Consider the following 288358-nt stretch of genomic DNA (forward strand, 5'->3'; position numbering starts at 1 on the left):
ACTTACAAATTAGAAAACATTGTTATTGCCTATACAGTCATCGTTTTATTAAATTAAGCCATAAATTAATGTTCTTTGTTAACAATTCTTTTTGGTCATCAAGATTATTTTGTAAATCACTTTCCTTCATGAAGAATTTCCTCCAGATGTAAATTTAGTAACTTGGCAAAGATTTCAGTTTTGATTTGTCTAAAAGAGTTTTATTTCTTTCATATTCTTGAAAAGTGGCAGCACATTCTTGTCTAGATTATTATCTTTCAATGCATTGATTTTTTCATTATTATATGGATCTGCTGATATGTAGAATTCTAATATGGACATAATATTTCTTTTTTTTGTTGGAAAATTGTCTTTTCTTTCAATTTGATTTAAGATGTTATTTTTGATATACTACAGTCCTAGGCAGAGGGTACAGATATGAGATTCTTTTTGTTCATTCTCTTTTGACCCAGTGGGCTTACTGTATCTAAGGGTGGTGTTTTTTAGCCATTCTGAAAAATCCAATCATTATCTTGTCTTTCTATAATTTTCTGTATTGTCTTCTCTGAACTCCAATTATGCTTTATCTCTTTACCTTTCGTTTTTCTCTATTTACCTTTCTTTTATATTTTACATTTTTTAGTCTCTCTGTGATCTATTATGAATAACTTACCTCAAATATATCCTTCAGTTTATACTTTCTTCAGCAATTTCTAATCTCTATCCTTTATTTTTTCCACCTTCTTTTCAATATTTCTGGTCAATATTGATAGTTTTTTGTCATTCTTCATATTTTCAATGCATTATTTTATTTTTTAATTATTAAAAACACTTTTCATATTTTTTGCAGGTCTGATTTAATATATTGTTGCTACAGTTGACCAATGGTTGTTTCTATGTGTTTAATTTTTTAATTACAAATTTGCATTACTTGGGACTTTTTCTTTGGCAATTCCTCAGTATCTGAATTTAGAGACCAGAAACCAGAAATGATTTACTTTTACTTCATCCAAGTGCCTGGGGCACTTACCAATTTGACAACACTTTGTACTATATTTTGCATTTGAAGTGTATTGGGACATTTTGATAATGTTGATTCAAACCCAATATTCACCTGAAAAAAAGTTAGGTCTTTAGAAATTTTAAGAGAAGAGGTTATATATTCACTGTCTCTGTCTACAAGGTGATTGTTCTTTTTCTAGTTTCCTCTCTGAACATTATCATCTTTAATGGGTCCTGGATTTTTGTGAAGTTTTTCATCCTGTCCCCAACTCTGTTTATGCCTTAGACATTGTTTCTCATTCTCCAGTTGTGGACCATTAAAGTTCAAACTCTGTGGCACCAAGATTCTGCAGATACCCCAAGGCAAACACCAGTTCTCATGCTTCCTTATTCTTCTGGACTCCCCTCTTGTCATTCTGGTTTCTGAGGACATTTTTTTCTTTCCTTACTGCAGACATGCACTGAAAGAGATGTTTTTGTTTTATAGTGTGTTATTTCTAAATGTGGCATATTTTGGTATGTTCTTCCAAAAAGGGATGTTATTCTTTGAATAAATATTTTACCATACTGCTAGAAACTGAGTATTCATGTTTCATTGTTTACAATTAATTATGTTTTCATAGAAGTTACAATTTACTGGGTAGTTACTATGTTGCAGGCACTATACTAAGTTCAATCTATTACCTTATTATTACAACAATTAATAATGTAATACTAGAGCAAAGTAGCATGGAAATGCTTGATTAAATATGACCACTTAAGACATTCTAGTACTGTCTTTAATTATGAAGCTATTCTAAATCTTGGGCTTACTTTGCTTAAGAGTCTTAATATTAAAGATTAGAAGAAGGACTAAACAAGATCAAATGACTTTCCCTAATCACTCTTTGGTTAATAGCAAAGAACAATGGTATGCATTACTTTTCACAGAATAGTTTATAGAACTTCTGGTTTTGCCTAAGGCTTTCTTAATATCCACAACCGCTCCACACAACAATAAGCCTCTGAATTACCTAGGCAGTGTAGAATCAAGGAATTAGAAATTATTTAGGAATCACATACTTGTCCAATACATTCCCCACCTGAAATATATTTTAAAAATGTAATTAACACTGACCCTTCTGCTCAGCCTAGCTCCTTCACTGTGATGACAAATCTCTGGAAAAATCTAGATTCCTGTTACAGTTAATACAGACTTTCTTGTTCTGTCCACAGTTTGCATAAAAGAAACAATTAGTGTTCAGATCCCACCTGCTACAGAATTAATAGGAAAAGATGGAAAATAGATAGAAACTGTTTCTCTTTGGCATGTGGGTGCTAAGACTATCCCTAATATTTGCTGAGCCTAGAGGAAGAGTAGATATGAATATTCACATACCATATATTTAAATATTTAAAAATTATAAATCAAGCTGACAAATAACCGTGCACAGTAGCTAGAAGACTTGGGTTTGTATTTAGAATTCTGGGAAAATTCAGAGTTCTGCACTAGAAACTAGAAGCATGAAGAACCTCAATCTCCTGGAACAAGGTGCACCTTCTTTTCTTCCTATTCCCTGCTGTGTTCCATATACACCTTGTATATGTGTATCTGTATGTGTATATATGTGTGTGTGTGTGTGTGTATACACATATACATATGTATATGTATAGACACGACAACCCACACTTTCCACCTCCGTTAACACCTTGAAAATAGGTTTGCTTCTCCAACTCCTTAATAGGTTCATCCTTTGGAGGAATGTCTTAGGGGAGAGACTCATACAGTCCAAGAAATGGGCTCAAGATGATTTGAACAGTGAAATCTGACTTCTGTGATACTAGAGCATACTCTAGAGGGAGGAGCATGTCTCCATATAGATATGTTTCCATGGCCTGTGGAGTTCTTGCCTAGGATAAGTCTCTCAAAACACAAAAATCTTGGCAATGGTGCTGCATTCCTTTGTTAAAATTTGTACTGGTTGAGGCAGGAAAAAGGATTCTCAGAGGTAGGCATTAGAGCATTCATCAAATATTAAGTGACTATTATATTCCAGATGGAAGGGATATAAAGAAGGAAAGAGACTGTTCTTTCCTTATAAACACTCATTACCTAATAGAAGAAATAAGCTAATCACTATACATAATATAACTGCATAACAGAAAGTAGGTGTGTCCAAGAAAAAAAGTTCTCTGTAAAACCCGTATTTTCACCAACACCTCTCTGGAGAGCACAAAGAATGTCTCTCCAACCTAAAGTAGAAGGTAACTGCTCCTGCAAAGTTAACAGTTCATCATTTATCCCATAGTGGTGTCAGAATGGGGTGCAGGCCAATACCTCATGCCATGCTATAAATTGGCACTCCTGCTCATAAAAAGGAATGCTAGCAGCAAGGAAATTTTTGAGAGATCCTGTGACCAGTCAATGCCAAGCTAGATTTTCACTTAAAATATCTGTGAAGCATGCCTTTTCCATATTCCCATAGTACCTATTCTATACCTCTACTTTGGCACACATATTATATAAATCACTCTTTGCATGACACATTAGAAACGTTTAGAGGGAAAGACTTGGCTTATTTTTGTATCCATAGCATCTAGCAGATGGCTTAACCTCAGAGGGTGTTCTTTCAACATTTATTGAATGAATTGCTGCTATAGACAGAATATTTGTGTCCCCCCACTTCTTATGTTGAGATCCTAACCACCCCCCCATGTAGTGCCTTTGGGAGCCAAAAAGGTCATGAGGGTGGAGCCTTCGTAAATGGAATTAGTATCCTTGAAACAGAGACCTCAGAATGTTCCCTCTTCCCTTCCACCATAAGAGGCCATAGCAAGAAGTCATTTATGACTCAGGAAGTGGACCCGCACCAGACACCAAATCTGCAGTACCTGGATCTTGGACTTCCCAGCATACAAAATTATGATAAATATTTGTTGTTTAATACCACCTAGTCTATGGTATTTTGTTATAGCAGCCCAAACGAACTAATACAGTTACAGTATGCTCGCATAAAATGAATTGCATTTAGAATATAGTACTGTGAAAAAATAATTTGAGGGGGGCACTAGTATTGTTTTCTGATATAGCTGTGTTTTCTTCTTGCCTTGATTGTCAGAAAACTCAAATGTAATACAATATACATGTTCTGATATTTGCTTTTTCCTTATTTTATGAGGAAAAGACATGGGTATGAACAACATATCGACACCACTATTAAGGGAGGACAAAAGGGAGGTAATAGGGAAGAAACCTTGACTATGAGTTTTACTGTCATGACTCCAAAGTTTTTATCACTGGCCCAGAGTGGTCCAGTATGGCTTTAGAGTAAATTGGGCCCTGAGGAAAGGAAGTATAATCAGATATGCAACAGGTCTAGTGGAGTGTAGAGAATAGGCTAGAGTCACAGGCACACATGGTACCATCCTGCTTCTGCCAATTACAAATGAGCTAACTACTCAGTGTCTAATTTTCTCATTAACGGGGGCAATAATAATCCCTAGCTCATAGTTTATTTTTATGGGATGAAGTACTAATGTTTAAATGAGTTATTTCATGTAGTATAGTGCCTGTGATGTAGTAACAACTATTAGTTTTATTGTGCATAAGAAAGGTAGTTGTGGTAGGCAGAAAAGCTCCCCAAAGATGCCCACACCTGGATCCCTAAAACCTGTGAATATGTTAGAGTATATAGCAAAGAGGAATTAAGGTGTTAATCATCTGACCTTAAAATAGTGGGACCATCTGGGTTATCCTGGTAGATTGATTTTATGTGTCACTTTGGTTAGGCCACATTACCCAGATATTTAGTCATACATTATTCTAGATGTTTCCGCAAGGATATTTTTAGATGAGATTTACATTTAAATTGGTGGACTTTGAGTATAACAGATTGCTCTCCATAATATGGATGGGCCTCATCCTGAATAGCACAAAAGGCTGACCTTCTCAAGTAAGAAGGAATTCTCTATCAGACTGTCTTTAAACTCCAGTAATCTGCTGGCCTCCCCCATCAGATTTTAGACTTGCAAAGTCTCAAAAATTGTGTAATTCAAGTCTTTGAAATTATTCTCTCTATATAAATTATAGATTATAAATTATATATAGATCTCCTCTCTTGATTCTGTTTCTCTGGAGAACCCTAATGCAGATTTTGGTGCTGAGAGTGGTCTACAGGAACATAATATTAGAGGTGAGTTTTCTGAGTTGGTTCTGGGAATTCTGAAACTGACTCTCTAATATGATTAGATTTAAAGACGCTAATGACTCTAATTTTAGTAGTAAAGAGAGCACTGATCATGCATGGTGTGATATGGCAATAGAAATACAGAAAATATCACCATTGTATACTCACAGCCAAACACGTATGAGAAGCAAGGATCTTGAATTCCTAGCTCACACATCACATAAACAATCTGAAAGCTGCCCTGATAAAAAGACCCCTTTCTCTCATAGACACAGGGCTGGGATTTCTGAAAAACAAATCTATAATCTCATCCTGTGAGTGACTGAATTGCAATGCAAATTAAACTCCCACGCTCACAGGTTATTTACTGTTACAGTGAGGATATTGATTGGGAAAGAGCATTGTCCTGAAAGTTGGAATGGAGACATGTTGGAAGACCCTCATGAAGCTGAGTACACGTTAGCCCCTAAACTCTGATGAGTCTTTGCCAGTAGAATTAGCCTCTCCATTCCCAACAGAAGCAGCCACACCACCCACATCTGAGATTAACTGAGGCAGTTGCCATGTAAACTAATGCTGATTCCCCTCAGGACTGACCCTGACCACTACTCTTTGCTAGTAGACCTATAATTAGACTAAAGTCCCACCAGGCCTCACCAACTATGAGGTAAAAAGTGTGACCCATGGAGACGTATAATACATTCTAAAAAAACTATTTGAGTTTGCTAATATATACAAAGAAAAATCCTGGGACTATGTGTGGGAATGGATATTAAAGATGTGGAATAATAGTGAAAGTAGCATGAAGTTGAATTCCAATGAATTTGTTGATATGGCACACTAAGCAGTGGTTCTACTTTTAATGTCACAACTTGGGGAATTATAAAGGGTTCCAACAGTTTGGTTAGTTGGTTGGCTTAAGTATGGGCTAAAAAGGGCCCAGAGTGAGTGAGCTAGAAATGCCATATCTGCCTTGGTTTACTTGTAAAGGAAGGAATTCAAAGGCTTAGAGAGATGGAAATGTTAGAGTTGATTTGCCATTTAAGACCTACCTCCCCATGCTGGGAAGATCCAGGAGACATCATTATGTGCCCCTCACAAATTAATATGCTGAAGTGCTTACCACCAGTACCTCAGAAGTTGACCTTCTATGGAAATTGGATCCTTACAGAGGTAATCAAGTTAACGTGAGGTCATTAGAGTGGTTTCTAATATGATTCATGTCTTTATAAAAGAGAAAATTTGAACACACACACACACACGCACACACACACACACACACACACACACACACACACACACGGGAGAGTGGTATGAAGAGACACAAGGAGAAGATATAATCTACGATGCCAATGAGATGGGCCAGGAACAGATTCTCCCTTACACCCGTCAGAAGGAATCAATGCTGCCAACACCTTGATTTATAGCCCCAGAACTACGAGACAATAAATTTCTATTGTTTGAGCCACCACCCGGTTTATGGTGCTGTGTTGTGACAGCCCTAGAAAACTAATATACTAAACATTGAATAAATGTTATTTTATTATTTTTATTACTGATGCATTTTGAAAAGAATAGAATCATAGTACATCCATCAAATTCATTGAAAGCTTTTGTATGTGCCAGAAAAGCAACTGCCTTCTGCTGGCTCCATAAACTTAGGCTTAAATGCATTGCTTTTATGTGTAGGAGTCAGCAGGCATAACTTCTCACTGGCTTAGTACATTTCTGGATGGTCCACTTATCTTTGTTATCCTCTATCCTTATTTGGGGGGCTTGCTGTCTTCTTTCTTGGCTAATAGTTTACTGCATTAAAGTCATGCCTTTTCCCTAAATCACAAATATAAAAACAAGGTTGGTTTATGTATCCACTTGGTCCTCTTAGACAAAGTTTATCGTAACAAAAATGTCCACTTGTTTGGGAATAATGCACATACACATTCAAGAGAATGACATTCAAGTCTTCTTTCAGATTTTTCTCTTTCCTCATCCAGTCTTCAGCATTTTACATGTAATAAAGGTACACACTGAGAATCTGTATGTTGAGAAAGAACACTTGAACTTCCTTCTTAGAATGCTTCCTTCTTTAGCACTAGATGAAGTTTTAGAAGGACATGAGGATTTGTTAAGTGGAATTATGGATGTTTCCTATCAGCCTCCGTCTAGACAGGCTTTCAACTCTGCTCTCTTGCATCCTGTCTCTCTCACCAAGATATTTTACTGGCACAGTTTTCATTTCTGTCCACACTATTTGTGAAAACAAAATGACTATACCCCCATGTTTTTGAAAGTGGGTAGACAGAGCACCATTAGAAGCTAGAAACTAGGACTTATTACTCCACATGCTGGAATTGTATCTTATAGAATGTTTTAAAATATTTCTAAGCTTAAACTCTGATGAACTCCACAATAGATATTGAACAAGAGTCTACTAATATCCACAAGATGCATGCAAATATAAATACAGGGTGTCCCAAAGTCTTAGAGAAGTTCTGAGCTTTAATAAACTCAGAAGTATAAATGCTACAAACTTACAAAAACACCCTTTGAAAGGTTAATTACCTATATTGCTCTCATCCTGATCTTTAAATTTGAAGAATAAATTCTTAATTTTAAGTTCTGGTTTTAGTTACTCTGCAGTTGAATTTTTTAAGTTAATAACTTATTCTTCTGAATAAGTGCAGAAGAAATGGAAATAAGTTTTCAAGTGATGTCTTTCATTTGTAAGCATTTATATTTCTAGAGTTATTTAAATCCTTAAAATCTCACTAATACTTTTGAGACATCGCTTCAGTAATTCACTTTTTTTTTCCTTTAACAAGTCCTTTTCTTTAATATTATCATATGATTTTTGTTTTCTCAGTAGAAAAATGTTTATTTTTCATTTCTGAATCTAGCCCATCTCGGCAGATAGATTTTGTAGTTGCCAATTAAAAGACATTGTTCAGCACTGCCCTGCCTAAAAAAACAATCTTCTTTTTCCCTTTCTACAATACATCAAAGTGCATTTCTATTGGAATTCCTCTAACATACTCATCACCAAACTGTAACCCTGGGACTTCACTGAATTTGTTTACATTTTATCTGTTACTGTCACTGAGGGCCCAGCTTAAAATCTAAGTAAAGAAAGAAAATGTGAGGTTTCTTCTGTAAAGAATATTGCAAAACAGAGATCAAAGGCACAATTTCACTTCTCAATGTGTGCAATCTAACTTAGTTTATTTACAATTAAAGAATGATTTTAATTGTCAAACTTTTAAATTTTATTAAATGTTTGTGGCAATACATAGAATGAATTCCAGACCTATATAAATACACAGGCAGCTGTTTGTAATTTGCATTTTTATCAGTTTTGAAAGAGCACAATGTACTTCCTGCATCTTATTTTCAGAATTTGCATTTTATCATCTTTGGCTACCCAGTATATAGTATGGAGTACTTGAATATCTCATTCTTTGAATTTTCACTTTTGATTGTAAATCAGATGATATCTGGCACTTTTCTCTTTTCTCATTTTTCTCTTCTCTCAACCTCCAGATTTACTTGCTCCCATTTCTTCTTGGCTCTAATAATAAAACACAGAAAATCCTTCAATTATTTTCTTGTTCAGCATTCTTCAGGGCACCATCATTCTGCATTTCTTTGGCTAATTACTTACCATAAATCTTAAGGCAAAACAAAAACTAACCTCATTGTCTTAATTCATAAATTTTCAAAACACCATACAAACTAATTCCATTTCTTTCCAAAGCTTTTGCATTTGGATGGAGGGATGAAAAGGAATGGAAACAATACTACATATAAGGTTGTACCTTGGTACACCCAGAATGAACAGAATGGATGTTCTATCCTACAGAGACAGGCACCTCCAGTCACACCAGCTCTATCCTGATCAGAAAGGACATGCGGCCTCAAGGGAGGGCTGACATCTCTAATCGCCTTTTGCTCCTCTCCTTGGTTCCCACACATTTTTCTCTCCTACTGCATTATCCTCATAGCATCAGACAGCATTTTCCCAAAAGGCTCCTCTCGCCCATTTACACTTCTGTAGCCTTGGCTCTGAGATATTCCTTAGTGGAATAGACTAGTGGCAGCTTGTGCTTTCTGCCTCCTCTCTCCAGCAGCCCATCTGTCCACTGGGAAATGCTGAAATAGCTCCTCTGTGCCCTAGCAGGAAGTGCAGGGGAAGAAACACAAGCTAGTCTTTCTCTAGTCTGAGAATCACAACAACAATTGGAAAGGATAGGAGTTTAGGGGTTACAAATTTCCCAATCAAAAGCTCAGGTAAATAAGAAAACTTTATTTTTATAATTCTATTTAATTTCTTGACTCTATGTCCTCATTCTGCCCGATGTAGAAAACTTATCTAGTCCTTTTCACATAAACTTAGTCAATTTCAGTGATTTCTTAGTTATTTCACATTTATATTTCAACCACATTTGATTTGAAATTCTTTCTCAGGATTTTTTTCCCTCCCTCCCTCACCTCTCTGCTGCTTATCCTCATTTTTAGGGTTGGAACAGGGGAGAATGTTTGCTTCATTATGACAGCTTGGAAGAGAATATTATTTCAGCACTCTTGGGTCTCCACAAGGCCTGGGTCCTGTGCTGGTGAATGGTGGTCCAGACAACATAGCCTATGGTTTCTCAAACTTTAATGTGCCTCTTAATCACCTGGGGAACTTATTAATATGAAGATTCTAATCCAGGATGTCTGATATGGAGATACTACATTTCTAACGAATTCCCAGGTGGTATCATTGCTGGTTGCCCTCAGACAATATTTCAATCACAAGTAACAAGTGGATAATTTGGTTTATAATCCACTCCCTGGCAGAACAATCTTTTCAGATTCTTGTAATAATTTGAGATTGGAGTCCACTCCTCTAATAGGGCCTGACCACAAAGTCATCTTTGATGCTATGCTTCCAGTGCCAGCCAGGAGACTTTGTGTAGCCCTCTGGCCCTCTCCTAGGGAACTCACTTTCACTTGAAACTCACAAGAATACATGATGCCCTCCCAAGCAAACTTGGAGCTTGGGAATCTCCAGAGGCTGTCTCCAGCCCTGTCTCATGTTAGACACTCCCACCACCAGATGGCATTGATAAATTCTCTCCAAAGCTTTTCTCCCTGGGTTGCATCTGGGATGTACAATGCAGATCCTGTTTATGTTCAGATTCTTATAAACTTCAAAGGGAAATCCATCACTGACTTTCTGCCCCTGAGCCCTGGCATAGCTGGAGGTGACAGGAGAAGAGCAGAAGGGGACTTGTATGTAATAAGTGGCCCCCCACTGTACCTGGTTCCTTGCTGCCTCTCCATACCCTCCTCCTTGCTCTACGGATTGAATGGGAAAAAGTTTTATAAGCTTACATCCCCTGCACATCCCTTTTCCTATGCCATACACGGATGGTACATGTTTCTTGCTCTGATGTGATCCCTCCACCCCCCAAATCCTTCTGTAATTCGTGTTTAACTACTTAGGATGGGAGAGGAGAAGGCTTCCGGGAAACAAGAGCAGTCACTGGGATAGGGACAGGGGATGAGGAGCATGCCCTTTAATACTCCAAATAATATCGCACCCACAAGGAAACCACAGGAGAAAAAGATGTGGCTCAACAATGTGTAGTTTTATCCAGGATTTTTACCAGCTTTTCACGTCCTTTCCCCCAAAAGTAAATGCAATTACATGTGAAAACCCACAGAAATCTAAGAGAAAATATAGCCGATTAAATAGCGCTACAGCAGAGTTCTCTTGGAGTATAATATGATTTGAAAGATCTGGGCCAAAAAAGAAAAACAATTGACTACACAGTTGAAGTCAAGAGTTTTGAGAGATGCTACTTAAGATCTCAGCTGTTTTTTGTTTTGTTTTTGTTTTTGTTTTTTTTGGAAAGTGGACAGTTTCTAACCTGGATATGTTCAGTTTTCATTCTGGGAAGCTCTTGTAAAAGAGTTTATGGATTTCAGATGATTCTGAAAGTTCTAGGCTAATGATTTAGGTAGGAACTCTCTATTTTTTTCTGAAAGATTCACATTTCTGAAAAGTAACTGCAACTGTTTTATCCTGTATGGTTTTCCAAAGCTGCTGTGCCAGTCCCAGATCAGCTCGGAGAAGCCACTAAGCTTTTTAGAAAAACAATCACCTGAGGTTGGGTCTGCCTCAAACTTCATCCTGGGGAGGTTCCTAGGATCCCCACACTCTTCCAGAGAGCAGAGCACAAGGGGGACACCACAGTCACTCAGAGCATCTTGGCCTGGAAACTTCATCTTAGGTGCCCTGTCAGACTGCATCAGCTAATATTTGTGTATGGTGGATAATAGTAGGGCTTTGATATTTTGTGTTAAGATATGGTTTTATATATTCACTTTGCAGTTCAACAAAGAATACATTTTAACATAATTGCTGCAACTGCTAAGCTTGTATCTAAGGAGAGAGGTTTTTCAGAAGATTTCTGATAACACAAAGGAGAACACAGTAAAAAAAGGAAATTAAATTGCTAGTACATGATCTCTACTAAACTCCAATATCATGGAAATTTTCTAAATTTTTCTAAAATATGTTTCCTGACCTTAGAAACTTGTCATTCATTTTTTAGAATTGTAGGATACATTAAAATCACTAGTAAATATTTACCCGTATATATCTTTTCAGTTTTTGAATATGTTTTTGAAAAAGGAATCCTTTTTCGCCAGGCTGAACCATTATATGATGTTGACATATATTTATCTAAGAAAAAAAGAAGACCAGAATTAAATATTTTCTTACCTTAAAATCATATTACAAAAGTGTCTCAAAGTTATAAACATCTCAGAGGTGAAGCTATTCTCTGAGTAATTTATTTTAGCATTTCAAAGCTAAGGCATTAGGAACCCAAGTGAGTTTATTAAGACCATATATGTTATCAATGAACATGGTTATGTCCCTATTATTTGGCTGCCCAATTCTTCAGATAAGGCTCTCCCCATGAGGCTAAGCTAAAGGGGACTGTGATATCTGGATGTGATCAAAATATTTCATTGCCTTGCTTTACCATGATTTTACATACAATTCTGCTAATACTTGTAGAAGAAAGAAAAGATCTAGAAGGCACCGCCAATTCCTTTTACCTTCCATAAGGTGGCTCCCATGATGGCAGTGATTGCTCTACCGTACTACCAACTCACTGTCCCAAGGAAACCAAAGCCTTTATATACTGACTCGGTCTATAAATACCTCATTTCCTCTGGCAACTTTATATCTGAATGATTATCTAACAATGTTCTATTTGTGTTTTTAAGTATTACTATGCAGCTATGATTCTAAAAGCATGGTTCATAATAATACCAGGAATTTCTTTGCTTTTTTCCCTGTGTTGACATTTGCACCAATGGCCCAAAAGCAATAGTGAACATAACTGTGACCACCTTAACACAGATCTAGACAGCCATCCACTCACAGTAAAATAATAAATTTAATAATAAAACAATAGTAATAAATAAAACTAAGACTGTTTCACCTAAAAATATTCTTATTTTACATATAAACCCATATATCATTTATTTCTAAGACAAATAGAAGAAAAACAATTTAATAAAGCTAACTTCTATTTAAATTATAAAAGTAAGGACCTAAGAGAGACACTGAATTTTTACTTATGTTTCAGAAAGTACACAACATCCAGAACTCCACTAACTAGACTGTGAACACAGGAAAATATAAACACAAAATTAGAGGGAATTAAGTGGCCTTTTGTTAAGTTGAGAAAACTGAAACCCAACTTCAAAAGAGCAAAATTCATCTGAGACAGGAAAAAAAGATATGGTTCCTCCCTCCCTTGTGGCCTTGTACTTACTGACATATACTATGACTTTGCCTATTACATGATGAAATGATTTAGAAGCAATCTGCGCATGGTGGGAGAGATGAGAGGTTGTCAAAAATATTGCAGTTAACCCCCAAACTAACCCTTTCAGAAAGCAATCATGAAGGCTTAAAGAAAAGCCAAGGCACTACCTGAAAGTGGTGACTGAACAATGCGGTTAGTGGAACAAGAAAATGTCAACCATTTGAAAACAATCCTCAAGAGTGAAATAAAGCTTATCCAGGGGGAACAAAGTGTGATGGTGTGAGACAAAACACTAGAGAGGTTCAATGTCTAGTCATCTGCACCCAACACATTTTTTAACATATCCTTCTTTTTGATTTTTTTAATGTTTATTTTTGAGAGAAAGAGGGAGAGAGAAACTCTGGGGAGGGGCAGAAAGAGATGGAGACAGAATCTGAAGCAGGCTCCAGACTCCAAGCTCTCAGCAGAGTCTGACATGGGGCTCAAACCCACGAGACATGGGATCATGACCTGAGCTGAAGTCGGAAGCTTAACTGACTGAGACACCCAGGTGCTCCCTAACATATCCTTTAAACCATGTGCACTCCTGCTTGTGGAAGAAATCTTCCCACTAGTTCTCTAAGACATCATGGTGGTAGTGATGGGCTGGAAACAGAACACCGGTTGGATAGGGATGAAGATTACTTAGACCATCAGATGATTCCATGGGATTGCAAACCACGTGCATGAGTAAATCATGTAAGGAAAGAGCCTCACCTGGACAAAGGTTGAGTTTGGGTTCCTTGTTAACATCGACTTTATTGTAGGACCTATTTGTGGGCTTGCTGCGGGGAGGTGCACTCAGTGAGACAGTCCTGATAGCATCTCTCTGAACATGGATATAGGATGCATTCTCAGCACTTCTGTTTTTATTATTGCGATGGTAACTCATTTTATTTTTGGGATTTGGGGCCTGTACTGCTGTAAAAGAAAGCAGGAGGGGAGTGAGGGATAAAACAAGCTGGTTTCATACCCATAAATAACATACTGCATGGTAAATGTTTGCACTATGGAAGACAATGTGTGCTAAGAGAATTAAATCTATAGGATTTGGGTTGACATGTAAAATAACATGTTGCACAACAGTAATTTGTTTTTCAGGTAGAAAATATTATTTTATATTTAATTTTGTTTCAAATTATAATTTAGAAATATCAAATACATAGATCCTTTACCTCTCTGCATTCCTGGGCCAGGAAAATTCTTTGGTTCATCATAAATCCATTTTCTTTTCTTCACACCTTTAAAGTGAGGCTTCCTCACTGGCTGGACATCATTCACTTGAAGAAGATACAAATTTTTACAGGTTTTTAAGAGATGCTTTCATCTGAAAATTACTATAGGTGATAATTACATATCTGTGCATACACATGTCAAGCAAGAGAAAAAAATAAATGCACTACACTAATATTTTACTTTCTAGAACAAAGTGTGACTTATTTTTTAAAGCACCCCACCCTCAAGAGAAAGCCTATCCTGAAAATTGATTGATGAGAAAACTTTTGATACGTAGCATTCCTCAGAGGAAATGTTTCCCCCCAAAAAGAATTTGTGGATTGTTTAAAAGAATACAAAATTATATTCCAAATATAATTATATATCTCATTATAATGTTATTTTTAAGTAGTTTTAGAATTGTTATTTTGAACATAAATCTACTTCTTAAGAAGGTGGATTAATGTAAAATACTTTTAGTGAATACTACTTTATTCTTTTAAGCTTTAAGAATTTGAGTATAAGGTTAGTTTGGTGAAACAAGACTAAGTAGTCAGAATTGTAAGTGCTAATAGTACTGAATTATTCACTTTTTACTGGCATACTTTTACACTGAAAAATTTATATACAAGCTCAATCTTCTAGGAATTTCTAAGGTACATTTCTCCAGAGACTCTTAAAACAATTTAGTATACAGGCCATTCTTTGTTATTTCTCTGTGTGTAGGTCCTGAACTTTCACTATTGAACAGAGAAAATGAACATCAAGTTCACTATGTAGATTACATTAGCTCTCTGTAGTGGACTACTAAATCTGTCTTTGCCCTAGCTCTCAAATTCAGCTTAAGCATTAAGTTTGAATTCTGATTCACCACCTCCTCTCCAAATATCATGCTCCACCCTTACCCTCAAGCTCCCATTCCTAAGATTTGAAAACCATATTTTTAACAAATGTCACTAAACTGAGCTTCTTAGGAGTAAGCCATCATGTTTCTCAATCTCCCACTCCTAGGATTTGGAAACCATATTTTTAACAAATGTTACTAAGCTTCTTAGGAGTAAAACCATCATGGTTCCCTTCAATGCCTGGCTGGGATCCAAGAACATTATAGTTTCAGTAAATGAAATAAATGAAAGAAGGAAGGAAGGAAGGGAGGAAGGAAGGAAGGAAGATTCATGAGTCTTAATTGTATCAAGAGAAGTAGCTCAGAATACAGAATGGCATGGTAAAGCCAAATCATGAAAAAAAATCCAACACATAATAAAAATTTGTCAATGTATCCCACTATGGGTTAAATTTAAAAGGGTGTACTAATGAATCTTCCAAGAAGGTAGTATATCATTAATTTTAATACCTAAATTAAACTAGTGGGTATGTATATAATTTACTAGGACCTACATCACAATTCATTGTCCGAGTTAGTAGAAGAATATTGTTTTTAATTCTTAATCCTGAATAATTTTCAAAACATCCTTTTTTTCTTTCATTTTAAAAATTCTATTTCAAATAAGCAAAACAAATCCATGATAAGACAAATATATCTAAGGCCAAAAAGTGATAGAGCTAATGTCTCACTTGAAGAGGGGTCCTCTCTGCACTTCATACTGATATTCTCAGTAGCATTTAATACATGCGTTGTAGGTACTAGTCGGGTAGTTAGGGAACGCTTTGGATGAGGGCTGTCCTTGTTATCTTTTAAAGCAAATTAAAAAAATAAAATATCAATATTAGTAAAAGAAGGTTTCAGTTGGTATTTTACTTTTCAAACATTATATGATGAGTATACCTCTTTAAAATATATATATTAATTTTTACAACACTGAAATTCCCTAACCACTACATTGAGTCCCCAAAATTTGTCACTAACAAAACATTAAATATCTGATATACAGACATTATCTTCAATATATAAATAATATATTTGTGGCAATATTTTTAATAATTTCATAAGAAACAATCAGAAGGTTATCAATTTTAAATCAAATGTGCTGATTTAAAAATAGGTTCCAGAAATAATTTAAGTGGAACAACTTTCGTGTGTTCTATGCTTTGGAGCAGGACTGTCTAACAGAGCCTTATACAACGATGGAAATTTTCTCAGTCTGTACTGTACAAAATGATAGCCACTAGTCATATGTAGATACTGAGCACTTGGAATATGGCTAATGCAACTGAAGAGCTGAATTTTTAAAAATTTCATTTTAGTTTAAATTTAAACAGCCACATGTGAAGAGTGGCAACGGTTATTACTGTAGTTAGAATTTTTTTGTTTTTTTGATTGATTCAGCAAAAGGTTTCCATCTTTGAGTGAGAAGAAAAGATTTACATATCATTTCCCATAAGAATTATTTGATCACAAGTGCCTTAACCTATTCTTGAAAATGTTTATTTAAGGGTGGGCAAAACAGTAGATGAAATTGTTTAACATTTGGATGCAGAATATGTAAAGCCCTCTAATTACAGGACAGCTAAACTTTTAGCCTGTGACTAAGAGAGCTGCCCAGCAGAGAGGTACTAGCTGGGGCTGCTAACCATGGTAAGGGGAGTACAAAACTATGAAGTACAAACTATGATTTTATTATATCTCTTGATTATTCACAGACGATAGTTGGTACTAATTACAAAATGAGGAAGTCATAGAAGTCATCATGAAATTAATACTCTTCACAGTGTTCACAAACAAAGCTTTTTAAGAAAATTCAATCACACGGAGTATTTGAAGTTGGAAAAAGAAACTAAAAAGGACTTGGTTTTACCATTTAAAAGAACCAATAACTGGAGATTTAGCAAGACTCCTAGAAATTATGTAGTCCAACAGGCCAATATTTCAGATAAGGAGACTGAAGCTAAAAGAGATGAAGTCTCGTGGTCAAACACTTAGGGACAGACCAGGACTGAAACCTTAAGGCTCTTGACTCCGAATCACTGGATTTAGTGTATATTTTAATTTATGACCTTGCCTCTTATATTGGTTTCAAGTGTCAAGCTTTATATTTACATTTCTCAATCCAAATTATGAACGGATTAAAACTATAGGATGGTTCATTACCTTTAGTATTTGAACATTTTGACACGGTAATTTCTTTCTCTTCAGTTACAGCTTCCTTTTCATCTACTCCAAGGAATATGATCCTCTGTGGAACATAACAGTCACCTCCTATGACAATACCTTACTGTCAGTGGCTATGATGGCAGAAAGTTGTAAAACACTATCTTCCAATACAGGATTATCCTCTACAATATACCTTTGCCAGTTTTGTTTAAACACTTCTTAGTGATACCACCCACATCTCTATATAGATCATATATGTTTAAATTAATACATGTGCATATATATGTATATGAATATACAGTATATACACTTACATACAGATAATTGCAAAAAAAATTCACATAGTCAACAAAATTAATTTTCCTTTAACATATGGAAATCTTTATTTCTACCCTGTACCACCCTTTAGAGGTACTCAGAATAAATATAATTTATCTTCAATATAACATCTTCAGATATACGAAAGCAATTTTTCTGTTCCTTAAAGTTCTTCCATTTTCCAAGATAAACATCCATAATTGTTTTAAATGTTATATACTTAATTTCCAGATTCTTCACCATACAAGTTACACTTTTGTAACATAAAATATTTGTTTCAAGTAGCCTTTTTAAAAAATGACACACAAATATGGACTACCCTGTACAGAAATCAGTGGAACTGGTATAATAATAATTGACATTTATGCAGCATTCTTCTATGTATCAGACACTCCACTGGGTACTTTAAATGACTTATCACATTTAATGATCTTCCTATACTACTCCTAATAATTCAATGTGAGTTTACCTGAGCTATTTGGTAGCAATCACCAATTACTGAATAATTTTTAAACCTTGTGGACAACAAAAAAACACTTATTTTTTTCTTCACAATCTGTATCATGTCGAGTCTTTCCCGACTTGAAGAAAATCTACCATTAATGTCTTGAACTTAAATGCAAGACTATGTTTATCACAGCTTGACTTTACCTTGTTTAAACTTGGCTCATTGATCCAGCATATTAACTTCTAGACATCTGTCAATTTTATAAACATGTCTCATTCATCTAGCCATTCAATTGTTTAAACATAAAATAGTTTATTCTACAAATATTCACAGAGTGCACCTCATGTGTCAGACATTCTACTAATAAGGATTCATATATAGCAATTAATTATATACATTTCCAGGCCTCAACTGTCTTACCCAAAGCCAACAATAGAAATGTCAAAAAGATTTTGAAAAAACAAAATTGGTTATGAGAGAGGAAATTTGACTCATTTATTATATGGTGATATATTCAGAATCAACCAGTTATAAATTAACTCACCTCCATTTTCAAAAGCAGCAATGTCAGTCCTTGGTTTCCTATCCAATGATGCTTTTATCTCACCTTGCCTTTCAAATAGGCTAAATTTTGTTGGAACTGTAAGACCATCCCCTAAAAAATTAAGTAAAAATAAGAAAAAAAAAGAAAAAAAATAGAAAATCACCCCAGGAGCCATTAGGTACTTACATAAAATTCATGATGATAGTAAAAAGCCTAAAAGTTAGTGCAATTATTGTTTGCATAGTGATATGATGAACAATAAATTTATAAATGTATGAATTTTAAGCATATTTTATAATTATCAAGAAAATAGCAAGCAAGTTTGTTTTCCTATATGTATTATTTATTAAATGGCAATTTAAAAATTTAAACAATCTAACATTACTATGTATGTATAATATATTTAACTTATTCGCTCTGTTCTTCATATAGTGAATTTTATAATATTTCTTTTGATTATACCTATTCATCATGAACGAATTGAGTAAAAAGCATTAGAGTCTACCACTGACAAATGGTAATTATACTGTGATAATTAAATAATTCTTAGAATTTTTCTTATACATCTCTAGATAATTTTTTACTAAAATAAGCTATTAAAAGCAGAATAAAGAGAAACATGATAATCTAATGCACCATGTGATTCTGGATTGGATTCTAAACCAGAAAAAAAAAAGTTCATTTTACCATAAAGGACATGGATGGCACAGCGGGTTGTTTAAAATTCTGTAAATAATATCAGATCAGTGGTAATTTCCTGCTTTTGATTGTTATACTAAAGTTATGTAAGAGTTCTGCAGGAGCATCATATCTGCAGCCTACTCTTACACTAACAGTTTAGAAAAAATAACAATGTATATATTTAGAGAAAGGAAGAGTGAAAAATCAAATGTGTAAAACGCTAATATTTGGGAAAATCTGGTGAAGGTTATTCATGATTTAACTGAAATTATTTAAATATAAAAGGCTTTTAAAACCACAATTTAAGGCAAAAGTACATGTAATTATCTTTAATCCCTAATGGTAAACTACTGTTTTTATATTCATTGCTGACTTGTATTGTTGGTTTTGCTTTCTTGTCCAGGTAATGCGGGCAATGTGCCCTTCTCTAGATGTGGTGCTCGCCTATCAGTTAAGTCTTTCCTATCATTTTAACATCTAACATCTAATGGTATGTTGCTGCCACCTACTGCCATATGTTTAGTTTACCACATATGTACTTGACTGGCAGGCATTTTACTCTTTATCCTCTACTTTATCCTACCCTTGTCTTGATCCTGGGAGATTTTCCCAATTATCATTTTTTTACTTTTAGTGAGAGGAGAGGATTCAAATCTCCTACTTCAGCAAAACTTGCCTTTCATCTCATCCTCATGGCAGGAAAACCATATAAACTCGTAACACCCATGGATTTTCTCTGAGCTTCTGGTTTTACATCCAGAAAATAATGTTCTTCTTATCTTGCCTTTAAGGGCAAATTGTTTACCAACACTGAAATCAGATTCACCAAAGCATAAGATCCACGAAAGGTCCAGCCTTGGAATAAACCAGCTGCATTGCCTCTGAAATTGCCTGGTACACATAAGGCACTCATTCAATGCACAAATGTATCCTTGTTCTGCCACTAACGTCATCCTGTGATCTCCCTTTTGTCCTTCTAGGGCTAGGTTGTCCTTTCTATTCACAGAGGAAAATAGCGCCTACTTCACAGGGAGAGTGATTTGCAAAGAAAAAAAAGATGGTAAAAGCAACTTATTTATAGAATTACTGCATCGAGGGTGTAATGCCCCCATGTGTTTATGTAGTCTTTTCATTCTGCACCTCCTCTGGGAAAGCATAATTAATAGCAGCTTTTCATACTAAATTTAGGTCATCTGATAAAAGCATTTCCTTCCCTCTCTCAATTCTGATGTATTATTTATCATTAGCTCTAGTGTACATCTTACTAAATAATTCACAGCCTATCACACCAAGTATCTCTTATACATCACCTTGAAATGCTGCCTTTTCATGCCTTACCTTCTTGCAATTCACTGCCATTTTCCAAAGGCTTTTCTAACTCTTTGTCTGCTGTAGAGGCTATGCTTTTTGATGATGAAATATCTGGAGTATGAAATCTGTAGTATTCACCTAATCTCCCATGAGAAAGCTAGTGGTTAGTATATTTGTCACATCAAACATTAGAAAATCCACAAATGTTTGATTTCTTACCAGATTTATAACACATCTCCTTTATTGCTCTTTTTTCTTCAATTTCTTCAGGAGTCTTTGTCCATAAACTAGATGCATCTATAGGATATATGTACATCTTTTTTAATTAAATTGTCCCAAAGCCAAATGGTACGAAAATATACAAATCAGAATTAAGAATCCCAAATATTGCTCTCACAGGTGGGACTTTTTGAAATTTTTTAAAATCAGTAATTTGCATACTAGCAAATGTCTCAAATTGCCATATTTCACATATTAGAAAAATCAGTGTAAGCAACTGTCCCTATTTAAATGAGGTCTATCTCCCAGCCATCATACAACAAAAACTCTCCAATCCAAATGATCATATATAGACATAGAACAAATTAGAACATAATGAATTTAATATACTTAATAAAATTGAAGCTATTTTCTTACCAAATTCTGCCCTATTTATTCATTATAAACCTCTAACAGTTAAAAAATAAATGAAAAAACATGATAGGGTTTTGAATGCTCATTGTAAATCTGAGAAAAGCCTTACTAACCATTTTGTTCATCTCCTTCCTCCTCTTCTTCCTCAAAGTTAGTTTTTAAAACTAGAGGATGATGAATGGGTCGTGATATATTCTCCTGAGTTTTCAGGGGTTCCTGACTCTGGGTCAGGGGTGGAATTCCTTCCTGAGTTTCTTTCTGTGGTGTGATATCTACAGAGAAAATACAAAATTTCTGTCCTTTTAAGATCTATATTATATACATGTCTAATGATCAACAGTTACCTCCTGATTTATTATGCATTTTGTTAAGAGGTATCTCGTCTTATTTCTGGAAAGGTTATCAAACTAAAAAAGATCAACATTTTGCCTGTAAAGTGCAGAAAATATGCCAATTCATAGATTTTAGATAGGAATTATAACCATGACTTGGTATATCACGCTTTTGGTATAAATGCATAGTAATCATAAGTATCACTGTATTCTTACACTATATATGTGAATAAGAATAACTTAACTAATTACAACAAATTAATGAAAGCAGATTCAAATATGGCATAGCTTATAATGGCAGAGTATATACAGCAAAACAGGAATAATCCAATTGTTCTAGTTTTCGGTGGCTGCATGATTACTTGGAAGTGAGAAAGAGTGAAACTTTCACATTCCTCTATTGGCTACACATTGGTCAGACTGTCCAAAGTTCTAGGTCATATTTAAATGTTCTATAACCTTCAAAACTAACAAGCAATTACTAGAAAAAGCTGGTGAACATATGAATCTTCTTTCATCATCAATTCAACCCCCTTTGTTTTCTAAATGAGTGATTATCAAATTTGGCTAATTACCAGAATCAACTAAAGAAATTATTCAAAACATCTTTTAAGTCTCTGCTTTCTGAACTTCTGATTTAGCAGGTCTAGATTAAAGCCTGGAAATCTAATTTTATTTTTTAAAAGTCTCAGGTAATTATGAAATCAGCCAAATTTGGAAACCACTGCCCCAAATGAATGATCATCTAACTAGGGTTCTAGATTATAGAAAGTCTTTAAGTGGGTATGCCATATCCCAATTATTTGAAAGCAAGGAATACAATTCCAGATCCTCAACTTCCATATTTATCTTTCCCCTAAAGTTGGTTTGCCTAAGAACAGGCTTAAGTTCACAATATCCTTTCCTCCACTGTACAAGATAAAGGCCTACCCTTCACTCATGCCAGAATTTACTATAGCACATGCTCAAAAGAGAAATCCTCCGTTAGTGATAAACCAAACTACCATAAACCCATAGGGCTTTCTCCATTACCTTAATTTGTATACATTTCTACTAGGAGAAAATCATGATGTGGTAGGCAAAATAATACCCCCCCCACAAGATGTCCATGTCCTAATCCCTAGACCTTGTGTATGTATTAAGTTATATGAGAGAGGTATTGAGGCTGCAGGTAGAATTAAGACATAATCAGGTGACCTTAAAATTGGCAGATTTTTTGCCCTGAATTATCCAGGTGGGCTCAAAGTCATCAAAAGGATCTTTACAAATGGAAGAGAGATGCAGAGAAAGAGAGCCAGGAAAAGAGATGTGACAATGGAAACTATGTCAAGTGATGCAGTGTCAGAAGGACTTGACTTTCATTGAAGATGGAAGAAGGAGGACATGAACCATGGAATACAGGAGGCCTATAGAAACTGGAAAAGGCAAGGAAAGAGGTTCTCTCCCAGAGTCTTTAAAAGAAATGCTTCCCTGGAGACAGCTTAATTTTAATCAGAAAGTCTTCGTGGAATTTCTAGAGTATAGATCTACAAGATATCAAATGGGTTGTTAAAGCCACTTGGTTGATGGTAATTTGTTACAGCAGTAACAGAAAATGAATACACAAAGTATTAGAAAAAGTGCTACTAGTGTCCATTTTGGAACATTCTAAATTCAAATGCATGGTAGAGTATGGCAGCAGTTAAGAATTTTTGTTGAAAAATTCTGCCTCTCCCATTTCTGGACTAATGTTATATAATATATAACTCTTGAAGGGAAAGTCTCTTGACATCAATGGAAGGAAAGCACTGGTAAAAACTCTGAAGGAAAAACATGGCTTTAAATAAAGCTTTTTAGCTATTCTCAATATATATTCCCAAGACTTGTAATTAGCTGCAAAGAAAAGCTTCACTGAACATTCTAAACAGTAAATTTTAGAGCCACATTTTTAGAAGTTTCATTGAGATGTAATTCATATACCATACAAGTCACCAATATAAATATACAGTTCAATAGTTTTTAGTGTATTTACAGAGTTGTGCAACCATTGCCTTAATTTTAGGACATCACTCCAAAGAAGAAACCTATTCCCATTAGCAGTTACTCTTCATGTCTTTCAAACACCCATACCTCTACACAAGCACTGACATACCTTGTTTCTATGAATTTGCCTATTCTACATATTTCATGTGAGTGGAGTCATACAATATGTGGTCTTTTGTACATGACATCTTCCACTTACCATAGTGTTTTCAAGGTTTAGTCATGCTGTCAACTGTAATAATACTGTATTCCTTTTTTATACAAATAATATTCCACTGTAGACATATACCACAATTTATCCATTCATCTGAAGGTGGATACGTGGGTTATTTCCACTGCTTTGGCTGTTATAATGTAGGTATGAACATTTGTGTACAAGTTTTCATGTGGACATATGTTTTCACATCTCTTGGATATACACCTAGAAGTGGAATCACTGGGAAACATGCTGACTCTGTTTAATATGTTGAGGAGCTGCCAGAATGTTTTCCAAAACAATTGTACCATTTTACATGCCTTCCTGCAATGTATGAAGATTCCAAATTCTTCACATCCTTGTTAACACTTACTATATGTTTTTGATTAAACCATCTTGATGGGTGTGAAGTGGTAGCTCATTGTGGTTTCAATTTACATTTATCTAATGGTTGATGATACATGATGAACATCTTTCATGAGTTTATTGGCCATTTGTAAATCTCTGAGAAATGTCTTCAGATTCCTTGCCCATATTTTTCATAGGATTATGTTTATATTATTGGGTTACAAGAGTTCTTTATATATTCTGGATACAAGCCCCTTGTCAGATATAGGATTTGCAGATATTTCTCCCATGCTGTGGGTTGTCTGATCATTTTCTTCATGGTATTCTTTGAAACACAAAAGTTTCTAATTTTGATAAAATCTAATCCACTTCTCATTTGGTTTCTTGCCCTTCTGGTGTCTCTCAGAAGGCTTTGCATAACCTGAGGTTCCTTATAAGAGTTTTATAACATTAGCTCTTTAGGTTTTTTATCTATTTTGAGTTAATTTTTTTGTGTAAGGTGTGAGGAAGAAGTACAAAATAACTTTATGTGGCTATCCGGTTGCCCTAACACCCTTTGTTGAAAATACTCTTTCTCCCCATTGAATGATCTATGTATCCTTGTCAAAAACCAATTGACCTTAGGTTGATTGATATAAAGGTTTATTTCTGGTCTCTCAGTTCTATCCCATTGATCTATATCTATATACCTATTTTTATGCCAGTATCAGGTGGTTTTGATTACTATAGCTTTGTAATAATGTCTAGATTTTGAAATTATTAACACTGAGCTCTATAGCTTTGTTCTTCATTTTCAAGATTGTTTTTGCTATCTTGGTCCCTTGAATTTCCATATACATTTTAGAATCAGCTTGTCAATTCTTCAAAGTCATTTGGGATTTTGACAAGGGTGACATTGAAACTATAGATCAATTTGAGGAGAATTACTATGATAACAATATAGCCAATGTATGAACATGAGCTATTCTTTCTATTGAGTGTAATATTTGTACTTCTTGTGCTAAATTAATTCCTAAATATTTTATTCTTTTTGATGCTATTATGTGTAATTGCTTTTTTCCTTTAATTTTTTCCTTTAATTTTCCTTTAATTTTCGTTTAATTATGTGTTCCTTGCTAATAAATAGAAATCTAACCAATTATCATATATTAGTCTTTTACCCTGTAACCTTGGTGAATTTATTAGTTCTAATAGTTTTTTAATAATTTCTAGAATTTTTAAAATAAAAGATAATGCCATATATAGAGATAATTTCATTTCTTTTTTTCCCAAGCTAATTGCCTTTTATTTGTTATCATTGCCCAATTCCTCTGGCTTGAATACAAGTGACAAGGATGAACATCCTTGGCTTAAATGTAAATGCCAAGAATGAACGTGATTGTTCTTGATCTTAGGGGAAATGCTTTCAGTCTTTCACCATTAAGTATGATGTTAGTTGAAGATTTTTCATATATCCTTTAGCAGGTTGAGTAAGTATCCTTCTATTCCTAGTTTGGCTAGTGTTTTATTTCTTTATTTTTTAGTCACAAAAGAGTTTTGGGTTTTGTTAAATGCACTTTCTTCATTATGATCATGTTTTTTCCTCTTTATTCTATCAATGTGGTGTATTACAGTAATTGATTTTTAAAAGTTAAACCAACCTTGAACTTCTGGGATGAATCTCATTTGGTCATGGAATATAATCCTTTTTTAAATGTTGGTGGATTTCATTTTCTATAATTTTATTAAATATTTTTGTCTCTCTATTCACCAGGAATATTGGTCTGTAATTTACCTGTGATGTCTTAGTCTGGTTTTAAAATAAGAGTAAATACCAGCCTCATAAAATGAGTTGGAAAATAGTCCCCCATCTTCTATATTTTTGGAAGAGTGTGTAGAGTTGGTTATTAATTTTTCTTCAAATTTTTGGTATAATTGAATAGTAAAGCCATATGAACCTGAGTTTTTATTTGTAGGAAGATTTTTAAGTGCTTATTCTATCTCCTTATTATAGGTCTGTTCAGATTTTCAATTTTTATTTTCTGAAGTCAGTTTTGGTAGTTTGTATCTTCCTAGAAAGTTGTCCATTTCATTAGTTGTAAAATAATATTTGTTCATAGTATTCCCTTCTAATCTTTATTATTTCTGTAAGATTGGTAGTATGTCCCCTTTTTCATTTCAGTCTTTAGTCATTTCAGTCTTCTTTTTTTCTTGGTTAGTCTAGCTAGAGTTTCAATTTCCTTGATCTTATCACTGCTTTCATTGATGTTCTCTGTCAATTTTTTACTATTTCATTATTTCTGCTTTACTCTGTATTATTTTCTTCCTTCTGTTTGCTTTAGGTTTACTTTGTTCCTTTTTCCAGAGTCTTACAATGTAAAATCAAGTTATTAATTTGAGATCATATTTTCATTTTTTTACTAAAATTTTTATATTTATTTTTGAGAAAGAGAGAGTGCACACACAAGTAGGGGAGTGGCAGAGAGAGAATAGAATGTGAAGCAGGCTCAGGCTCTGCATTATCAGCGCAGGGCCTCGCGCAGGACTCAAACTCACTAACCATGAGATCATGACCTGAACCAATGTTGGACACTCAACCGAGCCACCCAGGCACCCCTGAGATCATATTGTTAAATGTAGGCATTACAACTGTAACATTTCTTCTAAGTACTGCCTTAGGTGCATCTCGTGAGTTTTAGTATGCTGTTTCTTCATTTTCATTCATTTCAAAGCATTGGCTAATTTTCCTTGTAATTCTCTTATAATTTTCCATGTAATTTCTTGGTTGTTTGCAGGTGTGTTGTTTAATTTCTACATATTTGTGAATTTACCATTATTTTTTTCTCCTATTAATTTCTAATTCCATTGTTTGGAGAACAGACATTGTATGATTTCTACAATTTCAAATTTATTGAGCTTTGTTTTATGGCCTAATATATACTTTATCCTGGAGATTGTTCCATTTGCACTTGAGAAATATATGTATTCTGCTATTGTTGCAAAGAACGTTCTACAGATATATTCAGTTGTGTTGTTTTATAGTTGTTCAAGTCTTCTATTTCCTTGTTGTTTATAATTGTTTGCATAGTGCATCTTTTTCATCCTCTCACTTTCAACTTGAGTTTTTGAACCTAAAATGTGTCTCCTGTAGATAACATATAGTTGAATATTTATTTTTAATCTGACAGTGTCTGCTGTTTTTCTGTATTTTTACCCAATCATATTCAATGCTATTAATGATATATTGGATATTTATCTGTCATTTTACTTCCTGTTTGCTTTTTTATTCCTCTCTTCATCCACTGCTTTCTTTTGCAGTGAGTGAGTATTTTTTAGTGCAATATTTTGATTATTTTTATGAGTTTTCCCTATTTTTAAAGGTATCTTCTTGGGAGTTGCTCTAGAGCTTACCATATACTTCCTAACTCACCATAATCACCTGTGTATAAATCACAAATTTATATTATTTAATTTCAGCTAAAACTAATAAGGTTATTCCTATATAGCTCTATTCCTTTTTCCCCCTTCCCAATTTGTGCTATTGTTGTTATATTACATCTATATGTGTTGCAAACCCAAAAACACATTGTTATAATTATTTACTTTGCTTAAATTTGTATCTTTTAAAAGGTTTTTTATTTATTATTTATTTTTGAGGAAGACAGAGAGTGCAATCAGGAGAGGGACAGAGGGAGAGGGATAATCCCAGGCTAACAGCACAGAGCCTGATGGGCTTGAACTCATGAAACTGGTGAGATCATGACCTGAGCCAAAATCAAGAATCAGATGCTCAACTGACTGAGCTACCCAGGGACCCCTAAATTGGTATCTTTTAAAGGAGCTTCAAGGAAAAGGAAGAGAAAATATATATCTATAGGGTTTGTCATATTAACTTTTTTATTTCTCATTTCTTTTTTATATAATTTTTTTAATGTTTATTTTTTTGAGGGAGAGTGTGTGCAAGCAGGGGAGGGTCAGAGAGAGGGGGAGAAATACAGAATCCCAAACAGGCTCCATTCTGTCAGCACGCAGCCTGATGCAGGGCTCAAACTCATGAATCATGAGCTTAAGAGTTGAACGTTTAACCAATTCAGCCACCCAGGTGCCCCTTATTTATAATTTCTGATTATCTTCATTTATTTCTATGTATTTGAGTTACCACCTGGTATCATTTCCATACTATTAAATAGATTTTCTCCCACCTGCCTCCGTTATGCTCTTATTGACAAATATATTACATTTCTAAATGTTATGGGCTCAAAAATACAATTATATACATATGCATATATATTTTTTCTTCTTTTAGTACTTTGTGTCCTTCTACTGCCTTATGGACTACAGTGTGTCTGAATCTTACTGGGGTTATTTTATATGTGACAAATTATGTTTACTTTGTTGTTTTCAAAAATTTGTTTTTGTTTTTGACATTTAACATTTTAACTGCAATGTGTCTGGATGCAGATATCCTTGGGCTTATTCTACTTAGAATTTGTTGAGCTTCTTGAATATGTAGATTAATATTTCTCATTAAATTTGAGGAGTTTTCAACCATTATTTCTGTTTTCTCTCTCTTTTTCAGACTGTATAATCTCTTTAAGTTTCCTGATTGTTTTGTCAGCTAAAATATGTTGAGCCCTTTTAATATTTTTTTTTTCATTTCAATTGTTATACTATGCAACTCTAGAATTTCAATTTCATTTCTATTCATAGTTTGCATCTATTTATTGATATTCTCTATTGAGACATTATCATTATACCTACCTTAATATCTTTAAGCACAATATCTATTTTCTGTAGAATTTTGAAAATATTATAACTGCTTAAATTATATCTACTAACTCTAACATCTTAGCCCTCTCAAGGCATTTTGTTTCCTACATTTTTTTCCTATGTGTGAGTTACACTTTCCTGCATCTTTCCATGTCTTATACATTTTTTATAGTTTTCTTAAAACTGGACAGTTTGGACAATATATTGTAGCAACTCTGGATCTTGATTTCTCAACCCTAGCCAAGGGTTTGTTGTTGTTTGATTTTTAATATTTTAGTGATTTGGTCAAACTATTTTAGCAAAACCTATTTTCTCCCACTCTATATAGCCCTTGATGTCACTCCTCAGAGGATGCAGCCTTGACATATCCACAGTGATCCGGGAATGACAATGGTTTTATCAGGACTCTCTTTGTCTCTTTCCTTGGTTTCTCTGTTAAGCTATCTACCTCTGTTGGTATCTCTGACAGCTGTCAGACTCCATTCCTTAATGGTTGATTGCTCTATTATTTTCACTAGTGCACTCAGGCATAATCTGCTTCACCATTCGATTCACTTAAGTTCTGATCCCTTTGCAGAGGTAGTCTTTGAGTCCAGTCTTTCAAGTTTGTTCCAATCCCAGGAGAGCTCTTCTTAACTCTTTCCTTGGTTGTCTTTGGTCAAATCTGGTTTACAGTTTAGCTTGTTGCTCTCATAGAGCTACCAGTCTCTCATCATTTCTTACCCCCAAACTCGCCATTGTTTTTCAGAGTGTCATAATTATAAACTTTCCCGTGCTCTGTTCTGTTCCAGATAAATTCAGATCTCTTTTGGAGAGCCTCAGAGCTCTCTGCTCTTACAGCCTACCTCTCCTGCCTAAGCAAAACCTTAGTGCCACTATTGGGAACAGGGACAGGCACTCACTTCTCTTGGAATGACACCCCTGCTTTATAAGCAGGCACTAGGTAGGGGGATAGCCTCTGATATTTTTGGTTTGTCCCTTCTTGCAATTGGGTAATTTGGGGCTTATTATTTTAAGCCTGCTACCTCTGTAATAGAACTGCCCCATGAGTGGGGCTGGATAGAAGACCCAGAACTCTCAGCCTGAAAAATAGAGCTCTTTCAACATGAAGCTGTGAGTGAGGGAGTATGAGAAATGGTAGCAGCCTGCTCCTCCTAGGAAGATACCATAGTCCTCAGCAGGGAGCTGGAGGCAGAGTACCCCCTGTGTTCTTGGTTGAACCACCTGGTGTAGAACTTCTGCCACAGTGAACTGAGGAATGGAAAGAGGAGTGGGTGGTGATTTGAATACCAGACTTGCTGTTCTTACTGATATTTAACAGATTTCTTGAATAAATAAACTCGCTATATGTCTTTAGGACAATTTCCAGACACATTACTTTTTGTTTAATATAATTTTCATCAACTGTTGTTGCCTTACTAGGGAGTAGATCCATGGAACCCTTTACGATGCATTTTTGAAAGTTACCTTAGAATCACAATTTTTTTTTTTTAAATTCCGGTGTAATTATTTACAGGGTTGCCAAATTACTCATGATATCTTAGATAAAACCAATGGGTAAAAAATATTTTGAAATGACTTTCTTCTAACTGAGTGTTGTTCCATGAGGTAGTTAAGACCCATTTTATCAAATAATATTATGAATTGTTCTTATTAAAATCAGTCCTCACTTTATTTCAGCTTATAAAATATTAACTATCTCCTAACTCTCTTGGTAGAATTAGAATAACATGCTAGTGCTGGATATTGGCTTTTAGCTATATGCCTTTTTATTTCATAAACAGATGAGAATAATTTTGATCATTATCTCATTAATAGATAATTTTCCAATAAAAGTCTATTTTTATGTGCAATAATTTATCAAAGTGTGCAATGTAATTATGCTGTTTACAAATTATGTATTAATAATAATTGTAATAATAACAACCCTAAAGAAATTTATTTTAAATATGTGTTAATGATTATGAGGATCCATAGTGTAGAGACTTGCTGTCATAGAAAATAAAACAAAAATTTAGATTTCAATTTATATATGCATTTTTATTATACTTAAATTTCATAGGTGCTCAATAAAACTCAAGCATAAAAATATTAGATTAGGATAAAAATGTGAAGGAAGAAAATGAAAATAATAGTTTTAGGAGAAGGAAAGATTTTTTTTAATTTTTGAAGAAATTTTTGAAGTATTTATCACCTTTTGAAAACTGTCAAATATAATACATATCTAGAACAGTGCACAAATCATAAAATGTGTAATGTAATAAACATCACAAAGCCAATGCTTAAGTCAAGAAATAACAGCCCCCTTTGTGTCCTCTCCAGTTCATATTACTTTCCTTCTCCATTACCCACACTAGGTACGTTCATCGTGATTTATAATAATCACTTTGTGATTTTTCTTATAGTTTCACTACTAAGTATGTATTTCTAAAAATAAAGTTTAATTTTATAAATATGTTCCATTTTATCAATGGAATTCAAGAGTGTGCACTCTTTTTTCTGTCTTCCACCACTCAACATTATAACTGTGAGATGTATCCTTGCTTGCATATTTCTTTTATTAATTTTTATTACTGTATGGTATCCATTGAATGAATGTACCACAATCTCTTTATATATCCCACTATTATTGAACATTTATGTTATTTCTAGTCTTCAGGCATTACAAAAAAATACTGCTGTGAACATTCTTTTACATATATCTGGATGCACATGGGAATTAATATTTTTTAGGATATATGCTCCGAAAGTGGAGTTACTTGGACTAAGTTATGTATAACTTTTCCTCGAGATCATTCTAGACTGTTTCCAAAGTGCTTGTTTCAGTTTATACTAACTACAGTGCCCAAGAATTCCCAGTGCTCTTTGTTTTACCAACAGTTGGTAGATTTAAAATTTTTTGCCAATACAATGAGTGTAACTTGATATCTCAAAGTGATTTCCTTTTTCATTTCTTTGATTACTAATACATTGATCACATTTTCATTTGTTGGTTGACTTTTGGATTTCCTATTTTTTTCAAAATCTTGTTTATGCTTTCTGCTAATTCTTCTACCACAGTGGTTCTCGGCTGGGGATGATTTTATTCCTTCCCCTAGGGAACATTTGGCAATGGCTGAGTGTACTTTTTGTTGGCATCTCATGGGTATGAGCCAAAAATGCTGCTAATCCCATAATGCATAGCATAGTCCCTACCCCCACGCCCCCAACCTCACCTCACCCCCACCACACCAAAGAACCATCTAGGCCAGAATGCCAATAATGCCTACAGAGAAACCTGTTCCATCAGGTTCTCTGTCTTGATTTTTCTTCAAACAATTGAGTTAAAGTCTTTTATTGAAGTCATGTAACAGCATATGCTGCACATATTTTCTCCCATTCTATGGCTTATCTTTTCATTCTTTTATGGTGTTTTTGGTGAATACAGATTTTAATTTTAATGCAACCAAATTTATTCATTTCTTTAATAGCTAATACTTTCTGTGTGTTTATTACCTTCTGAAACCTTTAAAGATTGGCCTTTTACATTTTGGTCTATAATTTACCTAGAATTAATTTTTATGTATGGTGTCAGAGTAGTCCACCCTTAACTCATTAACTGAAAAGATCATCCTTTACCCATTGATCAGCCATGCCATCTGTTACAAATCAAGTATCCATATCTGCAGGGATCTCCAGCTTCTTATTCTATCCCATTTGTCAGTTTGGTTAGCCCTCGGCTAATACAACACTATTCTAATCTGTATCACTTTATAGGCCTTGAAATATGGTTGAACAAGTGCTATCATTTTGTTGTTCTTTAAGCAGTCTTCACTGTTCTTGGTCTCTTTGCAGTTCTACATAAATTTTAGGACTCGTTTGAATTTTGATTGAGATTATTGTTCTTATATTTTTAAAGTATATGATGAGTATCAAATCATATGGCAATTCAAATGTCATCTGATGTATTTACAAGAGTATATCGATTTTCATTTTTAAATGTCAGTATTGATAAAATGTTGGAACTTTTGCAACTATTTAAATTTATGATGAATTTAATCAAAAATGTTTTAAGGAATAGTTCATCAAAAATAAAGACCAATGTTCATGATAACCTTGCCATTGAGTGTATTAAAATATACATCAGAAGGAGAAAGTTACAGTATAGGAAAAACAGCAATTTTGGTGACAAGAAACTACCCAGTTAAATTATGGAATAAAATAATTCAGGTGAATTAGTTGGTAATCAAGTAATGCAAAAACAAAAAAAAATTCCATTTAGACAGTTAAATTTTCCCTCTTTATAGTGGTTAAAACAATGGTGTACTAACAGTTTTGATACATATTAGTATATCTTTGTTGTTTTACAGTAACTTTCCCATGGGATTTGCATTTTAAAGAAGTACTGTAATGTACTTTCCATGAATTTACACAAATAGATCATTTTAATCACCTTGATTTTTCTACCTATAGCATGGTTTCATACCACTAAAATCAATTTTGGTGTGATCAGATCGATTTCATCTAACTCTTTGGAAAAAGACATACTTTTTTTATATCATGTAGTAACATCACTGTTTTTGTAGTCACTCCTTCCCTCATTTTAGGCAAAAGACATTAGTTTTCCTTCAGGGAATCACCTTTTCCCCATCTTCAATTCCTTTAATTTGAGTGACAATGACATCCTAGACCCAAGGATTAGCTATTCCCTTGCCTGAACAATTACCAGGGATGAATATGTTTCCCACATCATTAGATGAGGCTCAGTGTTAAGGCTTTAACTTGAAAAAGATTTCTTCCTTCAGAGTTTACTTTGGAATGACAATGGTAATGATGACAATAATGAGTGTTTACTCGTTGCCAGAGATTCTTCTGAACTATTAGGTATTAATTCATTAAATATCTAAACCAACCCCATGATATAGGTATTATTACTATCTCTACTATACAGATGAAGAAACTAGGCCACAGAGATATTAAGCTGCCCAAGGTTATGGTGGGAAGTATGTGGCAAAATGAGATTTTAATCCAGTCTGACTCAGGGTTCTCCATCTTTGGGCTTCTGGGGGCAACTCTAGTATGCGGAGAATGGCAACAAGCCCAGAGCCAAGGGTTGGCAAAGGAAGCCCTAGATACATCTGGGTCTAAGTTCAGCTCTGTCCTTAATCTCTTCAGGTACATGAGCCAATAATTTCCAGTTTTCCCTCAAATCTGATGAAGGTGGGTTTGTCTTTTTAAAATCAGTGGTGTACTAGAGTAGATTCAGATCAGCAAATGAGAACTGATTGTTATTTTGCAAGCTGATAGATGTTACATTGGTAACTTGAAATCATCGATGGTAAGAATATTTGCTCTATGGAAATAAGCAAATTCTGCCTTTTGTTTTGCTTTTGTTTTTATTTTTGGCAGAGTGGGAACAGGGAGGAGAATAAGTTTTTAAACATTTAACAGGACATCAGTGGTTTTCAACCTACAGAATCTCGTTTAGTATATATGATAGACCACTGTGTCATGGCCAGACATTTCAAAAATGAACAACTACTTTCTGTGCTTAATCTATTTTCAAAACAAATTCAATTCCTTTCACTCAGATGTCATGCATGCTGTCATCATAATGCAATATTCCCTGCTATAAATTCCTTCCATAACTAGAACACAAATACAAAGGCAAATCAGGTAGATTATAAGAATCTTTTGCTTGAATAATTCAGTTATTTTTAGACAAATAAGTTGTTTTTATTCATATTCTTTGGGAATTGGGTACTATCCTTCCCTTTGCTTGAAAGAGTAAAAAAGATGATTATTTTTTTGTATAACTCCCAGAGTAGAGGCTTTTCAATTTTTTTCTTTACTTTTCATAATTCTTTAGGAAAAACCTCATGGAATGATTTGATTAGGGCATTAGAAACATCTGTATAGTTTTTAAAATATATTGATTCATCTTCTTTGCAATATTCTTGCCAAAAATGTTTAATCTAAATCTAAGTAGGATAAAACAAACAAAAAAATTCCCATTTAAAATATATTCTGGGGGTGTCTGGGTGTCTCAGTCAGTTAAACATCCAACTTCAGCTCAGGTCATGATCTCATGGTTGGTTCGTGAGTTCAAGCCCCACATGGCACTCTCTGCTCTCAGCACAGAGTCTGTTTTGGATCCTCTGTCTCCCTCTCTCTCTGCCCCTCCTTTACTCGCACTCTCTCTCTCTGTCTCTCCAAAATAAATAAAAAAAAAATTAAAAAAAAATTAAAACAAATAAAACAATTATTTTTGTTTAAACAAAAAATTAAAACAAATAAAACAAATTATTTTTGTTTAAAAATAAATAAATAAATGGATATTCTGCAAAGCAACCAGCCTGAACTCTTTAAAATGTCAAATGAAAGAAAAAAAATCATGTAGATATTAAAAAGACATGACAACTAATTGCAATAAATGGTGCCTAATTGGATCCTGGATTGAAAAAAACAAAAACAACTATAACGCTACACTATTCAACACATTGTCCTGGGAACCTGACAGCTTGTTAGAAATGCTGACCCAGAGAGGGGAAGAAGATGGCGGAGTAGGAGGACGCTGGGCTCACCGCACGTCCTGCTGATCACTTAGATTCCACCTACACCTGCCTAAATAACCCAGAAAACCGCCAGAAGACTAGCAGAACGGAGTCTCCGGAGCCAAGCGCAGACGAGAGGCTCACGGAAGAGGGGCCCCTCCTGAAGTGGATCACCTAAGGAGAAGCGAGCTAAGCCTGCCCCTCCTGCCCCCGTGCACCTTGCCTACCCACCCCAGCTACTATGCCAGATCCCCAGCATCACAAGCCTGGCAGTGTGCAAGTAGCCCAGACGGGCCACGCCACCCCACAGTGAATCCCGCCCCTAGGAGAGGGGAAGAGAAGGCACACACCAGTCTGACTGTGGCCCCAGCGGTGGGCTGGGGGCAGACATCAGGACTGACTGTGGCCACGCACACCAACTCCAGTTATACACCACAGCACAGGGGAAGTGCCCTGCAGGTCCTCACCACTCCAGGGACTATCCAAAATGACCAAACGGAAGAATTCCCCTCAGAAGAATCTCCAGGAAATAACAACAGCTAATGAACTGATCAAAAAGGATTTAAATAATATAACAGAAAGTGAATTTAGAATAATAGTCATAAAATTAGTCGCTGGGCTTGAAAACAGTATAGAGGACAGCAGAGAATCTCTTGCTACAGAGATCAAGGGACTAAGGAACAGTCACGAGGAGCTGAAAAACGCTTTAAACGAAATGCAAAACAAAATGGAAACGACGACAGCTCGGATTGAAGAGGCAGAGGAGAGAATAGGTGAACTAGAAGATAAAGTTATGAAAAAAGAGGAAGCTGAGAGAAAGAGAGATAAAAAAATCCAGAGTATGAGGGGAAAATTAGAGAACTAAGTGATACACTAAAAAGAAATAATATACGCATAATTGGTATCCCAGAGGAGGAAGAGAGAGGGAAAGCTGCTGAAGGGGTACTTGAAGAAATTATAGCTAAGAACTTCCCTGAACTGGGGAAGGAAAAAGGCATTGAAATCCAAGAGGCACAGAGAACTCCCTTCAGACGTAACTTGAATCGATCTTCTGCACGACATATCATAGTGAAACTGGCAAAATACAAGGATAAAGAGAAAATTCTGAAAGCAGCAAGGGATAAACATGCCCTCACATATAAAGGGAGACCTATAAGACTCGTGACTGATCTCTCTTTTGAAACTTGGCAGGCCAGAAAGGATTGGCACGAGATCTTCGGTGTGCTAAACAGAAAAAATATGCAGCCGAGAATCCTTTATCCAGCAAGTCTGTCATTTAGAAAAGAAGGAGAGATAAAGGTCTTCCCAAACAAACAAAAACTGAAGGAATTTGTCACCACTAAACCAGCCCTACAAGAGATCCTAAGGGGGATCCTGTGAGACAAAGTACAAGAGACATCACTACAAGCATAAAACATACAGACATCACAATGATTCTAAACCCGTATCTTTCTATAACAACACTGAATGTAAATGGATTAAATGCACCAACCAAAAGACATAGGGTATCAGAATGGATAAAAAAACAAGACCCATCTATTTGCTGTCTACAAGAGACTCATTTTAGATATGAGGACACCTTTAGATTGAGAGTGAGGGGATGGAGAACTATTTATCATGCCACTGGAAGCCAAAAGACAGCTGGAGTAGCCATACTTATATCAGACAAACCAGACTTTAAATTAAAGGCTGTAACAAGAGATGAAGAAGGGCATTCTATAATAATTACAGGGTCTATCCATCAGGAAGAGCTAACAATTATAAATGTCTATGCGCCAAATACCGGAGCCCCCAAATATATAAAACAATTACTCATAAACATAAGCAACCTTATTGATAAGAATGTGGTCATTGCAGGGGACTTTAACACCCCACTTACAGAAATGGATAGATCATCTAGACACACAGTCAATAAAGAAACAAGGGCCCTGAATGATACATTGGATCAGATGGACTTGACAGATATATTTAGAACTCTGCATCCCAAAGCAACAGAATATACTTTCTTCTCGAGTGCACATGGAACATTCTCCAAGATAGATCACATACTGGGTCACAAAACAGCCCTTCATAAGTATATAGAATTGAAATTATACCATGCTTACTTTCAGACCACAATGCTATGAAGCTTGAAATCAACCACAGGAACAAGTCTGGAAAACCTCCAAAAGCATGGAGGTTAAAGAACACCCTACTAACGAATGAGTGGGTCAACCAGGCAATTAGAGAAGAAATTAAAAAATATATGGAAACAAACGAAAATGAAAATACAACAATCCAAATGCTTTGGGACGCAGCGAAGGCAGTCCTGAGAGGAAAATACATTGCAATCCAGGCCTATCTCAAGAAACAAGAAAAATCCCAAATACAAAATCTAACAGCACACCTAAAGGAAATAGAAGCAGAACAGTAAAGGCAGCCTAAACCCAGCAGAAGAAGAGAAATAATAAAGATCAGAGCAGAAATAAACAATATAGAATCTAAAAAAACGGTGGAGCAGATCAACGAAACCAAGAGTTGGTTTTTTGAAAAAATAAACAAAATTGACAAACCTCTAGCCAGGCTTCTCAAAAAGAAAAGGGAGATGACCCAAATAGATAAAATCATGAATGAAAATGGAATTATTACAACCAATCCCTCAGAGATACAAACAATTATCAGGGAATACTATGAAAACTTATATGCCAACAAATTGGACAACCTGGAAGAAATGGACAAATTCCTGAACACCCACACTCTTCCAAAACTCAATCCGGAGGAAAGAGAAAGCTTGAACAGACCATTACCAGCAAAGAAATTGAATCGGTTATCAAAAATCTCCCAACAAATAAGAGTCCAGGACCAGATGGCTTCCCAGGGGAGTTCTACCAGACGTTTAAAGCAGAGATAATACCTATCCTTCTCAAGCTATGCCAAGAAATAGAAAGGGAAGGAAAACTTCCAGATTCATTCTATGAAGCCAGTATTACTTTGATTCCTAAACCAGACAGAGACCCAGTAAAAAAGAGAACTACAGGCCAATATCCCTGATGAATATGGATGCAAAAATTCTCAATAAGATACTAGCAAATCGAATTCAACGGCATATAAAAGGAATTATTCACCATGATCAAGCGGGATTCATTCCTGGGATGCAGGGCTGGTTCAACATTCGCAAATCAATCAACGTGATACATCGCATTAACAAAAAAAAAAAAAAGAGAAGAACCATATGATCCTGTCAATCGATGCAGAAAAGGCCTTTGACAAAATCCAGCACCCTTTCTTAATAAAAACCCTTGAGAAAGTCGGGATAGAAGGAACATACTTAAAGATCATAAAAGCCATTTATGAAAAGCCCACAGCTAACATCATCCTCAATGGGGAAAAACTGAGAGCTTTTTCCCTGAGATCAGGAACACGACAAGGATGCCCACTCTCACCGCTGTTGTTTAACATAGTGTTGGAAGTTCTAGCATCAGCAATCAGACACCAAAAGGAAATCAAAGGCATTAAGATTGGCAAAGATGAAGTCAAGCTTTCGCTTTTTGCAGATGACATGATATTATACATGGAAAATCCGATAGACTCCACCAAAAGTCTGCTAGAACTGATACAGGAATTCAGCAAAGTCGCAGGATACAAAATCAATGTACAGAAATCAGTTGCATTCTTATACACTAACAATGAAGCAACAGAAAGACAAATAAAGAAACTGATCCCATTCACAATTGCACCAAGAAGCATAAAATATCTAGGAATAAATCTAACCAAAGATGTAAAAGATCTGTATGCTGAAAACTATAGAAAGCTTATGAAGGTAATTGAAGAAGATTTAAAGAAATGGAAAGACATTCCCTGCTCATGGATTGGAAGAATAAATATTGTCAAAATGTCAATACTACCCAAAGCTATCTACACATTCAATGCAATCCCAATCAAAATTGCACCAGCATTCTTCTCAAAGCTAGAACAAGCAATCCTAAAATTGATATGGAACCACAAAAGGCCCCGAATAGCCAAAGGAATTTTGAAGAAGAAGACCAAAGCGGGAGGCATCACAATCCCAGACTTTAGCCTCTACTATAAAGCTGTCATCATCAAGACAGCATGGTATTGGCACAAAAACAGACACATAGACCAATGGAATAGAATAGAAACCCCAGAACTAGACCCACAAACGTATGGCCAACTCATCTTTGACAAAGCAGGAAAGAACATCCAATGGAAAAAAGACAGCCTCTTTAACAAACGGTGCTGGGAGAACTGGACAGCAACATGCAGAAGAATGAAACTAGACCACTTTCTCACACCATTCACAAAAATAAACTCAAAATGGGTAAAGGACCTGAATGTGAGACAGGAAACCATCAAAACCTTAGAGGAGAAAGCAGGAAAAGACCTCTCTGACCTCAGCCGTAGCAATCTCTTGCTCGACACATCCCCAAAGGCAAGGGAATTAAAAGCAAAAGTGAATTACTGGGACCTTATGAAGATAAAAAGCTTCTGCACAGCAAAGGAAACAACCAACAAAACTAAAAGGCAACCAACGGAATGGGAAAAGATATTTGCAAATGACATATCGGACAAAGGGCTAGTATCCAAAATCTATAAAGAGCTCACCAAACTCCACACCCGAGAAACAAATAACCCAGTGAAGAAATGGGCAGAAAACATGAAAAGACACTTCTCTAAAGAAGACATCCGGATGGCCAATAGGCACATGAAAAGATGTTCAACGTCGCTCCTTATCAGGGAAATACAAATCAAAACCACACTCAGATATAACCTCACGCCAGTCAGAGTGGCCAAAATGAACAAATCAGGAGACTATAGATGCTGGAGAGGATGTGGAGAAACGGGAACTCTCTTGCACTCTTGGTGGGAATGCAAATTGGTGCAGCCGCTCTGGAAAGCAGTGTGGAGGTTCCTCAGAAAATTAAAAATAGACCTACCCTATGACCCAGCAGTAGCACTGCTAGAAATTTACCCAAGGGAGACAGGAGTACTGATGCATAGGGGCACTTGTTCCCCAATGCTTATAGCAGCACTCTCAACAATAGCCAAATTATGGAAAGAGCCTAAATGTCCATCAACTGATGAATGGATAAAGAAATTGTGGTTTATATACAAATGGAATACTACGTGGCAATGAGAAAGAATGAAATATGGCCTTTTGTAGCAATGTGGATGGAACTGGAGAGTGTGATGCTAAGTTAAATAAGCCATACAGAGAAAGACAGATACCATATGGTTTCACTCTTATGTGGATCCTAGGAAACTTAAAAGAAACCTATGGGGGAAGGGAAGGAAAAAAAAAAAAAGAGGTTAGAGTGGGAGAGAGCCAAAGCATAAGAGACTGTTAAAAACTGAGAACAAGGGGCGCCTGGGTGGCGCAGTTGGTTAAGCGTCCGACTTCAGCCAGGTCACGATCTCGCGGTCCGTGAGTTCGACCCCCGCGTCAGGCTCTGGGCTGATGGCTCAGAGCCTGGAGCCTGCTTCTGATTCTGTGTCTCCCTCTCTCTCTGCCCCTCCCCCGTTCATGCTCTGTCTCTTTCTGTCCCAAAAATAAATAAACGTTGAAAAAAAAATTTAAAAAAAAAACTGAGAACAAACTGAGGGTTGATGGGGGGTGGGAGGGAGGGGAGGGTGGGTGATGGGTATTGAGGAGGGCACCTTTTGGGATGAGCACTGTGTGTTGTATGGAAACCAATTTGACAATAAATTTCATATAGTAAAAAAAAAAAAAAAAAAAAAAGAAATGCTGACCCAGGTCCCAGCCTAGACACACTGAATCAAACTGCAATTTCATTAGATCTCCAGGTAATTGAATGGTTCTTAAAAAGGGGGATAAATAAGTATAGGTACATTATATGCATATAGGTAAATATTATACTTACATATATGTAAGTACAATAGAGGGAAAAGAGTAATTTGACAAAATGTGTATTTGTGTATCTGTTGAAGAGTACATGGATGGCTGTTCATTGAACTATTTTTGCAGCTTCTCTGTTGAAAATGTTTGAAGTGAAATGTTGGAGGAAAAACATACAGTGAAGGCTGGACTCAACACGTATCAGTTTAATTGGTGGTCTAGGTGGTGACTAGGAAATTTTTTGTTGTCATTGTTGGTTATTATTATTTTTTTTTGGTTATTTTTTTTAAGCTCCTCCAGTAATTCTAAATTTTTTAAGTGTTTTATTTATTTTTGAGAGAGAGGGGGAGACACAGACTGTGAGTGGCGGAGGAGCAGAGAAAGAGGGAGACACAGAATCTGAAGCAGACTCCAGGCTCTGAGCTGTCAGCACAGAGCCCAATGCAGGGTTTGAACCCAGGAACTGTGAGATCATGACCTGAGCTGAAGTCGGACACTTAACCAATTGAGCCACCCAGGCGCCCCTAAACTCCCCCAGTAATTCTAATTGGGAGCTAGAGTTGAGGACCTCTGGATTAGGTGAACACCAGACGAGGTACCTTCACTTCTGGGCTTCAGATGATTAAAGGGAAGAAATTTCACTGATGTGTTGCCACAAATAAATCGAAAAAATAAACTTAGAGAAAGAGGAAACCTTATTTAATGGAAATATACATAACTCAGAAATGCTAGATGTAGTTCACTGTTTACTGTAAATATAAAGAAAAAAGGGAGTTTTCTATTAAAGTAAAGGATCTTAAAAGCTTTAAAAGGAACGCTAAGGGGTAGGGAAGTGTAGGGTAGAATTAGCCTCTCAAAAGGATGAAGCCGGGTTAGGAAGTCTCGTGGGTGAGTCCACTCAAATGACCAAAAGAACTGGAGCATTCTTGAAATGCCATCTCTGCTTTTCTTGTTGTTGTTTTGTTTTTGTAAGACAGTCTTAGAGTCTAACAGAACCAGGTATCCTGCCTAAGATATTTACCTTCCCTGGCCTCAGTTTCCTCATCTATAATGGGGATGTTGATAGTATCTATTTAGCAGGTTTTTGTGAAGAGGCATGCAAAGTGCCCAACATAGTGCTGCCACAAGAAAATACTTAATTTTAGAAATTATGTGAAAGCACTGAATATGAGATTTTTCTTGTTTCTCGTCACCTGACTTCATTTTTTTTTAAATCATAATTAAAGTTTCAGTTTACATAATCCTAAAGAACAAATCGGTGGAGGTCTCAAATGCAAAGGTAGCTAACAAATGTTAGGCCTAGAGAACTCCTATTTGAGTACATGCCTTTATTTTGTTGCACTTTTACAAACACTTTGGACCAAAGATGAGAGCATAAACAGTGTCCAGTCAGGATGAAGAGTCCCCCATCCAACAAATTGTTCCAGGCATCACCACTGTGTGGGTTAGGGCATTTACACTACCCATCCCCCTCTTCCCAAAAGAGGAAAGAACAGAGTTGAACACGTTTCTTTTCTTCTTATAACCATTAACAACTGTTCTTCCCCCCAACCCACACACAAAATTAGTCTGTTTTGCCAAGTCAAATATTCAAGTCAAAGTGTTTATTAAACTATTTAAGAACCATACAAATTACAATGGCTTGCCAATGCTTAGAATAAAAAGGTCAGGTACACATATAGAATAGGCTAGACTTTCTAATTTTTTTTTTACATTTATTCATTTTTGAGAGACAGAGAGAGACAGAGCACAAGTGGGGGAGAGGCAGAGAGAGAGGGAGACACAGAATCCGAAGCAGGCTCCAGGCTCTGAATTGTCAGCACAGAGCCTGACGCTGGGCTTGAACTCACAAATTGCGAGATCATGACCCAAACCAAAGTCAGACGCTTAACCGACTGAGCCACCAGGTGCCCCTAAGCTAGACTTTCTAAAGTGAGCTGATATAAAGTTCATTTCAACTGGTCAGATAGTCAGCTGTCCAAGGCACCTCTAAGACACTGACTTAGAAAAAATAAGAATCAAATTATTCTATTCAATTATCTATCGTAGAATAATGTGGCAATTAGCCAAGGAGGTGAGCAGGTGCTTCAGTGTTTGAGCCACTGTGTTTTGAGCAAATTATCCCTTAACTAAGAGAATTTCTTAAGGGGAAGGGTTTGTCTGAATACGCTCACCTCTGATGTATACCATGGAAGAAAGAGCACATACATACCATGCTTGCAAAGAAAATATAATATGTACTCAGAAATGCCTAGAAAATTCTTATAATTATAGCAAATATCAACTGAATCATGTTTTCTTAGCATTATGATTTAGTTTATTAGCTATTTGCTTTTAAATTTGAGGATGGTAACCAGAGGGATTAGACCTCTTTTTTAAATGTCTGGTTTAGCAACATTTAAATGAAGTCTCTTTCAAAAGAGTCCAAAACCTTTTTTAATTTGCTAGCAGGCTAAATTTTAAATTGCAAAAAGACTAACTGGCAGTTTTATATTCTCAGACAAAATATGTAGAACTTTTGATAATTGCACTTAGTGCTTAAAGATATACAATGGCAAATCACATATTGAAAAATTGCTTTTGGCAAGCAGCTCATTCTGGAAGAGCACAGCTGGTGACTTAGATAGCATGGCTGTGGCTCCAACCCATGATGGGTCTCAATTTCTCAAGCAGAAGCCCTAGGAAATTTTACAGGTTGCACATTTAAATATCTAAATTTGGGGGCACCAGGGTGGCTCAGTCGGTTAAGTGCCCAACTCTAGATTTTGGCTCAGGTCATGACCTCACAGTTCCTTAGATCAAGTGCCATGTGTGCTGGGCAAGGAGCCTGCTTAAGATTCTTTCTCTCCCTCCTCTCCCTCTGCCCCTCCCCTGCTTGCGCTAGCTTTCTCTCTCTCTCTCACTCGCTCCTAAAAATAAATATCTAAATTTTCCCTTATTTTAACCTAAGAGACAACATTATACATAAACTCCACAGTGCTATGTGTGAGCCGATACTTACATTTTACTATAAAAAGTTGTCATAATCCCACCCTGAATTTATTAATCATATGCCCTTACTGAAACATAAAAAGGTGGATTGTAATAAAGGTATAACCTTGTAAATTTTGTGTAAGGTAAGAAGATTTATGGTCCTAGTTTGGGTTAATGTGAACCTTGGTAGATAAGTGTTCCTGGAAATACTGTAGGAAAGATTAGGTTTACAGAAAATCAAATTATTCTTATTGCGGAGTTGAAATATTTTTTAAAAGAACAGATGATATGGTAGTTCAATACATAACTCAAACAAGTATGTTAATTTCTTAAATTTGTTAATTCAGTTCTGGAAATTAAATCTTCTTTCCTATAGAACAGAAATGTGTCTGGGCAGAGGGAAAATAGTTGCCTACTTAACACAAATCCATACTGCTCAGGACATCCTAGGGTGGAATTGGCAACTGTGTGAAGGGTAATATTATGTTCCTTCTTTAAGTGCTTGGGATTTGGAACTTTCACTCTATAGGGCAGAGTCAGACAAGAAACAATAGATGTAGTAAACAAGGAACGTCTACTGTATCTGAAACGTGTGTGTGTGTGTGTGTGTGTGTGTGTGTGTGTGTGTATCTCAAAAAGAATGGAGAGCAAGGCCAGGAATATTGGAAATGTGTAGGGAGGAAGTGATAAGGCTGACTACATTCCAAGAAGAGTGTTTAGATTAGACCTCATTAATAGGTCATTTTTGTGGAAAGCCTTGAAGAGGTAAAGGAATTAGCCATAAAGATATTAACAGAAGAGAATTTCATGCAAAGCCCCTAAAGCAGGGAAAAGCAAGGGAACTAGTGTGGTTGGAGAGAGTGAGCAAGTAAAAGAGTTATGTAAGATAAATTCAGAGTCAACAGGGCATCAAATCAACTAGGGTCATGTAAGCCTCTGTTAAGGACTCTGCTTTTACTCTGAATTAAATGAAAAGCCACTGGAAGTATGACATCTGAGTGTATCACTCTGGCACCTGTGCTTAGAACAGACATAGAAGGACAAGAGTTGAAGAGTTAAGAGGCTGTTGCGATAATTCAGGCATCAGATGATGGTAGTGGCATGGCCCAGGGTGGGAGTAGCAGGAATGATGAGAAAAGGCAGACTCTGGATATATTAAGAAAGTAAACAGGATTTTTGTATGGATTGGATGTGAGATATGAGATTACCAAGGGAATAGACAGAAAAGAGAACTAAGGACTATCTCCTAGAACATTACACATTTAAGAAGTTGAGGAAAAATCAACAAGGGAGAGTGAAAATAGAGCACTAGGTACACAAGCGTTAGAAAAAAAAATTTTTTAAGTATAGCATTGCATCAAATATTGCTAATGGTTCAAGTTATGTAAAGACTGAGAATTGACCACTGGATTTAACAATTTGTGTAACACTGATGAAAGGGGCTGAAAAGCCTTTTTTTACACAGGATTAAGAGACAATGGGAGAGGAGGATCTGATAAAAGCAGGAATAGATAACCAATTTGAGGAGAACTGCTACAAAGGGAAAGAAAAATATGGGGTTGTAGCTTGTGAGAGAATGAATCAAGAGAATGAGTATTTTTCTAATAATTAGAGAAATAAATATATACTTGTATGCTGATAGGAATGATCCAATAAAAATGAAAAAAAAATGATATAGAAGACAGAGGAAAGACTTGTTGCATCAGTGTTCTTGAGTAGACCAGAGTGGATAAGATGTAGTTAATAAATGGAAAGATAGCCTTTGACTAGGTGCTCATCTTTGGTAAGAGTAGGGAAAAGGCAAGTACACATTCTAATAGATGAGTATAGTGATGGAAATCTGTGGAGGCTATCCTCATTACTTAAAGTTTCTCAGTTCAGTCAGATGTAAGGTCATCACCTAAGGTGGGTGGGGGGAGGAGGTTTAAGGAAGGAGGAAGGTATGAAACGAAGGTCTAGGAGAATGTAGAAGAACTGGGGAAGTATTGTGTAGTATGATTGGCAGTCAGCATTAAGGTCTCATTTGAGGTCTGTGGTCATGAATTTAATTCAATAAGCACACCTACATATTTTACCAAAGCTATGTTCAGCTGTGATAGATCCAGGAACTGAGTAGGTGGCAAGTTGTGTTTATGGTTGCTAAGCAAGTACAGTGAAGGCAGAAAGTAGCAAGAGAGTAGAAGTTGTATGCAAGGGACAGATTACTAGATTGAGGTTCGAGAAGATATCCAGGGGGTAAGAGATTGTGAAAAGATGGTACAAACAATGAATTGAAGGTCCCAGTGGACTTGAAGCATTGTTTACCTCAAGATTCTGGAAGGACTGAAATAGAAAACAAGTCATAGGGTGAAATGCATGTAATCGAGATCATGGGGTCTGTGGTGGTAATTAACATTTGGTTATGACTAAGAGAGAGTGACTGAGATGGGGAAGAAAAGATCAGTGGAGGAATTGAGTTCAAGGAACTGAGAGGCTAGGGTGATGTGCATATCATATTTTTATATATTGAAATCACCAAGAATTGACACAGGAGTACAATGTGAGGACAATGAGCCAGGAGTTCAGACTTCTGAAAAACAAGGAGAGACCTGGATGGATGTAAACAGAGGAAAAAACAACAACAACAACAACAACAACAAAAAACCAGCAACACTGTTGGCTGTTAATAATCTGTTGACATGAAATACAAGCTGGATGGCTTTAGGGAGAAGGGACAGAGAGCAGTTTGAAGTTGGCAGTAAGGACCAAGGAAACCTTCTACCTCACCTCCAGGTCAAATGCTACTTGAGAGCTGGGAGAAAAAAAACAGCCACCATTTGGCAAAGTGCTGCAGGAGAAGTAGGGTCTGGAGAAGAAAATTATGCTTACGTTAGATATGAAGATGAAGGGAAAGTTCAGAGAGGAAGTTGAGGAAGAATCCTGCTGATAATGGAAAGTTGGGGATGCATGGATGCAAGGGACCAAATAAGGATAGACATGAGTCAATTGAGAGATGGGCTTTCTGGTATTCACTGATATTAAATAATAGAAAACATATATATTGGTCTCTATCCCCAGTTCCTGGAACAGAGCTCCTAAAATCCTTGTAATTTCATAAATAACAACAGTATGGGGGGAGCATCTTTTGTTCTAATATTTGGCTTTTGACACTGCTTCCTGACATAGAACTCAAATCTCAGAAATTTCCTGGGTGATAGGAGAGTCCTTTGCTCTAAAGAGATGACTCTGGGTGGGCTCCTAATACCTTCAGGAAGGGGAGTTGTCACCAGAAAGATCAAGCCATAATTAGAGGCTTAGAACTTTCAGCCCTCTCCTCCTCATCCTCTAGGAAGGGGAGAGGGGCTGGAAAGTGAGTTAATAATCATGTCTGCACAATAAAAGCCTCCACAAAAATTCCAAAATTATGGGATTAGAAGAGCTTCCAAATTGGTGAACACATCTGCATATGGACAGCACACCCAATTCCACAATAGAAGTTCCTGTGCTCTGGATCCTTCCAGACCTCACTCTATGTACTTCTTCATCTGACTGTTCATCTGTATCCTTTATGATTTCCTATAGTATAAAATAAACTGGTCAACACAAGTAATTAGCTCCCTGAGTTCTGTGAACTATTCTAGCAGATGATGGAAGCTGAGGAGGGAGATCATGGAAACCTCCAATTTGTAGCCCAGTTAGGAGTTTGAGTAGCCTGGGGATCTACTACTTTTGATTGACATCTGAAGTAGTGTTTTGGGTGGGGGAGTCTTTTGGGAGCCCTCAACCCATGGGCTCTGTGTTAACTCCTAGTAGTGTTAGAACTGAATTGTAGGACACCAGATGGTGGTGTAGAGTGTTGCTTGGAAAAAAATCATTGATGTGGGAAAAATCCACAACATCTAAAGTGTTGTATGGTAGTGGTATGAGAGCAAATAATAAACACACAGGAGTGTTTTATTGTTCAAAAATAAACTCATATAAATGGAAATAAAGGGCAGAATGAAATTGGTCCTGGTGAATTCAAAACAGATAAGGGTTGTGTGTTGAGGCTGTGTGGGAGGGTGTTATGGGTGTATGGGGCTCCCTCTTGTGCCTATAGAGGAAGGAGGTATGAGAAAGCAGGGTATTAGCAGCCTATGAAACTCACTTATCCCTCTTACAATGAAGGTATAATGTCTAGGCTTTGGTCCCAGTGCATGGATCTGGTCTTGATTCTATTGAGAGAGAGGAAAGCTTACTCTAAGAGTCAGACTCAGTCTTGATACCTGTTGAAGAAATTAAGACTTCCAGAAAAGCCAGAAGTTACCTTTAGCCACCAGATTCTATGTCTAAAAATTAGAGTAAAAAACATGTAATCCCTACAGAATTTAGCTCAGGGCAGTTCTAACAATGAGGAGCCCAATAATTGTCAGTTGTACCCTTCTTTTGTACAGAGACGCAGTCTGTTTTCCTCTAGTCCTGAAAGAACTGGTTTGAAAAATAGTAATTTTATCATAGACCACTAAGAAGCAGAGTATTAACTATGTAGAAGGAATTTAGTACAGCATTCCTGGTGAAATAAAATCATACTCTGTGTAAACCAATGAAGCGAAGTTGATCACTTAGTAGGTACAGTAACTTTCACTACAGTAGGTACCCAGTAGTTTCCAGTCATTTGTCCATCCCCCATCCATCTATCTATACATCCAATTTTACTGAATATCTGTGCTCCAGACACTGCAGAGAGCACTGGTGAGGAAACTAGTTATGATCTCTATCCTTATGATGTTTGCAGTCTAGTGAGGAAGAGAATTGTTGATCAAGGTATTGTATATATGATGAATGCCATGAGGTCAGAGTTTTCCAAAAGAAGGTAGAGGACCTAATTTTTACCATTTGCCAAGGATTATCTGAAGCCAATTTTTCAAATCCTAAAGGACTGATAACCTATAAGCTCATTTCTAAAATGATTCCATTGGCCATAGCAGGAGACTGGTGTAGAGCTATAGCACTAGGGAAACCTGACTATCCCAACTCCTTAAGCAAGCTTCTTGCCACTAACTGTTTTGGGGTATCATGTCCTCTGTATCCCCTTCCCAGAGCTTATGTTGACATTCACCACAAAGCAGTCTCAGTATCATCTATGCAGATTGAATTGTGCCACAGCTTTTGCAGCAATGGGATTGAGTTTTCTCTAACTGAAGCTTAAGAAGAACCACATGTACAGCTGTTCTTTTAGAAGCTGAAGTGTGCAGCCCAGAGCATGCCCCCTTATAAGATAGGTTTCTGCACATTCACAGGGAGCAACAGTGAGGCATGATAGCCAAGCTTGGCTCCAGTTGAAAGATGCTTTGCTGAGACACAATTTCCTTCTGCCTAGTGAGGTCAGTAGTCATTTCACTTTCAGGTGAATCCAGTCCACTTTAGCCGTGCACCGAGAAAGTTTAACTTGCTCTTTGTTCACTTCATCTTGGCAGTTACTTGATGGCTCATTCTAAGCCTTATCTCGCGATTCTAGAGTCATCCCAAATTATCCATTGGCTATTAAATCGCATTCATTTTGCCATACTTAATCTGTCATTCTACACTGCTACTCCAAAACCAGATTATAATATGGTATACGTCCATGTTATTAAAAAAATATACTCACTGCTACTTGGTGGCAAAAATAATCCATTGATATTTCGAGGTTTGCTGTGATAAAAGATACAACTGATCTTCACACAACCAAGAGGTTGAGTTTCCCAGAAGCATGAAATGCTGCAGTTTTGCTAGACAAAGGAGGTGGGGGAAATGTAATGATCAGGTGCCATACTCAAAATAAATACAACGTGCTACATGTGACAAAACTATCACGATTACTGATTTAGGATCATGTGTGTTTTCTGGCTTTCAGTGTTTCTAAACTCTGCTATTTAAAAGATGCAATGGATATTTCTAAAATATAGTCCTCCATTTTTATAAGAATTTAAATTGAGCAACATGCAAAGTGCCTAAAATTAAGTAGTGGAAGAAAGAATCATTTTTTCTCTATTGTGTTGTAAGAGTATACATTTCAATATTATTGAAGGGAGATCCTTTTAATAAACATGATGATGGTGCGTAATTCTACCTGCATTTCCATGTGTCTAAATCTGCAAAGTGGATCTAAACATTTTCCCTCTCTCCATAATGAGCACACAGTGTCACTGCCAAGGGCCTCTTCACAGTGTCGGAATCGGCACTGGGAACCCTAAAAGAAACAAGTAAACAGTATAGCAAACTCAACATACTGGCGTTAGTGTTCAACAACAGTAGGTTGCTAATTAATTAAAGAAAATATGACTAGATCAAATTAGAATCACAAAAAATACTACAAAACAAAGTCATAGGTCTAAATTTTAGCAAATGTGTTTAATTTTAGTGAGAGACTGATAATATAATGATTAAATAGTACAACATGCCACAAGTCACTGATAAATTGCTACTTTTTGTTATCTGTTGGTCCATATTATTCACTAAGAGTAGATATATGAGAGCAGTGATAGTTTTAATCACAATCCAATGACAGAACAATTTAATTTCTCTTTCTGGAAAAAGCCAGTTCTTTGTCTTGTTTTTAAGAAACACCAGTCATATTCAAATTGTGAAGATGATCTCCATTAATCAATCCCTTTATTAGATAATGTTTTCTTAGTCTATGGAGATACTGTTAAGTGTGTTTCTACAGGGGAAGTGAATGGAGCTTAAACTTTATATTATTGTGGAATTTTAGGGAATTACCACATTATGCTACAATAAATCTCTGTGCTTTATGCCCTTGGTCTACAGAGATAAACAATTGCGCCAATACATATATAAACATCTTTATATACCAACAAAAGCAAATGTGGATCATTTTAATGGGATGCTATTGCTTTTTTTTTTTTTTTTTCTTTTTTAGCCTGCATCTTTTACACATAGGTCCACAGTTGGAAAAACTGCAGGGCCATTATCTTCTTGACAGAGAGGTATGTCACATACAACAAAAATATTCCATTGAATTCTCTTTTGGCACATGTTCCATGTTTTTTTCTTATCTTTTATTACCCTCTTACTCCTGTCTTCACTATTTCCCCTTTTTAAAAGTGGACTTGTGGATCTCGTAGTATAGGATAGTGGACAGGGGCTAGATAAACCAGTATTTGAACTCTTGGTTCCATTACTTGCCCATAGTTACAAAGTTAATACATTACTCATTCTTTCTGTGCCTCAGTTTCCTTATCTGTATGAAAGGAATAAAATGCCCTCTTCACAGATTGTAAAAATTATGTGAGGAAGGTATTGTGGTTGCTATTATTATTGTTATTTAATAATTTAATTATTTAGTAAGAATTTACCACCCATAAATTACTGTGCTACGTACTTGAGGATACAGCAGTAAAACAGACAAAACTCTGCACATATGGAATAGAAATTCTATTATTATTTATCATGTCTATGTTTAATTATAAGGGGACAGGCAATTGAAGTGGATTTGATTCTTATGGTCAAAGAGGTTGAACCCATTCAGTTTTCCTAGCAGAGATGAAACACTTTAAATCACATTCATTGTGCCTTTCATTTTGGCATGAACGTGAAGCTCCAAGTTTCTACCTTTATTTGGTTTCAGTGAGATCCATTAATTCTAATCTCTTAAATATTTTTCCCCTTTAGCCTTAAAAACTTGAATTCATATTTAGCTAATTTGTTTATATTACTTCTTTTCCTTTTTCCACGTTATCATATATTTGCTGTTAAATGTCAACAGGGAAAAATTCAGTAATTGGGTTAATAAATTTCAAATAGGAAATCAATTAGATTTATTAAACTAAGTTTGATAGTAAGGTGAATTTAACTTTTTGAATTTATATGATTGGAATCACACTAACCATAACAATATGATGTATCATACAATGTTTCAATATGTTTCAGTATTAAAAATCTGATGTCTCAATGAGCCATTATATAGGCAAAACGAGACATGAAGACAAAAAATCCATAGGCATTTAACAATTGTAAACAAATAATAATTTTAATTTCCTTAGAGAAATTCAATATGTCAAAAATACATGATAAGCTTTTACTTCAGATTGAAAATATGTATAATATTTTGCAGGAAAATAATAAATTTGACTCAGCAATACAAATTATTGCCTTATCTTCCTTCATTCTACTAAAAAGCTTAAGCATGTGAAGTACCATAAATTGTACAATATTTACCTTTATGCATGTTGAATTAAAAAAGAAATAGCAGTCATTCCCAACTTCTGCCATTTTCAACTCTCTTGCTGCTAATCCAATGTTTTTTAATATAAGAATTGCAGGAATGCAAATATGAGAACTATCAGTGTGTAAGGGGGGAAAATTTCTTTTCCACAGTCTTTCAGGCTATCAGTAGTATTCCTTTAAAACTGACCTCCTGTTGACAGTATATTACACAATAGATAATTCTTAAAGAAATTTAAATTAGAAGATACCTTCTCTAGCTTTGCAGAAATGTTGAATGTGGTTGCTAGTAAGCACACAAACTGAAACTTCCAGAATTTTCCTCATTGTTACCTAATCCATTGTTTGCTCATCATAACTGACCTCACGCGTAACTGCAGGCCAGCCTATCTTAGTGAATTCTGTATGGTCTTTCTTTCTCAATTCTAGTATATTAACCAAATAGGCTAGTAAAAATAAAATATTTATCTTTTAATGTTCTGATTGAATATGGGACTTAAACTAGTTCCTAACTTCATAGTAAAAAATATTAAGTATTTCACAAGTAAATAGCTGCTTTCTAAATTCTCATTTCTATATATGGTTTAGAAAAAAACCACATTTTTAAAATATGTAAATATACTATCTATACTCCAAGATAATAAATAAAATTATTTAAATATATACTCACTGCTACCCAATGAATTGGGAAAAAATCATTCAGATTGTGTTATTTTAATAGGTACCTGGAAATAAGCTGGACTATTTATTCATCTTGTAGCTATATTCATTCATTTTTCATCCATCATAAAAGGAGAAATAACTTCTTCCTATAGCAGAAAGGTTCCAGAGTGTCTGTAAATTTTGAGAATTTGTTGAAGACAAGGTGAAGTACTCTGATTCCCAGAATGAGACATTTCAATCAGCAGTTAGAGGTCTTTCTTCATCTTTTTTTACTAAAAGAACTAAAACGTAGCAAAATTTAATAAAATTATTCATAGTAGGTGATGTAGAAGATGCCATAGAGATGACAGTTTAGTAGATCAAAATGTATTTTTAAAATGTAAGGTACTTTGAATTGGAAATTAATAATATAAAGATACATGGATTCCCATTTCCGTTAAGTAAAACAGACTAATTGGTAGGAACTCTCTGAATCTATACTTTAAGGTAAAATCTAAGAAATAAAATAAAATTTAGAAAAGAGTTGTGTGCCTATAACTGTAAATAAGAGAAAAAGTAAAAATAAATGGGTAGTATTTAAGTGAAGAAGTAGAGAATAAAGACTTGGCTAAACCCTTGAAAATATTAGCAAAGATATATATTTTAAAAAAACCTTAATATCTTGCTTTCTGTTTTGCTCTATTTTCTAACTCTAGAACAACAAAGTGTTCATTTTAAGCACCTAAATTACTGAGAGCAGCATCTCTAAGAAATATCTTTCAGTGGTCTTTTTCTCCAGATAAATTCTCTCTCTGCCTATGGGCTTTTAGCTGCATGGATTATTTCCAAATACTGTTACCAAACACCATTATTGCATGATTACATGCAACATCATGGTTAACATAGGGGAAAGGATTAAAAAAAAAAGGTTTTTTACCTTTTAGAGTTTGTTGGGGACAATTACATTTCCATTAGACACAGCAAAAACAGGTCAAACCATGATGGGAATTTTTGTTTTGTTATTGCAAAGAACAGTAAATAGATCTGTATATTTTGGTAGTCTTTAGCATGGAGCTTTAATTTCTTCTTTTTTTTTTTTTTTTAAACAAAACTCTCTTTTCTTTTCTTCTTCTTTTTTTTTTTTTTACCCCTTATTCACTTCTTTCCTGATGTGAAATTCACTCTAGTCTTTCAGGAAAAGCTGTGACCATACTCAAGAGGATTTTTACTCCCTGTAATGAAGAGTGATGGGAAATTTGTCTCCACCACTGGGAGTAGGCCTGAAAATTCTGTAAGTATTTTGTGTTGGCCAAGGTAGACTCACATTGAGTGTCTTTCATCTTTGGTGCTTGCTAGAACACTAACACATCAGTCAGAGAAGAAAGTCTTTTCTTTCAGTTTGTGATCCAATAATACCACTCTAAGTACAGGGGCTGGTAGTAACTCCTTGCTGGCTCTTCAGGTTTATGAGAATCAGGCAAAGCTGTTGGCTGCTACCCATTAGAATAGGAGCCCCATTTGTAACTGTGAATTGGAACTGTGTCTCTCCCCTAACCTGGGCTCCTCTGTCTCAGCCAAAGGCTTTGCTCCAAGCACTGATAAAATCAAAGCAGTGGAAATAGAGTGTTTCCTGAGGAATGGTTAGCCTTGCTGCCACAATTCAAACAGCAAGTAGAATGTTTTAGATGATGATCCCTCTCAGAAATGACATAATGTTGGATCTAGAAGATTCTGTGGCAGTTTGGGAAATGGCAGTTGATAGTTGTGAGGGTTATTTAATTGTTGTTCCCTTGAGACCCATGAAACAAGCTGCTTGTTAGGATTCCTCTGGAAGAACAGAAAATCACTGATGCTTAACTATACAATACTAAGTGTCTGGTCCCAATAGCTCACAGCCAGCATCAGGTGTTCTATTCGCCCCTGTCCCTTATATATATTTGGCCATTTTGTGTTTTCCTAGGAGAAAAAGATAGAAGAGGAAGTAAATATTTTGAAATGGCAAATCTCTTTTCTCTTCCTCTGTGAATCCAGTAATAAAAAAAATAGCGCTTTTTTGGGGGGGGGGGGTGGATATTTTATTCTTTGGAAACCCTCTTTTATATATAGATATTTTTTTCCAAGGGCTAAGTCAGGAAAATGCTGGACTCTACGGTTCTTGCCGATAACACAATTATAGAAATGAGACGTGGGTCTTGTCCAAGCAAATAAAAATGGCAGTAGTCAAAACTTCACTGCCTCAACTAGCCTCAACAAGACAGAAAGGCTACTATTACTAAATATTTAATATTTTATTCAATCATTAATTTATCACTTACCCTCCAATATTCTTTTAAGCACTAAGTCAAATAAAGCTGTTTTTAGCTCTGCAGCTGACTGACTCCCAACAACTCAAGCCATTTGGATTCTTTTGGAGCTCATACTGAAGATAAATGAGATTCCTATGAAAAAAATTGAGAATGAAGTCGGGTTTTGGATTAGTCTAATGCTAAACTTTGCATTCAGGAAAGAATATCAGAACCAATTTCGACCATACTATGCTGCACAATGAGGCATAATCCAAACTGTATTACTATGAGGGGTGGTTTCCCAGGTGTTTTAATTGTAGCGTTTTCTAGCACTCCTCTTGGGAAATCTGTTTCCATTAGGACTTGAAATGTCTCTGGATATTTCTAAACTTCTATAATGCTTCAATGAGGAACTTATTAAAGAAAACAAGCAATTAGCTTTCACCAGAATGGTGTTAAATCGCCATCTGAAATGATTCTTTACTTATAACTTGATATCATTTAATTTTCATAAATATCATCAGTTACATCAGTTATCATCAGTGTGGTTAAGTACACACAACACAGAAAACGGATCTCGTTCATGGTAATACCGGACCAACGCTCGCGGGAGTGCATACGGAGGTACTTTGGGTTCCGCACTACAAGTCCCAGAAGGCGCAGCGGTCAGGTGGCCGCTTCTACGCGTGCGTCTCCGCCCCACGCTTGGCGTTGGGGGACGTGGGGGCGTTGCCGCCGTGCTTGGGCGCGCAGTGTGCGTGGCTTGAGCACGGCGGCTGTTTGCAGGGGACGCTGTCCTGGTCGGGGTGCTGTTTTGGAAACGAGCTCAGCATTCGCACTGTCTTTTGGGCCTACCATGAGGCGCCTAGGTTCGGTGCAGCGGAAAATGCCATGTGTGTTTGTGACGGAGGTGAAAGAGGAGCCCTCCACCAAAAGGGAGCATCAGGTACCGAGGTGTGCGGCCCCGTGGAGCGGCCGCGCAGGGGCTGCCGGGCGCTATAGAGCCGCCCTGCAGGTCGGGAGCTTTTTTGCAATTTTCGCTGGGGAGGTCTGGGATACGGGTCTCTACTCCCCGAGCTCCAGGTTCTCGAGCTCCAGGTTCTCGTACCTTGTTAGTTGCAAGGGAGGGAATCTACGAGAGACGTTTTCTGATGAGGCGATTCAAACTTGCCGTCTCATGGAAATTGAAAGCCCACATCCTAAATAGTGTTCCTTTTCTCAGGTTACCACCTTTTTGGGGAAGACCCTTTAAGATTCGCATAATCACCGCAGTCCAAACTTTCTACTTTCAAGAATGTGGTGACAAAGTGGAGATTGTAGAAGACTTGCTTTGCCAGTTCTAACCTAGGAACCATGGTGGTGTTGACAACTAGCCTAATTAGGTCACTAAAGATCAGATCTCACGTATTGTTACCAGTAATTACCTGCTTGATTCTAACTAGTGTTCCCATCTCTGGGTGTTTCTCTCAGCACTGGGTTTTACACATCGAGGGACCTTAGTAAGTACTGGTGAATGATTAGTAGCCAGTATCAGGGTAATTCTTTAATATGTAGGAAAGTCCTTGATGGCAGAATCCCCAGATATTGAGTACTTTGAACTCATCATACAAAATTCATCATGTGCATTTGGCATAGGCTCCCACCACCCTTTACATCGTTTGCACATGTGTTCTTGTTTTGAGACTGCCTTGTTGTTTCTAGTCCCAATTTTTAGGACCTGACGTGTAGTAGGCACTGGGTGAATATTTGTTGAATTAAAGAATGAACCTTGGAACCTTTTTGTGCCAATTTTCCATTCACCTTGACACTTTTTACCTTATAACATCCTTTTTAGTGCCATTGCTGTTATAGTTCTTAATAGTTTATGCACAGTTTATGGCACTGCCTAATCGTTCTTTATTGCCACCCAGGATGATCATTGTTAGGGTCTTTCCTAGTCAAAACCCTGCAGTTAACTAGTAAATGTCTGTAGCAGTAGTTGCCAAACTTGTATTTTTTTAGTCACAACAAACCAAGTAGTGATTCACTCTAGCTGTGATTCTCAACTTTGTACGTTGGGGGTGGAGGCGTGTAGTTTGTAAAAGGACCCTACACCCGGAAAAATAAGCCCCTGTTCATGTCCCTCTGTAGTTAAGATTAGCTTACACTATTATTTATAGCATAGTATCCAAATCCTTAACTGTAATTCAAGGCTTCCCATTAATCAGGTCCATTCTACTCTTGAAGTGCCTGTTGGACCTACCATGAGGTGCCTGGGCTCAGTGCAGCAGAAAATGCCATGTGTGTTTGTGACAGACTTGCTTCCTTAAAGGGAAGTCTCTATTTGAATAAAGTCTGTTTCATCCTGTGAACACTCTGGGCACAGTCTTGTCTATTTTTGCTCAGGCTGTGCACTTTGCCTGGATTACTTTCAGGATTTTCGAATCAGACCTTCTCTGAAATCTTTGATCATCTTAGTTATCCCAGTGAGTTCTTCCACCCAGAAGTTGTAGAGGATCACTCAGTTGACATTTACTATTACTTTTTAAACATACATGCCTTGTTTTTCCAGTCACAGTTTAAAGACTTCAATGAGACGGGGAACTTTGTGTACCCTTTGGTATCTTATATTGTCTTTTGGACATGTTGCTAGCAAAGAGTGGTTGAAAATTGATTCTTATGGAAGGAATATTTGGGGACTCATCAAGAGCTCCATCAGAGTAATCTCCTCCGTAGGATCCTTGGTAAATTTGAATACACACAAACATTGCTGTTGGGCCAAACCTCCTCTCTTCTGCTACCACAGGTTAAATTGATATCATCTGTTACTAATTGCAGAAGTTAGTGATAAATCCCCAGTCATTGTTTTATCTTGAAAGTACTGAGTCAGGAACAGAATGGTGCTAATTTCCTAAGTCTACCTGACTCTGAAATAGTACTTCCACATACTAGTTTTAAACCTGTACACACCAGTATTGTGCAGTATTTTTCACATGAAAGTTAAATGTTAATTTATTTATTTATTTATTTATTTTTTTTTTAATTTTTTTTTTCAACGTTTATTTATTTTTGGGACAGAGAGAGACAGAGCATGAACGGGCAAGGGGCAGAGAGAGAGGGAGACACAGAATCGGAAACAGGCTCCAGGCTCTGAGCCATCAGCCCAGAGCCCGACGCGGGGCTCGAACTCACGGACTGCGAGATCGTGACCTGGCTGAAGTCGGACGCTTAACCGACTGCGCCACCCAGGCGCCCCAAATGTTAATTTATACTGTAAAATGGTGGCTTAAGTCTTTCTCAGAAATAAAAATGTTACAGATAAAAAGTTGGTAGGAATCGCAGAAACTGTCTTTTCCTCCATTCTTGTTGGTCTTGGCGGCTCTTCCTGACAGAAGGAAAACCGTAAGTTTTGCAATTTACTGCTGAAGCTGAAAGAGTCCCATTTGTTTTTCTTCTTAGCATCAATTATAAATTATACCTGACATTGTATTACACATTCTGTTACTATTTTCCCACTCATTCAAATGAAAGTTCTACCAAAGGCAGGTATTCTTTTTTTATTAACCTCTATATTTCCTAGTGTGGAGGACAATGCTTACTTGACCCATAGAAGGCATTTAGCAAATAATTGTCAAGTTGTCATGTGGATGATGGAACAGTCTGTGCTAGGGATACAGTGCTGCATAGGACACGGTTCCTGGTGTCAGCTCATTATGGTGGATAAAGAAACATGAGTAATTGCAAATCTGTGTGAGAAAACAGGTATTGGTGTGATAGAAAGGAAGGGGTGATTCATGAGAATTTCACGGGACAAATGTTTTTAAATTGTCTTGAAAGGTAAGCAGGAGATTATACTTTAGAAATAGTGAAATTAAGAACATTTCAGGTGGGAGTATGTGTGAAGGTGTAGAGACTGTTGATCTTAAACCAGTTTTCTTTCTCTCTTTTTTAAGCCATTTAAAGTTTTGGCAACTGAAACTATAAGTCACAAGGCATTAGATGCAGATATATACAGTGCAATCCCAACAGAAAAAGTGGATGGAACATGTTGTTATATTACTAACTATAAAGGTAAAATAAAACTACAAATATTATTATTATTATTATTATTATTATTATTAATGTTTGTTTTTGAGAGAGACAGTGCGAGTAGGGGAGGGGCAAAGAGAGAGGGAGACATAGAATCCGAAGCAGGTTCCAGGCTCTAAGCCCGATGAGGGGCTCAAACCCACGAAACGCAAGATTGTGACCTGAGCCAAAGTTGGACGCTTAACTGACCACGCCACCCACGCACCCTTACAAATATCTTTAATCACTTTACAAACTATATATATATCTGAAATGGGGCATTTACCCTTCATAAACCCTTCACACTCTAACTATAATAGCACAATAATAAAGTCACAAATGTTACACTTATCTTTCTCTTGAGGGAGGAAAAGGTAATTAACATTTAATACTCATTAAAGGTAGACAATGTGATAAATGCTTTATACATGTTATCTCTAATTTGCACAGTAGCCTCTCCATTTCACAGATACGGAAACCGATCTTCAGAGAACTTAAATAATTTGTCCAAGACCGTATAATTAATGAATGACTGAATAGGTGATGGAACCTATGTTTAATCCTAAACCTCGTTCTTATGCCACTGATTCTGCTGCCAACTCCTTAGTTTTTATTACTATTGGAAATATCTAATTGATTTCAATTTAATGCCTTTTAAGAGCTAGAAACTAAAATAGAAATTGTCAGTTAAGGAAAAAAAATGCATTGAAAGGAGAAATGATCTTTGTGATTTCCTGAGGATAGTGAAATGCCCTCTTAATTCCAGCAAGAGAAACAGAACAGTTAAATGTAAACTAGACACATTCCTGTTATCAGGAAATCTTTTCTGAAGTGCATATTTTTCCATTTTTAATTGTGATTAAAATACACATAACACAATTTACTATCTTAACCATTTTAAGTGTACAGTTCATCGTTACGCTACTATCACCACCATCTATCTGCAGAACTTCATCTTGCAAAATTGAAACTCAGTACCCATTAAATAATTTACCGTTCCTCCTCATCTAGTCCTTGACAACCACCATTCTACTTTGTCTCTATGGTTTTGACTGTTCTAGATACCTCATACATCTGGAATCATACAGTATTTGTCTTTTTTTGACAAGCTGATTTCAGTGTTCATCCGCGGTTTAATTCCTGTCAGAATTCCCTTCCTTGTTAAGGCTGAGTAACATTTCGCTGTGTGTATATACTACATTATGTTTGTATATACCACATAATTTTGTGTGTGTGCCACATAGTTTTCTGTATATGGCATTCATCCCTCATTGTACACTTGGGCTGCTTTCACATTTTGGCTGTTATAAACAATGCTGCTGTGAACATGGTGGGCAAATATCTCCTTGAGACCTGCTTTCAATTCTTTTGGGGATATATTCAAAGAAGTGGAATTGCTAGCTCATATAGTAATTCTGTTTTTAATTTTTTGAGGAACTGCCGTACTGTTTTCCATAGTAGCTGCATGATTTATGTTCCTATCCACAGTGCACAAGGGTTGCAGTTTCTCCACATCCTCACCAACACAGATGTTTGTTTGGTAGTAGTAGCCATTTTAATGGGTATGAGTGAAATGAGTTTTTTATATTTAGTAGTAAAAAGGACAAAAGGTCCGTTCAACCAGAAATGACAATATAATTTTAACCTGGTTCTTCATATTATTTACTGGGATAGTTAATAGGTAATATGTAATGTCTGAAACAAACTATAATCAGTAATTTCAAAGTATATTTGAAGAAACTAAAAGATTTTTCAGGCTTTCATATTTACATTAAAAAACTTAAATATGCATCACTATGTATGATGTATAATAGTGGCAGTTAAGCATGAATGGATTATTAAAGAAAACTTACAGGACAGGACCCCAAATGACAGTGATTGCAAATCCTCAGTTTATTGCAGGTAAAGGGTACACAGCATTATCAAGGGCATGAAAAGTAAGGATGTACATCACAGCAAAGGGTCTGGGAAGACCAGGTGAAAGCACCTATTGGTACCCTCCCCACCGACCCCCCCTCTCCATTGCTCCCAGCCCCCAAGGTCCTAATGGGACACACTTTCTCAAATCAGGAACCACTGATGTATGAAGAGAACACACTTCGGTAATGGAATCCAAAATGGAGTTTCAGCTGGGGATTTTTATTGTTTTTAATTTATTTATTTATTTTGAGAGAGAAAGGCAGAGAGAAGGGAGAGAGAATCCTAAGCAGGCTCCACACTGTCAGTGCAGAGCCTGAAGTGGGGCTTAAACTGAGATCATGACCTGAGCTGAAATCAAGAATTGTACGGTTGGTTAACTGACTGAGCCACTCAGGCACCCCTCAGCTGAGGAATTTTACATTCTGCTGGTCACAGAGGCATCTTCCTGCTAAGTAACCAGCCTCAACCGCAGAGCCCTCCAGGAGTCTTACTAAAACCAGGTAGAAGACTCATTAGTCTCACTGCTGTAAGTAAAGAATGCAGGCACACTGCCTGAAACTTCTTAGGTCCATGATTACAAATCACTAATAATCACTGTTTCATGCCCTGACCAGGGATCAGAGCCATGCAAAACAGCTCAGCCTAATTACAGATTTTTGGGAACTAACCCTTACATCACACAGTTACGTTTCAGGAAAAGTGTGAATATGATAATCTGGATATGTTTCCATTTAGTATAGAGGTAGCTTGCTCACAAATTCTAGTTGCTAATAAAATATGGCAGTGGAATGTCCTTATGACAGGGTTACATATTTGCTTTTATCTCAGGTTTACCATTCTTCAACCAAAGACTTCAGTCTTACTACATCAGGTACTGCTGGTAAGAATACATCACATACGGTGTCTGTTAGAATACATATTTACCTTTGTTATCTAGGATTGCTGCTTTTAGGGAAGGTCACCCTACTGTTTATTGAAAAACTTTATACTGAAATGTCTTCCAAGATAAGTTTTATTATTTGCCTCTTATACTTTTCCCTTTTATTATTAATATCATTTTTTTAGGTCAGCCATACCTTTGGGCTCGACTAGATAGAAAACCTAACAAGTTAGCTGAGAAAAGATTTAAAAATTTTCTACATTCAAAACAAAACTCAAAAGGTTAGTGAGCCTTTTTCTTTTTTTTTTTTTTTTTTTTTTTCATTTTTTTCTGATTTAAATCTATAGTTTTTGGCTTATTTCTTGCTGTGGTATTCTACACATTATATCCTTCTTAAAATTTAAGCACTTAGGGAAAAGAAGAAAATTGTAATTGAGTATCTTTATATGTAAGAGGTTGTTATTGAAAAATATTTTAAATTGTTTTCCTAACATTTTTATGACTCATTAGAGTATGTTGATATTAAAACATACATTTCTATATATATTTATTATAAAGAGTAACACATTTTGGTTTTGTTATCTAAGAGAGAAGTCCATAATTTTATAAATCAGGCACAAATCTCAAAGGATTATCAGTATTTTTAATTATTATGTTAAAATGCCTCTAAGTATTTTATAAGTAGATACATACATTAATCATTATATATCCACTCTTTCATGTATATATTTATATATACACACTTATAGTGTATTAAAAATTTATCATAAATCTACACATACTGGAACATTGGCTACTTTAGAGTTTTATGCACTATTTACTTATGGTGGTGGGTTCAAAATTGAAAATTTAAAGTGCTAGTATACTCTAACCCTGAGAAGTGCAGTCACATGGTGTTGATGATGGAGAATAATTATGATACCTGAATGGGGTTTACTACCTGTTCCCACGTTGAATTTATTCAGTCTTTTTAATTTTTTTTTTAAAGCATCACCACATATAAAATTATTGAACTATTTTAGAATTTTTTTGGAATGTTGAGGAGGACTTCAAACCTGTTCCAGAGTGCTGGATACCAGCGAAGGAAATAGAACAATTAAATGGGAATCCGATGCCTGATGAAAATGGACACATTCCTGGTATCATGAAAACTTTTCTAAAATGTGCTTTTGTTTTTACTTGTAAAAAGAAAAGATCCAGAAATTGCATAATTTAATTTTAATCTGGTTCTTTATAGTATTTATCTGTATAACACAAATTTTCTGAATCTAATTTATATTAATAATCTATAAAGATGTTTTATATTAAAAATGTCCTCACAGGTTTAGAATCTTCTCTGAGTTAGTTTGCTACCTATAGTTTCTGGGGATGCGAAAATTTTTGCAAAAGTGTGCTGAATGGAAGGATACCCCAGATTAAGGTTTAGTTCAGCAGGCATGTCTTGAGTACCTATAATGTGCAGAATACTCAGGTTCTAGTAATACAAAAATGAAGATCAGAACCTTGATCTTTTAGACACCAGAGGAAATGCAATATTGGTCTGATTTAAGAACTAAAAGGAAAGCATCCACAGGGTATAGTCAGAGAAAACAGGAAGAACTCTAGATCAGCCTGTGGTGTTTAGAGGAGGCTTCTAAGGGGAGAGGACATCTGTACTGAAGCTTAGGAACCAGGAAGTTAGCTGGCAGGGAAGAGAGAAGGTCAGCTTAGGCAAACTCCCATGAAGAGCAGAGATTTGGAGTCTTGGAAGTTTTATGTAATGCTTCTCTGTGGCTGGAATGTTCAGGGTGTATGACCCTGGAGGACATTATAAAAGTTGAGGCTGGAGATGTGGAAGGGGCTCAGATCTTAAAGGGATTTATATTTCATTTAAAGGAGTTTGAAGTTCATCCTGAAGTTGATTGTTAAGCAGGGGTGCAGCAGAACTAAATTTAAATTTTTAAAGCAGGATTATGATAAAAGTAGGTTGGGTTTCCCTGGAGACTAATGGACCAGTAAAGATTATTATAGTCACCTGAATGACTACTGAAGGCCAAAGATAGGACGGTCACAATGGCATATGTAGCCTAGTGATTGTTTGATAAAGAATTGTCCACAATGAAGGATCCTATTCTGGTAACAGGAGTTGGGTGAGGAATAGCAATAACGTTCAATACATGTAGAATCAATACATTATTCAGTAAATATTGGAACAGTGCAGTGAATTGTGGAACACTTAATACATGGTCTGTTGTCCTTGAAACTGGAGATAAAGTGGAGAGAAATCTTAAAAAAATAAATAAATAAGTTTCAGTTCTTGAAAAGGTAAATTTTCTGGTAAAGGAATGCTGAGTGCTCTGTACTGAATCACCAAACAGGTTAATTCCTCAACAGAATAAAAAAATAACCTTATTATTAAAAAATGATTGTGATTGAGTAGTAAAACTGTTAACATTATCACTGATTAAAAAATGATAATCTGTGTGTGATAAACATCCAAAAAACATTGAGAATTTATAACAAAAGTAAAAATTACCTCACGTCTAAATCCAAAGAACAGCAATGTAGTAATAGTGTTTTCTTTGCCTGATAGGTTGGGTACCAGTGGAGAAAAACAACAAACAGTATTGCTGGCATTCCTCTGTAGTTAATTATGAATTTGAAGTTGCCCTGGTACTGAAGCATCATCCTGATGATCCTGGTCTTTTGGAAATTAGTGCAGTGCCACTATCAGATCTCCTAGAACAAACACTAGAGCTTATCGGAACAAATATTAATGGAAACCCTTATGGTGAGTGAAGCCTTTTCCTATTTAGTTACAGTAACTGTCACTTATAAAGAACTTCCTGGGTTCAACTTAAAACACACACACTAAAGAAATGACTAATAAGAGTTAAATAGCCTTGAGAATTATAGCCATTTCTATTTATGTCCATGGAGAAATTTATTCATGACTCTAACCATTAATTCAAAAGGTTGAATTAACTTCTCATTCTTTCCTATGATAACATTATAGAGCTATTTATGAAAGGTAATTATTCAAGTGTAACTTCTTGTTTTTTAAAATTTATGTGAACTGAGTTGAATGAAAATTATGTGTTTTTCATGGCTAGGTAATTAGTTTAGTATTAATAGCTAAGAATAAATTAAAGAATTGACACCGAATAGCATAATGAGCATTAGAATCTGCACTATGACGAATGGAGTCGAAGTCCAGAGGGCACTGGGGAGTACATTGTTGATAGGCAGATGAAGCTGGATTCAAGGACATTAAAGCTGGACTAGGAAAATCCTGTATAGAGATCAGAAGCTGACTGATTGGCAGGTATAAAGAAGTTACGATAGTAATTATACAAGTTATCAGAGATCCAGTGTGGCTGTTTGGCAAACATTGAATGATAAGTGAACTTGGCTAATGGTATAGAGAAGGGGTTGGCAGACGTCTGTAAAAGTACAGATAATAAATACTTAGGTTCTGTAGGCTATACCTCTGAAATAAGGCCATAAACAGTACTTAAAAGAATGGGTATAGGGGCGCCTGGGTGGCTCAGTCGGTTAAGCGGCCGACTTCGGCTCAGGTCATGATCTCATGGTCCGTGAGTTCGAGCCCCGCGTCGGGCTCTGTGCTGACAGCTCAGAGCCTGGAGCCTGTTTCAAATTCTGTGTCTCCCTCTCTCTGACCCTCCCCCGTTGATGCTCTCTCTCTGTCTCAAAAATAAATAAACGTTAAAAAAAATTAAAAAAAAAAACAACAAATGGAATTATGTTAATAAATATAATGCTTAAAAAAAAAAAAAAGAATGGGTATAACTGTGTTCCACTGAAACTACGAAAACAGGTGTTCGGTTGGATTTGGCCCACAGGTCATAGCTTGCTGACCCCTAGTGTAGAGTATATGAAGGTGAAATTTAGATTTAATGAGGTAAGGTGACACTTCTGAATGAGATCACTTGTGGTATATCTCTCTTCCAGGAAATCAACTAAACTTTTTGGTAAATTTATTCCTAAATGTTTTAAAAGGCTTTAAAAGGCTTTTTTATTTGGAGAAGCAAATGTTCTCATTTCTTTTTGAAACCTTTATGTGCCTAATGGAAATTTTTACCATTTAGGGTTAGGAAGCAAGAAGCATCCATTACATCTTCTTATACCACATGGGGCATTTCAAATAAGAAATCTACCAAACTTGAAGCACAATGATCTATTATCCTGGTTTGAAGGTTGCAGAGAGGGTAAAATTGAAGGAATAGTATGGCATTGCAATGATGGCTGTTTAATCAAGGTAATGGCAAAAAATAGCTTGTGGGATTATTTCGTCTTGTTCCTAAAACAAAGTAGAAGTGGCACGAGAATACTCTGTACAAATTGCAGTTAATTCTAATGTGTTGTAAAGAAATTTAATTTCCTCATCTCACATGCCACCATTCTTTATATGATAAAATAATGTTTCCCAATGTGCATTCATTCTCTGGGGCTTTGGTTGTCCTACATGGCCTTCAGAATTAAGGTGATGAAAATGTCTGGAAAAACTGCACATTACATATTCCCTTCTTGTGGATGTTGCACATGAATGCTCTCTGAGATAATCAGCATAGTTTAACTCCACATTTCCCAAACTTGATTATAGAATTTGAGTTAAAAGTGCCAGGGTGACAGTTAATATTTACAGAATCAATTTGTTTATACTTTGTGCCCTTTCTGTCTCTTGGGTTTGTCTACTCGATTTCGGACAGGTTCCTGAAATTAGTAATGTTCAAAACTGGACCTTCGTCATACCAACCCCAACTCCCAGCAATTCAAAACATTAGATAGCATTTTTAACCCCTCTCTCCATTACATACAATTATTTCTTAAAGATTCTGATCTATTGAATATATACTTCTCCCCAACCAGTTGGCATTTAATTTTAAGCCAAAATTCATGCTTGATTTACTATATCACCCTCCTAAATGTTATCTTTCAGTCTTCTCCCTTTTCTGTCCATTCTTCACAGTAAGTGAAAATGTTACTTTGCTACATAAAACTGCTTAGTGGCATAAAGATTATTCATGACAGGACCCTTGCTTCACTTTCTGGAACTGCTGTACACCCCCAGCTGCCAAGCATACCCATACTGTATATGTCCTAACCATACTTAAGTAACTGCAATCAGAGCAAAAAGCACCATTCTATCCCATGATATTTAGAATGCCGCTCCGCCCGTATTTTTCAATTGGCTAGCTTCTGCACTCAGCAACAGACTCCATTATATTTTTATGGAGCCCCTGATTATGTTCCTGGCAGGTTTCCAGGTGCTGGAAATACAGAGCCAACAAAACAATGTCTGTGCCTTCATGAAGCTCACAGTCTAATGGGGAAGATAGACAGTAACACGTAAATATATAATATGTCAGGAGAAGAACAGCTATGAAAAAAAAAGGGTAAGAAAGTGGAGCCTTAAATAGTGCCTGGCAGGGGCGCCTGGGTGGCGCAGTCGGTTAAGCGTCCGACTTCAGCCAGGTCACGATCTCGCGGTCTGTGAGTTCGAGCCCCGCGTCGGGCTCTGGGCTGATGGCTCAGAGCCTGGAGCCTGTTTCCGATTCTGTGTCTCCCTCTCTCTCTGCCCCTCCCCCGTTCATGCTCTGTCTCTCTCTGTCCCAAAAATAAATAAACGTTGAAAAAAAAATTAAAAAAAAAAAAATAGTGCCTGGCAGATGGTGGGCACTGAAATATTTGTAAGTGAATGAAGGTAATAAAATCTAAAATCTAAATACCCTTTTTTCTCTTTTTAGGTTCATCGCCATCATCTTGGTTTATGCTGGCCAATTCCAGATACTTACATGAATTCAAAACCTGTTATTATCAACATGAACCTGAACAAGTATGACCATGCCTTTGATACTAAGAGTTTGTTTAATCTTCTTTCAAAAATAGATAATCAGAAATTTGGCAGACTCAGAGATATCATACTTGATGTATAAACTAGAAATGCAATTAAAAAACAGCTTTATTATACTTAAACCTTGAATATTCTGCCATGTGGGGAAGGTAAAAAAATCTCAAGGTTCAGTGTCTAATATAGCAATACATCTTCTAGCATTTCAGGAAATGAATTTCCCAGTTGGAAATGTCTATTCAAGATTTTATTTAGAAGCAGCAAATGAATTTCAACCACTAAACTTAAAAAAATGTAATAGTAATCTCCCACCTTGTACAAAGGTTGGATTCTACCATTACTGGGTAGTAATTTAAAAACAGCAGTTAAACAATTCTGGATCATTAATTTTGAGGATTAAAGAATTTAAAAAACAATTTAATCTTACTAGACACTTAACAAAACATATAGCTGTAACCTCATAACATGTTTATATACATGTACATATATATAAAATTAGTCTTAACACATATAAGTATGTAAATATATGTAAAAGTCCAATTTTAAATGTTAAAATTATTAAAGTTCACCCTCATACTCTTTAAAAAACTTAAATATTATGAATGTACAGAAATTCATCATAGCTCATTTGATAGACATAATTAAAAAATCTTCAAAAATATACTTTTCTAATGTTTAAAATTTCGTATTTTAAATTACTAAATTTAAAATTCACTAAATTTTAGTAAATTTCCAATTTAATTTTAAATTGGATATCTAGTAAATTTTACTAAAACTTCCAAGGTACAGGATATGGAGATGGAAATCATGTAGGTCAGAGACTTGATTTCCTGATGGAGTTTTAACTTACAAAGTTAATAAATAAATAAAACTACAGTTATAGGTGGTCCTTAATAAATGGGGAAATTAGCAGGACTTTCCTCTTCATCTTCAGACTGTTCAGAAGCAGCAACGGGACTGCTTAATTCAACTCCAAATTGTTCAGAAAGTTTTTTTAACTTCTCTTCTAAGAGAATATTCTTTTTCACTTCTTCTTTATAATTATACTTCAGATCTTCAATTTCTTCAAAAAATGAAGGATCAAAGTTTTCCAGTTCTTTTTTCAGCTTTTTTATTTCCTCCTAATAGAAACATGATAACTTTAAAAGGTATAGGTAGGAATAAAATACATTCTTTAGGTTTGAACTGAAGAGATGTAATTGCAAACATCAAATCCAAAGTAACTTGAATAATCAAATAGAAACTATATAGGCAGAAGTATTTTCTTAGGATTCTGTTAATAAGGTATCACTGTACAAGGTTTTAAGTAACAAACTTGTTAACTGACAAATCAAACTGTTCTGTAAATTATGTCCTAGTCTTTGGAATTTATCAGTTCTTAAATTGTGTGTGTAGGGGGTGGATATTTAATCTTTATCCAAAAGCATATCAGATATTCTCACTGAGGTAATCAAAGACTTGGCTATTCACTACACAAGTTATGTTGGTTAAGATTCTTTGGTTTAGGCTTCATTTATATTTTTACAAATACCTATTTTTTTTAATAGTCGACTTCATATATATGTGTATGTGTGTATATATATATATATTTAGGATTAGGGAAACTCTAGAACTTCTACCTGGATAAGAGGCCTCTGGTAAAGGGACCATTTGAACTTTAGTGACCATTTAGAATAGCCAGTGATTACTAGTTAATTCTCCAATTCATGCTCTCTCGTTCTGTTTATAGATTCTTTAAGAGATAAAGCATAGCAAGTATCTTTCTTTAAGGGAGCTATTCTTGAAAAGAATTTCAAAAGGAAATAAAAGGCACTGTTCCCAGTGTGACCCAAAACTTAAGAAAATATATTAAAATAATGAGCTATATTTGTGAAAATTAAAAAATAAATTTACTCTTTAATCCTATTTGTTTTGTCTGTTTTGTTTTTTTTTTTGTAGCTCTTCAGTATTTTTAACATCGATAAATATAATGAACTCTGAAATATTAAGGTCAAAATATTAAGTATATTATGTAACCCCAGGAGTTTTTAGGATGCATACTTAAAACTCATAGTGTTCATAAAATTTGTTTTTAACAGCTATTTTCACAAAACATTTATAATATTATAATTTGATAAAATTAATTACCTTCAAATACTGCTTTTCTATATCTGAGGTTTTGAGCTGTGTCTCTAAATCTTTTACCTTTTCCGTTAGTTGATCAAGATCTGCCAAAAAAATTATAAAAATTAGATTCCACTTTTCCCCACTCTGACAAAGGATTTATTTTAGAGAACATAAGTAGAAAACTTATGAAACCAGAACCTGGAAAAATATGGCGTTTTATGACTGGAACACTTTTCAGGATGTGAATACTGTAATGCTCCCTCTCAGGTAATTCTGTAGCAGACCAAGAGAAAAGGAATATGCTAGGTATTAAATGTGTAGAATCAGTTTAATTTTTACATGGAGAAATTATTTTCCAGAAAAAAAATATAGAGCCAGGAAAAATTGTTAGGTACTCAAAGTACAGCAAAAGAGTAAGTAGACTGTTTGTTAGGGAAGGGGCTCTAACCCAAGTTGGGTATCAGCCAAGGCTCCCGGTATCCAACAGTACTGGCTGTTCCGTATCGGTCAATACACATTTACTGTGTAATTACTACATGAAAAACTTGGTAGGCAGTGTGGAATAATACACCCTAAATACCGTGGTTGGAAAACATTAAGTACACAAATAGAGCACAAAGGCTTTAATTTATTAGATTCTTACCACCCCCCTCACCTGGAGTTAACATATCTCTAATTTTATAATGAGAATCAGTGGACATGTAGGATTTATTTAATTGCCCTCTTTGCTAGAACCATTTTCTTTAAACACTACATAGGTCATATTTTGCAGCCATTGAAGGGTAAAATTTTAAAAGTAATGCTCAAGTTTGAAAATATAATGGGCAGTTGACATTTTCATGAATGAGATAGGAAGCATATTTCTATTAAGGATCATTTGGAATGGTCCCCTAATTATAAGTTGAAGACAGGAAATATTTTCCTCATCCTTTCCTTTGGGAATAGAGTTAGCAGAACCCATATTAATTTGGAAAGCAGAGCAAAATATTTTTCAAAATTTCACTCACCTTTGTAGAAAGTGCTAATGATTTTTTATAGAGTTGGTTCTTAATCACTGGGATGCTATATGTTACAAAGATTAGTAATGAAATAGTGCAGCAAAAGTGATTATTATGTATATCACTTCCTGAAAGTTAGCTTAATGATATTTGATAGCTTGATAGAAATGGTGAATTCTGTTCTAAAGGATTATACCAATTAATAACAATACTTGACTATTTCATACAACTTTTTCAATATTCTCCCACATATTCTTGTTGCTACTTTGTATTTAAATAGTGCTTTAGGATTGCCAAGACAGTTTTGGTTTGATTTTGAACCTTAACAGTCTTTGAAATATAATAGGTATCCTTATCTATCTTCTTTAAATAGATGAAGAATATAGGGTTCAGAAATTTCCTCTCAGGAAAGTGAGGTTTAGAGAGAACTAGCCTAATGTCAACAGTATTAACAAGTCTTTGGTACTGTGCTAGTCTCGTACACTAAGCTGGCTGCGATAAGAGATCCTATTGTGGGGCACCTGGGTGGCTTGTCGGGTAAATGTCCAGCTTCGGCTCAGGTCACGATCCTACAGCTTGTGGGTTTGAGCCCCACGCTGGGCTCTGTGCTGACCGCTCAGCCTAGAGCCTGCTTCAGATTCTGTGTCTCCTCTCTCAGCCCTTCTTCCTGCTCATGCTCTTTCTCAAAAATAAATAAACATTAAAAAAAAATTTAAGAGATCCTGTTGAGAGAGACTGACTTGACTATTTTTAGTTGCTTCTTGGCAGTAATACAGTTTCTGTCATTGATAGCAGAGAACAGTGAGGGGCTTTGGAGTTTCAGATTTAGGTTTCATCCTACTTCTCTTTCTAGCTGTTGTGACCGTGTTAGCCTCTTTAAGGTAAAGATCACAGGTGAAATGAAGACAGTGGTACCCACCACACAGGGTTATCAAAGTTATGAAATCCTTGTTAAAGCACTTAGCATAGTGTCTGGTACAACTCCTACATGATAGCTCATACACAGTAGTAACAAGAATATGTGGTGGAATACTGAAAAAGCTGTATGAAATAATCCAAGATTGTTCAGATATAAATTGGTATAATCCTTTGGAACAGAATTTGCCATTTCCATCAGGCTATCAAATATACATAATGAACAAATGATTCTTGTTTACAGTGATGTTCTAAAAAGTCAACATGAACGATGAATTAGTGAATATTCATAGGGAAAACGTACATACATATACATACTCAGATCTCACATAGATTAAAATTTTAAATCCTGGAAACAACTCATTCTGGTCAATTTTTTTTTTTTTTTGTTAATGTTTATTTTTGAGAGAGAGAGACAGAGTACTAGTGGGGGAGGTGCAGAGAGAGAGGGAGACAATCCAAAGCAGACACCAGGCTCTTAGCTGTCAAGCACAGAGCCCGATGCGGGGCTCAAACTCACGGACCGCGAGATCATGACCTGAGCTGAAGTCGGATGCTCAACTGAGCCACCCAGTGGCTGACTGAGCGCCCCTGGTCAATTCTGTTGTGTTTTTAAAAAATTTGTTCAGAAAAAGTTCAGAAGTATCAAGTGATTCTTCTGAGGCTGCCTCACTAGTGTCAGAATTGGGATTTAAACCCTGTCCAACTGGCTCCAGAACCAGTTTATCACCCTATGCTGTACTGTCTCATACTGTCTCCATAACCTCATACTGTCTCTCATCTATATGAGAGCTGAAATAAGAATGCAGAGCTTCATTTTGTTGCATCTCCTCTGAAAAACACGGGTCAAAAGTTAAATTTTTCAGTGCTGTGTATCTGCAAAAGCACCAGGGGTACTGGTTTTGGGGGTTACAAGTAAATTTTAGTGAGTGGCTGAATTCACAAATACAGAATCTGAAAATAATGAGGATCAACCATTAATTGTGTGTGTGTGTATACATATATGCACATATGCATATATGTATACATATGCACACAGCAGTAGAATGATTAATCACTTCTGAATAGAAGCATGTAGAAGGCTAGACTTTGTTTTACTTTGGAAAAGTAGAAAAAATATAGGCAATGTTTACTATATGTAGTTAATTTTAAGTTAATAAGATGACAACATTTAGAAGATAACGTTCAGAGGGTTTAAAAGGGCCTATACTTAGAAAATGGAATCAAGAGACCTAGTATTCATTGCTTAGCATTGTATCATGATTAAATGTTAACACCATATGGAACACAAAGAGAAAAACACTTGAGCACCTGCTACTCAATATTATAAACAACTTAAAGGACTCAATAGGAACATTATTGTTGCAAGAAGCAAAGAGCTCTAAAAACCTGTTCCAGCGATTTGACTTTATACGAAGACAGTCATCAAAAATCTGAATAAATAAAAAAGGCAAACCCTAATTAAAACACGGGTTAGCTCACATGCTATAAGTATATTATAAAATACTTTACCAGATATGGTGCTTTCAGCTCCACTTTGGTCTTTGTTAACTTCTAACTGATGGATTAATTCTGCCTTTTCTTTTTCCAGCTGTCTATTAGCTAATCTAGAACACAATGATTATGTATTAAAACAATAACAAAAACCAGACATTGCTTCATAAAATACAAGTATTTCTTATAAACTGTGTGATGTGCATTGCTTATAACTTGCTGATAGTTATAAAGGTAAACATTTATTCATTTACTCTCACTACTGTAATGCTACCATTCTCAAACTGAGGTCAGAAAATGAAAATTCTTTAAGTTTTGTAAAGTCTGATCTGATATCATTTTTAAGAGTTTTCCTGTTGGAGGAACCTCATGGGAGTATTCCACACAGAATCCGGAAAGTAAATCATTTTTTTTCATTAATTAATATTTGCCTCTGGGCAAATTAGGATCTGGTTGACCCTGTTTTGTTTTTTTTCAGCATCTATTATGTAAAAGAGTAATTGGCATTAGAAGGATGAAATAAGACTGATAAGCCTGTTAGGCATCAAGTTTGAAAAATCCTAATCTCTAGATATAGCAAACCTGGTTATATCAAAAGATTTTTTTTTTTTAAATGGTAGTCATATGAACAGATAATGTACCTTAGAACTTGAAGCGCCCGTTGAAGGCTCTGCTCTGTCTCAGCACCTTCAGGAACATGTTTGAGAATCTCAATCTTTGGGCACAATAAAAAGAGAGCAAAGTTTGATGTGGAACTAGAGTTTTAGAACGATACATATTTTCAGTAAAGCATTTTGAATGTGGGGTTTTCCAAAAGCACATATGAGCACTTATCTATGGTGTTCTATTCACTAATCATTCGATAATTACTGAGTACTGCTTGCCCAGGCACTGAGGATATAGTAATGTGCCAGAGGAAGGAAGGACTATCAAGAAGAATAACTCAGGGTAAGAGGATGGAGAGCCATGGAAGGTAGATGAAGGGCTAAGGAAGGTCTGAGGAGCCTCTGTTTTATCAGAGACCTAGGGGGCTATGAAAATATTTCTGTACAGAGGCAAACAAGTGCAAGATCCCAAAGCTTGAGTTTGGCCAATTCAAAGGACTCGAAGGTCAGTGTGAATGAGGGAAAGCAAAGATGAGGCTAGAAAGGAAACCAGATGCCGGACCACATAGGTCCTTATAGGCTATGCACAGTACTTTAGAATTTTACTCTGGGGTAATGGGGAACCACCAGAAGACTCTGAGGACAGGGTGCTAGGATTTTCTTTATACTTAAACGGCTGACTCTTCAGCTATGTAGAGAAGAGATCAGGAATAGGGACAAAGTGAAACAAGGCAAGAGTGGAAGCAGGGAGGCCAGTTAGGAAATTGTAACAGTTCACATGTGAGAGAATAGCTTAGACTGACAGTGTTGGAGGTGTGGAGACGTCAAATTTGAGATCTATTTTGAAAATAAGAGCTGATGTTATTTAATGACAAAGATGGGGTGCGAAAGAAGGAATTGATAATCTATGGCTTTTGGCTTAAACAAATGGTTGAGTGGTGGTGCCATTCACTTAAGAGGGGCCTTATAGGGGAGGAATTAAGAGTTCCATTAAAAAAAAATTTTTTTAAATGCTTATTTTTGAGAGAGCTTGAGCAGGCGAGGGGCAGGGAGAAGGGGGAACAGAGGATCTGAAGCCGGGCTCTGCACCGACAGCAGAAGCTCCATGCAGGGCTTGAATTCACGAACTGCAAGACCATGACCTGAGATGAAGTCAGGCACTTAACCAACTGAGCCACCCAGTTGCCCCAAGAGTTCATTTTTATATACATAAGATAATGCCAAGAAGTGGCTTGAGATGAAATGCATTATTTTCTCATAAAGAAAAATTACTTGCTTGTTGCTCAAGGTCTTCAGTGTATTTCTTAGCTTTTTGTTCCCTCTCTGTTGCTTGTTTTACAAGCTGTTTAAGATCAGTAAGGTTTTGCGTTTTTTTGGCAATGTCAGTTTCCAATTCTTTCAGCTTGGTTTCATACATTCTAAAAGTAAAGAAAAAATAGTGTAGACATGGAAATAATTCATTGATTTAAAAGCCAGTTCAAGTCATTGCACTAAAAATAACAGAGTATCTTACACTGCTTCTTCTATTCAAATCTTTTACTGCTGCATATTTACTTAGCATTAGGTGACAACAAGGGATAAGTACCCCTAATTAACAAGCCAATTAAAATAGAGGATTTAGGTGTTTCCCCGAGGTTATAAACAAGGATGGAGCCTGTTTGATCACTAGCAAAAAGATTACAATTAGTTTTTTTTTTTCAGTCACAAACCAAAAAACTGCAATTCATCAGATTATCAAATTCTGTATTATTGGGTGGTCTCAGAAATATACTTAAAGATCACAAACTAAGCAGTTCATACATCTATTATGTATACCTGCATAGAAGCATACAAAAAAAGGTACCCAGGTAGAGCAAAACCAAAAGGACACTATTGGGAGAGGAAAAATATGCAAAAGCATGGGTGAGAAAATGGCATATGACAAAATCTGAATAGATCTGTAACCTTTAAAGAAATGACCAATAATTTAAAAAAATCTAGACTCCAAAAGGAAATTTTAAAACATTGAGCCAAAATGATTTTAAAAACATATCATACCACCTTAAAGGGAGACAACGCTTATAATATTCAAAGTTTCCCACAGAAAAGAAAAAGAATGCTTTGGCAACAAAATCAGGTAAGGACATTACAAGGAACAGAAATTATTATTTCAATACATTCAAATGGTTTTGTTTTTGTTTTTTACATTTATTTATTTTTGAGAGACAGAGCACAAGTTGGGAGGGGCAGAGAGGATGAGACACAGAATCCGAAGCAAGCTCCAGGCTCTGAGCTGTCAGCACAGAGCCCGACGCAAGGCTTGAACTCACTAACTGTGAGATCATGACCTGAGCCAAAGTTAGACGCTTAACCGACTGAGCCACCCAGGCGCCCCTCAAATAGTTTTTGGTAAATCTGAGAAACCATGATCAGAGAGGAGTGTTCTTAACCTGACAGACTCCACCAAAGGGATGAAATACCAGAAACTTACTCCTTCTCTTCATTCAATTCTCTGCTCAAGTGCCACCCAATCTCTGATCACCCCATATATAATAGCTGTGGCATCACCCGGCCTGTCTTAGCAGTCAGTATAAGGACTGATGACAACAGATGGCATTGGTCTGTTGAGTAAATAGAACATCTATGAAGACTGCAGCATGGAAGAGACCTAATGTGTCAAGGGTCCCAGAAGAGATCTCTAAACACTTTACTGAGGTGGGTGTATAATCCCAGCTGCAGATCTTTTTTTTTTTTTTTAATTTTTTTTTTTTTCAACGTTTATTTATTTTTGGGACAGAGAGAGACAGAGCATGAATGGGGGAGGGGCAGAGAGAGAGGGAGACAGAATCGGAAACAGGCTCCAGGCTCTGAGCCATCAGCCCAGAGCCCGACACGGGGCTCGAACTCACGGACCGCGAGATCGTGACCTGGCTGAAGTCGGACGCTTAACCGACTGTGCCACCCAGGCGCCCCGCAGCTGCAGATCTTAAACAAGTTTTGTTTTTTTTTTCTTTTGAATTTAGGGAGGTTCTTGAGGTCAAGGATCAGACAGGATTAGCCTTAACTCTGTCAAGTGGATTCTACATAATTTACATAACTTTTTCAGGAGTTTACTGAAGGCCTTACCCAGTGCTCAGTTACCTGTACAGTGCACAGATTAAAAACACACGAATTATGTATAAGGCAAAGTCCTCTTCAATTATGGTTAAGTATCACCCCTCTCAAATGCTTATAAACCCTTTTCACATTAATAATCTTTTCTGTAGCTTCACAGAACCCTTTTCAGAAAAGGAAAGACAGACGACCATCTCCATAGATCAAAAAAAACAACAAAACTTGAACTCACAGAAGAGATGTAATTTATTTAAGGTCACAGTGAGAATTAGGTATTCCAAAGTCATGGAAACCACCTGGTTCCACAGGAACCAGACAAAGTCGGCCTTTTAGAGATACATCTAACGTGAAGCAGAGTGTGTGGCATGTAGTATGTACTGAGTATATTATCTGCTTAAAAAATCTCAAAGTAACTCAAAATCCCTTCTGAGTCTACGTGTGATTGTAGAAGGAAATAAAGGACCAACCAAGAACTCTACTGGATAGAGTCGGTGGTTGAGCACCTCAGCTGGGGTCCAAGCAGACAAAAGAGACCCCTTTTCCCTGCTACCTGTCACACATTATTTCCTTTTACCCCCTCGCACTAGCCTTCTCACAGAGTTAAGAGAGAACTGGGAAGCGGGGGAGTGGATTCTGAGCGCTCTCAGTACTGTGTTAGGAACCAAGGACCCAGCTCCAACACCCTCAGCCCAGCCCCAGCCCCAGTGTGTCCATATCCTGCCACCCACATTCATTAAATGTTTGAAGGAAGAAAAAAACACTTTTTTTTTTCTGTCCTAGCACTGCCAAAAGTATCCTATTAAAGCAAACAACCAAATAGTTCATCAGGAAAGAACTAAATTAATCAGAGTGGTGTCCTATTCTTTTGAAACAATAAAGGCAGCATTGGAACTGATTAAACTTTGTGCAGATGATAAATTATTTGTTCCTACCTTGTAACAACAATTGATTTCCAGCTCTTGCTGTCAGCACCTTCAAGCTGTGGACCTCTACTTTCTGCCAACTGTAATCTCTTGCCAGTCTCTTCTAGTTGAACTGTCATCTTCTCATTTAATATCTCTAAATTATTCTTAGCTATCCGCAATTTCTCTGCAGCTTCAGTCTCCTATCATTAAAGGCTAATTAGTACATGATGACAAAACAATACTGTTCTCATAGATGCAATATATTCAAAATTACCACCACAAATTAGAAAACAAAAGTAACCTGGAGCTCTAAATGCTGATTAAAATTCTAATAAAAATCCAATGTTTCCTTTACTCTAAAACAGCAGTATGATCATAATAATTAGAACAACAGATGATGTAAACCAGGTTAGAAAAATACATTTGTGGGCACGTGGGGTAGCTCAGTCACTTAAGCGTCCAACTCTTGATTTTGGCTCAGGTCACGAGCTCACGATTTGTTAAGATCGAGCCCCACTTTCAGTGCAAAGCCTGCTTGTGATTCTCTCTCTCCCTCTCTCTCTCTGCCCCTCCCGCACTCATGCACCTGTACTCTTTCTCACAAATAAACAAACATTAAAAAAATACATTTGCAAGTATTTTACTCTAGCGGTTGCTTTAAGTTTGTCATTTTTGGTGTGTCTGTGTGGCTCAGTCAGTTAAGCATCGACTTTGGCTCAGGTCATGATCTCATGTTTTGTGAGTTGAGCCCCAAATCAGGCTCTGGGCTGATGGCTCAGAGCCTGGACCTGCTTCAGATTCTGTGTCTCCCTCGCTCTTGGCTCCTCCCCCACTCGTGCTTTCTCTCTCTCTCTCTCTCTCTCAAAAATAAAAACATAAAAAAAAATAAAAACAATAAATTTGTCATTTGGTTACTTTACATTTGTCATAGTATTTATAGAATAATGGGATAATGTCTTAACACACTTAAAAGAGGTTTTGTTTTGACCAATATTTGAGAGACCTAGCTATGAGCACAAACTATGTGTAAGTACCATAAATTATTTCCACTAGTAAACATCCATGCAAAGCACACTACCACTACGGCCTCACAATATATTCAGATACTATTGTAACCAGTTTAAAAATCTCAATTTCAATTTATTCACTGAATCATCCATATAAATAACAACACCTAGTTGTCTGGGGCAAGGAATATATTTTACGACTTAAATAGAAAGGGATCTTACTATTTAACATAACCGTTTCATATATTCCTTACTCTATACCAATCATTGTTCTAGGCCATGTGCACAAATATTAACTCACTTAAGTCCCACAGCAGCTCTGTGAAAGAGATATTTATGATTCCCAACTTCACAGACGAGGAAATTGAGCATTAGAGAGGGGCTGGTAGCTTGTCCTTGTTTCCACAGCCAGTTAGTAATAGAGCTAGGATTTGACTCCCAGACATGTGGCTTCTACATTATACTGCTTCTTAATTTTTGTATTTTCAATGTTCCTCATAGTGAAAGGATGGCAGCCAAAAAGATACAATTCCTAAGTCTCTGAATATCTACTTTGAATAGACATTCTCATCAAATTTTTCATTCACTTTTTCAAAGATATATTACTTAAGATAAAAAAGTAATTATAGTTAGTAAAGAAAGTCATACTTTTTTAAGTTCTTTACGAAGTCTTTCATTTTCAGCAACAATTTTCTCTGTGCCTTTGGTCTTGGATTCATAGTGCATGCTCAACTGACGTCCAAGATGAACTTTAAGTTTTTCTAATTCAGCCTAGTAAAAGATAAATTATACATTATCGGAACAAGGAAATAAAAGACGATCCTATAAACTCGTAAAACTTAATCCATAACAGTTTTAGAGATTATTTTTGATAGAATTAAAGTTTTCCCTTTCATACTGGTCATCTAGAGCAGAGGTTCCCAACCTTGGCTACACATTAGAATGAGCTGATGACTTAAAATCACAACACCTATGGTAGGACCCACCCCAAAAGAATCTAATCAATGTCAGGCTTGGGGGCTTAGGTACCTGCATATTTGAAAATAGACACTAGTGAGTGAGAATGCCAGAGTGAGAACCATTGGTCTTGAAATAATAAAATGCCCGAGTGGAGCTACTCTAATTTCTCTTGGCCTTGTCTCCGACAGGTTTTTCTGTATATGTAAAACAGTTACTGCATCTCTTAAAACCGTTTTAAATAGCAGGAATATATTTAAAAATTTTCCTTAAAACATGGAAATTATGTTGGGGTGCCTGAGTGGCTCAGTCAGTTGGGCGTCTGACTTCGGCTCAGGTCATGATCTCGGGGTCTGTGAGTTCAAGCCCCGCGTCGGGCTCTGTGCTGACAGCTCAGAGCCTGGAGCCTGCTTTGGATTCTGTGTCTTCCTCCCTCTCAGCCCCTCCCCTGCTCTCCCCCCCCCCCCCCGCCCCCAAGAATGAATAAACATTTAAAAAATTTAAAAGAAAATGGAAATTATAATGGTGAAAACATTCCATGCAAATTATCACATTGAGAAACTTAACAGAAGACCATGGTGGAAGGGAAGTAAAAAAACAGTTACAGAGAGGGAGGGAGGCAACCATAAGAGACTCTTAAATACAGAGAACAAATGGTTGATGGGAGGGGGAAGAGGGGGAGAGGGGAAAATGGGTGATGAGCACTGAGGAAGGCACTTGTGGGGATAAGCACTGGGTGTTGTGTAAGCGATGAATCATGGGAATCTACCACAAAACAAGAGCACACTGTATACACTGTATTTTAGCCAACTTGACAATATATTACCTTCAACTTTTCATTTTCCAGCTCAATATTAGCCATTTTTTCACTGGTCAGTACTCCTGATGCTTTTTTCAACTGTTCATTTTCCCTTTGGACTTTTTCAACTACTTTTTTCATTAAACCAATGGTTTTTTCTAGTTCTGGAATTGTCTTTCCACTTCTACCAGACTACAAAAGAATATATTAACTTTTTATTCAATCAAATATCTGAAAGAGTATGATATCAAACACCAACAACATAACACACTCATTATTACATTCATTTCTGATTCCTAACATTTGAAGCCAAAACTTGTATTCAATTTATCATTACAATAACCCTATGCAATAGGAATTATAATTCTTACTTTACATACAAGCAAATCAAGACTCAGAGAATTTGATATTCCTAGTCAGGTAGCTAATGAGTAACAGCTTAAGTACTCTAAATTTGATGTCTGTTCCAAATGAATAAAGCTAAGAACCTAAATACTCGATTTAGCTAATGTTCTTTCCAGTATACCAGAATTCTTTTTACATGGGAAAAAAAAAAAACAAAAAACCACAAAAGAAGAGTTGTGTCATTAAAGAGCTCATGAGTTTCCAAATTTGAATTGCAGAATAGAGGTGATTTTCTAACAATGGCCACTGATTAAGAAATTCAGTTTCTGTCCAGTATAAATACAAGAGACATCTGCAATTAAAAAAACCTAGTGTAGAGTTATCAACAGAGATAGGTCACCAATTAGGAAGTTCAACTGCTTATGCTTTAAAATAAAATAAATAGTTGAGTAAAATAATCTGCTTATTTTTTTTGCATTTTAGTCAGTATTCACACTATATAATGAATAACCTTATAATACATAATTTTAATACATACTATCATAATTAAAAATCAAATTAACCCATTTAAAAAAATTATTAATGTTTATTTACCTTTGGGAAGAGAGAAAGAGAGAGAGAGAGAGAGAGAGCATGAGCAGGGGAGGGGCAGATAGAGAGGGAGACACAGAATCTGAAGCAGGTTCCAGGCTCTGAGCTGTCAGCACAGAGCCCGACAGGGGGCTCAAACTCATAAATTGTGAGATCATGGCCTGAGTGGAAGTCGGATTCTTAACCAACTGAGCCACCCAGGTACCCCCAGGTTTTTATTTATGAAATGAATGTTCCTATCAAGCTAGATATTTGTTCTGAATACTTTTTTCTAATAACAACTCAGTATTTTCACCAAATCTGTCACATATTTAATGTTATTACTTGAATAAGTTTTAAAATTGATTGCTTCTATCTGTGTCCCTTGCTAACATGAAAACAACAGGGGTTTAAATCTTTGGCCTGGGCCTCAAAAACAGCATTTATTCATTGTAAAAAATGAATACAAAATAACATTAGAAGAAAAACCTAAGAATAAAAAAACCTAGGAAACATTTACAGAGCATTATACTAAGAAGTTGCCATGGAAATCATAAAAAAAATAGTCACAAAATGTTAGAATTGGACCAAGGAGCAGTGAGTAGTTACCTTAATGAACAGAAGGAAGATTCCTAGAAGTTAAAGGTTTTCAAGGTGTGAAGGGAAATGCAATGAAAAAAGATGATGTGGTGTCCAGTTGAAATAAAATGCTTGTTATATGTGACATGTTACAGCTTGTTAATGTTAAAATACATTAATTTGAAACACAAAGAAAAGCTTAATGATGTTTTACATTGTAGATCTGCAGAATAAAAACCAAGACTACAGGTAAGTAAAGGTATATCACTACTGTTTTGATGTATCCAAACTTTTTTTGTTTTTCATTTCCAGCTTATCACTGCTGAAATCAACACAAATATATGTCATATTCTCACACACTCACCCCTCTAACATGGCCAAGTTTCCGCTCAACTTCTGCTTTTTCTTTCTTAAGAAATTCACACATTTCCTTCAAATCTCTTACTTGATTCTGAAAGATTAAAGCAAACACATAACAGTTTAACATAGCTATAGCCACTGAAAAGGAAAACAATTCATTTGAACTATCAATTTCTTCAACTATATAGCCTAATTGAACAAGGTCTCTACAGCAATAAGGACTTTGAACTAAGACATATGTTGAAGTGCAGTGATACAAGAATATTTTATATGTAAATTTCAAGAAATATTTTCCACATTACTGCCTTTATATAAATGTAGTTTTTTTGTAAATGTTTATTTATTTTGAGAGAGAGTGTATGTGCATGTGCATGCAAGTGGAGGAGAGACAGAGAGAGAGGGAGAGAAAGAATCCCAAGCAGGCTCCTGTGGTCAGTGCAGAACCCACGCGGGGCTCAAACTCACAAACTGTGAGATCATGACCTGAGCCAAAATCAAGAGTAGGACACTTAACTGACTGAGCCACCCAGGCACCCTTCCAGTTTTAGAACTCTGATTTTAACCACCCCATAAATGACATATATAGATCCTTATCCAGATGGTAGAGAGCAACAGCTGATCTAATAGTATGGGTTCTAATAATGTAAAAATAAGTGTTCTAGAAGAAGGACATAACTTAATTATATCATTACCAGTGGAATTAACAGACTGCTAATATTCCAGGTTAGAAAACAGAACTGAAACAATTAGACAGCAAAAAGAAAAAGAGATTCCCATAAATAGGATGAGATTTGGAAAACCAAAGATAAACTTCTTATAAACATCAAAACAAAATTCCTAAAAGAGATAATTATCCTAATTTTTTAAGCTTAAAGACTTAATTTTTTAAAGAAATATCCTAATTAAGAGTGATAATTGTTTTTGAAATATACCAACCATCCACTTGGCCTCAGGACTTTGAACTTGCTATTTCTGTTGTCTGGAACTCTCTTTCCAGTATTTGTATGACCCACTTCCTAACCTCCCGTCCTAGCTCTCTGATAAAATATTTTATTAAGAAAGCCTTCTTAATTACCCTATTTTAAATAGCAATTCCATACATTCCCAACCAACCCTCCCCCCACCACACACACCTTTCACACCAACCATGCTTTTCTCCTTACCACTTAACATCAAATTAACATCAGCTGACATAATGCATATTACTTATTATCAACCTTTCCCACTAGAATATAAATTCTATGTGTGCAAGAAATATTTTGATTGCTGTTTCCCAGCACCTAGAAGAGTACCTGACAACAAAGTAGGCTTTCAATAAATAATTGTTACATGAACAAATATAGAAAATATACCACTACCATAATATTTTATGAATATGAGTTTCTGGCATTTTCATAAACTAATACAAAGAGGGAGAAAAGGTTTTCAGGTATTAGATTTCTTAACTAAAGAACATTAAATTTACCTTTAATCTTGGCAAATCTTTATTTGCTTGTTCAAGCTGAAATTTTAGTTCAATATTTTCAGATGACAGCTTTAAGTTTTCCCTCTGAAGCTCTTGTTCTCTTTGACAGTGTTCATCTGACTCTATTCCTGAAGTCTTCAGGAAAATAAAGTTAGGAATATTTTTAAATGTTAGTAATAAAAGTTATATAGGACATATTGGATAAGAAAACCTAAAATGGTACACTTTCCCTCAAAAAATATGAAAAATTAGAGAACTCTAAAAAAAAAATGACCCTAAAGAAGTCAGAATATAAAAATTGCAGGAGAAAAGGTAATACAGTTTAATATAGACAGCACAGTGAAGTATGTCTTAAAAACATCCACACATATAATGTCTACATGTATGCTCTTCTAAGACTAATTTGTGCTAATTTTTCCTGTCCAAAAGTAAAATATGACTATTATTTGTTATGGTTTATATTATGCCCTAAATCCTACCCCACCCCAAAATTCATACGTTGAAGTCCTAATCCCAGTACCTCAGAATGTGACCTTGTTTGGATATAGGGCTTTTCCAGAGGTACTCAAGTTAGGGTCATTAGGGTTGGCCCTAACCCGGTATGAGTAGTGTTCTTATGAAAAAGGGAAATTTTGATACAGAGATATGCATAGAAAGAAGATAATGTAAAGAGGGCACAACTGGCCATCTACAAGCCAAGGAGAATGGCCTGGAACAGATTCTTCCCTCACAGGTTAAAGGAGTCATCAACCCTGCCAATACCTTGATTTTGGACTAATGGCTTCCAGAACTGTGAGAATAAATGTCAGGTCACCAAATCTGTGGTGCTTTGTTTCAATAGCCCTAGCAAACTAACACACGAGCCTCCAAAAAGAAGTGCCTTAATTCTTTCCTCTTTCAGAAAGCTCTTCTTCATTCCTTAAGTGCAAAAGTAATAACTTCCTCCTCTGAAATCCAGTAACACTAAATTGCATTTCTCTTGGCACGAATCTACCTTGGGCTATTATTTATGTTCATTATTCTCATTCTAAACTACAGGTCATTTGAAAGAGAAATATGTGCTTGATTTCTTTTTTTCTATAAAGGGGGTAGAAAACCACCCACCTCCTATGATTGTTATGAGCATCATATGAAACATTTTGTGCAAGTACTCAGCATAGCTTTAGTTTTTCCTCCCCCATCCCATTCTCTCTCTGTGGTTTGATGGGCTATCAAGGCAATAACTCCAAAGACATTATAGTTTAAAAAATGCAATGTTGTACAAATATATCCATGGCTCTATAATAGCTTTTAAATTAGCAGTAGGTTAAATACTTCATATTCCGATATATTTACCCTTGGGTAATAAAAGCAAAAAAATTAAAGACATTAAAACATAGAATATAGGAAAGTAAAGAAACTCTAGGCTATTTGATTCTGACGTGAGGGCGCAGAACCCTGGCAGAAACACTGCCTGTGTCCAACCTGACTTGTCTTTGTTCAAAGGAATGTGTGTGCATCTCTTTGTGTGCAAAAGACAGACATATTTGTTAATGTCTGTACCACAGGAATATGTCCGTGCTTATGCTCATTCTCTGTCAAATAACCCAAGTATCCATTCTGATTCTGCTATTATTAAGCTAACACTAGGCAAAGCATGCCACCTGCAAGGTCCTCAGTTTCTGCATCTGACAAATGAAGGCACAAGATGGGGTAATTTTTAAGGCCTCTTCAGACATGGAAATCTGTAATGAATGCCCTGTCCCTGAGCTCTTCTGTCACCCTCACTTCATCTCTTCTGTCTGTGGTAGCGATTTAACAAGTGATAAACACTTACGGGTACCACTGATTGACAGACATAATATTTGCTAATTATCAACCGCAGAAGAAAGTAATTCTATCTGATGATCTCACATGAGGATTTTTTTTTAACACATTCTCCTAAAACATGGATGCAATTATGTAAGTACATACAGATCGTTTTTTCCCCACAATTCTCAAAAAACAAAAAGTATTAGTTGAAATCGTCCAATTTCTGGAAAACAAATTCCAATGAAACTCTGTATTGTGTAAAAGTAATATAAGTAAAATTCTTGCATAATGAATTTTATGAGATTTCCAATTCTTTTATGGAAGAGGAATCCTGTTGAAAGGAATACAGTGCTAGAAACCAAATTCTTAGTGGATGGGAGTTAAGAAACACACAGTGGGAGCCTCAATTTTACAGTTACTTATTATCAAGGGAAAAAAGAGAAGCATTATGAACTTGGATAAAGATATGAAATAAGAATTAAGTCACTTTCATCCATGTTTTCTTAACCTTTATTTTTATTTTTTTAAATGTTTATTTGTTTTGAGAGAGTGGGGGAGGGGCAGAGAGAGAGAGGGAGAGAGAGAATCCCAAACTAACAGTGTGGAGCCTGATGCAGGGCTCGATCCCATGAAACATGAGATCATGACCTAAGCAGAAATCAAGAGTCGGATGCTTAACCAACTGAGCCACCCAGGCAACCCCCCCCCCCTATTTTCTCTTAAGATTTCAATGTTTTTATTGATGTGTTTAGGACTTAGGTGACTGGCATATCTAGGTGGAAAGGATAAGGGGAAAAAAAAAAGATATATTCTATTTGATTTCAAGTGGAGACAAACATGTCTTAGTCTGTACTGCATTGTAAACTGACCAAAAGTAGTGTGTACATGGAGAGATCATCAACTGTGAAGTTAGACCTGTGTTTAGATCCTGGTTCTGCATCACTAGAGATAATACTCATGCTCCAAGCTTCCCGTGTAAAACAGAAACAATACTCTGCAAATATGTGAAAATTATACCTCAGCATCGAGCCTAATACAACATAGACAGCAACACATGCAAACTCTCTTTATTCATTATAAAAAAGTATGTTATAAAATATGTGGCAAAAAGATGACCAAATAATGTCACACAGTATCCTAACACATTTTTACTGATATTATTCACTGTAATAAAAGTTTGTGATGAGATTTCAGAGCACCTTGAGTTAGAAATTTGTAAGGCAAAATGCAAACCTCTAAAGAGCCTGGTTTTTGTTATCCTGTTACCTAACACTTTTTAAGTTAGTACCAGTGGTAAAACAGTGAGTACTAAAAGCAATAAGAAATGCATAACCATTAATTTTTATAGGAACTCATCAATTAGAGCTTAATACACACTTCATGAATAGTTAATATTTTTTTACAAATCCCACACAATTGATTTCCATTTGCACCACATACTGTATACCACTTGCTATAAGAAACAAACACAGGACTGCCATGGACTCAAACCTGGGACACTTCATTTCTTCGCTGGACTGGTACATCGGTTTCAGAATTTGCCTGTGCTTCCTCCTCAGCACTCTCAGTCAGTGCAGCAGCAACTGTGGCACAATCACGGTCTTCTCCGGCAGATCCTTCTGGATCCATGTGGTGGTCATGACTCACATCTTCAGCTGTGTGTCCCTTTCCATTCACATTCTTGCCTAGCTCATTCTCTTCCTTGTTTTCATGTTCCTGTTTATTATTTTCATGATAGTCTTGATTAATTTTCTCAATTTCAGGATCTGGTTCATTTTCAAAATTGGACTTAACATCTGCCATGGTACCATTAGTTGACCTAAACGGACTTGATTTATTTTTTGGTCTTGCCTCAGATTTATTTAACTCCGCAGAATCTACAATATCTTCTGTTGTGTGTCTTTCTTCATTACTGTAATGCCGTAGAATACTTTTAGGTACCTGATGATGTAAGTTGTTACTGGCATCTATTCCCTTCCCATTTTTAATTCTGAACACCATTATGGGTTTTTTTTTGTTCTTGTGGAAAGTGCTCTTTTTGTGATAAATATTATGCCTATATTTATTAACACTGGTAGCAAGGGTAGAAAGCGTAGTTGTGTCACATAACAGATTCTGCTTGAAGCAGAAGAAAGAGAAGAAACATGAAAAGAAGAAAAAAATAACAAAAATATACACACTACTGCTTTAAGGTAATATACAACAAACAATTCTACATTAATGATTTTTTTATAAAGGAAAACTAGAAATATATCACACGTTTGAATGGAAACAATGCTGTATTTTTCTAATTTACTTAATTGTATGTTCTTGCCACAGCAAAACTCAAAATAATAACTTCTTTAAAATCCCTGGAATACAGTTTTATGCAAAGTCTAAGAATCTTAGGTCTACTTATGTAAGAAGGATTAAAGAAGTTAATATACATCAGTACCTGGCAAAAATAAAAGTTGGATTTAGTACATTAATATTAATAAGAAGAAGCTTAAGGTTTTGGGCCAGATAAAGGTAAAAGTTTATATCACTTTTATTAAAAACAGAAAAATAAAAAGATGTACACTTACTGAAGGTCTAGAATATGCATCCTTTGAAAACTGTTTTTCTAAAACATGTAGTTTTTCTTGGAGGTATCTATTTTGTAAATGTAAATCTTCTATGACAGAATCTCGAGGAAGAGCTTGACGGGTCCTATGATAAAAAACAAGAGACTCTTTACTATTCAAACGCCAACTTTCCACAGCTTTATTGTATTAAAATACAGAAAAGAAAATATATAATGTATTTCTTAACATTGTATTTATTTTAATTTCTATAAAACTTGTTAATTTTATAAAAATTAGGACATGACTATTTAGATTATAAATAGTCTAATTATATATATATTACATATATATTATATATATATAGTCTAATTATATAGTCTAATTATATATATATTACAGAGGATTCACTGTAGAACTCTTTTGAATTATGAGTTAACAAGTGTATTTAGATTTATAGAAATACATTAACATCTTTAAAGAACATGCATCTATTTATATGGAATTGTGTAAGATGAATCAAAATACTATTTTTAAAACACTATATAATAATTTCATGACATACTTCTCAAAAAGCTCAACAATATAAAAAAGGCTCTTAGTGGTGCCAGATAACAATCTGTTACTCCAAGTCTCACATGTGTTGCCTAAGGCCCTTCATAATCTGGCCCCACTATACCTATTCAACCTAATTGTCCAGGAGTCCACCTTTAGTAAGGCAAAAAAATCTGCCCTTACCCAACATGAAAGTTTCACCCCTGCCACCATGTCTCTGCTAGGGTTCTGCTTTCTTGGAATGTCCTTCCTCCCTTTAATATCTAGATTTGATTCATAAAATTTAGAAATTCACAGTTGAACTGAGACAGAAGGCCATTTCAATCTCTTCTATCAAATCTTCTCCAATTATTTCAGCCCATACAGGTTCACATTATTAGAAAAAACAAATTAAACCTCTTAAAGTACTAGGTTTCAAAACGAAAATATTTGATCCTGTGAAAACTGCAAAGGAGAAAAAAAGGGTTTAACATTGTTTTGAACACATGTTTAGATCAAGAAAAACAAAGAAGAGAAGGAGCCACTACTGGGATCAGACAGTAACTACAAAATAGATGTTGCAAGAAAGAATTCTTAATCACTTTTTTCTTCTCCATCAAGGAAAATTCTGAAGGATTTAAGAAACAATGACTTAGAAAAAAAGGGAATCGAATGTAGGCTAGAAACACATGGGTACTTCTTTAAAGAAGTTCATATTACATTAATACAGACATGATCACAGGCATTAATAAAGAAACACTAATGGTAATTTTTGAAGATCAATGGAGAGGAAAAACATGATAAATTTAAGAACATGGAAACCAATGTGACAAATTTCATATTAAAAAAAAAATTAAGAACAGTAAGTATCCCCATGTCCAAATATAACAGGCAGATACCACACTTAGAAAATAATCATTAATATGATTCTGGGCTGCTTGTAAGTACTTAGAAGGAGAAGCAACAAATTTTGTAAAACTAATCTAAGTTCATCTAAGAAGAAATGAGTAAAGCAGAAAATTACAGTTTTGGGTGTTAAGACATGATTTTATCAGAAGACATAGCTTGGAAAGAGATGATGAAACCAATTTCAAAAGCTTTGCTAAAGAAATGACACTGGGGGCAGGGAGGGGGTCTGGTTCTAGGTAGAGTGGAGTAAACACACCCAATCTTGTCTTTCCCAAATGCATGGAACAGCTATTTGAGAACTCTGAAAAGTAAATATTTTACAGAGTGGGACACTATACCAGAATCTGAAGGCACAGCAAACGGCAACAATTTACCTTTCCATTGCTTCTAGTGTGTCTTGGGCTGAACACAACACTGCTTGAAACCTGAAGGTGAGTGTTAGCACTGAGGGAGAAAGCTCCAGGAGGTGAGTGTTAGCACTGAGGGAGAAAGCTCCAGGGAAGCCTTAGAGTTCTAGCTCCAGCAAGGAGAGAGGGCACTTACGATACTCTCCAAGAAAAAAATCCCATCCCCCAATATTTTTTTGTTCTCTCCGTTCTCTCGTACTCCAACCCTCAAGCAATCCCATGCTACTGGTGGCATAGGCTGCATGGGAACCCACAGGAGTCAAAATATTTAGGAAATTGGTAGAGTTGTGATTACTAAAGGGGTAGACAGGAAGTAGCCCCCTCCCTCCCCATTCCCCTTTCTGCCCTCCTATTGCTTGGCTCCAGACATACACAAAATTGCTAAAGTAAACAGTAGAACAGGGTAACCAGAGCCCCAGATTTCATCTGAAATACAAAAAGGGGGAGCCCTGGGGAAACAGAGAGTGTCAGGGACATGGCAGAAAGGGAGGAACTCAAGGATCCTATAATGTCGTTCATGAACTTCTGGCCTCAACGTTGAGCTGTGTGTGCATGAATCTGATCTTACAGTAGCAAAGACTCACAGAACTGAACTAATGGATGGAAGGCAGCCCGTATACCAGACTTCCAACAGGGAGGTGCACAGGCAGGACGGATCCAAAGAGACTATAAAGGCTTTGAAAACAAAACTGATATTAGAACCACAGCCCATAGAAAGCAGGTGGGAACTCGGGGCCTGAACCTATCCAAGACTGCCTGCCTGTGAAAACAAAAATACTACATTTTCCATAGAATTTAACCAAGATCCAAAGTTTCACAACATGATATTCAGAAGTTCAAGAATACAATCCAAATTATGTGGCATACAAAGAACCTATCTTAATTCCCACGGGAAAAGAGAACAGAACCCAAGCCTAAATAAAATAATACACATTCATTACATCAGTTTTTATGGGTCAGCCAGTATTTCTTCATTGTAATAGGTCCCACATTTTCACATAACAGCTTACCTCATATATGATATGTCATTTTCTAAGTCAAGATTTCTCTTTTTCAATTCTTCCAACTCTTTTTCTGACTCCAAAGCTCGCACTCCCATAACCTGATCAACAGTAATGCCAGTTGTTTTTAGTTTCCTCTGCAAAGTAAGTTTCTCTTTGTCAGCCCTGTGGGATTCAATATAGCATGATGAAAATATAAAATTCACTGTTTTACTTGTTCAATTTATTAAACTGAAGCTTACTACTAATTAAACAACATCATAAAAAAAACCCCCAAACTAGATCTTGCTGTATTTGCTATGAGCTAACATTTCAAAATTGTAGGAAACTCCATTTACAAAATGTTAAAATAATTTTAAACACATTTTAAAGAAAATAAAGTGAATCACAGATAATAAATCATAATTAAAACTATGAAATTTCTCAAATATAACATCAAATATGTACTATCAAATACAATAAAACTATGTAACTTCCAGATCAATTAAAGACTTCACAAATAATTAACTAGGGTTAAATTTAAACTCACTTGGCAAAAAGATCCTTCAAAGTATTCAACTGCTTTGTTAGAATATACACTTCCCCCTCTTTCTCTTTTAACTTGTTTCTAATTCCTTCTATTTTGGTTTGCCATTTTTTACCTTCTTCCCACCTAATTAATTCTTCTTTGGCACTCTGTAAACAATAACAAGGGAGAAAATTACCAATATTTTAATTTCAAGATTTATTAATTACAATTTACTGGAACAATGGTAAACCAATACTTCCTAGGGAATATGTGAATACATTCATTTTGCTATATAATGTCTAGAATCTTTAGAGATGCCAAGCTACTAACAAAAATGCCCTTCAGTTTAAAGGTTCTGTATTCTATTATTGACGGGTAAAATTCTAGGGAACAGTTTGGACTAATGTCAACAGACTTAAAAGTCTTTAAGTAAAGATTCTAATAAAGATGATCATGACCAACATAAGCTTCTAACAAAAATATGTATGTACAAATGACCAACCCAATTTTGACCAAAATAGCAATCTCCTAGCATCACAGCCTCTTCAAATCTTATCCAACAGATGGCTATATACTGCTAATCATCTGCCATACCCCTCTCGGCATTAAGTGTAGAAGCACTCTCTGATCAGAGAAAAATCAGAGAAAAAGCATTATAGTCTAATTTATGTTGGTTGGGTAGATCAGGGAAGGGGAGCAAAATACAGAAAAAAAGCAAGAAAAAACATATTTTGTAGTATGTTAGCTGCTGTAAGTGCTGAGCACGGAAGAGAAATAGTTAATGGCATTAGTAATGCCACTGAATACATTTCCATCAGTTTGCACTTGTAGCTCTGAATTCACCTTAATGCTATAAGTCTATTTCATTATGTTTTCTAGTGTAGTATGCCAGATCATCTTCATGTTGAAACATGACAGATGTAGAAACATATTATTTTTGTGAATTATTTTGTTTCTCCTTTATATTTCAATTAGGGCATTTTTAATAATATTTAAAAAATTTTTTTGTGTGTGTTTATTCATTTTTGAAAGACAGAGAGAGACAGAGCACAAGCAGGGGTGGGGCAGAGAGAGAGGGGTACACAGACTCTAAAGCAGCTCCAAGCTCCGAGCTGTCAGCACAGAGCCCGACACAGGGCTTGAACTCACGAACCGTGAGATCATGACCTGAGCCGAAGTCAGACGCTTTACCCGACTGAGCCACCCAGGAGCCCCTATAATGATATTTTTGAAATTACACATGTAGGTAATTTGTATTAACCATAAATTTCATGTGGATATTATAAAACACTGTTTATTACAAAAGGCAATGTCAGGGCTGAAAGAGTTAAAAGCCATAGTTTAAAGTCAAATGCCCATCTAAGATACGTTGCCCTATCAAAACTATCTTCTTTGATACTGGCCAATTTTTTACCTTATTTATTTAATTCAATTAGCAACTATCCTTTAAAAAAACATAAAAACTTCGGTAAATGTTTAATAATTATTAACTTTTTTTCTGAAATATATACAAGAAATTTTGTGTACTTCCAGGAATGTAAATATTAGCTTGGGCATAATGGTATATAAATAAATAATTCTGCAGCATGGAATTGGGCATTTACCCTCTGATACCAGCCTCTGAAGTAAGACTGAGGGAAACAAGGCTGGAATTATTTTAAAATGAACCACAAGAAAAAAATAACAAAGGCAAATATCACCACAGATCTGTTCTTGACTGGGGGAGAAGAGAAGATGCAGGGAGAAGTTCTTTTTTCATGGTTTGTGTACCAAGAGCCACTTAGGATGGATTTCAGAATAATGTGACTGCATTTAAAATTTTTCATTCATTTAACAAATACTGAGCATCTAATACATGCTAGGGACTAGGGACTGTTGTAGGTGGTGGTTATACAACAATAAACAGGTAGAATTCCTGCCATTAAAGCTTATAGTCCAAAAGATAAACACATAGATAGGTAAATCTCTAGTATGTCAGATAATAATAAATGCTATGGAGAAAAGTGTAACAGCATAAAAAACACAGGAATGTAAGGCATGGGGGTGCGTTGACAGAGAAAAATGTACAGAAATTTCAGCATGAAATCATTGAGTATAAAAACATCCATAAATTAGAAACGCCCAATACTGTGGAATTTGAAATAATACTCTTGCTAGATTCCTGGATAGAAAATTTAATATTAGTGTTGCTCTATGTGTTGTCCCCTTTTTCTAATTAGTAATAATATAATATCATACAGTGGTATGGACTTGATGGCTTACAAAAGACTTGCACATATTGTCTCATTTGACTGCCAAAATAATCTTGGGAAATTGGCAATGCAAATAGTATCATTTCTATTTTAAGGAGAAATAAACTGAAACAGAGATTAGGAGTCTAGGCAAAGTCACAAGGCTTTCTGAAAGGAATCAGGTTAGGAACTGGTATCTGAGGATTAGACCTTCGTCCAAGTGGGGAGGCAGCAAAGAAAGCAAACTGTAAGAATAAGGACATTTTTATCTTGCAATTTTTACCAGAAAAGCTTCAGACAGCAAGTATTGTGGTTCAATGTATATAAATGAAAATATTTTAATAAAAATTATACTAACACTGGTGAATTTTCATAGCACAAAAATTTTTGGGAATATACTCTATTAAGACATTTTAATCCCATTACTATTTTCTATTCAGTGGCATTAAAATTCCTTAATCTTCTTTTTTATGTCCATGTTCTTGAAATTATTTTATAGATATTGAATATTTTCTGCACAAATTTTACAATAAAAATTTTTCCTAACCTTAGCTTCTCCGTTGTGATTTTTTGCAGGGGCAAACATTACTACTAACACCAATATTTCTCAGGTCTCTATTGATATTTTCAGTGCTACTAAGTCTTCATTTTATTATTTGTAACAAATTTAATTATATGCACTTTAGCCAATTGAAGGGATTTGGAGGATTGATAATTTCTATCAGTAATATTTATTATAAAATAGTTGACTAGTTAACCTGTTAGAAAATTTTAAGCAACTTTTCTCACATTACAGAATCAATTTATGAGTGGTTTCGTTATTGATTACTACCAATACTGAATTCCACATCACTTTGTTTACCCTGAACTAACAGTCCATTCTACTGGATGATAAAAAGGACACATTTGGGTCAAGGTAGTAGACTAAAAACGCCGAACTTTCTTTCCCAAAGGTCAAAAGCACCTACCTGCATAAACAACTATATTGGGGAAAAGCTGAATATGTAAGGTGTGAGGGGATTTTAGAGATACTTTGTCAGGAAGAGGACATAATGATGTTGTAGTCACTTCTGAGCGGGAATTACATTATAGGGGCACCAGCGTGGCTCAGTTGGTTAGTGTCTGAATCTTGATTTTGGTTCAGGTCATGATCTAGGGTCACTAAATTTCTAAAGGACAGAAACTCATCTTAGACTTCTCTATATTATTTATATTACGTGTTAGGTCCTCAAATTAATACAGTATTTTTTTGAGAGAGAGAGAGAGAGAGAGAGAGCATGCGCATGCACAAGCCGGGGAGAGGGGCAGGCAGAGGGAGGGAGAGACAGAATCTGAAACAGGCTCCATGCGCATGGAGCCGAATTAGGGCTCAATCCCACGACCCTGGGATCATGACCTGAGCCAAAATCAAGAGTTAGACTCTCAACCAAATGAGCAGCCCAGGAGCCTCTAGCGTATATTACCTATTCATCAATTATATAATTTAAGTTAGGCTATCATTACGTTAAACATATTAATCAGTATGTTTCTTCACATACCTTTTCTTTCATAGGCTTTATTTCTGCCTCATCCACCTTTCTTTCCAGTTGGCTTTCTAGCTTTTTAATTTTCTTTTGGAGTTCTTCAATTAAACTTTGTTTATTATCTAACAGAGATTTTCCCTAAAATGTAAGATGTATTTTTACATTTTAGAAGTAAAAAAGTATCAAACAAAATACACAATAAATAGTCCAATTATAGAAACTTTTGAGGCTATAGCTAACCACATTTTCTAAATGCACTACTGACGCACTATGGATGCTTCTGCATTTTAAAGATAGGCTACTCTAAAACAACAAATACAACAGAGGTCACTGAAGGAATTAGCCACATTAATCAAAGTGATCTGAAAGTTGTTTCAGCAAATAGGTGAAATTAAAAAGTGAGAATAAACTACTACCTACATATTTTAAATAAAAGACATTATCACAATTAAACATAAAATTACCTGTAATCCACTGGTCAGTCTTTTAATTTGCCTTTTCAGTTCATCATTCTCTTGATCAATTCCATCTTTCTCTCTAAGCATTTTATTATAAGCTTTTTGTTTTTTTTGCAGTTCATTGGTTAAGTCATTCAAATTATCAGTTAATGAGTTTTCTCTGTTTTTACTTGTTTTAAGAGCTTCTTTCAATTTTAAAAGATTTTCACTTAAGTCTTCAATTTGTGACTAAAACAAAGAGGTTTAATTCATGAATCTTCATCAAGTACTAACAATAAAATATAATACATCTATTACTTATTAAAAAGAAAGTGGATCTAAATTTTTATTGAAACAAATTATTTTTAATAATACTTATTAAAAAAGGTTTAGTTAATGCTTATAAAATTAAAACTTACTAAAAGTAAAGTTTCAATCTGAATTTTTAAGGTCGCAGGGAAAAAAGCCCCACTAACTACATATATTTTTCTGTCTTCGTTTCAAATGAACCAAGTCTCTTTTGAGAGAAACAAAATATGAAGAAACAGTCTAAAGCAATTCAGCTTCAGCAAACACCCAGAAACAAAATTTTATCAAATAAGCAAAGGTTTTATTACGGTGGAACTGATTTAAAGGAACAAGGACATATGAATGTACATGGCATTTAAAATGCCAGTATAAAACAAAATTTCTAACTTGTAGTACTAACCCACTTTGTAAAGACAGGACATAAAAGGGTTACTTGCAGTGCTTGACAGTATGTTGAAGCCACCCACTATACAGGAGTTCCCAGCTGTCCCATACAGTAACAGCGATAAAAATACTGGTACTTAGTAGGTTTTGTTGGATAAACTACTACAGGTCAAAATTATTACCAATAATACTAACCAGAAATTTAGCACTATGATAATACAGTTAGAAGAAACATACACTGTCCAGGAGAAGTCAGAAAAGGCTTCAAGAAAAAGGACTTTAAGACTGTTAAAGATTCAGAGAAGATGACATTTCAGGCAAAGAGGTATTAAGGAAGAAATCAACAAAGGGGTATTCCTGTTTATATATTTATTTACTTAATGGGTTTTTACTGTCAACTATACTGATAATCTTGATAGGTACAATGAGAGATTCAAAAAAGCAACAGAAGGACGCCTGGCTGGCTCAGTCAGAAGAGCATGTGACTCTTGATGGTGATCTTGGTCCTGAGGTTTTTTTAAAAAATTTTTGCCGTTTACTTATTTTTGAGAGAGAGCGAATGCAAGCAGGGGAGGGCAGAGAGGGAGGGAGACACAGAATCTGAAGTAGGCTCCAGGCTCTGAGATGTTGCACCGAGCCTGACCTGGCACCTGAACTCATGAACTGTGAGATCGTGACCTGAGCCGAAGTCAGACACTTAACTGACTGAGCCACCCAGGTGCCCCTCAGGGTTGTGAGTTTGAGCCCCATGATAGGTAGAGAGATTACTAAAGAAATAAACTTAAAAACAAAACAAAACAAAAACACCTAAGTAAAATCTAGTCCCTACACAATTTAATGGTGGTGAAGAGCACACACAAGTAAGTCGAGAGTAAATCAAAATTACAAACAAAATAAAACACAATTTTTATATTTTTCACGTTATGCAGAATATACTCTATGAAACTTTATGTACAGAAATTTAAAAACCATTATGAAATACATGTGTTTTGTAAAAATAATCTTAAATCACCAAATCTAATGCTCTATCGTGTTTGAAAACAATAAAATACATAGCCAAAAAAATACATATTTAACTTCAAAAAAGCCTTCAGAGTTACACAGCTCTATGGATTAAATGTCAAGGACTATATAATCTCCATAAACTATTTCAGGGAGAAAAAAAGGAAAGCTAATTAACTCATATTATGAACTAGTAAAAATTAGAAAAATTTGATGAAGCAAAAGAAATAAAACAAGGAAATCTACATACATATCTCATCAACACAGAAACAAAAATTCTAAGTAAAATCTTCGTCCATTCTATTAGGAAGAAGTAGCTAATAATGGTCTATTTTTGCTAATTTCCAAGATGACCATCAGTGTGAGAACAATGAAGATTCTCATTACTCAAAAATGTGTGTTTATCTATCTATCAGTAATTCATTAGAATAAATTCTCTATTCATTATCAAAATTGCTATATATCAAAATGGATCCTCTTCTAATAGTAATTATAAGGAATTTTGTTATATTAATGAATGTGTTGACATTCACCTTTAGCTCTTTAGTATGTCGATCAACCATTTGTTGAACATTGAGGTTTGCCTCTTTCTGAGAAGTTGCAGAAATAATACGTTCTTCAGCTGCTGCTGTCATTTCTGTCCGGAGTTCCAAAAGTGCTCGACTAAGTGCCTGAATATTATAACATATACACTTTTTTAGAATTAATATTTTATATGAACAACGCATAATACAAAAAAATTAACATGCATCACTTTTAACTATTTTCCTAAAATGCCATGTCTTTACGCAAACATAATTCACAAAGAGTCCAACTTTTTCAAATGAAATTTCTGTAATAATTGCACTCAATTCTTTTCAAACTGCATGTGAGTTCAAAATCTTGACACTAATTTTGAGAACCAATATTAAATCAAGCCATTTGTGCTATAAAAGCCGTATGTTTTGTTTTCAATATCCAAGTTTGGTTGTTTATTTATTTATTTTTTAGTGTTTGTTTATTTTTGAGAGCGAGAGACAGAGCAGGAGTTGGGGAAAGGCAGAAAGAGAGGGAGACACAGATTCTGAAGCAAGCTCCAGGCTCTGAGCTATTAGCACAAAGCCTAACATGGGGCTTGAACCCACGAACCATGAGATCATGACCTGAGCTGAAGTTGGATGTTTAACTGACTGAGCCACCTAGGTGCCCCCCTTCAATATCCAAGTTTAGATATTTATCTGAATTATTTAGTACAAGTGAAATTAACGGAATTTATATAGACAAGTAAAATGATAGGATTAGAAGAGACTTGAAATTTGCCAATAAATTTCACAAGCTAGCACAGAAATACAGTGGCACCTTCTAAAACAATTGAGTATCTCAAACTTGAGATAAATTTTAAAAATACCTCAGACAATCCGCTGACCAACTGCTTCTCAAAAATCTATTTCTGTGACTTCCTTCTTTAAACTTTCCTCCTCACTGTCATTATCTCCCTCATACTCCCCAAAATTGTTCAATCATTCAAAATATTATTCAAAATAGCCTCAGTAGCATAAAATCCCAGTTAGAAAAGGAGAGAAAATAATGGGATTAAGATTTCCCCTTATTTCCTACAGATAACCCACAAATCAAACTGATGACAACATAAAAAGAAACTGGGCTATATCTGTACTTTAAAACCCCACCAAAAGGTGAATATCCTACTTAACAGCATAAGACAAAGCTCATATTTTTTAGTACAACAGATTTATATATATAATCTTTTACAAGTCTTCTCTAAAAGCAATCTATTACCACATATATTTCCTAAATATTGACAATACTCTGTTGTTACTTACTTTTTGTTGTTTCTCTTTCAAGGCTAACTGGCTCTTTAGCCGTTCTACTAGATTTCTCATTGTAGTTGTTGGAGCTCTTGAATTTGCTTCTTTTTGAGCCTGAAGTTCAGATTTTAAACTCTGTGACTCCTTTTGTGACTGGGCCAGAAGACACCTTAAATCCTCTACTTCTGCTTTCACTTTTTTCACTTCATATGCATGGTTTTCTTGGAGCCTAATATAAGCAAACATATGTATTTAATGGAGAGGTTGCTGCAATTAACACTTTGATTGATAGGAATTTTGTAAAGAGCAAATATTGGGTCCTAAGTATCCCTACAACCTAAGTCTTAATTCAAATCAAAACAAGAACAATTCTTTGTTCCACTTAACCCTTAAACTTAACATAAAATAGACTTTTCCTTGTAGTTATTTACTATTTTTGGCAACAACTGAATCAAGTAATTTTGTACCTCTAGACAATATAAGGAACAAAATAGCACTTTAAATACTATGTCTCCTGCAAGATGTAACAAAAACTGAAGTTAATACAAATAATCATCAAATTATGAAAATATGAGGTCTTACTAAAGTAAACACACAGGTCTATAATTTCTTAAGACACATTAAAATACACATATCCATGTGCACACAGAATAAAAGTACAGTTTTAGTCTAAAATGACAATGGTAAGGTACAAAACAACCACTCAAGGATTTCATGTGGCAAAAATTTATATATATACAAGGTATTTCAAAAGATGATTATTTTCTACACTCAGGAATTAGATTCAAAAGCACAAGCAATTTTATACTCCAAAACATGACAGAAACTTACCAAAAATAACATCTCATGTAGAAAATTTAATACAATGGGGGAAATGAGATTGAAAAGATACCAAATACTATTGCTGGTTCTCTTTTTCTTTCAGAGAGTAATTTCTTAAAAGTGGTAGCTTCTTAATAAAGCAAAAGTAGTGTTAATATTGTCAGAGACATCTTGGATAAGTAGGTTAAGAATATAAAATTGTAAGACTTTCAGAGCTGGAATGGAATTATAAAGTCAAGTAGTTCAACTTTCTCATTTTTTCAGATGAGAAATTGAGGTCCACAGAGACAGCTGTTAGGTAGAGGCTAGACAAGAGCAGTGGAAGGAACACCCTGAGGCAGAGTCCCAAGTCCTTGAAAGGGAATGACAGAGGCCTGAAGTGGAGGCAAGGACCACAATTAAAAGAAAAAAAAAAAAAAAAAAAAAAGCACACATTATAAGCCAGAGTTCAACATGTGGGCTTTGTGGCTTCAAGACCCTGGGCCTGATAGATCAAGAGCCACAGGTGCAGAGAACATGCACTCTCCTCTTCCACCTCTGCCCCAGGGTAACCCTTAGACTCACTATCATGCCTAGATACCCCTACCTGCCTCTACTCCTCCTCGACCCACCTGCCACATGAAGGTTTTGGTGCAAACGTTACAGGGTCAGACTCCCCCTCCCAAACTGTGGGAGGAGTTTCCCAAATGATGGGGCTTCTCCCAGCGCAGAGAAACCCAATACTATCTAATTCCAAAACAACCTAGGGGCTTATTCCACCTCAGGGAACCTACCCACTCTCCTTTCCCACCTTGGAGTGTACTTTTGCTTTAATAAACTGCTTTATGCTTGCTACTTTCCTTCTGGATGTTTTTATTCTGAGCACTGATCCCCATGTAAATCTTCTCACGCGCAATCCAAGGACCTAGGCTGCCATTCGCACAATGCAGACACTCTCTCATTCCTAACATTCTACAATGATTACAAAATACACTATAAACTTACTTTAGATCTAAAATCTATATTCTGATAAACTGGTTGAACAACGTTTAAAATCTCTAATCGAGCAAATGAATGCTGTCACTATGATTAATTAAAAAAAAATAATTTTTCATCCAACAAATATTGAACCTCTGTTATGTGCTAGAAACTGTTACAGGTGTGTAAACAAAAGTTTCATATTTATATGTTACTTTACAATTTTCAAATTACTTTCACATACAGTATCATTTGGCCTTCATATAGAAGGAGACAAGGTCATTTCTATTTTATAGATGATTAAATGGATGCTTTAATTAAGTTAAAAATGAGAGTATAGAACAAGAATCATGAGTTGGCTCTTGGGCCAGATTAACTAGATTCAAATCGTGGCTTTTCTGTCTCCTCCTAAGGCATGTTACTGAGCATTCCTGTGGCCTTGTTCCCTATATGAAAAATGGAGAGAATAATCTATGTCATAACAGTCCTGAGGATAAAATGAGATAATGAGATAATACACATAAAGGTTTTAGACCATGCATGACACAGCAAATGCTTACATTTATCCTCATTCTATCATTATTACCATTTGCCTGTTTTTATAATACATTCCTAAAACTTACCGCAATTTGGTATTTTCAAATTCTTTGATTTTTAATTCAGTGATTTCTTTTTGTCTCTCTAAATCTTGAGATACTTCTTTTAGTTTGGCTAAAAGTGAGGAGAGAGAATCATCTTGTTCTGCTACTGTCTGTTCCATCTCAGCCAGACGAATAAAATGCTTGTTGGTAGGAACTGGAGTAGGGGACTGTTTTATTAAATCCTAGGAAATATGAATAAATTAGCCATGAGCATGTACAACCCAATGCCATACCTATTCCATAATTTTAATTTGGTTCCTCAAATGATCAAAATATGATTTCTAATTTAAACTTAATGATTTACTAGCCTATGAAGACAAGAAATACAGATCTTATTCTTTGTGGTCCCAATATTGAGCAAAGCATCCACATGTAGTGGACGATCAATAAATGTTGATTGAATTCATTAGCTAAGGCTTAAGAAAGCTAAGATATGTTCAGCTCAGGTCGTGACTTCACACGTTTGAGTTTGAGCCCCTCATCAGACACACACTGACAGTGCAGAGCCTGCCTGGGATTTGCTGTCTCTCCCTCTTCACCCCTCCCCTACTCATGTTTGTTCTCTCTCTCTCTCAAAATAAGTAAACTTAAAAAAAAAAAAAGAATGGTAAGATTTCCATGTTAGGAGATGAAAGGTCAGTTCACATATATAGAAGACAAAGATCAAAGGAAGCAAGTATTAATTGAATTCAGAACATGAAAAGCAGTTAGATATTGGTAAACTTACGGTGAACAGACCTTGAAAAGAAAGACTGAAGTCAGATCATGCAAGGCTTTGAGTACATGGCTAATAAATATAAACATGATTTTGTAGGCAGTGGTGAGCTACTAAAGATGTGGATGTAGGGGGAAAAATGATCAGAGCTGTGATTATTCCAACACAGGTAGGATGGCTTCTACTAAAAAAAAAAAAAAAAAAAAAAAATCATGAGAGCTAAATTTTCAATTATATGGTCTCAAAAATCAACAAAGAATAGAACAGGGGTGCCTGGGTGGCTCAGTCTGTTAAGCATCCGACTCTTGATTTCAGCTCCAGTCATGATCTCATGGTTTGTGGGATCAACCCTACATCAGGCTCTGTGCTGACAGTGTGAAGCCTACTTAGGATTCTCTCTCTCCCTCTCTGCCCCTCCGCCTCCACCAAAATAAGTAAAAATTTAAAAAAAGAAAAAAAAAAAAAGGATAGAACAAAGTTCCCAGAATCTTACCCAAGCTGTTTGTTTGAATTTATTGAGTGAACTATCAGCCTGTAGTTCTAATTTACAATGAAGAATATGAAGGTCTTCTTCATGTTTCTTAACAATTTCTCTTTGCTCCTGTTTATAGCAAATCAAAATTGTGTCATAAACTATTAAATAAATCCACATTCTAAAGATCTTAAATATCTTATTACCTTTAATCTTCCAAAATCCCTATGAGATAGGGAAGGAAGATTACCTGTATGGTGTACATATAAATATATTTACACCAGTATTTATTCCCCTGGTACATATTCATATTGGCAAATCCAGTCTTAAATCATAATTTATTCTTAATATTAGAATAATATGTATCCATCATCTTTTAACTTGTTTCTAGAAAATTTTTTAAATGTTATAGATTTTCCTATCAACATTCTAGCAAATCAGATTTCCACTGACTGCTAACTAGTGTGATAGATTTCATTCTAACTTATTGCCTCAATCTTTACCTATAAACTCCATTGATATTTTTCAAAATCGTAACGGTTTCACCATGACAGCTAGTCCTGGTTTAGTCAGTCATAAGAGAAAAATACACATTTACAAACTGCCAGGTTTACTGACAGAGCTTTAATCCAATCATGTGAAAGTAAAAATTCCTAAATAGAATCACTTGAAAATAAGAAACAAACTACCACTTCAGGGAAGAATAGTATTTGGCATTTGACTAAAAAACATAATAAAGAAAAGAGCAAAGCATAATGTAATAACATACCTCTCTTGCTTTTTCCAGAAGATGTTGGTACTTCTTTAACACTTCTTCCTTTTGGTTTAACCTTGCCTGCATATTTGCAATGGTCTGCTGAGCAATTTTCAGTGTGTGATGTGATTTTGGTTCTACCTCTTTTCTGCCTAGTTCGGCTATAAGCTTTTCACGTTCTGCAGTGGCAGGCAATCGAAGCCTTAGTTCAGTGATGACTTTGTCCCTTGACAGAATATTTTGCTCTGCTAACCGTAAAGCAGATTCTTTTTCTTTTAGCTTCTGCAATGATCAAATCATAATAAAATTATTAAAGTATATATTTTCATTTTAGAATGCTTCATCTGAATTTTGGTCAGATTAATTATAAGCAAAAAAAAAGGAGTTTCATTTTATTTTTCACATCATACTTATATTAGTGATATAATGATATTAATAAGGTTATATTTCTTATATTTCCTTGTGGCAGCACACTTGTCTGCATGCACATTTATTTATAAGATTATAATGTGTTATAAACTTCACTGTTTATTTAGCTCTTGTAATTTTAGAACTAGAAATGTGTGTGGTGGTAGTAGATTTAGAAAGGAAATGTAATAAATCATTTCTTTTAGTTTGGCCCAATAACTATCAGAGCCCTAGAAAAGTAAGCCATAAAAGTCAGCTGAGTATAAAAAAATTGGAACTTTAGTGGGCTAGGTCAATGAATCACCATTATAAAATCTGTAGCTTATTAAAATAAAATAGGAAAAATGTTTACTCTTCTGTAGGATTAAGGCAGATATTTTAAATCAAATAACTCAGTGGCAATTCGCATAAGTGACAAATCCGACAATTACTGAAAAAAACTAAGTTTCAATTGATTAAAAATGTACTATTTACATTTTTTTTTTACTATTTACAAAATTTTTAAATGTATTTACCATTACTATGTTTAGATGCAAACCAAAATGAAAATCATCTTCAGTTTATATTTTCTGTATGATGTAATAAAGAGATTTGATCACATATTAATCAAATTTAAGACCCAGATTAAAGAAATAATTTCTAGCTCTCTTGCAAACCTTTTAACCACCCATAAAAGGAATGAACTGAAACTGATTCAGAGCATACAGCATGCACTTCAAAATAAAACATAAAAATAAACAAGTATGAAAACAATTCTTGATCATATAGAGAAAAGGTAATATATTGCTCATAAAACTACAAGATGCTTTTTGTTTCTTTCATGTTTACTACTACTCATCAGTGAGTGACAAGTAGTGATGAAATGATTCACATTAACCCTATCTGGTGTTCCTTATAATAATGCTCGTTATTAAGAACATTATACTAGAGTAGAAAAGAAGATTAGAATTAGCAACAGATTCATGATTCTATGCTTCAGCCCTGTTAAAAAATATTTAGAAAATTCTAGAAACATACCCAACAATACACTAATAAAAATGCAAATTCTTCTTATTACCTCTTCTAGTGATTTACAAGTTGCCCGTGTTTCTAGGATTATTCGAACATTTTCCTTAATTTTTCTTAGAGCAATCTCAAGTTGATTTGGAAGGGGCAAACTAGGGTCTGGCAATGATCCTGTCGCCTCTTCAAACTATTAAGAAATAGCATTTTTGAGAAAAAGCAGTTACATCACTAAGAATAATACTGTTACAACTATAGGACAAAACATGGTTAAACCTCACTTATATTTGAAATAAAAGAAGGCAATATCAATAAAATTTGATTGGACTTTAAAACCACTTCTGTGGGTTAACACTATAGGCCATGCTATAGAGTAGCAAACAGAGTTAATCATTCATACCTTTTGTGCTGCTTTTAGTATTTCATTTTGCTGATGGTCAAAAATGTCTAGTTGACGTTCTAGCTCAACTTCTCTTTGATCCCAGGCCATCTGCCTTTCTTCATGAAACTATCAAACACACAGACATTCACCAAGCATATGACAAAAAAGTTTACATACATGTTCTTATTTAATCCTTACAACAACCCTTTGGGGTCACTGTATTCTCATTTTACGGAAAAAGGATGCAAACTCAGAGAGATTAAGTAACTTGCCTTAGATCACAGAGATAGAAAATGTGACGTCAGGATTTCAATCTCTCCATGCATGCATCCATCCATCACATTTAATGACATGAACTATGTGCTAAGCGCTATTCTAGGCAATAAATAAATACGCATGTAATATGTTACAGGATGATGAGTGCTGGAGAAAAAATGAATTTAGATAATCCCTAGTTAGGGAATCTTGATGGTAGAATTTACTGTTGTATACTGGGTGGCTAATGAAGGCTTCACTGATGAGGTAAGACACTGGAGCTAAGACCCAGAAGCAATGAAAGCATAAACAATACAAGGATCTGGGCTAAGAACACTTTAAGTGGAGGGAACAACAAATTTTGAGGCAAGCAAGCATAAGCTTAGGGAATTTTGTCTGCCTCTAAAGTATATGTGCTTTATTCTACACCAAGCTGCCTTCTCCTACTCCATCAATGAGAGCCAGTAGAGACTCGTAACTGTGAAGAGTCACATAACTAATGTCAAAATAAAAATTAATTATCAAATAAATTTATGTATTATTTCTTTTAAGTTTAAAACTACTATTACAACATAAGTAAATAAATACAAATTTTTGAATGCCTTAGAAAACAAGAAACAGGGGCACCTGGCTGGCTAAGTGGGTTAAGCGTCCAACTCTTGATTTCCATTCAGGTCATGACCTCATGTGAGATCAAACTCTGCACCAGGCTCTGTGCTGACAGCCCCCTGGAGTCTGCTTGGGATTCTCTCTCTCCCTCTCTCTGCCCCTCCCCCGCTCATGCTTGCTCACTTGCCCTCTCAAAATAAATAAATAAGTATTAACAAAAATAAGACAACGAACATGTTATAATAATAATAATGAGAGCTACAATCAATTAAGAGTATAATGCACGGGTGACTGGGTGGTTCTGTCGGTTAAGCATCTGACCCTTGGTTTCGGCTCAGGTCATGATCTCAAGGTTCACAAAATGGAGCCCCATATCAGGCTCTGGGTTAATAGCCCGGAGTCTGCTTGGGATTCTCTCTCTCTCTCCCCTTCCCCAGCTCGCACACATGCATACCGCACACATTCTCTCTCATAATAAATAAACTTAAAAAAAAAAAAGAGAATAATGGAATCACTCATACAATATTCTTATGTTTGGTATCTTAGCAACAAGACCACAAAATAAATATAAAATGAAACCTTGTTTTGCTGCACAATTTCTTCCTCCAGACTGCTGATTGTATGCTCATATTCAGAAATTATATTATTCAAATATTTTATTTCTTCTTTATCCTTGACTAATTCTCTATTTAGTTTAAGCTCTTGAAGACGTAGTTCTTCTATTTTCATATGCCAACTGATTACCTAAACATTTATAAATTACATGTACAAATGTAAACACTGTCCATATAATTATTTCTTCATTGACCCTAATAATTTTCATTGAAATTAATACATATTCATTGAGATAAAAATTATTCTTGGTTCAGCCACACAGCAAAGTTTATTTAGAATTTTCATAGACTTTTATAAAAATATGTGCCATCTTAACATAAAACATTCTTCAAATTATGTGGGAATGGATAATACTAACACTTTCATTTATTATTTTCATATATGTAATTGAAACATTGGTTTTACTTTCAAAAATGGAAATCCTAAATACTTCTAACCTACAGATTAAAATTAAGTAGCAAGGTAATTACTTTTCATTTAATGCATACCAAATGAAGGTAAAAACAAAATTATATTAAAAAGTAAATGTGGGCCTACTACCTGTAAATAATTTTAAATAGATAATAATTATAAAGGGTAGAATTCAACTGATAACCACTATAATGTTTATGAATGACTAAAATTAGTATTTAGCTAATATATATAAACTTTTCTAGAATGATTAAAGTTCTTTGATAGTATACAATCTAAGCATTTCTACCAAAATCACAGTTTAGAAGAGTCTCATTTTATTTTTACAATTAGACATTCAAATAGCCAAGCCTTAACTTACAAAACCTAAATGAATAACGTAATTGGAATTTTTGTCTTATACAAAACATTTTTCAGATAGCTATTTATTAAAAACTTAAAATTACTTTGTAACTCTTTTGGAAATACTGAACCAAAAACCAATGTTTTACCTTTTGGGCTCCCCTGGCATCCTTTAAAGTACTTATTAACTCTTCCAGCCCCTTTAACTTTAATTCCATTTCCATTGCTTTGTTCTCCATATTTCTATGCTCTTGTTGAGAAGTTTTCATTTCTTGCATTATCTTAAGTTTGTCGTTTTGTAATTGAATCATCGTTTTAGAGAACTTTTCCTGCTGTGCTAAAGGTAAAGCTCCACTAAACTGTCGTCGGAGAGACTGAATTGTTTGGCGCAGATGTTTTGCTCTGTTTCTCCCCTCCAGACGGGCATAATAGAGAGCCTGTTCCTTTTCATCAAGTTTCTGCTCTAAGCGCAAATTACAGGCCTCCATTTTCTGCAGTTTAGATGTAACTGATTCCAACTTGCCAAGCGCAGTAGCCTCACTGATTTGAAGAGAGACGACGTGTTGATGCAACTTGGCAATTAGTGCCTTTTCATCAGACTGTGCCTGATATAAAGAGTATATATTTATAAGTTTCAAGCTTTTCTAATGACACTTTTCATGGATTTAAAACCACGACCTACTACATAAAATTTTAAAAAGTACGCTATATGAGATCCTATAAAAATCTAGCCTGGCTTTAATACAGATTACCAAAAACTTGTCAAAGAAAAAACCCCAGAATCAAACATACTTAAAATCTAAATCTAGTATCCAACTAAATAACAGTGGCATATTACTGTTTTTTTTTTTTTGTTTTTTTTTTTTTTTTAAACTTCCATATGTAAATAACAATGCTGGGACAAAACTAATGTTGACAATTTTTTTAATATTAAAAAATTTATAATGGGAGAATATGTAAAAAGCCACATATTAATACAAGAGAAAATACAGTTCTGAAAGACTTTCTCCTCAAACCTTAACTTTAATTAGCGACCAGCACAATGTACCTGTAGGTATGTAAATGTTTTTCTGTATCATGAAAGATATTTAAAATTAAAGAATTTTCTAATCAGGTTACAATGAACAAGTACAGGAGCTTCCATTTGATACAGCCTCTGATTAAAACCATAAAATTATCCAATATCTAATGTGAATTTAGGAAAAAGAAAAAAATCCACTTACAAGAGCCAATACTGTACTTACCTGATAGTCTAACAGTTGCATTCTGACAGATTCTACTTCTTTTTCCCTGGACTGTTGTTGTGCATTCAAAATTTCAACTTGTCTTTTGGCAATATCAGAAATTTCTCTCAGTCTAGGAAATGAAAAAATACTTCAGGAACAATTAGGTCCATTTTCTAAGTAAATACTAGTATTTCAGATTTCTAGATTCTTGGAAAAGCCACTAATTTCCAGCATCTCTTCCTGGTGTGACATACTAAAGCAAAATTTCCTAAACCATTTAATGAAATAATTCCATGAGAGTTCTGTCAAAAAAACTCCATTCCCAACATCCCTCCCCGTTGAAAATTCGTAATACATAGTATGAAATGTTGAAAAGTTCCAAAGTAAAAAATTATCTATCTATACAGCATTTTCCAAATGTATATGGCCATAGGACTAGTCTCCCACACTTTTTTCATAAGATATTTATTACCCTAGTTTCAAAGAGCTAGAATAAGGTTTAAGGTAGGTTTATTTGAAATAATTGTACAGTTAAGGATACAGAAATTTAAGATTCCTAGGTTCCCTAGGTGGATTAATATATGCTTTAAATTTACAAACTATCAGAAATGAAAAAAAGAAAGATTATATGCTTACTACAATTACAAAAAATGGGAGAAGCTTGATGGTAAATTATTAAATTTTCTCCAAGACTACTATTATACGATCACACAGGTAAAGCAAAAATTCATTTTACTTTGGGCTAGAATAATTTTAGTGCACTGTGACATATAAATAAGGTTCTCTTATATTGATTATAAATGCTCATTACCAGTTACATAAGTTTTAAAAATTAAAATATAATAAAATGCATAATTATAAATTAAATTATCTCAAAAGGTGAGGTCTATGAGGTAAGAGGAAGAATACAAAATGGAGTCCTTCATAGTGAAATGGGATGAAAATGATGGACATTCTCAAAGGACTATCAATACTCCAAAAAAATGGGTAGTACTTTATAATACGCTAATCATAAAACCCTTTTTACAAATTATTTTGTGGTTGACAGATCAACTTATGTTATGGCTCCTATTACGTTTCTACTGAAGTAACACAAAATCACCCATGAGAATGAGTACACAGCATCTATCTCACACACAATATTTACTCCTTAGATATATTTTGCGTTCCAAGTGAATAAACTATTTCCACATGTAAAATAAAAATCACAATGTTACTTTAAGGTTATTAAGTGTAATTATACGAGTTAATATATGTTTAACACCTAGCACAGTATATAGTACTCAAAAAATGTAAACTGAATCAAAATCTGAATTTTTCATTTTACAGCAATCTTACGAAACAAGTAGAAGAGATACTAGTGCTCCCTTAAAAAGGAGAAAAAAACAAGTTTATTTCATTATTTTTTTTAAGTTTATTTATTTTCAGAGAGTGAGAGAGAAATGGGGGGAAGGGCTGAGGGGCAGAGAGAGAGAATCCCAAGCAGGTTCCATGAGGTCAGCACCGAGCTGGATGCGGGGCTCGAACTCACGAACCATGAGATCATGACCTGAGCCGAAACCAAGAGCCAGATGCTTACCGGAATGAGCCACCCAGGCACCCCTTTATTTTTTTTTATTAAAAATTATCTTATTGCTAAAAAATGCTAACCATCATCTATCTGAGCTTTCAGCTATCCATAATCTTTTTGCTGGTGGAGGGTCTTCCCTAATGACGCTGACTGATCAGGGTAGTGGTTGCTTAAATTTGGGGTGGCTATAGCAATTTCTTAATATATTTATTTTATTTACATTTATGTTATGTTGTTTTATTTCAGTATAGTTAAAATACAGTTATACTAGTTTCAGGTGTACAATATAGTGATTCAACAATTCCATACATCACCCAGAGCTCTGACAAATTCGTTCCTTAATCCCCATCACCTAATTAACCCATCCCCCTACCCACCTCTCCTCTGATAACCATCAGTTTGTTCCCTATCGTTAAGAGTCTGTTTCTTGGTTTGTGTCTCTTCCTCTCTCTTTTTTTTCCCTTTGCTTTGTTTCTTAAATTTCACATATGAGTGAAGTCATATGGTATTTGTCTTTTTCTGACTGATTTCACTTAGCATTGTATTCTCTAGCTCCATCCATGTCATTGTAAACAGCAAAATTTCATTCTTTTTTATGGCAGAATAATATTCCTTTATATATATACATATACCTACATATACACACCACTTCTTTATCCATTCATCTATCATGGACACTTGGGCTGCTTCCATAATTCGGCTATTGTAAATAATGCTGCTACAAACATGGAGGTGCATGTATCCTTTGAATTGGTGTTTTTGTTTTGGGGGGTAAATACCTAGTAGTATTTAGGGTAGTTCTATTTTTAACTTTTTGAGGAAAAACCATACTTTTTTCCAGTGGTTGCACCATTTGCATTCCCAACAACAGTGCAAGAGGGTTCTTTTTTCTCTACATCCTTGCCAATATTTGTTTTTTATGGTTTGATTTTAGTATTCTGACAGGTGTGAGGTGTTTTTTCATTGCAGTTTTGATTTGCATTTCCCTTGATGCTGAGAGGATCTTTTCATGTGTTCATTGGCCATCTAGATATCTTCTTTAGAGAAATGTCTGTTCATTTCTTCTACCCATTTTTAATCAGATTATTTGTTTTTTTTGGGTTGAGCTGTATAATTTCTTTATATATTCTGGATACTATCTTTTTATCAGATATAAAAAACTTAAGTTTAAATAAGTTGAATGACCACCCCACTTCCCTCCAAAAAAATATTGGTATGTGGAAGAACTCGACTGCATAGGGTCTTGATTCCAAATTCAGTGCTTTCTGCAATACTATTCCTGGACTCTGAAAAATATGAATCTTGAAAAGTTATTTCCTCTTCAGTATTATTATTCATGCCTGTTAAAAACTAATTTTGTTAGTATTTAACCTTATTCTTACAAAAAAACAAAAATAAAAATAACCAGTATCAATTCCACTAAGAATATTACCCTGAACCACTGTAATTAGGTTTCTTAAAAATCAACTAGAGTAGATGCACCTAATGACTAAAAAGTTTGCATGCACTTACTTTGACACTTCAACTTTTAGTTCCATTTCGTTCTTCTCTAATTCTAGAATCCGTTGCCTATCAGCATCACTTACTGTCTTGCTCACACTATCAGCTAGTTCATCTCTTAACATCTGTTCCACCTTCTGTGCTTCCAAATTGATTTTGGTAAGCTAAGAAAAGCAACAAAAATGTTCAGATATATTAGTTTTTGGTGAGATTTTCTTCTCAACTTAGATATTACCACAGTTCTCTTTACTTAGCATTAGTCTGGATAATGAATTGAGTGTGAAATATTAAGAATAGATTGAAGAGGGTAAAGAGAGTCCGGAACAGATTATAAGAACTCAGGCTATATGCCAACCCACCAAAAGTCATTTATATTAGACAACTCATAGTCTAATATTTGAATCTGATTTTTTAACATTTGTTTGAAACGTAGTTATACTCATTATGCTTGACTTCAATTATATCATCTATAAATAAACATAAATGAGTTAATAAAATCTTAACATATACTTAGTGACTCAGTTAAAATAAACAAAATGACAAATATGTTTTGAAAAGTATACTAATTCTCAAGGTAAACATTATAAACGTGCCGCTTCATCATTAATTGTTGAATGTTTGCAAACTGTTTTAATTGCCAACCAATTTAATATTTCTGAGCATATCAAAAAAGTCTAAAACTTACTATTAAAATGTAAAGTCCCAAGAGCAGAGATTACTGCCTATTTTATTTCCTGTGATAAAACTAGCCCCCATACAGTGTCTGACATGTAACAGGCACTCAATAAATATTTGTTAAATGAATGGATGGTAGTGGAAGGCAATTATCATTACTAAGCAAATAATATCTTTTTACATTAAATCTAATAATGTAATGCTGATGAAAAATAAGAACTCATTCACAGAAATACCTGTCTTCTTTTTAAACATTTCAGATTTAAAATACATCTTTTATGAAACACAGCACTATATTAACATTACTTCAGAAATACAAACAAATCTCTTACAATATAAAATGTCTAACATGACTAATCCTTTATACCAATTACATGATAAAAATTATATCAAACCTCAGCAAATTTGGTTTCCAATTCAAAATTACGTTCTTCCATTTGCTTTAATGAAGTCCTTGCATGTTCATACATTTTTTGAGAATGTTCAGCCCGCTGCCTTTCATTTAATTCTTTCATCTCCAGCATAGTAATTTTTTTTGAAATAGAAACAATTTCACTGTTGGTTATTGATTTCTTTGCCTTATCCATGTTTGATTCATTTCCTATATGCAACAATACTAAGTCAATCACAAGCTGTTATCAAAATTAGATGCCAAATATTTTAGAAACTTTTTTTAAAATTTTTTAACATTTATTTATTTTTGACAGAGAGGGAGAGAGAGAAACGGAGTGCAAGCAGGGGAGGGGCAGAGAGAGAGGGAGACACAGAATCCAAAGCAGGCTCCGGGTTCTGAGCTGTCAGCACAGAGACTGATGCAGGGCTCAAACTCACAAACTATGAGATTATAACCTGAGCTGAAGTCAGACACTTAACTGACTGAGCTACCCAGGCACCCCTGGACACTGTATACAAGGATGCAATAATATGGTTCCACAGAAAACACACGAGCCTTATGAATTATGATAGACCTAGATTCCAGTCTTAGCTCTGTTACTTACTGTTTGGAAACTGCCTATCCCATTTAATCTCTCAGGAACTTATATTCTTCATCAGTCAAATGATAATAAAAGTTAGTCCTTATAGAAATTTAGGAATTTCTACAGGGAATCCAGTACTTATTTAAGAGAGACAGAGTAAAATGAACAGAGAACTTACTACAATTGTATGTAATACTCTTTTTTTTATATTTTAGCTTAAATGATACCTTCTTTCAGGTAGCAGTTACATGGAAATCAATTCACTTTTAATTTCTTAAAGAATTAAAAATCACATTTCTAAAAATAGCTTATTTTAGATAATATTAGGCCCAATGTTAGGCTGCACTAAACTACTACACGTCCCAGTTACCAATTTAATAAAACAGCTCTATTTTGTAACAGACACCTTGAATAACATTAGAGCTCTAAGATCTAGAAAACAAATATACAAAAACACTTTATCCAAAGGAGCAAATTTATTTGAAAATTATAAAGCACAATGCTAGTAAGATAAAATTATTTAAACATCATAAACTAAGATAACCATTTAAAAATGAACATGGAAAACCATTTGAAAAATGAACGAGGAAAATCCGAGCAGGACCCACAAAGATTTTAATATCTGTCATAATATCTGTTAGATATACATGAAGATGTTCATTGAGAACCATAAACAACAGCAAAAATAAGAAGGCCTCGTGATTTAATCACTCAAACAGTAAGATATTACATGGATATTTGTATGTGTAAGAATGATGAATAAAGCAAATATATTAACATCTACTAAATGAATACAGTATATAATGTTCATTATAATATAAAGTATATGTATGTTTACTATTAGAGTCATTTACATTTTATTTATTTTATTAAGTTTTTATTTAAATTCCAGTTAGTTAACATACAGTGTAATATTAGTTTTGGGTGTACAGTATAGTGATTCTACACTTTTATACAACACCCAGTGCTCATGTAAACATGTATAAGGGAATACAAAAAAATAATAATAGTAAAACTATAGGCAATATAAACTCTTTTCAAAATTATTTTGATGTTTTATGGTGACCTTTTAATTTAAATGTATTAAATGGTACATTCCTAATATAACTTTACACATATTACATGCAGTGGAAAACTTCTAAATACTACCACTAAAATATAGGTATTTAAGATTATTACCAGTCTTTATGGTTAAATGGTTCAAAATAGTTAATGCTCTGTCATAATTTTTTAACATATATGATTCAACTAGGAACTAATCTCATCTACTAACTAAAAACCAAATTTTGGTAGAGATTAGCATAAGATACTATTCATCAACTGTCTGCTAAATTAAACTGTTAAGCAGAGTTCATTTTTATCAAAACACTTCCTTTTCATCTGATATAGAAAAGGAACTATAAATGAATAACGTATTCACTATTAGATCTTCATCATTTTACATTATCAGAGTCATCATACTTACCTAATTTAGTTTCTTGTTCCCAGGCTTGTTCAACAGTGTAAAGTTTTTCTTTGGTAATCTCCAGTTCTTTATTTATAGACTCCACTTGTTCTTTCAGGGATGCATTTTCACACTCAATAAAACAGAAACATCACTGAGAAACTACATTATAATTCAGACTAATATGATATGTGATATTGACTTAACCTTATATAATATCTCCTAAAACTCACAATCCAGTTTTTTTTAACAAAATTAGGAGCTCCCCTACATGTAATATATACACACATACATATACAAACACACGTATATACACACACACATATATAAAGAAAGTATGTTAAAATAATCAAAATCTTATATATCCAATATGTGACTTCCGAATATTAGCTTCTGCTATGTTCACTTTCGCCAAGCTGGAATGCTTAGAGTTTCTCACACAGTTACTGAGCATCACTAGCACACCATCATGTCAGGTGCTGTACTTCATGTCCACGGTGAAAAGAAACAGACAAAATACTGGCCTTCACAGGCCTCACCATTTAGCATCTGTGGGTATCTGTGTGTAGCAGGAGTTGGGGAGGGTATGGAAGGCAGAAGACAGTGAACAGGTAAGCAAACCAAAAACTCTAAGAATGTAAAGATCTAGAAAGAAACAGAGTATGGATCCAGAGCAAAATAAAAGGAACCATATCAAGATAGAAAGGTTAAAGAAGGTATTAACTACTGAGGAGGTGGTATTTAAGTCAAAAGCTAAGGTATGAAAAGGAGCCAGTCTTTTTTTTTTTTTTTTTAAGTTTATGTATTTATTTTGAGAGACAGAGCAAAAGCATGAGAGGGGCAAAGAGAGAAGGAGAGAGAGAATCCCAAGCAGGCTCCACACTGTCGGTGCAGAGTCCCATGTGGGGCTCAAACCCATGTACCGTGAGATCATGACCTGAGCCAAAATCAAGAGCTGGACGCTTACCCACCTGAGCCACCCAAGGGCTCAAGGAGCCAGTGTTGACAAGAAGCCAGCCAGAGAGAAGAGCTATGTGTTGATAAACCTTGATGGTCTGATGGAGGACTGAGTTTGGGGCATTAGAGGACTTAAGCACAGACAGCAAAAATAACAGGGACGAGTGGTATAAGATAAACTTGGAGTGATTATAGGGGGTCATACCAGGCAAGGCATGGTATGTCAAGATAAGGAACTAGAATTTAACTTAATATATAATAGGAAATCATTTAAACATCTTAAGGAGGAAGTATTTTTGTTTTGTTTTTTTTTTTTTTAATTTAATGTTTATTTATTTTTGAGAAAGAGACTGAGCATGAGCAGGGGAGGGGCAGAGAGGGGGAGAGACAGAATCCAAAGCAGGCTCCAGACTCTGAGCTGTCAGCAGAGCCCAAAGCAGGGCTCGAACTTACGAACTGCGAGATAATGACCTGAGCTGAAGTCGGATGCTTAGCTGACTGAGCCACCCAGGAGCTTCTTTAAGGAGGACGTTTTAAACAACCATTCTGAATGCAATGTGGAGAATAAATAAAGGGGTAAGCAGAGAAATCAAAATTAAGAAAATATAAAATCCTGATGAGTAGGGTCATAGCAGTGAAGATGGAGAAAAGAGGACACACATATGAATGAATTACATTTGGGAAATAAAAATGACAGGGGAAAGGAATGACAGAAAGTAACTCTAAGGTATCTGCCTTCATGGAGTAGGTAACAGCAGCACCTATTGAAACGGAAACAACTATGAGAGAAACAGACATTCTGGATGTTAAATTTGAGATCCCCTTGAAACAGGAGTTGTAAAATAGATAATCCCATTACAGTACCGAAAAGGCAGACTGGACACAAAAATGTAGGAGTTGGCACATAAATTTAATATGCTCATTTACTCTTTGTTTTAACAAACAGAATACTAACTATATGCCAGGTATTCTAAGCCCTTGAATGATAAAGAAATTCTGTCCTAGAACTTGTGTTGGGCAGGGGGTAGTTGGAAAAGAAGCCAATACATAATACAATGTTACATAATACATATTATGAAGAATAACAGAATAATGAGGTTTTATTTATTTATTTTTTTTTAAGGGGACGTTATGATAAAAAAAGAAAGCAAGATAAGGGAATACAATGTGACTTTCTGGTAATGTGCACAATTACAACCCCGTTCTAGATACTATAAATACATAGGAAAAAAAAAAAAAAAAGAGGGCTTAGGGGTTTTAACATCTTTCTACCTTTTTTTCCCTCTTCCTTCCAGACTTTCAAGAACTCTGGTCTTGCTCCAGATGCCATTCTTATTCCCCTGCCCTCGGTGGGGTGCCCTGCACCCACACTTTTACCACCCACCTCTAGAATCTTCAATTGACCTCTCCCTATTTGCTCTAAATTTTCTTTCCCTCTACCCTCAAACTTCATTGGCCTGTTTAAAAAAAAGAAAAAAAAAACAGTTGATAAAATAAATCCTTCTCTTGATCCTACTTCAACCTGCATCTAATTTCTTTTTACTTCTATCATCAGATTTCTAGTTTTTCTGTTGCCTTATCACCCACCCATTCAGTTTTTGCATTTTCTTATCATCCACTCTCTTTATATTCTGAAAACTGATTTTTACCACTTTTACTCTCAATAAAGTCTACCCTTGGGGCTCCTGGTTGGCTCAGTCAGTTAAGTGGCCAACTCTTGATTTCAGCTCAGGTCGTATCTCACAATTGTGAGACTGAACATTGGGCTCTTCGCTGAGCATGAAGTCTGGTTGGGCTTCTCTCTCTCTTGCTCTCTCTCAGCCCCTCCCCTGCTCTCGCTCTCTCAAAATAAATAAATTAAAAAAAAAAAGAAAAAAGGAACTTTACTCTTGAAAGGCATCAACACTTTCCTAATCACCACATCTGATGACCTTTGCACCATGGCTCTACACCATTAATAACTCTCTCGAGGTCAACATTTATTAGTTCTGTGTGCCAAAGGGGAAGTACTAAACACATAAAAGTGAATTAAATAGAATTCCTGATATCAAGAAGAATATATTCCAGTAGGGGATGGAGACATACAAACACTCTTAGTATGATGTGATATAAATAGCAGAAACAGGTACAAGATAGAGAATATAGACAGAGAGACTTTGTTCTATAAAGAAAGATGCTTCAGAAAAAAAGATAGTGTCTCAACAAAGGTTTTTCTTTTTTTAATGTTTATTTATTATTGATTTTATTTATTATTTTAATGTTTATTATTTACTATTTATTTATTTAATGTTTATTTGTTATATATAACATTTTTAATGTTTATTTATATTATTTATTACGGGAGAGGCAGAGAGAGGAAGAGACACAGAATCCAAAGCAGGCTCCAGGCTCCGAGCTGTCAGCACAGAGCCCAATGGGGGGCTCGAACTCACGAACTGAGATATCATGACCTGAGCCGAAGTCAGATGCTTAACTGACTGAGCCACCCAGGTGCCCCTGAACAAAGTTTTAAACATGAATAGAAATTCACTGAGCACATAAGTGGAGAGCCCTGGGAGGGCTTTCGAGACAAGGAAACAGCAGGTACATAAGAATATATATATATGAGAAAAAACACTGTGTCCCAGCAAACTGGTAGTTCAATTTCAAAAACAAATTGTAAAAGTACTTAGAGCACCATAGGAGATGACATGAGGTAAGTGGGGGCTAATCACAAAAGGAATTTGGCTTTTATTCTTTAAGTGACTGACAGTGATTGATAGGTGTGAAGCAAAGGCGTTGTCCCATGGTCAGATTCATGTTTAGAATGACCATTGTGGTGGAAGTAAGAAGGGGGTTACACAGGAGATAGGGATAGAGTAAGGGCTACCACAATACACATAATAAAGAATAAAACTGACACATTGTCAATAGGGATAAAAATATACTCAGAATTATAATCGAGATGCAGGAAAGAATATAACACAAATGCATTTTTTTTTAATTTTAAGATGAAAAATATTCTTTGGAAAAATAGATAAATAAAAGTTAAAAATTACTCATTGCTGTTATCTACATAATATATTTCTTACATGGATTTTCTTGTTTTTTTTTTTTTCTTACATGGATTCTAAAATCATACAGAGGAAGAGTGCAAAGGACATGAAAAATGGGGAAAAATAAAATAAATTATTACCATACCTAAATATTCAAAATTTTCTACAAAAATTAACATAATCCTCTCCCTTTGGCAAAACAGTAAAAAGTAAACTGATCATGATTATTGCTAGTTAGTATTAATAAATCACTCAGATATTTTTATAGGAGTCATTCACAGCTATTCAAAATAACATTTGGGTGTTTTATTGAATGTGTCCCTCTAAGCAAGTAAAAGCTATGAAGCTAACAAAATCAGACCTCATTCCACTCCTAGGAGAAGATCACAAAAGAGAAGATGTCAAAAGACACAAGCCCCTATTTCTGAAGAGAAAGATGAACAAATCAGGAGCTGGTTTTGCTTGCGTTAAAGGTATGGAGGTCAAGTGGCTAGAAGAGGACGACAAGGGTTCTGGGCCATATCCACAGACTGTTTGAATGAATATGTGATACTTCATCCTATTTTTCTTATCTGTACAGTTAGAAAGGATGGGGATTTCCAGAGCTCATCCAGGATCAGGAAGAGCCATTCTCGGCTATATCCATCCCAAGAAACATAAACCAAGGGGTACAAGAAAATAAGTTGCACTGGGATCAGAGGGAAGAGAGAAGGATGGGTACTTAATGATGCCTCCTCTTTCGGTTACAATCATCTGTAACCTGTCTGGTTCATGCTTCTGTTTCTTTTTTAAGTGCCTGGTGTTAAGCGGCTTGATTCAATAAAATTCTGCAAGTGGACTAAGGAGGATGAAAGGATGAAGTCATTCCGCACCTACAGATAGCACCCAAGAGGAATAGCTAATATTACAAGGTTCAAGGACTATATACACTTACCTCTAAGTGTTCCAAGTTATTTGTTCTTTGAACAAGCATATTATCTTTTTGCAAGATGTCCCTGTATTTCGTAGTCAGTTCATTGTACTGTTTATTGGCCAATTCTAGCTCAGACAAAGAAACGCTATTATCTATAAGTTTTTGCAGAGCTGCAATCTTGAAAATGGCCATTTCCTATGTAAACAAACACACACTGAGTCAAGTTGGTGTATTTTTTCCTAGTGAAGTACTAGCCACTTTTCAGAAGGATAAGATAATATAGCTGAAAGCAAAACAGATTTTAGAATCATTAAAGAAAAGATTTCTTATGTATTAAAAATATTACAATATTCATTTCTTTAGTAGAAGAAATAGTACTATTTAGAAATTTTAAATCATAATAAAAATGAAAAAAAAGGAAATCCTTTCATAACTATCATAGTAAAATGAAATTCAATTTCAGAAAAGCGTAATACACAGCAGCAAGAAAATATGTATCACCCAGAATACTACTACTTGGCAATGAGAAAAAATGAAATCCTGCCAGTTGCAGCATCGTGGATGGAACCGGAGGGTATTATGCTAAGTAAAATAAGTCAGGCAGAGAAAGACAGATACCATATGTTTTCACTCATATGTGGAACTTGAAAAACTTAACAGAAGACCATGGGGGAAGGGAAGGGGGAAAATACTTACAAACAGAGGGAGGGAGGCAAATTGTAAGAGACTCTTAAATACAGAGAACAAACTAAGGGTTGATGGGGGTGGGGGAGAGGGGAAAATGGGTGATGGGCATTGAGGAAGGCACTTGTTGGGATGAGCACTGGGTGTTGCATGTAAGCGATGAATCAGAGATATCTACCCTCAAAACCAAGAGCACACTATATACGCTGTATGTTAGCCAGTTTGACAATAAATTGTATTAAAAAAAAAAAAAGAATTTACCTCTGGATGGCTTTTCTAAATTTCATAAGCTTAAAAATAACTTGCCTTTAGTTAGCTGAATGGCAAAATTAGATTTACCACATTACAATTTACCTATTTCTGCTTATTATAGTTACACAGACTAGTTTTGTAATAAAAGAGAAAACCTTTTATTCACATGAAAGAAACAATACTTAGTGAGAAAAATTTTCTCTCAATTAGCTGTCTCTAATAATACCAATGACTTTAGTTACTTGTTTTACATTCTACTCATCAGCTATACAATTATAAAAATTCACTACTCGAAGACTCTGTATTAACACTAAGAAGAAACATCTGAACTTTTCTCTCTAAAGTTGACGAAGTAGTGCAAGGAATAACCAAATTTATAAAGTGAGGAAGATAAAGAACTACAGTTAAAATTTCTCGTGAAGGATAGCGATGAGGGAGGAATATTTGTGGTAGTGCTTCATATCTCATTTTGATAGCTTCTTTTCCATTTAAGTAAGTACACATAATCCTACCTTACTCTTAGAATCTGATTTCACACATTCTTTGTGTGGGGAGGGGTTTCCTATTTCCCATCTCCTAAAAATATCCAATTTTCAGCTTTCCAATTGTTGTGTACTATCTCCCCAAATCCAGGTCGAATAGTCAGGTTGAACAGAAGAACATTCTAGTTCTTTTTTCCCCTTCTATCTCACACACTCACTATATTTGCAATACTTCAGGAAAGCACAAAAGTAAAAAACAAGTACATTTCTTAAGACTCAAAATGTCCTGGAGCACCTGGGTGGCTCAGTTGGTTCAGCGTCCGACTTCGGCTCAGGTTATCATCTCACAGTTCGTGAGTTCGAGCCCCGCGTTGGGCTCTGTGCTGACAGCTCAGAACCCGGAGCCTGCTTCGGATTCTGTGTCTCCCCCTCTCTTTGCCCTTCCCCCACTCGCTCACGCACTCTCTCTTTCTCTCTCTCTCAAAATAAACACTAAAAAATTTTTTTAAAAAGACTCAAAATGTCCTTATCACATGTCCAAATAAAAACAGCTTTCATTATTCAACAAGTTCCTTTTTGCATCAGGATTCAGCTTTAAGATCATATTGAAAGTAAGTTGGTTAGCATGACAATTTCACTTATTACTATCCTTAAAAGGAACTCAACTTCATTTTAATTTTACTTTGAACGCTTATGTGTTTATATGATCCTATGTAAATTTGGACATGTAAACTGAACACGTATGTACATGCTTAAAATAAGCTATATAAGACAAGATGTAAAGCAAGGTGTAGAAGAGTACACACAGCATGCAACTTCTTGTGTCTGTTAATATCTTTGAAAAGAAACATTAAAAAGATGATCAGTTACCTGTAGCAGTTAGGGCAGAATGGAGTCAAAGGTACAGGGACAGAAGTAAGATTTCTCTGACTACATGTTTAAAACATGCAAACGTCTCATATATTCAAATCAATTTTAAAAAAGAAACTAAAAGTAACTATGAGTTTGAAGACAAGTGCAAAACAAATGAGCCTAATTATACATCAAATTTATAGTATAACCTCAAAAGGAGGAGAATTATTTCAAGCTACTGTAGAATATATTACCTTGACTATACATCCTATTGAAAGATATTCTAAGGAAAATAAGAACTATAAGGAAATTAAAAAATTTTTTTAGGTTTATTTATTTATTTTGAGAGAGACAGAGGCAGGGTGAGCAGGGGAGGGGCTGAGAGAGAGGGAGGGAGGGAATCCCAAGCAAGCTCCTCACTGTCAGCACAGAGCCTGATGTGGGGCCTGCACTCACAAAATCGTGAGATCATGCCCTGAGCCAAAACCAAGAGTTGGATGCTTAACAGACTGAGCCACCCAGGCGCCCCAAGAACTCTAAAGATATTTTAAACTAAATCTGGTAGCACTGCTGTTGTTATTGCTAATACCAATGCAAGATTATCTTCAAATTAATGTGTAAATATTACAGAATAATTATTTTAATATTAATAACAGATTTCTATGTAAGAAAAAAGTAATATGAGTATAAAATCAAATGTTAGTAAAAACTCCATACTATTTTCTAAACCCCACTATGTTAAATCTGAAATGTGGAGATAACAGTATGAACTCATGTTTTAAATATACACATATTTTCCTAACTTGCTCACTGAAAAGGACTAGTAGCAATGACATTTCAAGAGCAATAGCACCTAGTGACCAGTTTTGGCATCTAAATGCCTTCACCACTAAAAATAACCAGGGTTCTTTAGAGAAATGGTTTATTCCAAGTCTGGATTAAAGTATACAATGTAAATCCTGGATATCCCATTGTGCCAGAAAAGAAACCAACATTTGAGGCTTGGTTCAAAGACTACTGGATTCTTGTCAAAAGGAAACAAGAACTAGCTTTAAAGGGCTCCCATTGGCCAAAATGAAGACAAATAATGACTAAGTGTGTTAGTCTGTAATGATACTGAAAGAAGAGAAAGATGGGGAGGTCGGGCAAACAGGTAGAAGAAATGGAGTATATCGACTCTGATTTCTGAAGACTAGTCATTAAAAGGAAAGGATGAAGCTTTTGTCTTGCCTTTCTAGTAGGAACTATACTTCAAAATAACCGAATAGGCTGGGCTAATGAAGAAAAGGTCTATATTTAATAAAAGAATATCTGCTATAAGTGTAGAAAGTATAATATAACTAGAAAAATAATGTTTGCAACTCTAATGAAATAAATGAGTCAGGTAACAACAATCAACAGTGGATGCTAAACCCATTATGAGCACTGACAAAGAATTGGTTATTTGCATGGACCAAAATATCACCAGTTAACTAAATCACTTTATAATAGAGATATATGGCTGTCTCCCCCTTAAGATAATAATCACTCATTAAACACGGGACTACCAGACATTCCATCTCTTAAAGTGATGCAATATAAATAATTACTTCTAAAGTACGAAGCATTACTGATGGAGTATTCTTGTCAAAAAACGTTTAACCTGACATAAACAAGGCTTCAAAGCTTTTAGTAAATAACAAATAGAGGAACAAACAAAATTACAAAAGAAAATAATCACGAATCTTCAACATTTTTCACAAAGAGAAGAAGAAAAACAGGGGAGATTCTATGAATATTGAAGACATGAAAAAAAATAAAGACTTATGACATGTAATACCCAAATAAAACACAGGGTCCTTAACTGGATCCTGGGATAATGGAAGAAATGTGAATATGGTCGGGACATTAGATAATGTGAGGCAATTATTGCCAATTTTGTTAGATGTGATAAAGTTTGTGGTTATGTAAACAAAAAAAGGCTTTTTTAGAAATGCACACTAAAATATTTAGGGAAGAAATGTCTACAATTTATTCCTATAAAAAACAGATGAAACAATTATGGCAGAACGTTAATAGATGTTAACTATTAATCCAGGTGATGGCTGTTCATTGTATGATCCTCTCTTCCTCATAACTGAAAGTTTTCATAGAGTAAAAAAAAAAAAAAATCAGATGTACCTTAAATCGTTGCAAACGTCCAAGTTTTTCACCAACTTCAGCTTCCATTGATATCAATTCATTCTTCTGTTTCCCGTTTTCTTTCCTAAGCTGTCGCTCCAATTCTACTAAAGTAGTATACTGTCTTATGAGTGACTTTTCATTCACTTGCAAGACTGTAATTTTTCTACTATATTCTGAAAGTGTTTTTTTCATTTCATCCGAATCCATCTGAAGAGCACTAAGCAAATTCTGCACAAAGACACGTTTACATTACTTAGTGAACGTAGCTGTCTTAATTTGTACAATAGTATATATTGATTTTGAAGGGTTTTTACTCACATTATATTCTTTTACTTTTATAGCACCTTGTTGGATTTGATCCTCAAGTTTTTTCTTTTCCTCTTTCATTGTTTCAGATTCTGTTTTCCAGGTCTCCTTTTCACTTAAAATAAAAAATGACAATATAATAAACCTAATACTTACAGAAAAAGATAACTTTAAATTATGGAAATTTAAAGTTTTCATGAAATAACAGACATCATAGCTACTGGTATCCAATAACAGAATAACTCGAAATTCCATTCCAAAAGGATTTAGCCTGTAAGTTATATTTTTATTAAATAAATGCAGTGTAAAGAAATTATCAAGTTACTTTCATTATTCCATGAATCACAACTCTACAACTGTTACAATATAACAACTGACGATGGATCTTATAAACAACTTATTGAAAACAGAAAATAGGAAAATAATCAACACTCCAAAGTAATTCTGGAAATTAGGTCTCAATTTTCAGACCCTAGTCTTAAGCTTCAGTGTTAATTTAAATACTTGCGAAATATAGAATACAAACATTATTAGAAATCATTTGACTTAAAAGGTGTGTAAGATACTGCTGCCCACCCAAGAGACATTCCAGTCACCAGAAATCCAGTCAGCATAAACAAATTACAGTGACATCATTCATTCTCTTTGCTACCGAATGGTTTGGACTTGAACATAGGACTCGGACAGCTCATTGGCCCAACTCTGGCTAAAGTGATCTGAGTCAAAATCTGCTCTGCTAGAAGACTTTGGAAAAAATGTTTTATCTAAAAATGAAAAGTCATGTGGAAAAAAAATTGCCTCTTCTTCAGCGGGCATGATTGCATCTTTCTTGAACTCCTGCATCTGTTTTATAAACTATAATAGGAGATAATAACAACCCCTAAACATGACCTACCCTATAATTAGCTTTGGGTTTCTTGTTAGATCACATAATAATTACCCTTCATGTTTAAATCACCTTTGCTCAGGTATTCTAATGACTAATAAGAAAATTTTTCTGTTGATACAGATGAAATAGCAGAGATACAGAGAAATGTAATAGTCTCAATGGATATATATCAATAATGCTGACAGTGATGATGAAGAATGATGCTAACAGCAGACATTTACAAAATATTCATGTGCCAGGACATTTACCAAATGCTCATATCTGAGCATTTCCATATAACAATTTAATTAAATTTTATAACAACCCTATGAAAAAGGCATTACTATCTCAGAAATTTATAGATAAGGAAACTAAGACATAAAATAGGAGGAAAGAGGTATGAGGGAAGGGTAAAACAAAATACCTAAGTGTTCCCTTACATTAGTTTCACCATTAATAAGAACATACTGCAACCAAATTATAAAGTCTTGTTAACATTTATACCTTAGATATTCTTTATATAATAAACTCTGTTGATGACGAATTACTGCAAATTTTCTGTTATAGTCCTCAAGAGAATCTTCTAAATTTTTTAATTTATTTTCTTTATATTCTAGTTCCTAAAAATTGGTTTAGAAATAAGGATTAAAAAAGAATAATATATTTTATATTTAAAAGTATAAATTCATAATCTGACAAGATTACAGAAAAATATATAGAAGAGAATAGTTACCAAATCCATTAGCAGCTCAGATAATTTCTATACTATTTTGAACATCTTAGTTTAAGGCATATGGAATGAGGCAATATGTTTAAAAAGAAGTACTATAAAATTGGTAACATTATTTTTATCATATTTGTTAGTTTCCGTAACCATATAAATTACCACATACAATGGCTACAAACTTACCTCCAGTCCACTCAGCCTCACAGACCCTTTTTTGAACCTAACTGTTCATGCCTCTATTCAAATGTCCTTTCCAATTATTTCATTTTATAAATGAAGAAAGAGACTTGGAAAGATTACCTTAACATTAAAAAACTCATCACCACTACACTTGGTAATCATTTCTAAACATATATAATATGGCAAACTTGGTGTCAGATGCTACATTTACATGCAGATCGAACACCTGAAATCAGGTCATGACTCTAAAGGCTTTGGCTATGTCCATCACTCTTAGGTATGGGAGTCCAAGTACCTGTTTTGCCACTATGAACAGGTTTTCAGAGTCCCAATACGTGCTCCCTAATCTACCACAACACCTCTCGTGGTTTTTTTTTTTTCTATAAAGATAAAAAAAAATGAATTTCATCTCAAGCAACATGACAATACTGTCATTACTTGTTGACAGTGTCCTATACTGCAGGAGAATAAGTTATAAAGAGCTAAGGGGTGCCTGGGTGGCTCAGTTGGTTAAGCATCTGACTCTTGATTTCAGCTCAGATCATGATCTCACAGTTCATGAGTTCGAGCCCCATGTCGGGCTCCTCACTGACAGCATGGAGCCTGCTTGGGATTCTCTTTCTCCTGCTCTCTCTGCCCATCTCTCTCAAAATAAATAAACTTAAAAAAATTTGCTAAAGTTATAAACTTAAAAGTAGTAATATAACATGCACTATAAAGTAATGTTCTAATAAGTGGTAAGGTTGTCCCTCCCTGACTTAGATAACACACAAATTGTAATTTTCAAAAAAAGATTAATTTCCAAATACAGAAACAAGTATTTGATAATCAGAACTCAAGTACAGTTACAAATGGATCATCTAGGAGATGGAAACAGTAGTGCTTATAATCAAAAATGCATTTTCATTGATTTCAAACGCACTTTTGTAATTATATTTCCTTAAAAATTTTTTAACATTTATTTATTTTTGAGAGACAGAGAGTGCAAGTGTGAGCAGGGGAGGGGCAGAGAGGGAGATAGAGGATCTGAAGCAGGCTCTGCGCTGTGTGCATACAGCCTGATGCAGGGCTTGAACTCAAAAACTATGAGATCATGACCTGAGCTGAAACCAAGAGTTGGACGTTCAATCCGGGCACCCCTATAATTATATTTTTAATGAACATAATGTTATGGGTATTTACACTTCAAATGAAATAATGAAAAGCACCTCTCATTAGGCCATTCACAATGACCACAATATAGACAGCAAAAATGACAAACAGGGCAAGCACTTCCCTTCCTAATTCACTAATGGATTAACTAACACTTTACAAGATAAAGGGAAGAAAAACATTAAAGACAATTGGGTTTAAAACCTTTTTCTTGTAGTTAACACAAAAAAGGAACAATTCTAATCATTTCACCAAAAAGCTCTGTCAAGACTTTATTCACTTGAATTGCTTATCCAACCAACACTAAATAAAAGGTCTCCCCTTAATTATACACTACTACTTTGGCTGCTGCATGTTATTCTACAATCATATATTTCATATGACCTGTATGTGCACAAGATATGTCAACATGCTTCTCATGCAGATGAAGGATAAATTTATTTTATTTACAAATTTCATTTAATATCAAAATCTATAAAAATATACCTCAATGCTAATATTCTAAGAACTCAAAAGAATGTATGAAGACTAAATTAAAAATATATTATCAATTACTTTTGTTATTCACATGCAAAATTTTTACTACCTGTAAGATACGTATTAAATATTCATTTTGAGAATTAATAATATTGGCACTAGATGGTGCTATCCCGTCAGGTAAGTCTACTCCTTTAAAAACAACATTTGATCCTTCTGATTGCCGTAAAAGAATGGCTTCTTTTTCAAGATGATCTATCTGGAAAGACAGAGTTCAGAAATGAGAAACACATCTCTTACACCCAAAGACAAATTTAAAAGTAGTAACTTATACTTCGTACAGAATATTTTTAAAAAGGAACTGTATGAATGCCCTACCAGGCATTAATTAAATTATACTTTCAAATTCTATTTAGAAACCTAGGCATAGACTTAGAATTTTTGTATTCTTTTTTATTATAAAAGTAGTTATTTCCCACTTAATTAAGAAAACTCCAAAAAGGAGTTTTCTTATTGTTGAATTAATTTAAGAGGCATTTTCTCAGTGATTTTAAAAAAATTAAAAGTTTCATATTAAGCCTATGTTCATAATGCTTAGCATTTTCTATTATTTAATAAAATTTTTACCTTTAAATTTGCTTTTGCCAACTGCTGAGAATAATTTATAGCCTCCTTCCGAGATTCCCTGAGCTCCTGTCTTAATTCTTCATTCCTTCCAGTAAGTTGATCAACTTGGGCTTTCAAATGCAGATTTGCATCAAAGATTCCTTCTGCATTCTTTGATTCTATAGCCTAACATATTTAGATTATATTGAAGAAATGTGAAGCAAAATACTGAAATCATCATTTAAAAAATTACCCTTAAATAAAATTCACATTTAAGCATTTTACTGTTCCCACTGCCAGGTATAACAAAATATGCTAAATCCATTTATTTAGGAATCTAAATTTACAAAACTCTAGATTAACTTACATAAGCTTTACCAAGCATAGTAATTACCTCATTAAAACAATTAACAAACATTTACCTAATTTTAGTAGACTGGTAGACTGGAAAAACTGGAAGTGAATAAGAGGACTAGGGTTCAAATCCTAACCAATCTCTTACTAGCTCAGCAGTGAATTAAATTCTTTATACCTTACTTTCCTTATCTCTAAAGAGGTAATGTTAGATCTGTCTGCTTCACAAAGTTTTTATACAGTCAAGATGAGATAACTTATATGCAAATACTTTGAAACTATGCAACACCCGTATTTAAAGCACGAGCAAAAGAATAAAATAGTTACTACATTTAATTAAATGACTTTTTATTGCTTCCTCTCCACACAGTTGAAGCACAGATGATAAAAATGCAAAGTATGGTCTAACAGAGTATTATCTAAGAGTGTTGGATAAACAAAAATAACATGTCAAATAGTAAAATATTTTCCAAGAGGCTTCACTGGTCCTAATTCTCCAACAATGGCACACATAAATACACATATACCCCATACACATCTATACAGTACATACATATAAATATATTTGCATTTTAAAGAAACTAGGGGCGCCTGGGTGGCTCAGTTGGTTAAGCATCTGACACTTGATTTCGGCTCAGGTCATGATCTCATGATTCAGGATAAATTTGAGATAAATAAACTTAAAAACATAAAAATAAAAAAATAAACTATACATAACAAAACTGCTAATTGCAAAGTAAAGCTTCACAAAGGAAGGCAGAAGACAAGGAAGGTTAAGATGAGTAAAACCAAGTGCAATCTCCTGCTCAGGAGGGTGATCCAGAGTTTAACTTGCGGGAGTAGTTTTATAAAAGCAAGCCTTTATCCCAAGGAGATCAGAGAAAGCCTTATAGAAATAAGTTAATACTAATTCAAAAGGTATACCAGGAAGACGGAAGTAGGTGCAAGGAGGTATTGTGACAGACGACAAGGTAGTCTAGTTAACTGTCTTGCTGACAAATAGCACCATGTTGTCTACATGGCCTTTTAGTAAAATGAGGTCAAAATAGATGGTAATTAGAGGCACTGAAGAATATCCTGTGGCTATAGAAAGTGACATAAGCACATAATGCAGAGATATCTAACATATCACTGATTCTGAAGATTTCTTACAGCAGGTAAGGTCATGTGAATTGCACAGAGGGCATACCAATCAGAAAAAAGAATGACAACCCAGGATAGAAGCAGATGAAATCTGTGGAAGTAGGGGTCCTGAGAAGACCAGAAGCTGCCAACTGAAACAGACGAAATTAGAATTTCCTGGGCTATTTGTTTTGTTTGTATTTGGTTACTAAGTAGAGCTTCTCTCAGAAAACAGTTTGATCTTAGGGGCGCCTAGGTGGCTCACTCAGTTGAGCGTCCAACTCTCGATTTCAGCTCAGGTCACGATCTTGGGGTTTGTGAATTCAAGGTCTGAAATGGACTCTGCACTGGCAGAGGAATTCTGTCCTAATCCCTCTCTCTCTGCCCCTCCCCTGCTCGAACGCTTTCATTCTCTCTAAAAATAAGTAAATAAACATTAAAAAGATCATGACCTAAGCTGAAATTTAGAGTTGGACACTTAATCAAGTGAAACACACAGACGCCCCTTAAATATTAAGAATTTAAAATGTATATTTTATTCAAGTTTATGTAACATTCATTAATACTGTAGAATTCTCCAATCTCTACATAGTAAATATAAATAGCTTATTATTTGATAGCTAAGATTATTCCTATAGCAATAGGAATGTAATTCCTATTCCAGTGTAAGCACTGGAATATTTAAAATATTCTTACTACATTCTATTATACTTCTAAGTTTGTGGTATAAGGTCCTAAAAGCCCCATGCTTAACAAGTTAATACAAAAAACAACTATTTAAAGGTTCTGGAGATAAACAAAGGCAAGTAGATTTTGAAGAGGACTTAAAAATTGGAAGACAGAACCAATGAAAAGTGAATATTCCTTTTTTTGGGGGGGAAGGGGATGGTGTGGGGTGGGCAGGCTTCGTTGTAGTGACCTGTGATCTTTCTGGCTGAGAAAACCAGAGATGGAGCCCAAAGTCATAGGAAAGTGAGATGGGAATTCCAGAAAGAAAATAACCAGCCAAAGGGAACTCCAAATTCTGTTTAAAAAGTCTGACAAGTCTCAGGCTGATGTTTGAAACAAAAATGGAGATGATAGAGGAAAATATCAGTGACCTTTGACTCAATAGGTATCTGGAGGCAAGGGAAGCAAAAGCAAAAATGAACTATTGGGACCTCATCAAGATAAAAAGTTTCTACACAGCGAAGGAAACAATCAGCAAAAGTAAACAGCAACCACTACACAGCGAAGGAAACAATCAGCAAAAGTAAACAGCAACCAACGGAATGGGAGAAGATATTTGCAAATGACATTATCATATAAAAGGTTAGTATCCAAAATCCAAAGAGTTAGTTACCAAACTCAACACCCAAAAACAAATTCTTCACCCCAGTAAAGAAATGGGCAAAAGACATAAAGAGACACTTTTCCAAAGAAGACATCCAGATGGCTAACAGACACATGAAAAAATGTTCAATATCACTCATTAGGGAAATATATATTAAAATCACAATGAGATACCACCTCACACCAGTCAGAATGGCTAAAATTAACAACTCAGGCAATAATAGATGCTGGTGAGGATGCGGAGAAAGAGGATCTCTTTTGCACTGCTGGTGGGAATGCAAACAGGTGCAGCCACTCTGCACAACAGTATGCAGGTTCCTCAAAAAATTAAAAATAGAACTACCCTACAGCCCAGCACTACTAAATATATATCCAAGGGATACAGGTGTGCTGTTTTGAAGGGGCACATGCACCCCAACGTTTATAGCAGCACTACTGACAATAGCCAAAGTATGGAAAGAGCCCAAATGTCCATCGATGGATGAATGGATAAAGAAGATGTGGTGTGTATATATATGTGTATGTATGTACATATATACATATATACATATACACGTATATATACATACACACACACATATATACGTATATATACATACACACATATACACACAATGGAGTATTACTCGGCAATCAAAAAGAATGGAATCTTGCCATTTGCAAACAATGTAGATGGAACTAAAGGGTATTATGCTAAGTGAAATAACTCAGAGAAAAACAAATACCGTATGACTTCACTCGTGGAATTAAAGATATAAAACAGATGAACATAAGGGAAGGAGGGCAAAAATAATATAAAAACAGGGAGAGGGACAAAATATATAAGAGACTCTTAAATATAAAGAACAAAATGAGGGTTGCTGAAGGGGCTGCGGGAGAGGGGGATGGGCTAAATGGGTAAGGGGCATTAAAGAAGACACCCGTTGAAATGAGTACTGGGTGTTATACATAGGGGACGAATCACTGGAATCTACTCCTGAAATCATTTTTGCACTATATGCTAACTAACTTGGATGTAAATTAAAAGTAAATGAGTAAATAAATTTTTAAAAAAAGATACATAGCAATCACCCAATCAGGAGAAGATACATAATTAGAAGAAAAAATGAACAAAGCCTCAAAAACCTATGAGACAATATCAAAAGGTCTAATGTGTCACTGGAGTCCCAGAGACAATGGGGCAGAAAAAATATTGTAGAAATAAAGTGGAAAACTTTCCAATTGTAACAAATGGCATAAGTAAACAGATTCAAGAAGCTCAGCAAACCCCAAACATACACATACATACATAGATATATGTGCACACTCACATACCTACCCACATACCAAGGCACATTATAGTAAAACTAGTGAAAACCAAATAAAAGAGGAAATTTTCAAAGCAACCTGAGAAAAACCACATGTAACAAACAGGAGAATAATGACTCTAATGACCATAAATATCTCATCATAAACTATGAAGACCGGAGAACAGTGGAACAACATCTTAAAAATACGAAACAACAAAACAAAACTAACATGAAAAAACTTACGTTAACTAGTCTTTCAAGACTAGGAATAATTAGAGATGTTTCCCCTTTAACATCAGGATCTTTCTGCATTTCTTTAATAGCTTGCAATATTTCTTTCATACCTTCTTCCAGTTGCTTATTTTCTTCAACTAATTCTTTTACTAAAAGGACATATTTTTCTCATTCAGTGACTACCTTCTTCATAGTTTATGCTATTCTATACAAATAACAAATATTTCATGTACAGAAAAAATACCCATTTGGAAATACAAATGTAAATAAATGTAAAAATTTTTTTAACTAAAATCCAATGTGTGAATAGTTGAGTTAAATGATATACCTTATTAAATTACATGCACATATATATAAATATATACATATTTATATTTCATAGTTGAAAGAAAGAAATCATGAACATACTTTGCCTTCACTTTATTAAAAATCTTTTAAATTTGTTTTTCTCACTTAACTTTTATTGGACAACAAAAAAACTGACTTATTTGTCATTACAAAAAATTCAGATTAATAACTTTCTCTGACAACAAATACAGCAAGGCAAACCAAACAGATGAATGAGACTGAAGTCTATGTATTATGGAGACAATAAAGGTTAAAAACAGACTAGAAAACAGAGAATGTATTAAAATCCTTTTAGATCCATGGTTTTCAGTATAGGATAAATAAGTACCGAAAAATAAGAGATAATAGTAACTCACATTTATTCTGAAATTTGGTTATTACTGTTCTACCTCTTTCTAAATCTCTTTCCTTTTCAATTAGTTCTCTTGAAAGAAATTCATTCTGTAAAGAACATAAAGAATAAAATTTATTTTTTTTACAAACTATCCCAATAGTTTATAGTTTCCAAGTTAAGAAAATATGATCAGCTGAGGTGTAACACACAAGAAACAAGCTATAGAAACCTAGCAGCAGTAATAAAAATAAAATCTGAAAGGTAAAACAGATGGTGACCCCCGCCCCTACAACAAAAGGGAGAAAAATATAATGGAAGTTTTTGTCTCTAGTACCACGATCTACTCTTTTAATGGTCTGTCTTTATACTACCTGTTCTGTCTGGCTTCTATGACGTTCAAGCTCTATTTCTGCATTTCTATTCTGTGCTTCCTTGATCAATAAATCCTGTGCTAGCACATCATTCTAAAGAAATAATAAATTAGGCAAGTCAATGATTTCATATCAAACTTACTGCATTTTTAGATTTTTTAAAAACAGAATGTGTGTGCATAAATTAGTGTTATATGCAAACAAAAAATTCTTATTATAATTATTATTTTATAGAACTTTGTTAGAGAAGCCATTAAAAAGGCATTAATAAAAAAATGATCCCAGGAATGTAATTTGGAGGAAAGCTCACCTGAGATCTAAGAAATACTAGTTCTCTCTGTAGCTGTTCTATAAGATTTTCAAGTGGATCTATCTGAGGTGATTTTGATTGTGCAGTAATAGGCACAGGATCTGGAAGATTAACTTCAAGTTCACTTTTCAAAACCTCTGTCTGTAAAGGTACTTCACTCTTTCTTATACCTTCTTTCAAACTGGTATCAGCATATTTTACCTGGGTATGAACCTGTTCATCTTCTGCTGTTGCTACTTGTGATTTTTCCATGTCAGCCCTATTATCATGAATTTGTTCACAAAATATCACAGATTTTTGCCTAAGTGATAACTTCTCCATCAAGTCAGAAGCTGTTGATAGGACTTGTAAAGATGAACCGTTTTGTGCGAAACTAGTTTTCTCAAGTACCTGATGGCTTCTAGACACATTCTTCATGGAGTTGTCAGAAAGAGAGTGTAAGTAGTCATCTATTTCTTCGTGGCTCTTCCTACTAAAGGTAATGACTAATGATTCTAGATTTCTTAAAGATTGTAGACATGGTGCTTTAAAAATCTCCTTTATTGTAATCATTTCTGGAGGTGAATTATTATCTGTAATTTACTTGTACGGATGAAGAATGTTTAGTTGAAGAGACCAAAGGATCCACTTCACTTTCTACACTATGTTGAATTTCAGATAACATTCTTGGTAATGATCCTATGGTGACATTCTCTTCTGGCCCATTCTGATATAACTGTGGAATACTGAATGAAGGTCTCCTATGCAGCAGCTCTATTTTATCTGAACTCATAATCTATACTCAGAGTAAATAAGGTCTCATTAATCAATCTTTGGATTAACAGGTTATTTAAATTTTAAAAAGTTTCATTTTATTTTTTATTTAACAACTAAAAAAGATGCAATGTCCAAAATAAAATATGGGAGGCAGAAATGAATGCACTGATAATAACATTTTTCTTCGTTCTCTTTGCCATAACAACACTTTATACTGTTTACCTTTAATTGTGTTTCACTTATATTTTTGAGGCTTGTAAAATCGAATTTCCTTTCTCCTACTCTATTTTCTTGAGAAAAGTTTTCAGTTAGGTTTAGGTCCTCAATGGTTAATCCTACACATAAAAGAATTAACAAATTAGAAACATAAGAGTTCTCCATTATTCCAATCCTTTAATTCTTAAAAAGTAAAATCAAGTTCTAACTCAAACAAAAGAATTATTTCCAAAATCCTTGATCCACATGTAGCCTATACAACTTTCTAATCTAGCTTATTTCTTTTAATTCTTCTTTTTAAGTTTATTTATTTTGTGAGAGAGTGTGTGCCAGTGGGGAAGGGGCAGAGAGACAGGCAGAGAGAATCCCAAGCAGTCCCCAAGCTGTCAGTGCAGAGCTCAAGAACTGTGTGATCATGACCTGAGCCGAGATCAAGAGTCAGACCCTTAACCAACTCCGCCACCCAGGCACCCCCACAGCTCACTTTTAATATTAATAATATGAGAAACTAATATGACTTTTAGCTTCTCTATCATTCTTTACCTATTCTATATTAAAGTGTTTGTTAATAACTGCTAAAATAGTTTAATGACATATAAAATAGCTAAGAACCATGAATGAGTAAGCTAGTTAATATGTTAATAAATTATGGAGTTTTTCCTTTTAGAAATTTTTTGATATAGAGACCATGATGCTAAAAAAATCGAAACAAACCAAAACCAAACCAAACCAGCCAATGAAAAAACCCTCTGTTATTCAGATACTTGTGGACTTGGGTGAAGTTAAAAAAAAATTCCTTCTCTATGGTCTGAAAAAGAGGCAATGCAATGGCTATTAGAAAACTAAACCAATTATTCTCCTGATATCAAGTAAGATAAAAAAGTTAATTTTTATTCAATAAAACATTACTTAAAAAGAATAATCTGCAAAAAGTTTTCAATGCATTGCTCTTAAGGAAAGGAAAAAATATTAACAGCCACATATATTAATGTAGAAATTACTAAATTCTATCATTATTGATCACAATGTATTGGAATTGCCTAGAAATTAACAGACCAACTGTGAAGTTTTCAAAAGTTGATGATTCTAAAGTTTTCTTTTCACTTATTTTCTGTTTATTTATTTATTTTTCTGTTTTTACCTGTTTCAGATTTAGGATAGAAACTAATGATACTCAAATACTTCTCATCAGGCCATTATTCCACTTCATTTATTAAACTTGTAGAAGACCCATGTTAATATTTCTAAAATACAGAAGATTTCAGCTCCAGACAATTCATTTTCCTATGATTCTTTTAAAGATTTGGAATATATCTGCAAATATAGATTTGGATATACCTGAAGTTGCAGCTCTTTTTCCTCTTTCTTGAGCCATTTGGCGAATTTTTTTTTTCAGATCAAGTCGTTCTTCCTCTAGACTTTCAATCTACAAAGTACAAATTATTAGTATTTGTTTTTAGTTCAACCAGAAAATAACTAACTGACCATCACACTTGCCTCTTTCAAAAGAATCTGGTTTTCAGCTCTGTACTGTTGTTGCTTTAAGCTTTTGCTATTTCTAAATTCAGTTAAATCAATCATTGTCTTCGGTTCAAGGCCTAAAATAGAAAGCAATACAATTAAAACCTTATCAACAATCAAATGAACTATAAAAACTTCATATAGCAATTGGTTATCATCAAGCAAATGAGTATCACTTATTTAGCCAGTATCACTAGAGAATGGGGTACTGTTTGTGTAAGAATTTCCAGATATTTGAACTATAACCTTACAAGTCAATATTTTATCACAATCATTAATGGAAATCCTGACAATATATTTCAGGATCAGTCTTCTTCTCCACATTAGGTTATCATGAAAGTCCTAGAATGTGTTAATTCAGAACAAAAGCTTTGGAATAAAACAGACTTGCACTCAATTCTCACTGTCAATTATTAACTAAGTTGTAGGAATAATACTGTATTTATTTTTTTGGCTTGTTGTCAAGGGTATAAAAAATTAACCCATATAACATACTTAGTCCAATGCCTGGCACACAGTAGTCATTATTAATATCAATATAAATTACATTATCATTACTAGTCTGATGTCCCCAGCATGCCTAACTTTCTATTACTGAGTAGACATGAAGATCGTCTCAAGCAGTATAAACCAAGATTTGGAGGCTTTCAAATACAGACAATCTGGTGTTTGTGACAGCTGTCCAATTGGCTCAGTCATCTTTAGCGACCTCTAGTTTAAAGTTGGCTGTGATCTGAAGCTGATCAGAAGGCTAACCTGGGTTACTGGCATGATTCTGGGTCATACTTACATACATTTTACAAATAAATCATCTTTATAAATATTTACTTTTCCTTCCTCTAGAGAATAGTTTTCGCAGATGATCATTTTAACTCTAAGAAAGCATTAACTGGGATTTACCAAGTATAATGAAATCAATATTTCGGTTTTTATTTTCATTTCAAAGTAGCAATTTAGATTGCACTGTCATAATTTAACATTCAAATGAAAAATACTCATTAATGAACTATTTACTGAAATCAATAAACTTTCAAGCCAAATTTACCAATTACTTCTTAGAATCAATAGTAACCTTAAAATACTAGACCAAAGTAAAAATTAAGCAGCATAAATATAAAAGTCAAGTACTTAACCAGTACTTCTAAATGTCCTCATGAATTTACCTGAACAAGAGCACTTTGCAAACTAACATGGGTCATACAGATGGGGGGTGGTTAACTTCTAACGTGTGGTATTAACTTAGTAGACTTTCAATTTTTAAACAAGCAATTATTAATGAAGAGATCCAGAATGAATAAAACCCTGCTCCAGGTCTGACCACCCACCATCCCAACCCCATTTAATCCTCAACCACACTTCAATCAGAGCAGCTCCACTTTTGTTTTAAATATTTTTAGAGGATTGATTTGGGAAAAGAAAAAAAAAAAAAACAACACTCACCTATTTTAAAGTAATACTGAATAAACAAGAAGGAAAACAAAAAAATGACTTGACAATTAGGGTTGATCAAACTATGGACTTAAAAGATGACTCACCCATGCGCTCCCTAAGTGCCTCATTTTCATCGAGGAAATCATTGATCTTCAACTCAAGTTTATTGATTTCCTTCGTCAATACTTCAATCTCTCGATCTCTTATTTTAATCTGGTTTTTACAATTCTTTATTTCAATAACAGCATCTTCTAAACCATATATTCCCTGAAAAATATCCAATCTAATTTAAGTATAACATGGTTTATTTGAATAAATTATCAAATTCATGAATTTATTTTCTTATTAAGTCTAAGCAGAAGTACACATATATGTAAGATTTGTGTCATTAAATGCTTTTTATTGTTCTTTCAAAAACCAAATCCAGCAATAATGATGGAAAATGGAACAGCTGAAACTTCCCAGTATAGCATCCTAATAACAAAGTGACTCAGAAAATGACATATAAAACACATAACAAAATGTAGGAAAGGAATAATAAATCAGTGACACTATTAGAATACATAAGCCATTAGATGCCTGTTTTAGTGGTAATTAGATTTAAAAATACGAAAAGTACAGAGTAAGCACTCTGTGTCGGCACAGTAGGCAGCAAAACTGTCCCTGAAATAACTTTTATCAAATAAACCAATGGTGTCACATCTAGACAAGAAAACTAAACTTGCTGCCTCACCAAAGCTGCTTATCTGGGCAAAATGTTTTGATCAAATGATTAGAAAACAGTTCTCTTGCTGAAAAGTAAATGCTACTCAAAAGTTTGAGTAAGAGAACCTTGAACACAAAGCACTTCTGAAGGCTTTTAAAGGAACACAGTATACAGCATAGAACAGTCTCACTGTAAGTGGCAAGAATATTGTAAGCTCCTTGATGGACAAGATAAAAATACATACTGATTCATAATCTTTTAATCGCTTTAGAGTCTCAACTAGTTCTTTATCCTTTTCCCTAGCATCAGCCTCAGCCAGTTCAGCTGTTCTCTCAGCCTCTTTAGTTTTCTCTTCTAACATTTGAACCTTTGACTGAATTTTCATATAATGAGTCTGTTGGGAAAGAGTTGAAGCACCTAAAGGGGGAAAAAAAAAATTCATGAATTAATAGAATCGAATTGACTACTTCTTCCTTTAAATCCTTGATTCCAATACGGGAAGCAGGAAAAGAGGTGTGTCACTAAAGAAAATCCCTTTAATATTAATTTATAATTTTATATCTTTAAAATAAAATTTGTTTTTATTTTCATGATAAAACAAGTTAAAAAGTTCAATAAAATCTTAGCTGAAAGGTTATGGATTATAAAAGACTGTAAAACACTGTTTTCAAAGAATGATCACTGTGGCAAAAACCATTAGCTATCTGTTCCTACTGTTGAACCTTTGTCCACTGCCTTAGAGCTTTGCAATTTTAGTTAGACACACAGCCATTTGAAATACAGACTAGGGGCGCCTGGGTGGCGTAGTCGGTTAAGCGCCGACTTCAGCCAGGTCACGATCTCGCAGTCCGTGAGTTCGAGCCCCGCGTCAGGCTCTGGGCTGATGGCTCAGAGCCTGGAGCCTGTTTCCGATTCTGTGTCTCCCTCTCTCTCTGCCCCTCCCCCGTTCATGCTCTGTCTCTCTCTGTCCCAAAAATAAATAAACGTTGAAAAAAAAAAAATTTTGAAATACAGACTAAATTTCCTCTTATACCCCAACAGCTAGATGTGGTTGTGTGACTAACGGGATACAAGTAAACAAGCCATATGTGTATTTCAGGAACTGTTTTTAAAGGAGACGACTGAATGCCTCTTTCTTCCTTCCTGCTATCTGGAATATGGTATTAAGTCTGGAACTCAAACACTCAGAACATGAAATGGATACTACATGTTAGGATAGGCAGAACAATAAGTAACAGGGTGCCCAATACCCAATATTTGAACAGGTATCATACCAACCCCAAACTAGTTGCTTCAACTTTGTTTACATCATGGAAGAATATATTTCTGTCCTGTTTAAAACACTATTACATTTGATTTTTTTCTGCCACTTGCAGCTAAACTTCATAGCTACAAAATCTCCACCTAGATTTCCCTACCAAACTGTTGCTTGAGGTAAATATCGTATTCCTATGATCAACACAAATCATTCTTATCCATGAGCACCCACTGATTTGGAGCACATACTTAAAAGTAGGTGGTACTGGATTCGTGTGGGAGATCACGTATGTTTATAAGAAACGAGCCCTGCTCTCTGGAGTAAAAAGCCTAGATGGAGAATGTAACAGAGGCTGACTCCTCCCCAGTATCTATTCTTCCTTCTTCCACATGGCTCTCCACAACATATTTACCTGACTAACCTTCAGTGTGTGTCATATGCCTCCTGCCCTGCCTCCTCTACCTTGCAGTTTGGGATATGGATAGGAGGGGAAAGGTCCACCTTGGATGAAACAGATGAGGGCAATACCCTGGACTGCCTAATTCTACATCATTACACAAGCAGAAAAATAAACTTCTGTCTTGATTTTGCCACCATTTACCAAATCTCTATTTCTAATAGCTAAACCTAATGCTGGCCAATGAAAACCTCGGTCAATTTACAAATTCACTTCAGGTATACAGTATATATTAGTAGACACACCTTCTGTGACTTTAGGGGTCATATGACTGTGGACTGACTGAAATGTCATTTAGGTAAGACCTGTCTCTTATTTGATAGCAGAGATCAACTGCCTCTTCTTCTCCTGGTGGCTGGAATATGCAAAACCCATGGTATCAGTCACCCTTTTAAGGCAGTTTAAACTACTGTCAAAGTATAATTCTAATAAATACATAATACAGACACACATAGAAATAAGTATAACAAATGGGCTTTGTTGTTGGCTCAACAATCATATTACATTTCCCTAGTGTGTTCACTCTTCCAGATAGCCATTATATACCTTCTCTTTTCTTCTCTCTCCTCAAACTGCTAACACATCTTCCCCAATCCTAACTTGCTTGAGAAAAGAGAAGCAATCAATACAGTTCCACCTGTTCCCACCATCAGGTCATCTACACAGTTACCTGCTTCTGTATCTACACACTCCACCTTCCTTCCTGTTATTATGGATGAGTTCTCTGTGCTCCTAAGGCCAACTACCCCACTGGAACGCTAGCTCCCATCCCAATGCCTTTGCAAGGATATTGCTCCAGAAGTTCTCTCTCTCTCCTGTTTCATCAGTGCCTCAATTTTTTTTCTTTAGTGGATCTTTCCTTTAACCTAGAAGCATGATTGTTTCTTCCATTTTAAGAAGAAAAAACACTTTTCCTCATGCAAGTTACTACTCCATTTTTCTCCTTCCCTTCATACAAAGTCTTCAAAAGAGTTTCCATACTGTTTTATTTCATCTCTACCTACCTTCTCTTAAACCAAAATGACCACTGCTAAATCCACTAGTAAATTTTCAGTGCTCCTCATGACTTATCTGCAGCATTGGATATAGCTCTGAACACGGTTGCTTACTCTCTTCCTTGCTGACTTTCCTCATGTGGTTTTCAGGACTCCACACATTCCTGATTTTCCCCTATCTCTAAGCCTCCTTCGGTTGTTCCCTTTCATCTCCCTAGCCTCTAAGTAAAAGCATCCTCAGGCTCAATCTTTGTTATTTTTCTTAACATTTGTTCCTTTGATGATTTCAGCCAGCTTCATGACTCCAACTACCATTTTTACACATATGGTTCCCAAATTTAGATGTTGAGCCTGAGACTGTTGTCCTCCATCTCGACTTCTATAAATACAAGTGCCTATTTAATACTTTCAGTCAGATGTCTGATAAGCATCTCAAACTTAACATGTCCTATTTAACTAAGTACCTGATCATTTCTGAACCTGCTGGAAATGCAGCCCTAAACAGGTTTGCCTACTTCTGTCCTTAACACCCCTATGGTCTATTGCAGATACAGCATGGATCAAATTATATCACTCCCATCTTCAGAAACTTTCTTTGGTGCTTCTTCTCACTTAAAATAAAAGCCAAAGTCCTTATAGTGAACTGTAAGTCCCCATATGACATGGTCCCTAGCTACCTCTCTGATTTCATCACCTATTACCCCACTTGCCCACTGGTCCAGCCACAAAGGCTTCTTTGTTGTTCTTCAACATGCTCGGTACACTCCTGCTTCAGTGCCTTTACACTCATTCCTACTGTTTAGGGATATCTGCCTGGATTACTATCTCACTTGCTGTGTTTGTTCAAGTCTCTCCTCAATGAGGCTTTTGCCTCACTATCTAAATTACAACATACAGGGGCACCTGGGTGGATCAGCGTGTTGAGCCTCCAACTCCCAGGGTCATGAGATCGAGCCCCATGTAGTTCTTCACACTGAGACCTCTCCCTCTGTCCCTCTCCCCCACTCACACACTCTCTCTCCCAAAAAAAAAACAAAAAACAAAAAAAACATGTAAAAAAAATTACAACCACAACTCCAACCACCACCACCACCAAATAGCTAGCTATTTCCCTTTGTGTTTTATTTTTTTTTCTTCAGCAACTATGTTAAATCCGTCATGAATTTATCATGAATAGTTTGCATTAATGTGCCCTGGTATAACTATGGCATGTAGTGCTGTGGAAACAGAAGACCATTGATGTTGCATGTGCTTCTACTTAGATGTATTAGGCAAAGCAGTATGACCCAGGGTAGGGAGAATAAGATGAGACATTAAATTGGGTAAGGTTAATTCAAATGTTGATGAGTCAAAGAACTTCTGAAAACTATCTACAATGCTGCTACATGCATCACAATGTTATTCTCTTCTATTCTTTGTTAATTATAAAAAAAGGGGATAAATAAGTATAATTAATTATATCACCATTTTTCATTTCTTCATGTAACTAATCTGGTAATAAATGTTAATGTAATTTTCATCAGGGAAAAATTACTGAAAATATCTCTACCACTTAAAAATTTAAACACTAGCAATATATGTAAAGTAGTAATAACATACTGTATAATTTTTTGAAATTATGATAAAATTCAAAAAGAAAAGTCAGTAATACATATAATGACAAGACATAATAAAAATACATGTAAAATTGGATGGTACATAAAATAACTTTATATACTTATTCAACATTGAATTACCTTTGTTTCTTTGAAGCTCATTTTTCAAATCTTCAATAATGAAAGTATTTTTTTCCATTTCTTTTGTATATTGTTCCACCTGCTCAGTGAGCATCTTAATTTGACTATCTCGTTCTTGTATACCCTATAAAATATTTTTGAATAATGAATGTTATTTCTTCATGAATGTTAACCTACATTTTAAAACTAAGGAAAAAAGTAGGTCTTGTGTTTTTTTCAACAAGACTATAGAATATATTTTTTATGGATCAAAATTATGTCTTCTACTACTTTGTAGACCCTCAACTGCACTACACAATGTTAGGTACACTGCTGTCACTCTAACACAGATGGATATAATGGCTAACATCCCAGCAAAGGGAGTTCCAGAACTTTCTAATATTAATGGCTTCATAGGACTTTCAGGCTACCATTCCTCATGACCCATCCATTACCATCTTTTACCTTACAGTGCTTCATTCAAAATACTGTCTCTTGCAATTGTTCTTATCCTCCAAATACTACCCAAATTTCCCTCTTTTGGATTATGACCACAGAGCCCAGATGATGAAAGTATAACTGCTACATGAATATATTTTTACCAAAAGAAAAATCTTTTTATTTTTTATTTTATGTATTTTAAAATGTTTATTTATTTTGAGAGAGAAGAGACAGAGAGAGAGAGAGAGAGAGATAACATAAGTGGGGAGGGGCAGAGAGAGAGGGAGACAGAGTGCCAAGCAGGATCTGCACAGTAAGTGCAGAGCCGGACATTGGGCTTGATCCCATGAACCATGAGATCATGACCTGAGCTGAAATCAAGAGTCAGATGCTCAACCAACCGAGCCACCTAGCTGTCCCAAAAGTAAATTATGTAGCACAAATTACAACCGCACTTTTAGTTTTTTTAACATTATACAGGACATTTCAGCACTAACATACGATATAATAAATGTTAATAGAGTACGAAGCTATTTTTAAGTTTCTAAAAGTTTTTAAGTTTCTTATTAAATAATTCTCAATCAAAACAATATGGATATTATCTGCATCAACACAGAAAAATACACAAAATAATTCTATTCCTAACTCTAAACTTAATTCTAATTGTTTCTTGGGACTGGACTTTAAAAGACTTTATTATATACTCAATAGTGCAAGCCACTAAGTTAGACACATTGACTAATAAACCAAATTTTGAGAAGGTTTTACCTGTTGTAGAGCCATCACACTACTTTTATCAGCATCGAGCTGGGCATTTTTCAATTTCTCTCTCAGGTTATGTAACATTTGCTGATATTCAATAATTTCATCATCTTTAGAAGACAAAATTAACTAGATATAAACAACATAGAATCTGTTACATAAGAGGAAAATTGACAAATCATTTTTCACTTATGATAAATACTCTTTATACCATTAGCATATTTCAAGAAAATACAGGAAATAAAATACACTTTGAAGTAACAAAGTATCAGCAACTATTTGCGTATCATTGTTCCTTTTGTGTGTATAATCTTAAATTCAAGTAAGAAATGATTCAAAAATATACATTTAGTTGCTGTCTTAACATTTTAAAAAATTTTTGTTGTTTTAGAAATTCAATCTTTCAACCATCACAAGCTTCCAAAACCTATCCATGTTATAAATACCTTCATACAACTACATAAAAGTTTTGCACAATTAATCTTTATGGAGAAAACTTTAAAATGCCACCAAGAGGCACAAAATATTTTGAATTAAGGATGTCTTGTGTTCTTTGCTAGAAGAACCAAATACCAAAATCAACTTATAAATTAGCTTATAAATTTATCACATATCCAATAAAATAAGATTTCTTCTTTTTCTTTTCTTTCTTTCTTTTTTTTTTTTTTTTTCTTTTAAAGAGAGAGAGAAAGAGATAGAGGGCAGGGAAGGGGGAGAGGGAGAGGGAGAGAGAGAATCCCAAGCAGGTCCCATGCCCAGCCCAGAACCCAACACAGGGCTTGATCTCAGGACTGTGAGATCATGACCTGGGCCAAAATCAAAAGTTGGACACTTAACCAACTGAACCAACCTGACGTCTCTAAAATGAGATTTTAAAAAACTATTTCTAAAATTTATATTAAAAAAAATAAGTTCATAGGAAAGCATGTAAAAGCTGAAAAATGAACAGCTTTTACAAATATTTATACATAACAATAACTAAAACAAAGATACATGGTTAGAAAACATATCAATCAATATAAAGGAGAGAGTCCAAAAATAAATTCAAATTCAACAGAAGTTTCGTATATATTAAAAATAAAACTATTTCAGTAGGGGAAAGATAAAATGTTCAATATATAATGTTTGGATGACTGAGTAGGTCTACTGCATCCATACCTCATTCTTCATGCCAAAATTAATTATATACATGCTTCAAAGACTTAAATGTAAAAGATGAAATTAGGAGCCACTAGAAGAAAGTATGAGAAAACAATTTTATACTCAGAACCCTTTCTAATTATGATAAAAAGGCACAAAAAAATAAACTATATATTATAAAAAGAAATACTTCATGGCAAAAAATACCATAAAGCCTAAAGGCAAGTGTCAAACTGGAGGTATGTATTTGGATATGTATCACAATTTGTAGCAATTTAACCTGCATATTTGCAAAATAACAAATACATAAAGAATTAATTATAACACTGTTTCTTTTTTTTTTATTTATCTTGAGGGAGGGAGAGAGACACACACACACACAACATGAATGGGGGAGGGGCAGAGAGAAGGAGAGAAAGAATCCCAAGCAGGCTCCTCACTGTCAGTGCAGAGCCTGATGTGGGGCTGGAACTCATGAAACCGTGAGATCATGACCTGAGCTGAAACCTAGAGTTGGATTTAACCAACAAAGCCACCTTTGCACCCCTGTAACATTGCTTCTAATATCAAAAACCAGAACCTTGCTAAGTGTCACACAATAGGGAATCAATTAAATAACTTATCTATAAAGAAAAATTACAAAGCAATTAAAAAGAATAAACCAGTACTCTATCATTCTTAAAAGGCATTATTAAGTGAAAATAAAGTAAACTGCAGTAGAATACTATATACTACCATCTCTCCCCCCCCACCAAATTAAAATAATGTAAAAACTTTTTACCCAGGGATGAAAAAACAGAATCAAAGGCCAAATTTGGCCTGCTGCCTGTTTTTATAAAGATTTATTAGGAAACAGCCTTGCTCATGCATCTATCTATTGTCTGTGGCTGGTTTCATGTTATAATAGCAGAGTTTAATTATACCAGAGACCAGATGGTCTAAAATATTTATTCTCTGGACTTTTAAAGAAAGTTTACTAATCTCCAATGGACCCTTTGGGCCTCATTTCCACTCCTACTGCTTGTGTTTAAAATATAGGTTATCTGAGCTTCCCAGATAACCAATTCCAAATAGCCAACAAGATTTATATGAACTGTTAAAAAACAATAACTATGGAAATGACAGCTTTTAAAATTAGAATTACTCATTCAGAATAGCTTCAGACTTTTTTCAAAATATATAGTCATCATAACCCTTAGCTTCTGATATTGTAAGGCCAGGGGATTTGGTTGGGGTTGGAGAGTGGGGAGGAGCCTGAAAGGTGTTTTTTGGAAAAAAAACTCAGATGATTCTAAAAGATCCCTTTCCTTTCTCCCATTTCCACTGAAAACCAATAGTTTGATTTGACGTGAGAATTAAAAAAACTAAAATTAAACCTGGAACTATAATACATATGCAAAGTAACTATGAGTTATGTTGAAAAATTTTAATTTTACTTAGAATTATCTATTTTAGAGGACAAATATGTTATGATTTAGACTTAGACTTCTATCAAAAAGTTCAGCTTAAAGTTTAATTCACTGATGTGGAAGAACTCATTTACTAACAAATATGCTAGAGGATTCCACAAGAGAGAGCACTTAGTGCTCCTGTAATCAGGACATTTGATATACTTTAAATATTGCTTAATAAAAATTTCATTAACTACCAAAGGCCTTTAAAGAAAACTAAGAAATTGAAATCAAAAATACAAATGCAAAACCCCTTATGTCAACTGAAAAAAACACCTTCCATTCTTCTACTTTTGCATTGACAGCAGCCATGACTGGATCATCTTCTTCATTTTTTGCTTTCAGAAGGTCTGTAAGCTCCTGCACCTAAAAGGCAACAATTATTTCAAGAACTGTTGCAAAATAGCACAATATATACATATTTGTTATATATGCACATTTACACATATATTACATATATACATTATACATCCTCATACGTGTATACACATATACATTGCCAATGCACATTCATTATTGGAGCAGTTCTGTAGTTAGAGGCAATATTTAATGGTTTCTGTCTCATTACAAAGGTATAATTATTTGTCATTACTAGAGAACTATATGTTTCAGCATTATTCTATGTTTTACACTAGTTTAATCCATGTAAAAAATGAGCAATGTATTGTTTTTCTAGGATACTTACATTTATTTTAAGGTGTAAAATTTAACTTCATGGCCCACAGGGCTTCTAAGAATCTTTAGTAGAAAATCCCCACATTTATTAGCTTCCTGGATTGCTGCCTACACAGTCATTCAGGTATCAACTATATATCCTAAATGGCAAGAATAATGAGGTATACATAAAGGATACCTTGTGTCCCATTGGAGAAACACATATGGACAAATAGATCAGCATGGCAACATATTACAGTATAAGAGAATACATTACAGCATAAGACAAAAATACACATCCTAGAAAGTTAAAGTACTTTTCAGCTTCACACAAATAGTAATGATACAATATGAAGTCTGCACAAATGAGTTAATCTAACAGCAATTCTTACTTGAAGCCGATAATGATCATTTTCCTTTTTTAATTGGTCCATTATATTATCTGTCTGATGTACAATAGCTTTCATCCTGTTATACTCATCAGTCATCTTTTCCATCTCCTGTACAGACTCTTCTAGATTTTTTCTCATTTCTTGATTCTGAACTTCAATTTTTTCATTAGCTTCTGTTAAAGTCTAATAAAGTTAAAAAGTAATAGTTAACTTAAGAAACTGAAATTTAAACTAAATTAAAGTTAAACAGAGTCTTAACTGTCTGCTGGAGAGCAGAGAATTCTTTCCACTTGATCTATTAGATCAAGAGAATTCTTTCTACTAGGTCTGTAATACCAATTGTTTTTGACCAATTAAATTAAATATAAAGCAAATTCCACCTAAAAAAGTTTAGTTCTTTTTAAGCAATGCCCAAAATAGGCATATAAAATGAATGAATTTGCAACATTTGTAACTTCAAAGATGTAATTTCTTTCACATTTACAAATGCATAGTTGAAGATTTCTACTAAAGGATTTAAATGTAGGACCAAACACTAGATTTACATTATAACAAGATTATTTTACAAGAATCATTGCCTTGAAACGACTTCTATTTTACCTGAATTTCATCCAGATATTGGACAAGCTCATAGTTTTTTTTAGACAACTGTGATCGGTAGTCACTGTCTTCTCCTCTTCTTGACAAAAGTGTTTCTTTTTGAGAATCTATTTGTTTCTGATAGTCAACAATATCCTGACGAAGTTGCTCATTCTGGAAGAAGACCAAATACAGTATTTTCTATTAAGAAACTATCCAGAGAAACAAAAATTTCATCCTCTAAATAGGGATCTCAAAACAGATCTTGAAATTCCCAAGGTATCACCACCCTTAAAGTCTCACCTTTTTCTTTAGACGTTTGTTCTCCAGAAAAGAACAGGAAAAATGTAATTAGAAACGAGAAAGGAAATATATAATTAAAAAACAAGCATTAGAAATTAAAACCAAAATGAGAAATTATAGGAGAATGAGATATTATTTTGGATGACCAAAGAAAGCAAGAATACTCATAATCAACCAAAACAAAGAATATTTTGATTATGTTAAAAAGATAAGAACTCCTATAAGGGTAAACAATGCATAAATATTATTTGGCTCAAAAGAGCCAAATAATAAAGAACTTTTAAGATTTCATGAAAAAACAAAACATTTAAAAGAACAGTAGGTAAAAGAAGAGCAATAAGACAGAAATCCAGTTGTACAGTCAGTTAGCAAAGAATGGCTTATAAAACAAAGCAAAATTTACCCACGTAAAGTAAGAGATGAATACAGTACTTGATGGCTTCAACTCTCATTTTCTATTTCCCTGAGACAAATTCCTATCATAAAATCAGCCAGCTTGAAAACATTACTAGAAGAATACAGTCCTAGTTAGAGTATAAATTTACGAAAACTTTTTTAACAAGTATCTTTGTTGAACTGCCACAACTACTAAAATGTTTTACCAACCTCTCTTCTTAATTTGCTGTTTTCATTCTCTGCCTCCTCATTTCGAAGAGCCAACTAAAATAGCAAAAAAAAAAAAAAGAAAAGAAGATTAATAATAAAATCCAGCAGTGATTCAATATAAAACCAGGCTTTCAGCCGATCAATTTAAATTTGAAATCCTCTCTAATGAAGTAGAGAATGATTAACTGTTAAGGATTTCACGTTGATCCAAGACATGAACAATAATCCAAAATTTGTGAAATCTAAGGATTGGGAAAAGTAAAACAGGTTAAGTTTAAAAGCTTCAATAATCAAACTAAAACCAAAACTCTAACCAAAGTTTTGTATACAGATTATCCACCCCCACCCCTGCCAAAATCTAATAAACAGTAATTTTCTGTCCAAAATCTTTAGCATTTTGCAGTTCTCCTATGTCAGGTCTAGAATATTCTGTGTTCTGTTGAGCATTAAATTACTTAGAAATATAAGGCAGTACAACATAATGGTTAAAAAGAAGCAATCTGAAATCAGACTGGCCCAAGTTTATATTCTTCATCCACCAATTTCTAGTACAATATGAACAAATCATTTACCATCTCTTAAATTCAATTTTTCCGTTTCATATGTTGATGTAAAAATTAAGTACATTGTATATAAAGTCATCAGCACAATGCTCAGTACATGAAATAACAAAAAAAATTATGGAGTGTTCCTTCTCCTCATATAGATGATTTCAGTTATGACTCTTTTTGTTTCCCAAAACAAATATTATAACCATTATCATAGATTTTTTTCATCCGTTGTCTAAACCCCAGCCCTCTTATGACCTTTCATTCTTCTGCTTTTGCCTCTTATTCAAGGAAAAAATAAAATATCAGTGGTTTGCAATTATAATACATTTAAAAGTCTTTAATAAATAACCAAATCAGTATGTGAACCTTGATGGAACCTTGGATATTGGGTAGAGGACTGTGAAGGGCATTATTAGGCCAATAGAAAAAAATATGTTTATAGACTAGATAGTAGAGTATTGAATAAATATTAAATTTCCTGCATATGGTAATTATATAGTGGTTATTTTGGGGAATACACTTTTTAGGAGAGACATGCAGAAATATTTCAGTGTGAAGTATCATCTTATCTGCAGTCAACTCTTAACTGACGCAGCAAAGAGAAAGAGAGGGAGATATGTGTCTACAAAGATACTGACAGAAGGGCACCTGGGTGGCTCAGTCCATTGGGAATCTGACTTTGGCTCAGGTCATGATCTCACAGTTTGTGGATTTGAGCCCCACATCAGGCTCTGTGTTGAGAGCTCAGAGCCTGGAGCCTGCTTTGGATTCTGTGTCTCCCTCTCTCTCTGCTCCTCCCCTGCTTGTGTTCTGTCTCTGTCTCTCAAAAATAAACATTCAAAAAAGATTTTTTCTTAAAACAAAGATGCTGACAGGTAAAATAAATGTGGTAAAATTTTGATAATTGGGGAATCTATATGAAGAGTATATTCATGTTTATTTGATAGTTTTCAAAATAAAAAGGTTAGAGAAAGTTTATAACAAAATGCAAAATGCTACACAAATTTGAGGAGTTTACCTACTACTACTACTATCATCATCACCATCATCATCATCCTCATCAGCTAGGAGGTAAGAAACAGTCCCATCGTTTATGAATTGGAAAATTTTAACAAGGACAGAGATGTAAAGAACACTGAAGCATTTAACACTACTCATGCTCTCTTCTCTTAGTTTGTCAAACATCACATTTTTTATTTTTGTCCTTTCTAAAGTGCTGTTCCTTGAAGCACCTCTTCCTATTCATTAGACATTTCTCAGAGATCTCCTTACAGTCATTTCTATGGCTTCAATATCTATGTTGATAACTCACAAATCATCATCCACACTTTCTTTCATGAATTCCAAATCCATAGATCTCTTTTGTGAATATGCCCACTGGGACCTTGGACTCAACATGTATAAAGCTGAAAACTAATTGCACACCTTCTAAACCCCTCCTGCATCCCTACTTAGTGGGGCCCCTCTCCTTTCCTCCCTCTTGTCTGACAATCAATCATTCACTACATCCAATTACACCTACCTCTCTAAACATGTCTCCAGCCCTTAATCCCTTGAGTTATGACTTTAATTAGTCCATCATTGGCACCTGCCTGAATTACCACACCTGTCTCCTTACTATTCTTAGTCCCCTTCAATCCACTCTCTCTAAAGCTGAATAAATTTCAAAAATATAGATCTCATCATGATATTCTTGGATTCAAAATTCTTCATTGGTTCCTTTTAGGAAAAGGAGCAAACTCCTTAGAAACTGGCCTGTGCTTATCTCTCCAGAGGATCACAAATGTTTGAACTAGGAAGGCAGGATAGTATGGTGGTTTAGAACACAGACTCACTAAGTTTGGATTTAAATCCTGGTCTTACAACTTATTATTTCTGTAACCATGGACAATTACTTAATCTTTCTGTGCCTCAGTTTCCTCATCTATAGCATGGGGAAATGTTACCTATCTTATATGATAAGTATGAAATGAGGAATAACAAATGAGTGCATATAAAGTAACTGGCAATTAGTAAGGATTCTATACTAGCTATTTTACTTATATTTCAGCCAGAATGAGTAACTGTAGTTCCCTGAATTCACCATGCCATCTCTTCCCTCTAGATCTTAGCAAATGCTGTATCTTCAGCCCAGAATGCCATTTCTTTAACCACCAAGGCCATCCCATTCCCTTGCCAGATTAACTCCTACTTCAGTCTCAGTTTACAAATCACTTCCTGAACCTCTGATTTAGATATCCCACCCCAGAGTATCATCCATGTTACATTTGTTATTGACAATGAATATCAAGAAGCAGAATATTATTGCCCTGTCTCTGGCAAGCTGTGAATACTCAATAAAACTGAATGACTGGTTAAGGGCAAAGAAGAAATTGCCAACAACTCATACTCATATTCCATCTCAAAGAATCTAGCAACTAGAATGGTATATAGCCTATGTATTCAAGCTCTCTGTGTATGTACCTATGAATAAAGATAGTAGTCTAAGAATGGACAAGGTAGTTGTGATTCGCTAAGGGTATGTGGTATAAATGACAAAAAGTTGACTAATACATGGGCTAGACAGAAGAACAATGGTCTAGAAAACCACAAACATCCCAACAAGCAATTCCATTATTGTATATCATAGGTTAAATCCCTTATGATTATTTTTTTTAGCATTTATTTTTGAGACACAGAAAGAGACAAAGCATGAGTGGGGAGGGGCAGAGAATCTGAAGCAGGCTCCAGGTTCTGAGCTGTCAGCACAGAGCTGGATGCGCGGCTCAAACCCACGAACTGTGAGATCATGACCTGAGCCAAAGTTGGATGCTTAACCGACTGAGTCACCCAGGCGCCCCCAAATCCTTTATGATTATTAAGAAAGCCATAGGTCTATTACGTTTTACTGAGTCAACTAAACAGACAATCCTCTAAGAACTTATTTCTAATCTTTAGGTGCCATTAATCCATACTTTTTCCACTACAACAAGGGTATAAATAGCTCACTCTTACATGAAATCTTCTAAATTATATAAGAAAATGGATATAGCAAGAATAGGGATGTTTTTCCTTACAAATAAATTTATAACAGATTCTTTTAAATAGCAACATCACCTTATAATCATTGTTGTTTATTTAAAATTTACCATCTTCTATTTCTAAGAGAACAATGGACAAAATAAGATTCTCAGGATGTAATACACCATTCACTTAAAGGACACAAAGGTAGAGAAAGCTTCTGAGAATCTGGGATGGGACAGTTACCACACTTGGGCAGCAGATTTTGTATAAGTTGACTGACAGGTGAGGCAAATTAGGAAACGTGTTGTTTTCCGACAGGAATTTACAAATTCATCTGCCAAAAATTTTGCTCTCAAACTAAATTTAAGTGTACACTGCATGAAGTATTTTATAAATAACAAGGAATAACCTAAAAGGTAATGACTATATTTGTATAAATGATGAAATATTATGATTTAAAATATGCATTGATTTACAAAATGTTGGCATTAACACAACTTAAGAACCTTTACTTTTGGGGCGTCTGGGTGGCGCAGTCGGTTAAGCGTCCGACTTCAGCCAGGTCACGATCTCGCGGTCCGTGAGTTTGAGCCCCGCGTCGGGCTCTGGGCTGATGGCTCAGAGCCTGGAGCCTGTTTCCGATTCTGTGTCTCCCTCTCTCTCTGCCCCTCCCCCGTTCATGCTCTGTCTCTCTCTGTCCCAAAAATAAATAAACGTTGAAAAAAAAAAAATTTATAAAAAAAAAAAAAAGAACCTTTACTTTTTTATGGATAGCTATTTATTGCATAAAGTTGAGGTACTCTTGAAGACAAGGAATTTGATTTAAAGATGTGATGACAACATGAACAGTGATGTAAAACCTTAGAGATAAGTATACAGTACATCAATTCTCACATAAAACATACTAACTGATACTTACCACTATAAAATGCATAATCAGGTGTTTTTACGTAACTTAAATAAATGGTTAAGATTCATTGAAAAAATGTTCCTTACTTGTTCATTAACTTTCTTCTCTTTCTCCAACTCCTTTTCCATGTCCTCCAATTCTCTATCTTTTTGTTCCAATTGCTTTTCAAGTTGGCGAATTTCATCACGTAAAAACCGAGTGTCACGACCACCTGCAGATTGCTGAGCCATCTTAAATTAAACCAAAACTATAAATCAATCTCATTATAATTGGAGAATCAACAACAAACTGACTTTAAATTTGTATTATAATCAGCACCAGATGTTTAAAATCATGTTAGCTTAAGAACCTGTTTTTAAAACTGTTTATTTAAGCTTTAGTTTGCAGACTGGCAAGACCTTAAGCTTTTTCTGAGCCACCCACAGCTACAAATGGACTGTCAATCATTCAGGCTCTATTATAACCACTGAGCCACAGACCCCAGACTAAACTACACAGGCAGAGAACACAGGCAATGAGCTATGAAGGCTTCTCCTGAGCATCAGGACTCTGAAACCAGGCTACAACTCACCAGGGCCTCCACCCAGTCGCTGACCTCTGGTGCTCTTAACCTGCCCTTTCCCTCAGACTCTCTTTAGACCATTGCTGTCTAACAGGACTTTCTAGGATAATGGAAATGTTCTCTGCACAGTAGAGTACTACAGCCACTACCTACAGGTGGCTTTGAGCACTTGAAATGTGGCTACTGCAACTACAGAATTGAATTTTTAATTTTAATTGTAATGAATTTAAGTTTAAATAGCCACTTGCAAATAACCACAAGTGATTAGTGTTACTGTACTAGATTGGCCTAGACTAAGGTCATCTTTAAAATGTTGTGCCAGATTGGGCACCTGGCTGGCTTAGTTAGTAGGGCATTCAACTCTTGATCTCATGGTCATGAGTTCCAGCCTCACATTACGGGTAGTTTACTTTAAAAAAAAAAAAATCTTATGGCAAATTAAATCCATTGCACTTCATGTTCCTGTTATTTGGACTCATAGTCCAAAACATCCTTTTGTCATCTACCTGTCTCACATTCATCTCTTTACAATACAGTTGTGTTAATCCTATATAATACTTTTCTCACTCTTTTCCTCCTTCAGAAACCTTCCATTGTGCTCTCAAAAATCAAGATATATTAGTATTTTATACCCCCAGCCCTTTTACTGAAATCATACTCTCCATCTCCCTGCCTTAGGTCCAATTTGGTTCCTTTAATATACTATTTCCTTTGGAAGTCTTTTAATTGGGAGATGCTCATTCTTTCACATCCCATAGACCTTAGGGTCAAGACATGGTGTTGAGTTACCTCAACCTGCAACTTCCAGGCTATCCTTTCCAACATTTTGTGAAAACTCCAGCTGCTCTGAATTCCACATGATATCCAGTTATCTATTCCCTACCTACTCAGGGTAGTAGCAAACTACTAACTTCCCAACTGTTCCCTCTCAAAATTCATTGAGAATTTTTGGCACATGGCTCCTAGTCTTCCACAAAAAGCCCCACTAAGCAGTTTCCACATCCATATAACTCTCATTCTGGTCTCCCTCTCACTCATTTTTTTTTTTTTTTTTTACATGCTTCTTGAATTCACTATAGCCTCCCACTTTCATGCCCACACCAGAACATTGTGCCAGCAGAAACATTCTCTCATGATTCCTAGTATACCTGCCCTCTGACCTCACAGGACCCTCTAATCCCTGGACTCCTCTCTAACCTCTCCCACCAATCAAATCTTGATTTCTTTACCCATCAGCTGAGATTTCATAATCACCACATCAACCATTTTCTTACTAGTATCTCCCACAGCCCTATCCTTCCATTCCACAGCAGGTACCTGGCTAAACACTAACAGAATGAATCCAACTTCAGAATTAATTTAGTAAGTATTAACTGAGAGTGGCTGATATTCTTCTAGGAGATGGATATACAGTAGGGGATAAAAAATAACTCCTCCCAGTTCACAGTTAATAAGTAAAAGAATCAGGATTTGAACTCAAATCATCTGACTCTATATCTCCTAATCTCCACTTCATTCTCCACTATTTTTGAAGCTTAATCTTCCTTAAAATTTGACCATATATCTTCCCCTCTTATTTTTAGCAATCCCTCCAATCTCTCCACTTCCAGGTACTAAACCTACAAACATAAAAGCTTCTATACACATCCATTCTTCCTATTAAAAAGAAGGTCTTTTCTCCCTTTTAAAGGCTAATTTTTGTAGCACATTCCTTCCCACATTCTCAGGAATTTCAATGTATTGGTTCCTTAACACTACATTCATATTTTGGCTCTTAGCTTTCTCAAAAGCTGCTACTTCTGCCATATCCTTCTGTCACTATTCCTCAAATTCCCATATGCCTCCATGCCAGCTCAGTTACTAGTAATCTTCTGTATAACCCTCTAGTCTGTAAACTTCAGGCTATTTAATGTTTTTATTTTGTTCACAACTGAATGCTCAATTCTTAGAATTTAAGGTATGTAATAAATATATAAAATATATGTTGAACAATTAATTATGAACACAATACCACTCTTGTGATTTTCCAGACAATAGAAAATTGTAAAAGTATTAATTCAAAGTAATAAAATTAACAATTACACCCTAGGGAAATACAAAAGGACATACCTCCAGTTCATTTTCCAGTTTCATTACTTTAGTTTTTAATTGATTTTCTATTAAAAAAAAAGTTTCAATTGGTCAGATTTATCTCAAAACAAACTTTTACATAAATTTCAATAAAGTAATAAAATTATTTTTACAGACTCCATCGTGATTGTAATAAGGTAACATAAGAGAAAGTAACTTCTATACCTCATCCATAAAACAGGAGTTCTAGACATGTCTTTCAAAGTAAGTTGGGAATACACACATTTTATAGAATATGTTAAACGGAGTCCCCTATTGGACACTATGATAAACTTCTTCCAGGGCATTACCGAATTTTGCTTGTTCTTCTCCAGCTTTTTCAACTTCCTCCAAAGCTAGTTCTACTTCTTGAGCTTTCATCTAAACATTTAAAAAGAAAAGTTATGTCAATATGCCTTTACAAAAGCACTGAAAACAAGGACTTTGTTTCATTTGCTTTCCTAGTATTTAATGCCTTCAGTACCTGGGACATGGAGATTTTCAGTAAATGTTTGTTGAATAGATGACTTTCTTATTTAAGGATATGACAGCTTCAAAATATCTTTGATTCCTCTTTTTCTCCTCAATCTCATACGTGGTAATGTAACTTTTCTAATGTTCTAATTTTTCCGTAATGTTTTCTACTATCTTTTCCTATTCCAATTGTAATTATTCTAGTCCAGAATCTTATGTTTAACCTCCTTCACAACGTTCTGTCTAAACAGCTTCAATTCCCTTCATTCTGTCCTTTTAACATACCTAGTTTAGCCTTCCTGAGGAACACTTTTGAATCAATCGTGGCTCAAAAATCCTAACAGCTCCTCATAGGTGATAGCATAAAACACACTTAGACTACTGTAAACTATACCCAACATTTATTTTCTCTACAATTTACTATTAACTTTCTGCACCTGTCTCCTCAAATGTAAAGAATAAGCACATTTTCTAGTCCCAGTTTTTATTTAGGGTGATTTCTACCTGCAGTATACTCATTGGCCTTTGCCCTTTATGAGGCCTCTCACACCAAAATCTCTCCCCTTCCTAACAAATCCCTACAGAAGTCATTCATATTTTTCATTCTGACTTCAGAATTACGTTAACATAATTAACAAAGGACCTCCATATGTTATTTTTAAACACCCCCATCCTGTTTCCCTTATACATTCTTCTAGGAACTTTAGAGCAGAAACTAGCAATGTTTTGCACACTAAAATCCTCAATCCACATTTGAAGCAATCTCATTTTCAGTGATCTTGGTACTTTCATAAAGATTAACTTATTTAAGAACAGTTCCTTAAACGTCCTCTAATAGTCAAAACCATTGTTAAAACCCACAGCATACAAACCTTCATTAGTGATTGAGTAATTCTGAAAAGGTGTATCACATTTTCTTGACTTGCATGTTTTAGCTCACTTATTTCCACCTAAGTAAAGAGAAAGCAACTATTTTATATTTTATAACCCTTAGGCAAAATACGAGAACTCTTCCATTTGTGACATTCATTGATTTCGTGGACAACTTAATCATAGTTGTGCGTGTATGTACACAAACAACTATGTATTGTTTATCAGTTAAGCACCTTGGATAAGGAAACCAGTAAATTATCTGCCAATTCTTCTTGACGAGGCAGGTCATCTGGGTCAACTTTTATTATTTCTTTCCAGTTTATATTAGGTGGCATCGTGAAATCTTTCACTGCGCTTTACCTTCTGTAACAAAACAGGTGGGTATTAGCATTTTCAATGTAAACAACATTACTGTTTTTGTAGATTACATCATTATAACTCTAAGATGTTAGCAAAGAGCAATGGCTCCTTAATTGTATGACAGATATACATATGTACAGATATATATAGCCTTGATCAAAATTACAGCTGGCACAAACCAGCAGATGCTGCACCAGCTGAATAAACTACAAGCTCTCTTCCTAAGACTCATCTAGATCAGAACTAAGGTTCTGCGTCTCCTCCTCTACGCCCCCCCTTACCACTAGAGGCGCTCGAATATCTAATGGTGCCAAGCGCGGGGCTGCCTGGAAGGCTGAAAATGAATCCTGATTCGGAGAAGCAGGAATTGGGGGTAAAAAGGGTGCGGAAACGGCTGAAATGGGCGCAGGTAGGCCGAGGAAACCAGGGCCGAAGCTAGAAGACAAATGGGTTGCCAAGCAAAGACTAGGGAGCAGGGAAGCTAGGCTGTTACATACGGGCCCTGAGGCTTAAAGAACCTGCTCGGAAACAAACTGGCTGCTCCGTCTCACCAAAATCCACCCACCTAACCAAGGATGGCAACCAGCAGCGTCCCCTCATCTGCCGCCCGGACCAAGCTTGGTCCCGCCGCTACGCCCGACCGCTCCACAGCGCGCTTCCACCCGGTCTCTGGATCCCGCCAACTGGTCCAGTGCAATCAAGAGCGGCAGCGGCTGCTAGGCGACACCATTCCCCACCCAGCTAAAGACGGAACAAGGCCCCGGATGCGAGGGGAGCCTACATTTCACGACCTTGGGTGATGCTTTGCGTTTAGATTCTCCTGCAAGGTCCCTTGTACTCTCTGTTAAAGACTGGGAGAAGGTGAGGGATGAGGACTCCAAATCCCAGAGTGCAGTTCTGCATGCAAAGTTTATGCATGCTGGGAAATGAAGTTTCTGAGATGTGGAGGTAGGCCGTTCCCGGCGTGCAATGCGGGAGGCTGCGACGGTGGTGGGGTGGTGGGGGAACGACCCGGAGGCGGGAGGCGCAGTGGCTGAGGCGCGTGTGCGCTGGTGACCAGAATTAGATAGACCATGACTGTGCCTTCGGTGGCGTCACTCGCTGGGCCGCTTTTCCTGAGATTTCCCTAAGCCATCCCCTGGTGGAACTGCTCCCAGGTGAGGTCGGGCTACGGGTCAGCGGCGGGGGAGGAGTTGAGGGGAGCGGTCCCGGCTTAACGAAGCTCGTGCTTTGGGGCGGAGGGACTCGGTCCAGGTCTGAAGAGGTGGGAAGCACCCTTCTCCTTAGGGGTTTGCAAACGTTCCCCGGGTGGTACCCTCTGTAAGAAAAAAAAGTTTTAGTTTTCTTTGCTCTCAGAATCCATTCAGTACAGTGGAGTGGGGGCCGCGCCGCCAAGATCGTGATTTCGGGGTGAGTAAAGAATCGAGAAAAGGACACATTCTTTTCTGACCGCCTTACCTGTAGCACCGTAGCCTTCGTGGATCGGAGGACCTGAAGGTTGAGGTACTGGCATAGAGTGAAGGCTCCAGAGAGGGGAGTTTAGAATTTGTCCAGGCTACTGCTGGGGTGGAGAGAGAAGGGCCTCAGTGCTCACCAGCCCGGAAACTGTCACTTGCTTGGTTACCGAAGATGCCCTTATATGAAAGTGTTCTCAGGTGTTTACAGTTCTTTTGCACAAAGTTTCCCCATCCTGCTGCGCTCAGCCATTCTGAAATATAATATACTAGTAGGTAACTTTCTCAAAAAGCCTTAAACTTGAAATGACATTTTCAACTGTTTGGACCATTGCCTCTTACAATTATCTTCTTTTTAGGACTTTTTCTTAATTGTAATTGATATATTTTCCTTCTGAAAATATACAGATTTTTTTCCAAACCACGTGTTTGGGTAAAACAAATAGCTCAGTAAAAAATAAAAACATACCGATTTCGTAAGATACAAATCTGATGAATGTCTTTAAAATGTAGGAATGATGATTTTGTTGTATCCTTTACTGAGATTATATGCCACATACTGTTCATTATCTTTTTCACATGCTTACATTACATCCCCAGAACCTGCGTACCTTGTAACTCTAAGTTTTACCTTTTGACTAGTCTGTTCTTTGTTTCAATGAGTTCGTTTTTGTTTTTTGGTTGTTTCGGTTTGGGGTTTTTTTTTTTTTTCTTTTTTTTTTTTTTAGATTGGACATGTTAGCTCATATGGTATTTGTCTTTTTCCGTCTGACTTATTTCACTTAGCATAATGCTCCCAGGGTCCATCCATGTTGTCCCAAATTGCAAGATTTCATTCTTTTCGTGGCTGAATAATGTTCCATTGTATGTATATACCACATTTTCTTGATTCATCTGCCAGTGGTCACTTAAGGTATTTCCATGTCTTGGCTATTGTAAATAATTCTGCAATGGATATGGGGGGTATCCGCAATGGATATCTCATCCAGATAGTGGTTTCATTTGCTTCGGATGTATATTCAGAAGTGTAATTGCTTGATAATATGGTAGTTTGTTTTAAATCTTGAGTGATCTCCTGGCTGTTTTCCGTAGAGGCTGCACTAGTTTACATTCCCACCAGCAGTGTGCGAGGGTTCTCTCTTCCCCACATCCTTGACCACAGTTGTTATCTTTTGTCTTTATGATGACAGTAAACTGACAGGTGTGCGGTGGTGTCTCAGGGTTTTGATTTGCATTTCCCTGCTGTAGTGATACTGAGCACCTTTTCATGTACCTGTTGACCATTTGTAAGTCTTTGGAAGAAGTTCTTTTGTTTTTTTGTTTGTTTAAATGTTTATTTTTGATAGAAAGAATGGGAGAGGGGCAAAGAGAAGAAGACAGAGAATCCCAAGCAGGCTCTGCCCTGACCAAAAAAAAAAAAAAAAAAAAAGGAACTCTGGGCTCAAACTCACGAACCTGTGAGGTCAAGACCTGGGCCGAAATCAAGAGTTGGACTCTTAACTGACTGAGCCACCCAGGTGCCTATGCCTGTTTTTAAATCAGATTCTTTTGGTTTTTTTGCTGTTGAGCTGTTTAAGTTCCTTACATATTTCAGATACTAATCCTTTATCAGATGTATGATTTGCAGGTATTTTCTCCCATTCCATAAGTTGCCTTTTCATTTTGTTAATAGTTGGTGTGTGGAAGCTTTTTAGTTTAATGTAGTCCCATTTGTTTATTTTTCCTTTTTGCTTTTGGTTTCAAATCCAAAAAAAAAAATCATTGTCAAGGTCAGTGTCGAGGAGCTTACCTTTATGTTTACTTCTAGGAGTTTTATGGTTTCGGGTCTTACATTCAAGTCTTTAATCCATTTTGTATTGATTTTTGTGAGTACTGTAAGATTATGCACTTTCATTCTTTCACATGTGGCTCTCCAGTTTTCCCAACACCAGTTATTAGACTCTACTTTCTTCGTTATGTATTTTTGGTCCTTTGTTCATTTCTGGGCTGTCTTGTTCCATTAATCTGTATATTTTATGCAAATGCCATAACTATACAAATGCCAATACTATAACTTTGTCACACTATCTCACTTACTCTTCATCACAGTCCAGTGGAGTAGGTGCCTATATTGTCCTCATTTTCCAACTAAGTTAAAAAACTTAAGCTTGGAGAAGTTAAGTACTGTGTTTAAATAGTGTGATATTGGGCATGGATCTTTCTGGCTGGAGGACATTCTCTTGACTGCCATACTACCTCCTCAGGCATGCTGGAACCAGTATCTGTGGAGTGCTTCTTCTTCAGTCTTGCTGTCTATAGTAAATATCACATTCTAATGATGTAACTTTGTTTACTCAAGAATTTGAATTACATTTTTCATGTTCAGTTTTTAATTCATAATTTAGCAAGGAAGGGAAGAGATGAGATCTAATCATGTGCTTAAAACTGCATATTTATTTTCGTGGAATCTGATTTTTCTGTAGCACCTTGTTTTTTTTCTTGTTTCTCATTCATTATCACTATTCTGTATATTCATTTACTAGTTTCATTTGTCTGTTTTCATCTTTACTACCCTTAGTTCCCCTCATCCTCTTGTTCACATTTATATTGCCAGCATCTCAAGGTACCTGGTCTAATGGTAAATTTTATTTTCACTTTTCAGAAGTGAAAATAAATTCAGAGAAGCTAAGTAATTTCCTAATAGTTAATGAATCTAAGACTGTTACCCAGATCTCAATTACAGTCCTGACAAAATGCAAAATCTTACTTAAATTTCATTTTTTTTTTACTCTAACAATATTTTTGAGCTTGTACACTGTCCTAGCATTGACTTATAACCTCCTTAGGAGCTTTCCAGGTGTAATCCGAAACTGGCTTCTGAACATGGAGGGCAGAGAAACAAAGGGGAAGGCCATTCCAGGTTGGTAGGTGGCAGCTTCACTAAGTAAAGGGTACTTACCTACGAGGCTTGTCTTGCATAGTGGAAAGACTAATGAACCCCTGCACCCACCCAATCTGAAAAGCTTATATAGAGAGGCCTTAACTGGGTTCAGTCAAGTATATTGTGCAGGTGTTCTCAACACCATATCATTATCTCAAGGCTATGTCCTTGCAGTAGCCTTTGGGATAGCAAAGCTTGCATGAAAAGCAAACAACCCACATTCCAACTGGAGGGGACAGATCACTTGGGCCCAATTTATAGATCAGCTGGCAGTCACATTTGCTTTTTGTTTTTGTTTAAGTTTATTTTGGCGTGCAGGTGGGGAAAAGGCAGAGGGGGAGAAAAAGAGAATCCTGAGCTGACTCTGTGCTGTCAGCACAGAGCCCTATGCGGGGCTCAATCCCACAAACGTGACCTGAGCCAAAATCAAAAATCGGAGGTTTAACCAACTGGCCCACTCAGGCCGCCCTGTCAGTCACATCTTTTCAATGACTTTCCCCAACAGCTAGACAAGGGCGATACAACAGGAAACAAGTTTGCTATGGTCTAGGTCCTTATGCATTATAGTATGTACATAGCTGTGAATCAAATTTAACTCAAGTTCTACTTCAGTCACTCTAATTTTGAGGAAAATCACTAAAACTGTTATTTTTTTTTTATCATATTTTCTGCATCAGTCAGTTTTTACCAAGAGAAGAGTGATACCAAGAGATGTGATAATTTTATAAATGTCCTTGCTACAGGAACACTTGCCTGGACCTGCCTTCTGTCTTCTCTCTGGTTTTATGAGCAGTTTTATTTAATCAAAATCATTTCACAAAAAAGACTTTCCCTTTTGTAATTGCTACCTCTGTTCCCTGTATCAGTCAACTTATTTTGTTCAGATGTTACTTCCATTCCCTTTTTTGCTGCTTTATCAAGAAAATGAATGGTAGGTTATTTTCCAGCATCTATAATAAAGCATAACCATGAGAACTTTAGTATCCACTGTGTATAAAATATTTCATTTTGTCTGTTCTAGTAGAGAAGACTCAGTGTGCAGCAAGCTGACACTTGTCTCTTGACATGAGACTGGAAAGATTAGGAAGAGTCAGAGTAAATACTTCATAAACTTTGCAGGCCAAAGTTTTATACACTTTAAAATTGTCATAACATATAGATTATTCTTATTGAAGAAGATCATGAAATTATTGAACTGAGAGAACTCTGCTTTCCAGGTTAGTCACAAATTCATATAAAATTTTCCTGTAGGTTTATTTTTTCCACAGTTGTACTACTGGATTTTTAGAAAAAGGGGTACATGGTAACAAACACCTATGAGAATCTCATCTTTGATATAATGGTCAAGTAAGCATTTTTGCTTTCCTTTCTTTATGTTTAACAAGCATGTAAGGTACTATCATCTCTAGGTAAAGAAAGAGAAGCATTGAACCCCCTCTCCATGTCACAAGGCTTCTCATTTGCAGTGAGCTTGAGCTTGGAGCAGAAGACAATCCCTAAAGTTAGGGGCGCCTGGGTGGCGCAGTCGGTTAAGCGTCCGACTTCAGCCAGGTCACGATCTCGCGGTCCGGGAGTTCGAGCCCCGCATCGGGCTCTGGGCTGATGGCTCGGAGCCTGGAGCCTGTTTCTGATTCTGTGTCTCCCTCTCTCTCTGCCCCTCCCCCGTTCAAGCTCTGTCTCTCTCTGTCCCAAAAATAAATAAACGTTGAAAAAAAAAAAAATTTAAAAAAAAAAAAAAAAAAAAAAAAGACAATCCCTAAAGTTAAATCAAGTTGAGGGTTTTGATTATTATGTTGGCATTGAGCACGTCAATTACTGAATGGAACTGTTTGCAACTTAATGTGATTGTATAACTCTTAATTACCTAACTATATTTAGAAATCCTGGGAACTGTCCAAGTTTTTTAAAGTAACATTTTATAACCTTATGTTTTGTAAACCTTTAAATTCAACCTAAAAGTCTTATTATGTTTGTAAACTTACACGCCCCCCACCCCCTTTTTTATATAACTCAGATTGAAAGGACTAAATGCATAAGCTACATTTAAAACTTGGTTAAATTGCCTTAATTTAAAATTGCATTTATAATTTTAATATATTTTTATTATTTTTTTCATGTTTATTTTTGAGAGAGAGCATGAGCATGGGAGGGGCAGAGAGAGAGGGGGGGAGACAGAATTTGAAGCAGGCTCTGTGCTGAGAGCAGAGAGCCAGATAGGAGGCTCAAACTCAGGAACCCGTGAGATCATGACCTGAGCCGAAGTCGGATGCTTAACCAACTGAGCCTAATTTTTATTCAAGGACTCAAGACGCCTGACTTAAAAAGCAAAATTTTCTCAATACTTAAAACAATTTGTATACACCTAATAAATTAAACTTAAAACTATAGCAACTCCCAAGTCTTTACAAAAATTCCAATATATTTGCAAACTTGGCTAAATTAGTATACTTTTCAGCTAAAAAGCCTAAATCCACAAACTGCATGGCCAATAATTTAATATTATGTATATTTTACATATCATTGTGTCATATAAAATTGCATTTTTTTTTTTAATTTTTTTTTCAACGTTTTTTTATTTATTTTTGGGACAGAGAGAGACAGAGCATGAACGGGGGAGGGGCAGAGAGAGAGGGAGACACAGAATCAGAAACAGGCTCCAGGCTCCGAGCCATCAGCCCAGAGCCTGACGTGGGGCTCGAACTCCCGGACCGCGAGATCGTGACCTGGCTGAAGTCGGACGCTTAACCGACTGCGCCACCCAGGCGCCCTAAAATTGCATTTTAAATTATTTTTGAAGCTAATATATCAAGAGTCTACAGTGTATAAGATTATTCTGAACATTATAAGTACTCTAATAATCAAATACATGTTAATTCCCAAATATACCTGTGAAGTAGTAAAACCACGGGTTTAATTTACTCCTATTTCCTCTATTTATTTTAATTTTTCCTGTGGTGAGAATGTTTAACCAAATAGTTTAACAGCAGTTTGGGGTAAGAACTCCAAGTGTCACCAGGTCAGGGACCTGACATTATTTATGGGAGAGAGGTTTCTGACCGATATACAAGACCTGATTTTCATCTATCCCATGGTGGATGTTCTGAGTTGTTTTGTTTTCCTAAATTTCAATTACACACACACACACTGTAAGAGTAACATGGTTCTCACCCATTAGGTGCTCTGTTTATATCTTCTTGGGAGTGTTGTTCAAGAACCTTCTGACCTATTCTAGTATGAAGTGGTTAGTTGACTTGCTTGCATGGTTGTCATTCTGGGTATTTCTTTTTTTGCTTTGTTTTGTTTCGTTTTTGTTTTCTTCTGGGTATTTCTTTTGTTGCTATCTTGCATTGGATCCCCTGTCTCCTGATTTCCCTCTCTCTGTTTCTTAGTATACTCCCTAATTTTACTGGTATACATCTTCTATTAGTTTCCTGAAAAGAGGAGACAGAGGTAATGTTTTTAAGACCTTGAATGTCTTAAAATATTTTTATTCTAGTTTCTTAGTTGGGTAATTTGTGTTTATTAACATAGAATTTTAGGTTGGAAATTACTATCCCTCAGAAACTTGAAGCATTACTCCCTTTTTCTTCTGCATCTAGCTTCCAGTATTAGTGAAAGAAAAAAAAAAAAGATTTGTTTGGATTCATAATCTTTGGTATGGAAACTGTTTTCTTTGTGGAAGCTTTTAGAGTCCCTTTTGTTTGTTTCCAGAGTTGTAATATTTTATAAGATTCTATACCAGTTTGTAAAAAAGAGCTGGAGTGTCTCAAAATGTATATAGACAGACTTCTGGTTAACCCTCATTTTCAGTTTGCTACCTTCTGACTTGTGTCTTCTGTGTCAGACACCTTGTATTTCACCTATTTCAGAGAGGAAGTCTCTGATCTTCTCCCCTGCTATAGAAGAGGTCACTTGCCTGTACCCAATGGGAAAGGGGTCTAAATTCTAACAAATCCATATGTTCCAAACTATTTCTTGAGATCTTGTCACCAGTTTTGAGATTGATGCTGGCAGGGATGCAAAAAACTTTTTAAGTTTTCCACCTTAAGCTTTAGATTCACTTTCCTGAGCTCTGTTAGGTCACTTGATAAATTTTGTTTTTCCAGCTTCCAAAACTTGCTATGATTGCCTCTCCAGTGGTGTTTATCCTTGGGAATTTATACCGCCCTTTCTTTTCTCTTTTACAATTTTTTTTTTCAACGTTTATTTATTTTTGCGACAGAGAGAGACAGAGCATGAACGGGGGAGGGGCAGAGAGAGAAGGAGGCACAGAATCGGAAACAGGCTCCAGGCTCTGAGCCATCAGCCCAGAGCCTGACGCGGGGCTCGAACTCTCGGACCGCGAGATCGTGACCTGGCTGAAGTCGGATGCTTAACCGACTGCGCCACCCAGGCGCCCCTCTTTTCTCTTTTAATACTTTGTCATTTTAGTGTGTAGTTGAGAATGAGTGAGGCAAATAATGCCTGGTCAGTCTCCAATCTTTAAACAAGTGCTATCAGCTTTTTCTATGATAATAAGGTATAAGGTCTTACTCTTTAGAGATGATAAATCACTTGTGGACTCAAGATAAACCCTTAGATAATTTTTCTTTTAGTTAAAACTATCCTTCAAAAGGTGCAGCTAATTTCCTTTGGTGATTGGTAGCATTGGATTTTGCATTTCTTTAAGTGTAATATATTCTAAGGTTTTCCTATCCAATTCTAAAGGCACTTTAATAGGCTTGTGTGTGTATCTTTATATAAACTTACGTCTGATTTTAAATCTCTGCCCTCCCTACTGTATTCTTCCTCTCTACATCTAGGCCAGATGTATATCAGGCCTTAGATCTTTTGGCTCTGTGAGTGATGTATTGTTTCTTCTTGCTGCTATAACAAATTATCACAAACATGCTGGCTTAAAGTAACAAAAATTCTATTTATTTATTTTTTTACTGTTTGTTTATTCTTGAGAAGAGAGAGCATGAGCAGGGGAGCGTCAGTGGGAGACACTGAATCCCAAGCAGGCTCCAAGCAGTCAGCACGGAGTACGATGCAGGGCTCAAACTCATAAACCGGGAGATTATGACCTAAGCTGAAGTCAGACGCATAATGGACTGAGCCACACAGGCGCCCCAACAAATTTATTTTATAACTATGGACATGCAAAATGGGTTTCACTAGACTAAAATTGAAATGTCAATAGGGCTGTGGTCCCTTTAGAATCTAATGAAGAAAGTGGTTTTTTTGCCTTTCCACCTTCTAGAGGCTGCCATCATTCCTTGCCTTATGGCCCTAGCCTGCTGTCACATCACTCTCATCTCTGCTTTTCTGACTCTTCTGCCTGCCTTTTGTAAGGTTTCGTGTCATTGAATTGGCCCACCAGATAATTAAGGATATAATCTCTTCATCTCAAAACCCTCCATGTAATCACAACTTGTAAAGTCTCTTTTGCCATGTAAGGTAACGTATTCACAGGATCAGGGGATTTGGATGTGCACATTTTGGGAGAGGGGCATAGTTCTATCTTCCACAAGTGATGAGCCTAAAATGATACTACTCAAGCTAAAAAAGTATATCATCAGCTTGTTTTTCAAGAGTACCCTTATTTTAATTATAGGGCTGATTCTTCAGTATCATCCAGTTATTATAGTGCCTTTTACTCTAAACCATTTTCTCACTGAATCCTTTATTTAAAAAAAAAAAAAATTATTTTGAGAGAGCACCAATGAGAAGGGGCAGAGGGGTGAGAGGGGGTGGGAGAGAATTGCAAGCAAGCTCTGTGCTGTCAGTGCAGAGCCAAACACGGGGCTCCATCCTTTGCATCCCTGAGATACGTGACTTGAGCTGAAATCAAGAGCTGGATGCCTAACCGACTGAGCCACCCAGGTACCCCTCACTGAATCCTCTCTAAAACAATGACTTAATTTGAATTTTCATGTGTGAAGCCCATTCCCTATATTAAAACCATTTGTGGTAAAAAGAAAAAGAAACACTATTTAGAACTGGGTTTTAAGCTTATATGGGCCAGATAACATAAATCAATCAAACAAGTCAGGGTTAAAGACGAGACGATACTTAAATGGCTAGTATACAGCTAGCTTAGGCTTAGAATTCCTATAGAGACATTTAAGACAGATATGTTTAAAAGGTTTTAACCAAACCAAGGCTGTGGGCTGCAAGTTTGGACACCTGATTTAGATAATAGTTGATCTTCTAGTATATTAAGTACTAAAATAGAAGTTTCAAGATACATTTCAGAAAATCCATGTTCAATGTTTTTTCAAATACTTGTTTTCCCACAAAAATTTACTGTCCTTCCCACTAAGATTTATTTACTACTCCTTGAGTACACCATACTAGTTTTTTTTTTAAGTTTTTTGTATGTATATCTGTTTCCCTGAGTAATCTGACCTGTGACGACTTATAAGGAATTCACTATCTAGTTAGCTAGAGATATAAATCCAGAGATTAAGTGGTGTGATTGTAGTAGAGGTATGAAATTCATGAAGCAGCAATTAATTTTAAGTTAGAAATTTGAAGAGAGTGGGCAGCTAATGCTTTTTAGAGGTGGATGATATTTGAGCTGAGCTTTGAAATACTCTCAAGGAGAATTAGCATTCGCTATTTTACTTACCCTTCTACTAAAATTTTACTTATTTGAAAAAAATGATGCTTATTTTATTTTCATGATTTTTCCCTCCTAGATTTTATCCACAAGTGCTTGTGGAAAAGATGGCTGATATTAACCTCAAAGAAGTAACCTTAATAGTAGGTGTGGTTACTGCCTGCTATTGGAACAGCCTCTTTTGTGGTTTTGTTTTTGATGATGTTTCAGCAATACTGGATAATAAAGACCTGCATCCATCTACACCTTTAAAAACTTTATTTCAGAATGACTTCTGGGGAACCCCTATGTCTGAGGTAAGTAGTTATTTATTGCTTATATGTATCTCAGATTTTAAATAATTCTAGTAGTTTATTACTCATAATTCTTTATCAACATTGACATCATAGCATTTATGAATTTGTTTCCAAAAATTTGTATGTTAGATAGGAAGTTGAAGATGTGGTTATCGTCTTTAAAGCAGTACATGGTTCTTTCCTTAGTTGTATACCTTGGTTTAATCTTTTTAAAAATAATATATGTGTGTGAAAACCAAACATTAGTATATGAGTAAGTGTAAACAAATCTATTTCTTGCTAATTTTCTCTTTTTCCATGATTCAGGCCAAAGAGATGACCACTTTGGATATATTTAACCATCTGAAAATATGTGACTTCAGTATAAATAGATTAGACTTTTTTTTTGAGAGTGATAGTGCATGTGAGCACTCACGTGATCATGAGTTTAGGAAGGGCAGAGAGAGAGAATCCCAAGCAGGCTTTAAATATGGAAGTTTCTCAAGGGTGGGGGTGAAGTCTGTCATTCCTTTAGTCACAGCACATAAGTATTTTTTCTTGTTAAAAAGCAGACTTTATTTTCTTAAACCTTCCTGTTCTCACCTAATTCTAGCCTTTAGAAAAAATACATATTTGATAATGAGGAAAAAATATGGTTCTATAATAAGATACATTATTTTCTAGTTAGTTTATTTCCTTCTACCCCTACCTTTTATCCCCAGAGACCCTTAGAACCCATTCCTACAACTTAAGCTAGTATCTGTTGTGATTTTAATCATGGCATTGAGATTTTAAACTGAAAGGTTAGCTGGCTAGATTAAAGGTCTCATGAAAGTTATACCTTCGTGTCAATATGATTTCCTCAGCTTTACAAATACAATATTTGATTTTGTTCAAAGCACCTATAAGTGGGCACACTAAGAAAATACTCATAATAATAGACTCAGACAAAATGAATGAACAAATTAGAATAACATATATGGTGGAGATTGTTGCTTCCTCCTGTTTTCAGATGGGCATCTTCTTTTCCTGTTGGGAAACATGCCACTAGGGAAAAATTGTTCTGAATAGTATTCAGGTATTATATGTTTTCTTGACAAGCCTGGAATTAGCACAAAGATCTAATGGTTGATGTCCATAAGTACTGATAGGCTAGAAGCCTGTTTGCAGATCACCAAACCTTTATAAGGATTTTTGTGCCAGTATAGAGCTTAAAGACACATTTTGGGCTTAGAACATTCTCCTGAACTGTATGAATACTGGCACATTAGGGATCTTTAGACTCCTTTTGGCTTCTCAGTGTTTAGATCATCTCTTTTATAAACCCATTCTTTAGATAGTAATACTCTGTTTTTGAATGGTTCGGTGTATTATAAATCTGGCTGCGTATTACAGTTGCCTGGGGCACTTAAAATGTTACCAAGGCTCTACTCAAACTTTTTAGTTACAGTTAGCTCAGAATGGGATGTAACCATCAATATTTTTGTCCTGTTCTTTTTGTGTGTGTTCGCTTTTTTATTGTAGGATTTAGGGGGGGTAGAGGATTGGGTGTGTCTTAAGTTATCCAAGTGATTCTCTGGTGCAGCCATGGTTGAGAACCACTGAGCTGTAATGAGCCACTCTCTTCTGGCATTTGGCCTACAATATATCTATCTTAAGGTAACGTTTGCAAATAATCCCATTGCACTAGATATTGCCTCCGCTATATGGAGATTCACATTAGCAGGGAACTGTCAGCTAATTCACTCATTATATTCATGCCTATGTTTCTATTGCCACCTAATAATATGAGTAATTAAATTTTCTTTTAATACACCTGAATTTAATAATGATCTATATTATTTTGTTTGTAATATAACTGTTTTACTGTACTTTCACAGAGTAAACCTGTTATCTGCTATGCTAATGATTATTTGTCATAGCAGAGTCTCAGATTACTAATGAATTGTGTAAATACAGAAAATACTGGTTTGTGAGCATAATTTGTTCCGGAAACATGCTTGTAATCCAAAGCACTTATATGTCAAAGCAAATTTCCCCATAAGAAATAATGGAAACTCAGATGATTTGTTCCAGAACCCAAAAATATTCATATAAAAATGATCACAATACTGTAAAGTCATAGACTCTGGGCCTAGAGTTCTTTCTTGTCTAGCAAGAAAGCGGGATGCAGGATTAAAATGCGAAAGATGTAAATAAACGTTGAAAAAAAAAAAGAATTTAAAAAAAAAAAAAAAAAAAGGGGCGCCTGGGTGGCGCAGTCGGTTAAGCGTCCGACTTCAGCCAGGTCACGTTCTCGCGGTCCGTGAGTTCAAGCCCCGCGTCAGGCTCTGGGCTGATGGCTTGGAGCCTGGAGTCTGTTTCCGATTCTGTGTCTCCCTCTCTCTCTGCCCTTCCCCCGTTCATGCTCTGTCTCTCTCTGTCCCAAAAATAAATAAACGTTGAAAAAAAAAAAAAAAAAATTTAAAATGCGAAAGATGGCTAATGTCCAGGAGAAGACAAGAGCCCCTGATTAAGGGTCCTTGCTCCTTTCTTATTAGGATCAGAAGGCTTACAAACATGGTGATGAACGTGCAGAAAGAGACAATGAAACTGTAAACATTAACTCATGGACTCATGGGAAAGGGGATCTTGAAGATATGCGGGGTTAGGGGTTTGGGTTAATACAAAACAAAAAATCCTGGTGCCCAGAGGAAGGTTGTTTACAGCAGACCGCAGGCACCACCTGTTTACCTAAACTTGTCTGGGGACAAGAAAGGTGGAACATGTAACCTCAGAGTCAACTAGGAACCTTTCTTTTGTTAACTAGCTCTGCTCTGGGCAGCTTTTCCCTGTAGTGGTCTATAGCCCTATTTACCTGTTTACCTAATTTGGTCCTTCTGCAAAAGCAGCTTTCTGCTATAATAGTAAGTTGGGGAGTTGGGGGGGGGGGGGTTGGGGGGGGGCGGGTGGTATCTTCCCTGAATACCTAATCTTATTTACCTCATATACTTTTGTATTGGGGCATTGGCCCACCCTCTCTATACTTATTTACCTAATCTTGTTTACCCAAATTTGGGTGTGAGTATCCTATGGCTTTTTAATTCTTTATGTCTTGTTAACCCATCAGTGCAGGCTCAGGGAATTCCTAAGCTTATTCCATTACCACACTGCAATATAATATAAAATTAAGAAAATACAAAATATAAAGAAAAATTAATCTGCACTTACCTTTGAAAACTTTAGTGGCTGGTGTGAGGGAGACAAGAGAGAAGAGGGTTATTGTGTAGGACAACTTTCACCATCACTAACGGAATCACTGCTATCTATAGACTCCATGGAATCTTTCTCTTTTTATGCAACTTAAACAAAGAACCTATCCACTGGCACTTGCTTTTGCCTCCTCTTGAGGATTTCGTGGAAATGTGACATTGCATTGCCATTAAATAGATTCATCACTCACACTGCCACAGCCTTATTTGGGTGGTGCATTTCTATAAAATTTTGCACCGTTTCCACATTTTACACATCTCCCTAATCTCATTTGAAGTGAGGGATTCCTCTACCTTTTTCTCCTCCTCTCCAGATGAGATGCAGATGTAGACTTCCCATTAAATCTTGCAATTTCGGCCACTTGCATGCCTTGTTTGTACTGCTCAATGATTTCCTTCTTAACATCCACCATGATCATCTCCTTCTCACTGCCTTTCTTTTCAACCTTTTTCTGCATGGGGGCCGTCATATACGCTTTCAGAGATACTACAATACAGTATTAATAAATTCTTGTCATATTTAATGAAACTGACAGTAAGACAGCAGAGGAAAGAGTCTATATCTGAAGGCAGTCTGACCTAAAATGAAACAAAGCATTCCTTAGCTTACTCTTGTGTGGAAAAGTGAAGTACGTACATAGGTGGTTTGAAGTGACAAACAAGACACTAGTGCCAGTTGTGGGCACCCTCCAGAGTTCTGAAACCACCGATTTCTGCCACAGCCTGAGATCAAGCATGTGACCATGGGAGATGGTCACCCACAATTCCACAGCCAGAGAGACAGAGACAGAGACAGAGAGAGAGAGAGAGAGAGAGAGAGCCATTGGCTCAGTTGTGATCATGTGACTTTGTTTCACATACTACTATTGTAAGACATTACTCATTTATCAAGTTAAAATTTATTAGAATTATTTCCTTGTTTTGTGGAACACTTACAGAATGAGTTACTTTTACAATCCAAGATTTACTATAATTAGTTATGTTAATAATTAATTTTTTAATTGGCCATTACCTATGGCTCTCTAATAGACCTAACAAAAAAAATCATGTATATTGCAATTAAAAATAACCTATTCCCCCTGCATTTTCAGACTTCATCCATTCAGCTGGCAAATATGTCCCATTGGAACTATGGTAACATTTTAGGCTCTCAAAAGGTTTCTAGAACCTTTTTTTTGCTTTTGGATACAAATCATGTCAGTTCAGTATAGTGCCTTAAAAATAATTTTGTCTGCCTGAGCTAAAGCCAATGATGTACAGAAATTAAGCAGCAAAGAACATTCTAAGTAGACAACACTCATGGTGTGTGTAGTCAGTATAGAGATACTAAAATGTTCCTATTTTCAAAAGAGAAATATTTGTTCCTTGTGGTTCCTAACATTCCCTGGTAGGGATGAAAAGCTTACAAGTATAATACCAGGGTCCCAGCAAGATATGGTAAGAGGTAAGAGAGCAAAGAAGCTGAATTTGAATACCCTTACATAAAATTTTTATTTATTTATTAATTTATTTATTTATTTATTTTTCAATATATGAAATTTATTGTCAAATTGGTTTGCGTACAACACCCAGTGCTCATCCCAAAAGGTGCCCTCCTCAATAACCAATTCCCTCCCACCCCCCCCTCCCTCCCACCCCCCATCAACCCTCAGCTTGTTCTCAGATTTTTTTTTTTTTTTTTTTTTTCTGAAATTTATTGACAAATTGGTTTCCATACAACACCCAGTGCTCATCCCAAAAGGTGCCCTCCTCAATACCCATCACCCACCCTCTCCTCCCTCCCACCCCCCATCAACCCTCAGTTTGTTCTCAGTTTTTAACAGTCTCTTATGCTTTGGCTCTCTCCCATTCTAACCTCTTTTTTTTTTTTTTTTTTCCTTCCCCTCCCCCATGGGTTCCTGTTAAGTTTCTCAGGATCCACATAAGAGTGAGACCATATGGTATCTGTCTTTCTCTGTATGGCTTATTTCACTTAGCATCACACTTTCCAGTTCCATCCACGTTGCTACAAAAGGCCATATTTCATTTTTTCTCATTGCCATGTAATATTCCATTGTGTATATAAACCACAATTTCTTTATCCATTCATCAGTTGATGGACATTTAGGCTCTTTCCATAATTTGGCTATTGTTGAGAGTGCTGCTATGAACATTGGGGTACAAGTGGCCCTATGCATCAGTGCTCCTGCATCCCTTGGATAAATTCCTAGCAGTGCTATTGCTGGGTCATAGGGTAGATCTATTTTTAATTTTTTGAGGAAGCTCCACACTGTTTTCCAGAGCGGCTGCACCAATTTGCATTCCCACCAACAGTGCAAGAGGGTTCCCGTTTCTCCACATCCTCTCCAGCATCTATAGTCTCCTGATTTGTTCATTTTGGCCACTCTGACTGGCGTGAGGTGATACCTGAGTGTGGTTTTGATTTGTATTTCCCTGATAAGGAGCGACGCTGAACATCTTTTCATGTGTCTGTTGGCCATCCGGATGTCTTCTTTAGAGAAGTGTCTATTCATGTTTTCTGCCCATTTCTTCACTGGGTTATTTGTTTTTCGGGTGTGGAGTTTGGTGAGCTCTTTATAGATTTTGGATACTAGCCCTTTGTCCGATATGTCATTTGCAAATATCTTTTCCCATTCCGTTGGTTGCCTTTTAGTTTTGTTGGTTGTTTCCTTTGCTGTGCAGAAGCTTTTTATCTTCATAAGGTCCCAGTAATTCACTTTTGCTTTTAATTCCCTTGCCTTTGGGGATGTGTCGAGTAAGAGATTGCTACGGCTGAGGTCAGAGAGGTCTTTTCCTGCTTTCTCCTCTAAGGTTTTGATGGTTTCCTGTCTCACATTTAGGTCCTTTATCCATTTTGAGTTTATTTTTGTGAATGGTGTGAGAAAGTGGTCTAGTTTCAACCTTCTGCATGTTGCTGTCCAGTTCTCCCAGCACCATTTGTTAAAGAGGCTGTCTTTTTTCCATTGGATGTTCTTTCCTGCTTTGTCAAAGATGAGTTGGCCATACGTTTGTGGGTCTAGTTCTGGGGTTTCTATTCTATTCCATTGGTCTATGTGTCTGTTTTGGTGCCAATACCATGCTGTCTTGATGATGACAGCTTTGTAGTAGAGGCTAAAGTCTGGGATTGTGATGCCTCCTGCTTTGGTCTTCTTCTTCAAAATTCCTTTGGCTATTCGGGGCCTTTTGTGATTCCATATGAATTTTAGGATTGCTTGTTCTAGTTTCGAGAAGAATGCTGGTGCAATTTTGATTGGGATTGCATTGAATGTGTAGATAGCTTTGGGTAGTATTGACATTTTGACAATATTTATTTTTCCAATCCATGAGCAGGGAATGTCTTTCCATTTCTTTAAATCTTCTTCAATTTCCTTCAGAAGCTTTCTATAGTTTTCAGCATACAGATCCTTTACATCTTTGGTTAGATTTATTCCTAGGTATTTTATGCTTCTTGGTGCAATTGTGAATGGGATCAGTTTCTTTATTTGTCTTTCTGTTGCTTCATTGTTAGTGTATAAGAATGCAACTGATTTCTGTACATTGATTTTGTAGCCTGCAACTTTGCTGAATTCCTGTATCAGTTCTAGCAGACTTTTGGTGGAGTCTATCGGATTTTCCATGTATAATATCATGTCATCTGCAAAAAGCGAAAGCTTGACTTCATCTTTGCCAATTTTGATGCCTTTGATTTCCTTTTGTTGTCTGATTGCTGATGCTAGAACTTCCAGCACTATGTTAAACAGCAGCGGTGAGAGTGGGCATCCTTGTCGTGTTCCTGATCTCAGGGAAAAAGCTTTCAGTTTTTCCCCGTTGAGGATGATGTTAGCTGTGGGCTTTTCATAAATGGCTTTTATGATCTTTAAGTATGTTCCTTCTATCCCGACTTTCTCAAGGGTTTTTATTAAGAAAGGGTGCTGGATTTTGTCGAAGGCCTTTTCTGCATCGATTGACAGGATCATATGGTTCTTCTCTCTTTTTTTGTTAATGTGATGTATCACGTTGATTGATTTGCGAATGTTGAACCAGCCCTGCATCCCAGGAATGAATCCCACTTGATCATGGTGAATAATTCTTTTTATATGCCGTTGAATTCGATTTGCTAGTATCTTATTGAGAATTTTTGCATCCATATTCATCAGGGATATTGGCCTGTAGTTCTCTTTTTTTACTGGGTCTCTGTCTGGTTTAGGAATCAAAGTAATACTGGCTTCATAGAATGAGTCTGGAAGTTTTCCTTCCCTTTCTATTTCTTGGAATAGCTTGAGAAGGATAGGTATTATCTCTGCTTTAAACGTCTGGTAGAACTCCCCTGGGAAGCCATCTGGTTCTGGACTCTTATTTGTTGGGAGATTTTTGATAACCGATTCAATTTCTTCGCTGGTTATGGGTCTGTTCAAGCTTTCTATTTCCTCCTGATTGAGTTTTGGAAGCGTGTGGGTGTTCAGGAATTCGTCCATTTCTTCCAGGTTGTCCAATTTGTTGGCATATAAGTTTTCATAGTATTCCCTGATAATTGTTTGTATCTCTGAGGGATTGGTTGTAATAATTCCATTTTCATTCATGATTTTATCTATTTGGGTCATCTCCCTTTTCTTTTTGAGAAGCCTGGCTAGAGGTTTGTCAATTTTGTTTATTTTTTCAAAAAACCAACTCTTGGTTTCGTTGATCTGCTCTACAGTTTTTTTAGTTTCTATATTGTTTATTTCTGCTCTGATCTTTATTATTTCCCTTCTTCTGCTGGGCTTAGGCTGCCTTTGCTGTTCTGCTTCTAGTTCCTTTAGGTGTGCTGTTAGATTTTGTATTTGGGATTTTTCTTGTTTCTTGAGATAGGCCTGGATTGCAATGTATTTTCCTCTCAGGACTGCCTTTGCTGCGTCCCAAAGCGTTTGGATTGTTGTATTTTCATTTTCGTTTGTTTCCATATATTTTTTAATTTCTTCTCTAATTGCCTGGTTGACCCACTCATTCGTTAGTAGGGTGTTCTTTAACCTCCATGCTTTTGGAGGTTTTCCAGACTTTTTCCTGTGGTTGATTTCAAGCTTCATGGCATTGTGGTCTGAAAGTAAGCATGGTATAATTTCAATTCTTGTAAACTTATGAAGGGCTGTTTTGTGACCCAGTATATGATCTATCTTGGAGAATGTTCCATGTGCACTCGAGAAGAAAGTATATTCTGTTGCTTTGGGATGCAGAGTTCTAAATATATCTGTCAAGTCCATCTCATCCAATGTCTCATTCAGGGCCCTTGTTTCTTTATTGACCGTGTGTCTAGTTGATCTATCCATTTCTGTAAGTGGTGTATTAAAGTCCCCTGCAATTACCACATTCTTATCAATAAGGTTGCTTATGTTTATGAGTAATTGTTTTATATATTTGGGGGCTCCGGTATTCGGTGCATAGACATTGATAATTGTTAGCTCTTCCTGATGGATAGACCCTGTAACTATTATATAATGCCCTTCTTCATCTCTTGTTACAGCCTTTAATTTAAAGTCTAGTTTGTCTGATATAAGTATGGCTACTCCAGCTTTCTTTTGGCTTCCAGTCGCATGATAAATAGTTCTCCATCCCCTCACTCTCAATCTAAAGGTGTCCTCAGGTCTAAAATGAGTCTCTTGTAGACAGCAAATAGATGGGTCTTGTTTTTTTATCCATTCTGATACCCTATGTCTTTTGGTTGGCGCATTTAATCCATTTACATTCAGTGTTATTATAGAAAGATACGGGTTTAGAGTCATTGTGATGTCTGTATGTTTTATGCTTATAGTGATGTCTCTGGGACTTTGTCTCACAGGGTCCCCCTTAGGATCTCTTGTAGGGCTGGTTTAGTGGTGACAAATTCCTTCAGTTTTTGTTTGTTTGGGAAGACCTTTATCTCTCCTTCTATTCTAAATGACAGACTTGCTGGATAAAGGATTCTTGGCTGCATATTTTTTCTGTCTAGCACCCTGAAAATCTCTTGCCAATTCTTTCTGGCCTGCCAAGTTTCAAAAGAGAGATCAGTCACGAGTCTTATAGGTCTCCCTTTATATGTGAGGGCACGTTTACCCCTTGCTGCTTTCAGAATTTTCTCTTTATCCTTGTATTTTGCCAGTTTCACTATGATATGTCGTGCAGAAGATCGATTCAAGTTACGTCTGAAGGGAGTTCTCTGTGCCTCTTGGATTTCAATGCCTTTTTCCTTCCCCAGTTCAGGGAAGTTCTCAGCTATGATTTCTTCAAGTACCCCTTCAGCACCTTTCCCTCTCTCTTCCTCCTCTGGGATACCAATTATGCGTATATTATTTCTTTTTAGTGTATCACTTAATTCTCTAATTTTCCCCTCATACTCCTGGATTTTTTTATCTCTCTTTTTCTCAGCTTCCTCTTTTTCCATAACTTTATCTTCTAGTTCACCTATTCTCTCCTCTGCCTCTTCAAGCCGAGCTGTGGTGGTTTCCATTCTGGTATGCATTTCGTTTAAAGCGTTTTTCAGCTCCTCGTGACTGTTCCTTAGTCCCTTGATCTCTGTAGCAAGAGATTCTCTGCTGTCCTGTATACTGTTTTCAAGCCCAGCGATTAATTTTATGACTATTATTCTAAATTCACTTTCTGTTATATTATTTAAATCCTTTTTGATCAGCTCATTAGCTGTTGTTATTTCCTGGAGATTCTTCTGAGGGGAGTTCTTCCGCTTGGTCATTTTGGATAGTCCCTGGCGTGGTGAGGACCTGCAGGGCACTTCCCCTGTGCTGTGGTGTATACCTGGAGTTGGTGGGCGGGGCCGCAGTCAGACCTGATGTCTGCCCCCAGTCCACCGCTGGGGCCACAGTCAGACTGGTGTGTGCCTTCTCTTCCCCTCTCCTAGGGGCGGGATTCACTGTGGGGTGGTGTGGCTCGTCTGGGCTACTTGCACCCTGCCAGGCTTGTGATGCTGGGGATCTGGCGTATTAGCTGGGGTGGGTAGGCAAGGTGCTCGGGGGCAGGAGGGGCAGGCTTAGATCGCTTCTCCTTAGGTGATCCACTTCAGGAGGGGCCCTGTGGCAGCGGGAGGGAGTCAGATCCGCTGCCGGAGGTTTGGCTCCGCAGAAGCACAGAGTTGGGTGTTTGCGCGGAGCGAGCAAGTTCCCTGGCAGGAACCGGTTCCCTTTGGGATTTCGGCTGGGGGATGGGCGGGGGAAATGGCGCTGGCGAGCGCCTTTGTTCCCCACCAAACTGAGCTCTGTTGTCAGGGGGCTCAGCAGCTCTCCCTCCCTTTGTCCTCCAGCCTTCCCGCTTTCCGAGCAGAGCTGTTAATTTCTGACCTCCCAGACGCTAAGTCGCGCTTGCTGTCGGAACACAGTCCGCCCGGCCCCTCCGCTTTTGCAAGCCAGACTCGGGGGCTCTGCTTGGCCGGCGAGCCGCCCCTCCGCCCCGGCTCCCTCCCGCCAGTCCGTGGAGCGCGCACCGCCTCGCCGCCCTTCCTACCCTCTTCCGTGGGCCTCTCGTCTGCGTTTGGCTCCGGCGACTCTGTTCTGCTAATCCTCTGGCGGTTTTCTGGGTTATTTAGGCAGGTGTAGATGGAATCTAAGTGATCAGCAGGACGTGCGGTGAGCCCAGCGTCCTCCTAAGCCGCCATCTTGCCGCAACTCCTTAGGAGTCTCTTATGCTTTGGCTCTCTCCCACTCTAACCACTTTTTTTTTTCCCTTCCCCTCCCCCATGGGTTTCTGTTAAGTTTCTCAGGATCCACATAAGAGTGAAAACATAAGGTATCTGTCTTTCTCTGTATGGCTTATTTCACTTAGCATCACACTCTCCAGTTCCATCCACGTTGCTACAAAGGGCCATAGTTCATTCTTTCTCATTGCCATGTAGTACTCCATTGTGTATATAAACCACAATTTCTTTATCCATTCATCAGTTGATGGACATTTAGGCTCTTTCCATAATTTGGCTATTGTTGAGAGTGCTGCTATAAACACTGGGGTACAAGTGCCCCTATGCATCAGTACTCCTGTATCCCTTGGGTAAATTTCTAGCAGTGCTACTGCTGGGTCATAGGGTAGGTCTATTTTTAATTTTTTGAGGAACGTCCACATTGTTTTCCAGAGTGGCTGCACCAATTTGCATTCCCACCAACAGTGCAAGAGGGTTCTTGTTTCTCCACATCCTCTCCAGCATCTATAGTCTCCTGATTTGTTCATTTTGGCCACTCTGACTGGCGTGAGGTGGTATCTGAGTGTGGTTTTGATTTGTATTTCCCTGATGAAGAGCGACGTTGAGCATCTTTTCATGTGCCTGTTGGCCATCTGGATGTCTTCTTTAGAGAAGTGTCTATTCATGTTTTCTGCCCATTTCTTCACTGGGTTATTTGTTTCTCAGGTGTGGAGTTTGGTGAGCTCTTTATAGATTTTGGATACTAGCCCTTTGTCCGATATGTCATTTGCAAATATCTTTTCCCATTCCGTTGGTTGCCTTTTAGTTTTGTTGGTTGTTTCCTTTGCTGTGCAGAAGCTTTTTATCTTCAGGAGGTCCCAGTAGTTCATTTTTGCTTTTAATTCCCTTGCCTTTGGAGATGTGTCAAGTAAGAAATTGCTACGGCTGAGGTCAGAGAGGTCTTTTCCTGCTTTCTCCTCTAGGGTTTTGATGGTTTCCTGTCTCACATTCAGGTCCTTTATCCATTTTGAGTTTATTTTTGTGAATGGTGTGAGAAGGTGGTCTAGTTTCATCCTTCTGTATGTTGCTGTCCAGTTCTCCCAGCACAATTTGTTAAAGAGACTGTCTTTTTTCCATTGGATGTTCTTTCCTGCTTTGTCAAAGATGAGTTGGCCATACGTTTGTGGGTCTAGTTCTGGGGTTTCTATTCTATTCCATTGGTCTTTGCGTCTGTTTTTGTGCCAATACCATGCTGTCTTGATGATTACAGCTTTGTAGTAGAGGCTAAATTCTGGGATTGTGATGCCTCCTCCTTTGGTCTTCTTCAAAATTACTTTGGCTATTCGGGGCCTTTTGTGGTTCCATAAGAATTTTAGGATTGTTTGTTCTAGCTTTGAGAAGAATGCTGGTGCAATTTTGATTGGGATTGCATTGAATGTGTAGATAGCTTTGGGTAGTATTGACATTTTGGCAATATTTATTCTTCCAATCCATGAGCACGGAATGTTTTTCCATTTCTTTATATCTTCTTCAATTTCCTTCATAAGCTTTCTATAGTTTTAAGCATACAAATTATGTACATCTTTGGTTAGATTAATTCCTAGGTATTTTATGCTTCTTGGTGCAATTGTGAATGGGATCAGTTTCTTTATTTGTCTTTCTGTTGCTTCATTGTTAGTGTATAAGAATGCAACTGATTTCTGTACATTGATTTTGTATCCTGCAACTTTGCTAAATTCATGTATCAGTTCTAGCAGACTTTTGGTGGAGTCTTTCGGATTTTCCATGTATAATACCCTGTCATCTGCAAAAAGTGAAAGCTTGACTTCATCTTTGCCAATTTTGATGTCTTTGATTTCCTTTTGTTGTCTGATTGTTGACGCTAGAACTTCCTGCACTATGTTAAACAACAGTGTGGACATCCCTGTCGTGTTCCTGCTCTCAGGGAAAAAGCTCTCAGTTTTTCCCCATTGAGGATGATGTTAGCTGTGGGCTTTTCATAAATAGCTTTTATGATCTTTAAGTATGTTCCTTCTATCCCGACTTTCTCGAGGGTTTTTATTAAGAAAGTTTGCTGAATTTTGCCAAATGCCTTTTCTGCATCGATTGACAGGATCATATGGTTCTTATCTTTTCTTTTATTAATGTGATGTATCACATTGGTTTGTGAATGTTGAACCAGCCCTGCATCCCAGGAATGAATCCCACTTGATCATGGTAAATAATTCTTTTTATATGTTGTTGAATTCGATTTGCTAGTATCTTATAGAGAATTTTGGCATCCATATTCATCAGGGATATTGGCCTGTAGTTCTCTTTTTTTACTGGGTCTCTGTCTGGTTTAGGAATCAAAGTAATACTAGCTTCATAGAATGAGTCTGGAAGTTTTCCTTCCCTTTCTATTTCTTGAAACAGCTTGAGGATAGGTATTATCTCTGCTTTAAATGTTGGTAGAACTCCCCTGGGAAGCCGTCTGGTCCTGGACTCTTATTTGTTGGGAGATTTTTGGTAACTGATTGAATTTCTTCGCTGCTTTCTATTTCTTCCTGATTGATTTTTGGAAGAGTGTGGGTGTTTAGGAATTTGTCCATTTCTTCCAGGTTGTCCAGGTTGTTGGCATATAATTTTTCATAGTATTCCCTGATAATTGCTTGTATCTCTGAGGGATTGGTCTTAATAATTCCATTTTCATTCATGATTTTATCTATTTGGGCCATCTCCCTTTTCCTTTTGAGAAGCCTAGCTAGAGGTTTATCAATTTTGTTTATTTTTTCAAAAAACCAACTCTTGGTTTCATTGATCTGCTCTACAGCTTTTTTAGGTTCTATATTGTGTATTTCTGCTCTGATATTTATTATTTCTCTTCTTCTGCTGGGTTTGGGGTATCTTTGCTCTTCTGCTTCTATTTCCTTTAAGTGTGCTGTTACATTTTGTAACTGGGATTTTTCTTGTTTCTTAAGATAGGCCTGGATTGCAATGTATTTTCCTCTCAGGACTGCCTTCGCTGCATCCCAAAGCATTTGGATTGTTGTATTTTCATTTTCGTTTCCATATATTTTTTAATATCTTCTCTAATTGCCTGGTTGACCCATTCATTATTTAGTAGGGTGTTCTTTAACCTCCATGCTTTTGGAGGTTTTTCCAGACTCTTTCCTGTGGTTGATTTCAAGCTTCACAGCATTGTGGTCTGAAAGTATGAATGGTATGATCTCAATTCTTGTATACTTATGAAGGGCTGTGTTGTGACCCAGTATGTGATCTATCTTGGGGAACGTTCCATGTGCACTCGAGAAGAAAGTATATTCTGTTGCTTTGGGATGCAGAGTTCTAAATATATCTGTCAAGTCCATCTGATCCAATGTATCATTCAGGGCCCTTGTTTCTTTATTGATCGTGTGTCTAGATGATCTATCCATTTCTGTAAGTGGGGTGTTAAAGTCCCCTGCAATTACCACATTCTGTCAATAAGGTTGTTTATGTTTGTGAGTAATTGTTTTATATATTTGGGGGCTCCCGTATTTGGTGCATAGACATTTATAATTGTTAGGTCTCCCTGAGGGATAGATTCTGTAATTATTATATAATGCTCTCCTTCGTCTCTTGTTACAGCCTTTAATATAAACTCTAGTTTGTCTGATGTAAGTATGGCTACTCCAGCTTTCTTTTGACTTCCAGTAGCATGATTAATAGTTCTCCATCCCCTCACTTTCAATCTGAAGGTGTCCTCAGGTTTAAAATGAGTCTCTTTTAGACAGCAAATAGATGGGTCTTGTTTTTTTATCCATTCTGATACCCTGTGTCTTTTGGTTGGCACATTTAGTCCATTTATGTTCAGTGTTATTATAGAAAGATATGGGTTTAGAGTCATTGTGATGTCTGTAGGCTTCATGCTTGTAGCGATGTCTCTGGTACTTTGTCTCACAGGATCCCCCTTAGGATCTCTTGTAAGGCTGGTTTAGTGGTGACGAATTCCTTCGGTTTTTGTTTCTTTGGGAAGACCTTTATCTCTCCTTCTATTCTAAATGACAGACTTGCTGGATAAAGGATTCTCGGCTGCATATTTTTTGTGTTCATCACATTGAAGATTTCCTGCCATTCCTTTCTGGCCTGCCAAGTTTCAGTAGAGAGATCTGTCAGGAGTCTTACTGGTCTCCCTTTATATGTTAGAGCAGGTTTATCCCTAGCTGCTTTCAGAATATTCTCTTTATCCTTGTATTTTGCCAGTTTCACTATGATGTGTCGTGCAGAAGATCGATTCAAGTTACGTCTAAAGGGAGTTCTCTGTGCCTCTTGGATTTCAGTGCCTTTTTCCTTTCCCAGATCAGGGAAGTTCTCAGCTATGATTTCTTCAAGTACCCCTTCAGCACCTTTCCCTCTCTCTTCCTCCTCTGGAATACCAATTATGCGTATATTATTTCTCTTTAGTGCATCACTTAGTTCTCTAATTTTCCCCTCATACTCCTGGATTTTTTTATCTTTCTTTTTCTCAGCTTCCTCTTTTTCCATAATTTTATCTTCTAGTTCATCTATTCTCTCCTCTGCCTCTTCAATCCGAGCCGTGGTCATCTCCATTTTATTTTGCAGTTCATTAATAGCATTTTTTAGCTCCTCCTGACTGTTCCTTAGTCCCTTGATCTCTGTAGCAAGAGATTCTCTGGTGTCCTCTATACTGTTTTCAAGCCCAGCGATTAATTTTATGACTGTTATCCTAAATTCACTTTCTGTTATATTGTTTAAATCCTTTTTGATCAGTTCATTAGCAGTCGTTATTTCCTGGAGGTTCTTTTGAGGGGAATTCTTCCATTTCGTCATTTTGGATAGTCCCTGGAGTGGTGCGGGACTGAGGGGCACTTCCCCTGTGCTGTCTTGAATAACTTGTGTTGGTGGGCGGGGCCGCAGTCAGACCTGATGTCTGCCCCCAGCCCACTGCTGGGGCCACAGTCAGACTGGTGTGTACCTTCTCTTCCCCTTTCCTAGGGGTGGGATTCACTGTGGGTGGCATGGTCCGTCTGGGCTACTTGCATACTGCCAGGCTTGTGGTGCTGAGGATCTGGCATATTAGCTGGGGTGGGTAGGCAAGGTGCACAGGGGCAGGAGGGGCAGTCTCAGCTTGCTTATCCTTTGATGATCTGCTATGGGAGGGGCCCTGCGGCACCGGGAGGGAGTCAGACCCGCTGCCGCTGCCGGAGGGATGGATCCGCAGAAGGACAGCATTGGGTGTTTCACAGTGCAAGCAAGTTACCTGGGGGGAACTGGTTCCCTTTGGGATTTCGGCTGGGGGGTGGGCGAGGGAGATGGCCCTGGTGAGCGCCTCAGGGGCTCAACAACTCTCCTTCCTGTTTTCCTCCAGCCTTCCAGCTTTCCAAGCAGAGCTGTTAACTTATAACCTTCCAGATGTCAAGTCCCTCTTGCTGTCAGAACACACTCCGACTGGCTCCTCCGCTTTTGCCAGCCAGACTTGGGGCCTCTGTTTGGCCGGCGGGCTGCCCCTCTGCCCCAGCTGCCTCCCGCCAGTCCATGTAGCACGCACCACCTCGCCGCCCTTCCTACCCTCTTCCGTGGGCCTCTCGTCTGCGCTTGGCTCCAGAGAATCCATTCTACTAGTCTTCTGGCGGTTTTCTGGGTTATTTAGGCAGGTGTAGGTGGAATCTATCTAAGTGATCAGCAGGACACGGTGAGCCCAGCGTCCTCCTACACCGCCATCTTCCCGAGCTAAAATTTTTAAAAATAGCTAGGATAATATTTTATGTGGTTTTGACCTATGTTTTATTCTTAAATCGGCTTTAATTTTGTCTTACAGTAAAACTTTTCTGGTTAAGTGAACCTTACAGTTTGTAAAGAAATTCAGCAACTTCACATAAAATTTGATTTCTTGCCAGTAGAGACTATCATAACAAAGTTTTCTGTTCTCTAAGAAAGTTTTTGCTTTTGTATTATCCTCTGTGTAGTATTTAGTGAGTTTTTGGCTTAATATATTCAGGTGTATGCATTACAAAGGTATTTTTCATAAAACAACAAGACAGTATCATTTTGAGAGTTCACCGTTTAAACTGTGCTGATAAACATTTAATTCTTATATTTCCTTTTGAAGAGCTAGCCAGCAGTTATATAAATGCTGGTATTGGTATAGATGGGGATATAGGCTTTGGAAGGAATCTTTTGGTCTAATTTGATCAGTGCTCTTATATTTTTATTTTATTTTATATTTTATTTTATATTTTTATTTTTAGAGAACACACAAGAGTGGGGGGAGGGACAGAGTGGGGCAGAGAAAGAGAACCTTAGGTAGGCTCCACCCCTCAGTGCAGAGCCTGATGCAGGACTTGATCCCACAACTCTGGTATCATGACCTGAGCTGAAATCAGGAGTCGGACACTCAACCGAGCCACCCAGGTGCCCCTATTTTTTTCTTTTTTTAATTTGTGTGTTAAAGAGGGTTAAAAGTCAAATGTTCTTCCTCTGCTGTTGATTCTTCATTATATTTAGGAGAGGAAATTGCCTTGTTGTGGGACTAAGGAAATAGGAAAACACAGCTTATAAAGCTATATTTTATGTTTGTGTTATCCTTGGAGCATTCATTTCATTATTTTATTGCTAGTTTCAACAGTAAATACAGCAATTAGTTTGTGTGCCCTGAAGGACCATGGTACTTTAATGATGATGATTGTTTTTTTCCTTTCAGGAGAGAAGCCACAAGTCTTACCGTCCCTTAACAGTATTGACATTTCGCTTAAATTATCTGTTTAGTGAGCTGAAACCAATGTCATATCATCTCCTAAATATGATTTTTCATGCTGTGGTTAGTGTGATATTTCTTAAAGTCTGCAAACTTTTTCTGGACAACAGGAGTAGTGTCATTGCTTCTTTACTTTTTGCAGTGCACCCAATACACACAGAAGCAGTAAGTAAAAGTGTAAATCAATTTTTTCTTTTTTTTTTTTTAGCAGAGCCTACATAATGATTATAATGGTATATTTTTAAGCAAAAATTTAACTGTGGCTTTAAATCAAATATTTGAAGATTTTTTAATTAGTGTTAAGTCTTAACTTTCTAGGCTACATAAAATTTTTAAATTTAAAAGTTTTGAAACAAGCATTTATTATTTAAGGGTATAAGATATAATTGCTCAAGATTAGTAATGTAAAATATAAATGAATACAGGTCTTTTTTGCTAATGTTTTATGAATATAGATTTAAAATATTTGTCAACTTGGCTTTGTGTTTCAAAGGATAGGAAATATTTAGTAAGGCAAATTTAAGTAAAGGATGAAAATATATCAAAATATATGTAAACATAAACACATCCTAGGGGCGCCTGGGTGGCGCAGTCGGTTAAGCGTCCGACTTCAGCCAGGTCACGATCTCGCGGTCCGTGAGTTCGAGCCCCGCGTCGGGCTCTGGGCTGATGGCTCAGAGCCTGGAGCCTGTTTCCGATTCTGTGTCTCCCTCTCTCTCTGCCCCTCCCCCGTTCATGCTCTGTCTCTCTCTCCCAAAAATAAATAAACGTTGAAAAAAAAAATTAAAAAAAAAAAAAAACATAAACACATCCTAACAAATGATGATACCCAGTACTTTCATGTTGTCTCTTGCCATGTGTTTCAAAATTGTTAGCTGTCTCTGCTGTTGCCAATATGTCTGTCAGCCAGTACCTCCTAAGACATACTTAAAGTATAACTTTATTTTTCTTGAAAACCGTGAAACCCCAAAACTGCGCACAACAGAGCAAAGAGGACTCTGTTCGATTGCTTTGTTATGAGCTTTTGGTTGTAAGCAAAAATGTGTATGTTTAATCTCCAAGTGTTTGAATGTCTGTGTGTATTAGAAGGGGTGTGTGTGTCTCTCACTGTCTTGAACCTTTTTATGTCTAATTGAACAGATATTTTTCCATATGTTTATAAAAATGATAGGTTGTTTTAAATTCTACAGTGAATTCAAAGTACTTTTTTTTTCTTTTTTTAATTTTTTATTTATTTAAAAAAAATTTTTTAAGTGTTTGTTTTTGAGACAGACAGAGCATGAGCCAGGGAGGGGCAGAGAGAGAGGGAGACACAGCATCCGAAGCAGGCTCCAGGCTTGGAGCTGTCAGCACAGATCCCGATGCGGGGCTTGAACTCATAGACCATGAGATCATGACCTGAGCCAAAGTTGACGCTTAACCAACTGAACCACCCAGGTGTCACAAGAGTACTTTGTTTTTAAGTTTATTTATTTTGAGAGAGAGTATGAGTAGGACAAAGGCAGAGAGAGAATCCTAAGCAGGCTGCACACTGTCAGCAGAGATCATGACCTGAGCCGAAATCAGGGGTCAATGCTTAACTGACTGAGCCCCCTAGGCGCCCCCAAACTTTTTATATACTGGCCTCTTTTTTTTCTTTTTTTTAAGTTTATTTGTTTTGAGAGGGAGAGAGAGAATCCCACGCACGCTCTATGCTGACAGCAGAGATCATGACCTGAGCTGAAATCAGGAGTTAACGCTTAACTGATTCAGGCACTCAGGCACACTTTAAAGGAAGAGGTTTGAGGGTTTTATATTTAATTTTTTAGAATTTAAAAGGGCTTTTTAAAGTTCATTGTCTTTAGTTTATAAGTTTATTTTGAGATAGACCTTACTGAATTTATGATGTTTTTATATTTTAAGAACACTTGTATTTTAAGAAAATATGCAAGGTGTTAGGTTTTTTGTTTTTTTTAATTAAGACCTACTCTAGATATTGTACTAATATTATATAAGATGTTACTGTTGATGGAAGCTGGGTAAACCGTACACAGGACTTCACTGTATCTATTTTTGCAACTCCCTGTGGGCCTGTAATTATTTCAAAATAGTGATGATAATAGAACTATTGTAGAGTCACTGGAAAATATATTTTTATGGAAGATACACAGATTCACCACACGAGGGCACTCAAAGAATGTCTAAGAAACTGAAATATGCTTGAAAAATTATGGCAATTTAATTTCTAAAGTGCTGTTCCTATTATATATAGTAGTTAAATTTTCAAGAGGCTCTTCATTAATATGAACTCCTCTCCCTTTCCCTTTTTAGGTAACCGGTGTTGTAGGAAGAGCAGAACTTTTGTCATCTATCTTTTTTCTAGCTGCATTTTTGTCATATACCAAATCAAAAGGACCAGATAATTCCATAGGTAAGTGTCTAACATTTAATTTTTTTTTCTATAGATATAAAACTTGCTAAGTAATTTTTACTTACTCTATTTGTTATAAAATATATGCCACACTTGGGTTTATCTTTATATATTATACTATTTCAGCACGTATGGACATACGAACATGATATGCAACATTGTCAATAGTAAAAATTATTTTTGTATGCAGTTTATATTTTATCATGACTAACAGATTCTGTATTTAATTTAACTTAAAAAATTTACCCTAGAGTATAGGAGTTTTAGAGTCATTCCTAGTTCCATCTGTTGTTACCTATCAAAGATACAAGTACTAATACTTCAGTTGTCTTTCTGTAATATCACCTGTGAAGGCCATGAATTGTATTGTTTAGATAAAGTTGAAAGCCTATTAGAATATAACTTTTATTAGGTGTTGATCATAATTCAGCTATTTATGGAGTCCCTACCATGTGTCCCACCCTGGAAAATGCTTTGTACACATTAGCTCATTAATCCTAGTTATGCCAGGTATTATCAGAAAACAAGTTCCAGGCAATAAAAATGATTTGTGTGAACAGTAGACCTGAAAGAGGTTTTACATAATAGTAACCTGTATTTGGTTGATCTAAACTTTAACTCTAATTTTTTTTTCCCTACATCATTGGAGAATTTTCTCACTATAAACCCAAAGTACTGATGATAAGGGGCCTAATTTTACATTAACAGAAACTAAGTTTCAACAAATAAGTGATTTAGCCAAACACCTTTAGTGTTGTCTTAGATTTGTAATATAGGTAGGTTTCTATCTCCATTTCCTGGAATGGAGTTCCTGGTATACAGTAGGTGTTCAGTATATACTTGTTGAGCAAATGACCAAGTCAGCGATTAAATTATAATTAAAAAAAGTGCTGAACCTGCTTTGGACCTCTCTCTGTCCAAATAACTCCCATAGTCCTATTCCACATTACATAATTTTATACTTGAGACCATAAACAGATTTGTCATCATCTTTTGTATTCACTATTTAACGTATGTGTCCTTGCAAAGGTTTCCAATTTGTAATTATTTGATCACTTTAAATTCTAGGTTATTCATGACCCACACCCATTTTGAAAGCATGATCCACCTCAGGGCCTTTGCGTCTTTCTGTTACTTTGGGTTTCTGCTCAGATGCCATTAGCAGCACCACTCATCTTCCCATTCCTTTCTATTTCCCTTCACCTTCTGTTTTTCTTTATTAACACTTAGACCATCAGTTAACAAATAAATCTTGTTTATATGACTATTATCTTTCTCCTCCACAAAATGTAGTAGATACTTAAAATAACTATTTGAATATATGTGATTGCTAAAGGTTTGTATCTTTATACATGTAAAATTCAGTTTAGAAACCTATATTTTGAAATTGGAATGAATTTTAATGATTGAAATGGATTCTGTATTTATACGTGTATATTTTTAAGTGTTGTTAGTGTATCTAGCAGGGGGACTTGTTTTGGACAAAATTACACATGGTTAACTTTAACCCCAGAGATCTATTTATAAAATCAAAGTATGTGTTCATACAGTAATGTAATCACCAAAAATTGAAGAACTGAAGTGACTGGTTTCAATAAAGCTTTTGCCTTTATTAGAGCTGTTAGTTGCTGAGATTGAATCCAGCATTACAGAATGCAGCTGTTTGCTTTCTGTCTTGGAGTGGAATTACAAACTAGGAGAAGCTCTGAATTTAATGTCAGAAGAACCAAGTTAAAGTCCTGATTTCTTTATTGTGCATGACTGTTTTTTGGACCTCTAAAATTCTTTCTTCATCTTAAAAATGCACATGATTACATCTTCCCTTATATCACAGTAGAGTGATTTTGAGACTCAAATAATATATGCTAAACTGGTTATACAAGCCATTTGATATATTGTTTTAAATATCTTTTCAAGGCCGTTATTTCCCACTAATTTTTATTATATTCATACCCTTCCATTCATACTATTCTCTGTATCATTCATTTGCTAAGCTTATTCCCTCCTCCTCTCTATGCATGCATACCTCTTCCCCAGTTTTTCTATGTATATATCTTCAAGGTTCAACTTTAGGTTCAGCTTGTTTTGTAAATAATCACCTACTGATTTCTTTCCTGTATGAATTTCTTACGGAATTTAGCATTATGTTTCATTCCTTGGTATAATGTACTTTTGTATTGATGGTTTTGATCTGACTAGAATATGAGATTTTTTTTTTTTTTTTTTTTTTTTGAGGAAAGGAATACTGTTTTACTGGGTATCTCCAATAGTGTTTGAAGGTTTTTTGAGTTGTTTTTCTTTCAGTAATTTTAATCAGTAGAGTATTTTAAAGTTGAAAACAATTTCAAAAATAAATGAATTTTTGTAGTAAGCCCAACAACAAAAGAAGATATATCAAACTCATGAATTATTTTTCTATTTATACTTGGATTTAAGTCAATTATTTGAGATTTTGCTCTGATTAATGTTCTTAATAAGTAAACCTGAGGTCACACAATTATACTGCAATATGCTTTTTTAACTTGAAAAGAATTGGAGGTCATATTTTACAGTAGGAAAACTTAAGCTCAGAAAACTTGTTCAAAGTCATAAAGCAAGTTAGTAGATATGGAATTATTCTCAAAATTCATTCTTCTTGAATCAAATTATTACTACTAACTAGTTGATATTGCTTAAAGTTGATGAAGTAGGTTTTCTATTTAAGTAGGACTTATGAATATTCTATTGATAGTATTTTTAAGTATATATATATATATATGTACATATATATGTGTGTGTATATATATCCTGAGAGAGAGTGCAAGAAGGGGAGGGGCAGAGAGAGAGAGAGGAACACTGCCAGCACAGCCCAATGCAGGGCTCAAACCCACAAAGCCGTGAGATCATGACCTGAGCTGAAACCAAGAGTTTGACACTTAACTGACTGAGCCACCCAGGTGCCCTCTAATGCAGATTTTTTAAAAGAATAGTATTAATTTAAATTCTATTTATCTGTTTCAGTTTTTATACTCTTTAAAATAAGAATGTTATTCTACTTTGCTTAGTAGTTTTCAGTTTGAAGTTTTTAATAAATGACAGATATAATAAAACATATAGATGTCTGTGTAATAATTTAAAGAATTTGCCTTCATTTCACATACATGGTTCATTAATCACAACACTCCAGCCTTTAAGCTTTCCTTCTCCAATTTGGCCACCCTACCTTTGTTTTAAAAATTAGTATTTCAGGGCGCCTGAATGGCTAAGTCGGTTAAGTATTTGACTCTTGATTTCAGCTCAGGTCATGATCTCAGGGTTCCTGAGATTGAGCCCAGCTTTGGGCTCTGTGCTGACAGCAGGGAGCCTGCTTGGGATTCTCCACGCCCGCCCCTCCCTGTGTGCGTGCATGCATGCGTGCATGCTGTCTCTCTCTCTCAAACTAAATAAACTTTTTAAAAACATTTCATTAGATAATTTTCCTCTCTACAAAAATTTTTTAGTTTAAGTTATACATTTCGATGTTTTGTTTTGGGTATATAAAATCACAACATTTAAATACATTTTGAAATATGAAGTATAGGTTAATGGGAAATAACACAAATGTGAATATAGAATCATGAGTTTTTTAGTAATGTCCAGCAGTTGTATAACTTAAAATATTCATTTATGATACTATAAAATTGTTTTGTGTAGTTTATATTTTTCTGTTCTTAAATTGCAGTATGGACTCCAATTGCTTTGACAGTGGTTTTAGTTGCTGTTGCAACATTGTGTAAAGAACAAGGAATAACAGTTGTGGGAATTTGCTGTGTGTATGAAGTATTTATTGCCCAGGGGGTAAGGAGAAATACAATTTTTATTGTTATCTTTTATCCTATTTGAATTTGATGATAATAAACTTGGTTTCTAAATGTGTCATTATAAATTATTCTCTTTACCAATAATGTTACCAAAAATTTGCAAGAAACTGGCATATTTTGTCCTCGTAGCCACTGAAAATTACTTAACATTTTATAACTCCTTCAGTTTTTTAAGACTGTTGTTTCAGTTTCAATAATGGAACCATTAGGTAATTTGGAAATGTACACAGTAATACCGTCCAATATGATTCATTATTGGGTAAGATTATTGGACTCAGTTTTATTCCTTATCAGTTCCACACATTGCTCCATACTGATTTTATAATTACAGTCAATTTATATCTAATCTTGCATTTTGAATGTATTGCATTGTTGAAAACGTTGTAGTATATTGTTATTTAAAACTTTTTTTTTCCTTTTGCAGTATACTTTGCCATTATTATGTACTACTGCCGGACAGTTTTTCCGTGGGAAGAGTAATATTCCATTTTCTATGCTGCAGACACTAATAAAACTCATTGTTTTGATGTTCAGTACACTATTACTTGTTGTGATTAGAGTCCAGGTCATTCAGTCACAACTTCCAGTATTCACCAGGTATGGAAATTCTGGTTCTTTTTTTTGTTTTTGTTTTGTTTTGTTTTGTTTTGTTTTCATCCTTTCTTTAACTCTTGATGTTCAGTGATTATAATAGAAGTGTTTGATTTACATTGAGTTTTTTTTTCTTTTTTCATGTTTATTTATTTATTTATTTATTTTGAGAGAGAGTAAAAACAGAGCACAAGCAAGGGAGGAGCAGAGAGAGAGAGTGAGAGAATTCCAAGTAGGCTCCATGCTGTCAGCACAGAGCCCAATGCGGGGCTCGATCTCATGAATCATGAGATCACGACCTGAGCTGAAATTAAGAGTTGGCTGCTAAATGACTGAGCCACCCAGGCACCCCTACATTGAAGTTTTTTTTAACAGCTTTTTGTATAATTAATATTTTTTTAAAACCTGCATATATTTATAATGTACAAATTAGTAAATTTTGACATATTGAGTACACTCATGAAACCAACGAATGAAAATAATGATTTTAACCTAATGAAACTTTAACCTATTTTAACTTAATTGGTTATTAAGTGATGTCTTATATAGTTTAAGTGATTTTTATTTACTTGTTCTATTATTAAGTAGAGGATGTTGAAATCCTTGACTATAATTGTAGACTGGTCTATTTCTTCTTGTAGTTTTTACTTCATGTGTTTTAAAGCTCTATTTTCAAGTGGTTAACATCTAGGATTATAATGTCTTGATGAATTAATCCCTTTACCTTTATTAATGAGTTTCTTTATCCTTAGTAATAATCTTTACTCAGAAATTCACTTTATATATCTTTTGTTAGAGTTACATGGTTTATCTTTTTCCATCTTTTTACTTTTTATCTATCAATATCTTTTTTTTTTATTTTGAGAGAGCAGGGAGAGACAGAGGGAGAAAGAAAATTCCAAGCAAGCTTTGAACTGTCAGCACAGAGCCCAGGGCAGGTCTCAATCCCACAAACCATGAGATCATGACCTGAGCTGAAATCAAGAGTCGAACACTTAACCAACTGAGCCATCCAGGCACTACTATCAGTATCTTTGAAGTTGATATCTTACAGGCTGCATATAATTGAGTCTTCCTTTTTTGTTTGATCAGATAATCTGTTTTTTAAATGAGGTGTTTCAGCCATTTACATTTAATGTGATTTTCGTATTGTACCATTTTTGTTTGTGACTAAAGGACTTTATCATTTCTTGACCTGTAGGTCTGTTGATGCCAAATTGTTTTAGCTTTTGTATATAAAAATATATTTATTTTACCTTTGGTTTTGAAAAATATTTTCCCTGAGTTTAGAATTCTACACTGACTGTTTTGCATTCAGCACTCTAAAAATGTTGCTCTACTATTTTCTAACTTGCATTGTTTTTACTGGGAAAATCTCTGTCATCTTTATTTTTGTGCTTCTGCATATTGTGTGTCTTTTTCTCTATGCCTGCTTTTATTATTTTCTCCTCACCATTGTTTCTCTTTTTATTTTATTTTTTAAATTGAGACATAACTGATATATAACACTATATGAATTTTAGGTATACAGTGTCATGATTTAGTATATGCATATTGAGAAATTATCACAATAAATTTACTTAACATCCATCACCACACATAATTACAGAGAATTTTTTTCTTGTGATGAAAACTTTTACGATCTACTTTCTTTGCAGCTTTCAAGTATGTAATATGGTATTATTAACTATAGTCCCCATGCTGCATATTACTACTGTAGGACATACTTATCATATAACAAAATTTGGGTGAAGGTGGTCAAATGATACAAACTTCTGGTTACCCTTACTTTTATTTTCATGTGTACTGTGCTTAGGTTAACTGAGTTTAGAATCTATATGTTTTAGTATGTAAATTTTGGAAATGTTTTAGCCATTACTCACTGAAATTTGTTTCTATTCTTCTAAGACCCCAATTACATGTAAATTAGGCCTTTTGAAGTTGTCACACTAATGCTCTGTTTATTCCCCTCCCAAAACTATTTTCTCCGTTTTCATTTTGGTAGTTCCTTCTGCTTTGCATTCAAGTTCACTGGTCTTTTTTATGCAATGTCGAGTCTCCCTTTAATTTTTTCTAGTTTTTTCATTTCAGACATTGTTTTCATCTCTAGAAATTGTTTAAGCCTTTTTTCTATGTTTCATGTCTTTACATGTTCTAGTACTTTAATGTCTTCATCTACTAATTTTCTTGTGTGTGTCATTTCTTAGTTTAGATTGAATAATTTTTCTCCTCATAGATTATATGTTTCTACTTTTTCACATGCCCAGTAATTTTTTAGTAGATGCCATATGTGAGTTTTACTTTAATATATTCCTATAAATATTTTAGAGTTTTATTTTGGGATGCATTTAAGTTATTTGAGAGATGTTTCATCTTCTAGTCTTGCTCTTAAGCTTTGTTATATGAGACCACAGCAGCATTTATGATAGAGGTAATTTTTTTCCACTACTGATTCTGTCTGATAGACTGTGACTTATGAGAGCTTTTATTCTGGCTGCTGAGGAACTATTCCTAGCTTTGTATGGCATTTGAGAATTTTTATCTAATTTGTTTGAGAGGTAGTTTCCTATTTCTATTATTTTTCCTGCTGCTGTAACAAATTAGCAGAAACTGGGTAGCTTAAAGCAGCAGAAATTTATTCTCTTACAGTGTTGGAGGCCACAGTCCAAACTGTGTCAGGCATAGTTGGTTCCTTCTGAAGACTCTCAGGAAGAAGTCTGTTCCATGCCTCTTTCCTAGTAGCTTCTAGTGGTTGCTAGCAGTCTTTGGCGGCATTCCTTGGTGTGTTGCTGTATCACTGCAGTGATTATACATTTGGTTTAAGGCTCACCCTAATCCAATGTGACCTCATCCTAACTTGACTAATTACATTGGCAAAGAACCTATTTCCAAATAAGGAAGAAAATCTGAGGTTCTGGGTAGACATGAATGTTTGAGAGACATGGTTCAACCCACTACACTGACCTTGAGTATTTCCATATATATATGCTGATCAGTTCTGATCAGTACTACAAACTGGAAGGAGACCCTCTACAGATCTGAGTTCTCTTTCTCAGCAGCTTTCTTCTCTCTGGTATTCTTCCCCACTGACTCTATCGACCTGGGCTCCTAGGGATCCCAGTTCCATCTTCACAATTCAGGGATACTCCTAGGCTCCACTGGGTTCTCCCTCAATGCTCCACAGACTAAGAACTGTATCCAAGTATTGAACTTTCCAGGTAGGGTTTCCCTCATTTGTTTTCCTTCTCTTGGGTATCATTGTCTTTCTTTGCCTGATACCCAACTGTGTTATGTCTTGTCCAGTTCTTCTCTCCTTTAAGACTAGAAGCAAAAAGGGGCGCCTGGGCGGGTCAGTCAGTTGGGTGTCCGACTTCAGCTCAGGTCATGATCTCACCATCCGTGAGTTCGAGCCCCACATCAGGCTTTCTGCTGATAGCTCAGAGCCTGGAGCCTGCTTTGGATTCTGTGTCTCGTTCTCTCCCTGCCCCTCCCCCCACTAGCACTCTGTGTCTCTCTCTCAAAAATAAAATAAAAACATTAAAAAAAATTTTTAAAAAAGACTAGAAGCAAAAGTTATACTGAATTTAACAGTCTGCATATCTTGTTTTCCTGCTCTAACATTTAGCATTTTCCCATTTCACCTTTTTCAGGGTAAAATTTATAATGAAATTTATAGGGGCACCTGGGTGACTCTGTCGGTTAAGCATCTAATTCTCAATTTCGACTCAGGTCATGATCTCATGGTTTGTGAGATTGAATCCTGCATTGGGGCTCTGCCCTAACATTGCAGAACCTGCTTGGGATTCTCTCTCTCTCTCTCTCTCTCTCTCTCTCTCTCTCTCTCTCTCCCTCTCTCTCTGCCCCTCCCCAACTCACACTCTCTCTCAAAAAAATAAAAAAGTTAAAAAAAGGGGCGCCTGGGTGGCGCAGTCGGTTAAGCGTCCGACTTCAGCCAGGTCACGATCTCGCGGTCCGTGAGTTCGAGCCCCGCGTCGGGCTCTGGGCTGATGGCTCAGAGCCTGGAGCCTGTTTCCGATTCTGTGTCTCCCTCTCTCTCTGCCCCTCCCCCGTTCATGCTCTGTCTCTCTCTGTCCCAAAAATAAATAAACGTTGGAAAAAAAAAAAAAAAAGTTAAAAAAAAATAAAATGAAATTTATACTAGTTTCTTATCCAATTTTATTTAAGTGACTAACGTTACATGCAAGATCTTTTAACATTTCCACGCAATATTCGTTTCAGTAGCATTTTTTTCTTTGAAGAATAATTACTTTCTAATTTCATGAATTTTTACTTCTGAGTCTAGCTGTGCTAAACTGAACCAACTTATTTAAATAGTAAAATATGGAAAAGAGATTAAACTGTAAATATATTTCCTTCTTTACCCTCATATTCAGTGTTACTGTTTTTATTCCTTTTAGAGAATTTGGATCAACTGTTTTTATCTCCATTTCTGTAGTATGATAATGTGGTTTATATGTATTAATGTATTTTGTGTATGTGTGGATGGCTATATGGATTATATTACATATAAATATATATTTTCCAAATATAAGCATTTAAAAGTATGCGTATATATAAATTTCTTGTATTAAATTATCGGTGAAGTTGACTATAATATGGTTTCACATGCTTTGCCACATGTTCTTTTTCTATAGTACAGTTATTAAATCAGCTATTCTAAATAAACTATTAATTATAAAACTGAACTTCGAATAGTGGATTATAGGAAAAAAGACAGCCTTGTGTTCAGTTCTGTTCGTTATTTGATAATTCAAGCCTTGACTCAAGATTTGTTATTTTTCATATATGTAGACATTCAAATATGAAAGTTTTTAAAATGATGTTATTTGTTTAAATAGTATTTACTGTTTCCCAGCCATTTGAATTTTTAAGAAGACCAAGTCAAATAAATGGTAGAGGTTGATTTTTTTTATTAACTCATTCATTATAAAATGAGAAATTGGGCTTTTAAAGACTAATATTAACAAAACCAATAAAATTTTGAATGTAGCCTAAAGAAATGAGTATCTGAAGCCATTCATTTGAAATATACTTAAAAAATGATTTGACTATGGTTTGACTTAGTTTGCAAGAAGCAGACTGAATTAATGAAACGTACATGTAATATATCATGGCCTGGACAAATATAAAATAGGATATAAGCAAACTGTAAGAGACTCTTAACTATAGAGAACAAACTGAAGGTTGATGGAGGGAGGTGGGTGGGGGATGGGCTAAATGGGTGATAGGCATTAAGGAGGGCACTTGGGATAGCACTTATATATATACGTTATATATGTTATATATAAGTTATATATAAGTGATGGATCACTAAATTCTACACAGAAACCACATATGTTTTACCATGTATGTTAACTAGAATTTAAATAAAAACTTGGAAAAAAAGTATAAGCTTATGTTAGTATGTAATAGAAAAAGTAGAACACAAATAAAATGTTACATAGGGAAATACAGCTACTATTCTATACTGGAAATTTGGTTTCAGCTTCCTAAAAGTCTAAGCAAAGAGGAAAAGCTCATAGGTGATACAGTTTTTTCTGTCCATGACAAAAGAAAACCTTTCTTTCTAGGAAGCATAATTTTTATTAGCATTTAGTGCTGAAAGAAGCATCTCATGCAGAAGAAAATATTGGTTAGTGTTCTCAGAAGCACTCGTACAGCACCTACAACGAGTCTATTAAAATGTTCTTTTTACTTTTAATCAGGTTATAATTTAATGAAAGCACTTCTGCAGGGTACACATGTCTGATCTAGTTGCCCTTCCAACCATTCCTCATAGATTCTCAACTAGATATTTCATAAGGGTTGGACATTTTGAACTCCAGTGAGGACTGAGGTATTCATAAAAAATACTTTGTCATTTTAAGTGATATTACATATGAAATACTGCTTTTTTGGTATTTTATTTATATGTTACATATTAATTTTGTGTTTGAAATGTGTTTTAGATTAAATAACTTTTTTTTTAATCTTTTTACAGATTTGATAACCCAGCTGCTGTAAGCCCAACTCCTACAAGGCAGCTAACTTTTAACTACCTCCTTCCCTTGAATGCTTGGCTTCTATTAAATCCTTCGGAACTGTGCTGTGATTGGACCATGGGAACAATACCACTTATAGAATCATTTCTAGATATTCGAAATCTTGCCACATTTATTTTCTTTTGCTTTTTGGGGGCTTTGGGGGTATTCAGTCTCAGATACCCTGGTGATTCCTCCAAGACTGTTTTAATGGTAAGAAAACTTTCTTAATTTTTCAATTGATACAACATTCAGTTGATTTAAAGACCACCTTTAATTTGTCAAAGCATCTTCTTAGAAATAGTATTTTTGTTTATTCAACATCACCCCAATTTATTAATTTATTTTAGGTTATATATATATATATATATATATATATATACACATACATATATATATATACATATGCAGGCATATATATTCAGCATGTAAAATAAAAACTGGTTATAAATTTCCCAATTTGGTAGGAACTCTGAAATCATGAAGCATCCCTTTTGGCATCATTATCTTCTACTTCTTTATCCAAGTAGATTATACACTTTTTTTGAGGAAATGGATCATATTATATACTTTGTTTTCTTGACACAGAGAAGAATGTCATGTAAGGTAGACAGCTAGAAACATATTAGCTCTTTAGTTCTCATTAGTAAGACTTCATTATTCTATGAGTTATTTTTTACTATGTTCAGATGACTCTGATTATGTACAAAGTCTTCTTATTCAGGCTGTATTTCTTTGTAATTTTCTTTGCTGTCACTTCTAACAGTTTTGTTTTCCTTTAAATTATTGAGGACAATAATAATCTTTAACATTTTCTTGAGCATTTGCTACATGCCAGAAAGTGTTTCTAATACTTTACAAATACATCATACCTGGCTGCAGTCACTAGATTTAGTCATTCACTAAAAGTTTTTTGTTGTGATCTGTGTACCAGGCAGCATTTTAGGCACTGAGGATATGATAAATACAAGGCCCCGATTACCAGGGAATTGGCATTTTGGAAAAATTTGAAGCTAATCTCTGATATATAGAGACAATTGAAAGAATATAGGGTTTGGGAGAAAGATCATATTTACTATTATTTTTTGATCTGTTGAGTTTGATCCTAGTGGGGAATTTGAATAGCACCTGGTGCCTGGAGTTCAGAGGAGATGCCTAAGCTACACATAAAAAATTGATTGCAGTATTGGCATAGAGATAGTAATTGAAACCAGGATATGATTAAGAAAGTCTATGGCGATTTTAGAGGTTTCTCACCTGGGGTTTTGTCACTGTTCTCAAAGATAGTAATCAGCTGGGGCGCCTGGGTGGCTCAGTCGGTTAAGCGTCCGACTTCGGCTCAGGTCACGATCTCCTGGTCTGTGAGTTCGAGTCCCGCGTCAGGCTCTGGGCTGATGGCTCAGAGCCTGGAGCCTGCTTCCGATTCTGTGTCTCCCTCTCTCTCTGCCCCTTCCCCATTCATGCTCTGTCTCTCTCTGTCTCAAAAATAAATAAAAACCTTAAAAAAAAAAATTAAAAAAAAAAAAGATAGTAATCAGCTATTACCATTGTAGATGCATGGAATAGAAGATAATTCATACACATAATTAATGCCTTGGAGTATTTGGTCTTAATTCTTCCTCAGTAGGTAGTTGAAAGGGCTAGATAGAGTGAAAAGAAAAGAAACCTACAAGTAGGTCTTTAAAAAACTTCTATATTTGGGGGTGCCTAGGTGCCTTAGTTGGTTAAGCATCTGACTCTGGATCTCAATACAGATTTTGTTCTCAGGATCCTGAGTTCAAGCCCCACGCTGTGCTCCACACTGAGTGCAGAGCCTGGTTAAAATAAGTCAGTCAGAGAAAGATCTCCTATGATTTCACTTATATGTAGAATTTGAGGACCTTAACAGATGAACATAGGAGAAGGGAAGGAAAAATAAGATAAAAACAGAGAGGGTGGCAAACCATAAGAGACTCTTAAATACAGACTACAAACTGAAGGTTGGTGAGGAGTGTGTTAAATGGGCGACAGGCATTAAGGAGGGCACTTTTCGAGATGAGCACAGGGTGTCAGATGTAAGAGATGAATCACCAGGTTCTACTCCTGAAGCCATGACCACACTGTATATTAACTTGAGAAAATAATAAAAATAAAATAAATTTAAAAAAAAAGACCTTCTGTATTTAGATACTGTGTAGAAGAGAATGAACCTAAGTAGGAGCTAGACCAAGTGGACAGAAAGGTACATAAATGTTTTAAGGAAGATGGAATGGTTATCACTAACAGATGCTGTGAAGCAGAAAAGTGAGATCAGTCATATTTTACCTCTTTTGGTGTATTAGTTACTTAAATGAAATTTATTTCTGTGGAAAAATTTGATTAGGAGATGAGGATGTGAAGATTGCTAGTGTAGATAACCAACCCATAGGGTAACTCAACTTTGAATATTTCAAAGGATGAGCAAACTTGAATTTATTACTACCTAAGTGAGAGAATACTATGCCGACTTCAAGTATCACAGACTGATCTCATGTAGAGCTTGGAGGAAGCATGAAGATCTAGATTTGGTGTACCTTCAGAAGTAGGAGAGTCACTTTCATTGGAGTACTCAGTTGGCTAACTTTGAGAAGCAGGGGATGTCAATAATGGGTTGATTTGCAAAAACATACTCATTGATTTGAATTGTTGATTACGTGGGGTTAAAATGAGCTACTTCATACCCCCACTATAAAAGTGCTTTCATGGGGCGCCTGGGTGGCGCAGTCGGTTAAGCGTCCGACTTCAGCCAGGTCATGATCTCGCTGTCTGTGAGTTCGAGCCTCGCATTGGGCTCTGGGCTGATGGCTCAGAGCCTAGAGCCTGTTTCCGATTCTGTGTCTCCCTCTCTCTCTGCCCCTTCCCCGTTCATGCTCTGTCTCTCTCTGTCCCAAAAATAAATAAACGTTGAAAAAAAATTTTTAAAGTGCTTTCGTAAGAGTGTGGGAACTTGATTTACACCTGAAGTACATAATGAATGGTAACGTTACATAATGGTAACGTAAATATATGTTGTCAAAGGACATGTTTAAGATTGGGGAGACAAGAGCATATTTAAATATGGATAGGAACGATACAGTTGATTAGAAAGTGACTGAGTAAATGAAGGGATGGCTAATTGTGAGATTTGTGCGGAGCAAGGGCCATGTAGATACAGCTCAGGTTTGGCCTGAGACAGATGGAGATGCCTCTTATATCTCAGAATGGATGGAAATACATGTGAATGTGGATGTTGGTTGGTATAGGAGCAGGGAATTGAAGGAATTCTTGTTTTATGAGTGTAGTTTTCTCTGTATGTTTGGAAGTATAGTCACCTGCTGAAAATGTCATGGATCAGAAGTTTGAGTAAAGTAATCAAGATTTAAAATCTAGGAGAGTGGGAATGAGCCTACCAAAGAAACCTAGAAATTCTGAGCAGTCTTAAGAATCATTTTGAAGTTGACCATGAATTTTTGATGATACTAATCTGTTCTGCTTTGGGACTGTCTCTAGTAGTGCTTTGTTGCTCAGGTAAATACAAAGCAGATATATGGTAGAACACATCCAAAGCTGAGGTTCTGCTAAAAGAAAGGAAAAATAAGGTAGGTTGGGTGAATTTAAAATTTGGGCAAATAAAGTAATGATTTATGTAATGTAAGCTGAATAAAAAATAGAGGATCGTGCCAGTGAAGTAAGCATAGATTTACATAAATTTTATTTTATGTGTATAAAAGAACAATTGTGACCTTAAGTACTGCCTTAAGAGAGTACTAAACAGGTTACTTTTTATGGTGATATTTTCTGAAGATCTATGGAAGGGACTGAGTAGATCAAAGGAGTACCTGCCAAGTACTAGATACCATGATAAGCACTTACTAAATAAAATGCCATATGTATCAACAATATAAGCAGTTATTAATCCCTTTTTATGAAGAAACACTGATTGGCAAGATGATTGAGTGGTTTACCTTATTATGTTACATAAGAAATAAGAAGTGAAAGAGATTTGTCCAAACTGTGAGCTTTCCACTACCACCTTTTCTTTTCTGTTGTTGTTGTTTTTTTAATGTTATTTTTGACAGAGTGCAAGTGGGGGAGGGGCAAAGAGAGAGACACAGAATCAAAAGCAGACTCCAGGCTCTGGGCTGTCAGCACAGAGCCCGACATGGGGCTCGAACCAACAAACCATGAAATCATCACCTGAGCTGAAGTCAGATACTTAACCATCTGAGCCGGCAAGGCACTCCTAACACCTGTTGTTTTAAAGAGAGTTTTATATTACCGAAGAAGGAACTTATGGTAGCCATAGTTACCTAGGTTAGCATATACCAGTAGAGAACATATTAGAACTTTTCATTAAGTTAATTAGAGGCATTCCTTATCTAGGAACCGGTAGGTTTTTTGTGAGATTGTTTTTTGTGTATGCAGCTTATGCATCATAACCAATGCATCTTTGATTGAATTTAACACTTTTAATTCTTTTAAATAAAATTACTATAAGGAAGCCATGAATTATTTAAAAAAAATGTTTGCTTATTTGTTTTTAGAAAAGGACTACATATTTTGGAATGTCTCTTTCGTAGCTAGCTGGTTATTTTTATCAAGCACTCTTGGGAAATGGAAAGTGAATTATGTACTCTGAATGTTTTACCTTTTTGATCAAAAAGAAAACACTAAAATTTTAGATCTATAAATTAGCATGATACTGAGCAGTTTGGTAGTGCTTTAGAGTTATTTCCTCCTTACAAGTCATTAATTTGTGATGGAGAGATACACATCTCTGTATCTATATTTTACTAATAAAATATAATAAAGGAAAAACAATCTTTCCTCTCAAACTGTTAGAAGACTCAAACTTCTGAAGCTGAAGGAACAATTTGCAGTTATTCAGTTAGATACTATAAAACAAATTAGGGTAACAAATTGTGGAAGCAGATATCCATAGAAACAGGTGTCTTAATAACAACCAACTTCTTTTCACAAGTTATTTGTGTGCTAGCTGTTTGTATCCTATCTTTTTAATGGCTTTATAATCTAGCAACCTTATGTTAACTCGTCTTCAAAATGGCAAAAACAATCTAAGCATTTTTATGATGTTTTATTTCAATGTACAGTGTTAGAATTTTAGAAATTCTTGTAGAATAAAAGACTACTATTTAATGGGGCAGTTTTATTTTTATGTATATACTAAGCCACTGTTAAATGTATATGATCCATCAGAATGTTATGCAAGTAATGCTGGGGTACAGAAGTAGTAGTCTACTGTCTTGTCTGAAGTGTACCTTATGTCATTTCTTCAGTTTCCAATATTTGAATAGTTACGGTAGTAAAATTATAAAAACTTGTATGGTTGGTTTTCTTTTGTTAAAACCTGTTAACATCTTTATCAGTTTATTTTTACCACACGTACTTTAGTTGGATGTTTAAAAATTGTCTTATTTATATATATTCCCCCCAAATTTTTTTTATTTAATTGGATGATCTCTGGTTATAAGTTCTAGCTTGATCTCACTTTGGTGACATAATCCTGATGTCTGTTATTACTGTCCATAAGTTGCCTTCCTTATGTTTAAACTAGTATTGTTTAGAGTATTATTAAAAATGGTCCACCAGTACAGTGAACCATTCAAATTAATGGTCATTTATCATTCAAGTTAAATGATACAATATTTGGATTTTGCTATTGAATGTCCACATATTTTTTAAATAAAATATCTTATTTTTCTTTGTAGGCACTTTGTCTAATGGCATTACCATTTATTCCTGCATCAAACCTTTTCTTCCCAGTGGGATTTGTTGTTGCTGAGCGAGTATTATATGTTCCTAGCATGGGGTTCTGTATTTTGGTAGCCCATGGATGGCAGAAAATATCAAACAAAAGGTGAATTAAAATGTTAGTTCATTTAATGCTTACAAACTATAGAATTAAGTGTGATACATTTAAGTATTTAAAGTGTTTAGTTGTATAAGTCACATTTTTATACCTTTTTATTTTCCATCTTGATCGTTTCCTCATATTTCTGTAATTGAAGTTAAGAAAGCTCCATGGCACCCACCTCACCCTATGTTCTTTCTCTTATTTATAGAATTTTGTTGTAAGCCTGAAACCTAACACACTTTGAGTTAGACCCAAATGAAAACAAGGATATTATTGAGACTAAAGTTACAAATTACCATTGCCACTTCCACATGCAGTGAACTAAGATATAGGCTTCTTATTTAAGTGAGTCATGTTGATTTAATATATGTAAAATGTATATAGTAAGCAGTCTGTAATTTGATATCACTATCTTCATCATAACTACCATGTCCTAGAGGCCTCAAACTAACAATTAAGGAACAGAATATTCACATTGTATATATGCAAGAAATGGTCACCGACTCTGCTTTCTCACTTTCTAGTCATCCTTCAACACACAGAATTCTGACTTCTCTCTATATCATTGCATTCTAGTAACTAAATCCAGTCAGTGCTTGTATTTAAAATTTATTTCCTGGGCATCTGTAAAAAGTGTCTCTCCTAATTCTCTTCCATGTCTCTTCATCTCTGTTCAGTCTCTTCTCAGATTCTTATTGCTATAACTGCTCTTTAAATATTTATTTCTCAGAGTTTTATTCACAGCCATTTTTGTCACGTTGCATATTCTCTCTGGATGATCTCATCCATGTCTACAATTTTTGCTAACATCTACCAAGCCTTTTCTCTTCTACCCGTTTATCCAGTTATAATTACTACCAGTTTTTGAGTGCTTCCCAGGTGCCAGGAGCCATGATAGACCTTTTAGATTTGTTTTCTCATTTAATCTAACTTTCCTTAACTCTGGTGTGCACATTTGAAAATTGAAACTCATACAGGTTACTGAACCAGATTACCTCAAGATCACACAGCTAGTAAATAGTAGACTCTTGATTCACATTTACATCTTACTGCCTCCAGTGTCCATTTTCTTTCTGATCCATGCACTCTTATCCTGATTAAGTGGTTCTGTCAAAATGAAAGAAGTTAAACTGTGTTACTGAGACAAAAAAATAGACTCAGAGAACAGTAGTAATGAATGTGATCATAGGGATTATTGAAGTGTAACCTTTTTATACATGAGGAATTGTTTCCCAACAAATTAGCCTAAAACTATATAAGCTATATTGTATCTATTACGTAAAGAGTTATTTTTACTATGACTTATCATAAATAACTCTAGCTTTAGAATGTGAAAATATTCAAAGAATGTCATGATAATCTGTGGTATAGATGCAGTCTGGGTAAGCCAAAATTTTTTAAAATACAGCAATGATAAAATTGACCGTTGATAAACACAATTAAGAATGTTCAAGTTGTAAGTAAAGGCCCCAAAAAGAAAGTCATACTTAAAAATTGGTTTATCGGGTTTTTTGTTATTAAACTTAAGCAGACTTTTTGAAATAGAGACCAATAGTGGAATATTTAATATAATTTAAGACTGAAGTAGAAGGCAGTGTGCATAATATTTAATTTTTTGGTGTTGCCTTTGAAGTTGGATAATTGTTAGAAGGATCCTCATTCCTTGAAATAAACTCAAACATGATATTTGGGGATATTTAACATATTTCTTACCTCTATTGTAAAAGGTAAAATGCTTCTGGTGATATAGATAATGTTGTTTTTGTTCTGCTTTTTTCTCTTAAACAGTGTATTAAAAAAATTATCCTGGGTTTGTCTGTCTATGGTGATATTCACTCATGCCTTAAAAACACTCCACAGAAATTGGGATTGGGAGTCTGAATATACATTGTTTATGTCAGCCTTGAAGGTAAAGTATTACCCAGAATGACAGGAAAGTATGTCATTAATGATTTCTTATAGTCATGTTTAAGATGTTTTTACATTTAATTAGACATTTAACTGTCAATTTTAAGTAGTTCACCAAAAGATTAATAAAAATTTGTTCTTTATATAATATATACCATAACCAGGGCTCTGAATAGTACTTAGTTGTATGTCTACAGCATATATGAATAATTTTCTAAATACTATATAGTTGTTAGAAGCTCAAATGATAATAGAATGTTTAAGAATACTGTAGGGGAGCCTGGGTGGCTCAGTTGGTTAAGCATTGGACTTCAGCTCTGGTCATGATCTCACAGCTTATGAGTTTGAGCCCTGCATCAGGCTCTGTGCTGATAGCTCAGAGCCTGGAGCCTGCTTCGGATTCTGTGTCTCCCTCTTTACCTCTCCCCTGCTCAGGCTCTTTCTTTCTCAAATATAAATAAACATTAAAAAAAAAAATTTAAGAATACTATATATGGTTCACTAGTTCTAAAGGTGCACTTTTTCTTTTTTCTTTTTTTTTTTTATTTTTACCTTTTAACATCTCTAAAATCAGAATAAATCTTAGAGTGAGAGGCATCTTAACAATTAGTGGCTTATTTTTTTCTTTTTTTTTTTTTTAGTTTTTTTTTTTTAAATGTTTATTTATTTTTGAGAGAGACAGAGCAGGAGCAGGGGAGGGGCAGGGAGAGAGGGAGACACAGAATCCAAAGCAGGCTCCAAGCTCTGAGCTGTCAGCACAGAGCCTGACGCAGGGCTTGAACTCACCAGCCGTGAGATCATTACCTGAGCCAAAGTCGGACGCTTAACCCACCAAGCCACCCAGGCGCCCCTAGTGGCTTATTTTTTTCTTAATGGTGAGTCTTAGAAATGATGGCATCTTAGATTCAATGAAATAAAATACATAACAAAAATGGCACCTTACTATGTGGAAGATAACCAGTGGTTACAGTATGGTAGTTAAGATATGCACTGGCAGGAAGGAGTGATAAAGCATTTCTGTAGAATGGACGACATCTAGGAATAAGGTCTTTTTAAAAATCATAAAATTTGGTTTCTGTAAAAGTTAAAACCAATGATTTTGTTTTTCAGGTGCTTCTCTTCAAATCTGTAAATTCTTTTTGACTATTTGTGTACTCCCCATTGCCTGGCTTTACTAGAATACTGCTTCATTCCAGTAGTCAATGTCATTTCTTGATTTGACATCAGTTTAAGATCACATGACTATCATTTATTCTCAGTAGCTCCACTCTTTCCTCTAGCTCAGAAGTTTATAAATAGAAGAGACCTCATTACCATTCCTCTTAATCTGCACTCCTAAAATACCAGTGGAGCCCCATAATTTTCAAGATTTTTGCTTATCCTTACTCCTAGGACAATCTCAAAACCACAGTCCTAGTCACTGAAGCTAGTTCCTTGGCCAGCTACCATCCTCTTCCTGCAGGAACACCATGCCCATCAGTGAACTCTGAAAGCACAGATCAACTTAGAACTTTAATCCCAGGGCTCCCATTACCATAATAGACCACATAAACAGCTTTATAATAAGCCTAAAAAATAAATAGTGAAGTGTTAAATATATTCTCATGTTCAAATACCTTCTCTTCCAAAAGAATATAAATAGAGCAGCTTTCAAACAACATTGTAGCTTGTTTTTTGGTTTTCTTTTTAGTAAGGTCTGTGTCCAATGTGGGACTTGAATTCACGGCCCTGAGATTAAGAGTCACATTCTCTACTGACTGAGCCAGCCAGCAGTCCAAGCTGCTTTGATCAAATAAAAGTTTTAGTAAAATTCTAATATATAAAACAGATGAAATTAGACTGCTATGGTTTTAGTATGTTGATGTTAAAAGGAAGGAGAGTAAATTTGGTGAAGCTGTGTTCATTTTGCTCATTTCTCCTCTCCAGGGACACCTCTGTCAAACACTCCATTTCTAATAATATACCAAAAAAATATCTGTGTTGATTGGAGATATATATATATATTTATATATATATATATATATATATATATATATATATATATATATATATATATATAAATATATATATATATTTATATATAGATATAGATCCACAAGTTTTTCTTTTTTGGGAGAAAGTCTCAATTACTTTTTCAAGTTTTATTGAGGTATAATTGACATATAACTTTGTATTAGTTTAAGGTGTACGATGTAATTTATGGATATATTACAAAATAATTACTGCAACAAGTTAAAATCTGTCATGTATTTACAATTTTTCTTTTTTGATGAGAATTTTGAAGGTCTACTCTCAGAAACTTTCAAATATACAACATTGTTAACTATAATCACCATGCTATACATTGCATCCATAGAACTTATTTATCTTGTAACTGAAAGTTTGTATCTTTGACCACCTTCACCCATTCGTGGATATCTCTGTAGAATACTCCATTCCTGATGGTATACCAGATAAATATCTGTGTTAATTGGAGTTGTATTTTCTTAATTGTAACTAATTTCTATCTATGCTTATGTATTTAAGGTAAATAAAAATAATGCCAAATTATGGAATAATGTGGGTCATGCTCTGGAAAATGAAAAAAACTTTGAGAGAGCTTTGAAATACTTCTTACAGGCTACTCATGTTCAGCCAGGTAAGCATTATTAATTAATAAAACTATTTGGATAGCTTGTTTTTAAAACTTGAATTATATTTGGGAAAATAAAAGTAAGAGGTTTGTTCATTCCAGGTGACTTGAAAACTATAGTGCTCGATGATGGCTTATTTTGAGTTGGATTATATGTTAGAGCTACTTAGACATTTAAGGAATTTATTTTGATATAGCAGAGTTGTTGGGTGGTACTGATAATTTGGTGAAGTATAGCTTTGCCAGGTACAAGTACTTGGTGTTAAAATAAGTTTTCCCCTCATTGTCAGTTGTCACTGTTTGCCTTTCTTGAGATAATTGCTAATACTTCCATTAGTATGACTTCTCTACAATATTCTCAAAATTGCTGTTTCTAATTAGCCATGGGCTAAGAAAATAGGTAAACCAGTTTATTTGGGATTCTTTCTCTTCCTCTCTTTGTCCCTCCCCTCTATGTACGTAAAGTACTTGAAAAAGTACATAAAGTTAGAAACATTGAATTTGATATTTAGAGGCATCCTAGCTTTTTCTTTGTTTTTTAGTTGTGTTCTTCATAGATTTGATAGATGAAATGGCATATATGGAGGGACACCAAGAGTCCTTTTTTGTCAGTGTTACACATACACAGATAGATTCATAAGACTGGAGATAAGGGATATTGAGACTAGAGGTAAAAATTTGGGGTAGTGTCTAGATATTTAAAACCTTGGAACAGTTGAGCACATAAATAGGGATTCATAACATTTTAAAATTACTTTAAAAAAATAAATGAAACATTGAGTCTGAAGGCTTTTCTTGCTTAACCAGAGTAAGATTATAAATTATGCAGTGGTCTGAGAAGGTGACACACATGTTGTGTTAAACGAAGAATTGTGGTTTTTTTGTTTTGATGGTTACCAGTGTTTAAAAAAAAAAAATTCCATTTGACAAAGATAAAATTTTTACAAATGGAATTGCAGTTTCCATAAACATCTTTACAAGACAAGGATAGATTTTTGTCAAGGAACACCAGAATTCTATAAGGTTTGTTTTGATTTCATTTTTATCTAAGTCCAAATCTTTGAAATTATTCATGCGAGAAAAAAATCATGGACCTGTAGTTCAACTTTGATGTTGTCAATATAGAAATGTTTAAAGAGTATTTATGAGTTTTCAGGTGTTTTTAAGTTTATCTCTTTAGATGAATTGACAGATAATTTTGTAGATAGGAAATACTGGAAAGCAACATAGATGCCAGGGCCACCAGTGTGAGATTGCTTAGCTTCATTGTTGGTGGAAAAGGAATTATTAGGTACAAAGTTGCCGAGTACTTATCAGTTCTCATTTACATTGAATTAAAGATAGACTGCTAGATTCATGCTATTGTTGGTTTGGATAGCACACTCATAATAGCAGGACTGTCTGTTGAAATCCTATAGCTTTTTATTTTTTTTTTTTATTTATTTTTTTTTTTTTTAGAATTTTTTTTTTTTTTAGAATTTTTTTTTTTCAACGTTTATTTATTTTTGGGACAGAGAGAGACAGAGCATGAACGGGGGAGGGGCAGAGAGAGAGGGAGACACAGAATCGGAAACAGGCTCCAGGCTCTGAGCCATCAGCCCAGAGCCCGACGCGGGGCTCAAACTCACGGACCGCGAGATCGTGACCTGGCTGAAGTCGGACGCTTAACCGACTGCGCCACCCAGGCACCCCATCCTATAGCTTTTTAAAAGTCATTTAAATGTCATTGCTTTTTATATCTTGTCTTCTTTTCCAACCCTTTTTGTTTGTTTTCAAATTTAAATTTACTTTAGTAATGGTTATTTCCTTCCTTCTCTGAAATCTTAAAACTCTGTTAACTTATAAGAAACTGCTTAGAAATTTTGTCTTTCATTTTATTAGCTTTGTTGTAGGTTATCTAATTGCTACCTTAGTTCTTTGAGAAAGTAGGGCTGCCTTACTCTAGTGTCTGAAGTCTGCATTGATGACAATATCTCCTTGCCATAATTTTAAGAACCTAATTTCCGTGGGTATTAATTTGCCTTGTCTTTCATCCAAGTAGGTAACCTCTTTCTTTTCTTTTATTAAAAAAAAATTTTTTAATGTTTATTTTTGATACAGAAGGTAGAGTGTGAAAGGGGTAAGTGCAGAGAGAGAGAGGGAGACCACAGAATCTGAAGCAGACTCCAGGCTCTGAGCTGTCAGTATAGAACCCAATGTGGGGTTTGAATCCATGAGCCATGAGATTATGACTTGAGCTAAAGTCAGACGCCTAACCGACTGAGCCACCCAGGCGCCCCAACATATTTTCTTTCTACAATTGGAGCTGATGTCAATAACATTGTAAATACTTCGCTGAATTTTGTTTATCTAAACTACCAGTTTCTTTGTTCTTTCCTTAAATTCTCACTTTATAATTAATTTTTTTCAGGTTCTTAGTAACTTAGTTTTTCTAAGTAACTTTCTGATCTCTATAATAAATGGTATAGATTTGAGGAGCCTGAGTGGCCCAGTCAGTTAAGCATCTGACTTTGGCTCAGGTCATGATCTCATGGTCCATTAGTTCCAGCCCTGCTTCGGGCCCTGTGCTGATAGCTCAGAGCCTGGGGCCTGCTTTGGATTCTGCGTCTCCCTCTTTCTCTGCCCCTCCCCTGCTCAGGCTCTTTCTCTCTCTCTCTCTCTCTCTCTCTCTCTCTCTCTCTCTCTCTCTCTCTCTCTCAAAAATAAATATTAAAAAAAAAAAAGAATTAAAAAAATAAAAACTTTAAAAAATTAAAAATATGTAAAAATAAATGATATAGATTTATTTGAAATTTTAAAAAATGAGCTATATAAGAGCAAATACTACCTACTCTATTTTTATATGCTCTTGGTAATGCAGTGAATTTCAACCTTGGTTCTACATCAGAACCGCCTTTGAAACCTTGTAAAAACATTTTCCCAGATCATGTTTCTATAGATTCTATTTTGATAGAGTGAGGTGGTGCTGAGGTTATCTGACTTTTTGAAAGTACATAGGTATCCTAATTTGCAGCCAGGACTGGGAATGGTTTGCCTAAGCAATTTTTTTTCTTTTTTTTTTTTATATCCCTCTTGACCTCTCCTGAAACCCCTTAAGACTCATTGGGGCGCCTGGGTGGCTCAGTCAGTTGAGTGCCCTACTTCAGCTCAGGTCATGATCTCACCGTTTGTGAGTTCAAGCCCTGCGTCGGGCTCTGTGCTGACAGCTCAGAGCCCGGAGCCTGCTTGGGATTCCCTCCCTCTCTCTCTGACCCTCCCCTGTTCATGCTCTGTCTCTCTCTGTCTCAAAAATAAATAAACGTTAAATTTTTTTTTTTTTTAAAGACTCAGCAGTACATCAAAAAACAAAAAATCAGCCCTTTCCTCCCAATCTTGTCCCTTACTTCTTTAACCAAACCTGTGCTGCATATGACATTTTCTGTGCAGTGTGCACAATTACCAGCCTGAAACATAATGTACCAAGATTTTAGGACTGTTTACTGTCATCCTAAGAGAATGACTAAGATATATATGCTTGGCCCCTATGTGTCCTAGGAGGTGCAGGCAGAAAACTATTCAGCAGGCAAAATCATTGGTGTCATAGGCAAGTAGAAATCATAATGTGAAACCTTGTCATGTCTGCGAGAGATTCATTCAATAACATTTGTCTGATTTAAGATCTTCTCTCTTCTATCTTTATTCCAAACCTTTGAAATATTTACTGGGAAATGTGTCCTAAAAGTAGTATGCAGTGGGCCCTAATATCTTTCTTATTTAAATAACGTATTTTTTGTTTCCCTGAAAAAATTTGGGTTTGATTCTCCATACCAGAATATCAGATAAAAGTTTCTGACATACTGATAGTAACACAGCCTTTTAAAAAGTTATAAATATGTTATGTAGGATGGGCTGCTGCATCTTAAGTGGTACTGGAGAATCCTAATATTTTATTAAACTTGCATTCTGACCACATTCAGAAAAATTTTAAAAAACAAAATTGCAGAGTTTTTTCATAGTCTCATTGCCCCATCCCACCATGCATGTATATTTGTTAGTTATAACACTCGAAATAATTCTAGGAATCATGATCTTTTTCACTTGTAGATCTTTTTACTTTTAGAGTTGAGCCATACATTTTGAGTGAATTCCAGAGCTATGCATCAAGGAAATGGAAACAAGCCTTAGTATAGTATAGTAAAATCTGAAGAGAAATGATACAGATTTCTTTATTACCTCTATATCTCCCCTTTCATGTCATATATGCAGTTTCTGTCCTTAGAGTACTTTATGACATAATTTTCTAGTATAGCATCAATCATTCTGTGTTAGAAGAACTTTAAGGAGGATGCAGGACCTGTTGCTTGCTTTTGTATTTTTTTTGCCTAGTGTTTTGTTGCTAGAAGCTTGGGTTTACATTGAATACTATTTAGTATATTTGCCAACAAATGACTTTTTTTTAAATTTTAGATGATATTGGTGCTCACATGAATGTAGGAAGAACTTATAAAAATTTAAATAGAACCAAAGAAGCTGAAGAATCTTACATGATGGCTAAGTCCCTGATGCCCCAAGTAAGTTGTCATAATTTATTTCTATTGTGTTATATCTACTAGATGTCCATAATGAATAGAATTACCTAGATTATCTTTTCTTCAATTTGTTGATACAAATGTAAAGTGTCCAATAAACCATTTATTACTACAAGTTTTTATTTAAATTCTAATTAACATATAGTGTGATAATAGTTTCAGGTGTACAATATAGTGATTGAACACTTTCATACAAGTGCACTCTTTAATCCCCATTCCCTATTTCACCCATCTCCCTGCCAATCTTCCCTCTGGTAACCATTAGTTTGTTCTCTATATTTAGGAGTTTGTTTCTTGTTTTACCTCTCTTTCTCCTTTGCTTGCTTGTTTCTTAAATTCCACATGAGTGAAATCATATAGTATTTGTCTTTCTGTGACTTATTTTGCTGAGCATAGTACTACAAGTTTTATAAAGGATTATATTTACTTTTGTAGCTCACTTAATTAAAAATTTCTAGGAGAGCTTGGGTGGCTCAGTTGGTTAAGCATCCAACTCTTGAGTTCGGCTCAGGTCGTGATCTCACAGTTGGTGAGTTCGAGCCCCGCATTGGACTCTGTGCCTGATAGTGTAGAACCTGCTTGCAATTCTCTCTTTCCGCCCCTTCCACATGCTCGTGTGCATACACTCGCTCTCTCAAAAATAAATAAATTTTAAAAAGGCAAAGATTAAACTTATGTTTGTAAAAAATTTTATAAAGCTATGAATTTTAGATATTCTTGATTACAAGTTATCAATGAGTTAAGTAACTTTAAGTGAAGAGATTTTTATATAGTACATTAAGCACTAAATGCAACATTATTCCTATCAAAAGATAAATGAATAAAAAACTAATAAAATGAGGGGATACACCTCTGTTGCTGTATTGTGTTCAGTTGTAACAATGACACATGCAGAAAATTCATTGGATATTATAATATAGCATGAAAGTTGGAAAGTCAGATCCTGTCTTTCATCAGAAAAAATAGTTTGCAGGGCACCTGGGTGGCTCAGTTGGTTAAGTGTCGGACTTTGGCTCAGGTCATGATCTTGCAGTTTATGAGTGAGTTCAAGCCCCATGTCAGGCTCTATGCTGACAGTTCAGAGCCTAGAGCCTGCTATGGATGCTGTGTCTCCCTCCCTCACTGCCCTTCCCCCACTGGTGCACGCTCTCTCTCTTTCTGTCTTTCTCTTTCTCTCTCTCTCAAAAATAAACATTAAAAAAAAAAACTGCACTACAGTCTTCTCAATGGTAGTATATATTAATATTATATTAATAATTATAATATTAAAATAATTAGATATAGTTTGATAAATGTTTCAAAAACAGTTGGACCACATGATCTTAAGCATTGTTTCAGTCCTACGATTCTAAAGTTATATTGTGTTCAATATAGACTTTTTTCAGATATAATTTATTACTTTCTTGAAAATTTGGGTCTAGGGGCGCCTGGGTGGCGCGCAGTTGGTTAAGCGTCCGACTTCAGCCAGGTCACGATCTCGCGGTCCGTGAGTTCGAGCCCCGCGTCAGGCTCTGGGCTGATGGCTCAGAGCCTGGAGCCTGTTTCCGATTCTGTGTCTCCCTCTCTCTCTGCCCCTCCCCCGTTCATGCTCTGTCTCTCTCTGTCCCAAAAATAAATAAACGTTGAAAAAAAAAAAATTAAAAAAAAAAAAAAGAAAATTTGGGTCTATATATCTTTTATAATCTTTACTTAACCTGAATAATCAGTTAACAAGGGAATTTTATTTCCTAATTCTACCAAATGAGGCTTTAGTATAACTCTTAACAAATTAACCACCCTGTCACAACCAGGAAGTAATTTGCTGACAACATGGAAGCTGACATGCTGTAACAAATACACTACACTGAGAGGAAAGATACCTGAGTTCTTTCTATTCCTTGTCTGATACAAATATGCTAACAGACCTTAGTCTCAAAAGTTTAGATTTAGTTACGATTTTATAAAATGATGCATGTAAATAAAAAGCTAACAATATTCCATTGAGCTGGCATGAGTGAAAAAATATTATCTCCTGTAATACCACAAAATATTAATTATTTTATTAACATTTTATAAATACTGTAGGTACTTTCACGTTTTTATGACTTATTTCAGTATAGCAATACAAACTGGTACCATAACCTTTTTATGTCATATATATTTGAAGTAAGCTACTAAGAATACTTATTTTTTATTTTTATGTGGTACTGAAACATCCAGTTATGTTTTTCTGAACAGATTATTCCTGGTAAAAAATATGCAGCCAGAATTGCCCCTAACCACCTAAATGTTTATATTAATCTGGCCAATCTGATCAGAGCAAATGAGTCCCGGCTGGAAGAAGCAGATCAGCTGTACCGGCAAGCAATAAGCATGAGACCCGACTTCAAGCAGGCTTATATTAGCAGGTATTTGTAGTTCACTTTTAAGTTGTATTACAGAGAATTGAAGCTGTATCTGAATGTACATTTTGACTGTCTGAACTAAATTGCCTTTTTTTTTTCTTTTAGTAATCTTATTTGGCGACCAAGAACATAGAAACATACCCTAGTTTAGACTTACAATCAAATTTAATTGATTTGATTTGAAATTGACTGTCACTTGTAGTAGCAAACTAAGGTTTTATACGGAAGAAAGAGTAGAAGCTTCTTGTTAGTTTCATTTACTTCTTATTGTCACATTCTTTTTTACTTAAAGCACTTGAAACTTGTATTTTCTAATAATTACTTCTAATATCCAACTCTCAAGAGCTTTCTTAAATACTGACAACTGATTGGTTATTATGCCTTTTATTTATCACAAAGAAACTTTTTAGTTGTCAGTACAAAAACTTTTGGCCGCACATGTTAGAGAGAACTTAATATATTTTACCATGTAAGGATTATCATTTGTATTATACTTGAGTAAAATTGTATATTAAACTCTGCTTCATCCGCTGGCCCAGAAACCTAATCATAATTTTTAACATTGTTCTTATGGGGAAAATGCATTCAGAATTTCATTAGTTTTTGAGATAAAATCTGTTCATAAGTTGGGAGGCTGTCTTTGTTCAGTTTTATCCAGTACTTGTTGAAATTAGCTAAGTTTAGTGGGGTTGCATATATAAATAAAATCTGTCATGTGTTAATCTATGAAGAATTATTCAACAATCTGCATTAAAAAATAACATCTTGGACAGATGCTCTTTCCAGAAGTTGCTTTGAGAATATTAGTCATTCATTTGATTTCATTCCTATGCTTATACTTAAAGGAAAAAATGGTATCATAATAAAAGTATTCTCATATTACTGCCTAAATTTATTTGCACATATGTGCTTAAACAAAATGACTTTTTAAAGCTCTAACAGATAATAGATCCGTATTAGAAGGATTTGTAAAATGGTTTTCAAACTGTGATCTTCCGTTCCACATGTGTTCCTCAAAGGTACCTGCAGGTGGCACTAGTGCCCTCCTACCCTGCCTACTAGTCAGCTTTTTTAAAAACTCTTTTTTTGTTGTTTTGGGGAGTTTTTTTCTTTCGTTTTAATGAATGGCCATTTTATAAGAATACATTGTAGAATAATAAATTAATATAAAAGGGGCAAAATTTTCATTCTGCTCTTTATAAATGAGACTTCTAACATAGATTTGAATACTGGAATTTTCCCATCACTACCATATTTATTTTCCTTCTTCAAATGCTATTACTTGGTCCCCTGAAAACTTAATCTCCCGTTCTTGTCGCTGCCAATTTTATGATGTAGTCTGGTCTGCCTTCTTTCAAGATACAATTAAAGAATATATTTTCTCTGTTCCCCTTTCTTGGATACCTCCCCGCATCTTACCCTTTAAAGTCAGGTATGCTGTTTCTTTCTTTAATTATACTTGAAAACCTAACAAACCAAATTTGCTAAACTAATGAGTTCAGGTTTGAGGACATTTTCAGATATTTTTGGTAGAAAACTTTAAAAGCCTGGGTTAAAAGGAAAAAGGAAAGCTGTGAATATGTGGAAAAAGTTGAAACTTACAAAAAATAGTATCTACACATTGACATGGTAATGTTGTAAGTAAAGCTTGTGTTTGATTTTTCCACAGAGGAGAATTGCTTTTAAAAATGAATAAACCTCTTAAGGCAAAAGAAGCATATCTTAAAGCACTAGAGCTGGACAGAAATAATGCAGATCTTTGGTACAACTTGGCGATTGTTCATATTGAACTTAAAGAACCAAATGAAGCCCTAAAAAATTTTAATCGTGCTTTAGAATTAAATCCAAAGCATAAGCTAGCATTATTCAATTCTGCTATATTAATGCAAGAATCAGGTATGTTTTCTTAAAATAGTTCTATATTTAAACACATTATAGTTTGAAGTATAATGAAATCTGAACTTAAGTTACATTATGAGTAGCAAACGTTTTATGAATAGTTTATATCAAAACTGCAGATAAATATAAGAATATTTAAAATACTTGAAGTAAAGTTTTCAAGTAATATGCTTTAACACAATTATTAGTTCTTTGGGTATGTGTTAAGACTTAATATTCAAGCAGTCTATTAAGCAGTGCCTTTTTAATCTGTTTTGTCAATTTTATGCACAGAAATATATAATTTCTTACTCCTAAATATACCATCTAAATAATCAGAACTTGCAAAAATTCTTATATAATTATTTCTAGGGAGACGAGCATTATATTTCTATTTATTTTAGAAAAAAAACAGAACAATCTATTTTACCTTGATTTGTAAGAGCAAGTACTTTTGGTATCATTTTATATCTAGTGTTATTTTCTGACGTATTATTGTAATTTATAATTTTTTGTAATTTATAATTTTTTGTAATTTAACGAAACTAAATTATTCGTGACAGTAAATTAGGATCTTTGATACATGGGTATTTTAGTACTACAACAAAAGGCAGTATTTATAATTTTTAATCTTAATTTTTAATTTGGAAAAAATTTGTACATTTAGATTTTTGTAGTTAAATCTTACTTTTTAAAAACTTTTACAAAAAATGAAAGAATCATAAAATCATAGTATTTGAGTTAAAGAGGGTATTTGAATTTACTTTTGCCATCGTTCTATTTAGTATATTAGAGTAAGGACCAAATAGATCTAATAACTACCCCAAATGTCATATGGCTAGTTTAGTAAAACTAGTTCAAGATAAGAACTTAAGCTGACTGATTTATTTTACAATGTTTTTTATTCATCTTACTGTCAAATAAAAGTATAGAGGGAGATATTTATGCCTGGTATTCGAAACATAAATTTAGAGAAAAGCTAATGTTTTTGTAAAGTTAGCTAACCTTGGCAATCATGAAAAATGCCCAGTATTCAACACAAGATTGCACCCTAAGATTTGTAGTTGTGGAACTTGAAGTTTTTCTATTTATTTACAATAGAAATTATCTCAAATATTTGCATCCTAATTTATATTTAAATTTATAAGCTTTATATTTAATGGTATATTTTTACCTTTGAAAATCTTTAAAAAATTGAAGTAATTAAAAATCTTATTTTGTAAGACTGAAACATTCTGTTTATCCAGTAGTAGTTACTATTTGCTCAGCTGTTTTACATATATCCCATGTAATGCCTAGAAAATTCAGCAGGCTAACCCAGAGAAGTTATTTGTTTAATGTATAAAGTCATAGTGTTAATAGAGTCAAGATTAGAATACATGTCATTTTTGGCAAATCCCAGGCCTCTTCCCCCTAATTGTGTTTTCTTCCTCTGCTACTACCAGTTAGATTCTTAACTAAGGAGATATGTCATCCCTTCTGATTTTTGAGGCACTCTTTCTGCTTTAAAGGAAAAGAAATGGGCTATCATTTCAGTGTTTCAAACACAACTGTCTTTCCTGTGAAAACTTTGGGTTTTTTTCATTCCACTTTTTGATGTAGGTACAGAAATTAGTTGTTTTGATGCTGTCTTTTTGTAATCTTAACTAGATAAATACTGAAAGTGGCTTTTGTTCCTCAGGCTTATTAATTCATTTGTTAACAATGTGTATTTTTTTTTTTTTAATTATTCTTAGGTGAGGTTAAACTTAGACCTGAAGCTAGAAAACGCCTTCTTAGCTACATAAATGAAGAGCCACAAGATGCTAATGGTTATTTCAATTTGGGAATGCTTGCCATGGATGACAAAAAGGACAGTGAAGCAGAGATGTGGATGAAGAAAGCCATAAACTTACAAGCCGATTTTAGAAGTGCTTTGTTTAACCTGGCTCTCCTGTATTCTCAGACTGCAAAGGAATTAATGGCTTTGCCAATTTTGGAAGAGTTACTCAGATACTATCCTGACCATATCAAAGGTCTCATTTTAAAGGGAGACATTCTGATGAATCAAAAGAAAGATATACTTGGAGCAAAAAAATGTTTTGAAAAAATTTTGGAGATGGATCCAAACAATGTGCAAGGAAAACACAATCTTTGTGTTGTTTATTTTGAAGAGAAGGACTTACTAAAAGCTGAAAGATGCCTGGTTGAAACATTGGCATTAGCACCACATGAAGAATATATTCAACGCCATTTGAATATAGTCAGGGATAAAATATCCTCATCTAGTTTTGCAGAACAGCCAGTATCCCCAGCTGGTAAGACTTCAGGTGTAGAAGGAGACAAAATTCCAACTGAAAATGTAAAAGAAGTAAGAAGTGAACCCAGACCTACACAGATCATAAAACCAAGTGATAATAAAAGTCAGTCTAAGTCCAACAAACTATTAGGAAAAAGTACAGACAAAGAGACCCCCCATAAAACAACAAAAGAAATCAAAGAAATTGAGAAAAAAAGAGTTGCTGCTTTAAAAAGACTAGAAGAGATTGAACGTATTTTAAATGGTGAATAGCATTATTTATCATGTGACAATGTCTTCAAAGAACTTCAGTCTATCTTGTGTGATTGTTTATACTGGGAGCTTTGAAAAAACAAGTGTACATGTGACAGTCTATCATGAGCTGCCTCTACATAGGATCAAAATACGATTTTCATTAAATACCTGTGTTACCCCAGGGTATGTATTGTATGAGATATGATAGTAGTTCTGAGTTTTGGCAAATATAGCAGAAATACTAAATTACAGTTGGCAAATTTGTATCTTTTATGTAGAAGAATCTACCTGCAGAGTAATCTTGACTATTCTCAAAAATAATCTAAAGCCTGAATGATAAACCCTTGGGGGCAGATTCAACATATGCTAGTTTATTCTATGAATTTGCATTTATTAGTTGACTTCATTACCTTCTGTTACCTTTGGAATCTGACTATGGATTGAAAACACTTAATGAACACATTCTTTTTTCTTTAGCAACTTCTGTTTAACAAAGGAACGTGGCACCACAAAAGAATACTGGCTTCTTTTAGGTTATGTTCTTTGGTTGATTTTTAGAAGGACTGCCAGGTAAAACTTTTTTAAATAAGTCCTATGACATGTTAGTTTAAGAATGTATTTTTCATAATTGTGTGCTTGTCCTTAACTTTACTCTGAAATGCAATTTTTAATCAGGTAAAGTTTTAAATACACACACACATTTCTAATGGTGCTCATATATACTGTATTTTTATTTTTTTACATACTGAGAGTTTCACAGCATGAACCCCACATAAATCATAGCTAGCTTTGATTTTTTACTCCCCAAACTGTTCAGGTTTATTAGAGTCTAGTCAGATTGAAAAATTTCCAATAATTATAACTTTATTTAAACTTTTGAGTTAAAACATAGTAAGATTCTCTTTCATCTTAGTGTTCTCTCTCTAGTGTTATTTGAATTTTAATTGTTCCAAAAACATACTTAATCATCCTTAGATACTTTAAACAACTAAATTGAGTTCTTTATTTAACTGAAGGCAAAACAATGTGAAAAAGTTTTATTTTTAAACACTAAGTTCTTGATATCTTCCTATGGTGTATATTTTTATTAAATATTTATTTTGACTACTGAGCTTTCATAAAAAATTTAAAGCTGTTTTAATTCCATCAACTATGGAAACAAATTGCTGTTGCATTTTCCTATAAATGCATATATTACAGTTTAACCAAAATTTCATCGTCTTTGGCATACTTTCCAGCTATAAAAGGTAGTTAGCCTCATATAGGATTAATAGTTAATTTTAGCAAATTTAAACCTGAAAACTGTTAGGTTGAAGAGTAGGTATAAATCAAATTTATTAATTTATATCTGATTTTTTGAGTTAAAATACATTTCAGATGAGGTTTACAGTATCAAATAAAGTTGGTTTTAATTTAAAATGTTAAAGCTCAAGCTATCATCCTGAGATAGTAACTGATTTCTAATTATGTAGAATTTAAAAAACTGTATTTCTGTTCCTCTGAGATAACTAAATTGTTTCAAAAATCATTACTGTAAGTTTTTATAAAGAAATATTTTCTAAATAGGTCATAAGAAACATAGTCTACATTAAAGACCCACTCTTACTAGCTTCCCTGAGGTTGTGTCATAGATTTTTTTTAGGCAATTTAAATCAAGCACTGACACCAATCATAGTTCATTTTTGATTTAGGAGATTCTATTCAGGATTTAAAGCAATACCCAGTTTCAGTTTTTAAATTATGGATTTGTGACTCCAGGTATAAGATGGAGAATACCTCATATACTATGACTTGAAAAACAAAATCTATGTTAATCTTATGTTCTCTCCACGTATCTTGAGAAAAAGTTTCTGAGTTTGATCTCTTCTGTTATAGTATCAAACAAAGATAATTCAGAAAAGTAAAGAGAATCTTTCATGACAGCAGATTATAATAAGAGCTTTGAGTAATATTTTAATAAAATTGTATAACTATTGAAAAGATAAAAAAATATATTGTTATCCAATGATTTTTATAGAAAAAAAGAATTTCCTCCTTATTTGCACTTAGAACAATGCCTTAGAATAAATTAAATAATTTATTTAACTAAAATCCACCCTGAATAATTAATGATTTTTCCAAATTAATGTTTCAACCCTCACTTCATATTAGAATCATCTGGAGGGCTCTTAAATATGAATCCCACCCCACAACAATTTAATCTGAATTTCTTAGGGGGCCATGCTTCTATTTTTCTTAAAGTTCTCAGGTTCTAATTTGTAGTCAGGGTTAATGACCACTGCTCAAAATTAGTTCAGGAAATTCTAAATTAGTTCAAGAAAATCCTCTTTATCTCTTCTGTGTTAACTTTTTAATTTAGTAACATAACCCGCTTAAATTTTGATGTGTTAATAATTATGCTCTTTTAACAACTAGTATTTATTTCATCTTAAGTACCGTCAAGCTTGCTTATGTGTAAGGTGATTATTCTCTTTAAACTCATAGTAGAAATTTTATTGAAGCTGTTCAAGTGAAAAAAGGTAATAGATTTTTTCCCACCTCTTTGGAACTGCCTTTATGGGGATATGGATGGTTAGGGGCATTTTAGTCCAGGTCACTAACCTATGGTTCATAGTTGTAGGCATCTGTATGTTTGGAAAAGAAAGCTTATCATAGGTCTGTGTGCTGGTAAAGCGATGTAGTTTTAGTTCTCACTGTTTTGCAAAAGAATATATTCCCCCAGGAGTTCTAGGAAAGCTTTGACAATCCCGAAGGGGCAGTTATGTTACTTTTTCACTGCTTCTCAGAAGAAAGAATTACATTTTTCTCCTATTGCTCCTATGGTATTTCCTTGTTAACATTCAGAATTGGGAGGTTTATCTTGTAACTATACCACTAAATGATTTCATGAAGCTCATGACTTGGAGGATAAAACAAATATGTTTGCAATTTTGTGTTTACGTTTATGTAAATATTTAGTATGTGAATTACACAATTCTAATAAAACCTCATGCGTTTTCATTACATCTAATTTGAGCTCTCAACTTCATGTTGCAGAATACTTCTTTGAAGATGCTTTAATGAGAACTATTATGAAAATATATAGATTTGTATGTCAGTTTCTACTTCAGAAATCCATATATTTGTCATATTTATTTTTTTAAAAACTTCCTAATTTTTTGCATGACTAAATGATATTTAAAATGAACCCCCCCAAAATATCTGGTACCTTTGTCCAAAATTTTGTCTCTTGGAAGCTATCAGCCATCCATGTTAAGGGTTTGTAAGAAAATAGTTTAATATTATATGCATTTTATATTATGGTGGTGTCTGTGTGTACCGTATTTCTAAATATTCAGTATAAAATGCTTTTTAAAACCTTCACCTGAATTGCCTTTTAGTGTTCAAATGAGAAGTACAGTAGTGTATCAACAGATTTCTGCCCCACAAAGACAGAAGAGCTGGTGGGTAGTTTTTATTAGCAGTGATATGAGAAAGACGTGTTAAATTGCTTCAAGAACAGTGATACATTTTCAACCCTTAGTGACAGAAACTAAAGAAAATGAGACAAATTCAAATATGGATTTTTATACACATAAGTAGAAGTCAGTGTGGTGAAATAATTAGGAGTCTGAGTTATGGATCTGCCTGGATTCAAATCTTGGTACCACCCTTACTAATATAACTTAAAGGAATGTTTAACCTGTATGTCCTTGGTTTACATTTATATAGGTTTAATATGTATATATCCTATTGTATAAACTGGCAGGTATTTTTGTAACTATAAATAATGCATGCTCAGCCATGTACATTGTAAATAGTCTTTACCAAACATGTTTGGTAAGGACCATAATTAACATCACGTAGTAAATTGTGTTAAAGAAAAGCCATGATTTATTTGATGTAATTGGCTTAATTTTTTTTCACATAGTATCAACATGAATCTGTTTACAGCTGTAACCAACCAGTAGTACTGATCTATCCATCCAGTGTTGTCTTTATTTTATTTGATTGTGGCTTGATAATATTTTATTAGATTGGGAAAACTAAAGAAACAATGGTTTTAGTTTTGCTAAAGACTGGCCTTATTAATGAACAGCTTTCCTAACAAGTGATTATTGACTTTTAGCGGGTGTTAACATCTGTTTCATAACATGGCAGTATGTTTATATGTCAGAAGTTTTATGACATTTCTAAGTTGATTTGTTGAAGTAAATTCAGCAAGTGGAAAAATCTATATATTAAAAATATTAATATATTCAAATTGTTTAGGATAGTTCTTGGTATAGTAAATGATAGATGTTAATCATTAATGTAATCATAAGGCTTAGGTATGTAGTAAATAATAGATGTTAATCATTAATGTAATCACAAGGCTTAGGCTTGCATTTGATACATATGATTTGCTTTATGTGTTAGCAGAGATAATGTTAATGATGGTCGTATAGCAAACAGATTATTAGATATTTAATGCTGGTTCCTTAGCCAGCTAAGGAACTTGTTCTTTTGCTGTTCACTGCTTTTAGGAAGGTAGCATAAGATAAAATCTTTCCTAAAAGTCTCTGAAGACTTAATCTCAGGCAAATTCATGTTCTTTGGAACCCACTTTATTCAAAGTAACATTTCTATGACTCTGCCAATGGATAGCATAATTCCCGTCAAGTCGTGTTTTTATTGTATAGGAACCTGATGCCTTCAGTTTTTACCTTAAGCAAAATACTTCTCACCAAACCATTCTAGTTTTCCCTTTCTTAAAGACTTTAGTGGTTAAACTCCATTGTCCTTATTCCTTCCTTCCCCCATGGATTTAGTTTCTGATATTAGGAAAGTCATCTGATTAATCCATGTTAAACTACAAATGATAGGTCTTGTTAGTTATCTTAACAGTTAAGTCAAATGAACTTCTTTCTTTATAAAGTTGCAGGCAATACAGTGGGAGTTATTTGAGGGATATGGAGTTTCTCCACCATTCTGCCTATCTAAGCAAGGAATTGCGAAAGACCACAGAAAATCTTTGTAACTGCAAGAAGGCCACTTATGACCAGAATCCTGTTTTTGATGGGCACTGGCAGGCCAGGTAACTGCCTTTTGGGAGTGGAATCAGAGTAATCAAACTGTCAGCAGAATTGGACTTATGCTCAATAGTGACATCTGTAAAACTAATTCCTGAGTAGTGAATATACAGATCTTACTTGATTTACGATGGGGTTACATACCAATAAACCCATTGAAGTTGAAAATATTGTAAGTTGAAAATGTTCTTAATACATCTAACTTAGTGAACATCATAGCTTAGCCTATGTTAAATGTTCAGAACAATTACATTAGCCTACAATTGGGCAAAATCATCAGACACAAAGCCTGTTTTATAATAAAGTGTTCAATGTCTCATGTAATTATTGAATACTGTACTGAAAGTGAAAAACAATGGTTGTATGGGTATAGAACAGTTGTAGTGTATTGATTATCTCATGGCTGGCTGATCCTGCCCACCACTGACTAGAGAGTATCATACTGCGTATCACTAGCCCAGGACAGGATCAAAATTCAAACTGAAATACAGTTTCTACCGAATGTATATCTCTTACACCATCATAAAGGCAAAAAATCATAAGTCAAACCATTGTAAATTGGGAACCTTTTGTAGTGTGTACATTTTTAATACATGATCTCTTTATATGACACCGCAATTTCCCTTGGTGATGGATCTGCAGTATCATTTGCAAGCTTTTTAATTTATTCCTGTACCTTAAATACCAATGTTCTCTCTTCTACCCTTTTTATTTCCCTGTTTCCTTTGAGCAGTGGTTTCAGCTTTATAGGATTCCAAACCTCCAGCCTAGAGTTTCTCTAAACTTCAGGACCATGAACCCAGTGATCTATTAAACATCACATCCAGAGGTGTTCATTCCTCCCATCCTCTCTTCCAAACCCCATGCCTATTTGATAAGTTTAAGAAAGAGAAACTAAAAGAAAAAGTATATCCAGTTTAAAGCAGGGAAGGAGGAGGTAGGGGAGAAACCAAAAGAACATGAGAGCTTACTAATGGTTTATTTACTCAAAAACAGTGGCAAAGTTTAAGACATCATTAAACATGATTATGGGGCTTAGGTTAAAAACAAATACTACAAATATATGAAAAATTTGTAACTTTTAATCCATCAGAAGAAAACTCACCGTAGCCCAATGGAATTTAGTTATGGGGCCAGGGCAAATGAAAGTGCAGTACAAAAAAAGATGCTAAGATATAAAGGACTAATGTAGCAGTAATTCAAATGAATGTAAAATAAGTTAAACCTAACAAAAAATAAGCTGTTAGAGTTCTCTTGTGTTTTCATTATATTCAACTAAGTTTTATATAATTACATTGAATTATAAATACAAGGTCCAACAACATGTTGTCCCTGAAACGCTTTTATATAGAAGCAAAAGTATGAGAAAAAGCCTACCAGTAAATATGAACCAAAGCAAGCCAGGGTAACAATTTTAATACATGACAAAACAAAATTCAAGGCCAAAAGAGAAGAGAAAATGAATGATGCATACTAGTAAAAGGAACAATGTAACAAGACATGTCCATCATAAACACATACATCAACAATATAATCTAAAAATAAGCAACAGCGAGTAATAGTACAGGGAAATAAATCAGAAATTGTAACTAGAGATTTTAAGGAGTAATAGTACAGGGAAATCAGAAATTGTAACTAGAGATTTTAACAAAATCCTCTGAGAAACTAAGGGGTCAAGCAGAGAAAAAAATAAGTGGATAAAGATCTAAATAACCTTGACCTATTAAATTTATATAGAATTTCACTTGACACAATATGCATTATTTCCTAGCACATAAGGAATCTTTACAAAACCACACTATGTATCAGACCATAAAGGAAACCTCAGTAAATTCCAAGACTGTGCTCTTTGATCATAATGCAAATGTTCACAGTAGCTTTATTCATGGTAACAAAACTGGAAACAGCCCAAATGCTCATCAGATAAATGGATAAACAAAGTGCAATCTATTCAAATGAAACACTCTTCAGCAATTAAAAAAAAATTGTATCTCTGAGCAAAAAGAAGCCATATACAAGAGTACATCATAGATGATTTCATTTATATGCAATTCCAGAGCGGACTATTTGTAAATTTCTAGTACTAAAGTATGGGTCAGGAGCGAAGGAAGCCAAAGGAACTTTTTAGAGTGATACAAATATTCATGACCCAGCAATTCTACTCTGAGGTGTACTGACAAAAATATACCTACACATGCTCTACAAGATACAAGAATAATCTTAGGATTAACTGTGCAAGCTCCACCCTTGAAATAACCAAAATACTCATGAAAAACAGACAAGATATTTATGATATAGTCATACAATGAAATGCTATGAATATATAATGAATATGCATGAATCACTGCTACATGAAGCAACATGGATGGGTCTCGCAAATATAATACTGGATAAAGCCAAACACAAAAGATACTACTATTACAATTCTATTAATATGAAACTCAAAACTGGCACGATGAATTTGTGCTGTTACAAGTCAGAATAGTGGTTCTATTAGGAAGGAAAATAGAATGTTTATTGGAAAGAAATGTGAGGTGGGCATTGATGTTCTGGTCTGCTTCTTGGTCTAAGGGATATTTGCACAGATATGTTCAATTTTTGGCAATTCATGATATATGCTTTTTTCCAGATGTATAATAAACCTCAAAAAGAAGTGTAATATTAAAAGATGTGTTAAGAATATGGAAAAATACAATAAAAACTTAGGTGAACCATTTATAAAAGAATTCTACAATCAGTTTAGTAATATCAAATACAGAGAATGACTGGAAGAATGTACCATAGAATATTTTTAAAACAGTTTTATTGAGATAATTGACATACAGTGAACTGTTCATATCTAAAGTGTACAATTGGTTAAATTTGACACTTATATACACCTGTGAAACCATCACCATAATCATGATAGTGAACATATACACTTCTCAAAGTTTCTCATGCCCTGGGTAGTCCCTCCAGTCCCACTATTCCTTTCCAGCCCTGTCCCTAAAACAATTGATCTGCTATATGCCTCTGTAGATTAGTTTACCTTTTCTACAGTTATATATAAAGGCGTCATACATTATTTGTCTGGCTTTCCACTCTTGCAATGGACTGAATGTTTTTGCCCCACCTACAAATTCATATGTTGAAGTCTGAACCCCTAATATAATCAGAGATGGAGCACTTGGGAGGTAATTAGGTTTAGATAAGTTCATAACAGTGGGGATGGGATGGGATTAGTGTTTTTATAAGAAGAGGAAGAGAGATCAGAGTTCTGTCTTCCCACTTGATGCGAACACAGCAAGACGGCAGCCATCTGCATGGCAAGGAGAGAGTTTTCACTGGGCGTGAGTACCTGCTGGCTCCTTGTTGTCAGCCTCCAGAACTATCAGCAATAAATATCTGTTGTTTAAGCCACCCAGTCTGTGGCATTTTTTACAGCAACCCAAGCTAAGACACACTCAAAAAAAATTTTAGACGCATTCATCAATAGTTTATTACCAAGTAATATTCCATTATATGGATATGCTATAGTCTTTATCCATTCATCAGTTGACTGGTCCAGTGGTTTTTATTTTCTCCTGTAGGCATTATATATTTTTCAAATACAAATTAAAAAAAAAAGTTTTAATTCTGTTGTTTACACATTTTCTGACTCGATATTCAATGTCCTCCACTTCTGCAAATGGCCATTTGGGGATTTAGTCCTTCCTCATAATGAGCCCATGTGTTTTTGGAGGTGTGGAGGCCGGAGCATATGACTCAGACTTGTCATTAAGCACTTGGTATTAATCCATCTACTATGATTCATTTAGGAATGAGAATGTAACCAGATCAAAGCCAATGAAATGACCCTTGATTTTGCTAACACTTCAATGACTTGAGAGAAAATGTGAGTTTAAAATTGTGACAACCATCTCACCATATGGAGAGATCTTATGTGAGAATACAGCCAGGACAAAGTAGTTGATTATAGAGACAAAAAGTTAGGTCCCAGTGGATATTGTTAGAAACCTGGTTTAACTACATTTGGAAAGGCAATAAAGTAAACCAAAGTGGAAGAATCTTGAGCCATATTTGGTTGTGCCAGCTTTTGAGCAGGAACTATACTGTGTATGTTGTCTGGCCAAGCTCATGAGGTCCCATGGTGGGCAGTGCAGGTCTCTCAATCCCAGACTTGAAAAGAATTTTAATTAAGTATAAGCAAAATAACTGGTTAAATTGTCCACTCTGTGTCTTGTGCTGAACAAGACTACAGGACAAGGGAACTTGTTTTGAAAAATTCAGCAAAATAGAGTCATTAGTAAGGTCAAACCAGAACGAGGAAGTTTTAAGCTGGATCTGTTCCATCTGAAAACAAATCAGAGAATATTGTTTTGTATGATGGTCCTTTACCTGCAGTCTGAAATCTGAGATAGCTGCAAGTATATTGACAGGGTTGGAAAAGCCAAGCTCTCTGCCCCAGGCTACTGTTGACTCAAGCAAAATCAGAGGTGGGACAACTTAGCAAGAATGGTAGTTGAGAAGAGATTCTAGTATCTCCGACTTCTCACACATATTTCCATTTAAGCAGTCATGGCCCAAGAAGGGGATAAATTACTCCCATTGGGAATATGCAGTCCAGGGGCACAGATACAAAACAAAACACATTCAGCCCAAGCCTAATGTCATTAGCAGTGCATTGTGGCTGTATTAGTTTCTTAGGGCTGCTATAACAGAGTACCAACTTGCACCAAAATACAAACTTGGATGGCTTAAAACAGAAATTTATTGTTTCACAGTTCTGGAGGCTAAAGTCTAAAATCAAGGTGTTAGCGGTGTTGGTTCCTTCTGGAGGCATTGAAGGAGAATCTGTTCCATGACTTCTTCATAGCTTCTGACTATTGTCAACAATTCTTACGTTCTTTGGTTTGTAGATGTATCACTTGAATCTGCCTCCATTCACATGGCATTCTCTCTGTGTCTATGTGTCTTCCTTTAAGGGCACCAGTAATACTGGATTTAGGGCCCACTCTAGTATGATCCCATCTTAACTAATTATATCTGCAATGACCCTGGTTGCAGATAAGGTCACATTCTGAGGTACCAAGAGTTAGGACTTCAACATATTTTTTAGGATCACATAATTAAAGCCAAATAGTGGTCATAGTCAATTTATAGAAGACAGGAAATTGAAGGGTGATTTTCAGATTTAAACACTGATTCTTCGTATCTCTCTTTGTTTACTACCCCATACTATAGAGTGAATGAAAATAGATTAAAATTATATCAGAGCTTAAATAAATTTTACTATTAGAGAAATCTCATTCTTTACAAACAAGAGGGTTGTCTCAAACCTGAAAATCATCCTCAGGCTCCAGAACTTGAGGTTAAACAAAGAACACTGATAAAGAATTACGTTACTCATCTCAGTTATGGTCATGGAAAACAATTGTGTTAACTCACTAGATTGAATTATTAAAACACACCCACTAAAATCATAGATCTCACTTTACATCAAACTTTATTAATATTTCAAAGGTTACAGACACCAGATACAGGCAAAATCTATAAATGTCAGGTTTTTCTACAGTAAGAAAAAGAGATGGATCAGAAATATCCTATATTGTAGTTAGGGAATCCCTATGTGCAAGAAGATCTGGTGAACATCATTCTTTCCCCCCATTATCCCCACTAGTAAGTGGTTTATTAACCTGTCATTAATCATTTCCTTCTCAACAATGCAATAAAGATCCTTCTAGAGAGCACAGGACAACTAGATTTGTTGACCAAGGAACCACATTTCACTACTGAGTTGAAGTGTCTTTGCCTTCTCTATGTGCAAGATATAATGAGTTATGTAGCAGCAACTGCTGTATGTTGTATCTCTTCCCCAATGTCAGATTAGCAAGGAAAGGTGTATTGGATGTTTTGGTATTCATTAAACATATTATATAGCATTAGTTCTGTGGGCTGAGAGGAGTTAGAGATGGGTCTGAAAAGACTGTGCACTGAGAAGATATTTTGTACGTAACAGATATATGCAGTAAGTGAATGAGACTTGTTACTGCTTTGGGAAAGGTGAGGATATTGTGTTTTCTGTGGGACATAGCATAAGTTTTTTTATGTAGATAGAGATATTTTAAAAGATGATTGGATGAAAAGATGGGGTAGACAAATAAGTGAATATTTATTTCCTCGGTTGTCTATTTGCTGTCAAACATCAAGTCACCCTATTTCTGGTACCACCATTTGGAGATTCATTCAGGGATGTTCTACTGGATAGGAACTGAGAGAAATAAACATATTCCATCCCCTTGGATATGGCCATATGTACCCAAGTTCAGGAGTTTGTGTGTAACATAATAAAAATTAGTAACATGCTGGAACTTCCCAAAATCTCTCATTCTTTTTCCATTAGATTTGTTTGAGGAACAATCCAAGTCTAGAGTTAGAACAGCTAGCTCAAACATAGGTGACACGTAGTGTTACATTATTTTCAGGTGTACAACATAGTGATTCAACAACTCTCTACATTATCCTATGTCCACCATAAGTGTAGTTACCATGTGTCACACTATACAATATTAGTACAGTACCATTGACTACATTTCCTATGCTGTACCTGTACATTTATCCCTGTGACTTATTCTTTCCATAATTGGAAGCCTAAATTTCCCATTCCGCTTTACCCATCAAATAATTGATTTTTCAGATATATGAAGCAATTACTTTCCCTTTGTTCTTAAACCCTTCTTAATCCCTTTTAGATTGGGTTTCCTGTCACATGAAATTATTAAAAAATCTGATACATAATTTTTAAGCATTTAAATTTTCAATGCTTCATAATCCAAGAAAAAATTTTTTCAAAGCAACGTTTTTCTCTGGAGTCAGTCTGACATTAATGAAAGACAGATTGGAACTGATAAAATTGCACAACAGTGGGGACAATGAGGAATTTTTTTTCACATTTTCTGGATTTTGTATCCTTTTGAAAATTTTGCAAGAAATAAGTCTGACTAATGTGCTTTTAAAACTCCTACATTATCCTTCTGGCTTAGCTCCTACCTCTCTCGTTCTCAACTGTTTCACTTCCTGTCAGCCAGTCTTCTTACTGAGCTCCCACTTCAAGGCCCTTGTACTTCTCATTCTTTGTCTAGAACACTTTTTTCTTCTTTCTCCTTCTTTCTCCTTCTTTCTTCCTTCTTCTTTCTCCTCCTTCTACTCCTCCTCCTCCTTCTTCTTCTTCCTAGTTTATTTTTTAAACTTTATTTAATTTAAATTCTAGTTAGTTGATGTACAGTGTAGTCTTGGCTTCAGGAGTAGAACCCAGTGATTCATTTCTTACATATGATACCCAGTTCTCATCCTGAAAAAGTGCCCTCCTTAATGCCCATCACCCATTTAACCCTAACTACCTCTCCTCCAACAACCCTCAGTTTGTTCTCTGTATTTAAGAGTCTCTTATGGTTTGCCTCCTTCTCTGTTTTTATCTTATTTTTCCATCCCTTCCCCTATCTATGTTTATCTGTTGAGTTTTTCAAATTTCCACATATGAATGAAATTGTATGATATCTTTCTCTGACTGACTTATATCGCTTAGCATAATACCCTCCAGTTCCATCCACATTGTTGCAAATGGCAAGCTTTCATTCTGTTTGATCACCAATATTCCATTGTATGTATGTACGTATGTACATACATGTGTGTGTGTGTGTGTGTGTGTGTGTGTGTGTATATATATATATATATATATATATATATATATATATATATATCTCACATCTTCTTTATTCATCAGTCAATGGACATTTGGGCTCTTTTCATAATTGGGCTATTGTAGATAGTGCTGCTATAAACATCGGGTGCATGTGCCCCTTTGAATCAGCATTTTTGTAGCTTTTGAATAAATTCCTAGTGCAATTGCTGGGTCATAGAACACTCCTCTTTCAGGTAGCCATATGGGTTCCTAAATCCTTTAGATTTCTTCTCAAAATTGAACACCAAATGCAATGAGAAAGAAAGCATAAGGGTAAAGAGCTGAGAAAAAGGTAACAATTGACTATAGCTCAGAACATTGATAATAAATAGAAAAACCAATCCTTGAAAGAGAATTATTAAAAATTTTAAAGAGCAACTGAAGTAATTACCATGGAGGTCTTGTCTTCAAGTCCACTGTTTAGGGCACAGCTTTGGTCTCAGGGAGTGGAGTAAAGGGTATGATTCTGTAAAATATGTTTTTTTAAATAGTTGCCTGTGTTGTGTTTTCTTCTTTTTGATGTGTTTTCTTTTGATATTTATTTTTCCTTAGTTATCTCTCTTCATAGATGGCTCATATATGGGATCATATCCAGGAGCAACTTCTCAGAAGGTCTTTGAAAATCTCGAATAGTCAAGTATGGCCAAGGTGTAGCTCAGAGGATGGAGTCTGTGAGGTAGACATTTTACTCATGACCTTAATGAATGGTTGAAATTATGAGAAATTGAAATGTAGCCTGAATTTCCATGGAGGGGCAAGTGGGAAGGGAGCAGGTAGTCTCTATTCATGTCTTCAAACAGAAAAAGGCAAAGAAGCCCTTGATATTCAAAGTTCAGGAGTAAGACGTGGGATGGGCAACTGAGAACACTGAACCTTACCAAGGAAGAGCAGATTCAAGTAACCCATTACATACTCACTCTTTCATATGTCTATTGGGTAGAATGACAAGTAGCATGGTATATATTTTTACATTATTTCTTTCTCTCATCAAGCATGCAATTTAATTCAAGTTGTTTCAGTGTGACTAGTATGAAATTCCAGTGTACTGCAAACATGCAACAGTAAGTTGAATGTGTCCCCTCTGCACCGAAGACTCACTTTTTAGCACAATGCCACAGCACTCTTGTATGATGCAGTGGGGATTGCTCTTTATCCACTATGTCATTTAATCCTTAGAACATCCCTATTATGGAAGTAGGCCTTAATTCCATTTTATAGGTGAAAGACACAAAGTTTAGAGAACTGGCACTTTCCCAAATGTGCATCTATACAGTGAAAAATTTTTGTAAAAGTAGCAGGTTAGATATAATTAAAGAAGTTCATGAATCAGCTGAGAGTCTTTTCCAGTTAGTTATGAGTTCCCTGGTATAGTGATTGTGGTAAGCTGAATAATGGCCTTCAAAAGATGTCCATATCCTAATCTTGGGACTCTGTAAATATGTTACCTCAAATGGCAAAGTTCTCTTACAGATGTGATTAAATTAAGGATGTTTAGATAAAAATTTACTCTTAGATTATCTGGGCGGACCCAATGTAATCAGAAGGGTCCTTGGAGCACCTGGATGGCTCAGTCAGTTGGGCATCAGATTCCTGGTTTTGGCTTAGGTCATGATCTCACAGTCTGTGGGTTTGAGCCCCACATCAGTCTCTGCAAGGGCAATGTGGAGCTTGCTTGGGATTCTCACTCTCTGCCCCTCCCTCACTCTCTCTCTCAAAAATAAATAAACTTTAAAAATTTTTTTAAAAAACAGCAGAAGGGAAATTAACAATGGAAGCAGAGGTTGTGATGTGCTTTGGAATTGGGGCGGGGGGGGGGGCACTGGGGAGGGAAGAGCCATAGCCATATCTGGGCAGATCAACCTCTGAAACACTTCAATAATGGGAATTTAAAAGTTGCAGGACTGTATAAACTTTCCCCTTTTGCCTTTTTATTTCTTGATTCTGGTCTCTTCTTGTAGGGTCTATGTTCTTGGATAACATCCTAAAATGATGTTTTTCCTCATAGGCAAGTTATGTATAAACTCTTGTTGATAAATTAAAACACCTTTAGCCATTAGCTACTTCAGCATAAATAAAAAGATTGGATTATGATGGTTCATTTTAATGAGTCAGTAGGTAAAATCACTTAAAGCAGCTCAGTTTGTTCTAGTGGCTGAATAAGCAATGTTTCTTGGCTATTGCTGTAGTTAGATTACCAGCTTGTACTAATGAGCAGTTTTAAGAATAAGAAATTTGAGAAGTTATTTGGCTGGGGTATGCAAAAACAAGATGTCATGCTAGGGCTTGTTAAAAGTCCCTCCGTGACAAATTCAAAGATACACAATATTATTAACTGTATCTTGGCAGCTCATTTTCTTCTTCTATAAACAGTCAAAAAAGCAGCTCTGGTTTATTTAATTTCAAGAAAAGAAGAATTGGAACCATTTAGCCTGCTTAATATCAAAACCCTCCTGACCCAGAGAAGAATGAGGAGTAATTTCACAGAATACTTTATTTTACTTAACATCGTCCCATATACAAACTCTGACTGCAAATGAAATAGAATTTTTTTTTACAACACTAATACAAATTTTATTGATTCATTTCTTCTATTATCTCTCTCAATGCTCTTTCTCTGATATCCTTTTTTTCTACCACCCTATAGAGGTTTCCAGGAAATAATCCCTTGTTCTTTGTTCTTTTCCCTTAAAATTCATCTTCTTCAGAAGGTACCCCATCCTCATGTTATGACTTGCCAATTTTGTATGGATTGATTGCTAAATGTGTAAGTTCCAAACTCCTGGTGATTGTATGTAGACCAATCATGCTCATAGCAAATGCTAACCTGTTATCTTTCTTTCCGGAAAATGATACCTTTCAAAAATATATTCATGCACCCATGCTCCATTATATCATTACCTATATATCTCTCATGTGGGTGTTTTACCAGGACCTCTAGACTTCATAAAAGTGGTCAAGCTCAGGTCATTTCTTGAACTACTCACCGTGTGTGTCTAAACTTTTCACCATTTCACTTCAGCTATTCTTTTAGGGCCCTGGAGAATGGAGCCATTGGACAGGTAAATTTTGAATAACAATCAATACCATGAGAAAATAATGAGAATTACAATTTTAGAAGATTGCTCTGACAGTAGTGTAGACAATGGGTGTTTGGAACATGAACTAAAAGGTTAGTGTAATTCTTCAGTGAAGTGAGAAAGAGGGAGGAGAGGAAAATGTGGGTCATAATTACATGTTAGGATCTAATAATGATTATCTATGTTATCTCTTCCACAGAACAATCATATTTAAAATGACCCAAAAATGAAGAAAAAAGGAGAAAGAAAGGAAAATACTTACATTGACATGCATGCAACTTGGTGTGTAGAATTCAATAAATATTTTCTGGATAGATGAATAGCTGACAGGTCAGATAAATGGCAAAAATTTAAGTCATCTTGAAGGACTGGTAGGGGACATATTTTTTCTCTCAAAGTGGCTTTCTCAGCACATCTCCATTTGCACTGTGCACCTGGCAACTCTATTTATTTCTGGATATGAATTCCTATCTATTCTCTTCCCTGACTAATCACATTTTATTCCTGTCATTCTTCTATGTCATTTTAATATTGTGTGCTCCTTGATAATTGTCATGTAGTAATTCTACATGGTTTCACTTGTACTTATGTTGACTCGCAGGGAGTAAACTCTTTAATGTCAGGGACCAGATTTTCTGAAATATCTCACAGTACCTAACAGAATGTTCTGCACAGCAGAGATCTAAACATGCTTGGTGCCTTATTCTGAGTACTGATTACATACGTTAACAAATAGCATGTTATTATAGAAAATATCCAGATTATTCTCTGCTATAGGAATTTGATTTTGAGTATGTTAGGTTGTTTTGTCTTATCTATTCTGTTTTTATGTTAAATTCACCACATTTCTCACTTTAGAGGAAAATCGCCTTTACTTTCCAGGAAGCAAACATTCCCAAAAGATGAATCATTTATTCCTTTGTTTTCCGTGACACCATCTCTTTTTATGATGTAAATTTCCAGATGTTAGTGTATTTTCTTCAACTTGTGCTTGTGAATCTTGATATTTGGTTTTATTCATACACAAAAGACCTGGAATTGAAATATATTTAGAACATGTCACAAACAGCTTTATAAGTCACTTCTTCAAGCCTTGATAAGAATATTTGATCACTTGGGACATAGCTATGACTAGTATAGACTTTGAGACATAGTAAGAAATTAATTTGATAGCTCCTTTGTGACAAGAGATATTGTATATTATTTTTAAAATTTACATAAGATTTATTCTTTGGTATTATGAAAGCACTTTCTTTTGCACTTTTAATACTTTCCAGGTTTTTTAATTTTTTAAAAATGTATTTATTTTTGAGAGAGATGAGAGACAGTGTGAGCAGGGGAAGGGCAGAGAGAGAGGGAAAGAGAAAATCCCAAGCAGGCTCTGCACTGTCAGCACAGAGCCTGATACAGGGCTTGATCTCACAAGCTGTGAGATCATGATCTGAGCTGAAACCAAGAGTCATAAGTTTAACTGACTGAGCCACCCAGATGCCCCTTAATATTTTCCAGTTTTATTGAGATTTAATTGAGATGTAGCATTGTATTAGTTTAAGGTGCACAACATAACAATTTGATATAAATATATATTGTGAAAGATTACCACAATAAGTTTAGTTAACATCCATCATTTCATATCATTACAAAGCTTTTTTTTTCTTCTGATAAGAACCTTTACGACCTACTCTTTTAGCAAGTTTCAAATGTGTAATACAGTATTAACTACAGTCCATATCCTGTATATTACATCCCCAAAACTTGTCTTATAACTGGAAGTTTCTTTTGAATTTTAAAATTTACTTGTGATTAAGATAGCTGTTTGCATTCTTGTGAGTAAAAACTTCGTGTACAAAGTTTATTAACTCCTAGACTTGTCATATGAAATATTGAAAAATTTTAATTACTTATTCTCTCTATTATAGAAAATATTTTATTAAGATAATTTCTATTTTAACACAGTTGAAATACTAAGGAAATGCTAAGATTATAAAATTTACTGAAGTTTGTGTGTTAGTTTTCTATGGCTGCTATAGCAAGTCACTACCAACTTAGTGATATAAAACAACAGAAATTTATTATCTTATAGTTCTGTGGGTCAGAAGTCAGATGCATAATCTCACTGGGCTATAAACAAGGTATTGGCCAGCTCTGAGTTCCTTCCTGGAAGTTCTAGGGAAGAATTCATTTCTCTGCCTTTTTCAGGTTTTAGAGGCCACCTGCATTCTTTGTCTTGTGCTCCCTGTCCTCTGTCTCCAAAGCCAGAAATAGACCAAGTCCTTCTCATGCTGATTCTCACTGATCCTTTTGTCTGTTGCATCTCTCTCTCTCTGATCACAGCCAGGAAGGGTTTTCCACTGTGATGGACTAGTGTGATTAGATTGGGTCCCAAACTCTATCAGACACCAGCATAATTTCCCATGTGAAAAATTTTAAATTATAACTTAGCGCACTGAAAAGTTCCTGCCTTCAGTCTGAATCAGGCATCAAGAAGATAGTAAATTCAGCCTGAAACCAGATCCCTTTCCTTGAAGTCCTTAAAGGCTCTCTTATCTGTAACTGCCTTTTAATCATTTTCTCCTTGAAAATAACTGAGAAGACAATGTATGTTATTAAAGACAATGAGGTAGAAAATTTGGAATAAATAAAAAAGTGTTTCTCTATGCCCAGAGGAAATGTTCAGGCTATAAATGTGGTTATTAGTTGAAGGTGTTAAAAGAATAAGAATGGGTAAATTAAACTTAAAATGCGTTTATATGTGCATGTAGTATTATTTATTTAGGTAGAGTTTTATGCATATGTGGAGCTTCTATCTTTTCCTTCCACTGAAATTTTCAATATAAATTATTTGACAAATTATTCCAAAATTGATTCTGTCTGTAGCCATGCTCAACTTAGAACAGAAAAAAAAAAAAAAAGGCTTTAAACAAGAGAATTACTTTAGTAACTCCATAATGGTATCAATGGAGAGACAGACAGACAGAGAAGGAGGTAGATAGATACATATATAGATATGTTAGAGGCTGGGTTAAGGGAAATTTGCCTGGCTTGGAAAATGATTGAAAAGTGGTTTTACTATTTATAATTTTCCTTAAGCAGTTCAAATTTCAGATTTAGACCTTAATCTGAAGTTTGATTTTAATGAAGGACCAACACATGCATTTTTCCAGGTTTTCTTTGCAAGATTTGATATCCTTGGGTACTTCAAACAAATACCAAAACATGATACTGCACATTTGATCCCTGGTCAACAACTCCGGTGGAAGTTTGCCTGTGGTTCTGAAGATAGACTTATGCTAAAATCCCAAAGAAGACCACAGGGAAGCAGAGAATAGAGTCAGTGGAAGAAGCCAGGTGAAGTGTCTGTTCATAACCTTCAACCCTTTGTGACACTCAGAGGTTTAGCTCAGCTGTAAATTTTACTCCTTTTTCCTGGAATAGATCGAATCCTTTCAACATCCACAGGAGAGCTCAGTGTATAACTTTGAGCAACCACCACTTGTAGAAATGTCTTTACAATGTGGAAGGCAGGTAGAGTAGAATGGGACTAGGTGGTTTCAAAGATGAAACTTTAGATTCTGGTTCTTCTTTATGTTTCTTCCTGCATCCCTCTTCTGCCGGTGCGTCTTCAACTTGCTCACTCATACTTTATACAATATAATATGCTCATACTCTATATGATGTATTTACTATATATACTATATAAATCCTATATAAAAACAGTAAAAAATAATAGTGTTATGAAGTTAGAACTCTTCAGGAGTACAAAATATTATTATGGGTAGCCAAATTTATGTAATAACTATCAAAGAGCACCATGTTTGTGTGAGGTATTAGATTAAGCACTTAATATTACCTACTTTAAGCCTCACGAAAACCTTATCATAGACATTAGCTGTCTTCACTTTACAAAGGAGGAAGCCAAAGCAACTTTTTCTAGGTGACAGCTAATAAATGGCAGGTCCCAAATTGAATCCAGGTTTACTTAACACTGAAGTCTTTTCTTTTACACATTAATGACTGTGGTACCATTTAATAATTAAACTCCCCATACCACACTATCCCAAGTTTCACTTCCAGGTCAATTAGAACACTTCCTAAGTTCTCATTTTTTTGTCATTATAGTCCTTCAATTTTACTCTTTGGTCTGAAAATTTTAGTTCAAAATCATTTGAATGAGCAAACTTTTGTCTTTTCCTGAGAAAAAGAGAGAGAAGAAAATTTTTAGTTAAATATTATAGAGGAACTCATGTTTGCCCTTTTTCTTTCAAAACTGTTGTAAATGAATAACAATGTATAAACTAGAAGGGGCAAAAGGGTGGGAGATGATGTTATATAACGGATGTCAACAAATTTTTGAAGTGGGAAAGCCAATGAACGAATTAGTAACTGATGTAAGCAAAGAAGAAAAAATGGAAATCTAAGTTTTTATAGACAAAGATGTCAAATGACACAAGAGGATAAGCATCAGAGAACCATAAACATTCATGAATCAGAAGCATTAGGTACCAAAGAGGGCAGAAAGATTGTTTGAAAGTCTGTTAGGCATCTTAATTCCATCCTTTTGCCAGTATCTACCTTCCTGCATGCTGGTAGTATAAAAGAAATTTGTTCTCTGGAGAAATTGAGTCAGCCTGACACTAGCCTTAGAGACATATACTGAAGACTTGATTAATTGAAAGTATATGGAGGGAACTAGGAGACCCTAGCCGTCCTCTCATATTCATCTTTGAGAATACTGATAGCTAAGCCTATGCCATCCATCAAATGCATTCCTTAGTTAAAGATTGGAGCAGTGCTTTCTGGAGAAACAAACCAGTCTAAAAGGAAAATCCTACAGCTTCTATAATTTGAGGGTTCTAAAGCAAGCATCTGTGTCCCCTTTCAGTCACCACACAGTCTCAACCCCCCAATCCACACATCTAACCTCTGAACATACACTGTCCAGTCAGCATTTTAGTGCCCCATTCTTAAATATGAATAAATAGCCAAGGAGGAAAACACATGGTTTTCTATGACCCCTAGTACATAAATATGATGTGTATATATTTTAAAATGTGGTCATGCATGGCATTTATTTTATCACAGTCTCAAAGAAAACAAAATTATAAAGCATACCTGCTTCAGATACCGAATGCCTGCCTAAAAGTTCATTATCTATCACATTTTCCACTCTTTCAAAGAATTGCTTCCTATACTTTCCTCCACTAACCACAACCCACTGTCAAGTTGACTCTTCTCTTGATGAGTACAATAAATATTTATCATTAAATTTCACCTACAAACCATGTATATTTATTTTCAGACTATTATAGTTTAGTTATATAAGTAATTATTTGCTCAATTGATATATTTTTCTGTGAAAATCATTTGGGTATTATTTTGCGTTGGGAAAGAAATACAATATATTTTTCCCCCTTAAAACTGATGGAATTATTCTTTTTTTTTTTTAACAACTTTTGAGTTAGCAATGGGTTCTCAGAAATAAACTAAAACTGTTAACTGAGGGATATGTGTAATATAATACTTATAATATTATAAAGACATTTTCAGGTACCTAAGATCATTCCTCTCCCCAAAAAACTCTTTCAGGAAACTGGTATGTTCCAGAAAATAATGAGGATGAAAACAAAGAAGTATGTGCTTCAAGAAACAAGTGTTCCAACCAGGAAGGGTGAAAGGGATTCCCAGATGAGGTTGGAAAGAAAGTCCTAGAATTACTGTGGAGGAGCCCTGGTTAGCATCTGATTTCAATTAGATGCAGCCTCTACTGCTGGTCTGTAGGGAGTGTTACTCAGAAAATGATGCCTCTTGTCCTAACCAGATTTTGATGGCATTCCCTAGCTGACTTGATCCCTGGCTAGCTGCAGACCCACAAGTTTCTTCCATGTCCTCCAACTCTCAAACCTTAATCTCTGCCAGAGATCATTGTGCTGCTCCCAGTAAGCCCCATAGCTGATCTCTCTATTCTCAACATTCATTCATATCATTTAAGTCTAGAAAGCAGCTTGGCAAAGTTAAGCCCTAAGGCCCCTCTCTCCTATCTCATAGAACATCAAGGAAGTATGGCCAAGCCACAAGCGCATCACATAAGGTGAGCTCTTTCTACATCTTAAATAGGAAATTGGGGAACAGTCACTCTCCTCCCACGTTACCTTCACTTTTCTAAACCACATTTTCCTCTCTCTGAAAGTAAACTGGGATGGGGGGTGGAGGTTGTCATACACTCACCTCATGCTTCTTTTTCTTGCTGTCCCTTCCCATTCTCTCCTGGGACCAGAAAATGGGCTTTTTGTTTGTTTTCCTTTCCCTTCATAGCATCTCCTTTCTGCCACAGAGGAGAAGCAAGCTTGGCTGCTTTTCTGTCATGGGTTAAGAAGTATCTCTATGGGACAGGAGAGCTCTGTGAGATAGGTCCTTCAAGCCCTTGATATTTTAATGGAGAAAATGAAGTAATCTGGAAAGTTTTCTCTCTTGCTCTCTTTTTTTTTTTTCTTTCAACGTTTATTTATTTTTGGGACAGAGAGAGACAGAGCATGAACGGGGGAGGGGCAGAGAGAGAGGGAGACACAGAATCGGAAACAGGCTCCAGGCTCTGAGCCATCAGCCCAGAGCCCGACGCGGGGCTCGAACTCACGGACCGCGAGATCGTGACCTGGCTGAAGTCGGACGCTTAACCGACTGTGCCACCCAGGCGCCCCTCTCTCTTGCTCTCTTAACTGTAATCTTGTTTCTTGGTTACACAGAGCGCTAGTTTGCATATTAGTGGCTGAATCCAACTTCTTCACTTCTTGTATTTCTCTAGTAAGAAGTTCTTATCTCCTTCCTGTTAAACAGATATTTCAAGATAACTTGGACAAAGAAAGGAAAAGAGAAAAACACATCAATAATTAAAAAGTTATTAGATTTGTATAAAATCTTTTTCTTCAAGATTCTATTGTAACACACACACATACACAGAGAAAACACATATTCTGAGAAATGGTTAAACTTTTCCCTGCTTATATGGTATGGATTTTTTTTTAAGTCTTTAGGTTGTTTTTGCCAGCCAGCAACATAAACATTTTAAAGAATAAAATAAGGATAAGGTAAGGTTATATGAAAAAAGAATAAACATAAGAGATTTTGAGGTACTATTTTATTTTGTAATTTGTTTATGTAACATATAAGGAGAAAAATATAATAGCTTGAGTAAAACAAATCCAGTGTATATGTGAGAGGGTACTTGCCTGACTTAATCAGTTAGGAATGAAGCACTTTGGGACATCAGTTATGTAGTTTGCCTGTCCAAGTTATCCTGTGTTATACTGTGAGGTTAATAAATGTTTAGATGACCAGATTTGATTATATATATACTATTATTATAATAATAACAACAACAGCTACTATTAACTGAGTATTCTGTGCCAGACATTTTATATGCATATATAATTAACTTATTTAACATTTCTTTTTTTTTTAAACATCTCTAGGTAAGTAGGTATTCTTATCTTCATTTTTAAATGAGGAACTTATGACTCAAAGACATTATATCATAGCACAAATTTCCATTGTTAGTGCAGGTCCTGGTATTGAATTTAAGCCCTCTTTTCTTGGATAAACTCCAGAGACTGTGCTATCCCTTTTATATGCTAGAAAACCCCCTGTGGTATCCTGGGAATACTGCCTTTTCTTCCTCTACTAACACACTCTCACCATCATTAATATGCCCATGTTTCTGAAAATACGTCAAAATTATGAAGGTAACTTAATCAAATACACTAACTATAGTTTACCAGTATTGATTCAAGGATTGTAACTGAGAAAAAAATAAAGAGTTACCCAAAAAAGGTGAAATCCAGGTTAGGCAGCATAGTGTTGGGTCAAGATTCCAGGGCAAGGCTGGAAGAGGAGTTTTAGAAATAAATTGATAAGCCTCAGTGTTACATGATGCTCATGATTCCACAGCTAGGAAGCAGATAATGCAATTGCTGCCATGGCAATGATGTGAATGTGGCCTCTCCTCTTTATTTCCTCCTCCCAGTCACCATATATTCAAGGCTGTGGCAGATGGAAAAACTTTTACTGGAGATTTGGGAATCATGGGAGAAAGGTCATCAACTAACACTTAAATTATGTAACATTAAGTAAAAGAAGCCCCTGTTTTAAAAAATCTTTGCTATTAAACTACCCTATAAGACTTCTTAAAAAAAATTTTTTTTTTTTACATTTATTTATTTTTGAGAGACAGAGACAGAGCATAAGTGGGGGAGGAGCAGAGATAGAAAGAGACACAGAACCCTAAGCAAGCTCCAGGCTCCAGGCTCTGAGCTGTCAGCACAGAGCCCGATGCAGGGCTCTTAACTCACAAACCGTGAGATCATGACCTGAGCCAAAGTTGGACGCTTAACCGACTGAGCCACCCAGGCACCCCAAAACTACCCTATAACACTTCTAAATGTGGTCTTCTTACAGGCAATAACTTGGACTCTCCATTTTTTCCTTCTTTCTTTTTCCTCACCTTTTTTTCCTCATCCCTCCCACTAGGAGTGTAGAAATGTGCCATTCACTCCATCCTATTCCAGTATCTTCTCATTCTATCATGTAGAAAAATTCACACTTTTCAGACTCTTCTAAATCCAGCACTCTGCAGCCATATCCAGAGTTCACATGGATGCAGCTGGAAAAAGGGCACCAATGCTAGCAAATCTTCACACTCCTTTGATCACATATCACTCAGAGAAAAATAATTTTGTATACAGTCCCAATATATAGCAATTCATTTATAAATTATATACACATACTACTGTCAATTCCTATTTTAAATCTGAATGTGTTTTATTTCTTTCTGTATGAATGCTACATAATAAATAGAGGTAAGTGAATATTTTCTTCCCATTCCCCAATGGATTGCTTTGCACAACTACTGGAATGGGATCATCTCATTTTGCAGACTATTGTTCTACCATAATTTTAGCAACAGAAAGGACCAGGAGGGACCTACGATTACCTTTCTTTAAAAAACAACAACAAAAAAAGCCTTTTCACAAAAGGAATGTATTCCTTTTATCTAGAAAAAAAATACTTGTAGCAAATGGTAAATAATTGGTAGAAAAGAATATAAGAAAAGCTAGTTTTCTTTTGATACTTACTAGAATGATACTCTTAGCAAGAGGATTTATTTATTCTCTTGAAAATATTTAGGGGATTAACGCACTATGTTATTAAGGGGAAATATAGTTTTTTCATGAATGAGAAAACACTGATTTTTGCCTATTTTGCTTAGCTTGATACTGAAATATATGTTCTCTTTCTCATTTATCCTTATATAAAAATAGTTGGCTGTGAAGGATATTTGCTCCAGCTATTCCCAAAAATAACTTGATATGGATACACAGTTTTATTTTGTTCTTCACAAAGATATCTAAACATGAGTCTGGGTCAGAGTCTATTTGAACCCGAATAAAGGCTTAATTCACTAAAAGTTATCTTTAAAATACTGATTCCAAAATTAAAATAACAGTAACACAAACCCCTGCAATTTGGAATATGGTATACATCTCTTTTCTATACATTACCAATAATTTAATTTTTAAATCTATAGATGATACTTAGAAAGGTAGATAAATTCAAATAACCTGTCAATTCTTTCAGTTAGTTTGCTTCAAAATTATCTTTGGTTGTTTCGAGTTCATTAAATCATCTTGTTAATTTTATGGACACACAATCAGAATCTTCAACAGATAATCTGAGACAAATGCTTATTCTGAAGCCACAGGACAAAATTCATAGAGATTGTTTTTAGCAAGAACATACCCTCAGACATATTGGAAATAATTTCTGAGCTATGTTAAAATACTGACATTAAATATTAAATGATAATTTTTAAACAAGTCACTATTTCCCACTATATTCAAAAACTATATTAAAATGTTGAAAACCTCTTATGAATGCTCAATAGAGAAATAAATTTTTTTCAAGTAAAATCATTATTTGTCAAAAAGATAAAACTATAATACTTTTTAGAGCCTAAACACATTAGAGAAAAAAGAGTCTTTTGCAATCAATGTACATCTGTTCACCACATGTGTGCTTCAGTCAAATCATATTTGTAAAATATGTATTTTTTAATATTTATTTATTTTTGAGAGAGAGAGAGAGAGTAAGCACAAACAGGGGAGGGACAGAGAAAGAGAGAGAGGGAGAGAGGTGGGGGATGGGGGGGAAGTGGGAATCCCAAGCAGGCTCCTCACTGTTAGCATAGAGCCCCACAGTGATGCGGAGCATGATCCCATGAACTGTGAGATGATGACCAGTGCTGAAATCAAGAGCTGGATTCTTAACCGACTGAGTCACCCAGGCACCCCCTTGCAAAATATGTTTTTAAATAATGACTTTAAAAGAAAGAGTTTTTTAAATGTGCCACAATACAAGAAAAGATTTGGTTAATATCCTAGCCAACTTCATGTAAGTCAGTGTTTTCTCAACCTTGATCGTCAACTAGAATTATCTGGGGGGCTTTTTAAAAAAATACTGATGGGGGCGCCTGGGTGGCGCAGTCGGTTAAGCGTCCGACTTCAGCCAGGTCGATCTCGCGGTCCGTGAGTTCGAGCCCCGCGTCGGGCTCTGGGCTGATGGCTCAGAGCCTGGAGCCTGTTTCCGATTCTGTGTCTCCCTCTCTCTCTGCCCCTCCCCCGTTCATGCTCTGTCTCTCTCTGTCCCAAAAATAAATAAACGTTGAAAAAAAAAATTAAAAAAAAATAAAAAATAAAAAAATACTGATGTCTAGAAGCCATCATAGAGCAATTAAATCATAATCTCTGAGGGTGGTTCCTGGACTTTGTTGTTTTGTTAATGATTCTCATGGACACTTAGAGTTAAGAATGTCTAATCTAAATGAGTAATTGTAGCTGTTATAATAATAACCACCCCCATCTGTGAAGTGCTCCTCTCTGTGTCAAATATCAAGCTAGGTGTTTAACCTACATCATGCAGTTTAATCTCTAGAGTAAAAGCGCTTTACTTTACATATAAGAAAACATACCAAACCCACCATAGTCAGTAGCAATGCCAAGACTCAGATCCCACACTCTCTCTCTGAAACACCATCTCTCTCCACTTTGCACCAAGACACCAAAGCAAGGGTAAACAGACAACAATTGGATCAGTCAGCAGTCAGCCAAAGGAAAAGTATTTACTTTGATTTTTATACAAATTCTGGGCAAGAACCACAAAAGAAAGAAAAAATGGATTGGAATTCTTCTGAAATGTTTTCAAGGCAGCCCTCAGTTTAGGATGTGGCAGGAAGAATAATGGCACCCAAATATATCCACATCCCAATCCCCAGAACCTGTGAAAATGCTACTTTACACGGTAAAAAGGATTTGCAGATGTGATAAAGTTAATGATTTTGAGATAAAGGATTAATCCTGTATTATCCAAGTGGGCCCAAAATAATCACAAGGGTCCTTATAAGAGAAAGGCAGGAGGGTCAGAGTCAGAGAAGGTGATGAGACCATGGACAAAGTCAGAGTGATACAGGGACATGAGACAAGGAATTCAGAGAGTCTTTAGAAACAGGAAAAGAGAAAGTAATCAATTCTCACTGAGGGCCCCCAGAAGGAATGCAGACCTGCCAACACATTTTGAACTTCTTATGTCCCTAATTGTAAGACAATAAGTATATGTTATTTAAAGCCTCTAACGTGTGGCAATTGTTACAGCAGCAATGGGAAACTAATACAGAAGATATTGTATATGCTATGTAAAGTCACAGGATTATGTAAAAATCCATCCAGTGTGACAGTTTAGAATAGTTCACAGAGTTATCTTAGTGTTGTTGAAAAAGAGAAACCACGAGAGGACTGGGAAGATGGTGGCATAGGAGGACACTGGGCTCACCGCGCGTCCTGCTGATCACTTAGATTCCACCTACACCTGCCTAAATAACCCAGAAAACCGCCAGAGGATTAGCAGAACGGAGTCTCTGAGCCAAGTGCAGACGAGAGGCCCATGGAAGAGGGTAGGAAGGGCGGCGAGGCGGTGCGCTCCACGGACTGGCGGGAGGGAGCCGGGCGGAGGAGCGACTCGCTGGCGAAGCAGAGCCCCCGAGTCTGGCTGGCAAAAGCAGAGGGGCCGGAAGGACTGTGTTCCGACAGCAAGCGCGACTTAGCGTCTGGGAGGTCATAAGTTAACAGCTCTGCTCGGAAAGCGGGAAGGCTGGAGGACAAAGGGAGGGAGAGCTGCTGAGTCCCCGGAAGACAGAGCTCAGTTTGGTGGGGGACAAAGGTGCTCGCCAGCACCATCTCCCTCGCCCATCCCCCAGCCAAAATCCCAAAGGGAACCAGTTCCTGCCAGGGAACTTGCTCGCTCTGCGCAAACACCCAACTCTGTGCTTCTGCGGAGCCAAACCTCCGGCAGCAGATCTGACTCCCTCCTGCTGCCACAGGGCCCCTCCTGAAGTGGATCACCTAAGGAGAAGCGAGCTAAGCCTGCCCCTCCTGCCCCCGTGCACCTTGCCTACCCACCCCAACTAATACGCCAGATCCCCAGCACCCCAAGACAGGCAGTGTGCAAGTAGCCCAGATGGGCCACGCCACCCCACAGTGAATCCTGCCCCTAGGAGAGGGGAAAAGAAGGTACACACCAGGCTGACTGTGGCCCCAGGGGTGGGCTGAAGGCAGACATCAGGTCTGACGGCGGCTCCGCCCACCAACTCCAGTTATACACCACAGCACAGGGGAAGTGCCCTGCAGGTCCTCACCACTCCAGGGACTATCCAAAATGACCAAACGGAAGAATTCCCCTCAGAAGAATCTCCAGGAAATAACAACAGCTAATGAACTGATCAAAAAGGATTTAAATAATATAACAGAAAGTGAATTTAGAATAATAGTCATAAAATTAATCGCTGGGCTTGAAAACAGTATAGAGGACAGCAGAGAATCTCTTGCTACAGAGATCAAGGGACTAAGGAACAGTCACGAGGAGCTGAAAAACGCTTTAAACGAAATGCAAAACAAAATGGAAACCACGACGGCTCGGATTGAAGAGGCAGAGGAGAGAATAGGTGAACTAGAAGATAAAGTTATGGAAAAAGAGGAAGCTGAGAAAAAGAGAGATAAAAAAAATCCAGGAGTATGAGGGGAAAATTAGAGAACTAAGTGATACACTAAAAAGAAATAATATATGCATAATTGGTATCCCAAAGGAGGAAGAGAGAGGGAAAGGTGCTGAAGGGGTACTTGAAGAAACAATAGCTGAGAACTTCCCTGAACTGGGGAAGGAAAAAGGCATTGAAATCCAAGAGGCACAGAGAACTCCCTTCAGACGTAACTTGAATCGATCTTCTGCACGACACATCATAGTGAAACTGGCAAAATACAAGGATAAAGAGAAAATTCTGAAAGCAGCAAGGGATAAACATGCCCTCACATATAAAGGGAGACCTCTAAGACTCGTGACTGATCTCTCTTTTGAAACTTGGCAGGCCAGAAGGGATTGGCACGAGATCTTCAGTGTGCTAAACAGAAAAAATATGCAGCCGAGAATCCTTTATCCAGCAAGTCTGTCATTTAGAATAGAAGGAGAGATAAAGGTCTTCCCAAACAAAAACTGAAGGAATTTGTCACCACTAAACCAGCCCTACAAGAGATCCTAAGGGGGATCCTGTGAGACAAAGTACAAGAGACATCACTCTAAGCATAAAACATACAGACATCACAATGACTCTAAACCCGTATCTTTCTATAATAACACTGAATGTAAATGGATTAAATGCGCCAACCAAAAGACATAGGGTATCAGAATGGATAAAAAAACAAGACCCATCTATTTGCTGTCTACAAGAGACTCATTTTAGACCTGAGGACACCTTTAGATTGAGAGTGAGGGGATGGAGAACTATTTATCATGCGACTGGAAGCCAAAAGAAAGCTGGAGTAGCCATACTTATATCAGACAAACTAGACATTAAATTAAAGGCTGTAACAAGAGATGAAGAAGGGCATTATATAATAATTACAGGGTCTATCCATCAGGAAGAGTTAACAGTTATAAATGTCTATGCGCCGAATACCGGAGCCCCCAAATATATAAAACAATTACTCATAAACAGAAGCAACCTTATTGATAAGAATGTGGTAATTGCAGGGGACTTTAACACCCCACTTACAGAAATGGATAGATCATCTAGACACACGGTCAATAAAGAAACAAGGGCCCTGAATGATACATTGGATCAGATGGACTTGACAGATATATTTAGAACTCTGCATCCCAAAGCAACAGAATATACTTTCTTCTCGAGTGCACATGGAACATTCTCCAAGATAGATCATATACTGGGTCACAAAACAGCCCTTCATAAGTTTACAAGAATTGAAATTATACCATGCTTACTTTCAGACCACAATGCTATGAAGCTTGAAATCAACCACAGGAACAAGTCTGGAAAACCTCCAAAAGCATGGAGGTTAAAGAACACCCTACTAAGGAATGAGTGGGTCAACCAGGCAATTAGAGAAGAAATTAAAAAATATATGGAAACAAACGAAAATGAAAATACAACAATCCAGACGCTTTGGGATGCAGCGAAGGCAGTCCTGAGAGGAAAATACATTGCCATCCAGGCCTATCTCAAGAAACAAGAAAAATCCCAAACACAAAATCTAACAGCACACCTAAAGGAACTAGAAGCAGAACAGCAAAGGCAGCCTAAGCCCAGCAGAAGAAGAGAAATAATAAAGATCAGAGCAGAAATACACAATATAGAATCTAAAAAAACGGTAGAGCAGATCAACGAAACCAAGAGTTGGTTTTTTGAAAAAATAAACAAAATTGACAAACCTCTAGCCAGGCTTCTCAAAAAGAAAAGGGAGATGACCCAAATAGATAAAATCATGAATGAAAATGGAATTATTACAACCAATCTCTCAGAGATACAAACAATTATCAGGGAATACTATGAAAAATTATATGCCAACAAATTGGACAACCTGGAAGAAATGGAAAAATTCCTAAACACCCACACTCTTCCAAAACTCAATCAGGAGGAAAGAGAAAGCTTGAACAGACCCATAACCAGCGAAGAAATTGAATCGGTTATCAAAAATCTCCCAACAAATAAGAGTCCAGAACCAGATGGCTTCCCAGGGGAGTTCTACCAGACGTTTAAGGCAGAGATAATACCTATCCTTCTCAAGCTATTCCAAGAAATAGAAAGGGAAGGAAAACTTCCAGACTCATTCTATGAAGCCAGTATTACTTCCTAAACCAGACAGAGACCCAGTAAAAAAAGAGAACTACAGGCCAATATCCCTGATGAATATGGATGCAAAAATTCTCAATAAGATACTAGCAAATCGAATTCAACAGCATATAAAAAGAATTATTCACCATGATCAAGTGGGATTCATTCCTGGGATGTAGGGCTGGTTTAACATCCGCAAATCAATCAACGTGATACATCACATTAATAAAAAAAAACAGAAGAACCATATGATCCTGTCAATTGATGCAGAAAAGGCCTTTGACAAAATCCAGCACCCTTTCTTAATAAAAACCCTCGAGAAAGTCGGGATAGAAGGAACATACTTACACATCATAAAAGCCATTTATGAAAAGCCCACAGCTAACATCATCCTCAATGGGGAAAAACTGAGAGCTTTTTCCCTGAGATCAGGAACACGACAGGGATGCCCACTCTCACCTCTGTTGTTTAACATAGTGTTGGAAGTTCTAGCATCAGCAACCAGACAACAAAAGGAAATCAAAGACATCAAAATTGGCAAAGATGAAGTCAAGCTTTCGCTTTTTGCAGATGACATGATATTATACATGGAAAATCCGATAGACTCCACCAAAAGTCTGCTAGAACTGATACATGAATTCAGCAAAGTTGCAGGATACAAAATCAATGTACAGAAATCAGTTGCATTCTTATACACTAACAATGAAGCAACAGAAAGACAAATAAAGAAACTGATCCCATTCACAATTGCACCAAGAAGTATAAAATACCTAGGAATAAATCTAACCAAAGATGTAAAAGATCTGTATGCTGAAAACTATAGAAAGCTTATGAAGGTAGTTGAAGAAGATATAAAGAAACGGAAAGACATTCCCTGCTCATGGATTGGAAGAATAAATATTGTCAAAATGTCAATACTACCCAAAGCTATCTACACATTCAATGCAATCCCAATCAAAATTGCACCAGCATTCTTCTCAAAACTAGAACAAGCAATCCTAAAATTCATATGGAACCACAAAGGGCCCCGAATAGCCAAAGTAATTTTGAAGAAGAAGACCAAAGCAGGAGGCATCACAATCCCAGACTTTAGCCTCTATTACAAAGCTGTAATCATCAAGACAGCATGGTATTGGCACAAAAACAGACGCAAAGACCAATGGAATGGAATAGAAACCCCAGAACTAGACCCACAAACGTATGGCCAACTCATCTTTGACAAAGCAGGAATGAACATCCAATGGAAAAAAGACAGTCTCTTTAACAAATGGTGCTGGGAGAACTGGACAGCAACATGCAGAAGGTTGAAACTAGACCATTTTCTCACACCATTCACAAAAACAAACTCAAAATGGATAAAGGACCTGAATGTGAGACAGGAAACCATCAAAACCCTAGAGGAGAAAGCAGGAAAAGACCTCTCTGACCTCAGCCGTAGCAATCTCTTACTCGACACATCCCCAAAGGCAAGGGAATTAAAAGCGAAAATGAATTACTGGGACCTCATGAAGATAAAAAGCTTCTGCACAGCAAAGGAAACAACCAACAAAACTAAAAGGCAACCAACGGAATGGGAAAAGATATTTGCAAATGACATATCGGACAAAGGGCTAGTATCCAAAATCTATAAAGAGCTCACCAAACTCCACACCCGAGAAACAAATAACCCAGTGAAGAAATGGGCAGAAAACATGAATAGACACTTCTCCAAAGAAGACATCCAGATTACCAACAGGCACATGAAAAGATGCTCAACGTTGCTCCTTATCAGGGAAATACAAATCAAAACCACACTCAGATATCACCTCACGGCAGTCAGAGTGGCCAAAATGAACAAATCAGGAGACTATAGATGCTGAGAGGATGTGGAGAAACGGGAACCCTCTTGCACTGTTGGTGGGAATGCAAATTGGTGCAGCCGCTCTGGAAAGCAGTGTGGAGGTTCCTCAGAAAATTAAAAATAGACCTACCCTATGACCCAGCAATAGCACTGCTAGGAATTTACCCAAGGGAGACAGGAGTACTGATGCATAGGGGCACTTGTACCCCAATGTTTATAGCAGCACTCTCAACAATAGCCAAATTATGGAAAGAGCCTCAATGCCCATCAACTGATGAATGGATAAAGAAATTGTGGTTTATATACACAATGGAATACTACGTGGCAATGAGAAAGAATGAAATATGGCCTTTTGTAGCAATGTGGATGTAACTGGAGAGTGTGATGTTAAGTGAAATCAGCCATACAGAGAAAGACAGTTACCATATGGTTTCACTCTTATGTGGATCTTGAGAAACTTAACAGAAACCCATGAGGGAGGGGAAGGAAAAAAAAAAAGAGGTTAGAGTGGGAGAGAGCCAAAGCATAAGAGACTGTTAAAAACTGAGAACAAACTGAGGGTTGATGGGGGATAGGAGGGAAGGGAGGGTGGGTGATGGGTATTGAGGAGGGCACCTTTTGGGATGAGCACTGGGTGTTGTATGGAAACCAATTTGACAATAAATTTCATATATTAAAAAAAAAAAAAAAGAAAAAGAGAAACCACAACTCACAGATTGCATTAATTGGCCCAATAAATGCAAAGCAGAAGAAGGGAGAGAAATCACATGAAAATTCAGAGGTCTGCCACATCATTGAAATTTCAAGCCCAATGGTTTGGAACCAATGAACATATGCCCTCAAAGGTTGTTGTGCCGTACCACCTAGCACTAAATGGGGCTCGATGCTACATAGCCATTATGGATTTGGGAGACAATGTGCACCTTATTTGAATGTATTAATTGAAACCATTTACTGAGTAACCCATGAGGGTCCTGATGTTGAGTAAGGACCAGAGCAAGAGAAGTCTGTGCAGCAAGTTAAGGCATCAAATACAGGTTGCTCTGCTAATTGGGCCTCATAACCTAGAAGATCCAATGATACTCAGAGCGTCTATGGCAAATATTGATGTACTGTGGAGTTGCTTGCAAGCACCAATATCCGACCTCCAGAACTTTGGAGTAAAACTTTGCCTTTTTCTGCAGATTATTATTCCTCCTTTGAGAAATATATCCTAACTTCCTATTGGGTCCTGGTAGAGACTGAATGCCTAGCCATGGAACATCAAGTGACCATGTGACCTGAGCTTTCCATCTCAAACTGGGTGTTTCTGACCTGCCATTAAGTTGGACACGTACAACAGCACTCTGTCATCAAATGGAAATAGTATATATAGGCTCAGGCTCCTTTGACACTGACTCCAGCTGCTGCATTGTCTCACTGCTTTCAGCACACACCTGTAATCTTATGGAGAGCTCCTTATGACCAGTCAGTTGAGGAGGAAAAAAAAAAAGCCTGGTTTATAGATGGGTATACACAATTTGCTAGCACCAACCATAGCTGCACTGCTGTAACATGACAAGCTCACTCAGGGGTGGTCTGGAGGAAGAGAGGGAATATAAGTCACCCTAGTAGGCAGAACATTGAGTGAGACATTTTAGTGTCTACCTTGTCTAGAAAAAAAAGATGATCAGAAGAATGAATCTACATTGACTTATGGGAAATTGCTAGTGGTTTGGTTTTATGACCAGGGACTTAGGAAGAACAGGACTGAAAGTGTAGTGGCGAGGAGGTTTGGAAAAATGCATATGGATGAACTTCTCAAGCTTGACATCTAGGGTGAAAATAATTGTCTCATGAGTCCTCACTAAATGGCATCTACTATAGAGAACTCTTTCAACAATTAAGCGTACCAAAGGACATGTTCTCCAAAATGTCAAATATCTCTTTCTCCATCTAGTAGTTGTTCAGTGAATTCATAGGTAGACTGGCCATGGTGACAGGATAGAAACTATACATGGGCTCAGCAATCTGAACTTCCTCTTACCAATGCTGATCTGGCTACAGTTTCTCATTAGTTCCTACCTATAAACAGCCAACAAAATAACCATGCTGTTGACATACCATATCTATATGTATAGTAAAGGATATCAGTCCTTTAGTACATATAAGTTTAATAAATATTTTTTCATACTCTATTACTTGCCTATTAATTGTCTTAATGGTGTATTTTAATGAATAAATTTTTATTTTAATGAATTCTATTATTTTTTGTTTTGTTATTTAATGTCTTCTCTTATCTGAGAAAACTTTGGCTACCCCCCCCCCCCAGGTCACAATGGTTTTTCTATATTTCATTTAAAAATTTTCATGATGTTAATTTTGGATTACATCTGTGATCCATATCAAATTAGTTTTGTGTGTGGTATGTGTATGGTCAGAGTTTATTGTTTTCATGTGAACATTTATTTCAGCACCATTTGCCAAAAGGCTTTTGTTTCTCATTAGATTGTTTTGCAGCCTTTATCAAAAACCAAATAACTAAGTGTAAGTCCATTTCTGAGCTCCCTATTCTGTTCTACTGATCTATTTGTTGATCTGTATGCCAGACCCACACTGATTGGTTATTATAGTTTTATATCAAGTCTTGAAATCAGGTAATATAAGTTCTCCAATCTTAGTCTTCTTTTTCATGACTATGTAGAATATTCTGGGTTCTAACATTTCCAGATACATTTTAAAATTAGCTTGTTAGTTTCTATATATTAAAAAAAAAAGCCCTCTGGAATTGAGATTAGGACTGATGCTATCTTTGTTGTCTCGCTGGTGAATGAGGAGTGCCCTAGTTTTCCTAATAGGAGTAATTATTTAATTACTGAACATTATAGGATTTTGTTAAATTAGACTTCCATGCTAATTCAGTCATCCTTTCATGTGCTGAGGACATGACACTGGCACTGACAGTGTTGTCTTCTGTGTGTGGCCTGGACTGAAAATATCAGTATAATCCTAAAGAAATTCTTGTCTTCTGTACTTAGCCAAAAATTTCATAGTTCAATCTAAATCAACACCAGTAAAAACACTACAAGGAGGATACACACAATGGTAAGTGTACTAGAAACAAATGGCTATAAACACAAAACAGGAAAGCCATGTACTCATCAGTCTAATGATTACCATGTGCTCATGACAATTGACATTTTCCTGTAAGTAAGTTAAGTTTTTGAAAGCAACTTCACTTGGGATACTTCAGAGTAAACCCACATCAGTAGAAGAATTCAGGACACCCTGTTGTCAGTCAGACACTAATCACATTATTTTATTCTTACAAGGGTTATAAAGATGAATTCCTTTAAAAATTCAATCAGAAGCCTTTTAAAACCTTTTATCAGGCACCCAGAAGAACTTGATCTATCACACAATGTTCTGCAGTAGCTGCTTAGAGTTTTTTGCTTCTTAATAGTTGAATTGTCTCTGGATGGATCATATAGACTTTAAATAAAATGTAGTTTAAAAACGTGATCCAGACATATGATCTATCTGATAATACATTTCATAATATATGTCCATAGCTGTATAAAGGCATCAAATTCTGAGACTTGCTTAAAGAGTTCTTAACAGAAGGGAAGTCTGTTTGAGTCAGTAGGTATTTTGTCTTTTGGCTGAACATAATCCACAGAGAATTTTGAAAATGAAGATGCACATGGAATATACCAAACCCATATTTAATAAGTGACCACTCAGTTTTAGGCACTGTATTAAGCACTGGGGATAAACATACTAATAAAATGCTGTCCTTAGATAATTTCACAGCTAGTGGGAAAGGAATACGTAGCAACAACCAACTCTAATAACAAATTATGACAGAGTTAAATACAAAGTGTTCTAGGAGCCCATATGGAGAACAGTGAGTCCTGCTGGAAAAAGTATCCCTATTTGCAGATAGAGGTCAAAGACAGCTTCACTAAAGAGATGGTATTTGAAATAGAACTTAAAGAAGTCAATAGTCATGGCTAGTAAATCTGAAATTGGAAGAAAACAAAACATGCCTTAAGTCTAGAATAAATTTTAAGATGCATTAAGTTCCCAGTTCCAATACTGAGTTAGTTAATATTTTATTAAAGTGCCTTTTTAAATCTATATTCTGAATCTGTATCTTTTAGGATTACATTAAGTGGTCATTTTTATTGCTACTTATTATTCCTTATAGTTTTGGTTAGGAAACCAAGAATGCTCTCATTGACAATGGAGGTACATAAACATTTCAGATCACTGGCAATACAAATTGTTGTAAAGGGTTTTCTCCTACCTGCCAACTAGTAGCAGGGTCTATGACATGGTTGATGCAGGAGCTCTTTGCACATCTCAATGGGAATCAGTTATATGGTATAGAATATAGCACTATTCTCTCTCTGATGGCTGTGCTTCCTTAGCCATTCAGGACTCTGAATATTAGCAATTATCTTGTATTTATTGGATTAGATCATTGCCTTTAATAAAAGCTTAAAGAGTTATTTTACTTGGGACTTTACAAAGATAATGTAGGAATATCTTGAAAATAACTAAATATATACTAAGACTTGACAAAATAATGCATTACCATGCAATTACCTTAAGAATAACTGTAAATACAGCCTGCTGTCAAGAATGCAGTTCTTAGGAAACTAAACTGAATTACCTGCTGAAACCCTTGGGATATGTGGCCAAGGAAAATCTCTAAAGATATTATACCAGTACTATTTGATTTTTTTCTTTTTATTTAATCGTTAAATTCATTTCTCCCTCTTTTAAGTCTGTGTCGATTCTCATCTGAATTGAAATGGCCACTTCCCTTGTATCAGGGAGGGGTATCAGGGCTTTGAAATCAATTGCCCAACTTGTACCCCAATGTTTATAGCAGCACTTTCAACAATAGCCAAATTATGGAAAGAGCCTCAATGTCCATCAACTGATGAATGGATAAAGACATTGTGGTTTATATACACAATGGAATAATACTTGGCAATGAGAAAGAATGAAATATGGCCTTTTGTAGCAACGTGGGTGGAACTGGAGAGTGTTATGCTAAGTGAAATAAGTCATACAGAGAAGACAGATACCGCATATGTTTTCACTCTTATGTGGATCCTGAGAAATTTAAGACCATGGGGAGGGGAAGGAAAAAAAATTTAGAGAGGGAGGGAGCCAAACCATAAGAGACTATTAAAAACTGAGAACAAACTGAGGGTTGATGGGGGGTGGGAGGGAGGGGAAGGTGGGTGATGGGCATTGAGGAGGGCACCTGTTGGGATGAGCACTGGGTGTTGTATGGAAACCAACTTGAAAATAAACTTCATATTAAAATAATAAATAAATAAATAAATAAATAAATAAATAAATAAAATAAAAATAAAAGCTACCAATTGCAAAAAAAAAAAAAATAATAATAATAAAATAAAATCAATTGCCCAGTACTGTCAATGTTCCCATGCAGAATTGTTCAGCATTTCATCATTTGTTGCTCAACATTATTTATCTCAGAGATAGGAATGAATATAGAATTTAAGACTGTCTCCTTTTTGTAAAATCTTTCTGTAAAATCAGCTTTTTATTGCCCAAGAATTTCTTTTGATTAGGTTATCTGTCTTTTTTTCCCTCTAGTTGGCTCAACATTGCCGTGACTAAAATTTTCTCAAATGCTACATTTCCCGTAATCTTATTCTTTTCAGTAAAAATTATTTCCCACACTGTCATTACTCTAGCTTCAGAGTGGCTAATGATATGAAGTGGATGCTAATCTATACACAGTGAGATTTCCATACTGGATTGGGGCTTTTTATGGGAAGAAAGGAATCAGAATTCTCTTTATCCTTGTGATTTACCTTCCTAGCAGAATGTTATGATTGGATTGGCAATTTTTTCTTGGGAAAGACTTCTGTGATAGGGGACTAATATTTCTTATAGGATTAAAAAACAATCTGGGGGCCCACATAGAATCAAGGGGAAAAGGATCAAGGGAGGGTAGATTAGCTGTGTATTAAACTTTAAGGAATAGATATAAAAGTGAGAAAGATTTTTGATGTTTATGACTTTTCCAGCCAAACTCATTATAGCAGAGATTTTTGGAAATAATGCTAGCAAGGAATAATGTACACACTTTTTGCTGAAGTGTAGCTAGTGTCATATAGGTCAGCCATCTTTAGTGGCAAGCCACCCAGTAGGGTATGGATGCAGTGCGGGAAGGGAGCTTTAATATCTTGGAAACTTCACTAACAAAGGCAATTACTTCAACAGAGAAAGTGAAATGTAACAGGATCTGAAAGAAATGATCCCTTGTCAGCATGTCTGTACAAATTCTCTCTTCTTCCACCTCCACCCTCCCCCAATCACTTTAATAGACGATAAATACTTGTCTATATTCATTGAGAATACTCTCAATATAGGAAATACTTTTTAGGACAAGCTAAATGGCTCCTATCTCTATCTCTATTTTGCTGGCACCCTTTTTTAAGGGCTTTGTAAATCTATTAGCACATTTCAGAGCTATCATCGTTAAGAAACAGACCAAGTTACTAACATCTTCTGAAGACACACTCCAGTATAAATAAAGAAATTTTAAGATTCACAAACATAATGAGTATGTCTTCCGTATTTTAGTAGTTAATACAATTTTTATTACTTAATTCAATGCCTGTTGAATATATGAGTGAATGAATGAAAAGAGCTTAGCGACTTGGACTTCATCCACATGAACAAAATGGCACAGCAGTGCTTTAAAAAAAAATGACATTTAAGCTTATATTTCCTAATCATTTTACTAAAAGACAGTTCTCTTGACTCCAGAGGTTCCTACCAGTTTGATTCTAATTTAGAAATGGAGTATTCTTAGTACATCTGGTTGGCTCAGGTTAAGTGTCATACTTTGGCTCAGATCATGATGTCATGGCTTGTGAGTTAGAGCCTTTCATTGGGCTGTCTGCTGTCAGTGTGCTGCCTGCTTCAGATCCTCTGTCTCCCTCTCTCTCTGACCTTCCCCTGCATGCTTTCTCTTTCTCTCTAAAAATAAATAAACATTAAAAAAAGAAATAAATGGAGAAATCTCTCTTTTTGATGCCACTAGCTGCCTTACCTGCATGTTTGGAGGTAGTCTGACAAAAATCAGAAGAATGGAATCCAGTCTTCCACTGGAGATTTAAAATTACTGAATACTGTTATTAAAATAATATTTTCTTTTCAATCAAGTGCTTAGTGAACTAGTTTATCACTTAGGTAAAAACTCCATTTAGCTTACTAACAGTCAACAAAGGATGTTGGGTTACATTGTGTGGAAGGTGTTGTGAGGGGGGTGTGCAGAGCTAAGAGCAAGGACTCAGACCTCCCAGGAAAGGACAGTCACTGACACTCTCATCTACGGAGTAAAAATCATTTCAAAGTTGGAAAACATTTGAGGATGTAATTCCTTATTTTACAGATGAGGAAGCTGAAAGATAAAGCAGTTTAAGAGGTCCTATTTTGTCTAGTACAGAGGAAAAGAGAACACAGCCTTGTGGACCTTGTGGATTTTCAATGGCTAGACGAGGTAGAGATTGAAGTATTCCTGATTTAGGCTTTAGGTTAAATAATCAAAGTGAAATAAATAAGGGAAGTATTCTTTTAACTAATTCTGTTGGTGTTATTTTACCTTAGTTTTCAGTTCTGAGGAAGGGAAGCATAAAAACCTTGACTTTTATTCATCTTGCTCAGTGGCAATGTTCACAGAAATGTGGCATTTTTTTTTTTGGCCATGATTCTGGTAAACTTGGTTATTTTTGTACGACCATCTGCCCCTTAGTTAGATTATTGAGAATATTCTTAACTTTTATCTTTTCAATGGAAAAACAGAGAATTAAAAAAAAAGAAGCACTGAAATGTTTCTCTGTGTGATAACTAAGTGGGTGGAAGGAGAAAGAGGAGGGGAGGGAACACAAAGGGACATGCCTTAAATATTACTGACTTATAAGATAGAAATTGGGGAGTTAACTTTTACAAAGTTTAGTGCTACTTAAAGAACATAGCACTCCTAAACTTTTTCTGTCAAATCTTCTAAACTATGGATAGAATTCCTGTGATTTGCCTCTAATAATATTGTACCATTTATTTTTATTGATATATGTAATGCTAGTCTGATTTAGAAAAAAAAATACTTGTTTACTACTAATAATTACCTAGTGATATCCTACCACAAAAGCAATATATGTTCAAAAGAGAATGTAGACACTACAGACAAGAAGAGACAGAGAAAATAAAAATTACATGCAATCCCACCATCTAAAGATATTTCTGTCATAAGTTAGTGTAGATGATTGCTGTTAAAAATGATGTTTGAGGGGCGCCTGGGTGGCTCAGTCCGTTAAGCGTCCGACTTCAGCTCAGGTCACGATCTCGCGGTCCGTGAGTTCGAGCCCCGCGTCAGGCTCTGGGCTGATGGCTCGGAGCCTGGAGCCTGTTTCCGATTCTGTGTCTCCCTCTCTCTCTGCCCCTCTCCCGTTCATGCTCTGTCTCTCTCTGTCCCAAAAATAAATAAACCTTAAAAAAAAAAATGATGTTCGAGAGGTCTGTGTAACAATTTCTCGATGAGTTTAAAAACATTTGAAAACGTTCATGACATGTGAAGTGAAAATAATCAGAATTTAAAAACACAGTTCTGGATCAAGTAGGCAAGTAGGCATCCCAGTCAGCAAAAGCCCCAAGGGGAGCCTAGACCTCCACCCTTACCTGGGAGTATAACAAAGACTCTCAACTTCTTCACCAGAGTGTTATCAGAGAAGGTTGAGTAGGGAGCTAGGACTTTCACTCTTGCCTGGTGATAAGCAGGCCTTTTACCATATGGTTTCAGTAGAGGCCACATGAAGATTCTGGATTTCTATTGCCACCCACCCATATTAAACACCCTCCTTCTTTCCACTACTGTGAGAGGAGACAAAGCAAAAAGCCAGAACATTCATCATGATCTAGTGGTAAGAAGCCCTCCAACTGCAATGTCAGTGGAGGTCATGCAGGACGCATAGGATTTTTTTTTATCATATCCTGCACATTTTATGTATTATGTTCTGAGCCTATGAACCTCATTGAAATACCTGTTTTAGCAGACCGCCTCTGATATATAGGGATGAAAGTCTTGGTGGTTTGTTCAACCTTCTTTGACATCCTAACAGGGAGGAAAACCTTGTTATAGCCAAAAACAGAAGTGGTATTTCATGTTCTCCATGAAGTATCTGATGACACCACACTGCCTGGAAGAGGAAAAAGCACCCCCGCAAAGCAAAAACCAGGAAATCTCAACTTGTATAAGAAAAGATAATTAATAGATGATAACACTGAGATGACACCAATGTTGAGATTAACTGATAAAGATTTCAGAGCAGCCATCATAAAAATACTTCACCATTTATGATCAAGTTTGAAACATGAAAAATTAGAAAATCTCAAAAAATAGAAGATATCAAATAGAAAATTTAAAACTGAAATGTAGTAACCAAAAAAGAACAAAAAACAAAAACTCAATGAATTGGCTCAATAGCAGAAAGAAGTGGACAGAGGACAGAATAAGTGGACTAGAAGATACTACAGTAAAAATTACCCAGTCTGAGCAACAGAGAGAAAATAGACTGAAAAATAAAAACAAAAACCTAGAGACCTGAAGGACTATAATAAAAGATCTAGAATTGGAGTCCAAAAAAATAAATAAATAAAATTGGAGTCCAGAAGGAGAGTAGAAATAGTATGGGGCTGAAAAGTATTTAAAGAAGTAATGGCTGAAAATGTCTCAAATTCAGAAAAAAACATAACCTTCAAATTCAAGAAACTAAGTGAATCCTAAGCAGGCTAAACCCAAAGAAAGTTGCACAGATGTGTCTTAGCCTTAATTATAATAAACATTCTCCTTTTGTTGGTTGTTTTTAGCAGATTATTTTTAACTTTGACTAAGTTATGGTCCCTACACAAGTAGAAATTATGCAGCTATTCTTGTGGATTAAATATGGACCCAAATTTCTCATTCTCTCCATAGAGGGGTGGAGTTTATTTTACTTCCCCTTAATTAAAGTCCTGTGACTGCTTATCACATGAAATGCAATGGAGGCAACATTGTGCTAATTCCATGTCTAGCTGTTAAAAGGAATAGCAGTTTCTGTTTCCTGTCTCTTGGAATGCTCACTGTAGGGACATTCTCTCTCAGAACAAAGCCACCATGCTGTGAGAAACCCAAGCCCCTTGGAGAGGCCAGAGCACCTGACAATCTGCATCAATTGTCAGCCATATGAGTGAGCTCCCTTGGACAAATTCCAACCCAAATGAGCCCCCAGATCACTGCAGCCCCAGTCAACATGATATAGTAAATTAGAACTGCCCAGCTGAGCCTGGTCAACCACAGAATAATGAGATATAATAGTTTTTTTAAGCCATGAGCTTTGAGTTCCTTTGTTATGCAGTAGCAGATAACTGACAAAACTAATAAAAACTGCTAGAAATAAAAATAAATAAAAATAAAAACTGTTAGAAAGTAAAGACTATTACAAAATAGACTGATGATGTGGGAAAATGTTGATTTTAACATTAAAACAGATGCAAAAAGAGACAAAGTGTGATCTATGTTGTTTAAAAACTTGTGGTAAAAACAATTTCAGTTAGTACTTCATTTATATGATGATATATGATATGTGACCATGATTATGATATAATCATCTTGATCTCTTATAATTGTATGACTATAAGGAAATAGGTATATGTACACATGTATATATAAACTAAAATATATATTAATATATACAAATATATATTTATATGTTATATATTACATATATATTTGTACATATACATTCATATATAAATATATATTTATTATATAATCATCTTGGCCTTTCATAATTTTATGACTAGAAGGAAATACAATGTTACCAGTAGTTGAATAACTAATTTTCCTAAATCTCTATACTTTTTACAATTAGCGGGCAATCCTAGTGGTAAAAGAAAACATTCAGTATTTACTCTATCATTAAAAACAGAATAAATCTGGTGCATGGAAAACAAGGCAGTATATATACAATAATAATTACATCTCAGTTTGGAAGAGAAATTCAGAGTAGTAGATCATACTCTGTTATAATATAACTTAGACAAATAAAAATTATTATAAGAGTTAACCCATTTGTAAGAAACATCAGTTCTAATTTAGCTTTGCTCTGATAACCAAGTAATTATTTAGAGTGTCAGTAGGCCAATAAGTATTACCTCTTCGTAGCAGGTCATATTTGTGATTTTAATTTATGATCAAATGACTTCTGTTTTAAAGTTATTTTTAGAAGCAGTTGTTTTAAATAAAAGTATTTTGTAATGTTTTACCGCTCTGATATACCAATTAGAATTTCTAACAGATATATACATCACAGAAAGATATGAAAGAGAACTTTGTTAACCTCTATCTAGTTAACCTCTTAATTTAGAGAGAGACAAATGTAAGCTAAGGAACTGATCAGATCTATAATGCAAAACTGTAAAAAGAGTAGCAGAGAGAGTAAATTTGGTAATCCAAGTTGGATCATGAGACATTATCCAGCCTTCCTGAGGTTTTGAAGTGGTGGTAGGGTGGGGGTGAGTAGGGACCAGATGCAGATAATCCCACCAAGGAGGAGTTTCAGTTACAGGCAAAGTTAAGCTCTGAGAAGTTGCAATATATGTAGTTTTGCTTATAGTAAATCATCATTTGGAAAACCAATTTGTATAAATTTGGAGGAGAATTTTGAATGTTATGTTATTTATACAACATGCCCAAATTAAGTGGGTGACATTTTAGAAAGTGAGTACTCTAATTTTTTTTCACAAATCCTACCTTAACTTCCTGAACTCTCCAAGGATTTTTATAGGATTAAAATAAAATTTGTTAGTTCTCTGCTATAAGGCAACCATATTAAAGCACATTATTCTGCTGGAGAGTGATATTCTGGCCCTCAAGAGCAATCTCTATTAGGGAAGACAAACAATAATTCATTCATTTGTTCAAATAATTTTTATTGAGCACATTTTTACTCCAGTCACTTAAATATGTTCTAAGATACACCAGTAAATAAAATAAAGTACCTGCTCTCATGGAAATTATTAAAGAGAGGAAAAATAATAAGCATATAAATAAATGCATAATAAAATGCATAATATTAGGTAGTGGAAGTGCTATAAACAAAAATAAGGTAATGAGGCTATTTTATTTTTAATTTTTTAAGTTTATTTTTTTTTTATTTTGAGAGAGACAGGGGAGGGCCATAGAGAAAGAGAGAGACAATCCCAAGCAGAGAGAGAGAGAGAGAGAGAGAGAGAGACGGGGCTCAATCCCACAAACCATGAGATCATAACTTGAGTGGAAATCAAGGGTTGGATGCTTAACTGATTGAACCACCCAGGCATGCTGGAAATGAGACTATTTTAAATAGAATGATCTGGGAAAACCTTTCTGAGAAGATTATATCTGAGCAAAAACCCAAATGAAGTGAGAAACATAAATACATAAATACAAATTTATTTTATAATATTGGAATACAAGGAAAGTGAAGGATATGCAAGTCACATCACCATTTATTTCACACATCAATATTTCCAAAAATTTATATTCTCTAGCCAACCTCAGTAACTTACTCTAGTGCCAATCCTTTCTCAATTAGAGAAAATCTTCCTTTAAGTAAGTTTTTCATGTAAGATGAACTTCTTTATATTTACTAATGAATGTATACCTTGCTTAATGAGATATTTATGTTATTCACTATTTAATTATAAATCAATATATTCTTAGTGATATAAAAATTAGGCAATAGAAATGCTGCCACTGGGGTGCCTGGGTAGCTCAGTCCGGTTAAGCATCTGACTCGATTTTGGCTCAGGTCATGATCTCATGGTTGTGAGATGGAGCCCTGCATCAGGCTCTGCACTGGGCATGGGGCCTGCTTAAGATTCTCTCTCTTTGGGATTCCTCAGTGACTCAGGAATGTCCAGCTCTTGGTTTAGGCCCAGGTCATGATATCATGGTTCATGGGATCAAGGCCCCCATCAGGCACCATGCTGACAGCACAGAGTCTGCTTGGGATTCTCTCTCTCCGTCTCTCTCTGCCCCTCCCCTACTTGTGCTCTGTCTGTTAAAAAAAAAAAAAAGACAACAAAAAAATGCTATTACTGATATTCAACTAATTCTATAAAATAAAGGCATAGCATAATTTATAAATGATACAAATAGAAACTGTTTATGATAAAAATTATTACTTTTTACTTTTTCATGTTTCTTTTTAATTTTTGACTTTAAAAATAAAAATAGTAGTACTAGAATAATTAAAAATTTTCTAAGTAAAATTAACATTCCTAAACTGCTTTCCTAGAGGGTACTTCAAGCATATAAGAAGAGGAAACATACAAGATTTTCATGTTTCTTTGAATATTTTCTAAGAAATTAGATACTCTTGTCCATACATCTTATTCTATATCCCAGTTAAGGGTATATTTAAAATCCTCAAGACAAAAACTGTGGTGTGTCATCCATTTTTTGTCTGTCACCTTTCAATCAGTGTTTAGTTTGCATTAAAAACATTTTTTTCTCTAAGTTTGTTTGAGACAACTCTCCACATTTTGTTGGTTTTCCTGGGCCATTTTTCCAATTAAAATCTTTTTCTTAATACATAATTAAATTAAGTATTTTTAAGTGTTTTTGAAATCAAATATACTTGCTGATATAATTTATTGAAACTTAGTGAATTAAAATGTTCTCCAAAACAATTGTTTCCTGTCAGAGTTTTAAACAAATTACTCCAAAAATCCCAGATAGTAGGCCAGCAAAATGTCAAAACAAATTTTAACTTTGATCATATGGGTAAACTATTCAAATTCATGTGACTCAACCTAAGTGTGCCAAATAAAATAAAAATCATTGAAAAATGAAATTTTCTGATTTTCCTTTTTAAAAATAGTTTACAGAAGATGTTTCCAACTATACTTTTTCTATTACTTATGGAAGAAAATGAGATTCTTGCCACATCATTTTTTTCTTTTCTTTTTTATTGCTTTCTGGACATAATTGACCATTAATTTTCTATTTCATAAAAGAGGTATGGTATCCTTTAGCATTTGAGGGCTAATGATATATCAAAAGTGTGAGAAAATTCAGCGCAAGTGACTTCATCATGAAACTTTTTTAGTTAGAAAATGATATAAACTTGGAAAGAAGCTCTAGAAATCCTGTTTGATTTTTCCTACTGTCTTATACCAGGTGAACTTATATTGGACTGAGAAAATGAAGTAATCCATCGTCATCATCAACCTTTTGTTGAGGACTTACTTTGTTCCAGAACTTGATATCACAGCATCATTTTATTTCATCATTTAATCCCCTCAAGCAACCTTAAGGTAGGATGCTGTTATTATTCCAGTCCCCTGGAGGCTCCAAGAGATTAAATTTCCAGTTCTTAAGGGGAAGAGCTAACTGCATCTATTGACTACATAGGTTTGAAGTCAAGAGCTCTAATTAGAATAATTTATAACCAATATGGTTTTTTTTGTCCCTGTTATCCCACTGCTTCTTGTCATTGAATTATATGTATTTTTTCTCCTTAAATCCAACATGATTGAATTTATCATGTCAACCAGACTTAGTTTTAGCTTTGGATTGTCGTGTTTTGTTTCCTTTCTGACTCCAAAATTTTCAGGATTCAGCATTTAATTTTTTTGTGTGTTTGTTTAAGATAATTTTTATTTTTAGTTGAAAATGGACTCATCCAACAAACTCTTATCCAACACATTTATAATTTGGTCTTTAATATTCAGGCTGCTGAGGAGGACTAGTGAACCACTTCTAATTTTTTATCTTTCTTTCTTTTTCTCCTTTTCTTTCTTTCTTTCTTTCTTTCTTTCTTTCTTTCTTTCTTTCTTATTGGTCTCTGAAGTAGAACTCAGTGATTCATCACTTACATATAACACCCAGTGCTCATCACAACAAGTGCCCTCCTTAATGCCCATCACCCATTTAGTCCATCCCCCTCTCCCCTCCAGCAACCTTTGGTTAGTTCTATATAGTTAAAAATTTATGATTTGCCTCCCTCTCTGTTTTTATCTTATTTCCCCAGTATTCATCTATTTTGTTTCTTAAATTCCACATATGAGTGAAATCATGTGGTATTTGTCTTTCTCTGACAGATGTATTTCACTTAGCATAACATACTCTAGTTCCACCCATGTAGTTGCAAATGGCAAGAGCTCGTTCTTTTTTGCTGGCTGAGTAATAGTCCACAGTATGTATGTATGTATGTATGCATGTATGTATGTATGTATGTATATATATCACATCTTCTTTAACCGTTCATCTATTGATGGACATTTGGGCTCTTTCCATACTTTGGGTGTTGTTGATAGTGCTGCTATAAACATTGGGGTGCATGTCCATTTGAAATAGCACACCTGTATCCCTAGGATAAATACCTGGTAGTGCAATTGCTGGACTATATGGTAGTTCTATTTTTAACTTTTTGAGGAATCTCCATACTGTTTTCCGGAGTGGTTGCATCAGTTTGCATTACCACCAACAGTGCAAGAGGATTCCTCTTTTTCCACATCCTTGCCAAAATCTGTTGTTTACTGAGTTGTTAATTTTAGCAATTCTGGCAGGTGAGAGGTGTCTCCTCATGGTTTTGATTTGTTATTTCCATGATGATGAGTGATGTTGAGCATCTTATCATGTGTCTTGTATATCTTTGTATATCTTCTTTAGAGAAATGTTTGTCCCTGTCTTCTGCCCATTTCTTAATTTGATTATTTATTCTTTGGGTTTTGAATTTGATAAGTTCTTTAGTGATTTTGGATACTAGCCCTTTATCTGATATGTCATTTATAAATATCTTCTCCCATTCTGTTGGTTGCCTTTTAGTTTTGTTGATTGTTTCCTTCACTGTGCAGAAGCTTTTTATCTTGATGAGTCCCAATAGTTCATTTTTGCTTTTGCTTGCCTTGTTTCTGATGACGTGTCTAGTCAGAAGTTGCTACAGCTGAGGTCAAAGAGGTTGCTGTCTGTGTTCTCCTCTAGGATTTTGATGTTGTCTCATATATGTCTTTCATCCATTTTGAATTTATTTTTGTATATGGTGTAAGAAAGTGGTCCAGTTTCATTTTTATGAATGTTGCTGTCCAGTTTTCCCAACACCATTTTTTGAAGAGACCGTGTTTTTTCCATTGGATATTCTTTACTGCTTTGTCAAAGATGGGGTGAGCATACACTTGTGGGTTCATTTCCGGGTTTTCTATTCTGTTCTATTGATCTATGTGTGTGTTCTTGTGCCTGTAGAATACTGTGTTGATCACTATAGCTTTGGAATAGAGCTTGAAGTTTGGAATGGTGATACCTCCCTCTTTGCTTTGCTTTTTCAAGATTTCTTTGGCTATTCAGGGTCTTTTGTGGTTCCATACAAATTTTAGGATTGTTTGTTCCAGCTCTGTAAAAAATGCTGGTATTATTTTGATGGGGATTGCATTGAATGTGTAGCTTGCTTTGGATAGTATAGATATTTTAACAATATTTCCTCTTCCAATCCGTGAGCATGGAATGTTTTTCCATTTCCTTGTGTTATCTTCAACTTATTTCATAAGTATTCTATAGTTTTCAGAATGCATATCTTTTACCTCTTTGGTTAGGTTTATTCCTAGGTGTTTTATTATTTTTGGTGCAGTTGTAAATGGAATTGATTCCTTGATTCTCTTTCTGCTACATCATTATAGGTATATAGAAATGCAACAGATTTCGATACATTGATTTTGTACCCTGCATCTGTGTTGAATTCATGTATCAACATGAGTTCTAGCATTCATGAGTTCTAGCAGTTTTTTGGTGGAGTCTTTCCGGTATTCTACATAGAGTATCTTGTCTTCTGCAAAGAGTGAAAATTTGATTTCTTCCTTGCCGATTTGGATGCCTTTTATTTCTTTTTGTTGTCTGATTGCTGAGGTTAGGACTTCTAGTACTATGTTCAAGATAGTGGTAAGAGTAGATATCCCTGTTGTGTTCCTGACCTTAGGGGAAGAGCTGAGTTTTTCCCCATTGAGGTTTATGTTAGCTGTGGTTCTTTGTATGTGACCTTTATGATGTTAGCTGAGGGTCTTTCATATATGATCTTTATTATATTGAAGTATGTTCCTTCTATCCCTACTTTCTTGAGGGTTTTTATCAAGAGAGGATGCTGTATTCTTGCAAACACATTTTTTTTTGCATTTATTGAGAGAATAATATGGTTCTTATCCTTTATTTTATTAATGTGGTATATCATGTTAATTGATTTGCAGATATTGAACCACACCTACAGACCAGGAATAAATCCCACTTATGAATGATTATTTTAATGTACTGTTGGATTAAATTTGCTAGAATCTTTTTGAGAATTTTTGCATTGCTGTTCATCAGGGATATTGGTCAGTAATTCTTTTTAATAGGGTCTTTATCTGGTTTTGGAATCGAGGTAATGTTGGCCTTGTAGAATGAATTTGGAAATTTTCCTTCCATCTTTCTTTTTTTGGAATAGTTGAGAATAACAAGTATTACTCTATATTTGGTAGAATTCCCCTGGGAAGCATCGAGACTTGCATTCATGTTTGTTGGGAGATTTTTGATTACTGATTCAATTTCTTTGCTGGTTATGGGTCTGTTCAAGTTTTCTGTATCTTCCTGCTTCAGTTTTGATAGTTTATATGTTTCTAGGAATTTATACATTTCTTCCAGATTGTGCAATTTTTTGGCATATAATTGCTAATGATAGTCTCTTATAATTATTTGTATTTCTATGGTGTTGGTTGTGATCTCTCCTCTTTCATTTGCGATTTTATTTATCTTGTTATTTTCTCTTTTCATTTTGATAAGTCTGGCTAGAGATTTATCAATATATTTTTTTAATTCTTTCAATGAACCATCTCCTAGTTTTGTTGATATGTTCTACTGTTTTTTTTCTATATCATATATTTCTGCTCTAATCTTTATTATTTTCCTTCTTCTGCTGGTTATAGGCTTTATTTCATTCTCTTTTCCAACTCCTTTGGATGTAAGGTTAGGTGGTGCATTTGAGACTTTTCTTGCTGCTTGAAGAAAGCCTGAATTGCTATATACTCCCCTTTTATGACCACCTTTGCTGTGTCCCAAAGGTTTTGGACTGTCATGTTTTCATTTTAATCAACTTTCATGTATTTTTTATTTTTTATTTCTTCTTTAATTTCCTGGTTATCCCATTCATTCCTTAGTAGCATGTTATTTAGCCTCCATGTATTTGTGGTCTTTCCAGATTTTTTCTTGTGGTTGACTTTAGATTTCATAGTGTTGTGGTCTGAAAATATGCTTGCTATGATCTCAATCCTTTTGTACTGGTTTAAGCCTGATTTGTGACCCAGTGTGTGATATATTTGGGGAATGTTCCATGTGCACACAAAAAGAATGTGTATTTGCTGCTTTAGGATGAAATGCTCTGAATACATCTGTTAAGTCCATCTGGTCCAATGTGTCATTCAAAACCATTTTTTTCCTTATTGATCTTCTGCTCAGATGATGTATCCATTGTTGTAAGTGGGGTGTTAAAGTCCCCTACCATTGTTGTTTTATTATCAATGAGTATCTTTAAGCTTATTAAATGATTTATATACTTGGCTGATCTCAATTTGGAGGCACAAATATTTATAATTGTTAGATCTTCTTGTTGGATAGGCCCCTTTTTGTTTTATTGCCCTCCTTCATCTCTTATTATAGTCTTTCACATAAAATCTAGTTAGTCTGATATAAGTATGGTTACTATAGCTTTCTTTTAATGTCCTTAGCCTGATAAATGGTTCTTCATCCCATCACTTTATATCTGGAGGTGTCTTTGGGTCTAAAATGAGTTATGTAAGCAGCATATCAATGGTCTTGTGTGTGTGTGTGTGTGTGTGTGTGTGTGTTTATCCATTCTGATACCCTGTGTATTTTTATTGGAGCATTTAGTCCATTTACATTCAGAATAATTATTGACAGATATGAATTTAGTGCCATTGTATTACCTGTGAGGTCACTGTTCCTGTAGATAATCTCTGTTCCTTTCTTGTCTTTGTTGCTTTTGGTCTCTCTTTCCCACTCAAAGGGCCCCTTTAATAAATTTCTTGTAGAGTTGGTTTAGTGTTCATGAGCTTCTTTAATTTTTGCTTGTCTTGGAAACTATCTCTCCTTCTATTCTGAACAGCAGCCTTGCTGGATAAAGTATTCTTGGCTGCATATTTTTTCCATTTTTCTTGTTGAATATATCATGCCATTCTCTTCTGACTTGCAAAGTTTCTGTGGAAAGGTCTACTGCTAACCTCATGTGTATAGCCTTGTAGGTTAAGAACTTTTTGTCCCTAGCCGCTTTCAGAATTCTCTCTTTATTTTGTATTTTGCCATTTTCACTATGATATGTTTTGGAGTTGACCTGTTTTTATTGATTTTGAGGGGAGTTCTCTGTGCCTCTTGGACTTGAATGTTTGCTTCCTCCCTCAGATTAGGGAAGTTCTCAGATATAATTTGTTCAAATAAACCTACTGCCCCTTCTTCCTGCTCTTCTTTTGGGACTCCTATGATATGGATATTATTGTGCTCTGTGGAATTACTGAGTGCCTTAAGTCCACATTTGTAATCTAATAGTTTTCTTTCCCTCTCCTCTTAAGCTGTATTGTTTTTCATAATTTTATCTTCTGTGTCATCTATTCATTCCTCTGCATCTTTCATCATCGTTGTGATTACATACAGTTTTGCATCTCATTTAGAGCACTTTTTATTTCTGCCTGACTAATTTTTAGGTTTGTTGTCTTTGTAGCAAAAGTTTCTCTGGTGTCTTCTACGCTTCTTTCATGCCCAGGTAGTATTCTTATGACTGTTGTTCTAAATTCTTGTTCATATATATTGCTTATATCTGTTTTGAATAAATCCCTGATTGTGATTTCTTCTTGACCATTCTTTTGGGGCACATTCCTCCATCTTGTCATTTTGTCTAGGTTTCTGTCTTTTGTGTGTTATCAAAGCTTATTATGTTTTTCCTGCTCCTGAGAGTAATGCTATATCAAAATGGGTCATACATTCTCCAGGACATGGCACTTTAAGAAGTGTTTCTGGTGTATGCTGTGAACACGCTACTGTTGTGTTTTGGCTGCTCTTTCCCACAGGTCAGTCATCTGCAGAGCCTCTCTGGCTTGAAATAGTAAGTTTTTGGACCTTTAACTTGGTGTGTTTTGATCTGTTTGTTAAAATAAACCTGATTAAAATAAAAAAAACACTCTGATCCAAAAACAAGAAAAGAATAAGGAACAAAAACAAACAAAGGAGGGGTGCCTGGGTGGCTCAGTCGGTTGAGCGACCCACTTCGGCTCAGGTCATGATCTCACAGTTTGTGAGTTTGAGGCCCGTGCCAGGCTCTGTGCTGACAGCTCTGAGCCTGGAGCCTGCTTTGGATTCTGTGTGTCCCTCTCTCTTCCTCTCCCCCACTCATGCTCTGTCTCTCTCTGTCTCAGAAATAAACATTAAAAAATTAAAAAAAAAAAAAGGAAAACAATAAGCCTGATTCCAGTGAAAAAGAAAGAAAATAAAGAAGAAGAAGCCTAGTCCTATTTCAGCCATAACTGAAGCTGACAATATGAAGCACTCTATGATCAGTAGACTTGGTACATGCAGTGGGGCCTGTGCTGGTCTTCTGGGTGAGAGGCCCACTGGGCTGATTCACAGTCAGTCCTGCCATAATAAAGATGCACCTGCAGGGCACAGGGGTGTGGGGTTTGGTATAAGTGGCCCCAGGCTCCACTGGGGGCTCTGTGTTGCTCACTGAAATCTGACCATGCTGATGAGTTGGAGGTGGGGGAGTTAGAGGTGGTAAATGGCGTCACCCCACTCTCTCCTCCCTGGAGAAGGGAGTTCAGCCTGCAGCTGTTCAGGAAGTCCTCAAAGAAAAGCAAACAATCTCCCTTCCTGTATCCCAGGCTTATGTCAGATTCCTGCCCTCATTCTGTCTGTGCCTGGGCAGTTGGCATTCCTGGAACCACAGTTCTCCTGTATTTTATCTCTGGTGCGCGGCAGGGATTCAAAACTCCAACAAATCATAAAAGACCTGGCATGGTGTAGACCCCATCCCCTCTCCTCTGGAGGAGAGCCTCATAGCACTGTGCCTAATACTGTTCTATCCCAGAAAAGCAGCTGCATAGCTGGAGCTTAAGGTGACACACAGCAAAAAACCATGACCACTTTATCAGCCTTCAGTACATGCCTCTGTCCCCTGCTGTTACAGCCGCTCAAAGGTGCCCAACAGGTGTTTTGCCCTTTGACAGGCAATACACCTTCTTCCAAATGTACTCCAAGAAGGGGAACATTCTCTCCCAGTGCAACCCAGGGGATCTCTAACCATGGTGTCTGCTCCTAGTCCTCTGCTCCTTCTCCCCTGGAGCAGCATTGTCCCTGATTTCAGCGAATGCCACACATTTCTAAAACCTCAGAATTTGAGCTCCACTGTAGGTGAAAACTTGCAATAGTCGGTTCCTCTCGATTTCCCAGTCAGTGGTTTTGAGGAAGTGTTTTTCTTGCATGAACTTGACTCACAGTTTTCTCTCCCCCTCTCTCTTTCTCTCTCTTCTCTCCATAGAAATGGCTCCCTTCCGTCTGTGGCACTTTGGTTTTTCTCTCCCCCAGTTTTTGTCTCTGCACCTGGTACCTGCCATGTTCTCTCTCTCTCATTATGCATGCAGATTATTCTCTTAATCCTCAGATTGATTTCCTAGGTGTTCATAATGATGTGATGTTAATTTGGCTGTGTTTGAGAGATGAGGTAAGTCCAGGTTCCTGCTTCTACTTCTCCATCTTAACTCCAAAAAGTAAAATTTTACATTTCTTAAACACTTTTTCTTTTATATGACTTCAGAAATTCTAGAGATTTTCTACTAATTGAATGTAATTTTATTTATCTTATATGACATTTAACTAAAATTTAGCTTAAGCACATTTAGGAATATTTACCAAAAAGAGTAATTTTGAGAATAAATGATAGCAATTATTTTTAAAACACGTGAAAAACCAAGTTTTTCTAAACCTAAAGAGGAGCTTTAATGCAGCTTACCAACCCTGTACATCCCACAGGTCACATTTTTTTCTCTCCTAATTCTTTATCTCTTCTAACTCAAACTTTTGGAGAGAATACGCTGTACCTACTCTTTTTACTATGCCTTTATTCTCTTTTGCTACTAACCAATTGCTATATACTTCAGTTTTGACACACTGAAACTTGTCATCACCAACAACCTTTAACAGTTAAATCTAGGGGGAACATTTTTGTTTTTCTGTTAATGTCTTTTACTTCTTCTTTTTTGAACTTTAACATTGTTAAGCACCTAAATCCTTGAAAGACCCCATTTTCTTGAAGCCTGTGATATCATTCTTTCCTGGACTTTCTTTTATGTAGATTGTTTGTCTCCTCATGGTCTTTTCATATTTTACTTATTAAATATGAGTGTTTCACATACCAGCATCCTGAGCTTTTATTATTTTCCCTTTTTTTATACTTTCCTTCAGATAACTCACTCATATCCATGTATTTTATTAATGTGTATGAGGCAATAATTTCCAACTCTGTATCTTTAACTCAGATTTAATTACTGAGCTTCAAAGTATTAGTATAGACCTCTCACTTAGAAAAATTTCAAAACAGAATTTAGCTTTTCTTCCAGATCTTCTCTTCTTCTGAATCTGTTTTGATGAGATGTCTACATATATCTACTCTTCAACACAAATACCTGGGATTTTTCGTAGTGCACTTATTCAACATATTCAAACAAGTTTCCATGCTTTGTTATTCATCTTTAATATCTTTCCCAATTGTTCCAAAGTCCTCCATTATTACTACTACTGCATAAACACTTTCTTAAACCAGTAGAAAAAGAATTGAAAGCCAAATGGCATATGGAAGCCTATATATAACAGATAAAAGCACATTTGTTCTGTTCAAGCAGAAGTGGAAGACTCAAAGTGCTATTCGTTTTATATCCATATTACCTCCTGTTGGGACTTTTGCAATACTTCCTTTGAGGTTTAGTTGAAGTGCGTTTAAAATACTGCCTTCATTTTGCTAAGTGAAGGAAGCTAGACCCCAAAAACGTGTCAACTGTATGATTCCTTTATATGGTATTCTGGAAGAAGACAACTGTAGGAATGGGTAACAGATCATTAGTTGCTGAAGATTAGGAAAGAAAGGAGGAAATGGCTATATAGGAGCCATACAGTGGCATTTTTAGGGTGATGGAACTGTTCTGCATGGTATTGCTGTAGTGGATATGTTTTCTCACTGTCAAAAAAGGAATTTACAAATAAGCCAGTAGGGGGAAGACTAGAACGAACCTTGTGGTACTGGGTTGGAGTTGGAGATAATAGCATAAACTCGTATTTACTATATTATACATACAGATAGATACAGAGGTAAACATTTTTATATGTGCATAGTCATTAGTATACACACACATATTTCCTAGTTCTGTCTGCTGAAAAGGCCTGTAAGCAATGATGTCTTTTTTGCAGTGAGTATACCTAGTGCCCAGATCTTGGTTTGTCAATATAGTTATCCAATAAAAGGAATCTGGGCTCCTTAGAGAAATGGTTGATCCCAGGGCTGGTCATGGAAAATGTAAAATTAGTGTAAAGCATTGTGTGATACTAGAAAGTAAGGGAATGTTCAGAGAGAGAGAGATGCATAGATGGAGTTATATCAAAAGAACAAAGGAGCCTACTTAAAAAAGTTCCCAACAACCAGTGCTATAACAATTTGAACAAAGTAATAATATTATTGAATTATACACTCCCCCAATATATAAATCTATACTGATATAAGTGAATGATTCAATGAGTGAATGAATGAATGAATTGAGGAGAGGGAAGAGATGTGTCTTCCTTTTTGAAGATTTTCAGATAATGGACATAGAAGAAATGAGGGAAATAGAAAATCACTATTAGAACATCACAGTAATACTTGCTGTAGACACGGTCTACTGATGAATGTTATACTTGGTGGGCAGACTTTAAGGAGAAACAGGATATTTGCATAGACTCAAATGATTAAGGGATATTACAAAAATTTTCAGTTGTCTGTGAATGGGTTTCTTAAGAATGTTTTCCATGAGCAAGTATAGAATTAGTGTTATTTGTACTTACATCTAGCTTTATACCTATAGTTCCTTGATTGTGACTTGTACTATATAGACCACAGGATATTAGGGTTTCTTATACAATAGTGAAAAATTAAAAAACAACATAAATTAATAATAGAGTTTCATCATGTTTTATTTATATATAAATGTACAAGCCATTAAAAAACACATTTTTTGCCAAAACTAATGATACCGGGAATTATTATTATAAAATAAGTATGTAAAATCAAAACACAAAATGTATATGTACTATTAACACAATTTTATTTTTTTAAATATGTATATAAACAAATAGAAAAAAGATGAGGAAGAGATATATCAACAGGTTAATATATTGTGTTTATCTTGAGGAGTGGAGTTGCAGGTAATTTTTTTCTTCTTTTTTATACTTTCCTCCAACAAACATTTGTATTTCCAGAAAAAAAATAAATAGCAATAAAACAAAAGTAACTTCCATGGTTGACGTCCAAATCCTTCCTCATGTGGATCCATATTAGGCTGTCCTGGGTGCCAACCATTCCTGGCACTGGGAGTGGGTACCAAAGGGCCAAAACAAAGGAGAGCCATCGTATCAGAAATAGCCTAGCATGGGAAGTGTCAGAGCACAGGGTTGAGTACAAGTCAAAGAATTAGTAAGGATAATTAATAGCCCAAAGTGAGGGAAATTGAATGTAGACACCCAAATCCAAAAAGTAAAATATATAGTTTCAGTTTAGAGCCAGATAGAAAAAAAAGGATGAGAATAGAAGTCAGTTAAGAAGGAATTGAAGAATTCCCAAAAAGGACCTGGGGCTCATTTTCATTTTCATTTCTGGCCTTCAAGAGGTCCGGCTGACTTGATTGCATAGTGTTAAAGTAGCAAGGAGAGAGAAAAATATTATTTCAAAATATCCCATTTCAAAATTTTAGGATGTTTAATGTGCTTTGAGAAACACCGTGTTTCTAGTCTTTTTCTTTCTGCCACATTATCATCTGTGCAACTCATGATGGTCTCATTCAAGTTTGACTTTCTCTCTGAAATCTTTTTCAGTCCTCCAATCAGATGTGATTTATTTTTTCCTTTAAAGTCCTGCAGGTTTTATTTATATTGTTTGTAAAGAATACAAATTTGTAAGCACAGTGAAATAGCAAACGGGTCTTTCAGGTTTGAAAACTCACAGAAGCCTAGGTTGACATATATTATGACCCTTACGTGACACATTGTATGTAACTTTTAGTGAACTAAATGATGAAGTGCTACAACCATACACATATTTATTAAGAGAAAAATGATAAGGAAATTTGTTACCCACTACAAATATACTCCTCTTGGAAGCTATATTTTAGCTTAGTAGCTAATACTTACACATACCTGCTAGGTACTTTCCTGCTTGCTTTTGAGTCATAAATTATTCTTTAAAAGCTGGCATAGTTCCCAATGTCAGCGTTTACACATTAAATGATAATCTATAAAATTTCCTTTACCTCGCCTGGTAAGATTTAAGTTAGGCCTCCAAGACACTGACATTTTCCAGTTAATCATGTTACATTAATGCTGTTAAGATTAAGACAGAAGAGGAAAAGAAAGAAATGGGAAAGCCTGTCATACTTTCATTTTAAAGAAATATAGATACCAACAATTTATTATCATTGCAAATACTTTTCACATTATACAAAATTTCAAATTAATGAAATTATTTCAATATTTCTGATTCCTAAACTTTTTTCTTCTGCAATATGATCGTCTTCTTATGAAGCTATTGTTATTTATGATTATGTTGTACTGCCTCTAATAATCTGCAAATTGACTTTCTTTTCTTATTGATATATGATCAACTCATGACATACTCTGAAGTAAACTTTTGACATCTCACATAACAAGGCTGTAACTCTTCTTATAACTTCTTACTTGACTTCTCCATTAGGGACCCCCACAGATGCCTTAAGCTCAAAAACCAAAATCATTGTGTTCACCCATTCTCTCCCTTCTTTGGTAGAGATTTTCTTCTAGCACCTGGGGTCATCTGGTTCTCTATCCCTAACCTCCCACATCCAACCAAACACCAGTTCTTCTCAGAGCAAACAGACATAGAAATTACAAATAGGATACAAATTACTGGGATTTTAGGTGGTAAATACATAGTACCCCCTATTCTTTGGTCAGTGCAGAACCAATTGAGAAACAGTGTCAGAAAGCAGAAATGATAATATTGCCTAAAATTACTGCTAAATGCTTGAAGTCAGTCATAGAGGAGTTAAATGGCTAGAAAGTCATGGTAGCCCCTCTTTCCTCTCATACTTCCATCTGTGTCTTAAGAAAGTTCTGTAGGTAAATTTAGTGTTCAAAAATGAACTTAAGCTTTCTGTTCCCACCGGTCCAGTAGAAAGAAGAGAAAAGATATTGAAATCCTCAGAGATAGCAGATGATTGACATAAAATGTAAACCAATGACTTTCAGCCACAGCAGAACCTACTGTCTTCTGCATGTAGGGGAGAGTTTGAGGAGTGTAGCAAGAGGCCAGGACTTTATGTTAGGGAGTCCCAACTGCTGGAAACAGGAGAAAAGACAAATATGTGTATTCCTCCACCAACATGAGGAAGAGGAGAGGAAGAGGGTTTGGAATCATGGAAATTAAGAGAGTGTTTCAAAAAGAAAACAGTTAAGGGGCTCCTGGGTGGCTCAGTTGGTTAAGTGACCAACTTTGGCTCAGGTCTTGATCTCACGGTTAGCGAGTTCAGGCCCCTCATCAGGTTCTGTGCTGACAGCTCAGAGCCTGGAGCCTGCTTCAGAGTCTGTTATCCCTCTTTTGCTGCCAGGCCCCCACTCACACTCTGTCTCTCTCTGTCTGTCTCTCCCTCAAAAATAAGTAAACATTTAAAAAATTAAAAGAAAATATTTTTAAAAAGAAGAAGAAAACACTTAAGTGCAGTTCAAATGCCACCCTTGCACGTGATCCTTCCTGCCTGGAAACTTTTAAATTCATAGTCTGACAAGCTTATATTTCTCTTTCAAGGCTCAGGCAAGTGTGAGCTCTGTGAGATCTTAGCTGGGTCCGTGGACAGAAAGCAGGTAGTTCTGTATTGCCTATACTTGCCCTGCAATTGATATTTGTCTTTTAGAATTTACCATATGCCAATAATTGTTTGTACCTCTTTTAATGAAAATGTAATTATTTATACCTCTTTTTCCCCCATGAGAGTAGGAACTCTGAAAGCACAGACTGTTTGCTGCATGATAAATGACCAGTACATTTTTGCTTCAGGATGTTTATCACTACATGAATACAAAAAATAAACAAAACAAATATCTAGGTTGGAAACAATCTAATATCCGTTATACAAGCAGATCTGATGAATAGCACGATGGAATGCTACACACATTCTAAAAGTCATGTTTTTAAAAGTATATTCAGTAATAATAATTTTAAAAAACACTGACATTGTAGGTGGGAAAAATTAAATTTGCATAATAGTTTCTAAAAATTATATGTCAATATTTAAAATCTATCTACACACATCCATATGTAAAAACACATATTTTTTAATAGGAAACATACCAAAATGTTTATGATGTTTATTGTGGGTGATTTTATATTTTTTTATGCTTTTGGACTTTTTACAAATGATAAATATTAGAAAAAATATTATTTTAAAACAAAATAATGATGTGAACTATGGTTCACTGGCTTCCTACCTCTTGTGTAGAGTGTTCTTCATATTGTTGACATTCAATAAATCTTGGTGAACTGCTAGGAATATTAGGGCCACTGGTTTTTTTTTTTCATATCTTTTTAAAGCTTTCAATCACTGTGTTCCTAAATTGTCTGGTGAGTTAATCTGAAAATGTGTATTTAAAATTATTTCTCCAGCTTTTTAAATAGGGCACCAATGTATCATCATTGGCTTCACCTATATATTCTTCATCTTGGAAAAAAAAAAAACATAAAAGAGAGCTTCCTGTTATCTGAGAAATAAAACCTTAGGGTGATTAGTAAGGTAGACCATCAGCCATTTCCTAAGTAAAACATGCCATGTTGATTTTAACATAGCCAAATTGTGTGTTTTAAGTTGTTCTTCCAATGTCTGTTAAATTTCTTTTTCTATTTTTCTTTCTCAGCTATTCTACCCATCCCATATAGCATTAATTCTGTGTATCTGTATCTGTATTCATAGTTCATTAAGAAGATTAAAATATCTAAATTTATTGATTTTTATTTTTTGGTTAGGGAATTTGGTTATCCTCCTTATTTTTCATATGAGGAGGTATAATTAGCCTGTTTCCTATAGAGCTAAAGGAAGCCCACAGCTCTTGAATTGTTTTGCCTCAAAGTATTTTGCTTTTGTATTAACATAAGCAATTTAAATTATTGCATTTTTTTCTTTCTATGTGTCTTTCTTATGCTTTAACAAAGCACACTTTGTTAAAATTATTTAATTTTTTTTCATTTTTCTTGCATTGACAAGGGTTTCCTTTATAAGTTGTCTAGAGCTTGCCAGTATCTTTGCCTAACTCTGTACTGATAACCACAAGTCATGATGGACAGATACCTATTGTAGAGGGTAACTAGGCATACACTTAAAATTTGTACAGAAATATGTGGCCTAATAAATGTTTGAGGTAAATGTTTGGTATAAAAGTCTTCATGTTCGTCAGTGAATATCTGTCTTAGCAACTGAGCCATTTTTCCTCTTGGTTTATAGAACCATAATCATAAATGCCCTTCATTTTTAACCAAAGTCTCTTCTTAGTCTTAATGTTCCTTTATTGTGCTTTGCTGTGTGACTTTCTTCTACTTCCTAAATATCAAAATATACCTGTGGTTCCAATACTAAAATATCATAGATCTGTGTTTCCTTGGTGTTAAATGCAGACTCTAAGAGAGCTCCCAATGATTCTTGCTTTCTGGGAGTTGAACCCTGAATAATTCTTTTGTCTTAAGTGTGGATTAGACCTAGCGATTCCTCTCTAGGGAGCAGAATGTAGCAAAGTTGATGGGACGTCACCTATAAGATCAGGGTACAAAAAAGACTGTGGCTTCTGTCTTGGAAGTCTCTCTCTAGCCATCAGCTAGTAAAGAACTTGGGTCATCAGTTCAACAGCCCATGAGGAACTAAATCCTATCAACAACCGTATTGAGGGAGCTTGGATGTAGATCCTCTCCCAGCTGAGCCTTCAAGTGAGATCACAGTCTTAGCCAACACCCCAAATGGGTGTTGTATCCCATGAAAGACCTTGAGCCAGAGACACCCAGGTAAGCCGCACTTAAATTCCTGGCACACAGAGACAGTGAGATAAATGTTCCATTTTTTACGCTGCTAAATTTTGAAAGAATATGTTATAAGGCAATAGATAATTAAAATACTCAGCCATATGGTTTTGATATTCTTATATAAGGGAAGCTTTACAAGTATATTTTTATAATTATTTTACCTTAAAAAGGGTGGAAATCTGAGAATTGCAAGATGCTGGACTATGTTTAAGTTCAGAATATATAATTTTGGTTAAAAAAGCTAGATACAATCTTGCATTTTCTAGCATATTATTACTGCGATATAGTCTACTTAGCATGATCAATGAACCAACAAGATGCACTCCTCCCATGTCTAATGAGCTAAACACAGAGCTACATAAATGCATGAGAAATCAGCTCTCACTTATTATGGAGCAATCTTGAGAAAGATGAAGCAAAGAAAATAACGGCTACTGTCTATCAACAGAAGCTGGAGGAAAGGGAAGCAGAGAGAAACTTTGACATTAAATTCTAGTAGTAGGCCAGGGATATAGGATTTGGCATACTACATTCTGCTTATTTAAATCAATTTAAGATATATAACTCTACTTCTTGCTTTAGTCCTAGAGCAAACTCAATTGTGGTCAAGCCACATTCTGAGAGGACTCTTCATGCATCACCATCTATTTTTACCTCAAGAGAACATTGCTCTGATCATAAGGATAACCCATTACAGTGATACAAATTTGGACAATGTCTTTGTTTTCACTTCTTACCCTGTACCTTGTTGATGTCAACATCCTCTGCTCCCCAAACACTTACCTGGCTGATTTATCAAGGACCTAGATACCTTAATCTAAGTTAGGCTGCCGGAGTCCAGCCCCAGCAGGTCCAGGGGTTCCCGAAGGATGAATGGCATCGGCGAAAATAACAAATGGACACAGAAAACAGCAGTGTGTTAGACTGGCCGCTTTATTGTGGCAAGCGTGGCATTATATCTGTTAGCAATTTCCTTGTAGCGTGTGTCATCTATGTTTCTCGGCTTTACCTAATTCTAAAAATGTTCCTTTGTGTAATCACCCATTAAGGTACCTCATGGTTATTTCTTTGTAATGTTCCCTCCTGCCTTTTGCTTATTGATTAATTTCTTCATACTACTTTCATTATGTATCTATGTTTATTTATAGCTTATAAAGCGTTTGCTTCGCTATTTTCATGAAAGGTCATCTAGCTCTCAACACCTCAAGTGGAACATTTATAGGGACTTGACTTCTTAATTGTTTATTTGAACCATTTGCGGTATAAAGAATAAAAGTATTCGCTTTGGTCTGGGGTTCCCGGAGGGAGCCAAGAGGGCCCTGGGAACCCACGCCTTATGTGCTCCCGGAGAGACAATGTATACCTAGGAACTAATGAACCATTCTGTACCTTAACCCACCAGGTCCAGTTATCATCTGGAATGCCTCCTGGGGGCCAAGTGGGCCTAGGGGTTGGAGTAACTTGTATCCATAGATACATTCCTTTGTTGCCAGAGTGGGGATTTTGAACCCATTTGTCCCTCTCTTGGCTGGGAAATATATGGGGCTATCCTTCCTTTAGGTAGAGAAGTCTTTATAGGTGTCTCAAGGGCTGGATGTAGGGCCACATAATTTCCCTGTGGAATCTTATTTCTTTCCCCAATGGTTCTTTTCCTGGGGGGCCTGTTGTGGGCGATTCCCCAACCGACAAATCCCCAGGTACTTTCATTGGTAGGGGGGCTGCCCTGACCAACGCTAAGGCCAAATTACATAAAAGCAGGAGTACAAGAAGCTTCACTTTTGGTGGGCCGCCATGCAGTCCCGATCCGTCCACCGCCCGGGCCCTGCCATCAGGCTGGTTGGATAGCTTCACATCTGGCATTAGGCAAATCCAATTCTCTTTCTTGGAAACATGAAACTTGATCAGAGCCCCAGAGAGAATGAAGGTTATTAGCACAAAGATAGCTAATATGAACATACAAGAGAAGCTTCAATAGTTTCTGATGTTAAAGACCCACAAACGGTCTTTGTCCTGAGACTGTCAAGGCAGGATGGTGGTTCAATGTTTTTCACTTCTGTGTGTTATCTTAATATTCTAATAAATTTAACTCTTTTGCTTGAGTTATCCAGAGTAATTTTCAGTTATTTAACAGTTATGTATTGACCTATCTATTTTATATACTACATCCCTATTAAATAAACTTCTGCTTTAAGATTTATAGCTAAATTGGTTATGATTTTTTGAGTAAATAAGTATAAATTTATTATAGTTGTAGATTGATGAAAGCCAGAATATGTGGGATATACAGACAAATAATTAAGGCATTTCTACTTAGTGTCTATTTGGTAAGTTTTTCTACAATTCCAGTTAACACTTCCCATTTATTTTTCTTATTTATTTTTATTTGACTTCTATAATTTTACATACATGTAATTACAGATATGGAGTGATATATACACATGGCTTGTGATTTTACTTACATGAGGTATCTAAAGTAGTCAAACTCATGGAAGCAGAAAATAGAATGGTGGTTGCCAGGGCCTCAGGGAAAGGAAAATGAAGAGTTGCTGTTTGGTGTGTGTAAAGTTTCAGTCATGCAAGATGAAGAAGTCCTAGAGATCTGTTATGCACCATGGTGCCTATAGTTAATGTTACTGTATTGTACACTTAAACATTTTGAAGGCAAAACCATAAAACCTCAAGTCCTTTCTAAAACCCAGCAGAACCCTGTGAACCCTTGATGAATAGGATGCAGCTTGAGACCAGATCTTGGTAGGGTAGCACACGGACTTTCTGAGTCATGTTGCTTTTGTGCATTCTCTCAGGAAGTGTTCTGAATTACTAAATCTTTGCTTAAAGGTGCATCAGAGAAGTTCTATTATTACTCTAATTAGTTTAGAGCCATCTGGAAGGGCAAGATAGTATTTTAGTCTAATGTTATCTTACAACTCTATCATTACAATTTAATCATTGGGAAGATTACTTGCATCTTTCTTGGAAAAAGACACAGTGCAATACAGTGATTAAAAGCAAAAAATACTAAGATTATTTCAAATCTTAAGTTTTTTGGATTTCAGCTGTTCCTCCATTTTAGAGACTCTGATTCAGATTATCCTGGCAGATTTCCATATCAGTGTAATGGTCAAAGGCTCGCAGGATTTTTACTTGATGGATGAATATTTATGTCTGTTTGGTTAACTTTCCTCTGTGGCTGAGCAGCTGTTTCCTCCTGGTTATGAAACTTGGTTAGGTTAAATTAAAATGACATTACCACTTTGTTTCTCCTTCCATTGCTGCCATTATGTGGGAAGGAAAACAACTCCAGGCATTTATTCAACAAATATTTATTCAGCCCTTATTAGATGCCAGAAACTGAGGTTAAGATTGTTAACAACAACAACAGAATTATAGTTCCAGACTTCACAAAGCTTGTGGTCTTGTGGTCTAGGGTATCCAAAATGGTGACCCATACTTCTCCTGCAACCCATCCAAACTACAAGGGGCCCAATCTCCAAGTAAAGGATTTTTAGGGATACTGCTTACTTTCTTTCCCCAAATAGCATCCCACTCTTGATTATGGG

General features: G+C 35.6%; 4 protein-coding genes across 20 annotated transcripts; 2 read left to right on the top strand and 2 right to left on the bottom strand.

Annotated features, from left to right (window-relative positions):
• Positions 1-8404: 8404 nt before the first annotated feature.
• CB4H12orf50 (chromosome B4 C12orf50 homolog) lies at positions 8405-55763 on the bottom strand. Of its 5 annotated transcripts, XM_047866143.1 has the most exons (15): positions 55584-55763; positions 55366-55488; positions 53134-53217; positions 50295-50414; positions 49833-49953; positions 21331-21489; positions 20804-20881; positions 20612-20722; positions 18593-18703; positions 17280-17387; positions 15806-15922; positions 14191-14295; positions 13733-13936; positions 11785-11877; positions 8405-8712 (listed from the first exon to the last, which is right to left on the bottom strand). In XM_047866143.1, exons 4-15 carry the CDS (start codon positions 50304-50306, stop codon positions 8687-8689), a joined length of 1245 nt encoding a protein of 414 aa, XP_047722099.1. In that variant the 5' UTR covers positions 50307-50414; positions 53134-53217; positions 55366-55488; positions 55584-55763; the 3' UTR covers positions 8405-8686. The 5 variants fall into 5 exon arrangements, with proteins under 5 accessions (XP_047722099.1, XP_047722100.1, XP_047722097.1 ...); XM_047866144.1 differs by lacking the exons at positions 53134-53217; positions 55366-55488; positions 55584-55763 and adding an exon at positions 52660-52741; XM_047866141.1 differs by lacking the exons at positions 53134-53217; positions 55366-55488; positions 55584-55763 and adding an exon at positions 52403-52600 and having other exon boundaries at positions 13733-13933.
• On the top strand, positions 53258-69938 carry CB4H12orf29 (chromosome B4 C12orf29 homolog). 5 transcript variants are annotated; one of them, XM_047866147.1, is made up of 8 exons: positions 53258-53322; positions 54238-54341; positions 59268-59385; positions 62368-62463; positions 63205-63321; positions 64755-64952; positions 66271-66440; positions 67930-69938. In XM_047866147.1, the coding sequence occupies exons 2-8, from the start codon at positions 54288-54290 to the stop codon at positions 68116-68118; spliced, it is 942 nt and encodes a 313-aa protein (XP_047722103.1). In that variant the 5' UTR covers positions 53258-53322; positions 54238-54287; the 3' UTR covers positions 68119-69938. The 5 variants fall into 5 exon arrangements, 4 of the variants coding, with proteins under 4 accessions (XP_047722103.1, XP_047722105.1, XP_047722102.1 ...); XR_007153874.1 differs by lacking the exons at positions 53258-53322; positions 54238-54341 and adding exons at positions 56067-56350; positions 67442-67578 and having other exon boundaries at positions 67930-68039; XM_047866149.1 differs by lacking the exons at positions 53258-53322; positions 54238-54341 and adding an exon at positions 56067-56350.
• CEP290 (centrosomal protein 290) lies at positions 68924-159688 on the bottom strand. Of its 6 annotated transcripts, XM_047866134.1 has the most exons (55): positions 159528-159688; positions 158836-158965; positions 158602-158679; positions 157567-157636; positions 157256-157302; positions 154671-154814; positions 150121-150174; positions 149233-149385; positions 148633-148815; positions 147863-147952; positions 145002-145124; positions 143814-143937; positions 139612-139784; positions 138766-138928; positions 137207-137307; positions 137048-137135; positions 135716-135828; positions 134428-134520; positions 134079-134163; positions 133384-133523; positions 129065-129229; positions 128547-128696; positions 126406-126521; positions 125046-125148; positions 124725-124955; positions 120316-120489; positions 115411-115522; positions 113364-113569; positions 112306-112457; positions 109242-109353; positions 108147-108602; positions 107209-107373; positions 105784-105891; positions 105439-105573; positions 103989-104255; positions 103241-103348; positions 102015-102214; positions 99628-99841; positions 98341-98478; positions 96140-96361; positions 95691-95813; positions 91943-92088; positions 91423-91578; positions 88587-88710; positions 87514-88137; positions 84232-84366; positions 82771-82857; positions 80940-81104; positions 79805-79927; positions 78177-78349; positions 75428-75569; positions 74188-74261; positions 73565-73659; positions 70161-70240; positions 68924-69154 (listed from the first exon to the last, which is right to left on the bottom strand). In XM_047866134.1, exons 2-55 carry the CDS (start codon positions 158935-158937, stop codon positions 68924-68926), a joined length of 8136 nt encoding a protein of 2711 aa, XP_047722090.1. In that variant the 5' UTR covers positions 158938-158965; positions 159528-159688. The 6 variants fall into 6 exon arrangements, 5 of the variants coding, with proteins under 5 accessions (XP_047722090.1, XP_047722092.1, XP_047722093.1 ...); XM_047866136.1 differs by lacking the exon at positions 134428-134520; XM_047866137.1 differs by lacking the exon at positions 95691-95813.
• A 291-nt stretch (positions 159689-159979) lies between these two features.
• Positions 159980-227845, top strand: TMTC3 (transmembrane O-mannosyltransferase targeting cadherins 3). 4 transcript variants are annotated; one of them, XM_047867493.1, is made up of 14 exons: positions 159980-160119; positions 170020-170236; positions 187761-187979; positions 190125-190224; positions 193925-194040; positions 194488-194660; positions 200656-200908; positions 206422-206570; positions 208356-208476; positions 211002-211113; positions 215554-215657; positions 217893-218062; positions 219729-219955; positions 221674-227845. In XM_047867493.1, exons 2-14 carry the CDS (start codon positions 170048-170050, stop codon positions 222486-222488), a joined length of 2748 nt encoding a protein of 915 aa, XP_047723449.1. In that variant the 5' UTR covers positions 159980-160119; positions 170020-170047; the 3' UTR covers positions 222489-227845. The 4 variants fall into 4 exon arrangements, with proteins under 4 accessions (XP_047723449.1, XP_047723451.1, XP_047723450.1 ...); XM_047867495.1 differs by lacking the exon at positions 159980-160119 and adding an exon at positions 160180-160226; XM_047867494.1 differs by lacking the exon at positions 159980-160119 and adding an exon at positions 160244-160372.
• Positions 227846-288358: the final 60513 nt, after the last annotated feature.

Source organism: Prionailurus viverrinus, chromosome B4 (genome assembly GCF_022837055.1).
Source record: "Prionailurus viverrinus isolate Anna chromosome B4, UM_Priviv_1.0, whole genome shotgun sequence".
Classification (NCBI taxonomy): domain Eukaryota; kingdom Metazoa; phylum Chordata; class Mammalia; order Carnivora; family Felidae; genus Prionailurus; species Prionailurus viverrinus.

Excerpts from the sequence above, each read along its gene's own strand:
- CB4H12orf29 (XM_047866149.1), top strand. The coding sequence starts at position 56,192 with ATGAGGCGCCTAGGTTCGGTGCAGCGGAAAATGCCATGTGTGTTTGTG. Across the intron at positions 56,351-59,267 it reads GCTATAGAGCCGCCCTGCAG|CCATTTAAAGTTTTGGCAAC; the intron begins GTCGGGAGCTTT and ends CTCTTTTTTAAG. Across the intron at positions 59,386-62,367 it reads TTATATTACTAACTATAAAG|GTCAGCCATACCTTTGGGCT; the intron begins GTAAAATAAAAC and ends TCATTTTTTTAG.
- CB4H12orf50 (XM_047866140.1), bottom strand. The coding sequence starts at position 52,456 with ATGGCAGAAGTTGGGAATGACTGCTATTTCTTTTTTAATTCAACATGC. Across the intron at positions 18,704-20,611 it reads TGGCAGTGAATTGCAAGAAG|GGGATGGTCTTACAGTTCCA; the intron begins GTAAGGCATGAA and ends TTAATTTTTTAG. Across the intron at positions 15,923-17,279 it reads AAAATGTTCAAATACTAAAG|ATAACAAGGACAGCCCTCAT; the intron begins GTAATGAACCAT and ends TTGCTTTAAAAG.
- CEP290 (XM_047866134.1), bottom strand. The coding sequence starts at position 158,937 with ATGCCACCTAATATAAACTGGAAAGAAATAATAAAAGTTGACCCAGAT. Across the intron at positions 113,570-115,410 it reads GGAACAAGAAACTAAATTAG|GAAATGAATCAAACATGGAT; the intron begins GTAAGTATGATG and ends TGTTGCATATAG. Across the intron at positions 109,354-112,305 it reads CTAAAAGTTGAAGTGTCAAA|ACTGAGAGAAATTTCTGATA; the intron begins GTAAGTGCATGC and ends TTCATTTCCTAG.
- TMTC3 (XM_047867493.1), top strand. The coding sequence starts at position 170,048 with ATGGCTGATATTAACCTCAAAGAAGTAACCTTAATAGTAGGTGTGGTT. Across the intron at positions 215,658-217,892 it reads CTAAGTCCCTGATGCCCCAA|ATTATTCCTGGTAAAAAATA; the intron begins GTAAGTTGTCAT and ends TTTTCTGAACAG. Across the intron at positions 219,956-221,673 it reads TATATTAATGCAAGAATCAG|GTGAGGTTAAACTTAGACCT; the intron begins GTATGTTTTCTT and ends AATTATTCTTAG.